Genomic DNA, 288,358 nt, shown 5'->3' with positions numbered 1-288,358 from the left:
GCATGCATTGAGAGGGTGTTATAATGATCCTACACTTTCAATTTCGTGCAGTTTTGACCATGTCAGCCAGAGATATTGTGATTACAACATCTAATTTTTTGCTTTTTATCTTTTAACTAGGTGGCGCTATACATGAAATGAGTCGTTATGGAATGGGTTGACATGGTCCCTTAAGATCAACATACAAAAAAAGGTGGTCCTCCTAAACCCTACGATTCTCGAGATATTCACAGAAAACTGTGTCCGCCCTACCCTCCTTTCGGGGGTCCAGTCCAGCGGGGGGGATACAGATCAAAACAAAAAAACAATGGTTCCATGCTATCCTTGTGGGGCTACATGCCCACCAAGTTTCGTGCACCCCGGTCTTTCAGTGTCCTGGGAATCCTTGACGGAAAATTGGCCATGCGAAAAAGAAAAAAAAAAGAAAAAAAGCTTCGCTGCTCATAATAATTTCATTTGAAATAACAGCCACTACAAATTCAGACTTCAGCACCTCATTTTACTCTGATATCTTTCTGAGGTCACATAGGCTTTGTCTGAAGGGCTGAATTTTGAAAGCAGCGTACATGTATCCTTCATGCTGCCTTCAACCAAAGATTATTTAGGATGTCTCTGCTTCAAATCCCACTGATTAAAAGCTACAGTCAGTAATTGCGCAGGAAGTCATGTTTGTTTATACAGTTTTTAAATGCTAATAAATTTAACTTCAAAGAGAAGCCTTTTGGATTCAAGAACTCCAAACGGTCCATCCTGGTGGCCTTAATGAGGAATTAGTTTTGAATTGTTCCCTCTGAGTCAGTTTCTCTTAACATGTCTTAATAATATTAAAGGCACACTATGCAGGTTTTTTTAGCTTAATTTACCTTCATTTAACAGCTTCAGAGTCATTGGAATGGTTATATGACTTTTTTCGGGTTGAATGGTGGCCGTCTCGCTTCCCCCTAGCGCCTGTGAGCAGAAAAATCACCCTTGCAACTGTGGGCCGGCGGGCCGATGGCATCAGTGTCAGGAAGTATAACGAGTGTAACGAATTGCTTTATTGCATTCAAATACACATACACGCCAGGCACCGGCTAGAAAAAGGTAGCGATGGAGTTTCTCAGACATTCGTCATGACAAAGCCAGCGAAAAAGAAGCAAAAACCGAGAAAACAGTAAGGAAATTGCCAATACTGCATAGTTTACCTTTAAGTATTATTATATTATGTCTATTATGGATTTTATTTTCTCCAAGTGTCCTATATATTTACTATTGGTGTTTTTGACACTTCATTCACGATCAAGGTGATTCACGCAGCTGGGTGAAATGTAAGTACAACTGCAGCCGCTTGGGGGCAGCATAGTCCGCTGTGGCGTTCCGTGGTCGAACCGGACGGAGCACTCAACAGCAAGGGCTGTGATTGGCCGAGTTTTCAATGTGTTGTTTTTCTGTGTTTTTAGCAGCCACTGCAACATGCTAGTCCACTGTAGCCTATAAGCTTTGTACATAATGTTAAACATAGTTTTGGATTCAGTGGCAAGATTTCTTGATTGTACAGTGCCTGTCTCTCAGTAATGTTTTAAAATGCGAGCTTCGTCAGCTGGCAGTAGGCTACTTTGTCGGCAGTCATGAGAAGTTCGCTTGCTAACAGAACATAAATATGCTGCCCAGAAACCATGTGAATAGTTCTGATTTTTTTACTACACTAACAAGGTTGAAATAGAGCCTTTGCCTACAGCATCTCCTTTAACAGTAATGTTAACAAAATGACAGCATTCAGATGACAAAGGAAAACGAATTCGGTCACTCAAGGCTGTGCCACAGCAACCAGTGTAGGCTACAGTCCTACCCAATAGGCCTACTAGAAGCAGTTAGCATTGTCTGACGGTGGAGTGAGTTAATGCACGTTTTTCCAGAACAGGTCTGCAACTTTCAGGCAGTTCTGAGTTCGAATCTAGGCAGGAGAAGAGCCATATAAAGGCATAGGCCTATTGTTATCCAAACTAATTGATGACCTCAAAAACTACCAGACACTCCTGGCCTCCTTCTCAGCCAGCATCACTGCTGCTAAGACGGCTTTCTACAATGACAAAATCAACAGTGCTACAGACACTCGAAAACTTTTTTCAACCTTCAAATCGCTACTCAACCCTCAGATGCCTCCTCCTCCATCCAGCCTTACTGCAGATACCCTCGCCTCATTTTTTACAAACAAAGTGGCGGCAATCAGCGGTCAATTCTCTACATGCCCACTCAACGCATCGGACTCAGATACCGCACTCCTACAACCTCTAGGGACTGCTAGATCATCTTTTTCAGCATTCACGCCTCTCTCCGAGAATGAAGTATCTAGACTCCTGACATGCAGCCATCCTACCACATGCTCGCTGGACCCTATACCTACGAGCCTACTTCAGTCCATCAGCCCGACCATCGCACCAGCTATCACACACGTGATCAATGCCTCGCTAATCTCCGGCACATTTCCAACAGCGTTCAAAACGGCCCGGGTAACACCGTTACTTAAGAAAGCTTCTCTCAACCCTGCTCAAGTCGAGAACTACCGCCCTGTCTCACTCCTGCCTTTCTTATCCAAAGGCATTGAACGAGCAGTCTCCAAACAGGTCTCTGACTTCCTTTCACAGAACAACCTTCTGGATCCAAATCAGTCTGGGTTCAAAAGCGGCCACTCTACCGAAACGGCTCTGCTGTCTGTAACAGAAGCCTTAAAAGAAGCCAGGGCGACCGCTCGGTCATCAGTACTCATTCTGCTTGACTTATCGGCTGCCTTTGACACGGTTAATCACCGCATCCTTCTCTCTATACTCGCTAACATGGGAATCTCCGGTTCTGCTCTCTCCTGGTTTGAATCCTACCTCACAGGACGCTCATTTAACGTATCATGGCTTGGTCAGCTATCTGCACCTCACCATCTCACCACAGGGGTCCCCCAGGGCTCAGTACTGGGCCCCCTTCTCTTTGCTATCTACACCACCTCCTTGGGACAGATTATCCGTTCGCATGGCTTCTCATACCACTGCTATGCAGACGACACACAGCTCTATCTGTCCTTTCCACCTGATGACCCCTTGGTTTCAGCACGGATCTCGGATTGCCTCTCAGACATAGCTACATGGATGAAGGCACACCACCTCCAGCTGAACCTCTCAAAGACTGAACTGCTGGTCCTCCCAGCTAAACCTACCATACACCACGACATCAACATCAAATTTGACTCTCTGTCTGTTTCACCTACCAGGACTGCAAGAAATCTAGGAGTTGTTCTCGACAACCAACTAAACTTCTCAGATCATGTTGCCTCAGTCGCCCGGTCATGCCGTTTCGCACTCTACAATATACGGAAAATCAGGACTTACTTAAATCAAGATGCCACCCAACTTCTGGTTCAGGCAATAGTCATCTCACGACTCGACTACTGCAACGCCCTCCTGACAGGTCTCCCAGCCTGCGCAGTGAAACCACTTCAGATGATCCAGAACGCGGCGGCGCGCCTGGTCTACAACCAACCCAAGAGGGCACATGTTACCCCGCTACTCATCCAGCTACATTGGCTACCTATGGTGGCCCGCATCAAATTCAAGGCTCTAAGGCTTGCCTACAAAGTAGTCTCCGGTTCTGCTCCCACCTACTTGAATGCCTTCATACAGACATACGCTACCTCCAGACCGCTGCGCTCCTCAGACGAACGACGTCTAGCTCTACCTCCGGTACGCTCAGGCCAATCCAAACTTTTCTCATCTGTTGTTCCTCGCTGGTGGAACACACTGCCAGTTCCTACAAGGGCAGGGACATCCCTCTCCATTTTCAAAAAACTCCTGAAGACCCAGCTCTTTAGAGAACATCTCCTCTCATAGCAACACTTACAACTTGCTATGCAACTTGCTTAAAGTCTTGCTGATCGATCCTAGCACTCACCAGCCGTCTTAAACTGACACGTAACTGTTAAAAACAGCACTCACTGATGCACTTATCCTTACTGTACTCTAATGTTTTTTTAAATTGTCCTAATATTGTTGAGAATTGCTCTAAACTTAAACTGTTTACCATGTTGTTAGTCGCTTTGGCTAAAAATGCGTCAGCCAAATGTAATGTAATGTAATGTTATCATTTTTTGCAAGGTGTTGCTCCTGGCAAGACTTGTTTATAAGACGTTTGGTGATTAATTGATAGCTGTTTTTGGTACACGTTAAACGTTCTTTATAATGAGCGCATACAGGGAGTAAAACGACTTGTTGCCGTTTTGGGACATAAGCTACGTTAAGCTTTTTCACGTCAAGGTGGTATTTGTTGTTAGGCCTACATTAGCTTCAGAAACACCGCTTCAGAAAGCTGCAGGGGAGCAGCGCGGGGCACAAAGTAACGCGGGGTTAAATGTAACATGGATTTTTTCCTAGTTGCAGATGGTTGATCAGGACATATTGGTCAGTTAACCACATTACTATGAGACGGTGTTCCACAAATTTTCAGTCAATATGGACGTGTTTTCACGTAGATCTACAGCAAAACGTCTTTTGAAGGCATCAAAGTAAATAGGCTACTTGTCTTTCGATTACTGAGTTGTGGGTGCAGCTCACTGACTAATAATCGTCTTGTAGGCTAAAAATGAACACCGTTTTGAAACATGTAGTCAACACATACCAGGAGCTATCTTATCTTAAAAGAAACGTGACCCAGGTTAGTTGTAACGCGCTGTTACAACTGTAGGCTACAATGATTGCAATACAAAAATATGCGGTTAGACTCTGCATATGTTATTTCTCCGTATGGAAAATAAAGTAAATTTTCGACACACGTCTGTTATTAGTTCAATAACAAGTGTTGCTTGTTAAAACATGTGACTAGTGAAACTCAAATGATTTTAGACATATTTAGCCAAAGCCAAAAAATGTTACTTTGTGCCCCGCGCTCCCCCACTGCTTGTGAAAGAAGGGGGTGGGGGAGGGGGGCTTAACGTGAAAAAGCTTAATGTCCCAAAACGGCAACAAGTCGTTTTAGGATACTCCCCGCAGGCCTTCATAATGGTAGGCTACAGGAAGTGGGGGGAGGGTATGGGATGACCAGAGCCGTCTTCGCTGTGCTATTCAGAAAGCATCTTCTATGGTCTTTCCAGGCGCACATAGCTCGTTACCATATAGCCTATCGGCTGCCTTAACAGATAGGCTCTGCTCTTGGGTTTGGCTTCACAGCGAACTCAACCCTCTTGTTGCTTGCAGTTTGTTAAATAAAGCGATGCAGATTACATTATTTATTTCTGATTAATTGCGTCTTTTGATGTCTTTTGCAACATGCTGGGCTACTGTCAATGTCCTGTACAGGTAAATGTTCAACAATTGCTGGTGTAGGCCTACAGGCTATAATCAATTAGCTAAATCATTTGTCCAGCTGTTTAAACATTTTTTCGTGCTACATTCAAACACAAAAAGTGCTTTGTATATTTTTCGTTGTCGTGTGGACGGCAATCAGGCATATTGCGGTTGCAATTTAAGTGAAATTTATACAATATCCCAACCTATCCCACTCTGATATTTAGAGTTGTTTCGTTAAGATAAAATTCTTATTTAAATTTTGGGTTCGGCAAAGGACGTTTTTTGCCTTTTTTATTCATGCCCTTTACAACTATGTTTATCCGCCCTGGTAAACTTCGACCACTGCATGATGATACAGCTTTTATTACACAACTGAGAAATAGGCAATTGGGCTCGTCCTTTACAGCAACAGGACACAATATCCCTCACTCTGCCGCCACTTGTTGCCTTAATATTTTTCTTTTCAAATTTGTGATATCACTCAAGTCTTGCTTTAGTGAATTAGCAAGTTACTACCAGAAGCCAAACATCTGACTCTCTCACTAGCTCAAAATTCCGTCATGTAGGCTACTTTCTAAATATTCAACAATCGGAAGCAGCTGCAATTGTAACAGGACATTTTAAAAGAGACCTTTATGGAAGCACTGCCCAGCTCGCGCACCCTCCTTCTCAATGTTGAATGATGACAAGCACACAACTTGCAAAACATTGAACTGCTTTGAGTGAAGTGCGCTTGCGAGTTGCGTTCCTTCTGTAATTAATTATACTAGATGCTCTTCTTCACACTGAAAACAGTGGCAGTCCTACAGCCTAACATATTTTTTTGGAATCAATTCGTGGTGTGATTGATATCAGACTAGTCATTAGCTATTTAGTTGTTTCCGACTCAGTAGTAAGGTAACACTTGGAAACTGCGTGGAAGCAGTAAGTCAAGTCGCATCAAAAATTGTAGTGGCAGAACTCCCAAGTGTCACCTTGTGGTTGTTTGTGTCAACTGCAGTTTGTGCCATTTCTGCCGAGAAAATGGGGTGAGTGATTCATGAAGGAACCCGTCCAAACTTAACTGGTACCCACTGTATATTTAATTTTTTTATTTTTGATGTTTATTTGAGGTTAGATTGTGGCCACGTTATATTCAAATCTGACTATACAATACTCAATGCTAGACAATGTATTCTCTAGTCTCTACTAATAGGGGGGCAGCCGTGGCCCACTGGTTAGCACTCTGGACCTGTAACCGGAGGGTTGCCGGTTGAGGGTTGCCGGTTCGAGCCCCGACCAGTGGGAACGGCTGAAGTGCCCTTGAGCAAGGCACCTCAACTGCTCCCCGAGTGCCGCTGTTGGCTGTAGCAGGCAGCTCACTGTGCCGGGATTAGTTTGTGCTTCACCTCACTGTGTTCTCACTGTGTGCTGAGTGTGTTTCACTAATTCACGGATTGGGATAAATGCAGAGACCAAATTTCCCTCACAGGATCAAAAGAGTATATACTTACTACGTGGAATAATCTATTTCGTTCTATTAAATGTCGCTACCTTGTAGCCTTCCAACGGGTTGAAGCGGAGCTTTGCTATACCAACGTTATTGATTGGCTTCAGTTTCTTTCGCACAGACATGAACACGCGCATAAGCATGCATTGAATCAACGCTCATACCACTAGTGTGTGTTCACTGTGTGTTGAGTGTGTTTCATTAATTCACGGATTAGGATAAATGCAGTGACCAAATTTCCCTCACGGGATCAAAAGAGTATATATACTTATACTTATATAATCATTTTTTCTGTCGGTCCGGTTCCTTGATCAATTGCACTGCAAATTATCCGACGAGGGAGAGAAGCACAGGGCAAGATTAGTTTCCTCGTAGTTTAGAAACGATAAAGCTATCAACCATTGGGGGTATATTGCCGTTACTTCACATCATCAAAAGCTGCACAGTGGACAGACAGGCTCTGACCTGACCACAGACAACTGAGGAATAATTATTAAGACCCATTCAATCTGAATTTAAGGCAATTTGATACTTTTTGTTAAAAACTTTTTAAGGACCTGCGGCCAAACACATCAAGAGAAACCACCATATAGACTTACATTTCTGTACTCCTGGTCTCAATCTGATTTCTGCACAATGGTCAGTCCTGCACACACAAAGACACATACACACACACACACAAACACACACACAAATAATACATTAGTAGTGTAAAAGTTGAATCAACAATACTGGAACAATAGCAATAAAGTATAAAGGTGAAATTAGTGGTTTATTAACAATACATAGAGCGGAAAAATACTGGCTGACCCTCCTGTGTAGGAATTGGAACTGGAGACCCCAAGAAGAGATACAAACATCAATTTGGGGGGCGTGTATCATGGTCATTCATTTTCAAAGGGGTATTTGAATTCTCTGTGTCTTTTTTTCAACTCTTTCAGACAAAACACAGCTACTTGGGTGGAGTGATTTGCATGCAGCACCTGAAGAGCTCCAGTGTTACTTCTGCAAATCCCAAGTAGCAATGCTTTGCCTGAATGAGAATATACTGTAGTTCCAAGTATGTCTCATTATTTTGGTATTTGTACATGTCGTAACATGCAAATAAGAGAATGTTGGAGTTATTTTTTCACTTTTGGGAGCTACAGTACATAGGCTAGTTAGTTTACATTACATTACATTACATTACATTTGGCTGACGCATTTTTAACCAAAGCGACTAACAACATGGTAAACAGTTTAAGTTTTAGAGCAATTCTCAACAATATTAGGACAATTTAAAAAACATTAGAGTACAGTAAGAATAAGTGCATCAGTGAGTGCTGTTTTTAACAGTTACGTGTCAGTTTAAGACGGCTGGTGAGTGCTAGGATCAGCAAGACTTGTTGTAAGTGTTGCTATGAGAGGAGATGTTCTCTAAAGAGCTGGGTCTTCAGGAGTTTTTTGAAAATGGAGAGGGATGTCCCTGCCCTTGTAGGAACTGGCAGTGTGTTCCACCAACGAGGAACCACAGATGAGAAAAGTTTGGATTGGCCTGAGCGTACCCAAGGTAGAGCTAGACGTCGTTCGTCTGAGGAGCGCAGCGGTCTGGAGGTAGCGTATGTCTGTATGAAGGCATTCAAGTAGGTGGGAGCAGAACCACCAATAGTTCCAACCACTTCAATTAGTTAGACTAACGGTGCCTATATCAGTCTGAGTTACTGCACACAGAGAGACAAGAATGGTATGTATTATCTTATCTAACTCTGGCAGAGACAGTGAATAAGCTAATTTCCCAAACTGTTGGCACATTCCTTAACTGAAATAGATTCCCATGATCCTTTGCTAAAATATTAAAAAATGCTATTAATATTAGTATTTTCATGTAGGCTTTATGACTACTTGAGCTGTTGTTTTTTGATGATAACATTTAGTGTTATTGTTGTATGTCACTTTGGACAAAAGTGTCTACCAAGAACCACAGCCATAAACTAACTGTAATTCTCCTGTCTGTCTCACTTTATATGTTGTGGTCTACTATACAGCCATATAACAGCTGGATCACAGAAAAAACAGCCCTCTGTGATCAAACTCTGATCTATTTTTGTGAACTTCGTCTGTGATCTCAATTCGTTGTGAACTCAATTCACTTGATCAATTCAGTTCAATTTGCATAATTATTCTGTGACAGATTGTGCAGATTCTCTGTACATACTTAAGTGTCTCCAGTTTACAGTGAGGATCCTCCAGTCTAGCAGATAACAGATTCAGTCCTGATTCTCCAGGATGATTGTAGCTCAGATCCAACTCCTTTAGATGGGTGGATTTGGAACTCAGAGCTGAAGCCAGAAAACCACAACTTCCCTTAGAGATGAGACAGCAAGACAGTCTGAGAGAGAGAGAGAGATACAGTGTGTGAGAGAGAGATGACAAGGCTGGGGTGAAAGCACAAAAGGGTTAATCCACCCTGACACACATCCGGTATGTGTGCAGAAATTATAATATTGTTTTGATTCTGAAGTGCAGAAATTATCATTTTGTTTTGATTCAGATTATCAGAAAATAATGTTTAATAACAAATTTGTAAATTACGGAGGCCTGGAGGTGACATGGAAAAGAAAAACAAAGGTAAAAAAAAACTGAGAAAAGGTATGTACTGTGGACAAACACTGACGGTTTGTGAGATCCTGAGTTTGTTTTGAGAGATCTTGAGTTTGTTTTGCGAGATCTCGAGTTTCTTTTGCGAGATCTTGACTTTCTTTTGCGAGATCTCGAGTTTCTTTTGCAAGATATTGACTTTCTTTTGTGAGACCTCGAGTTTCTTTTGCGAGATCTTGAGTTTGTTTTGCAAGATCTCGCAAATCCATCAATGCATATGAGAACCACTAGTAACGTTCTGGAGAGCTTTAGCCACTGAAATTAGGTTGCAGTTCCTTATTTTGCCAGCATGAGGCGAACAAGAGCAAAAATAACGGGCTGCACGCATAAATGCGCTGTTCTTGTCGGTGAAATCACTGAAAGAGATCTCAAAAGTGATACCGCTTAAGTTACGTTTGTAAATGATGGATCAACAAATAGCAACTTATTTTGAGATGTGGCTCAAATACAGTCTTTAGGCTACATGTAAATTGAGTTGTTAGGCTACATTATGTTAATTAAAAGATTTAAGTTAAGAGTAGGCCTAGGCTATTTTTTTTTTGTTCCGACTGGAAGGCTATTCTAAAGTCAGGGCCGGTTCTGGGGGGGGTTGCAACGGGACCATATAGCTCTGGGGGGGGGGGGGGAATTTATTTCAGAAAAATAAATATTCAAATAAACGCTTTCTGTGGTGATTCTGCAATAAGTGCATCCATTGCTGTGTCTCACTTACCAGCTTAAAATGTTGTTGCTAATTGTGGTTTCTGGCAGTTTCCCTATTGGCGATTTATTTTAAAAAAATGTATCAAAAGTTCGCCCTCCCCTGAGGGATTAGGCCTAGTAGGCTACTTTAGCCCATCTGACAGCAGTGTCAAGACGTGAGATCAGGAGATTCTGTTCTTGGTAGACTAAACTAGTGGAAAAATGTCTGTAAACAAATTTGGTAGCCAGAAAAAAAGAACATAAACAGAGGATAGAAAATGCAACAAAAGGAGGGAGAGAACGCAAAGAAGGTAGGCGTACGGTTCTTGTCTTAACGTTTGGGCAGCAGAAGAGTTCGAGGATACGGTAGTACAATGAGGACATTCATACAGTAGCCTGTACAACCATTGTATGGTTGATCTATATTATTTATAACTAATTGATCTGAATTGGTTGATGTTTCTCCTTAGCCTGGGTTTTCCCATGCTGCCTTGCGCGTGCGATTTAATTCACGCTGCTAGGCAGCCTGGATACCATGGAGCAAATTTTCGCCTCAGTTAGGGGACCAATCACAGAACGGAGGGAGGGCAGTAAGACGATGACGACACACCGTAGCCGTTATGAGCCACGTACAGATGCATTTGATAGACATTCGTAGCGCCCAATAAACGGCTCTGGGCATTCGTAAACCACGTTTCAAATACGAGAAAATGAATGCCTAGTTCCCAGACCCTGTCTCATTTGAGATGAGGGTATGACGTTAGCCAGGCTAGTTTCTCCTGGTAGCCTGTGCTCACCTGTGCTGCGTGCGTATACCTAGGCCATATGGCTGTCGCGGTCGTGGGAATAACGTAGGACCGGCCCTGTCTAAAATCAAAAGACTATACCACTGTGCGTGTGTGGTAATGTTAACTTCTGGTCTTGACTCACTGCAGAATGCAGCGGCTTGTTCACTGCACTAGACAATCTAGCTAAACGGTTACATGCTGCTATTCCGACATGCCGCTACTTAGACATTGGCGTCTAATTGTCGAAGTGGCGGCATTAACATTAATTTTCAAGCGTCCCACTACTGCGACATTTTTTTTTTCCATTGTCGGAGTAGTGACACTTGACCTTTTTTCAAACGTCCTGCCATTCCGACACGTGGTCATGAACAGTGGCCTAGCCAGGATTTTTCAACGGACTTTTGCGAAGTAGGCCTAGGGTGGGCCTTTATTTTTTTTTCCAATATGGGCAGTAGGCCTACAGTAATCGTCCCACCTTTAAACAACACACGATTTCATCACAGCTCGGACGATTCAGGCAAAAAAACAATAAAAGGCTACATTGATAAATAGCAGGGGCAACAGGATTGGATTCTATAATAGCCTATGCACAAGAACTTCAACCGAAAGGTTAGTCGAGTCTCAAGGAGTCCAAGAGTGCGCCTCACACACACCAGCTCCGTTGAACAGTGTATTTTTTGTGTTTAAGAGCTAAAAAAGTCGATTAGAGAGTCACATTTGAAATGTCGGGTAGCCTAAATTATAGCCTATAGCGCGTGCATCTAGGAAGAGATTTTGGAGAGAGAGAGAGGATTTAACCTAGGTGATGATTATTTGTGTCTGGTGGTAATTAGACTTGAGTATGGATACCTACGAATTGTTTTGAATAAAAAAAGATAAGACAACAAATGAAATGTGACCCTGCAAGGCGAAACCAGTCGTTTTGGTAAAATTTACAAAATTAAGTTATTGTAGCCTACTCACACGAACGGCCATAAACTAAGCTTTCCAACAATATGTATATCGAGGGTATTGCAAATATATTGGGTATTGGATAGTCGCCGACCCTCATTAGATGTGGATATTTGGAGGTAAGGATAGCCTTCAAGAAACAAGGTTATCGCAGTTGCTGTGAGACATACGGCCCTTCTCCAGTCTCTCTCAAAATCAAAACACACCCAATTCACGCTTGGACTTTTCAATTATGTTTCTAAATGTTGGGGACTGATGGACACTGAACTCTGGAGGTTATTTGAACGTTCGTTGTGAAGTGGTTTACTGTAAAAGGAGCGTCGGATATCCCGCCTGTCTTTGCACAATTATAGGGCCATGATAATGCATGCGCTAGCCTAGAGTCGAGAGAAAAAAGACTAAATAAATATGCAGACATGTTATGTGCAATTCAACAACTACACGCATGACATATAAAAGATATAAGCCTAGCCTACATTATTGTGTAGTAAATTGAGTTTATCCAACCTGCTGGCATGCCAAAATGCGTTGTTATCATTGTCCTCTATGCAATGAATATATCGCACATCCAGTTTGAACACCCTGATGGACACTGAACTCTGGTGGTTATTTGAACGTTCACTGAAGTGGTTTAGGCTACTGGAGTGTAAGAAATCCGCCCGTCTTTGCGCAATTGGCCATTGATTGACGGCCATTCATTAATTAATATAAAATGAGGAGAGCTACCTGTGTTTTACATAATGTGTAACATTTATTCACATGGCCAAATCAAAATCACCTAAGGTTTTGACTGAAATGTGTGCCGATATCAATTATTGGGAAAAACATTGTTTGGAGTGGATAACGGGTGGATTGTTGATGTAGCTACAGGTGCAGATGACATGACTACAGCTCATCCATGCATCTAGGATGTTGGAATTTGATAGGATACAGGAACTGCAGAGATAAATTGAAAATGAGGATTGGTAATGTCGGAATAGCGGTACTAAAAAAAATCGGAGTAGGGGCATGTCTAAATAGAGGCATGTCGTAATAACGGTATGTCGTAATAGAGGGTTGTCGTAATAACGGGATGTCGTAATAAAGGGTGAACCCCCAGCTAAACAAGTAAAAGAAAAGAAAACAAAACTTTATATTTTTTGAGACTCTAAAATCAAATTGACAATTGAAATCAAGGCTTAGGGTGGAGTGATGTCTAGGAACGATGACGCATCCCCCCTCAGATTTTTTCACAAATTGCAATTGTGCAAATTGTCTTGTCAGTCAGTGGGGAACGCAACCTCAGACCAATGCAGATGGCAAAATAAGGAACTGCAACCTAATTTCAGTGGCTAAAGCTTTCCGGAACGTTTCTAGTGGTCTTCATATGCATTGTTGAATTTGCAAGATCTCGCAAAACAAACTCAATATCCCGGAAAATAAACTCAAGATCTCGTAAAATAAACTCGAGATCTCGCAAAAACAAACTCAAGATCTTGCAAACCTAGTCATTGTTTGTCCCCAGTACATACCTTTTTTCAGTTTTTTTTTACCTTCATTTTTTTATGTCACGTCTAGGGCTCCGTAGTAAATAACAAAATCGATTTTATTAAATTTCCACTATTGTGTAGAGAGAAATATGGGAACACAATGAAAGTGATGCAATGCAGTGAGATTTTAGATTCTGAGCCTGGACATTTTGTGATCATAAAAGGTTACCAACCTTAATGTCTGCAGTTTGCAGTGGGGACTAGACAGTCCCTTAGAGAGAAACTGAACTCCAGAATCTCTCAGGTCATTGTGACTCAGGCCCAGGTCTATCAAGGAGTTTGGTAACTCTAGAACTGAAGCCACAATCTCACAGGATGTCTCTGTTAGGTTGCACTCAGCAAGTCTAGAACACAACATGTCAAAAGACAAAATGTTCCTCAGAAATGCTAAATGAGAGATAAGGTTTACAAATATATACATATAATGAAAGGTTTTTTTAATTGGTATTAACCCTTTGCAGTCCACACTCTCTAATTTTGGTACCCCAGTACCGATGACGTTCAGTCTAATAACTCTGCCATACCCCAACCAATTTCATCAATGAAAACTTCCTCAAAAATGTCACGTCATAGGCCTTCTGGCAACATGATTGGTTAGGGATTTGTGGCGCGAATTTCTTTTACTACGTGAAGGAAAAATTAAGAGTTGACATCTCCCTCCACTAGAGGAAAAACAGCAGGAAGCACTATGCATCGTTCATCTTGATGTCATCTGAAGGAGAAACTACTGGATCATCTGAGGTAAAAACAAGTCTTTTTATGTTATTATTACTTGTTATCCATGTTATCACTTCAAAGTCATTTTTAAAAGTAATTTTTGCTGGTAATTACACCGTATATGCATGGCCGTAACATAATGCGTGTGTGTGTTCACTTCAGCTGATAATGATAATGTTAGCTGGTATTTTAGCACACCGTAATCTTTAGTAAACTCATTATTTTCAGTCATTTTTGGGGGGTTTCTATATGTCAACCAAGATTACAAACCTACTAGGACTGACATTTTAACAATTTATTCTAATTTGAACAATGTTGCTTGCTTGTCATCTGATGATACAGAAACTAGCTGTAAGTTAGGTAGCGTTAGCGTCGTCACGATAAAGTTCACTCCCGTCTTAATGACTGCCAACTTTATTGCAAGTACACCTAATCGGTATTTTATTGTCAAATAAACCTGTCATTCCGTCGACATATGTAGCACAATTTACAGTTGTTTGTAGCCAAGTTAGCTTACATCTGACATGAATGACAAAGTTAATGTTACGTTACTGACGTGTAGACTGTGTTAATCGCTGATGGTGTAACGTAAGTGTTTTATTCATTGACTGCTGAATGCATAACTGAAGATTGTTTTATACATGTATCTTAGTATTGTTTAGCTTTCAGGCTTACAGGTTGGCTTTTTTGGGTGCTGACTATGATGGGCGCTCATACACCCAAACCTACTCGTCGACACATCATTTTCTAAGGGGATGTTTTATCTTTATGCAACTGCAGTAAAATGTACAGTGTGTATGTGTATGTATATGCTGTCTAGATTTTTGCATGACCCAAAGGACCACGATAGCACAATGGCATGGACATGGGACATGGATGGGTAGCTTCTAAAGAGGAATACAATGATGTGCTAGAGGAGGAGAGTAATCTCCCATCATCCTCAGCTGGGTAAGCATGTTTGTGTGTGTGCGCCCAACTGGGCGCATGCACATTTCTGGTTGTGATAAGAGTGTTGATTATTTGTTTGATGATGGTAAACGCACACATTGTGAGGTGCTCACGATGGTAAATAAGACTTGAAATGTCAATCACCAACCTTAATGTCTGCAGTTTGCAGTGGGGTTCTTTGAAAATAAGTTGAACTCCAGAATCTTTCAGGTCATTGGTACTCAGGTCCAGCTCTGTCAGGGAGTTTGAAGACTGCAGAACTGAGGCCATAAGCTCACAGGACTTTTTTGTGAGTTTACACCCAGCAAGTCTGTAAGACAGTGTGACAAAAGACAAATTAAAGATAACTACATCAGAAACTACTTGTTAATCGGCAAGAAATGCAAATAAATAAAGTGAACCAACTTCATGACAAAATACACATTATTTCTCCTTAATAACAGATAATGTTTCACAATTCTCCCTACACTGTAAAAAAGTCAGGGCTGTCCAATTTATCAAACTATATTATGTGATTTTGTTGGACACATTCATTGCTCTGCCAAAATATGTTAGTTCAACGTCATAACATTGTGTTTGATAGAAAAAAATGAGTTTGTTTAATTTCATGTTTTGTGCTTCAGTAACTGTGACAAACCCTCTTTTCTTCCCTTTTTTCCCCAGTATGCTTATCCTACGTGATTCAATTATAAAAAAAAATGATTACACAATTGACCTGTCGCTAAGCGCCACCCTTAGAACGCTGATGAGCCAATGACAGTCCAGCCTCAACGGGACTCGGACAACTCCATAAGAAACAACAGGGAGGAGGCATAAAATGAGAAATTAACCCTTAGAACCCTAAGCTGTTTTTAGGGCATTTTCACTACCTTTATTCATAAGGATTTATTCTGGTCATTGTAAGTGCCACACACATATATTATATATTGTTTTTTTCAGGAGAGTCTAGGCTATTCAGATCTGCCATCATTTCATGTATTAATACTAGCATTGATTTTATTTTGATTTTTAAAGAATTAAAATATAAAAAGTGTATTATAAAAAATCTTATGTTTCGACATGTATCTCACCACAGCAAGCTCACAGCTCTACATGCATTTCATGTGTGTGTAGGGCAGACTGTCCTGAATCGGGCAATATCATTTCCATGTTGGAAGGATACTCTGGGGCTGAGCAATTTACAGAAATATTTGCTGTGTGATTTACGGAAATAAATGCCATTTTTTATTTAGTGATGAAAAATGACCTTTCTGCGCTCCATATCTGTGACACGAACTGATCTGACCTGACTTGACCCGAGGTTGCGTGTTAGCCTGCGTGCCTCATTGTATGCAGTCATAATAATTCTCAACTTTTTACTGCATTGCCATGAACAAAGTAAAGGCAAAAAGGTGTTTATTTGTTGAACAAATTGGGATGCAATGTGAGCCTTGAATTGGATGCCATGCAGGAATTTGCTAGGATCTCAAAACCGGAATATGAACATGCTTTGCCATAGAGAAACACATGATAGCATTGGATTATAAACATGCTTTGCCACAAGAACAGACAAAAATGTGGGGTAAGTCCAGCTATATGAAGTTATTATTTTGCTGTCACTTCGTCTGTTTTATAACCCAGAAGGATGTACTTGGTATCAAATGATAGCTCCGAGTCTCCTCTTTCATGCGTGGCATATCTATGCGATCACGGGTCTGCGAGTAATTCAAACGAGAGTAATGAGTGTGCAGCGTTGGTTTGTGTACACAACGTTATTATTTTGCAGTCACTTCGTCTGGTTTTATAAGCCAGAAGGGTCGATAAACATGGTACCAATGGATAGCCCTGTGCCTCCTCTTTCATCTGATATGCTTGCCATATCGATGCGATCACGGGTTCGCGAGTAATTCAAACTAGAGTAATGTGTGTGCAGGTGAACGCAGAGAAGTAGACTGTAAATATGATGCAATTTGATTTAATTTCATGATTTTTTTTAATTTTCATACTTGATCGTACAGACAAGTGTGTAGTCTCATTGGAAAGCCCCACTTCTGCTCTGTTGTGCAATAAAGGTTTCCTCTCGCTGCGATGAACCGTTCCGGAGCAATGTAACAGAGAAGACAGGGTGTGTTTTTTGACGCACTTTGCGTCAATCGGGTTCTAAGGGTTAATGGTTATTTATGGAGTTTATTAACTCAAAAAACCCCGACGGATAACCATGGTCAAACGTTTTGCATGGGGGACGTGTAATACTGATAGCCGGTACCCCGAGAGGCTAGAAAACGGGGTATATTTTCATCAACAGTGGCCTACTGGACGTCTCTCGCATTTGCAACAGCTCGACGTAATGTAGGCCTAGGCTACTAAGCCAACAACGTGGTCACAGGTTCCCTGTTAAATCCCAAGATGAAAATGCTCATTAACCAACTACTATATTCTTACTACATCAACTATTAACGTAACCTAACATATCTTAGTATCAATTTTCCGCTAGCTAGCTAGCATTAACGTCAGTGGTTTTTGCACGGCGATTTGCGCGGCTACTCGCCACAACTGCTTGTCACCTTGTATGTATTCTAAAGTTTTGAATAGACCCCTCCATAGCATAATTAAGTCCCTTTTGATAGCTTCTGGAGGAAAGTAAATCCTTTATCGACCAAAACATCCTCAAAGCCTGTTTTCATATACTGTCAGCTGCCATTGTCCACAATGTATTTCTAATGAAGTCTGGTTTGTTTGTCCGAGTTTTCACACGGTAACAATGGGGGGCGGGGCTTAGCGACAGGTCAATTGGAATGAATATTTGAACACAATAAGGCAATGTTTCATTCACAGCTAGACTGTGTTATGTAATTGTAACATAATATGGTTTGATAAATTGGATAGCCCTGACTTTTCATTTTTTACAGTGTATAGAGACCTAGGTTCAAATCCCACCTGAAGCTGCATTGTTTTGGAGAGTCATGCCTGAATCAAAACTTAAGTGCTGTATGAATGCTAGAAGTGAAGTTACATATTGAAAATCCAAGACTCACAGATAGGTTCACACATAGGTCACCACAGTACAATGATGCAGGGAGTGCTATTTGATTGAAGAAATGCACAGCAATAAATAATACTCAAACCTTAACAACTGCAGTTTACAGTGGGGACTAAACAGTCCTGTAGAGAGAAGCTGAAATCCAGAATCTCCCAGGTCATTGTACTTCAGGTCCAGCTCTATCAGGGAGTTTGATGACTGTAGAACACTGACTACAATTCCACAGGATTTTACACCGAGTTTACAGCCAGCTAGTCTGTAAAGGAAAATACAATAGACAGATAAGTAGCAAGGTAATTGTTACTCAGGTCCAGTTATATCGGGGAGTTTGGAGACTGCAGAACTGAGGCCACAATCTTACAGAACTTATTAGACAGGTCACTGGCCAGAAAATGTAGGCCTATTTTCCTGTCAAAGTTTTCTCTTTTGATTCCTTGTCAGAACTCCTATTGGAACAGATTAAAGCATGGGGAATTATGTCCAAAAATTCAATATGGCAGCCTTCAGAGGACTGAATTAAAAGAAAAAATGATGCGGCAACCTAGTCCATTTTGCCTTAATTTCATTGCAACTCACAATGGTACTCAGTAGTTTGTATGGCACCGAAATGCTTGATGGCGTCGGGGGATGTTTCTAATGAGACAACGGATGGTGTCCTGGGGGATCTACTCCCAGATGTGGACATGGCCATCACTGAGCTCCTTGAGGTGTTCAGTTGGATTTAAGTCAGGGGAGTGTGGGGGGACAGTCAATGGAATCAATGCCTTCATCCTCCAGGAACTGCCTGCACACTCTCGCTACATGTGTCCAACTATTGTTGTACACCAGGAGGAACCCAGGGCCCACTGCACCAATACAGGATCAGTCAATGGGTCTGAAGTTTTCATCCTGATACCTAAGAGCAGTGAGGGTGCCATTGTCTTGCCCGTAGAGGTCTGTGCTTCCTTCCAAGGATATGCCTCCCTAGACCATCACTGGCCCACCTCCAAACCAGTCATGCTGAATGATGTTGCAGGCAGCATCACATTCTCCACATCTTCAGACCCTTACACGGCTGTCACATGTGCTCAGGTTGAACCTGCTCTTATCTGTGACAAGTACAGGGTGCCAGTGGTGAACCTGCAAATGTTGTATTCTATGGCAAATGCCAATTGAGCTGCACAGTGTTAGGCACTGAGCACAGATCCCTCCAGAGGCCATCGGACCATCAGGCCACCTTCATGAAGTCTGTTTTTGACAGTGTGGTCAGAGACATTCACACCAGTGGCCTACTGGAAGTCATTTTGTAGGGCTCTTGCACAAAGGAGCAGATACTGGTCCTGCTGCTGGGTTAAGGACTTTCTACCACCCTGGTCAGCTCTCCTAGAGCAACTGCCTGTCTCCTGGAACCTCCTCCATGCTCTTGAGACTGTGCTGGGAGACACAGCAATCCGTCTGGCAATGGAACGTGGTGTGCCATTCTGTTGGACTACCTGTGTAACCTTTGTAGGCTCCAGGTACTGGCTTATGCTACCAGCAGTGACACTGACCCTAGCCAAATGTGAAACTAGCGAAAAATCAGTCATGAAGAATAAAGATGGAAAATATATCAGTTGCTACCACCTGTAAAGCCATTCCTGTTTTAGGGACCATCTCACTGTTGCCCTATAGTGCACCTGTCATAAATTTTGTTGACACCAAAGCAGGTGAAATTGATTCACAACCACCTCTGTTACATAACTGGCCAAATCAATATCCCACAAGTTTGATTGACTTGATGCTATCAGGAGACCATTCAGAACTCCTATGAAAAAGTGTTCCCTTATTTTTTTTGAGTGGTGTAGTATAGTATGATACTAATGTTTCAGCAAAGTCCTGTCCCGTCTACTCTTCTACATTCTATCGCACCTGCTGTTCTACCAGCAGTCACACATGTGTTTAATACTTAGTCCTGGAATAGTTCTGTCTTCTTTTAAACAGGCCAGGGTTATGCCTTTAGTAAAGAAAAGTATACTTAATCCAACTGATTAGCCTGGGAAATTGCACATTTAAAAGTTGAAATGTTAAAAAAAAATACTATTTTTATCTATTACTATTTTGTCAAAAAATAGTTGTCATTGAAGGCCTAACCACTAAACGCACGGTCCACCACTGCTTTACTTGTAATGGCCTAGTTAGGTGAAATAGGAATTCTCAGAAGTGTAAGTGCACTACACAAAGTAAGCAATTGTTTGCACGACTTGCAATTCCTATTCCCAATTAGTCTGTAATTTCAAGGGAATCAGCTTGCATGCTTTTTAAAACTAAGGCTAAGTAACATGTTAAGTAAGGTTAACTAACTAACTTCACAGTGTAGGAAAACTTCAGCAATTCAAGTATAGTTCACTTGATTTACTTACACCTCAACATTAAGTTACACTCATTTTAGGGAAGTAATCTCAAAAGACAAAACGTTTGTCATAACAAGTTAGGGTTAGGATTAGGGTTAGGGTTCATGTGTCATGACAGTGTCATGTCACTCTTATGTTGATACTGTCAAGTAAAGTGTTACCAAGATTTTTAGTAAGGATAGCTGTTAGATTTTACAGTGCATAATCATCCTCACATCATAAGATTATCTCATAAAGTTGTTTACGTGTAACATTATTCATACGTTTATCCCATCTCCATCAGAAACTTACAGTCCCTTTCTGAAGCCCCTCACAGCTGGGAGCAGTCTCCTACGTCCCTCATTTGATGTGTTGCATTTCTTCAGGTCCAATTCATCCAGCACCTCCTCAGACATCAGAAGCATGTGGGACAGTGTTGAACAGTGAGCAGGAGACAACTTCTGCTTGATCTTTGGTGATGACAAGTATTTCTGAATTTCTTTGTGCATGGAATGATCATTCATTTCAAACAAACATTGGAAAAGATTGATGCATTGGTCAGGAGAGAGATCTTCTTTGTTCAGCTTCTTTATGTAATTACATGTATCTGAGATACCATATGTGTGGTTTAGGAGACCATTCAGAAGCCTCTGATTGCTCTCCAGGGAGATGCCCATAAGGAAGCGAATGAAAAGATCCAGGTGTCTATTCCTGCTCTCCAAAGCCTTATCCAATGCACTCTTTAGCAACCAATCTAGATGAGTTGGTGATTGTAGGCCCAGCACTGATCGAAGAGTAAGACATGATAAAGTTAAGGGGTTAGGATAATCTCTGTGTTCTTCATTGAGGAGGGGGGTCAGTGCCGTAAGGTTGTTAGTCACATAAGAGTGAAACACATACAGTGCTGCCAGAAATTCCTGGATGCTCTGATGAACAAAGCAGTAGGACTTCTTTGGATAAAACACAGGTTCTTCCTTTAAGATCTCAGTGCACATGCCAGAATACTCTGAAGCTTCACTGACATCGATGCCACACTTTATCAGGTCTTCTTCATAAAATAACAGATTGCCATCGTCATTCTCTAGATCATTGTAAGCCAGTTCTGCTAGTTTCAGTATGATTTTTTTCTGTGATTTCAAGAGCCTTTTTGTATCTGTTCCATAGTTCACTTGATATTTCTGATCCTTCATTTTGCTCTTGACAAGCAAGAAGTGTATGAACATTTCTGTGAGAGTTTGTGGTATTTGTTGGGTTTTGTGCATCTGTTGAAGCACAGTGGCTGCAATCCAACAGAACATTGGGATATGGCACATGACGTGAAGACTCCTGGATGCCTTAATGTGGGATATTATTCTGTTGGCCTTACTCTCATCACTGATTCTCTTCCTAAAGTACTCTTCCTTCTGTGGGTCACTGAATCCTTGTGCTTCTGTAACTTGGTCGATATACTGAGCAGGAATTTGACCGGCTGCTGCTGGTCGTGAGGTTATCCAGATGAGTGCAGTGGGAAACAGAGTTCCCTGAATAAGGCTTGTCATCAGAATATCCACTGATGTTGTTTGTCTTAAATCAGACATCATACTCAGTTGGAAATTCAGAGGTAACCGACTCTCATCCAACCCATCAAAGATTAACACAACCTGACAGTTGTTGTATTCTTCACAATCATTCAGCTCCTTCAGTTCAGGGTGGAAGTCAAGCAGGAGCCTGTGAAGACTATACTGATCACCCCTGACTAAATTCAGCTCACGGAAAGGAAGTGGAAACATAAAGTCTACATCCTGGTTGGCTATCCCGTCTATCCAATCAAGAATAAACTTATGCACTAATACTGTTTTTCCAATACCAGCAACACCTGTGGTCATCACAGTTCTGATGTGCTTCTCCTGTCCATGTAAGGGTTTGAAGAGGTCATTGCAGTTGATTGGTGTGTCTTCTGTGGTTTGAGATCTGGATGCTGACTCTACCGAACAGACCTCATATTCCTTATTCACCCCTTCACTCTCTCCCTTTGTGATGTAGAGCTCTGTGTAGATCTTATTGAGGAGTATCTCAGCTCCTGGTTTGATGATGCCTTCAGATATGTTCTCAAATTTCCTCTTCAGACAGGCTTTATGATTCTCTATAACTCTCCTCAGGACATCATTCCCTGCTTGACAGAGAGAAGGTCATATTAATAACTTTGTTGTTAATAACCTGTCTGTTGCAATTCATTTGCTCCACCAAACATGTGTGTTCATTGTCATAATAAGCACACATTAACATCCTACTCCTAAAATTGGAGGAAGGTGTGTCTATGTGTATCACTGTGTCCACAGTCCACAGTCTTCCAATCTTCTCTCCTAAATATCATTTCAGTTGGGAGGGTGGTGGTGGGGGAACAGTGCATTTCTTTCTTCACTTTGTTTTATTTTTCATTGTTCAATAAATACTCAGTACTAAGGCATTTCTCTGGTCGGAATCTGGACCTGCCAACTGCTTCTGTCATTTAAATATGGCAATCTGTCCACATAGCGATCTTTCTTTTACACCAGGACTACAGCAAAACAAGCCATTTGAGTAAACATGAGACATCCAAAAGATGTACAGATCATGTCTATATTTTGGTTGATTTGGTCTATATTCGGTTGGTCTGCATGATGTGTACAGTAAATCAGATTCTAGATTGGACGCCTGACTACAATCTTTTTTGGATGTAGATATGTAGTTCAGTAGCCTAGTCAGAATTTGAGTCTGATACTGCTCCATTGAGCTGTGGGGCGTGTTTCAAACGAACCAGGAAAAAAAATGCCTCTGCACTCAATTGGATAGACCTACAACCAATCAGAGCATCGGAGTGTGTGACGTATGTTAAGCGACGCATAGTTGATGTCAACAGAACTCAAATGCACGCTGGAAGTAGAAGAAGAAGATGTGAGCGATTTTCGCAGGTGTTGTAAAAATAATGTAAGGATACACGGTGTTCTTCAACACACGAACCTAATTTTTGAGAGAAACAGTAAAGGTGAATGCATATACGATCAAGTTATCCACAACACTGCAAACAAATCGCATCGCATTTGTCGGTCCTGTCAGAACTTTATAACACGGTTGGAACGCGACATGCCCGTGTTTAAAAAATGGACAGAAGACGAAGGAGACCAGCCTGAAGAACCGTGTTCATCTGAGGCATCAGAGAAAAGAGACCGGTAGCCTACTCCTTCCAAGACGCCCCGGACTCTGAAGAAGTTCTGCCCCAATCCGTCAACTCCAACCGGTACAAAAAAGCGAAGAAGCATTACAGAGGTAAGCTTGTTAATGCATTTCTACTTCTTATGATATGACTATGAGAATAACCTCGATTGCCACGTTTCACATGAGTTAATAGTGAGTCGTGATTATTGTCCAATGTGATAAACACTGTGCATTCCCACACTTCTCATTTCCGTGAAATCGATCTATGATTAAATCATCTAGTCATATTTTGACATGCCTAGTATTCTGGAAGCCAGCCCGAATTTCAGTGTAGTGTGAGCAAATGTACCCAGGATAAACTTGTACCTGATGTGTAAGTTGGCCTCTGTCACTTTGTTAATATGTAGAAACTTAATTTTGTAATCGACTAGCATGTTATCCAACCCCCACTTCTGTGCTCTGCACCTCTGTGGGGGGTGGGCAGTGTTTCTCTGACCTGCTCAGCAATTGCATCTGGTGTCACCATATTTAACAGTCTGTATTTTCCAATGTATTGTAGCGACCGTGCTTTGCGTAACCCCGGGCACGCTCATGGTTGGCAGCCTGGCGAGAGGGGGGGCGGGACCCCCCGAGGAATATAGGCTACGGTTCGAGGAAGTTCTGCCTCTTTGCGTTCTGGGCCTGACACGGGCCGCTGTGTGTTACATGCTGCATTGTGTGCTTGTTCAATAAACCAGTTAATGAAACTCTGGCTCTTGGTAAAACGCTACACTGGTGTCAGAAGTAAAAATTATCGAAGGAGTGATTAGGGAAGACCGAGGGTGCACCCTGCACTGTTAGTTAAGTGACCAGTTTAGTTAGAGATTAGCGTTAGCAAGACGGTGCCGCCACAGAGTGTGTGGGGAGAAAATGTTCGCATCTTGTGGAATGGTTGGTGAGATGAATGACGGAGCCGGGGAATGGACGTTTGGCGACCTAACAAGGGAGCTGCGACGGCTGGAGGACAGAAGAGGCCATCCTCGGGGCACGATGGAAGAGATGACCTCCGAGGCTGGCTTTATCGGACGAGGGCCCGCACGCTGCGCTATCCGCAAGCCAAAGCTGGAGGGGGACGTAGACACTAACGTCACCTCCGGCGCGGGAAGCTCAGAAGTAAACAACAATGGCGGCGCCCAGTCCACAATAACAGCGGCAGCAGCGGCTAGCTCCGTGAAGACTACTCCAAAGTACAACGGGAAGGTGAGCTGGGAAGCTTTTCATGCGCAGTTCGGACTGCTTGCTAAATCACAGAACTGGTCGCAAGAGACTAAAGCGTTACAATTGGCGATGTGCCTTACGGATGAGGCTTTAGCATGCTTGCTGCTCTTAGACGTGGATGACAGAGGGAACTACGACGCACTGGTAGGGGCCCTCCAACGACGGTTCGGGGATTTTACAGGAGCAGAGCTCCTCCGCAATGAACTAAATAACAGATACAGAAGACATGGCGAGCCGCTACGACAACTAGCCAACGACATTGAGAGCCTTACCCGCAGAGCATATAGCAGCATGCCCCCGGCGGTACAGAGCGAGTTAGCCCGCGACCGGTTCATGCAAGCCCTCTCACCACCTGAACTGCGTGTGGAGGTGCAGCTGACACACCCACGGTCCCTGCACGAGGCGTTGGAGAGGGCGTCAGAGAGAGAGACGGCCCGCGCATATATCACAAGGCCCACACAGGAACACAACAGCCCCCAGGTCAGAGCAACAGCAGAGGTTCCGCAAACACCAACATGGGCAGCGGAGCTGACGGAGCTAGTGTGGGCAGCCTCCCTGGGCACTCAACGGCGCCCGGACCGCACTACTAGACTGTGCTGGGGCTGTGGGAAACCCGGTCACCTGGTACGCGCATGCCCAAAAGCACCCAGACACCAGGGAAACGACCCTGGGTCCGCATAGAGGGGGCAACGCGGACCACGAATCACAGGCCCTCACATACACCCTCAGGCACGGCTGGCCCGATGGCGGTGGTGGTAGTGGGCCGGACTTCAATTGGGGACTTATGCCACATTCCAATCACTGTGGAGGGAGTAACGTGTGTGGCGCTGGTTGACACCGGCTCTACAGTGACATTAGTGCGGCCCGATGTGCTCCCCAGGCGAACTGTGTTGGAGCCAACAGCAGTCCACCTGCGGACGGTGACGGGGGAATTGTCACCCATGAAAGGCAAAGGGACACTGACATTTGTGGTGGGCGGTAAAACAGTGCGCCACCCGGTGTGGGTGGCGTCAGTCCAGGACCCCTGCATTCTCGGGTTGGACTTTTTGAAGAACACGGGCTGTCGGCTGGATCTTGCAGAGGCCACCCTGTGCTTTCCGGGGGAACAGCCTGTCAACATGGCTCCACCCCCCCTGTTCTTCAACCCTACAACACCCCAGGTAACCACTGTGTCAGCAAACTCCGCTGAAGCCAACAATGTCCCCGTGGTACGGACCGGGAGGCCCACTCCTCGAGACCCCTGTAGCCCCCCACCCCCCCACTCACAGCCGAGCAGAGGCATGTTACAGCCCCCGCTGCTCGGAACACACCAGCCGCCTCCCCCACTACCCCCCTCACCTCACCTAGCCGCCTCACCTGCGCCACAGCCTGCACACACTATACAGACCCCTAAGAGCCGGGCCCCTGAACCATTGGCAGCCCAGCTCCCCTAAACGGAGGAGGGAAGTGTCGTGTCGGCAGTACGGGGTGTATGGTGTCGGAACTGTTCTCATCTAGACCCCCAACAGGGTGAAGAATTGTGGCAACTATTGTTGCATTTCAAGGACATTTTTGCATTCAAAGAAGGTGACGTGGGGCGTACACACCTAATACAGCATGACATAGTTACGGGCGACAGCCCGCCTATCAAGTTACGCCCACGTCGCCTCCCATTGGCACGCCAGGAAGCAGCAGACAAGGTGTTATGGGAGATGCAGCAGGCGGGCATTGTGGAGCCGTCTGACAGCCCGTGGGCCGCCCCTGTCGTCATGGTCCCAAAGAAGAACGGTCAGTGGAGGTTCTGTGTGGACTACAGACGGCTCAATGGGGTGACAAGGAAGGACTCCTACCCCCTGCCACGGGTGGATGAGGCTCTGGACCAGGTAGCGGGTTCAGCCTGGTTCACGTCACTGGACCTGAGATCTGGATACTGGCAGGTGCCCCTCTCCCCCTCTGCCAAACCAAAGACTGCTTTCTGCACAAGCCGTGGCCTCTGGCAGTTCAAAGTTCTCCCATTTGGCCTTTGCAATTCACCGGCCTCGTTCGAAAGACTGATGGACAAAGTGCTGTCAGGAGTCCCTCGGCGTGAGTGTGTGGTGTACCTGGACGACATTCTCGCCCACGGCCCCACTTTCCAGGCAGCTCTCCAGTCTCTGCGGCATGTTTTGGAGCGTATAGCAGCAGCGGGTCTCAAACTCCACCCGGAAAAGTGCCACTTCATGCAGAGAGAGGTGTCATTCCTTGGGCACAGGCTGGGCAGAGAGGGCATTGGCACAATGGATGAAAAGGTACGAGCGGTCAGAGACTGGCCCACACCAACGGACCAGCAACAGCTGAAAAGCTTCCTGGGCTTAGCCTCTTATTACAGGAGGTTCGTGAGGGGGTTCTCTTGTGTGGCTGCACCACTGTTCAGGCTACTGCACAAAGACCAAGACTTCGTGTGGACCGGCGAGTGTCAAACAGCATTCACCTCGCTACAGAAGGCGCTGGGGGAGGCTCCCGTGTTGGCTCCGGCTGACCCCTCCCTCCCGTTCATCCTGGACTGTGACGCGAGTGGCCAGGGAGTGGGCGGGGTGCTGGCACAGCTAAGCCCAGAGGGAGAGAGAGTGGTGGCGTATTACAGTAAGACTTTTAACAAGCACGAACGTCGTTACTGTGTCACACGCAGAGAACTCCTAGCTGTGTTATCATCCATCCGCCACTTCAAATATTACCTCTGTGGGCTACCGTTCACCGTCAGGACGGACCACTCTGCCCTCCAGTGTCTCATGTCCTTTAAAGAGCCAGAGGGCCAGGTAGCACGCTGGATGGAGGAGCTACAGTCTTATGACTTTAAAGTGGTGCATAGAGCGGGAGCTCGCCATTCCAACGCCGACGCCCTGTCCCGCCGACCCTGCGCTGAGGAGGGGTGCCGCCACTGCGACAGGAGGGAGACACGAGACAGGGAGCTACAGGGCCAGGAGGCAGCCATCGTCAGCCGGGCCGCGGTGGCGGTGTGCTGTGAGCTCACGGAAATGTCAGCGATGCAGTGGAGACAACAGCAGGAGGCCGATATGGACATACAGCCAGTGCTCCAGTGGGTGGAGATGCAGACACGGCCACCATGGAAGGAGGTGGCACCGCTCTCCACAGCGACGAAAGGGCTGTGGGCAAAGTTCCAGGGCCTGCGGCTCACTGATGGGGTGCTACAGCAGGCCTGGAAGGATCCAGCGACGGGAGAGCTGAGGTGGCAGTTGGTGGTCCCCAGAGCAGATAGACTGACCGTGCTGAAAGCAGTGCATGGGGCCATGGGGGCTGGTCACTTCGGGGTCACCAAAACTCTCCGTCGCCTACGTCAGAGCTTCTACTGGGGGCAGTCCAGGAGGGACGTAGAGGACTTCTGCAGGAGGTGTGACAGCTGCACGGCAAAGAAGGGCCCCTCTGAACAGTCCCATGCACAGCTCCAACAGTTTCCAGTCGGTGCACCCATGGAAAGAGTCGGGGTGGACATAGTCGGTCCACTCCCGGTCACTGACAGCGGGAACAGGTACGTGCTGTCAGTAATGGACTACTTCACTAAGTGGCCCGAGGCTTATGCCCTCCCTAACCAGGAGGCAGAGACTGTGGCTGAAGCTCTACTGGAGGGTATGGTCTGCCGTTTTGGGACTCCCCAAACCATACACAGTGACCAGGGGCGGAACTTTGAGTCACGAGTATTCGCCGACCTGTGTCATAGACTGGGTGTAAACAAAACTCGCACCACCCCCCTACACCCGCAGAGCGATGGCTTAGTAGAACGCTTCAACAGGACCCTGATCCAGCAACTGGCCATCATCACTGCTAAACATCAACGCGACTGGGACAAGCGCCTCCCGCTCGTGCTGATGGCCTGTCGGTCCGCCGTCCAAGAATCTACAGCCTGCACACCAGCCCTGCTCATGCTGGGTAGAGAGCTCCGCACCCCACCAGCAATGGCCTTTGGCCTCCCTCCTGACACCCCAGCTGTGCCCCCAGGACGAGAGTATGCCAGGAGACTGCAGGACCGCATAGAGACAGCCCACGACTTTGCACGCGTACAGCTGCAAAGCGCAGGGGCGAGGCAGCGCAGAAACTACGATCTACACCACAAGGGCCGCCACCTGGAACCAGGGGAGCTGGTTTGGGTCCACAGCCCGCAGAGAAAAAAAGGTCGTTGCCCCAAGCTGGACAGTGACTGGGTAGGCCCCTGTAGAGTGTTGGAGCGTCTAGGGGAGGTGGTATACAGAGTACAGCTACCCCCACGTGGCAGACGAGTGGCCATACATAGAGACAGGTTGGCCCCCTACCACGGAGATGCTAACCCCCAGCTCCCACACAGGCCCTCACAGACCCCCCCTAACAGCCCCCTCCCAGACACACATTCGGTCATTCCCACCTCACCCCTCTCCCCAGTGCCACTCTCTCCCACACGTGTTATGGCGGTGCCTACTCGGCCCCAGAGGCGAAGAAAACCGCCGGCCCATCTGAGAGACTTTGTTTAAAGTTGTTGTGTTGTGTTGTGTGTATTTGTTGTTCCCTCAGGGTCGAGGAACTTTGATGCGGGGGGGTAATGTAGCGACCGTGCTTTGCGTAACCCCGGGCACGCTCATGGTTGGCAGCCTGGCGAGAGGGGGGGCGGGACCCCCCGAGGAATATAGGCTACGGTTCGAGGAAGTTCTGCCTCTTTGCGTTCTGGGCCTGACACGGGCCGCTGTGTGTTACATGCTGCATTGTGTGCTTGTTCAATAAACCAGTTAATGAAACTCTGGCTCTTGGTAAAACGCTACAGTATTGTCAATGTACGTTATACTTATTAGGCTATACTGTAATTCTTCACACTGATGTGTTCACTTATATTTCAGGTTGTCACCCATTTTCCATCCACTTGACCTCCACCTGGAACACCTAAACAATTTTCTCAAATCATTTATGAGAGGATTGGGACCAAACATGTCAGAAATGTCAGCAGCCAGAATCAGTAGGTCCATTGGCATCGTCAAAGAGCTAATGGACAAAACGGACACAGAGCTGGAGCTGACAAGGCCGGCTGGCATTCATCATGTGGCCCAAGAACAGGACGTTTTAACACTGGTAAACGTTTTCAGGGAGACACAACTTTCCCAACAAAAATCACCCAGGCAGGCAGTATCATGCATTCCCGAATTTCAAGAGAAACTTATTGGCAAAGCTGAATTACCAGGAGAAAATAATGGACTGGCAAAATGTGCCTATTTAAATAATTAAGTAAATGTGAAATGTAAATGGTGATGGTAATTTGTAAATATTGTTTTCATAAATGACAATGTAAATAATTGTGTTTTCATATAATAGTTTAGTAGTATCCACATTCTTGAAACCATTTTTGTGTGTTTTCTTATTGGTTGTATGTTCAAAGTTCAGCGTATATCTTCAAACATTACCTATTATGTGTAGATATTAAAAATCTTTATTGACATGTCTTATTGTTTGTCTTTTAAATGCAGACACATCACCAACCAGTAGAGATGTATAAACCATTTTAATTTTATTCAAAAATATTAATGTAACAGAGGTAAAAAAAAGGCATTTGCACAACAACAGGACCCTGAAGCTACAAATTTGAGCCTGAATTTGAAGCTAGTCTGAGATCTTCAACATTGACAAGCCTAATTCCAAGTTACTTGGTGATGATTGTATCTTATCATCCTCATCCTCGTCATCAAAGTAACCAGTGTAATCCATGTCAACCTGAACACGGTCATCCTGAACAACACCGTCATCAAACAAATTAGTTGGACTCTGTTCGATGTCATCAAAAACCTCATGCATAATTCATAGTATCTCTTTTGCATGTTCCAGCTTGTATGTAGGGAGATTATGGATAATGAAGTCCAGGTCAAATATCTGTGTGCACTGTTCTAAAACTGATCAATGAGTTCATCTCCAAAAACAGTGCAGGCTGTGTCGACTGTGTAAAGTGGTATGTTTGTATGGTCCTGAAGTAAACTACTTCTGTAAGTTTGTAACAGTTCCCTGATCAAAAGTGTGCCCTCAGGTGTGACTATTCTGTGTTTGTGGTGTGATGAAACCTCCCCTTGAAAGTGTTCATATTTGGGGATTAGCTCCCCACAACCTTCAGGTTCACAAGAACAAACAGAATGGCAGTGAGTGCAGCACAGATGTCCTAGATCAACAGATGTGGTGTGTTCCTCAAAATGGCAGTACAAAGCTTTCCGCAGACAACTAGTGACTCCATTAAAGTACCGTATTAACTGCTGGGTCAAGCTTTGTACTAACATCCCTCACAATCCAGTGTAGGCACTCCAGTGTATGGCCAGGTACTTTAATCAGACCCAGTCTGATGTTTGTTCTGTTTGGGCTCAGGGCCAAAATGATGTTTCATAACCCTGGCTCTGGATTCCCGATCAGCAGAAGCGGTCAATGTCAGCACAGGTGTACCTGGAATATATAACAGTACAAAAAGCAACCAATAAGTAACAGTAAAAATAAGAAATTATGAGTAGTATCATTTAGTACTTTTTAATGACTGTACTGACATCTAAAAAGAATACATCACTTATAAGGGGTACAGTGACTACCAATATGGGTATGGTGCTTGAGTACATAAAGCAACATCCAAATGCCCTTTTGCAGCTTGACCACTGATAGAAATAAAACAGTAACCTACATTAGACTGTTTGGTAACACTTTCTATGAAGGTTGTATTTATAACGCCCTATGAATGCATTCATAATGTTTTATAAGGTGTCTATAAAGCATTGTAATGCTCATTATTACCATCTATATGTATTCACAAGTCGTCATAACCAACTTCATGAGGCATTATGACAGCTAATTATGAATGATTATAATTTTAATCTGAATAATGCATTATAAATATGTCAAGATCTGCCTACTCACTTGTCAGTTTTATGATGCATCATAACTACTTTGCTTTGCTAAATGTGTATAGTGATGCATAAAGAGTTTTGACTTCTACTGTAGTCCTATATATCTATAGCTATAAGTATATGTAATACATTTATAATAATTTATACATCTCCCTATAGCACACAATTATAAACAGCTATGGAATATCATAAGTGTTATTTGTCAGCTCTAAGTAAAGTGACAAGAAAATGACCCTATTATCCTACAATGACATGAGAGCCTGGACAGTAAAGACAAAAGGAATGCATTTAGTTCACTTTATTTTCATTTAAACCAAAGGTCTATTTTGATTCGAACGATCTTTCATAATGTCCCAAGATAGATTTCAGTGGCATTGTGAGTTTTATTCCAATAATAACCACCACCACAAAATAGAGGACCATGCCATGTCACTTTTTTGGCCAGTTTCATTGTGTTTGTGTAATGTGCTCAGAGCAGTGGCATAACTATAGTAGGTGCAGCAAGTGCAGTCGCACCAGGGCCCGTGACCTCCCGGGGCCCGTCGCTACCCCGCCCTGCCTCCTTTTTTTTTTTTTTTTTTTTAGAACTTTAGAATATTAGAGCACGGAGAGTGAAGCGTCACTTTGACGATCTATCGGAAGATGAGCGCTTAACCGATGCAGAGAGATACGTCAAGGTATTTAATGCAACACATAATCATAATTACATCATAATCAGTTAGCCCAGCTCTCCCAAAGATTTGCAATGCGGGCAACTTGTCATGTGTTTGAGTCTTTACGTCCTATGACCCTTCAACTTGCAGGTGATGAACTGCTTGAAAAGGCAAGACGTTTGTCAGACCATTATAGCAGGGACATTGCACCGACATTCCCAACACAACTCCTCTCATTCAGGTCTTGCTTTAAAGCAGAGATTTCACAGAAGTCATCTATTTTTCAACTTGCCAGAATGCTGGTGGTAGATTATGACAGTGTAACATCCACATTCGGGGAAGTGTGTACTCATGTTGTTTCTGACATTGCCTGTGACTGTGGCAACAGCTAAGCGATCTTTTTCCAAACTCAAACTTATTAAGACCTATACCTAAGGAGCAGCATGGGGCAGGAGAGGCTCCGTGGGTTAGCTATCCTGTCCATTGAAAATACGATAGCCAGAGCATTAAATATTGGGAACATCGTTGACGATTTTGCACAACGAAAGGCTCGTAAGATGGCCTTCTTCTAATGGCCTAATTCACGCATATTGGGGATTGTATGCATATGAATGATTTTATTTGGTTTCTGGATGGTTAAATAAGTTAGGCTACATTAAGTTATGTTTCTACACAGTGCGAGTTTATAAGCAAGCAATCTACGCTTGCAGTTTCAGCAGAGGGTTGAAGAGGCGCATTGAGTGTTCCCATAATTCCATGCGAGTTGATGTTAATGCAGTAATATTAGATTACCCTGGCCTGCAGGCTGTTAATAAAATAATTTTTTAATGTTTTCACATGTAATGGATAAGTAGTCGTGTGTTTTTTATTTGAAATTGTAATCTGTAACTACTAAACTACTCCGGTGCCTCAGGCCCTTTGCATAAACAATTGAAGTCACCCTTAATGTGTATTGCATGTATCAGAGCTAATTCATCCTGGGCCAAAGTTCGTCGGTATAGGGCCCGCGTAGCGCTCTCGCACCTGGTCCCACCCTTGACTTGTTAAGCCACTAGCTCAGAGCACTGCTAATCAGTCTGATTACCGGTATGTGTTAGTTTATACGAATTTAAAGTGAACCAAATGCATTCCCTTTGTATTTACTGTCCAGGCTCTTATTTCATTGTGCCTCATATTTGACTATAATAATCTTATATCTATTTAACAACACCCCATTTGCTCTACTTTACCTAAAGCTGACAAATAACACCTATGACATTAACATAGTGATTTATAATATTGTGCATATGGGGTAAAGATGCTAGACTCAGTACTTAGTTCATTGCACCCTGTAATTACTCAGTGAACTTATATCTGTTAATAATAGAGTCATATTCTTGTTACTTTACTTAGAGCTGACAAATAACACTTATGATATTCCATAGCTGTTTATAATTGTGTGCTGTACGGAGATGTATAAATTATTATAACTTTATTACATATACTTATAGCTATAGATATAAATAGGACTACAGTAGAAATCAAGACTCTTTATGCATCACTATACGCATTTAGCAAAGCAAAGTAGTTATGATGCATCATAAAACTGACAAGTGAGTAGGCAGATCTTGACATATTCATAATGCATTATTCAGATTAAAATTATAATCATTCATAATTAGCTGTCATAATGCCTCATGAAGTTGGTTATGACGACTTGTGAATACACCGAGGTGAAGTTAGTTTGATATTTGATATTCGGATATTCGACAGATTTTCAAAAAAAAAATGTATGCGGCCAGTTTCACCCCGTGTTTGCAGACAATGTACAAACAGATGACCTGTCTACTTGCTCCCAGCCGACCTTAGGGACAGTCTAAAAAGTACCTTCTGAATTACCTTCATAGTCTTTTTTGTCAATAGCTTTGACATCATGTGACCTAGTGACTCCAAACCAATGCAGAATATTTATCCTATATGGGACTCATCAGACACACCCCTTTTTTGATAGTCTGTATGCACACTGTATTTTATATGAATATTTAGTAAAAAAATACATTATATCCTATATGAATGGTCCTCTTTTTTCAATACCTCCCAAGTCATGTGAACTAGTGACTCCAAACCAATGCAGAATAGTTATCCTATATGGGACTCATCGGGCACACATCTTTTTATGGTCACTGTATGCACACTGTATTTTACATTAATATTTTAAAGGAAATACTTTATTTCATATAAGAAACAGTCTCCTTTTTTTCAATACCTCCCAGGTCATGTGACCTAGTGACTCCAAACCAATGCAGAATTGTTATCCTATATGGGACACATCGGGCACACCTCTTTTTATGATCACTGTATGCACACTGTATTTTATATGAATATTTTGTAAAAAAAATACATTATTTACCATAAGAAACGGTCTCCTTTTTTTTCAATACCTCCCAAGCCATGCGACCTAGTGACTCCAAACCAATGCAGAATAGTTATCCTATATGGGACTCATCGGGCACACCTCTTTTTATAGTCACTGTATGCACACTGTATTTTATATTAATATTTTAAAGAAAATACATTATTTCATATAAGAAACAGTCTCCTTTTTTTCAATACCTCCCAGGTCATGTGACCTAGTGACTCCAAACCAATGCAGAATAGTTATCCTATATGGGACTCATCGGGCACACCTCTTTTTATGGTCACTGTATGCACACTGTATTTTATATGAATATTTTAAAGAAAATACATTATTTCCCATAAGGAATGGTCTCCTTTTTTTCAATACCTCCTAAGCCATGTGACCTAGTGTCTCCAAACCAATGCAGAATAGTTATCCTATATGGGACTCATCAGACACACCTCTTTTTATGGTCACTGTATGCACACTGTATTTTATATGAATATTTTGTAAAAAAAATACGTTATTTCCTATATGAATGGTCCTCTTTTTTCAATACCTCCCAAGTCATGTGACCTAGTGACTCCAAACCAATGCAGAATAGTTATCCTATATGGGACTCATCGGGCACACCTCTTTTTATGGTCACTGTATGTACACTGTATTTTTTATGAATATTTTAAAGAAAATACATTATTTCATATAAGAAACAATCTTCTTTTTTTCAATACCTCCCAGGTCATGTGACCTAGTGACTCCAAACCAATGCAGAATTGTTATCCTATATGGGACTCATCAGACACACCTCTTTTTATAGTCACTGTATGCACACTGTATTTTATATTAATATTTTAAAGAAAATACATTATTTCATATAAGAAACAGTCTCCTTTTTTTCAATACCTCCCAGGTCATGTGACCTAGTGACTCCAAACCAATGCAGAATAGTTATCCTATATGGGACTCATCGGGCACACCTCTTTTTATGGTCACTGTATGCACACTGTATTTTATATGAATATTTGGTAAAAAAATACATTATTTCCTATATGAATGGTCCTCTTTTTTCAATACCTCCCAAGTCATGTGACCTAGTGACTCCAAACCAATGCAGAATAGTTATCCTATATGGGACCCATCGGGCACACCTCTTTTTATGGTCACTGTATGCACACTGTATTTTATATGAATATTTTAAAGAAAATACATTATTTCCCATGAGGAATGGTCTCCTTTTTTTCAATACCTCCCAAGCCATGTGACCTAGTGACTCCAAACCAATGCAGAATAGTTACCCTATATGGGACTCATCAGACACACCTCTTCCTATAACCATTGAAAGCACACTATTTTATATTAATATTTTAAAGAAAATACATCGTTTCCTATAAGGAATGGTCTCCTTTTTCAATACCCCCCCCCCCCCAAGGGAAGTGACGTAGGGACACCAAACCACTGCAGAATATCCTTTATGGGACTAATCAGACACACCTCAAATTAATATAATTTTTGCACGTACTATTTTATAGTACCCATTTGTTTCCTATGGAAACTGTGTTTTCTCAATACCTTCCATATAATAGTAGATGCCAAATCATTTTTCATATTGAGGTGTGTCTGATAAGTACCCCATAGCAGAACAGTTCTGTATTGATCTGTGTTGTCTAGGACCCCTTATATGGCAGCTATTGAGCAAAAAGCTGTTTTCCATAGGAAATAAATATGATAGTTCATGCAAAATATTATTTCACATTGACATGTGTCTGATTATTATCACATAGCAGAACAGTTCTATGTTGATCTGTGATGTCTAGCGAGAAAAAAGCTTGCGAGGTATATATATGAAAAAAGAGGACCATTCATATAGGAAATAATGTATTTTTTTTACAAAATATTCATATAAAATACAGTGTGCATACAGTGACCATAAAAAGAGTTGTGCCTGATGAGTCCCATATAGGATAACTATTCTGCATTGGTTTGGATTCACTAGGTCACATGGCTTGGGAGGTATTGAAAAAAAGGAGACCGTTTCTTATGGTAAATAATGTATTATCTTTAAAATATTCATATAAAATACAGTGTGCATACAGTGATCATAAAAAGAGGTGTGCCCGATGAGTCCCATATAGGATAACAATTCTGCATTGGTTTGGAGTCACTAGGTCACATGACCTGGGAGGTATTGAAAAAAAGGAGACTGTTTCTTATATGAAATAATGTATTATCTTTAAAATATTCATATAAAATACAGTGTGCATACAGTGATCATAAAAAGAGGTGTGCCTGATGAGTCCCATATAGGATAACAATTCTGCATTGGTTTGGAGTCACTAGGTCACATGACTTGGGAGGTATTGAAAAAAAGGAGACTGTTTCTAATATGAAATAATGTATTTTCTTTAAAATATTCATATAAAATACAGTGTGCATACAGTGACTATAAAAAGAGGTGTGCCCGATGAGTCCTATATAGGATAATTATTCTGCATTGGTTTGGAGTCACTAGGTCACATGACCTGGGAGGTATTGAAAAAAAGGAGACTGTTTCTTATATGAAATAATGTATTTTCTTTAAAATATTCATAAAAAATACAGTGTGCATACAGTGACCATAAAAAGAGGTGTGCCCGATGAGTCCCATATAGGATAACTATTCTGCATTGGTTTGGAGTCACTAGGTCGCATGGCTTGGGAGGTATTGAATAAAAGGAGACCGTTTCTTATGATAAATAATGTATTATATTTAAAATATTCATATAAAATACAGTGTGCATACAGTGACCATAAAAAGAGATGTGTCTGATGAGTCCCATATAGGATAACTATTTTGAATTGGTTTGGAGTCACTAGGTCACATGACCTGGGAGGTATTGAAAAATAGAAGACTGTTTCTTATATGAAATAATGTATTTTCTTTAAAATATTCATAAAAAATACAGTGTGCATACAGTGACCATAAAAAGAGGTGTGCCCGATGAGTCCCATATAGGATAACTATTCTGCATTGGTTTGGAGTCCCTAGGTCACATGGCTTGGGAGGTATTGAAAAAAAGGAGTCTGTTTCTTATATGAAATAATGTATTTTATTAAAAGAATTCATATAAAATACAGTGTGCATACAGTTGCTATAAAAAGAGGTGTGTCTGATGAGTCCCATATAGGATAACTATTCTGCATTGGTTTGGAGTCACTAGGTCGCATGGCTTGGGAGGTATTGAAAAAAAGGAGACCGTTTCTTATGGTAAATAATGTATTTTCTTTAAAATATTCATATAAAATACAGTGTGCATACAGTGACAATAAAAAGAGGTGTGCCCGATGAGTCCCATATAGGATAACTATTCTGCATTGGTTTGGAGTCACTAGGTCACATGACTTGGGAGGTATTGAAAAAAGAGAACCATTCATATAGGAAATAATGTATTTTTTTTACAAAATATTCATATAAAATACAGTGTGCATACAGTGACCATAAAAAGAGGTGTGCCCGATGAGTCCCATATAGGATAACTATTCTGCATTGGTTTGGAGTCACTAGGTCACATGACTTGGGAGGTATTGAAAAAAGAGGACCATTCATATAGGAAATAATGTATTTTTTTTACAAAATATTCACATAAAATACAGTGTGCATACAATGACCATAAAAAGAGGTGTGTCTGATGAGTCCCATATAGGATAACTATTCTGCATTGGTTTGGAGTCACTAGGTCACATGGCTTGGTAGGTATTGAAAAAAAGGAGACTGTTTCTTATATGAAATAATGTATTTTCTTTAAAATATTAATGTAAAATACAGTGTGCATACAGTGACCATAAAAAGAGGTGTGCCTGATGAGTCCCATATAGGATAACTATTCTGCATTGGTTTGGAGTCACTAGGTCGCATGGCTTGGGAGGTATTGAAAAAAGGGAGGCCGTTTCTTATGGTAAATAATGTATTTTCTTTAAAATATTCATATAAAATACAGTGTGCATACAGTGACTATAAAAAGAGGTGTGCCCAATGAGTCCCATATAGGATAACTATTCTGCATTGGTTTGGAGTCACTAGGTCACATGAATTGGGAGGTATTGAAAAAAGAGGACCATTCATATAGGAAATAATGTATTTTTTTCACAAAATATTCATATAAAATACAGTGTGCATACAGTGACCATAAAAAGAGGTGTGCCCGATGAGTCCCATATAGGATAACTATTCTGCATTGGTTTGGAGTCACTAGGTCACATGACTTGGGAGGTATTGAAAAAAGAGGACCATTCATATAGGAAATAATGTATTTTTTTTACAAAATATTCATATAAAATACAGTGTGCATACAGTGACCATAAAAAGAGGTGTGCCTGATGAGTCCCATATAGGATAACTATTCTGCATTGGTTTGGATTCACTAGGTCGCATGGCTTGGGAGGTATTGAAAAAAAGGAGACCGTTTCTTATGGTAAATAATGTATTATCTTTAAAATATTCATATAAAATACAGTGTGCATACAGTGATCATAAAAAGAGGTGTGCCCGACGAGTCCCATATAGGATAACAATTCTGCATTGGTTTGGAGTCACTAGGTCACATGACCTGGGAGGTATTGAAAATAAGGAGACTGTTTCTTATATGAAATAATGTATTATCTTTAAAATATTCATATAAAATACAGTGTGCATACAGTGATCATAAAAAGAGGTGTGCCTGATGAGTCCCATATAGGATAACAATTCTGCATTGGTTTGGAGTTACTAGGTCACATGACTTGGGAGGTATTGAAAAAAAGGAGACTGTTTCTTATATGAAATAATGTATTTTCTTTAAAATATTCATATAAAATACAGTGTGCATACAGTGACTATAAAAAGAGGTGTGCCCGATGAGTCCTATATAGGATAATTATTCTGCATTGGTTTGGAGTCACTAGGTCACATGACCTGGGAGGTATTGAAAAAAAGGAGACTGTTTCTTATATGAAATAATGTATTTTCTTTAAAATATTCATAAAAAATATAGTGTGCATACAGTGACCATAAAAAGAGGTGTGCCCGATGAGTCCCATATAGGATAACTATTCTGCATTGGTTTGGAGTCCCTAGGTCACATGGCTTGGGAGGTATTGAAAAAAAGGAGTCTGTTTCTTATATGAAATAATGTATTTTATTAAAAGAATTCATATAAAATACAGTGTGCATACAGTTGCTATAAAAAGAGGTGTGTCTGATGAGTCCCATATAGGATAACTATTCTGCATTGGTTTGGAGTCACTAGGTCGCATGGCTTGGGAGGTATTGAAAAAAAGGAGACCGTTTCTTATGGTAAATAATGTATTTTCTTTAAAATATTCATATAAAATACAGTGTGCATACAGTGACAATAAAAAGAGGTGTGCCCGATGAGTCCCATATAGGATAACTATTCTGCATTGGTTTGGAGTCACTAGGTCACATGACTTGGGAGGTATTGAAAAAAGAGAACCATTCATATAGGAAATAATGTATTTTTTTTACAAAATATTCATATAAAATACAGTGTGCATACAGTGACCATAAAAAGAGGTGTGCCCGATGAGTCCCATATAGGATAACTATTCTGCATTGGTTTGGAGTCACTAGGTCACATGACCTGGGAGGTATTGAAAAATAGAAGACTGTTTCTTATATGAAATAATGTATTTTCTTTAAAATATTCATAAAAAATACAGTGTGCATACAGTGACCATAAAAAGAGGTGTGCCCGATGAGTCCCATATAGGATAACTATTCTGCATTGGTTTAGAGTCACTAGGTCGCATGGCTTGGGAGGTATTGAAAAAAAGGAGACCGTTTCTTATGATAAATAATGTATTATCTTTAAAATATTCATATAAAATACAGTGTGCATACAGTGACTATAAAAAGAAGTGTGTCTGATGAGTCCCATATAGGATAACTATTTTGAATTGGTTTGGAGTCACTAGGTCACATGATGTCAAAGCTATTGACAAAAAAGACTATGAAGGTAATTCAGAAGTTACTTTTTAGACGGTCCCTATGGTCGGCTGGGAGCAAGTAGACACGTCATCTGTTTGTACATTGTCTGCAAACACGGGGTGAAACCGGCAGCATAATTTTTTTTTTTTGAATATCTGTCGAATATCCGAATATCAAATATCAAACTAACTTCACCTCGGTTGTGAATACATATAGATGGTAATAATGAGCATTACAATGCTTTATAGACACCTTATAAAACATTATGAATGCATTCATAGGGCGTTATAAATACAACCTTCATAGAAAGTGTTACCGAATGGGTAAACAGCTAGTTCGCTACAATCACACTAACGTTATGAATGTACCAAGTCTGAGTTAGCGAACGTACAACGATACCTAGGCTACTATGTTTACAACATGGGATTCATATCACGACATTGGGAGTTATTTACTAAGTCAGACAGTTAGATTCTCTTACCATTTGTACCCATTACGTTGGCTTGAAAAACATCGGAGCCTAGCATGTCCCTCCACTTGTTGTTCAGCAGCCAGGATTCCGGGCTTCAAAAATGGATCTGGCAACGACCGCTGGCTATATCCACCTCGTCGTGCAAGCCGAGTTGCATCGCCGTGATGCCCATTTCAGTTGCTTCGGCAAAAAACATCTTTCTTATCAACAAATGCCTTGATCCCGTTACTCTGTTCCTCTTTTAAAATGAATTCGCTGTCGATATCTTCTAGAACAGACCTGATAGCAGAATCTACACATCTCAATTCTCCAGCGGCAGCAATCGTTGTTGTAAACGAATTCAACCCAAGCGCTCTTTGGTGACGTGGTTGATTACGTTACTGTTGAGCATCTGTCCATCATCGTATAAAGCCCGCCCTGACAATTTGATTGGCCCGCCAGCTTTTGGGCGAGCATACTCGCGCCACTATTGATCAATGCCAGACCGAACTTCCCGACCTCAAATGTTGTGGGCGGGACTAAGTTCGGAATGGCACCCAGGCTAGTAGTTCAGCATTTGAACATCTCATTTAGAATATTTTATTTTTAGATATCTGTGGACTGAGTTTATTTGTCATTTCAGTTCAAATGTGCAAAAGCCACTGGATCTATGTGATGTATTATACATTTTGATTCTCCAGCGTACACCCTACACAGGAAATGTAAAACCTTCTTAGCACCCTCACTGGACCCCTTCCAATTTCCCTGCCGTCAGAACAGGAGAACAGAGGATGCCATCTCTATGGCACTTCTCTCTACCCTGTCCCGCCTTGACAATAGCAACACCTATGTGAGAATACTGTTCATTGACTTTAGTTCACATTCAACATCATCATCCCCTCCAAACTGATCACCAAACTCAGTGAACTGGGCATCAATACCTCCCTATGTAACTGGATTCTGGACTTCCTAACCAACAGACCTCAGTCTGTTAGGTTAGATAATAACACCTCCTCAACCATCACCCTGAACACCGGCATACAGTAGCTCAGGGATGTGTGCTGAGCCCTCTCCTTTACTCCTTCTTCACCTACTACTGCACACCTGTACATGGCTCTAGCACCATTGTCAAGTTTACAGATGACACTACAGTGATTGGTCTCATCAGCAACAACGATGAGACGGCCTACAGGGAGGAGGTCCAGCACCTATCATTGTGGTGCACTGATAACAACCTGGCTCTCAACACCAAAATGAAAGAGCTCATTGTGGACTTCAGGAAGTCTAAAGCTGGCACACGCACACACATTCTCAGCAACGGGACTCAGGTGGAGCGCAGGGTTGTGCAAAATTCAAATTGCAATTCTGCTTCCTGTTTGCTACTTCAACTCAAATGCAAGTGAAATTCAAAAATTTAATTGGAATTTAAGAGCCTGTTTCAATTCAATTCTAGATTTTTGCACAAGCCTGGTGGAGCGTGTCACCAGCTTCAAGTTTCTGGGTGTCTACATATCTGAGGACCTCTCTTGGACCCTCAACACCTTTACCCTGATCAAGAAGGCTCACCAGCATCTCTTCTTTCTAAGGGTGGTGAAAACTGCCCAATGCATCACCGGTTCCTCATTCCTCTCCATCGAGGACATCCAGCACGCAGCATCATCAAAGACTGTTCCCACTAGAGCTTAGATCGGGCCCAAAAAATCAAGCCCGACCCTACCCGAGCCCGTGCACATTGTGCCCGAGCCCGACCCGGCCCGACACATTAACTGTAATTATGAGCCCGAGCCCGATTTAAACCCGACATTTTTTAAATACGTGGGCCATTATAACTGACGTTCTCAACTACAATTCCGAGCTGTTTGAGCTACAGAAATCCGTTTAGAATTATATTAATGAATAATGCAATAATGAAGAATGTAGGCTAAACTAGGCCTATGTTTGTTTATTCAGAATGGAATGGATTGCAAATGAATCCGAATGAAGAAACGTAAGCCACTTACAACGTAAAATGTCCCTGCAGCAAAACTCAAGGCATTTCTCTGTGAGGGCTTGCCTCGCTCTCAGGTGTATGCTTGGAGAAGTGACAAAAGAGGACATTGAAGGCTGGCTATCATTATTTCTGCCATGGCAAGCCTGCTTCATGTTCATCAGTCTTTTTGCTGTCATAGGTGAACATCGTGCGCACTTAATGCACGCAACAAAGCATAGCCTACCTGACAAATGCACAGCCTACCTCCGACTTTTCTCCAAACTTGCTCGAAGTTATTTCTCCTGTTTTCATTTTTTTCTTTACATCTTCAAGCTTCACGTTGCACTTAAACTACACAATACAGAACAGCAGGCCCGGTGTGATGCGTGCGAGTGGAGAAGCTGCGCATGATAGGCCTACGTGTTGCGCAGATGACATTACAAATGACATTTTGTAACTCTGAGCCTAACTTGTATAACTTTGTATACACTTGTTACTTAGGCCTACTTTGTTAAATATTTCTGAGTCTGACTATGGCATAGCTTTAGCTCCCTACCCAAGTAGGCTAATGATTTAAAAAAAAAAAAATGCTTGATCAAGGACCCGGCCCGGCCCGGCCCGAGGATAGTGGCTGGAAAAATCGGCCCGACCCGGCCCGCGGGTCGGGTCGGGTCGGGTCAAGTTCGGGCTCGGGCAGAGAATCTAAACTCTAGTTCCCACCCCAACCACAGACTGTTCACCCCACTCCCCTCCGGGAGGCATTACAGGTCTCTCCACACCGAACCAGCAGGTTCAGAGGCATCTTCTTTCCTATGGCTGTCACCCTACTGAACTCTAGCTCTGCATCCCGGTGACAACCAACCAACCCCCCTGCCCGATGCCTCCTTGTCTGTGCCTTTTGAGGTATCCATGACCATGGCAACCTTGACAGGGACAACAAGGAGATGGACCTCCCTGACGACACGGTGGTAACGAAAATTGAAATCAAAATTTGCTGTCTACATTATTGTCAGTGTTGGGGGTAACGCAGCTACGCAAATCAAAACAGTGGTGTGATAATTGAGCCCGTAGAGAAATAACTGTTCAGAATTAATCTGTAGCCTTGGGTAGGCTTCTGCAGAAAACAATGTTGTTGCCGATTTAATACTATCTGGCGACGTTTTTAACAGGCTACGCAATAGAGGCTTAGACAACTATGACCCACGTTTTGGTTTCGTAAATTAATTTGCCCTCTTGACTGCAATGTACTCAATTGACTGATTGACATGTCATTTTTATTTTTCTGTACAATAAACAAATACATCTGCTTTATGCCGAAGAATTACATTCATATTTGGCTGACTTCTGCAGACGCGCAAAAAAACACTGTCAGGCCATCCTTAAAAATATTTTCGTTTGCCGTAACCCGACCGACCCTGTCAATTTAGAACCGACCCAAATATTTATTTTTTCCCCCTTTTAGTCCGACCGACTTGCCGGTTGTAAACTTGCGTTAAAGCAACACCAAAGCACTTTTCCTGTCGCACGCACGCTATTTGTTTATCCAGCACTGGCTTTGGAAATAACAAGGTATACAGACAAGGTAGAGTAGGTTGCATGATTTTATGAAAGTATCATGTATTGCGACATCAGAAGCAAGTCAAATTTGTAGTTTCTTATGTCTCATTCCATCGAACTACAGATCCGCAACCCGATCTGGCAAACTTGCATAGTGCGGTTATAGCCGATAGAGGGTCGCGAATAGAATGCAGAAGTGCTGTTCACCCTGTTACGAGTTGATGAACCACTGAAACGATTTTGTAAACAATATTTTAAGGTACAAAAAACTCTTTGGTGTTGCTTTAAGACCGACCGATTTTTTTTAACTCTAAACAAACAATACAAATAAAATACTATTTATTTTAGTAGGCCTAAATATTGTGAATATAAATTGCCTACATACAAACGTAGGCTCTCTTAAATAAAACCCTGTGGCGTCATCTCTACACCATTGGTTCACGCATGCCACACTATGGCCTATACGCTTCGTTTCATTCACACAAACATCTCGACTCAACGCTTATTACTTGGCACGAAGCTCTGGAAGAACTGTGCCCAGAACTGTGCCCAGAGTACACAACTGTTTTACCAGCACATTTAAATGACTTGACTAAAACCGTGCATAACTGGAGGTACACCTGTTATCTGAGCAGTCTGTATGTCCTCATTTTGCGAATGCGAGGACAATATGAGTCTGTTGCATAGATGTCCGAGTCACGCATAATGTTTGAAAACCACTGGCTCGTAATCACAATAATTTAACAGACGACAGTTGGATACTTCATCATGTTCCCATGCCTACATTTTGGTGAGTAGCATAGAGATCGTTAAAACAATAAAGTATGGCTCTCCGTTTATGGGGCGCCAAATGTAACATGCCTTATTTCTTGGACAGGGCCCACTTCCCCGATAACGACGGAGACATGCTCTTGTAGGCTTTTTGTAGGGTTTTCTACGATTCATCTTACGATCGTTCGTTTGGTTTTTCCGACTGTTTCACGAACATCCTCGTAGCGTGAACGCGCGTGCACTGCTCTTAAGATGCTCTTAAGGGGAGCTGTCCACATTAATAGTTCTGAAATATCCTCTGATTTGACGGTGATGTCAGGTGACTGCACGTCACAGCTATAGGCCTACCATTTAAACTTCGGATCTACACATTAATTCACATCAATACGAAAATAGAAACACTTTGACATCTGCATGTAAGCATCCCAAGTAGGTTATATACCACACATAGACATAAATAATTATGAGGGATTGTCAATTTTTTTTTTTTTTTTTTTTTTTCCCGTCATCTACTTCCTGAATTTTTGGTCAACGATACCCGGGACACCGAACCACCGGGACACATGAAATTTGGTGGGTATGTAGCCCCACTAGACTTTTACGGAAAAATTTCGTTTCGTCCCCGGGGTCCACTCCCCCCCCGTGCTGGGCCCCCCGAACCGCAAAAAAAGCAGTTTTTCCTAAATAACTACCTGAACCGTGGCACCGAGGATGAAGAAATTTTTATGGTATGTTGGTCTCAAGGGCCCACATCAATCTGGCCCATAATCACTCATTTGTGATTTGCACCCCCCCGGTAAAAAATGAAAATGCAATATTATTCTGCTTTAATCGCCCCTATCTTCAGTTAAGATGTTCAGAACTGCACCAAATTTTATTTGTATGATTGACCTGGCATTCTCTGGGGGTATGCCAAGTTTCGTAGAATTTCATCCATGGGGGGGTCTTAAAAAAAATAGATTATGTGTACATTTAGTGACTGTACACTCATTGGCCTGTAGATGGCGGTGCACACATATACACATGCACACACACACAGGCACCCACATACTATCGGTATTAGAACGGCCGATACATAATTACAAATTCAGTAGGATTAAAAGAAAGCCAAAATATATATTCATCATCATGGCTGCATTTCCAGTATTGGCGATAAGTAGTCGTTTGTCCACTAGATGGCGCATCGTTGCAGTGAGACGTAATTTTGTTGGAAGTTAAACGTGGGTTGGAATAACAATGGACACTTCCTACAAGGACTAGTTTACCGCAAAGAACGTCTAATAAGGATAGGATGATGTTCACATGAAATGTAATTCCCATTTCTTCTTGAAGCCGAAATAAATCTGAGGATGTTTATCGCTTGGTTTTTACTGCAGGTACGTTAATCTTATAATATCAATAAGGACCTAGGTAATGTTACCGTTAGCGTTGGTTGAGTGATGGAGGCCAATTTGATTGATTGCATTTGTAGAAAACTATAAATGCGGTTATACCAAGCAAATTGATAGCAGCACTGTAATTGTATCTTTCGACTGTCATTTGTTGCATGTGCTACAAAAATCATTCTGTGCAGTGGAAGATTTACCAACGTTACACCGGTCTGATACAGTTTTGCCTACATGCGTGAGACTGAGACGCCTGTTTATTTTGTGTATAAGTCCGTGCAGGGTGTGAGAGGGGAATCGATGTGCTTTGATTCCAGCTTGGTAGTTGTAGTCTGTGAAATTAAAAAACACGTGTGTATGAAGTATCCAAACAATGACACCTTCATTTCATTATGGCTGCTTTAGCAACACACCTTAAGCTACTGTGTAGTGGGTCCCATTTAGAAGTGGCTACTTCATTCGCGCTTTCCTTGACTCATGGAGCGTGACTCATGGAGCGTGAATTTTATGACAACTTTTCGCCACGATATGGCAGTTTAAGTCCGCTTGATACTGTAAGGCGTAAGCCATTGGTTTCCAAAGGAGATTTTATTTGTGTCGCCAGCATAGCCTATTGACAATTTATGTTGTAAATAGGCCTACCTTATAAGCCTACCTGTAGCTTAGGGAAGCTAACAGCTTTCTATTAGGATCTAGTTTGTTAGTTACAGTTTTGTCATAACTCCCTGATGCATTTTTGCATTTAGAATAGCCAGAGCGTGAACAATATCGGGTGCCTATGGACTAGGCTTGGTGAACCCAGCGTGATCTGCCCGCTATTTATTTTTTGATTTCTTAAAAGATTGAGGTTGGTCTGGTGAAAGCCAGACTAGCCATGGACCTCAGTTACACAATGCAAGGGAACATGAATCAGCCTATATTTGCGCGAACAATAACGGACAACAGCTCTTCAACTTTGGCCCGTTAAAATGTGTATGAACAGTCTAGCGACGCATTTCATCAAGGCCCATTTGGACATGTCAGTTATTTCCACTAGATGTAAAACAGCATTTCGTTTCAGACTACTGTTACTTAATTTGTGCATTAACAATAACGTTTCAGACTACTGTTACTTAATTTGTGCATTGACAATAAAGTATTACATGAACTAAAGATGACTAAAATCTTATGTAGAAGAAGAAACATTCACAAAAAGTCCATCCATCCAAAAATGACCTTTGTTTTTGATAGCTGTTGAAAACGGCATGGAACTGACAGAGATGTTTTTGTTTATAAATAAATAAATACATAAATAAATAAATAAATAACATTATGCTGATACCTTTTGCTTTTCCCAAATACAATGTAGCCTACAGGTGTAAGTGACCTTTCATCAATCCAGTTGCAATGGATGAACTGTGATGAACTGCCCTACTTGTGATTGTTTAGAGATGTTTAGAGAAGGTTTTATAACAATGCTACATCTTCTTTGGCTATTCTACAATCTATTCACCTTTTCAGCACCAGTAGGCTACTCTCTGTGCAGCCGCGCACACACACACTCAGGCATGCCAAACAAGCATACACAAAAGTTTCAAGAGTGGGGGATGGAGTAAAATATGGAGACAAATTGAAGTGTGATTTATTTTCGCGGAACGGATGTACAGGACTGAGCGGCGGTCATATTTTGTACCGCTATGCGGTACATCTAGTTGTAATTATTTTAAGATTAGATTGTTGCACCATGCAATAATTTTTCGCGGTGTCACTTAAGAACACGTTTGAAGATAAGAAAGAAGTCAAGTAGCCTAAGAAAGAGAGGAAATTTGTAGGCTTACATTTTGATACAGTAGGCTACAGACTAAACCACATGTTGCTTTCTCTGCTTTTTACCTCATAGGCCTAATAAAATATTCACTTAGCAAAGATAATGTCAAACTATTCTGACAACGTCTCCATAACTTGATTGCATTTTTGTCCGCTTTTCATCACATTATTATGACCATTAAATGTAGGCTATTTTGCACGCTAAAATCTGATTCATCACAGGTAAACACAATAAAGAATGGGAACGTAAGTTGGATTATGTATTCTAAGTTGTAATTCCTCTGTATGTCCTGTTGGTGACCTCAGTGAGAAGTACTGTTAAGACGCTCTTAGCCGGTAACGAGTACTCTGGAGCACTCGTAGATCTACGAGTGTTTTCACGACGCTCTTAAGCTACGATGGTTTCGGGAAACAGTCGGCAAATCTTAAGACGTTCGTAAGAGGGACTTTACGACGCTCTTAGGCTTAAGATGCTTTCGGGGAAGTGGGCCCAGAATCACTTTCGTGTGACGAAATACATATATTCATTACGAAACCATGTTACATCGTAACGCCTTTTGTCCACGGAATGCACAAATTGGTTTGCATTGTGTCCACGAAACACTGAAGAGAGCACATCATTTCATGGACAAAATTGACTGGTGGCCTTTTCCTTTCGTGGACATAATGCTGAATGCAGTATTCACTGTCGTAGACGAAATGAATACACTGAACGCGTAAGACCGCTAGGCCCATCACTGTGGGGTGTGGTAGCCTAGCCTACTCTCTGGGATTTAAGTCAAGCAATATAACCATACAAATGTTTCAAAATGAGTAATTTCGGCTTTGTCTGAACTGGCCATTGTAGGCTAGGTAAAAAATAAACAAGCATAGTCCCTATCCAATGATATCGGCAAATGTAAGAATTTCACTTCACCATGCACCTTAGACAATGAATAGCTCATTACACTTATGTTATTGTTGAACGTAGGCCTAACTGGTATCATTACAAACATTATTCGGTGTCCTAAACACTGGCATTTTATGGCATTGTGTCATGTAAGGTCGTTGCAAAATCTAGAGAAATGTGTGAGGTGGTCAGAGGTTGTGTTATTACTTGCATTCCACACTATCCACAGCTGTGGTATCGGGGGCAGGAGGATTACTGTTAGCGCAAGCTTTATATAAAATTCTTCAACAGAAGGCCTGCCTGGAATGCAGGCTTGCCCAAAATAAAGGCTTGCGGTTTGCACAGCCTACAGTAAGTAGGTTAAATAACAGACCCGCCACAATGTGCGGTATGATGATTTTTTACGAGCAAGATGTTTTTGGTGCTCTGCATGTTCTTAAATAACAATGATCATCAGTAGCCTAATATTCGACCATTATGTTGTGTAAATGGGCTATGCATTGGGTTAGACACCAGGGGCCATATTCACAAAGCCTTTTATCTTACCACCAGGAGTAGGCTACTCCTAAATAGCAATAAAATATTTTAGCTATAGGAGTTTCTCTTATTAAGTTATTCACAAAGCCTTTCAGACCTAGGCTACTCTTAGTAAGGGAAAGTGACAACTGAGCGCTCTAGAATCTTTGACTAACAGTCAAGAGTGAGTGAGTCTTCGTTGCTATGGATGACGTTATTACTCATGCACGAGCTTGACTGAAGTGACCACCTTGATTGGCTAATGATTGTAACGTGGGAATGATTCCAAACACCTCCCTTACGATGAGTGGCAGGTGACAGGTCTGAGAATGCGTGCGCTACACAAGGACAGAAGATGATGAATAACTGAATAAAAAGGCCTAGCCTAAATTAATCAAGAGTAAGGCAAAACAAATAGCCTAGTAGCCTAATGAAACATACGGATTGATGTAGTATCTTTGTAACATTATTAAATTAATCTGTTACTACGCATTTTAACATTTTATGGGGGCAGGGCCGGGTTAACTTGGCACAAATGTCTGATGGCCCCCCCTGCCCCCCAGTCAATGTGAATCGGGTGGTCAGTTAATAGGCTATGCCGAAATAGTTTTCAACATTTTGAATATTAGTGTCGGGTGAATTAGGAAATGTTCTCAAAGTAGCCTTATGGCTGAAAGCTGCTTGGGATCCCCCCTGTCAAGCAATATAACCATACAAATGCGCGCACTCATTGTTTCAAAAGGAGTAATTTTGGCTTTGTCAGAACTGAGCTGTGGACGACACGGCACGGCATGCCCAATTGAAAATAAATTAACGCAACGCAACACAGACCCCGCTTCTCTCGCGTCAGTCACTGACATGACTTTCCTTGCTTGAAGGTGAACTTAGAGATGTATGTTAATATTAACTTTCAGTGTTTTACGATGTCTTTGTCATGGGGAAGTTTTTTTCCCCATGGATTTATTCTAGGCTAGGCTACTGTCAGTGACTGCCATGAGAGAAGCGGGTTCTGTGTTTCGTTCATGTCAGTGACTGATGCGAGAGAAGCGGGGTCTGTGTTGTGTTGCGTTGCGTTAATTTATTTTCATTGGGCATGCCTTACACAGCTCTTCAGTTCTGACAAAGCCGAAATTACTCCTTTTGAAACAATGAGTGCAGGCCGCGCGTTTGGTCATATTGCTTGACGGGGGGGATCCCAAGCAGCTTTCAGCCATAAGGCTACTTTGAGAACATTTCCTAATTCACCCGACACTAATATTCAAAATGTTGAAAACTATTTCGGCATAGCCTATAAAACAGTTTAATTAAATGGAATGTTAGTTGTAAACAAACGAGCTTCTTGGTGAGGCTTGGCCTCACAGATGCACTTGTGCCTTAGATGGCAAGAAAAATCTTCACGATGTAGGCCTATTAACTGACCGCACGTTGGCTGGGGGGCAGGAGGGCCATCAGACATTTGTGCCCAGTTAATCCGGCCCTGCCCCCAACAAATCACACCTTCCCACCTCTGTGACAGCTTAAAAGAAGTCGAGAGGACTCCTAACTCACAGACCTATTCACAAACCTGTGGCATTTCGCCGTGTTTTAAAATCCTATGCAGCTACAGGAGCTTCCAATCGTGAGGAAGCAATTTTGCATTGTAGGCATAACTAACATGCAATAACGCCACCAACAACAACCAAAACTAGGCTACTCATTGTCAACATGCAAATTAAATGTAACATTATTGTGAATCAAATTAAAATGTTCTCTTTTGCAAACGTAGGCATAGTAACAGAATAATTTAATAATGTTACAAAGATACTACATCAATCCGTATGTTTCATTAGGCTACTAGGCTATTTGTTTTGCCTTACTTTTGATTCATTTAGGCTAGGCCTTTTTATTCAGGGGCCGTATTCACAAAGCATTTTAAGGCTAAAAGTAGCTCCTAACTGCCGAATTTAGGAGCAACTCCTAAAAATAATGGGTGTGTCACTCCTAACTTTAGGATTCCTAATTTTTTTCACTAAAAGTAATTCACAAAGCATTTTAGACCTAAAAGTAACACCTAAGTCTGGGACAGCTTAAAAGAAGTCGAGAGGACTCCTAACTCACTAAGACCTATTCATAAACAGCTTTTTGTGGCATTTTACGTTGCGATGTTTTGACATACGTAGCCTATGCGGCAACAGAAGCTTCCAATTGCGAGGGAACAATTTTGCATTCATAAAAGGGATGCAATAACGCCACCAACAACAACCAAAACTACTCATTGTTAACATGTAAATTAAATGTAACGTTTCATTGTGAATTAAAATGTTCTCCTCTTTGCAAATGTATAGGCATATGGTGACAGATTAATTTAATAATGTTGCAAAGATACTGCATCAATCCATAGGCCTATGTTTCATTAGGCTACTAGGCTATTTGTTTTGCCTAACTCTTTATTCATTTAGGCTAGGCCTTTTTATTCAGTTATTAATCATCTTCCGTCCTTCGCACGTACTACTTATGTAGCGCACGCATTCTCCGATCTGTCACCTGTCACTCATCATCGGAAGGGAGGTGTTTGGAATCATTCCCGCGTTACAATTGTCAGCCAATCAAGGCGGTCACTTCAGTCAAGCTCGTGCATGAGTAATGACATCATCCATAGCAACGAAGACTCACTCCTAGTTTAGGAGTTGTCATTTTTCTTTACCAAGAGTAGGTCTGAAAGGCTTTGTGAATAACTTTTAAGAGAAAACTCCAAGCTAAAATCTTGACGTCTCCAATAATGTGTTTCCTTATATAAGGTCTTGAAGTCTTTAATCATTTGTTTCCCTTATTTAAGGCATGTTTTATCTAAATAGGTGCAGTTGACATTTAAAAGAGTTGTCTACAGAGAAGACGTTGAAAAGATGCAGTGACCATTTCTAATCCCTAACATAGACATAAACTTCACACCCAGACGGTCAGCAGACATCTAAAAAAAGTAGTCATAAAAATGCTCATTCTGGCACATCAGGGGGTGTGTCTTTTAAAGGCACATCCTGATAATTAGGTAACATTAACAATTCAGAATTCTGAAGTAGCCTCTTGAACAGTTTTTTGAATATTGTGGTATGAATCCTATTGACTACTGAGGTTCACTGGTGTCCACTATTACTGAGGCCATATGTCAAAGACCTCATACTCACTTGTGTTGTTGTTGTTTCCACCCAGTGCCTCTTCATGCACTCCATCCCTCAACTGATCAGCCGTCAACCCACTAACATAAAGATGGAGTTAAAGCAAAAATTAGTGGAGTGGACTCACAAATAGCCCTCTGTTAGATAAGCTCTTAACTCAGTACAAAATCTATAATAAGGAAAATGAATGAATGATCACATCATCTATTGTCTATGTTTTAAAATGCAACAACAGTCAAAGAAGTTGAAGTTTGTAAAGTTGAGTGTGTGTGTGTGGGGTGGGGGTGGGTGGGCGGGGGTGGGCTAGATATTCTCTCTGTTGTTTTGATCATTGGCTTTCACCACTTGGTGTTGATGGTGTTATTTTGAGGCACAGGTGTCATCTTGCCTCTTAAGGCATTAAGGCATTCATAATTATCCTACACAGTTCTGTGCAAATGTCTGTTCAGAGGTTCTTCATGGCAACCTTGGATGGGAAGCAGATCCTTTGTCTAATGACCTCCTGCCAACAGAGGGGGCATGAAGGGTTTTCTCTTATTGTTTGAGGTTGCTGGGAGATGACAGGGCACCGTACGTGGCTTGTAAAATAAAGCTGGTCCAAGATGATTCCATGCCCCACAGCTCCATCAATAGACCTTGAATGTTCGCCTACAAAAAGGAACCAAGGCTGCCATCTTTGCCCTACTGGTTAGCACTTCGGACCTGTAACCGGAGGGTTGCCGGTTCGAACCCCAACCAGTAGGCTGAAGTGCCCTTGAGCAAGGCACCTAACCCCTCACTGCGCCGGGATTAGTGTGTGCTTCACCTCATTGTGTGTACACTGTGTGTGTTTCACTAATTCACGGATTGGGATAAATGCAGAGACCAAATTTCCCTTACGGGATCAAAAGAGTATATATATTTATACTTAACAGCGGCACCAGAACGAGTTTGAAAGTGGGGGTGCAAAAAAAAAAATTTTTTTTAAGTTGGTTTCGGGCTGGGTTCCCCAAGACAATTTTGAAAATTCCAGAGGCCAACTATTCACGGACGTTTTCACGTGGGATATTACGATATAAGATAAGTCTAATAATAATAAAAAAAGTCTAACAAAAAAACTGTCATTATGTTAGATGCGTGGTTAGGTGCTGTGTAGTGATTTCGGGTGGTTTCATTTAAGCTGATTGAACTGCAAGTAGCATCTTTTTATGCACAGAGTGATTTAGTCTAGGCTACAAGTTCTAAATGAATAATCTGCTAAAATAAACTGCCCCTGATATTAACACATATTGACACAGACACACCAGCATAACCTGAATTTCCATTCAAGGAATAAAGGAGGTAGTCTATAGCCTACAATAATAATGATCACAATCTCCATTTTCTGTCCTGTGCACGCAGCCAAGGTCATTCCCATTCTCCACGCAGTGCCAAGATGCACCCGCACATTTTGGCCTGTGAATCACTGGAAATTTCATTGCATTTTACAAGAGCCCTATAACATCGACACGATCAAAAACATTTAAACAATCTTGTGCTTCACCACATACATAAACAGCAATAGATCTAGCATACTTCAAGGATGTTCATAGATAGAGGAGGCCAGCAGCTCATGAACTCTTGTTGACCTCCTCAGCTTTGTGAATAATTAATAGTAGTGTATCCAAGATCTCTGTAGTCCTCCAACCACAAGTTTCAAGAACAAATACAACTGAAGGTAGTGTAGAGCAGTAATGCACAGCGATTTGTAAGGTAAGTGTGGTGGTGACGATAACTGAACTGAGCTTCAGTATCATCGTAGCCTCGTTGGTCGCATTGATACGGTTGGTGCATAGACATAGGGTTGCTCGTAGGATAACCCTTTTCCTGGACCAGTCACCTGGTTTGCGGGCGAAATATCTGATTGGCTGAGCATGACATGATCAAGAGGCCAGACTAGAACAGAAGTAATTAAAGCTACAGCGCTGTAAATAGATCTAGTTCATGCTCTAATAAATGCGATGCTGTGTCGGTGTTGTGGTCAACAACTGTGCTTTTTTGTGCCGAAAAGTGGGGGTGCGTTGGTGACTTACTCATGTCAAAATCATTTTTTCGTGTTTCTGCAGCATTGTTTCATGTGTGACATCCCTCACAGATATAGAGTTGTTCTGTCACGTGGAATAGTCAACTAATAATTTATAAGAAATGAAGGGCCCTATCATGACATTTGTGCATCGTCACTCGTCAAAAGTCTATTCAAATTTAGTAGGATGTCCAGTTCACATTGGGAGGGGTTTCATTATCAAACGTGGAGCGCATGGCACAACAAGGTGTTCCTAGGTTTTTTAATCAGTCATATGGGTGTGTTTGGGGCGTGACATCATTTAAACCAATGAGAATGACATCTGTCATTCCCTTTAACAGCGCAAAGCGCGATATGTCAAATAAATGCATCGGTATTTTGGCATTCAACGGCGCATTTGAAGGAGGCTGCTTGCGAGACCGTATGGAATAGTCATTCTTAAACCATGCTTAACTAAAACCTAGCATAGCCTTCATGCATTTGCACTCTTCTATTATTTGAACTCATTGGCAAAGTGAAACTAACAGTCAACAAAGACAGTTATATGCAGTTACTTTCACTATTGACTGACAATGGGTTACCATCGAAAACATCTTATATCTTGTGACAGTGCGTCTTCAGCTGTGCTCCATACGTGTCTCTCGACTCTCCCCTAATCACTTTTAACCGTCATTACCAATTTGCAAATGATGGTAAATAACTACTTATCATGATATGTACAGTATTTCATAATATCTTTATTCTAATTATGTTTCCCAATGTAATCGTGCAATTTGTAATGCTTTGCATAGATGTGCGCTGGTGTGCGTTCATGAATGATAGAAGGATGGTGCGTGCACCTGCCAATATTGTTGACATGTGCTCTTAAAATAGCATATGAACAACTCGCCATTGACTTCTGACCAGGTTTAGGTGGTGTATGATAGCGATTTAGACAACGCGCCAGGCCCCTCCCTAGGTTGTTAATTTCCACACCCCTGGGTGCAATGTTTAAAAAACTAGATGTACCGCATAGCGCCATCATAACATGACCGCCGCTCAGTCCTGTACATCCGTTCTGCAAAAATTAATCACACTTATCAATTTGTCTCCATCTTTTACTCCATCCCCCACTCTTGAAATTTTTGTGTATGCTTGTTTGGCATGCCTGTGTGTGTGTGTGTGTGTGCGGCTGCACAGAAAGTAGCCTACTGGCGCTGCAAAGGTGAATAGATTGTAGAATAGCCAAAAAAGTTGTGGCATTGTTATAAAACCTTTAAAATCTCTAAACAATCACAAGTATGGCAGTTCATCACAGTTCATCCATTGCAACTGGATTGATGAAAGGTCACTTACTGTACACCTGTAGGCTACATTGTATTTGGGAAAAGCAGAAGGTATCAGCATTATGTTATATTTTTATTTATTTATTATTTCTTTATGTATTAATAAACAAAAACATCTCTGTCAGTTCCATGCAGTTTTCAACAGCTATCAAAAACAAAGGTCATTTTTGGAAGGATGGATTTTTTGTGAATGTTTCTTCTTCTACTTAAGATTTTAGTCATCTTTAGTTCATGTGATACTTTATTGTCAATGCACAAATTACACTGGGTGAAAAGACTCTGAATCAGGGGATATACTGACCGGATATTTTTTATGACATGCAGCATATCAGGAGCATCTTTGATCATATCCTGAGTTTTTAAGAATCAGTGAAAATATTGATTTATTTTGACTCCTGATTTGTCAATGAGATATCAGGGGTGTGTATACCCAAATCACAAGTCACACACACCATTTCTGGATATCTTTGGGTAGGTCTCCACCCTTGAATAGGCTATCATATTAGATAGCCTATAGGCCCAAGATCAGCTGGATTCGGTTCAGCTGGAGTTGCCACATAACAACAATACATAGTTAAATTTAACAGTAGCCTAAACAATTTAAAAAGTTGGAGTAGGCCTACATTACCAAGAATAGCAATATCAATCAATAGCCTAATGAAAATAAATAAATACTATATGCTACAAACCATATCACATAAGAAAGGCTTATTAAACTTGTTAAACTTGAGCATCTATAATTTCATACTATTTTAACATTACAAGCTATGGCTTCATTGTGGGCCAACCTAACAATGGATCAATCATGTTGTAACTTGTCTATAAAACGTGGTGACTGATAAACCAATGTTGATTTAATTAAGAAACAAGGCTTCAAATTAAATTGACATCAAACTATATGAGAACCAATAATGTTTATAATCAGAATAGTAGTAGCCTAATAACCCACTTGGCTATGGTTTGACACTGACAAATCAGTTTGGTAGTCATTTTAATGTAAATATGTAAAATATGCAGGCCTTAATGTAAAATATGCAGACCTAATAATTTCCACGATTTCTTATGCTTTGCCTCTTGATAAGCACATGCGCACACACAGCAGACCCATCCCCCACTCCTGACTAACTTTTCAACGAACTCCTTGCCACTGCTGGTGACTTCAACCATCACTTTTCTGTCATGGATCTGACTGCAAGCTGTACAAACTCTGCCGTCATCATATCCAAGGTAAGAACTACAGTACTTTTGTATGCCAATTGAAAACTGGAATTAATTAGGAAAATACCGTTTTTAGCATTAATGTTAACCAAAACCGTTTGTTAACCGTCGTGTTAAAATCAGCTAACGTTTGCTAGCTAGCGAGCTAACATCGCTAACGTTAGCTGCTAGCTGTTAATGTTAACTTTTCCAATAACTAACTTTACCATTGTGTGGAATATCTGGAATGGTAGGAATATCATATTCAACAATAAGTCTGTCTGAGATTTCGTTATGGATGTAAAGTTTTAGTTTGAATGAAATGGCCAAGGCTATCAGGCACGAGTACGTTAGCTAACCTAGCTATAACTTCTAGGTTATAGCAGTGGCGGACCGTCAGGGCCTTCAAAGCCTTCTCTGAAGGCCTAACTATTTTCAAACGAATGAAAAATAATAGTGTCTTTAATAACATTGTACTTTAGCATTTATTATTTGCTTCTGCTTCTCCTTCCCCGATCGTTCTCGACTACTGATATCCCACCGCTGTCCGATATGTGATTTGATTGGCAGATTGTGTGAACAAATAGTGAGGGGGTGCGATACATTTTTATCCAATCGCACGCCTTCTCTTGTTAAGTCCCGCATCAGGCCTTCACAAGGAATCACTGCGTTTTCGGTACCTAAGCAACCATTAGAAATCATATGTTTGGATTCGGCTTGATTGATGGCTACATCTGACTGATTAGCCAATCAAATCGACCTGTTATGGCAAGGTAGGCAGGTCTGACTGCAGCTGGGCCTGCAATGTTCCAAAAGAATACCCGGAACCGTTCATCACGAATTTTGACGCTGTCTGTTTTACGTGATGAACTTCATGAGCAACTTCTGTCAATCAGACAGACAAACATTCACTGGAAAAGTACATGTCACACTGACATGACTATGGTTATAGTTATGAACAGTAAATTGACCGTTTTTGTTTAAAAAATATATATCGATACGCCTTCATTAAGCAAAATAATATAGGCTAATGTAACGTTACAGTGTCAGCTGGACTATGTTAGCAAGATGCACATAACGTCAGCTAGCTCTGCACGTAGCTGGTAACCTATGCAGGAATTGGTAAGTTTTGTTTCATGTTTATTTGATAACATAGACTTGTAGTACAGTAGTACTATAGATGCTTGTTATCTGGCCCTTTTCTATATAAAAACTGTTTTTGTGCTGCTTTGGTGTCAGTGTCTGATTGGTTACTCTACTGTATGCTAGCTTGAGGAGTTGGTGGCTTTGGTGAAGATGTCTGGATCGGCATCTATGTGAAAACTGTCATTTGTCTTTGGTTCCCTGCCCTGCTAGTTTAGTCTGACTTTTTATCTCTCTGAGTTTTGTGGAAATTATTGGTGAAATCAGACAATCAGACCAGGCTATCAGACATTCTAAAATAGCCAACAAGCATTAGCAGCATTAGGGCAATTACACATAGATATACGGCAATACATCTGGTGACATCTTTTTTTTAATATAATTTCTGTTGAGACATTTTCTCATAGTGTAGGCCTACCGCGAAATAGCCTACGCTTGGCAAACACTGTAGGAAACTACTGTAGTTTCACGTGAGTAATCAGAGCAGCGTACCTAGAACAGTTGCACTGTAACGTTGCACAAACCCATAATTGAGTACACTTGGTGTTCACTTTCAATATGACATGGACTAAATTGCACGTCTTTACTGGCAGCAGCAGGCAGTTATATTTTGTACTTTATAATGTACTTGTGAATATGGGTGGTAAATAGGGTTGGGTATCGTTTGAATTTGAACGATTCCGATTCCAATTCCGATTTCTTATTTCGATTCCGGTTCCTAGCGATTCTCGATTCCGATTTTTTTAAGAGGCTGGGTCAAAAAAAGTTTAGGATATTTTAAATGAGCTAGCTAACCAACGGTCTTTCTCAGGGTATCTGCACATTTTCTAAGTGCAAATTTAAAGACTTTTAAGACCTTTTCAAGACATCTAAATGAAACTTAAGACTATACCACGGCAAAAAGATATATATGACTGTTTATGCAATAGTTTTTTTTTCCTACTAATTTTAACCCCCACCCCATTTTGGATGTCTACAGAAGTTACCAAATATATGTTGGCGAAAGAAAAATAATTGTGTGTGAATTACCTTCAAAGCTATAAATGCCCAATTTTAGGGTCTGGGCTGCTTGCTTTTGAAGCTGGCTGTACATATTTGGTTTTGCTTACTGCTGAGGCTGACTGTTCTTCACCTGTGTCTGTAGTAGCCTAGGCTACTTGCCAAAGACATGTACACTGGACTGGATTCCCTTCAATATTTTTTTCAAAGTTAGACTAAGCTATTTACATATTTTAATAAGCCTACTTTATATAATTTACTATGTGCATCTATTGTCCAATATGCAGCACAGCAAATTAAAGTTAATCCACTACTTTACATTTTGCATACCAGTACATACTAAACCAACCAAAGCTTGACTGAAACATTGTAAAACCATTGACTTGTTTTAAATTAATTAAGAGACAGGTCCTCCTCGCATGATCCTGCTGAAAACCGCTGGTTTCATCTCAAGCACGCACGTATTATGAACACACGTTTTTATGTAGCCAGTCGCCGACATTCAAAAAATATGCGGTTATAGTTCACAACTTTTGCGAAGTAGGCCTAGCCTACTGGGAAACGCTGGCAAGCAAGCTGCTGGCAGATATTACAGGTTCCCTAGGCTAGGCCAGCAACACACGCTGGAAAGATGCAAACAGATCAACTTAACATTTAATTGCGAAGCACTGCACATAATTTGACCAGCAGTCTTCGCGTCCATAGTTTGTGAAACGATGCTGCGTCCGAGCAACGATTTTAGATGCCAAGCGCAACTCCAAAAAGGAGAACAAATGAGCGTCCGGCTTGAGGCTGCGCCGGACGCCGGACAGGGCTTTTAAAATCCATATGTCCGGCCTAAATTCGAACGTATGGCCAACCTATCGCTCTTTCTTTCTCTTGCTCATTCTACCGTAGGCTTCCTCATTCCACGTCCTGTATATCTCTCTGGCCTCAGCTACACCACGAAAACGTCAGGCATATTATTTTCAGAAAACATCTTCACTCTGCAACCACTACACTTCCTCCCGTAGCCTAATAGCCTAGTCACTAATTGCGTTTTAAATACACGAAACTGGATTGAGACATCACTCACTCTCTTGCACTCGCTGGCGGTCCCATACGCACATTTAATAGCCTACCTCTCTTTCGAAAATTCAGTTGTATTTAAGACTATTTAAGGATCCGCGGGAACCCTGCTTTCTGAATGAAATAGTCTGACCTCCATGAATTTTAATTATGAACTATGCGCTTCTTCGTTGGTGTTCAGCCGTTTCTTCTTCAGGTCGGCGGACTGGGAATCGAAACTAGGAATCGAAATTTAAACTTTTGAACGATTCCGGGAAAATCGCAAAGATAGTCCCGGTTCCAACCAATACTCGATATTCGATACCCAAGCCTAGTGGTAAATAAATAGCCTAGCCTACTTTGCTGCTGAGGGTGATCTGTTAACCATTAAGCAATCGGAGCATTAATTGTTTGTGTAACGAAGATTCTAGTGATACAGACTAGCGTAAGAGAGAGAAAACTATTCCCCCCACCATGAAATGCTGGGAAACTGCACACATTTTAACGCTGAAATGTAAAAAAAAAAAATCTCCGCCATAACGCCCCCCTATTATTATTTTTGTCAAAAAATAGGCATCATTGAAGGCCTAACCACTGAACGCACGGTCCGCCACTGATTTATAGTGGCTGCTAATGACCATGCAGGCTAACGTGAACAGGGGGTTGACGTAGGCTACCTCAATATGATGCCGACAAGTCAAGGGATCTTTAGTTTGTGAAGGGTAGGCCTAACGTATAGTGTTATATTAAACCATCCTTACACCAGACGACTTGACCAGATTTGGGTAAGATTATTGAAAGATTGTAGTCTTTTAAGTAAAGCTTGAAAGCCAAATCTTGTCAAAGTATTCTGATGTATGGGTAGCATTAGGCAAAATGTTCTTCATTTCATAGCCCTTATTTGGTTGTACCTGACTTGTGCCAAGGCATGTGTTTATTTAAGATGCATGTGAGGGCATTAGTGCTTCAGTGATGGCCTTTTCATGTTATGTATAAGCTTATTTTGCAATTTATTCATCTTAATTTCCCTCTGTTTCCTGTGTGCAGGCAGTGAGTTGTGAGGACTGCTTCCCTGAGAACACTGAGTGCATTCTGGAATATTCCAAATGTGTGCCACTTCCATGCAAAAGAAGTTCAAATCCCGCAAGAGAGTTCACTCACCAGGTAGAGACAGACAGACAGACACACACACACACACACACACACACACACATGTAGAATAGCAAATAACATTATAATGTGTTTGCATGTATTTGTGTCTGTTGCTGTGTTTAGTTTATCCCCTTTTTTCATGTGTCTGTTTGTTATTATGACTGTAGTGGGCTCCATCAACAGACCAGGGCAAAGTCGGTCTGTCCTGCTACTACTACATGCTACTTGACTATGTCTGGAAGCCATGGCTGCTGCCTTCAACATGCTGTAAGTGTTTGTGTGTTTTGAATGAGGGCTATGTCACTGTGCACACTCTAATTTGTTTGACAAATGTGCAATGTAATGCATTAATACAGAAACTAATCATCATTGTAGCTTTTAATAATAGTCTTGAATTTTGAAGTTTAGCCATGTTTACCATTATGTTGGTGGTAATGTAAATAATGTGTTGAATATATGCCAAACTGAGCATAATCATAATTTAGTTAAATCTTATTTTCTATTTACAGAAACTGAAACCCTCACAAATAAACTGATATCAAGAATTAACATTGATGGTGATGGTGGCAAGGGTGCCTTCATAAGGTAATTATAATTTTTGTTTGTACACCTGATTGACTACTAACTTATTTTTTAATGTTTGATTTTTATCTTAATCAACAATAACATAATGTATAGCAATTGCTGTTTTATTTTTTTAGGTGCCATCCAGCAAGTCCCAGCCTGGAGCCAGAGGCTTGCACTGCACGTCAGATGGGGGAGGATCTATGTTAGGCATCAGAAAGGTGGTTTAAGCAAGAAGGCAAGAGCTTCTGCAGACAGTGTTGCAATTAGGTATGATACTTTTTGGAAATTGATCTTAATGCCTTATTTTAAAAAATTAGGAAAAATCCAGCCTTTAAGGACAACAATTTTCTTTGTGAATGAATAATGTATCGTAAATAAATAAGTGTTCCTTAAAGGTTGAATTTTTCCTCATTTTTTTTAATTAAGGCAGATGATTTTTAAATGTATGTGTATGCTAAGGTTATGTAAACTTATGAGCAGAACTGTAATACATATCTCCATTATTTCTAACTATTGCACCTGACGTCTAGGCTGCTATTGTGGGTTTGCTTTTATTTGTCACACAAGCTGAGTTAATTATATTCATGGACAGGGTCAATTGTAACATATACTTTCTTTCTCTTTTTACAGACACCTGACTTTTACTGCCAAAGGGACTATCAGAGCACCTCTCCCTACCATCTATACCAGAACAGTACGGACAAGGGCCCAAAATGTTTTAAAGGACATTTCACGCCCAGACCATGGACTGTTTAAACCACTGAGGTCAAGCAGAAGTCTCTGTTCTCGAGGCAGGTCATTGAGAGGGGGCGAGTGTCACTGCGTAAGCCCCCTACTGCAGGCGAGAAAGCCATGTTGATTTGAATATTGAATGATAAATACAATAAAGGCCATGTAACAAATTTTATTGCCTGTCGTATATGAATTTTCATGGTAAAGTAAAATAAATAATTGGGATTTAGCAGGTGTAATTCAAAGTAAATAATGTTATTAAGTGTATGTAAAATTAATATGAAATATTATTTAAGTTAAAGTTGCACAATAAGCTCAGTGTTGGTTATGTACGACTATCTCACGTTTAAAACCATTACATAAATCACCATACATAAATCACATGATTAATTTTAAAAATTAAAAACATTAAATATATGATATAAGTAATAAAGGCATAAAGCCTATGGAAAAGCAAATAAAGGCATACACATAAATGCCTGCGAAATTAGCTGTGCCCGGCAGTATATGGGCAGTATATGCGTAGTCCCATGTTTGACATATCAGGGGGTATATGGGAACAAGAACAAGAGGTGTCCGGGGTCATATAAGTAGCTAATACTTGAAACATGGATCATATCAGGTGAGAATATGAAGTCTGGATATCTTGCATGTCGTCGCAGTCCCATTCAGGACTTTTGATATGCTCCTGATATGGCAATTGGCACTAAAATATCAGGAGCATATCAACCAATATATTTCCTGATATTACACATATCAGGAAATATATCACTATGAATATTCCCTGATTCAGAGCCTTTTCACCCAGTGTTAAGTACCAGTAGTCTGAAACAAAATGCAGTTTTACATCTAACCAGTGGTGCAAATAACTGACATGTCCAAATGGGCCTTCATGAAATGCGTCGCTAGACTGTTCATACACATTTTAACGGGCCAAGTTGAAGAGCTGTTGTCCGTTATTGTTCGTGCAAATATAGGCTGATTCATGTTCCCTTGCATTGTGTAACTGAGGTCCATGGCTAGTCTGGCTTTCACCATACCAAGCTCAATCTTTTAAGAAATCAAAAAATAAATCGCCGGCAGATCAGGCTGGGTTCACCAGTCCATGGTAGGCGCCCGATATTGTTTAATTTTCCGATTAAGATATCCACGCTCTGGCTATTCTAAATGCAAAAATGCATCAGGGAGTTATGACAAAACCGTAACTGTTAACAAACTAGATCCTAATAGAAAGCTGTTAGCTTCCCTAAGCTACAGGTATAAGGTAGGCCTATTTACAACATAAATTGTCAATAGGCTATGCTGGCGACACAAATAAAATCTCCTTTGGAAACCAAGGCTTACGCCTTACAGTATCAAGCGGACTTAAGCTGCCACATTGTGGCAAAAAGTTGTAATAAGATGCACGCAGCTCCGTGAATCATGGAAAGCGCGAATGAAGTAGCCACTTCTAAATGGGACCCACTACACAGTAGCTTAAGGTTTGTTGCTAAAGCAAATCACAAATGAGTGATTATGGGCCAGGTTGATGTGGGCCCTTGAGACCAACATATCATAAAAAATTATTCATCCTCAGTGCCACGGTTCAGGTAGTTATTTAGGAAAAACTGAATTTTTTGGGGTTTCGGGGGGCCCAGCGCGGTGGGGGAGTGGCCCCAGGGGACCAAACTAAATTTTTCCGTAAAAGTCTACTGGGGCTACATACTACCACCAAATTTCATGTGCCCCGGTGTTTCGGTGTCCCGGGTATCATTGACCAAAAATTCAGGAAGTAGATGACGGGAAAAAAAAAAACTTTGACAATCCCTATATGACCGCTTCGCTCCGCGGCGGTCATAATAAACGTGCAAAATACCAAATTAAACTTTGCGCAGGTGGAAAACGAGTTTTACGCCATGCACTGGTGTGCAAAATACAGCCCGAAATAACAAATAATCTTTTTTTTTTTAAGTATATTTTTTGGGCTTTTTATGCCTTAATTATAGGACAGTGGAGAGTGACAGGAAGTGAATGGGAGAGAGAGCAGGGGTGGGATCCGGAAAGGACCACGGCGTGGGAATCGAACCCGGGTCGCCGGCGTACGGTGCAGGTGCCCCAGCCAGTTGCGCCACAGCTGGGGCCACAAATAATCATAAAGGCTATAGCTGTCGCCTACTTTGCCCCTTCCTGTTTGGTGTTGGAGAGAGGTCACTATTGGTTTTTATATTGTTCACGTCACTATTTGTATGAGCCACGACTAAAAAGACTTGCGATAATATCAAACATGTTTGATTTTGTCGTAACGGCAAAACTAGAAAAAGACTGACTTCGACTGACTTAAAACAGCTAAGATTGGCACCTTACACTTAACAATGTATTTGACGGAAGCGCGCCACGATTCCAGTACAACTCCCATGATTTCTGTCCAACTGGAAATTTAGTCGCCGACTGTAAAAACAGACCAAAATCGTACAATGTAAGGCCGCCTTGAAACTTGAAACAACCACAACTGGATGTTAAAAAGAACTAGTACTCTGCACAGTGACAATATAGGTTAATCTAATTTAATCTAATCTTCTCTGTGTTGGTGTATGATGCCATCCACGTTTCCACACAAAAATTACACCAACAATCTAAAATAATTTTGAAAGTTGAACTGGTGCTCAATGTTTATATGTTTCAAAGCACCTACGTTGATATGTTCAACTTTTTCTAAGGCTTCAAAAAGACACTCACCCACAGGCATGTAAACCATGTTTGATGCCTTCATTAATATAGTTTTAGTAAAGCTACCAACTCAATATTTTGTGCATGTATGCATAATTGAATGACATTATTGTCAATTATTTGATTGTCTGTAAGGAAGACATTGTCATGCATGTAAAAAATACACATAAAATATGAATGGGAAATTATTTGTATCATTTTTAATGTGTCATAATTCATAGATTTTGATTTCTTCCAGACATATTTCTACCTGGTAATAATGCACTACAATATGTGTTTATATATAGAAATGTAAAATATCTGATGAGGTTTGGCTTGAAGATATAGTGGTCAAAAGTTGCTATTTTTTAAATTTAATACCATATTCAGCATACCATAACTTGTCAAATTTTAATCTCTGGGCCAAATAACTTTGCATTTGAAACCATCTAGAGTCATGCAATATTCCCCAAAAATGTCAAGCATCTAGCATGAATTGTTCAGAAGTAATGACCCAAGGAACTTAGTGATTTTAAAAAACAGCATTTTATCAGACTAATGACCCTGTTTTTTAAACCTCCATATCTCAGAAAATAAAGTAGATACAAGCTTTTGCACAGTAGTTACTGGGGTGGGTAGTAACACATTACAAGTAACACAAAAGTATTTTTTTTGAGGAACGGCAACTTTTCCATATTCCTTTTTTCAAAAGTGTACTTCTACTCTTACTGAAGTACATTTTCAAGCAAGTATTCTACTCTTCACTCCGCTACATTGTCAATTGCCTTTCGTTACGAGTACAAGTTTATTATTAGAAAGTATCTCGAGGGAGAAAAGCGCATGCATCTCTCGGTACACAACTGCAAGGGAGAAAAGAAACAGGGCTTCAGAATGCATCGTTACGTTTCACCGTGATTGTAAAAGTAATGACTGGCCTATGTAGAATCAGACCATGTTCTAGCCTACTACACAGAAGTAGATGTTCTATATATCTAACAGCTTAGTTAAGGCAATGCAGTCCTGCCAGCTGCTGCATCTTCTGGTGAGACTAACATGTTACTTGAGTAATTTATTAGCAAAGGACTTCTTTTACTTTTACTCGAGTAGATTTCTCAGATGGGAATATTTACTTTTACTCGAGTAATTTGATTAATTGCACTTTTAGTAAATTTACTTTTCCTTAAGTATACTGTAGTTGTCTACCCACTCCTGAGGAGTTGTTGGGTATAAATGCAATATTGACATAAAATATGAAGTAAATCCAAGATGGTCAGGCGGGAGGCATATGTTGATTTGGAAAGGAATGCCCCATATGGAAAGAAAGTTGGGCTGCTGTTACATTAGACTTTCAGTCCAAAGTTGCATACCATGTAGAAATGTGCTGCAATTTCAAAACTGGATTACTGAGGAATGGCTTATTATACAGAAGAATGGAACACAAGCACACACACACACAAAGACACACACACACACACACACACACACACACACACACACACACACAAACACAAAACAAACACTCACTCAGGTGTAGGCTGTGCTGCTGGTCCACTGTCCAGTGTTGGAGGTTCATGCATGGATCCATTTCTCTTTATAGACACACTGCTGGGCGTTGGAGATGGGAGTCTGTGTATCTGTGATCTGGTACTGGGAAGATGAAGAAAACAAATCAAAATTGTCTTTAGTATCAATATACTCAGTGTTGGGAAGAATACTTTTAAAATGTAATCAGTTACAGAATACAGAATACATGCCCTAAAATGTAATTTGTAACGTATTCCGTTACATTACTCCATCTAAGTACTGTATTCTAAATACTTGGATTACATAAGCACTGTTTTACATTTTATCAAGTGTGAATCAAGCTGCTATTTCAGTTTGTAAGACCCACAGGTGATGTCAGCAAAAAAAACACAACTTAACTTTATAGGATAAACTGAAACATTATACATTTTGTTAATGCACAATTAGAATTTCTGTTCAAAAAGCCCAGAAATTCATATGAGAAGGATTCTAAAAGTAACCCCTTAAAATGGCCAAAGTAACTGTATTCTGAATACCACTCATTGAAAATGTAACTGTAACTAAATACAGTTACTCATATTTTGTATTCTAAATACGTAATCCCGAATACATGTATTCAGTTACTTCCCAACACTGAGGGCCAGATGTACGTACATTTGCGAACGTAGCGGTATCCGCGTCATGGACACACCGCAGACTGCGAACGCTGTCAGACCCAAGTTTCCGTCGTATTTATCAATTGTTCAATCCTTAGTGTAAACTGCGCCTTTCTCTGCCTTTCTCCGCCCATAAACGCAATTTACGAACGTCCACAACTGAATGGCAGCGCCTATACAAGCCCAGTTGAATGAAGTAAACTGATGACAGCATTAAAAAGAATCAGATGTTTAGCGATCATGAAATAATACTATACATGATAAGATGTAAACAAGCAGGGAGATAATGAAGATCAGTAGTTCTACTCAAACTACTTGTGAACGTAGGCTATGGAAGATTGATCAAATCTAGCAAGTAGGAATGTTTAAGTGAATGACGTGAAAGTGAAAGTAAGACATTCGAAAGGCCAACGAAAGTTAATGTTGCTTTTTATAGTAGCCTACAAAGACTTGCAAAACTGGTGCTCTAAATAGCGATTCTGTTGTCTTTGAAAGGTTCTCTTATTGAAGAAAGGTTCTCTTATTGATTTGAACTTCAATTTGGATTAACACCTGCTTTTACAAGGCGCAAGTATTTAGGCGCAGAATAGACGTGCGGTTTCAGGAGCAGTCTTTGTACATACCGCGGAATACATAACTAGGCGCTATTTACTCTTCCCCTCCCATCTTTTTACGCTAAACTCCCACTTTCCCCTGGATCCTCCCAAGAATGCATATGCATGACATGACAAACGCAATCTGCCACTCTCAGCTCCCGCGACAGGCAGTTTGCGCTTTTACATCATTGCGGCCTGTTTGTACATACCTCGCAATGATTTTACACGCACATTGCGAAACAAATACGCCAGAAGTGGGCGCAAAAGCGTTAGTACATCTGGCCCTGAATATACTATATAACCACACAGTATACATCAGTAAATAGATAATATAATTAGTATTCAAACACACACACGTGCACGCTCACACACACACACACACACACACACACACACAAACACACACCACAAAACAAACACTCACTCAGGTGTAGGCTGTGCTGCTGGTCCACTGTCCAGTGTTGGAGGTTCATGCATGGATCCATTTCTCTTTATAGACACACTGCTGGGCGTTGGAGATGGGAGTCTGTGTATCTGTGATCTGGTACTGGGAAGATGAAGAAGAACAAATCAAAATTGTCTTTAGTATCAATATACCATATAACCACACAGTATAAATCAGTAAATAGATGATATAATTAGTATTCAAACACACACACACACACACACGTGCACGCACACACACACACACACACACACACACACACACACACACACACACACACACACACACACACAAACAGACACCACAAAACAAACACAAGATAACCACACAGTAAATCAGTAAATAGATGCAATAATTAGCATTCAAACACACACACACACACACACACACAAGAGAACACACACAAAGACACACACACACACAAAGACCACTCAGTAAATCACACACACACACACACACACAAACACTCAAACACACACACATAAAGACACATACACACACATAGACACATACACACACATAGACACACACACACACATAGACACATACACACACAAACAAAGACACACACACACACACAAACAAAGACACACACACACACACACAAAGACACACACACACACACACAAAGACACACACACACACACACACAAAGACACACACACACACACACACACACAAAGACAAAGACACACACACACACAAAGACAAAGACACACACACACAAAGACAAACACACACACACACACACAAACACACACCACAAAACAAACACTCACTCAGGTGTAGGCTGTGCTGCTGGTCCACTGTCCAGTGTTGGAGGTTCATGCATGGATCCATTTCTCTGTATAGACACACTGCTGGGCGTTGGAGATGGGAGTCTGTGTATCTGTGATCTGGTACTGGGAAGATCAAAATTGTCTTTAGTATCAATATACTATATAACCACACAATATAAATCAGTAAATAGATTAAATAATTAGTATTCAAACACACACACACACACACACACACGCACACACACACACATGCACGCACACACACACGTCCACGCACACACACACACAGCCTTTAGTAATATATTATAATTCTATACAGGAAATAGGCTAAATACAATATACATTATTACTAGGTTGAGTATCGTTTGGGTTTTATCTGATACCGGTGCTAAATCGATACTTTCATCTGTAGCGGTGCCGGTGCCAAAACGGTGCTTGAACCGGTACTTTGTTTTTACAATAAAATTGTCTAAATCATGAATTGCTTTTTTTATTGATGAGACAAATTTGAACATGAAATTGATCTCAATTTACTATCAATATCTCATTGATTCTACGCATAATAAATTTAAATGTTAAAACAGCTTGCCATGAACAATGTTGTGTCCCAGGTAAAAAAGTAGTATACTTTAGTGTGTTAGAAATATGATTAAAGTACATGAAGTATAAAGCAAGTATGCTTACACGTTTTGTACTTTATGTAAAGTATGTTTAATGTGTACTTTTAGAAAGTATACTTCAAAGTAGATGTTATTAAGTTCAACTTCAGTGTACTAAAATGAAATATACTTATTGTGCAATATTCAAAGTGTTTTTGTAATGTACTTTTTAAAAGTGTACTTTGTTGTTAGTGTATTTTAAATGGTAAAGAAGTTTATTTAGTTTAAGAGTATTAAATTGCTAATACTTAGAGTTGTAATATAGTGTACTTATGGAAAGTATATTTTTTGGTAGGCCTAATACATTGTTTGTATAGTTTCATAGTCATAGTATTAAGTTCAACTTCAGTGTACTAAAATTAAATATACTTATTGTGCAATATTCAAAGTGTTTTTGTAATGTAGTTTTTAAAAGTGTACTTTTTTGTTCGTGTATTTTAAATGGTAAAGAAGTTTATTTAGTTTAAGTGTATTAAATTGCTAATACTTAGAGTTGTAATATAGTGTACTTATGGAAAGTATATATTTTTGGTAGGCCTAATACATTGTTTGCATAGTTTCATAGTCATCTCACCTTTAATAAAATACTAATGTGTGTAGCTTTTAGGCCTGATATGTCAGCCGCATGGATGGCAATGTGCAATAACCTAGCCTAGAGACATACTGATCTATCAGTTTTGGTCATCAAATAATATTTTTTCTTTTGTTGATTTTGTGTCTTAGTAAGGTAGTAGCCTATACGTTTGTGATGTAGTAGAGGTTGTGAGAGGATGAATGTGGCATTTTGTTACATTTATAGGCAACACAGTTAAATATATAGGCAGTCCAGTTGACCAATAACATGGCTGTTTGAATTTGAAATGGAGTGGGCGGATCTGTGCAGCTTTCGAGCAAAACGTGGTGTGAGCAAACATTAACGTTATTTCATACAGTCTATGCTTGTAACTTTATTTGCAAGACAGATGGACTGTAGAGACCAGAAAATGCATACGTTTACGGTCCGTATAAGGTTACAGGTTTGTCCAAATTAAAGATACCATAAATTCTAGTCATGCCAGAGACGTTGGTCCTACAGAGCCAGAAGGACTCGTCATATGAGATAACAAGGACTGAAGCCAGTTGGATCTAAAGTGCCAAGTTATTCGTTATCAGGTGAGTCCCAAAGCATATTGTTAAATGATTCTGATGTAGCTTACTCTTTATGACCTTCGGTAGTCTTTGGAGAAGTTAAATTGATGGCTTAGCAATCTTTCAAGAGTTTGTTTTTATCCTTGCTAGTACAAGCTAGCAATGCCAGATCACGTTAGCTAATTTAGCCAACGTTAACGTCATATACGTCGACCAGATCCCTATCAAGAAGAAAACTACATTAGCCTGCTTTGTGTTTGTGGGATTATTGACAAGCGTTGGCTAGCACTAACGTTAGACAAACTATGATGGAAGAAAGTGTGTTCTTTATTAAGCAACGTTTGCCTAAAGTTCACCAATGTTCTTTAATATTATGTGTGGTGTAGGCTAAGTTAACTCACAGAAAGGAGGATAGTGCTAGGCTAGTCACACTTCACATTCATTAGGCATGCTAATGACATTGTAGCTGTTTTTTTCTTTAATCGTGGAGACATCTTTTAAAATGAGTCTACAGGACAAATTACATGCATTTTATGAAGTAGAACGTTTTTTTCCACCATTGATATTAGAGGGGGAATTAAACCTGGTGTTCTACTAAGTTAGTGCTATGAAGCTTAGGCTATATGATATTATGCCTCCTTGGTTTATGCGATAGATTTAGTTTTTTTTTTTTATTATTTGTGTTTGACAGAGCATTCAAGTTCATTTCATGGTAGTGTTTGTAATTTACCTAGTTTTAATCTGTAGCCTAACTATGTTTTTACAGGTGTTCCTGGACAGTTTTGAAACAGAGATGTCTGAACGCCTCAAATAATCAGCAGTAAAGGTAAATATTCTTCATCCAGGACCTTATCCCATTACTCTTAAAGCATAACTCAAGCCAAAATGCAACCTAGGGTCTTTTTGTGAATGTACCTGAGTCAAACTTTCGTTTGAAAGCATAATTAAGTCAGAAGCGCCACCATTAAGCTTGACTGTATTGTCGTTTCTGGGTCAAATGCCATTTTGAATGGGAGTCGTAGGGGCAGAACTATTTTGATACATGATGATTTTGATTCATGCATCAAAATAGTAGGCTAGTGCCCCTACGACTCCCATTTAAAATGCCATTTGACCCGAAAACGATAATACGGTTGTATTGGAAACAAAGGAATCTAAGGTAATCAAATGCAGAAAACAGGGTGGTTGCACTCATATCGGTGCCAAGGTGCACAACGCTTTAAGGAAAGACTACCTGGCCAGGTCTACCCATACCAGGATGGCAAACAGATGGTGTCAATACCTATTTAACCCATAAAAAGTAAATGTCAAATAGGTACAGATAATCTGTATTAATCTCATCATTGCCAATGGATTTCTGTGTAAAATATTGTTTATCTTGTAAAATGTTTTCCATCTTCTTTCTGTTCACAGACAACAGAGACAAATTCTCTAATACCAAGGTCAATGCATTTGACTGCTGTCCAGCCCCGGGTTGCCACCAAAAACTTTATGCATCTTGGACTGGAAGATGGTGTGCTAGTAAGGAAGCTAGCTACCACAGCTTTTGCCACCACATCTCAGTATTGGGAGGGAAGTTCACTCACTGCACAACTCTACCAGCTGTACCTTTCCTCCTCAGCCATGATCCGTAACCACCATGGTTTTCTTTCTGGGCCAGAAGACTTTGCAAACAAATAAGCAATAAATGATCATGCATTACACATTTAGCCATGTTAGACCGTTAAGTTGTTGGCTGTAGGCTGGGTGTCCAGTAAACAATTTCAAGCTTAGAGGGCAAATTCCAGGCAACTTTTGTTTTTCATGAAATCTGCATTTTGAATTGATGGTCTACCAATGAGGCTGTAGAGTATCGCGACACAATAGTGGCAAAAAGCACTTGCGCGATGAAACATGCATTCGGGTGTATTATATTATATATTATTTCACACACATAGATATTAAATGTGTGCGCCAAATTCTCTGCGCGTGCGCACTCAGAGGAAACTGCTCCCCAAGCATGGAAAAAAATGCTGCGAGCGAGGAGGAATCTGACCAGCGCTCCAAACAGCCACTCGAAAAATCTATGCATGTGAAATATTATAATACGGCCAAATGCATGTTTTATCGCGTTACCACATCCAACTTGAAAAGATATGCTCAAGAGATCCATAACTTTCAGAAAAATGTTTTACTTTTGTTATGGATGAATATTATGTTTTGTTTTCATTCATGTCAATAAAATGTTTTTCTCATAATCAAAGTGTAATTTGTCATGTAACCGAATAGGTAGGAGAGTACTAATAGTACAATTTTAAAGCACACTAATATTATACTTAAATTGCATGCCTTTATAATGCTTAAAGTATCTTAAGACTATACTTTTATTAACATAACTGCAAACTTTCAAGGCACTTATTGTAGTCAGGAAGTACATTTGAAGTTAATTTAAAATATTACAGAAGCATGCCAAAGGAATAGCAATGAGGATGATAAGAGTGTATTCAAAATACACTACTACACTATACTTACACACATTACTATATTGTAATGCCTTTTAAGTACATTTCCAATACACTTGGGATGTTACAAAATTGTACTGCGACTGTGTTTCGAATGCTCATAAAATATATTTTTGTATAATGTACTTAAGAACACTTAAAGTTTGAAAAAAGTTGTTCCATTTTAGCACACTAATTACACTCAAAGTATAGTCAAGTTGGTATTAAGTTGCACTTAATACATAATTCAATACACTTAATTACACTTGGATTTGACGAAAAAAGTACAAACGGTACTTAGTACACTTTCAAAAAGTATACTTTTAATAGTTTTTTTTTTTACCTGGGGTGTAACGCGTTACAGTAACATAACTATTTTTTCAGGTAAAAAGTAGTGTAATTGCATGAAGTGGTGATGTAGTACTCGAGTACGGTCTCGAGACCGATTTCTGCTTTCTCAGACTCGACTCGGACTTGTTCCTTCAAAGACTCAGTCTTGACTCGGTCTCGGACCACAGTGGGAGGAGAAGGACTCGTAATTTCCTCGAGTCCTTGAGACCAACGCATTTTTTATGTTCATATAAAAAAATTACATAAAAACAACAATAATAAAATGCACTGTTGACGGGCATTATTTGAAAACGACATCCCATGGTGCAAAGATACTGCCGTCAGAGCCGTTTATTCACAGGCCTGATATAGCGCTCTGGCATACTGCGCTGTGTCTGCGGGGGAAAAAATCAGGTTTGCGCTTGTTTGATCTCACGTGCAAATTTCTTTTGTGTTTCCCATACACTACGAATGTGTTTCCCACACTGGCAACACGAAACGTAGCCAAAGTCATAGAGTGCAACTTTATGAAGCCAGGGAAAGACACCAAACTTGTCGATAAAGGTATAAAGAATAAATAGCGCTGGTCTTGGATAGAGGAGGTGAGTGACGAAAAGCCCTTTGGAAGCTGGTGTCAAAAACCAACGGAGTCGGTCTCGACCCTTCAAAGACTCGGTCTTGACTCGGACTCGGCATAGGCGGTCTCGTCCCCATCACGCATCATGCATGAAGTGCAATCATAGCTCCACATGGTACGTGACAGAGGCAGGTGGCAAGAGCAATCATAGCAAGCGAGACGCAGCCAACGCTAACTTCTGAGGGATGGACGTATTCACATTACTTTGAACTCGTTGAAATTAAGGGGAGGAATCATGGATGGATTATGTATTAAGGGCCCCCCACTAATTGTCGCATATGCATATTTTTTTAATTTGTTTGATGTGATTTCCTGTATTCTGGTGCATTTTGGGGATGGCCAATACTTTAATTCAATCAGATTAATAGCCTACATCAGGGGTATTCAATTAATCTTCAGCTAGGTCCAGTTACGGAAAATTTCCTCAAGCAAAGGTCCTGAGCATCATAATGTTTAACGTGCGTGTTTAGGCTATGTATATGTATGTATGTATAATATTAGGATGGATGGGTGGAGCCTAGTTGTAGATAGATAGATAGATAGATAGATAGATAGATAGATACTTTATTGATCCCCAAGGGGAAATTCAAGAAATAGAAAATTGTAGGCCTAGGCCTAATGTTTAATGTGAAATAAAATAAGTAGCCTAAAGGCAACATTCGAAATGAGGAGAAATAAGGCAAGATAAGAGTAGCCTAATTGGGGAGAAAAACATAGTAGCCTTGGCTATTTTTGAGATCTTAACATGAACTTAAAATAAAATTTGAGCTGAGACAAGGATGGATATTCCACAGCTGGTTCCTTGAACCCATTAATCAGCAAGTTTAATTATTTTGTTTTGGTTTTTTTATGTTGACCCGAAATCCTGGAAACCCAGGAATATCACGTTGTTGGGCAGTGAATGCATATAGGCACAAAACTAGATTGTGGTGGATCAATCATATTGCCTTCTTAAATCGTAAAATATTCTGTGGTCTCAGTTCACTGTTGAATGGGCCTAGCCTATGCTTGCTCAAAATATATGCTTTGTCTAGTAGAGGTGCTTTAAATTGGCGCTTAAAATCGCCTGTCTCAGAATATATAGAAGAGGTCCAGGGCAATTCCGTGCAAAACTGTCACATCCATATTTAGTTGGCGTTACGGACGTGACAGTTTTGCGTGGTATTGCCCCGTATCGTTATATTCTCTGTTCTCGCTGTCTAGCTTTCTCCTATTTGAGCAATCGATGATTTGAAAAGAACTTACTTATCGTTAACTTAGATATCCATCTGATTGTTTCTCGTCCCGTCTCCTCTCCTCGCTCGTTTCAGGCTATCAGTCTCTTCTCCATAGTAGGCTACATTACTCACTGACTCAACTTTATTAGAATTCACAGATTTCACTGGCTGAGTAGCAGCAAGCGAAATGATGGTTCCTGAAGCTCCTGAAGTAAATGCTGTTATCCTAACCAACTAAACATTTAGCGCAGCTTTGAAATCTTACGTGAAAATCTAAATTAGGCTATTATGGTCTGGGTCCGGATAGGATCACGTCACGGTCCGGACTTGGACCGCGGTCCGCCATTTGGTGATGGCTGGCCTACATCCTGATTTGTTGATATTGAGGCAGTGATTCCATGCAAAGGCTTGGGCTTCAGGGCCCCCTGACCACTTGGGCCCCTGGGCCTGGGCCCGGTAGGCCCGTGCAGTAATCCATCCCGGGAGGAATGTGAGTGTAAGTTGTAGCCTACACTGTGCCCTGGTGAGAAACTTTTGTTCACTGCCATTAACTCAACTGCCAGCCTAATGATACGATTTGCACTAGCTTTGCACCAAATTTTGAAGGAGCAAAGGTTACCCAAGGCCACCACTTCCACATTCCCAGAACCACCATCTGTAACTCAACTCCCAAATCCCCCCCACAACCCCCCCTTTTCTTTCATTCCAATCATTTATTTTATCCTCTTCATTCCAGTCCTGTTATATCATTCATATCTGTAGTCAATCTAATAATTCTCAGCCTCTATAGCTGTCCTTAACGTTACGTCATGTGAAGATATGTCAAGATGTCAAGTCAATGTTATGTCATGTCAATATATGTGTTTTGTGTAGCATACATGTGTCTATTGTTTTGTGTAGTATTCATGTGTCTATTGTATTGTTGTATTTTGTTTGTATCTTCATCCTTGTTTGCAAAAAAAAAAAAGTAGCCGTTCTCGGGTTGAACACCAGAAGCGGGTATTTTGTTTTAGTCAATAGCCGTGCTCGGGTTGAACACCAGAAGCAGGTATTTTGTTTTGGTCAGTAGCCGGGCTCAGGTTGAACACCAGGGGGGTATTCCAAGTACGTGGTTTAATGATAAACCTAGGTAAGTTAACTCAGAGTGGTATTGTTTTGTTAGGAGAATGAAGCCATACAGCTCTTCTATTAGGAGGTTTACCACCTACTCTGAGTTAACTAATCCAGGTTTGTCACTAAACCACGTACTTGGAATACCCACCAGAAGCGGGTATTTTGTTTTGGTCAGTAGCCGTGCTCGGGTTGAACACCAGAAGCGGGTATTTTGTTTTGGTCAGTAGCCGGGCTCAGGTTGAATACGGCGCTTTCGTTCTTTATGCTGCTCTCTGCTGATGACCAACACCAATAAAAAAAAAAATAATCTAACGTCGAGGGACTCTGCTTTCAAGTTCATTCAGTCTGTTCCCATGCTTCAATAATTTTGATGTCTTCCCCCATAACACACAATAGTTTTAAACATGTTACATATGCCGATGTTACATGGCAACTGGCACCCATGTTAACTGGCTGCATTGGTGACGTTTCTTTGACAGATGTGGCCGCTTGCAGATTTGTCACTTTCTGGTGGAAACTGGAGACGAAAAAATACAACTATGCATGACATATTTAAATGTCAAAAATTGGCATCGAAATGAGGCACCGAAATCCACGTTGTTATTTGATGTCGTTACTACCGTTTGCGTAGGCGCCGGTGCCATATTAGAACCGGGTTTCAGTGCCCAACCCTAATTATTACTGCAGCTAGCAGCAGTCACAATAATTATTATGTGTGACGAACCAGAACTGTTTGTGTATGGATTTGACCTTGATGTGAAAAGAATGTCTCAAATTATGTCATAGAAAGAAGTGCTGGATGCCACGCCCACACCGGAGGGGAAACTGGTCATTCAGTCTCCATTGACTTTGAATTGCGAGAAGGTATTTGTGACCTCATTTTACGTAGATGTGGGAGTGGGAAACTCACCCTCCATCAGAGTGTGCTGGTGACCCAGGATCATCTATGTCTTCATCATTCTTCATGGTCCCACAGCTGTGTGCTGCAGACTCTGGACTGAGTGTCTTATTGGGACCTGCAGCCTCCTCTCTCTCCTGACAGACGCTCATCCCAGCAGCAGGGATAGGCTCTCTTAAACTGAACAGGAGAAATATGGAAGAAGTCATTTTGATTTATATTCTAACAAACTACAAAGATAAATATCCGGTCCTCACAACCTTGCTGACATCCTTTTCAAACATATCAACATTCCACAGGAAATTCCCCACCTCCAGAGAAAAGACAGACTTTTAACGTTAACCACTTCTCTATCTGTCAGCTCTTGCTAACCCAAAACAGAGATTCTGTCTCATATTGAACCTCCGAACATTGGCCAATGATGACCCATTCAATTTTTGATCTACCGTAAAACTTCAAATAATCGCCGAGTCCCTAAGAGACGCCTGTCTCTTTTAAACGCCTGGCGTGGCTACAGGTTTGGGTTAAAGGCCGGTCTCCAGTAGAGGCCTGGTCTGTTTTTTAGTTTCGGGTTGTATTTAATCTTCTAAATATTCTTCCCGTCAGATCGTCTGTTTAAAGATTCGCAATGACACGAAACCGTTACAGAAAGGAGGTTACAGCAGTGTCAATTAGATGTTGCACGTCGTTACAAGCTGTCGCAAAACATTCACATGTCTGGTCACAGTTGCAAGGTTTTAGAATGTTGCATGAAGTTGCTGCTCATCTCGTTGCGAATCTTGGGTGTGATTTGGGCTTAAGTATGGCGCAGACTGCGCACGTTATGATTAGATGGCATTAAAAGACTGCGGTGGGGAAAAGCTAGAGTTCCAAATTGTATAACTTTTTTCCCAATATGAACTATGCCTATATGTCCGACTTCGTCATCGTTCAATTCATCCCTTGTGTTTAAAATTTGCAGATAGGCCGAAGGTAAGCTTGTTTTTATGCTGGCAACAAAACCAGAACGGTTCGCGAACGTTATTCTTTATTCTAAATGCCATGGTGATAAAGATAAAGAAGTCAGAAAAGGAATTTACCTTAGACTAGGCTATATCAGAGCCCGTCTACGGACATTTTCTGGCTATATAACCTACTGAAATAGGTTAATGATGTAAAGTCAAGTGCGCTTCTATGGGACTGCTGTGTGCGCGCAGTTTTTATTGATGAGTCGGAGTGGCAAGTGCTGCGCATAGTTGCAGTGGAATGTGGCTGCCCAGGGCATTATAAAACTTCTCACTCTTAGACCTACTCATACACGGCGGTGAAATGGCGTATTTAGCTGTCTAAATTCGAATCATATGCTGGGGGAGAAATCATCGGACATCCATGATTATTTTGTTATGCAGCACCCCTGGTCAAAAATATGTTCCTGCGAGCCTAGAAGTAGGCTATGATTTGAATGCAGACTGTTGTCAAATTTGGCAAATACAAAACGGGAGAAACAATATGGTTCATGCTCTCTCATGCTGTTTCATTCGTACCGAAAAGGAGGGAGAATGAAACATTAAGCACGTTCCACTTTTGCATAAATAATTCCTGAACAGTTTTGGTCAGGGCTGATAATGCAACTGTATTTGACAAAGGACCAATATAGGCTATTTGCTAGTGACAAAATATGAGCTTTCAGTGTGATACGATCTCTTTGTAGATTACGTTTAATTAAAACGTGTTTAATCTGTTCTGGCTATCCCGCTATTTGGATCTTACTGTATCTCACAATTAACAAAATCTCAACACTAAATGAATGATGATCCGTAATTGTCATCAGATAGCCTAGTCATATAGGTAGACATAAGATGAAATAATTAATTCGATAATTCGGTATCTGCAGCATTATGAGGAGACATGTAGGCCTAATAAACAGCCTCACATACTGTTTCAGTAGCAGGGCATGTTAACGTGATGTTTCCAACTACAACTAATTCTGATTGTCATGATAACTTTTGGGTATATTTTGGTTATTTCCTTTTGCAGCTTTAATGCCTCAGACAAGCCTCTGTCAAGGGTTATCAGTTTCTGCATATGTGAAAAAAGAACACACAAATATACAGCAATATACTTTTTTGGATGGTATTACTATTTCCATTTGACAGTTTTCTTTACCATAATGTCTTACCACATTTTTGCTGGCAACCTGTCAGTATTTTACTGTACATTATTTTTTAATAGTGTACAATATACTGTTTCTTGATTTAGGGTAATTCAATGTTTCTACAATGGCAATATACTATTTTCTTATTTTATGGTCTATTACTGTTGCCACATGTTTCGTAACATTTTTATATACAAATAGGACCTTATTCATACATTTTATAATCATTTTATATGTTCTGAGTTTCACTCGCTTGTTTTTATGGAATCCATTTTCTTGAAGCTCAAGTAGCTCAGGCACAGGTGTTTAAGATGCAGTCTCAATGCCAAAAGTAAAACAAGTCATGAAAAATGTGTTCTTTCACCCCCTGCCTAGGTTGGTTAAGGGTATTTGGATGCTTGTTGTGGTAATATGGGGCAGTATGGGGCGTAAGCTAACTGCTAACTGCTGGCTAATTTGTTTTGTGTTTGGGATGGGGCCTAAGATAATGGGCTAAGCTAACTGGCTAATTTGTTTTGTGTTTGTGATGGGCTGTGCCTAGGGTGATGGTACTTGGCTAAGGTTCTTTATGGTTTATGGTTCAGTCCACATCAACGGGACGGACCGACCTAGCCAACTTAGACCATGCCTGGGCTGGTTAAGAGTATTTTGGGTATTGGATATTTCAATGTGGTAATATGGTGGCAGCATGGAGGGGAGTGTCTCCAGGACGCTGGTTTCACTGTTAAGCCTTCATGAGGTGTCGTGGGCCTAACTTAACGAAACATCGGTGAATGAGGGTGCCCACTTGATAACCCCAATGACATGCCGCATACTATATAGGCTACTGCTGTTGGATAGGCCATTTGCATTGTGCTTGTGACCATTTGTTGGCGGATTTGTGGGTAGTGTGCTTTTTAAAGTTAAACTTGAGCAGGGGCTTCTGAATGTGTTTTTACCTTGGATTTTGGCACGAGGGATTTTAACATCTAATCCTGTGTATTAATGTAATTTAAATCTCATTTGTAGAATTAAGGAAGAATACAAATATTCTCTTTACATATTTTTTTTTTGCTTATTGCCTATTTATTTCTATGTGTGTTTTGTCTTACTGTGTTTTATTGTTGGATGTTTGTGAAAGAGTATTGTACATGTCAAGTTTCAGTTTTATTAGATCCCTTGTTCCATTAGAGTGTGCATCCCTGCAGACACCTCAGTAACTCTCTACCTGACATTTCTAAAGTGATGCCGGCTCTTTTCTCTCAGACTTTAGTATGACATTACAGTATTGGAGTGGGACACATCAGTGGTTGCTGTGGTCTGTTAGTCTGTCCGTCTGTGGTTGGACACATCAGTGGTTGCTGTGGTCTGTTAGTCTGTCCGTCTGTGGTTTGACTTATCAGTGGTTACTGTGGTCTGTAGTCTGTTTTAAACATGCCCATGTCCCCTTATTTTAGGGGTGTTAGCAGCACGGGTTGGGATGTCCGCCTCATTGTTGTCCCTGTTAAGGTTGCCATGGTCGTGGACACCTCAATAGCAGTGTTGGGAACGTTCCTGTAAAAAAGTAATTAGTTATAGTTACTCACTACTTGTTCCAAAAAGTAACTGAGTTAGTAACTGAATTACTCTATGATAAGAGTAACTCGTTACCAGGGAAAGTAACTATTTGCGTTACTGTTAAAAAAAAAGTTGCTATATGTCAAAGAATTTGGATTTTTTGAGCAGTTTTGAAAAGCCAGTTGAAATTAGTAGAACAGACAGGTGTTTGTAGGCTACATAACTTTCGATATTTATTAGATAGATAGATAGATAGATAGATAGATAGATACTTTATTGATCCCCAAGGGGAAATTGTACATCGACGGACCTACGGTTGACTTCAGCCTGTCATAGGTTTTTGTTGTGAGGCAGAAAGATCTAGCTTTTGCTGCTTGGAGGACATTGCTCCGAGTCCTTCTTTGCTAGTGGATGGCGAGCTATCATCTCTGGTGGAGGGGGGGCTATCGGTGTTTTTGGCCACTAGCGTGTGTGAGATGCCTCATTAAATTAGAGTTGCTTACAACGGATGTCAACAAAGTCTTCGCTCCTGGACATAATGTACACATTACATGCACGTTCTTGCCTTTGACCACAATGAATTTGAAGTAGTGCTTATATCTCCACCTTGAAAATGCCAACTTTTCATCGGATTGCTCCTGACCTCTGCTGTTTCATCGAATCTCTACTTTAGCTGTTGCGTGTGTGTGGCGCGTGTGCTGGCAAGTGTGTAAAAACACTGGCTCTGATTGGCTATCATGAAACATGACTCTGCCTTAGCCAATCCTAATCGCTTACGTCGTTATTAACCCACCTCCTCACTAGCTGTGAGCCAGGGGTGCGTTCGGATTACACAGTTTATTCAATCAATGCAAAGTAAGTAACGCACCGCATTTAACGTCCAGTAACGTTAACGGCGTTGTAACGTTGTAAAAAGTAATTAATTAGATTACTCCGTTATTGACAAATTAACGCCGTTAGTAACGCCGTTATACTTAAACGCCGTTACTCCCAACACTGCTCAATAGGCACAGGCAAAATACAATATACAATTGAAAAGAGGGTGGGAATAGTGCTAATAACTCTCCTTCTGTCTGAGTGGACACTGGATGAACTATCTGCACCCTCCACCTCCACAAGAGTCTACACATGGCAGAGCGATGGAGATTTTCCAACTTCAGGCCCCAACAGCATCTAGACGTGGCAGAGGGATGGAGATGCTACCACCCAATAAGTTTGATATTGAAGGAAATTGTCTCAAGGAAGTTCAAAGCGGATATCTCTACACTAGCCATTTTAATTCCAACACGTGATTTGCCAGCACTTAGGCTTCAGAATGTTTCAAAAGTCAGTGGGATCTGCATACCTGTTAAGGATTATCATTCCCGGCATATATGTGACTCTAATCTCACAGATGTCACAGACTGAGTGGTCTAGTAGTAGCCTGGAAAATCCAGACCCTGATAATCTAGAAAGATTAAGGGTCTGGCCAAGAACAATGTAATGGCCCAACTCGAGGGGCGACACCAAGCATGCATTTAAAAATCTCACTGCACGCAATTGGATAACACTAGACCATGTTTACCCTGAATGATTTCGGACTTCGACGCAATCGGATAACACTATGACCAATGTGTACTGTCCTCCAACATTGCAGTGCTGTCTTCATCAGTTTAGCTGGTTCCCTAGAATGTTGGGGTAAAAGTAACGTGCATCATTGCTCTTTGCCAGAGTGTCTCGCAGAGACAATTCCATTGTGCTCTCGCGAGAACTAGGTACTTTCTTTGCCAACTGCCCTGGGGCTGGTTGCCTGAAGCCTTCTTAACGCTACATAGTTCGTAACCTCTAGCTGTTTTCCAAAAGGTAGTTTGCTTCGAATGTCTTTTGTTGAAGGGCAGCCTTGGCCCACTGGTTAGCACTCTGGACTTGTAACCGGAGGGTTGCCGGTTCGAGCCCCAACCAGTGGGCCGCGGCTGAAGTGCCCTTGAGCAAGGCACCTAACCCCTCACTGCTCCCAGAGCGCCGCCGTTGTAGCAGGCAGCTCACTGCGCCGGGATTAGTGTGTGCTTCACCTCGCTATGTGTTCACTGTGTGCTGTTTGTGTTTCACTAATTCACCGATTGGGTTAAATGCAGAGACCAAATTTCCCTCACGGGATCAAAAAAGTATATATACTTATACTTATACGTATGTCGTTTGTAAGGCCCGTCTTTTGCTCAAACCTTTTGCATTTCTAAAAGAATGCCTTTTGTATTCAATTTACATGTGTGGATACCTGTGTTTGATCTGCATTGTCTTAGCTGGCCATGGCCAAAGATTCCCAACACCCGCTCATGCATAAAGTGACCATTTGCTCCTTGTTCTGGCCCCTCTACTGAGAGGTAACTCAGTCCTGGGCCTACTTGATGTCTTATGGTGAGATAGGCCAACGTCATTATCATACAGTATTGCTCTGTAAATATGTGTTGTGAATAATACATTCATGTTTGGTCTTGAATTAATACTTGTACCGTATTTTCCGGACTATAAGTCGCTCCTGAGTATAAGTCGCATTAGTCAAAAAATGCGTCATGAACAGGAAAAAAACATATATAAGTCGCACCGGACTATAAGTCACATTTATTTAGAAATGTATTTCACAAAATCCAAAACCAAAAACAGAGACTATGTAACTGGATTATTGAGGCCAAAAAGATGAATGTTAATGAAGACAAAGGAGTGAAGGCAGCCAAGAGGAGGGCAGGAAGGTCATTGCAAAGCAAAAGATTCACTGAAAGAAAATACCATGTGGTACACCAAAATGTATCTAAAATGTGGAGAATACAATGCAATCAAGCATTTTGGGCGATGTGGAGTCAGATTAAATGCTCACAAGAGAGAAAAAGATGCAGTTTTAGACGTGACTGAAGCAAGCCAGGCGATAGGCCTATAGGCCCGACGGTAATTGTAAAGCAATTTACAAAAGATTCACTGAACAAAAATGCTGATATGATACATGAAAATTTTGCTAAAAATGTGGAGAATGCAATGCAATCAAGCATTTTGGGAGATGTGGAGTCACAAGCTGGCAGCAGATTAAATGCTCATGATAAAGAAAAAGACGGTTTTAAAAGGACGTGACCGAAGATGAGGCAAGCCAGGCAATAGGCATATAGGCCCGACGGTAATTGTAAAGCAATTTACAAAAGATTCACTGAACAAAAATGCTTATATGGTACATGAAAATTTAGCTAAAATGTGGAGAATGCAATGCAATCAAGCATTTTGGACGATGTGGAGAGACAGGCCGGCAGCAGATTAAATGTTCGAGAGAGAAAAATATGCGGTTTTAAAAGGACGTGCAGACCGAAGCTGCAGCAAGCAGGTGATATTTAGAAATTTATTTCACAAAATCCAAGACTAAAAACAGACAGACTATGTAACTGAACACATTGAGGCCAAAAATATTGAGAATTCTACAGGGAATCTTGAAGACGAAGGAGTGAATAGTGGCAAGAGGCAAGCCGAAGGCTGCTGACAAGTGCCCGACGCTATTGTAAAGCAATTTACAAAAGATTCACTGAACAAAAATGCTGATGTGGTACATGAAATTTAAGCTAAAAATGTGGAGAATGCAATGCAATCAAGCATTTTGGACGATATAGCGTATTGGCACAAGCTGGCAGCAGAACAAATGCTCGCCGAGAGAGCGAGAGAAAAAAAGATGCACATTTAAAACCAGGGCCTCAGCGTGGGATTGCGCATAAATTATTACTAAGTATTGAGCATACTAATAAAAGTCCTGCAACGCTAGCCATCATAATGTGAGAAATTCCCACACATTTTACAGCGCTGTCTGACGTTAATCTAATAATGGAGTGGCCTGAAAGCAGACTCTGACTTCAATTGAACCCCATGCAGAGACACACACACGCGCGCGCAGGACCACTTTGGGGGTGCCTCTCTCTCTTTGCTCTCTCTCTCTCTCAGCAGGATTTGTCACCGCTAAAGTCAAATTGTTATAGCCTATTACGTGCTTCTACATCAACCACTATCGACAGGAAAGGAAAACAAACGTTTAGCGATCAGGAACCGCAAACACAGAAGCATGACAGCCTATAATATAACGCGAGAGAACATGGATGTGTTCTCCATTTGAGGAACGTTACAATCGATTGCGGACGTGAACAGACAGCTACAGACACGGAGCGCATAGTAGGCCTACTTTCACTTTCTGTGCGTATTTACGTGAAAGATAATTAGTAGCAAAACAGCGAACAAATATTACATGGCAGTGAGTTTTGTTTTCAAATGTTTTCATGCATGTCCAGATAACGGGTGAGGAATGTTTAGGGGACAGACTATCGTGAATCCTGAATTCATGCTGGGCAAAACAGCACCTTTATTTGGACCATGGCTTGTAGCCTATTCGAGTCAGCTATAGGCCTTCATTTCTTGCGTTTTACTGTGAGACATAGGCCTATACTTTTCGTTTGGAGCAGCATACCGGTAGGCTATCAATGGCATTGGGTCACTGTTAAGTTTCATGTATGAAAGAGTGTCGGGATGTCCATCCGCTTATTGCGAGATAAGGCATCCGCTTTCATTCATTCATTCATTCATGGAACGTGTGCTGTGCTGCAAGGGAAACCTTATTCCGTATAGCCAAAGAGGTCTAAGATAGCCTAAATTTAGTTATTTTTTAAATTATGCATGATTTACTTTTTTATAAAATTCGTAGGCTGATGCCTGGCAGCAACAATTGTGTTTAAATGTAGGTTAACCTGGGGCTGCGTGCTACTGGTAGCTTGAGAGCAATGTGTTGGAGACTCATGGTGTAGGACAATGACTTCGTTGGCAACAAGCAACCAACAATATAAACATTTTATGAGTTAAATTGAAACAAAATTATACTGGCTTTTATTTGTCCGAATCTGAGGCCCATCTATAAATAGAATCCCGGCAGTAATTTGAGGATTTAAGTATGCACGTGTGTTTCACGACTTGTGCATTTGAGAGCGCTCTCTCAAGGCTGTAGACCAGCCATCACCAAATGGCGGACCGCGGTCCGAGTCCGGACCGTGACGTGATCCTATCCGGACCCAGACCATAATAGCCTAATTTAGATTTTCACGTAAGATTTCAAAGCTGCGCTAAATGTTTCGTTGGTTAGGATAACAGCATTTACTTCAGGAGCTTCAGGAACCATCATTTCGCTTGCTGCTACTCAGCCAGTAAAATTCTGATAAAGTCGAGTCAGTGAGTAAAGTAGCCTACTGGAGAAGAGACTGAGAGGAGACGGGACGAGAAACAATCAGATGGATATCTAAGTTAACGATAAGTTATTTTCAAATCATCGATTGCTCAAAGAGGAGAAAGCTAGACAGCGAGAACAGAGAATATAACGATACGGGGGCAATACCACGCAAAACTGTCACGTCCGTAACGCCAACTAAATATGGATGTGACAGTTTTGCGCGGAATTGCCCTGGACCTCTTCTATATATTCTGAGACAGGCGATTTTAAGCGCCAATTTGAAGCACCTCAACTAGACAAATCATATATTTTGAGCAAGCATAGGGTAGGCTAGGCCCATTCAACAGTGAACTGAGACCACAGAATATTTTACGATTTAAGAAGGCTATGATTGATCCACCACAATCTAGTTAAGCTTACATGCATTCTGCCCAACAACGTGATATTCCTGGGTTTCCAGGATTTCGGGTCAACATAAAAAAAACTAAAACAATTAAATTAAACTTGCTGATTAATGGGTTCAAGGAACCAGCTGTTGAATATCCATCCTTGTCTCAGCTCAAATTTTATTTTAAGTGCGCTTTAAGATCTTAAAAATAGCCAAGGCTACTCAGTTTTTCTCCCCAATAAGGCTACTCTTAGCTTGCCTTATTTCTCCTCATTTCGAATGTTGGCTTTTAGGCTACTTATTTTATTTCACATTAAACATTAGGCCTAGGCCTACAATCTTCTATTTCTTGAATTTCCCCTTGGGGATCAATAACGTATCTATCTATCTATCTATCTATCTATCTATCAATCTATCTACAACTAGGCTCCATCCATCCATCCTAATATTATACATGCATACATATACATAGCCTAAACATACGTTGAACATTATGATGCTCCGGACCTTTGCTTAAGGAAATTTTCTGTAACTGGACCTCGCTGAAGATTAATTGAATACCCCTGCTGTAGACGATAATGTTTCATGTAGGGTTCATGTCAGTTAATATAAATTAACATTTAAAAACATGTTCGATTATATATTTTTTTTCATATATAAGTCGCACCTGACTATAAGTCGCAGGACCAGCCAAACTATGAAAAAAAGTGCGACTTATAGTCTGGAAAATACGGTAATGTGGGCAACAGTCTGATCATGGTTTCGTTACAATTGAATGTATCTGTGCATAGTTGTAGACTAAGAATTACACTAGCATAAAGTTATGATATCCACCTGGGCCACACCCATCCACCTCAGACAACAAAGGCTCTGATGAGTCGGGGGTGGCCCAAGTGAATGATAAAAGTGGAGGCTCTTGTCCTCCTCGGGGCTCTTTCTTTCTTCTTTTCCATCTCCACTCTCCTCTTGAGCTAGGCCCTTGTGGCTTGGTCTTCTGCCTATCTCTCCCCCTCTTCCCTTCTCTCTCTCTTTCTCTCTCTCTCTCCCTCTGTCTTTCTCTCTCTCTCTTTCCTCTATTTTTGGGTTTGTATTGTTTTATCTGGTGTATCTGTTATCTCTAACTTGTCAAGTTCACCTCTGTGAATTGGTTAAGTTTCCTTTGTTACCATTTGCTACTTTGTTACAGTAGACCATGTGAGTTTACTTTTACCTTCAACTGAAGTGATATTGGTTACATTTACCTTTTAAGGCTTAATGCCTAATAAATTGTTCATTTGCCTACCAATCGGATAACTTCAATTCTCGTAGTGTGCCATGCCATTCTCCTCCATAGCTGATAAACTAGTTACTTGGTAATTGATTGGTGATACAAATTATTAATCAAATGGAGTCAGATTAACGAGTATGTAATAATATCATTGCCATTTAACTCTTCACCCTATTTGTCCACACAAGCTCTTTCAAGCGAGGATATAGCTCGACGTCTCTATGTTTCCGAGGCTATATACATCATTTCTGAGCTTCTTACAGTTCCTCACGTTCCTTGGTAAGAGTGGTCTGGAGCAGACTCTTAGAACTCTCTTAGCTGCATGTTTCGGCTCGCGACGCTAGTCACCACAACTGTAGCCTACAACAATCTTTGGAAATCTCTGTTCGCATGCAACTCAAATATGGTACAATATCACTGTTTTGAGCACGTTTTCATGCTGAGAATAAACCGTTTTGAACTGTTTACATGCAAGTAAAATGTCACATTTTGAGCATATTCCTGTTTACATAGCAATTGACATTATTCCGAATAAGTCAGCGAAGCAGCCCACAAATATAGGCTTCAAACGTCATCCGAAATCTCCGCTGGTGGAATTCCCTCTTTTGGCTGAATAATACAGCGTCTTCAGGGTCTTCCACCTGTATTTCACTTGTTCAGGCGTAGTCGATAGCCAGCCTCATTACGTTTTTTTACAAATCTTTTTAAAAACGTTAAACGCTATTACGCTATTAAAAGCTATGACGACATTTTCTCCTGCCGATGAACTCCATGACATTTGCATGATTGCATAAGTTTGTCTCCTTGTCTTTACAAAAGTGTGCAATTTACGAACGTCCACAACTGAATGACAGAGCCTACATGATACAATGAAGTTAACTGATGCCAACATTAAAAATAATCAAACGTTTAGCGATCATGAAATAATACCATACATGATAAGATGTCAACAAGCAGGGAGATAATGAAGATCAGTAGTTTTACTCAAACTACTTGTGCACGTAGGCTATGGAAAATTGGTCAAATCTAGCAAGTAGGAAAGTTGAAGTGAATGACGTGAAAGTGAAAGTAAGGGCCCGTCCCAATACCTCCCCTACCCCTAGATTTTTGCCCTAACCCTCGTTTTTGCGCGTGCACGTGTAGGGCTAGGGTGTCCCATTACTTTAGGGAGCAAGGGGAAGTGCTATTTTCCCCTTAAAATCAACCCTCAAAACATAGCCAGGACCGATGCAGGCTTAAAACGAAGTGGGAGATGAAATTACCCTGGATACAGTGCGAGCTCAGCGAGCCGGCCACATTTTTCATATATTTTCGCAAATAAGCATATTAAAATTTCGGAATATGTTGGAATATGTTAGCTGGATGCACATCTGATGGACTGTTGAGTTTTGAACACTAATGTTAGAAAATATCTCACGAAGCTATCTGACGATGTTCATGATATCTGCTGAGTGCTTTGAGAGAGTCTGCCCATCAAATAACGTTATATATCTGATCTGGGTAGTTTCGTCAATATTTAAGGTGGGTGTTCTGGCGTTCACATGAACACGAATATCTTTGTTGATTAACTAGACGTAGATAAACCAGCACAGCCCACACAACAACGACCGCTGGAATGGGCATGTTCCTGAATGAAAATAGTAGCAGGCTACTACCGGTAGACACGTCGGCGCTGCGCGTGACATAGGTGAGCACGTTCGCTACGCTAATTTGCATTTAGTGGTGTCCCAATTCATAGGGAAAGATCTTCACCTCCACTTCCCTTGTCGAGGGGGCTTTAATGTTGAGGGCAATCAAAACCAAGTGGAAGTTTTAAGGGGGGAGAAATGGGACGGGCCCTAAGACATTCGAAAGGCCAACGAAAGTTAAGGTTGCTTTTGATAGTAGGCTACAAATACTTACAAAACTGGTGCTCTAAATAGTGATTCTGTTGTCTTTGAAAGGTTATCTTTGAACTGCAATTTGGATTAACACCTGCCTTTACAAGGCGGAAGTATTTAGGCGCAGAATAAACGTGCGCTTTCAGGAGCAGTCTTTGTACATCCCGCGGAATACATAATTAGGCGCTCTTTACACTTCCCCTCCCATCTTTTTACGCTAAACTCCCACTTTCCTCTGGATCCTCTCATATGCATGACACGAAAAACGCTATTAGCCATTTTCAGCTACCGCGAAAGGCAGTTTGCGCTTTTACATCATTGCGGCCTGTTTGTACATACCTCGCAATGATTTTACACGCACGTTGCGAAACAAATACACCTGAAGTGGGCGCAAAAGCGTTAGTACGTCTGGCCCTGAGTGTGAACTTTTGTCTCATAGCTCATCTCGGCTTGTCCCCTGCACTCCGAAATCTGTCGCTAGTTAGCCGATGCTACCAACAGGTTTTCAAAGGGGGTGCCTCAGGCATCGGACTAGCCATGCAAATAAATCCCTGTTTTACACCATTTACGAGGCTCAAAGTAGCTCCACACTTCATTGGTAGACTTCCGAGGGCCCTGACATTTAAAACAAGACATTGAGAACTTTGAAAAAGCACTAATAGTTTATTTACAAGAGGATTTATACAGACAGTACCTTCAGGAAGTTTACCGTTCGCCACCATCTTGAATTTAGTCATGATAAGTCGAGCGACAAGTACGAATGAACAGGTATGATAAGGGATCAGATTCCAAAAATAATTCTGTGGAAATGCATGGATTCCAGTTGCTGCTTGGTGAAGTTTCAAGTTTTGAGAATGACAGGTTTGGGTTCATGCAGCCGTCATTTTATCATTGACGTGGATAGGACATAACATATGCTATTGAATTCCCTTATAGTGAATAAATTAAAACACGTTTTGACTAACGACTGCCAGGACGCTGGTGCCCTCAGTGGTCCAGTGTCGTCTCACACTGTGCATTCACAATAATAAAACTTGAATTCAGTTAAACTCTATCATTAGACTATATCTGCCCTACAAGGTTTTCGGCCGAGGAGCCGCTACTGTTTGGTAGTGGCTAGAGATAAGGAGTCAATTTTGATGTTAATGTCATGGTGTTTACTGTAGTTGATTTAGCTGGGAGGACCAGCAGTTCGGTCTTTGAGAGGTTTAGCTGAAGGTGATGTGCCTGAGACATTCAGAGATTGGTACAGAGACTGAGGGGTTGTCAGGTAAGAATGACAGATAGAGCTGTTTGATTCTCTTGTTCGGGAAGCACTGCTACTGCAGCTTTTCAGGTGCTGCATGCAAATCACTCTGCCAAAGTATCAGTGCTTTTCTTGAATGAGAACATAGTTCCAAGTTTGTATATGCTTAGACAATCACCTATGTGTAGCCTATATGTTGTAACTATATAAGTCACAAAATGTAAATGGGAAAATGGGAGTTCTTTTGTCACTTTTGGGTGCTATAGGCCAGTCGGAACTGCCCACTTCAATGAACTATGCTAAGTTATGCTAATGGTGGAAGCTTCAGACTGAGTTACTGCACGCACAGAGACGAGAAGGGTACAGTATGTATCATCTTATCTAACTCTGACAGACAGTGAATAAGATAATTTCCCAAAATGTTGGCGTATTCCTTTAAGGCTTCTGTCACAGACAGTAGAGTGGAGATCGCCTATTTGACAGCCTTGGAGAGGAAGGGGAGAAGCGAGACTATTTTTCAATCTGAGCAGGGTTGAGAGAGGGTTTGATAAGTAAAGGTGTTGCCTGAGTCTGCTATGGGAAACGTGCCGGAGGTTAGCAAAGCATTTATCACATGTGAGATAGCTGGTGTGATGGTAGGGCTAATGGTTTGAAGTTAGGTCGGTTGTTATAGGATCCAACAGGCATATAGTAGGACGACTACATGTGAGAAGTCTGGATGTCTCACTCTTAGAGAGAGGAGTAAATTAAGTGCCATCAACCAGGAAGGTTGCAGAAGTGCAGTACCATAGGTGCCAGAATGAAGTTGAAAGTGCAGGGGCCAGATTAATCGGTGCAAATTAGGTTTGAAGTAATGGTTAATATAGAAAAAGTATATATGGTGCCATTGGAACTGTAATTTCACATAGATCTTTGGTTGCAGGCTTCGCAACAATGGAATCAACTGTAAACAAGCTAACTGTCCATGCTATCGCTGTTATAGGGCCCACGAAAGTTGTACAACAAGCTGAACAAGTGAGCTTCTTTTTAAACGGAACCGCGTGTTTCCTTTGCTTTACAGTGGCAACTGTAACAAAACAAACTTACAAAACCCATTTGTTTAGGGTTGCCTAGCAACATAAGTGACTTTGCTTATTTTTGTGAAGAAAAACAATACACAACGATATAAAAACTTTGCAAAAGAATTAAGGACAGATTCTTTCAATTTTATGACTTGTTTAACTGTCCTTGTAATTACTTTGACGTAGGCTCACGGTGTCACTGTTTAGAAGTTTCTAGCATAATTAGCTAATATCCCCAAACGTTACAGCTCCCTATGGAGGCTTCAGATTGTTTCGAAAGTCAGTGATATCTGCATACCTGTCAAGAATTATCATTCCCTGCATATCTGAAAATCTCACAGATGTCACTGACTGAGAGGTCTATTAGAGCTGTGAAGTTCAAAGTGGATATAATTCCAACACGTGATTTGCCAGCACTTAGGCTTCAGAATGTTTCAAAAGTCAGTGGTATCTGCATACCTGTTAAGGATTATCATTCCTGGCATTTATGTGACTCTAATCTCACAGATGTCACAGACTGAGTGGTCTAGTAGAGCTGTGATCTAATATTTATGACTTTCATAATTGTACTCTGCTGAGTTCCATTGCCCCTGTCTGTGGATCTCTAGGTACTTTCTTTGCCAACTGGTTTCTTTGGTCGGTATCCTTTGCTCAGTGAACCTGCACAGGTAAACTTGCTCATCTTTACCTGTGTACGCCACACAAGGAGGGCTTCATATGAGGGTCAGAGCTAGTGAGCGGAGCGGATGGAATTTTATCAGAGCACTTTTTAATTTGGAGGCTGGAGCGGCCGCTCTGTTCCGCCCCAATTTCGCCCTGATACCGCTCACACCACTGAGGCACGCACAAATCCACCATCCAGAATTCATGTCTTCCTAAAATCAAGACTGTTAAATTGGCCATATTGATATTGGCCATAGTAAGTTTGTTGATTGGGATGGAGTTTGCTAAATATTTTAGAGAGGAAACTGAAAATCATAGGGCCTGCAAGCGTAGCCTACTATTCCCACAAAACAACTAGATACTAACAATGTAGAGCAAGAACAACCATGTGGTGACACTGTTCCAGTGAGTAAAGATTCATTATGGAATTTAAGAAGACACATTGTGCGGTGTGCTACGGAGAGCAAAGAAAACGTGAGCAACTTGAATATGCTTCATATCAAGTAAGGCTAAAGTAAAACTTGGATGCTAAGCCTGTATTCTTTAGGCAATTAATCACACTGATCCCTTTAGTTTTAAGCTTATTTGTATTGATGTTGCCAAGCTTGTTCGTTGTTGTTGCACTATTGGTGTTGCATAATCTTATCTTATAATCTTAAATGTCCTATGAGCAGGGCCGCGTTTGGGCATTGGGCAAAGGGGCTGCTGCCCCGGGCCCCGGCCACTAGGGGGCCCCGGCGCGGGACATTTAAAAAAGAAAACAAGTGTCTTATCGTCACCTGTCTTTGCCCGTATCAATGCATGCTATCACAGACAACAATGGCTTCGCATGAGACAATTACGAAATATGAAAGCGGATCTCGAAAAAAGAGAGAGCTTCAGCCAGACGTTCTCAGTAAGGCGCGCCAAAGCCATGGCCGTACGCACTGTGCGTAGTATCAGCCAGGCTACTCAACAACGAGAGAGAATTTCACCAAATTGGCCTAGGCTACCATAACTTCTCAACTCTGCACAGTAGGCTATTCCATTAACTGCATGCCAGTAGGCTATTTACAATTTTCTGTAAAGTAAAGTTTGTAACGTTAAAATCAACTTTATGCAGAACTATGCATGTGCGCACCTTTTGTTTGAGCAGGAGAGATACACAGGCATGCTACAGAAGTTGTAGGCTAGCTTGTTGTTTTCTATTACTATCTATGCTGGTTATCAGCACACAATGGTAAGCTAATTCATTAACTCGAGACTCATGGATATAACACGTTTTTTTAAACAACGAAAACAGAAAGGATGAAGACAGCAAAGCGAGTTATTTCAAATGGGCAAGCCGCAAGCACAAGGTAGGCAAGATTATTGCTTGTCAAAACGTTAGGCTAGCATTACCACTGTTTAAAGCCATACGTGAACGTAGCCTTCGCTAGAACAAAACTAGGTAACTTTAGCCTTTATAGGGCTATACAAAGTTGTCCAAATAAATAGGTCGTTGTTAGGCGTTGTTGTTATAAAGATATTGCATGTGGATGTTATTAGCCTACTACAGTATGTAGGCTACTTTTTAACTGACCAATGCAGGAACCTACGGAGCCCCACTGGGGACAGGGTGGGCAATATTTTTAGACCGCACTTTTTGCGTTCCCACGCAATAGTTTTTGCGTTCCCACGCAATACTTTTGCGTTCCCTCGCAATAGTTTTTGCATTCCCTCGCAATAGTTTTGGTGTTAAGAAAACCTTTTTCTTCCTCTGGTATGTTGGGGGCTCTGTACGCAGATCCCATTCACGTAAGAGGCGCGCTGTCATAGGCTTGGCTAGGCTACTGGTCCAGGCTGGCCCCGGATAAAGCGCACGGCATCTTCTAGGCTATTTGAGTTTCTTAAAGCTGAGCTGTGCTACATTTAAATTGTTCAATACATGATTTCATAGCAGGCCAAATATAAAATAAATTTTATTAGATGATTTACAGTTATTTGTAATATATCATGTTTCATGTTTTTGTAATGTTTCATACAGTGATGCAAGTCTACTGCAGTGAATAGGCTAAATACAACTTTGATCATTTTTATAGCCTACTACTGTATAGTTAACTTTGGCCTTGGTGCCCTGACATGTGGCCTTTGTGCCCCCCACCAAATATGCCCAACTGAAGGCCAAGTGGCCTTGCCTCCAGAATGGTGAAATTCCAAGCCTGTGAGGCATATAGCCCTAGGCTTCACGTGGATTGGGAGACAGACTGCCCAAAGCCACAGTGCGTGGTCTGCAGTGAGATGCTATCTAACCATTCGGGACAAATATTATCAAAGCGTTGAAAGTTATGTGGGTGTGTGCGTACCATCGCATTCATTCCTGCAGGTGCCCTGTCCACTTTTTTCAAAACGAGGATCAAAATAGGGATAAGTCCACGTCTAGGCATACTACCCCTGTCCCTGACAACGTTACCGTTATCGGCTGCGACACCCCCCTTGTTTGTATTTGATGTGGTTGGGCTGTGTGTGTGCGCTAGACTGCGTGTTTCAATGTATTTGACGTCGTGGCTGGCTAGGGCTGCGTGTTACAGTGTATTACAGACAGTGTGTTACAATGCATCATGATGTGGCTGTGTGCATGCACGCCAAACTCTAGGCTACAATGTTTCATGAGTTCAGAGTTCGGGAGTTGCACATTTTAGTCTGACCTGGGTACCACTGGCAGTTTTCAAGCCTAGTTGAAGTAATTGATGGTAATATTTCATGGTTGATTTTTTTGTGTGCATTGCCCCATGTTTGTAGGCTACTTGTTTTTTGTATGTTGGTACAATTGTATGTTGGTTATACGGTTCCACAATATAAATGCAAATTTCATTTTTACATTATGTCTGTCATAATTGAATTGCCTCTCTCTCTCTCTCTCTCTGTCTTTCTTATGTATATTGATAATAATAATAATAATAGTAATATATAGTGAAAAAACTCGGGGAGGCCTCTGCCCCGGGCCCCAGATGACCTTAACCTGGCCCTGCCTATGAGTGAAATTGCTGTTGCTCTTAGTTCTTGGGGATTTAAGTTTTCTAAGGTGAAAATTGTAGATTTTTGTAGATGTAGAATTGTAGATTGTAGATTTTTTCTCCCTCTTTTAAATTAGGCCAAGCGTGGAGCGATTTCACTGGAGTGGGAGAATTTTTAAGTGGAGCGGGGGGCAAAATTGAGCGGAGCGGCCTGACGTGAATTTGAGCGGAAGAGTGGCCAAACAACCACCTGAGTGAGGAGCGGGATATTCACACTGCTCAGCTCAGCTCACTAGCTCTGATGAGGGCTGACACCTTCACTGAAATACTGTGAGCTTCATTAAACAACGCTGTTTATCAGGTTAGCTGATTGTGATAAGCATAGACCATTAAGGCCTAATTACCAATTATTTATTATGCTACACTTGTGTGTGGTATCTACATTTTTTTTCCCATTGTGTCCACACTCCACTCACATCTACATCATTTTTCCAAACAATAATAGTATGAGTAGGCTATTATAGGCTATTATGTAAGGGGTAATATGGTTGGAGTAGGCTATTATGGTTGGAGTAGGCTATTATGGTTGGAGTAGGCTATTATGGTGGGAGTAGGCTATTATGGTTGGAGTAGGCTATAATAAAAGGGGAAATGGACGACATGGCGTGCGGTTCACAGAGAGTATTAGTAGGCTATTATGGTGGGAGTAGTCTATTATAGTATTATATGAAAATATTCAATTGAATACACAATTTAACAATATCAATATCAAGATACTTTAAAAATGAATTTATGTTAAAATAATTATGTAACTGTTTTAGTTGTTATTTTTTTGCTAATTAGTTGCTAATTTTTCTATCCCATTCCACCCAATAAAATCCGTATTTGACTACCATTTTGAAAATATGGCTACCATGGACCCCAGGGGCCAAATCAGAGGCGCTTATAATTCAAAATCTGATCAGACTTTCTCTACCAAATGTGATGTTTTTAATATAAAATGGTCAATTGTTATGAACATCTGAGCTTATCAACACAACTATGAGGATAGATGAACAAACGTCAACACAAAGTGAAATAACTGAACTGAACAAAAAACAAAACTGACGAGCACACAGAACAGTCTTTAATGTTAAATATTAAAGTTTGTTTTCAGTGTCAGTTGTGCAGTTTAGTTTTCAGTGTCAGTTGTGTCTGTTGTTTCACTTCATGTTGACATTTGTTCATCTGTCCACATAATGTTGTGTTTAATCTATATTCTATGTTCCTGTTTTTAGATGAAAATATGACTGCCAATGGACTAGATTTATACACTGTAAAACCTTCACCAATAAAAAACACATATGCAGTACATACAGTATACATACTATATATGTGTATACATATACACACTGTACTTGACAGGTACATATACACTGGACATGATACATACACATATTTAATAAAATAACTTACTGTAGGTTATGTATGGAGTGTCACTGGCTTGTATTCCTGGAATCCATTTCCTTGAATCTCAGTCTCTCTCTGTAGAGAACTGGCTGGACTTCTTCAGTCACAGGAGTTAGAGAGGTGTTGATATGATCAAAACAACTCTTGTCATGACTTTTAACTCCTTCATCTCCGACCATGTATTTCCTACACCAGCTCTTTTATAAGACATTTCTAAGCATCCATTTTAGTCCATATGCATTAAAAATGCATATAATAGATGTGCACGTTTTATTATTATTAACACTGTACTTGACAGGTACATATACACTGGACATGATACATACAGTACACATATTCAATAAAGTAACTTACTGTAGGTATGGAGTGTCACTGGCTTGTATTCCTGGAATCCATTTCCTTGAATCTCAGTCTCTCTCTGTAGAGAACTGGCTGGACTTCTTCAGTCACAGGAGTTAGAGAGGTGTTGATACAATCAAAACAACTCTCGTCATGACTTTTAACTCCTTCATCTCCGCCCATGTATTTCCTACACCAGCTCTTTTAAAAATGTTACATTATAAGACATTTCTAAGCATCCATTTTAGTCCATATGCATTAAAAATGCATATAATAGATGTGCACGTTTTATTATTATTAAGACATGAAAAAAGTGAATTTTGAAGAATTGTGGGTGAACTGTTCCCCATCCTGGTAAACTATCTGCACTGCTGCCCACACCCCACTGTTCCTCCACAATCATCTAGACATGGAGGAGGATGGAGATGTTACACCACACTGTTCCCACCTCCACAATCATCTATACATGGAGGAGGATGGAGATGTTACACCACACTGTTCCCATCCTACACCTCCACAATCATCTAGACATGGAGGGGGATGGAGATGTTACACCACACTGTTCCCATCCTACACCTCCACAATCATCTAGACATGGAGGGGGATGGGGATGTTACACCACACTGTTCCCATCCTCCACCTCCACAATCATCTAGACATGGCAGGTGATGGAGATGCTCCCACCCACACCCCACTGTTCCACCCCACACATCGCTCTCTGCCTCCAACAGCAACTAGATGTGGTCGGGGGGATGGACACCCTGCTGGACTCTCCTTATTGGTGGCGGGGAGCATGCCGGGTCGGCCTACATAGATGGTAGAGCCACTGTTGACGGATGCTGAGCAAGGCCACACACCTCTTAAGATGCAGATGATGTAGAGCCCTCTGGTATGGGCTGGTCACCTCAGTTATCCAGGGCTCATGGACTTGTGAAGGATTGTGACGGTGTGTCCAGTCGTAGATGCTGGGGAACGCGGGAGGGCGTGTCGCCCAAATGGTGGCAGTCCTCCCGCTGTTTGTTATGTTCCCTTTCCCTGGTGGCCAGCCAACACTGGGAGTTATATTGATACTATTTATATTGTTATAATGATACTATTTATATTGCTGTCTCTGCTGTCATCGTGTCTCTCTGTGTTCCCAGTTGTGTGTGTGGGTGTGAATGTCATGCAGATGGATCAATGAGGGTATGAGAGAAATACATGTAGTATGTATGTGTGTGTGTGTGTGTGTGTGAGACAGAATGTCATGTAGATCAATGAGTCTCAGGATCTCTGAGAGTGGAGGTGCTGAGTGTTGGATGCTGGGTTGATCCGCCACACAGAGACTGGGGGACTGATCAGACTGGGAGACTGAGACTCTGTAGCACGTTGCCGACAAATCTCCAGTGTCGGGCCCAAATATGAAAAGTTGGGAACGACACCGAAAGAAGACGCATCTTGTAATGTGACATATTCAACGACCCAAAATCTATTGCCTGTGACGTTCTACGTTCTTCTGTGACTCCCGTGTTGACACTGACATGACGACACGTCACGAGAATGCTACGATAGATAGGCTACATGAACTTGTAATGTGGCCAATCTTACGACCAAGAATTTGTGGTTCTCTGATCGCCTAGTCTGACATGGTCAATCGTAAAAGACCATCGTGGAAGACAAAAAAAATAGTAATCTGCACAGGCCATTACTGCTAGCAATACTATTGCAATACTGATAGATCCACACTGAGAAATGCTGCAATACTATTGCAATACTGATAGATCCACACTGAGTAATGCTGCAATACTGCTGCAATACTGATAGATCCACATTGAGAAATGCTGCAATACTATTGCAATACTGATAGGTCCACACTGAGAAATGCTGCAGTACTATTGCAATACTGATAGATCCACACTGAGAAATGCTTCTATCAACACTCTGACTGGGTCATTCCGTGTGAAAGACAAAATCCAGGAAAATGGGTGCTGTACCATCTCATGATTTTGCACAAAGTTTGTCTACCTAATATTTAGGTCCCAAAACTAAGACCTGTAAAATATCTTTGTTACGCAGATTCCAATGTTTTCATACATTTTTTCACACTTGATTTTGTATCATTTTTACGCTCTCAGAAAGCCCTTATCTTGGAGGCCATGTTTGGACATTAATAACATGAAAAGTATTAGTCCCAGCCTGCTCAAAATGTGTAGTTTGTTCTCAGTATGATTGGACCGTTAAGTTTGTACTGCATGTCCATTAGTTATATGGCCCTAGATATGGAACAATATGCAAAACTTGGGACTTTGATGGTCTTTGATGAACTCATTTTTTGAATCCAAATGACACCATTCATTTCATGAAGAAATGAAGGATGAAACATGGTGTGATTGCATTTGTTGGAACTTTTTGTAGGACTAAAATGTTGTGTGGGGTAGCTATGAATCATGAAAATCAACATGGGAATACCTCAGTTGATAGTCATTTTGTGTATAAAGTGCCAACGATGTACCATGTTTCATCCATACATTCAGTAAATACACTTACTTGGTTACATTGTACACCAATGCATTTTTATTTTTGTCTCTGAGGCAACATGATGTTGACTCTATTTATTTATCTATGGTACAGAATTAGGACTTTGTACACTAAATGCCCATACACTGGGCTACTTTCTCATAGATTTTTAAGCACCTACTAGCTACCCCACATACCATTTTCATCCTATGAAAATGACAGAAAAACACAACCTTGTTTAATCCTTAAAATTGTCATTTAAGTTTTTGTAGCTAGGCGACTCTGGGCAAATGCTGCAAAGGCAGGATCTATAAACCTGCTACCCATCCCCTGCAATTACAATATATTGTTAATAACATTCATTTTAGTTTTCTGTTTTTCCCCCACTTAACTGGCCTGCTCCCGCTAACTAGGGCTGTGTGACAAATGTTTACATATCTGACTTCACGCCCACTGATTTCTGGCCCGACAGTATTGTATGAAAAAGTGTTGGATGTTGGCTGTTTATCCCTCTGTATGGTACCGGAGTTAGTCATCAGCTCTGTATTCATCTCCGTGTTGTAGCAAGCAAGGCCGTAGCCATGATGTCAACATTGGGGGGGACCAATTCTGTGGTGCGGTGTGAATTTCAATAACAGAATTTCAATACATTTCCTGCTATGCTAAAATATGATTAAAATCACAAACAAGTCATTAGTTAAGTCAGTCAATTAGGATATACCAAACTTTTGACGGACATAGGCACGGATGGATTATGAACCCCTGCAACAAGTCACTAATTTACATTTGATTGCATTTCAGATGGCGGGACTTGTTGGTTTCCTGTAATAACCTATAGCGTTTTTTTCTTTATTTGTTTTTCTATGTCCGAATATTGGGGGGGCGGGGGACATTTTGGTCACGTCTGAATATTGGAGGGGACACGTCCCCCCCAAAGTCTATGGTGACTACGGCCCTGGTAGCAAGCAATCCGCTATTCACTCTACAGCTGAATGTGGTGTTGTGTGCATCTTCCATCCGGTGCCTTGTCCAATATTTAATTATGAATGTAGGTATGTATGATCCTCGCTTAACTGAACTGATAATCTTGCAGGGCTGTACACTTGACTTACATTGTCTGTTTTCTGCTCTTTCCAGGTAGCGCAACCCTTTCCCCTCTGTGTTGGTTGCCTAGTGTGTGTAGTGCTGCTGCCTTGTTTATTTTGGTTTAATTGCATGCCGCTCTTATTTGAGCATGGTTCACATCTGCTTGTTCCTTTTTGTGGGCATTGTCTTAGTGTCTACGTCTGCCTGTTTGTACACCTTTTGATTTTGATTAGGTGTTAGTCTGCCTCCCTCAGGTGTTGCTGAACTTTAACCCCACTTTTTCCACGGGGTGCTGCTGTAAAGAAGAAAGAAGTGTGTAAAACTTCCAGTGAGGCAGCGGAAGTAGTATACCTACGTCTGCCTGTTTGTACACTGTCTGTGTTTTGGTTTGGCTTGGCTTTGCAGTGTTTAAAGTCTGCCTGCATGTTGCTGGCTGTGTGCTTTATTTTGTTTTGCAGGGAATAAGTGGCTTACTCTTTTGTTTGTCTATACACAACTGGGTATAGTGCCTGGTGCTGGGAGTAATTTGTGAGAGTCTATGCTTTTTCTTTCTGTCTTTGTGTACTGCCTGTATAAAGTACTGTAGAGTCTGCTTACTTTGTCTCTACTCCCTTGTGGTGCTGTCATTTTATTTGTTTGTTTAGCAGACGTGGGGTCTCTCATTGAGGGAGGCAGGACACCTGGTGGTGGAATCCTGTAGCTGCACATTTGGGCGTGTCATAGAGGGCCCTATCATGACATTCTAAAGTGCATCGTCACTCGTCAAAAGTCTATTCAAATTTAGTAGGATGTCCAGTTCACATTGGGAGGGGTTTCGTTCTCAAAAGTGGAGCGCATGGCGTAACAAGGTGTTCCTAGGTCTTTTAATCAGTCATATGGGTGTGTTTGGGGCGTAACATCATTTTAAACCAATGAGAATGACATCTGTCATTCCCTTTAACGGCGCAACGCGCGATATGTCAAATAAATGCATCGGTATTTTGGCATTCAACGGCGCATTTGAAGGAGGCTGCTTGCGAGACCGTATGGAATAGTCATTCTTAAACCATGCTTTACTAAAACCTAGCATAGCCTTCACGCATTTGCACTCGTCTATTATTTGAACTCAATGGCAAAGTGAAACTAACTTCACCAAGGAGTCAGTCAACGACAAGACAGTTATATGCAGTTACTTTCACTATTGACTGACAATAGGTTACCATCGAAAACATAGGCTGGAAAAAGCAACACTTACCCTAATGTTGCTCAAATAACTGAATAAAACAACATTTATCCTGCAGAGGAGTTGCTTATATCTCGTGACAGTGCGTCTTCAGCTGTGCTCCATACCTGTCTCTCGCCTCTCCCCTAATAACTTTTAACCGTCATTACCAATTTGCAAATGATGGTGAATAACTACTCATCATGAAATGTACAGTATTTCGTAATATCTTTATTCTAATTATGTTTACCATTGTAATCATGCAATTTGTAATGCTTTGCATGGACGTGCGCTGGTGTGCGTTCATGAATGATAGAAGGATGCGTGCACCTGCCAATATGACTGTTGACATGCGCTCTTAAAATAGCATATGAACAACTTCACTATTGACTGACAATGGGTTACCACCGAAAACATAGGCTGGAAACAGCAACACTTACCCTAATATTGCTCAAATGACTGAATAAAACAACATTTATCCTGCAGAGGACTTGCTTATATCTCGTGACAGTGTGTCTCTCGCCTCTCCCCTAATCACTTTTAACCGTCATTACCAAGTTGCAAATGATGAATAGTGAATGGTGAATAACTACTCATTATGAGATGTACAGTATTTCGTAATATCTTTGTTCTATGTTTCCCATTGTAATCGTGCAGTTTGTAATGCTTTGCATGGACGTGCGCTGGTGTGCGTTCATGAATGATAGAATGGTGCGTGCACCTGCCAATATGACTGTTGACATGCGCTCTTAAAATAGCATATGAACAACTCGCCATTGACTTCTGACCAGGTTTAGGTGGTGTATGATAGCGATTTTTAGATAACGCGCCAGGTCCCTCCCTAGGTTGTTAATTGCCACACCCCTGGGCGCAATGCTTAAAAAATAAAGGTGCAAAATAACGAAATCAACTTTGCGCCGGTGAATAACGAACTTTACGCCATGCGCTGGTGACCGAAAATACAGCCCTCAGAGTGTTGCTTGCTGTGGGCTGCAGTGTCACTGGTAAGTCACTTTCTTGCGGTGTGTATGCATGTGTGATGGTGTGGACCCTAGAAAACACCTCCAGTTAGTCTGCCTCCCTCAGGTAAGCCCCCGTCTTGCTGTATTTGTCTTTTTAGCTCCAGTGGAGCTTTAACCCCAGTTTTTCCGCAGGGTGCTACTGTAAAGTAGAAAGTGGGTGAGGCGGTAGAAGTAGTATACCTATGGTATTTTGTGTGCTAATTAGCAAAAAGTATTTTTGGATTATTATTTACTGTGTAACATCGCAAATCTTTATGAGAGGGACATCAGGGACAAGATGTCCTGTTTGTGGTTGTGCTGTACATATAACTGGCCTAAACTAAACAATCAGTGATTCCACGCCAGTACAGATGTTTTATAGATTCACTGTGGGCGTGTACGGGCAGGCTGGTGTGTCTTAAAGTTTATATATGGACCTTGACCCCCGCCCCACCCCTGTACATATGGAATAGATAGATAGATAGATAGATAGATAGATAGATAGATAGATACTTTATTGATCCCCAGGGGAAATTCAAGAATATAACAGAGTGGAGAGATAGTCACTTACAAAGTAATCAACTGTTAGTGAATGCTTATTGGAAATCCTCGGTACTAGGCCCAGGGTGGCATAGTCAGGCTACTGTGATTGGTTCACAGCCCCCCTCTCTCCCCTCCTTACTGCTCCTGTTACATTTTGTTTACAGTAACATACAGTATTGATCAGTGTAATTGTGTGTGTGTGTGTGTGTGTGTGTGTGTGTGTGTGTGTGTGTGTGTGTGTGTGTGTGTGTGTGTAATTTTGAATTGTAAGCACATCAGTGTATTGTTCTTGACTTGAAAAAGTAATTCAAATGGTGCATGTGCGTATCATTTTGTTGCAAGAAAAACATTTTTAAAAAGGACTGTTACATTTAGATGGCTTCAATGTGACACCTGTGAGCTGTTTGTCTCCAAGTGTTTTGTCTTACTTGACGACATTTGACACAATGAGCCAAATTCGGCTAAAAGTGTGTAAGCAATCAGCAAAAACTGTAGACTGTTCTGTTGGTCTGCTGTCAGGGGATCACTAATGGATCCATCATTCTACATAGACACACAGTTGGGTGCTGGAGATGGAAGTCTGTGTATCTGTGATCTGGTAACAAAAAACATGGACAAACAAGTCAACACAGCCTTTAGTATCAATATACATTATTCCACTGCTTGGTTGAATTTCCCATTGTTCTGCGTTCTTTAGAACGTGCATTAACATATGTTATTTGTGCACCTATGAAGTAGATCCATGTTTTGGCTGTATCACACTTGTCCGCTGCGCGTCAGGACCGTTCATTAATTTCTGTAGATCGAATGCTGTGTCATCCATTATCCCTTACATACTGTAATACCACACAATATACAAATAGTCAAGTAGCCTATGCAGTAGGAAAGGTGTGAGATAACCATGATCTGTACTGAGTGGTGTGTTGGGTTAGATAGAGTCAAACACCCCAACTAATGTGAGAAGTGTAAAAACAGCAAAATAAGATTTTTGTTTGTTTTCCATTTACTTTTCTGGAGCACTAGGTGGGTTTACATGGACATTCAGCTGGTTTGAATTGTATGTCATTCATTAGATGTTCATTCAGTAAGTCTTGGCAGGGACGTATGCTTTTTTGTCGGCCACACACACACACACACACGGTTTATCTTGTAGGTAACCTGACACTGTTTCTCTCTCTTCTCTTTACCTCCCTCTCCCTTCTTCTTCTGCAGGCACAGTGAAGCCCTGTCTCCCTGTTCGGCGAACATCACCACCTTCCTCATCCTCCCCTCGGACTTTGCCCTTCTCCCTTCAGCATCTCCATCCCCCTGCCCAGAACCTGGAGCCAAGCAGTTTAGTTTTGCTTTACTCCTTTTATGTCTGAGGGAAAGAAAATCCTCCTTTACATTATTTTTGCTTTTTTTTTACCACCTAACCACCCTAACTAATGTGAGAACTGTAAAGACAGCAAAATCAGATGCTGTTTTGTTTTTGTTTGTTTTGCATTTGATTTTCCTTTTAGTCCCTCTTTCTCTGGGGTGAAATAACTTTGAGGGTTGTGATCTTGATCAAAAAGGGAACTTTCTGGGGAAAAAAAATAAAAAAATCTGCATCGCTGGTCGCCAGCCCTCGTCAGTCCAGCCCTAGAATAGAGTTCACCGTAACCATTCTGTGCTAGAATTCCCCTGGCCCGGCCATGACCATTCTATGCTAGAACCTTCTGGAATTCTGCATCACTGGCTAACTCCTCCCCTTCTCTAACTGAACTTTCTGGAAATCAACCACCCTCGCCCTCACGCCCCCTTCTGGCTGTTGTAATTATTCCTGTTTCCTTCTTGACTGTTGTAAAATGACTTCCTTTCTCTCCATTATCTTCATGTTTGAATTAACAACCATTTCACCCCCCTCCAATAGTCCATTTTGAGCACTCATCAGTCTGATTCTACTACTGCATAGAACAAATGCTCCTTTGTACAAAATGTTTCTCTGTTTTTGTTTTTCATAATAAGTGAATTTTGCTAAAAAAAAATGGCTAAAAAAGAATTTGGCTAAAAAAGTAGAAACTGCATTTTTTTCTGTAGTCTTTATATCAGCATTTCTTTACATTTTATTTGGTAAGCGAAAAATTGAATGACCAGCCCAAAACAGAAAATATAAACTAAACAAGCACACCACTGGACTACAGTTTATTTTTTAGAAAGCTTTCAGAAATATGTTTTTGTGTGACTACAAGCACTAATCAACTGATTAAAGGTGTATAGACCTCTGAAGTTCGCCTACAAAAAAGCTACCATCTTTGCCCATATAAGGAGATCTGGTATCTTGAGATTTTTCCTATGGCAAAATAACATGGAATAAAATAAATGAAGAAATCGAAAATGCAAAACTTTTGCTACACACTATTGTCCTCTGTCTTCGATTTTTGCTACCCCAAAAACTTGTGATGCAACTTGCCATTAAGTTAGTTATCAAGTTAGCTCTGTGTGCCGCCTTCACATACCGGAGATCACAGTATCCACTCGAAGGCAGAGGACAAAAGTATGTTCAGGAAAACGTCTGCATTTCAGACTTTTGCATCCCCGCAAGAGTTTAACAGGTGCGATCATTCAAAACCCCCAAGTTATTTCCCCATAAGAAAATTCGCCAGATAGGCTACTGGATCTCAAAGATGGCAGCTTTTTCATAGGCGAGTTCTATTGTGTATTAGCCTAGAAATCTAGACGCGCCCCTAGCCGTAGCAAATTACATTTGCTGCCGGGGCTAGTCTAGCAACTCTCCGTTGGCTTGTGAGCTCCAGAAATCGAAACTTAATCAGGCCAATGAAATCGTGTATAGTCGTTAGGTGGGCTTAACATAATGATTGATGGCAGAGTTGCAACGGTTTGGCTTGAATTCCCTGCTACTTGAAAACAAATAAGATGGATGTTGCTGTTGGCGAACAGTGTGACACGAGTTAAGCTTTTATTAAGTTGGCAAACGTTTGAACTAGCCAACTAGCTCCACTGGTGGGAAACGCATGGGACTCATAGCGCTGCCGCTGTCCTATTGCGTGCAGAGGGAATTTGAAAGACAACTGATTATCCCGCCCCTCGGACTGAGCACTGCGAACGGTGAGTGCCCAGACCCTACACTTTAATGTGGGTCTGGCTCGTCAGGCTAATTGTCTATTGTTTCTTCAAATGACCTAGATATAGAAAAAAAACTGTTTTGTTGTGATTCTGTAAATAGAAAGTGACTCGGACCAAGCAATGCACACTGTTTTAGCCGAGCAAGACATTTGTCTTTTTGTCTGTCCTCCCTTCCTTCCTTCCACTTTTCCCCTCCTTCTAATTAATTTTGTGAAGGAAACGAGGAAAGAACAATAAGAGGATGGAGGAATGAAGGAGAGACAGATGAGAAATGAGACATCATTTTTAAGATTCAATTACTGATGTTGCGGCGCATCACCTCTTAGGCTAGAATAAACAGAAATGGAAATTGCAGAGAATATGAACTTACCAAAGCCTAAAAATGTCATATAAACATGGACTCTTCCCACTTATTAACCTGATAATGAGGTAATGTTTGCTAGTTCTCCAGACATGAATGAATAGCTATTATACAATGTGTGAACAAAACAAGCATGAACCTTTTTTTTAAAACAAGTTTGCATGGTAGTTCATGATAATTCCAGCATCTTTTCTTGGACTATCTACAAATTTATTGTCGCTAATAAATCCCTACAAACTTGTTGGAAACCAAAAGTTTATAGACGTGGGAGGGAACTTTTCACCTTGACAGCTTGGACCAATGATCACAGAATTCCGACTTAAAATGCTTCTGCATGGATGCTCTCGTGTTTACTCAAGTATTGGCCCTTTCGCCTCTCTCCTCTCTCCTCATTCTTGCCTCCTCTGGTTGCAATTAGATAAATGAGACATCCTCAATGACCAGTGGTGGAAGAAGTACTGAAACACAGTACTTAAGAAAAAAAGTACAAATAACCAGAGAAATATGTATCTAATCAAAGTAGAAGTACCACCATGACAACCCTACTTAAGTAAAAGTAAGTAAAATGTAAAAGTGCTTGCATAATGATTTATTCTTTTAATGTCTATATTCTAATAATAATTACATTTTAATTTTTTTTAATTAGGTTAGCTTTAGGTTAATGGACTAGTTAGTTTTAGGCTGATGTAATTGTGCTTCTGAAGCCCCCTCAGAACAATACTCTGTGATGTCAGCAGCTATCAGCTCTGGGATTGGAAAGAACCACAGGGTTCTTTTATTATGTGTAATACGTCCCCCTGACTACTTCACATGGGCGGTTTGGTCATTAAAACACATCTATGGGTCATGATCGGCCAGGTGTGACAGCGTTGTGAGGTTGATGTACTGTAAACACACTTGGACCGATGGGGAAAATATTTGGGTATGGCTCATGCCCATTTCATTTGAGCAACACAAGTAGTAGAGCTACACACACACACACATAACATATTTTGACAAATGCACACACAGTCCCACTTTCAATTTATTGTACTATTTATTGAACTAAACACATAGAGAGCCCACTCAGTACACTTGGTCTATGCAGTGAATGTGCATTAAAGGAACATGCCACCCAATGTCAGTAGTAATATATGTTCTTACCTTAACTTTCACGAGTTGAGTCATACCTCTCCTGTGTCGTTACGTGCACTCAAACGCTCTGGTGCGCGGCTGGACTGTGTTAGCATGTTGCTATGCTAGCGGGCTTTGACGGTTACTAAGCGTAGACGTAATCAAAAACATCCACGTTTTCCCGACTTAAATACAGTTGCACGAGTAGTTGATAGAAATGCTACGGCCACGCAACATGAAACGTGGAGATTTTCCAAGCGAATAAACCGGAGAACTACAATGTGTGGCGAAATAGCACTTGGGAGTACTTCGACCTAGCGTAGTAGTATTGTTAACACCTAATTGTAGATCCTATCCACCACAGAGTTTAGAATCCATGCTGGATCGACCCTCAGCCTCTCCCTCCCCTCTGAGCGAGAGAGAGGCACACACACTAGAGATGCGCTGATGGGCTATTATTTCAACCATAACTGCATAGCAAAACTTATCATCCATCAGCCTGATGGATGATGCAGCGCTGCTGACGTGAGGCTAGAAAGCCCTTGCCTGTTCTAGAAAGACTGATCTAATGCAGCAAATATATTAAAAGGCTAAAGTCGTACATTGGCTATGTTGTAGCCTATCCCCAGAATATCAGCAGCAAACTCAGTCTCTGTCTCGCAAAACAGTCTCCAAATAAAACGCACATCGGCCTGTTGCCTATTCTGCCAGCTTGTGACAATATATCGTCCAAAATGCTTGATTGCATTGCATTCTCCACATTTTTAGCTAAATTTTCATGTAGGCCTACCACATCAGCATTTTTGTTCAGTGAATCTTTTGTAAATTGCTTTACAATAGCGTCGGGCCCTTGTCACCAGCCTTCGGCTTGCCTCTTGCCACTAGGCTATTCACTCCTTGTCTCGATGTCATTTCTGAGTCATCTACAGATGTTTACACACATTCACCTCCCTAAATAGAACCAACTTGACGTTGACTTCAACCTGTGTTATATCCTAGATGAGACTGCCTGGGTTATTTTGTTTCGATATTAGCCTATATATAAAACACATAATTGTAGCCTACCATTCAGGGAATAGGCATTTAAAAGAGAGACAGAGTGATATGACTCAGAAATGACATCGGGCGATGGCAGTGCGAGATGTTCAGAATGTAAGAGCTAAAACTTCTACAAACTCAATAACATCCACAGCGGAAAAAGAAGGTAAGAAAAATAGTCGGAAAACTTAGATGTGTAAGGCAAGCAAGCAAGTTTGGCGGTTGTTACAAAAAATGTGAACATGCACGTTGCACTGTTGTGCGGTGGACTTTCAGAATGAATGGAGTCGGAGTTTCTTTAATATCGAGGCGTCATATTTGTCCGATGGCCTGCTATAAAATGAATTGCGCTGTCTGTCTGAAAGACAGTCAAAATGAATGAGAGTCTTCAGAACAGGCTTGTCAGTCACCCTGACATAACAGTGTGTAAAGTAGCCTATAACGTGAATGACTTGTTATTTTATCAAGGATTTCTTTCTTTTTGCAAAACATAAAGTACAATAGGCATTCATTAGTAGGCCAGGAGCATGTTGAAATTATGTGGCAAATTGCGTTTTTTATTACAATGATAAAATTGTAAAAGGACGTGACCGAAGCTGAGGCAAGCCAGGCAATAGGCGTATAGGCCCGACGGTAATTGTAAAGCAATTTACAAAAGATTCACTGAACAAAAATGCTGATGTGGTACATGAAAATTTAGCTAAAAATGTGGAGAATGCAATGCAATCAAGCATTTTGGACGATATATTGTCACAAGCTGGCAGAATAGGCAACAGGCCGATGTGCGTTTTATTTGGAGACTGTTTTGCGAGACAGAGACTGAGTTTGCTGCTGATATTCTGGGGATAGGCTACAACATAGCCAATGTACGACTTTAGCCTTTTAATATATTTGCTGCATTAGATCAGTCTTTCTAGAACAGGCAAGGGCTTTCTAGCCTCACGTCAGCAGCGCTGCATCATCCATCAGGCTGATGGATGATAAGTTTTGCTATGCAGTTATGGTTGAAATAATAGCCCATCAGCGCATCTCTAGTGTGTGTGCCTCTCTCTCGCTCAGAGGGGAGGGAGAGGCTGAGGGTCGATCCAGCATGGATTCTAAACTCTGTGGTGGATAGGATCTACAATTAGGTGTTAACAATACTACGCTAGGTCGAAGTACTCCCAAGTGCTATTTCGCCACACATTGTAGTTCTCCGGTTTATTCGCTTGGAAAATCGCCACGTTTCATGTTGCGTGGCCGTAGCATTTCTATCAACTACTCGTGCAACTGTATTTAAGTCGGGAAAACGTGGATGTTTTTGATTACTTCTACGCTTAGTAACCGTCAAAGCCCGCTAGCATAGCAACATGCTAACACAGTCCAGCCGCGCACCAGAGCGTTTGAGTGCACGTACCGACACGGGAGAGGTATGACTCAACTCGTGAAAGTTAAGGTAAGAACATATATTACTACTGACATTGGGTGGCGTGTTCCTTTAAAGAAGCCCTATGCAACAATTTTAGCAAAAATTACCTTAACAGGTTGAGAGTCGTTCTGATGGTTCTACAACACCTTTTGGGTCGTTTGGTGGGTGCTTCGTCTCCCCCTAGTGCTTCTCCGCGGAAAAACCGAATATGCAACTTTCTGGTCCCGGACCGAAGAAATCCGGGTGTTACTCAGCGGAAGGCCTCGAAAATCTAGTCAGAATGTAGTTTCTAAGAAGACTACAAAACGGACTCCGACTTGGCTTTGTTGCTGTTGAAATTGTAAGTAGCCTATCCTTAGGTGAACTTCGTTTTTGTAATGTGGTGATAGTCTCTTGAACAATGTGTTTGCTCGACCGTTTTATTGTGAGCCCTATGTGTTTAGCTTGGTTTCTTGATGGCTAGCTCGCTAGCTAGTGGGGGTTTAGCGTAGCAGTCACTTGCTACCGAAGCTGCAGGGGGAGCTATGTCGTGAAAAATGCGAGCCCAAATCAGGCGAAAAACCCAGAAACAGCGAAGGAATAACCAGACTTGCATAGGGCTTCTTTAAGTTTGGCATACATGGCAAATAATACACTGGCTACATCAATGGTCTCAGAGAGTGTACAGTACATTAAAAAAATATTGCAAGTTCCTGCATGCCAGAGCCAAGCTAGCCACTCCTACGGTACTTGAGTCCAGAGTTCAACATTCTTGTGGAAGAGGGTTGCTGGCTACAATCTTACCTTTGCCTGGGGCTATTTACCTTACAGTTGGCTAGTGCAATTTGGGGTGAGTATTATAGGCAAGTTTGATTTATTCTAAGCATGGTCAATATTAGATTTATATGACAGAAAATGGCATAGGTTTATATTTCACATGTGTGTGTGTGTGTGTGTGTGTAACTGCACAATTTAGTGTTTGCTGTGCAGTCTGTTGGTCTTTAATGCAAATGTAGGCCAGTGTAAGCATACCTTGTTTCCCTCAGACGCTACTACAACTACGCCCTGTACACAACTGTTCTAAACAGTGACAGTAAAACTGTATTATGGCCAAGGCTGCATTATGGCCAACTGTATTATGGCCAGAACAAATCTGTTGTCCCTATCTGGACACAGGGGTCTGTTCAGAATCAACACAAGATATGTTGTTTTCAACGCAAATTGTGTTATTTTCAACACATATTGTGTAACAAATAAAAAAGTAAACAACACAAACTGTGTTGTCCCTATCTGGACACAGAGAAGTGTTAAAAAGAATGCAAGTTGTGTTGTTTTCAACACATTCGTTTTAAGAGTGTGTGCCAGCCGCTTCACTGTATCTAATCTTTGCACTTTGACACACCTAGCCTACAATGTGTTGAAACAGCTGAAGGTTTAATGGCTGTGTGCTTCAATGAAGACCTGTGTGTGAAGTTTGACATGAAATACATGCACTTTGTTAACAGAGAGTTGGCCTACAGCAGCTTCATCTCCAGAAGGATTGTGTCGTGCTTTCAACACAGAGTTGCCAGCACAGGCTGGTTCGTGGACTGACAGAGAGAGAGAAGGAAGATGGCTGCCGAAGCATGCATTCTTAAGGGTAGGTTATTTTATTAGCTGTTTATTTAGCCAACTGTTTGTTCTCACTGCAATCACAAGACTACAATTGTGCTATTCCTTTCCTGAAAAGCAAACACACAATTAAAGTCACTATGTTGCTGGGTTAGATTCAGCTTAACTGTTTTTTTAATGCATAGGCCTACTTGCATTTTTGACTATTAAGACACCATCTGTTGGAAATATAAGAATTGCACATTGCTTATTTTTTTTATAAATCATAGACCATACTGACCATAGTGTATTTAAAGTGTTAGTTCTGTAGATAACTCCATTTGAAGTAAAGGATGTTCCATATTGTACATAAAAAAACTCAATTTCTTTCTGCAACAGAAAGAGACTGTTCAAAACTCCCCGACCTACGAGTGGTACTTCTGGGGGGGACAGGATCTGGGAAGAGTTCATCAGGAAACACCATCCTGGGCAGAGAGGAGTTTGACCTGAAGACAAGAACAGCTCAGTGTGTGAAGAGACAGGGAGAAGTAGCAGGCAGACAGATCACTGTAGTCGAGGCTCCAGGATGGTTTCCCAATATTGGCCTGGCATACACTCCTCAGATAACCAAAGACGAGATTGTGCTCAGCAGCTCCATCTGTGCACCAGGTCCACATGCTTTCTTACTGGTCTTATGTGTGGATCACACAGATAATCACACCAGATATTGGAGAAAGATTGTTGAGACACACGTGGAGCTTCTTGGCGAGCGGGCATGGAATCATACCATGGTGCTGTTCATTTGTGGAGACCTGCTGGGAGACACCAGCATTCAGGCGTACATCAAGGGAAGAGGGAAGAATCTCATGCACCTGCTGGAGAAGTGTGGGAATAGATACCACGTCTTTAGCAACAAGAAGAAGCGGGCTGGTGGCCAGGGCACGAACGAGAATGACACTCAAGTCACAGAGCTGCTGGAGAAGGTAGAGGCAATGGTAGCGTCCAACTCTGGCCAACACTATGAGGTGGACAGGACGAGACTGAAGGAAATACAGGAGAAGAAGAAGAACGATGAACAGAGAGCCCAGACACGAGTGTCAAAGGTGGAGGAGCAAAGAAAACACCTCCAGACACTGAAGCGTGAGTTTATGTCTGGTAAACTTTTCTTTTTTTTCTTTTCAGGAGGTGTTGAACAGTAGGGTGAAATGTCTTTTACTGATATCAGTATAGTTGATGTAGTGGTCAAATAAGAGGTGGGTAAACTATGAACTAGAATGCATTGAGGAACTGCGAAGTGTGCTTGCTTCGGTGCTGTCACCAACGTGAGCAGACAGTGGAATATGTTACGTTGAACCTGGCTTGATCCAAGGATTCTAACAGTGCCTTTCAGTGTTGGAGCAGTAGCAATACCTGAATGTGATCACAGTGAAGTGGACTGCACATTGTGGTATTGGATTTTTTAAAAAGGCATTTAGAACATGTTTGATGATGGTGGAGGTTATTGTCCTTTTGCATGGAATTGCACAATTAATTGTACTGTAAGGTAATAACCCCAGATCTCAAAAGCCCATGAAAACAAAATATTGATAAAATGTGTGTTGAGCCCTTCTCCTCACATGGAAGGTCTGACGTTCAGTTTCAGTGAGCAAGTAGCCCTGTTGAGAGAAACTAGAGTAGCGGTCAAATTCGGCAGAGACACAGGAGAGAAAGTGTGCATTTGCAGGGCTTGCCCCTGTTATGTGGTAGCCTAGACACTAGCTTGCCTAGTTCGGGTAGGCTGCGCTATGTGCAGAAATAAAATGGCTTTGTATTGGTAAGTATTCAAGTCATATTTTTTTCTCCTAAAGTTTATGAAGGAAATTATTTCCAAATCCACTCTGATGCATATAGCTACCAGTCAGCAGTCTTGTGCATTATTAGCCACTATTCTGTAAAGACACATCCCATCACCCCCTTTATCCATCTCTCCTACAGATAGTGTAGTAATAGGCATGTGATGTACTTTAATAACCCCCCCACCCCCAAGGGCCGCTGGATTAACTTCAGGGCTTAAAGCAATTGAAATGTCTGTGCCTAAATTTATCAGACATTTATAAGGTCATATACAGTATACTGTAGTCTTATTGCCCTTTTTTCAAATCTTAAGTAGGCTATACCAGCTCACGCCCGAATTCAGGCACGGTGCCTGAACACTTTAAGCCCTGTAACTTGTCATTTTCTGGTCAAATGAAGTGTCCCACTCTGGTCCTAGTTAATTCCTTTACTGCAGATGTTTTTTTCTTACTCATTCTCACTCATTCTACGTTTTATAAATTGTTAATAACCCTAGCTTACAATATTTTCAATATTTTCTTTCATAAGGTGATGCACATCCACCCTCAGAGTTCCGAGTTGTCCTCTTTGGGTACAGACAATCTGGAAAGAGTGCAACAGGAAACACCATCCTGGGCAAAGACGAGTTTGAAGTGAACAACCTGACAGCGAGCTGCGTGGTGAGAGAGGGAGAGGTAGGAGGCAGGAAGGTCACTGTGGTCGAGGCTCCGGGATACGCCAAAACATTCAACGATAATCCTGATGTGACGAAAAAGGAGATGGGCTATAGTGTGTCACTGTGTCCTCCAGGACCACATGCTGTGCTTCTGGTCATTTCTGCTGCTCTGTCTTTCCCCAAAGAAGAGTGCACAGACATGCAAGAACACTTGAAGCTTCTTGGTGAGGGCGTGTGGAGTCACACCATGGTGGTCTTCACCCGTGGGGACTGGCTGGGAGGCACATCCATCGAGCAGGTCATTGAGAGTGAAGGAGAGAGCCTGCATAGGGGTCTGGTTGAGAAATGTGGCAATAGGTATCACGTCCTCAACAACAGCAACAAGGGAAATAGGACTCAGGTCATCGAGCTGCTGAACAAGATTGAGGAAATTGTCGCAGGAAATGGTGGCCGTCACTATGAACTTGATGGGAAGAGACAAGAGGAAAAGAAGACAGAACATGAACAGAGGATAACAGACAGACTGATGAAGGTGGAGAAGCAAAGAAAATATCTCCAGTCACTCAAAAGTAAGTTTATGAGTATGTGACTTCCCCATTACAATCTAGGTGTTGTGGGCCTAAAAATAAATGTTAAGCATTGCATTGCCATACATTTTAAGCATTTTAAACATTGTCATACATTTTAAACATTGCCATGCATTTTAAGCATTTTAAGCATCGTCATACATTTTAAGAATTGTATTAACATTGCCATACATTTTAAGCATTTTAAGCATTGTCATACATTTTAAGAATTGTATTAACATTGCCATACATTTTAAGGATTTTAAACATTGCCATACATTTTAAGGATTTTAAACATTGCCATACATTTGTATCTTACAGGCAGTTCTCCTCCCCTCTCAGAGTTCAGAATTTTGCTGTTGGGACACAAAGCATCTGGGAAGAGTTCATCAGGAAACACCATCCTGGGTGGACAGACGTTTGACCTGGACAGAAAAATAACTCAGTGTGTGAAGAAACAGGGAGAAGTAGCAGGCAGACCGGTCACTGTGGTCAGGGCCCCGGGCTGGTGGAGAAAGAGCACTCTCAGCGACACTCGTAAGCTAATTAAAGAAGAGATTGCGTTCAGTGTGTGCCTGTGTCCTCCAGGACCACATGCTGTCTTGCTGGTCATACGTGTATTTGATTCTATGCCAAAAAACATCAAAACTATCATCCAGGAACACCTGGAGCTTCTTGGAGAAAGTGTCTGGAGTCACACCATAGTGCTGTTCACTCGTTGGGATTGGCTCGGAGACACAACCACTGAGCAGTACATTGAAAGTGAAGAGGAAGGCTTCCACCAGTGGCTAGTAGAGAAATGTGGCAACAGGTATCACACATTCAACAATGAGGACTGGACAGTTGATCAGGTGGAACAGCTGCTGGAGAAGATCGAAGAGATGGTGGCTGGAAATGAAGGGAGTCACTTTGAAATGGACAGTAAGCGCCTGAATGAATTACAGGAAGTGAAGAGGACAGCAGAACAGAAGGCGAAAGAAAGAATGACACGGGTGCTGGAACGAAGACGGCAGCTACAAGTTCTGAAAAGTGAGTCGGGGCATTTTAACAACTTATAACTATGTTTGTTCTCTTAATGTGTTTGGAGAGGGACGCCCACAAGCATTCTGGCAAAGAGCCCAAAAACCTTGATTCTAGTAGGGATGCAATGGTTCAGAGTGCCCGCGGTTCAGTGGGTTCATGTATAACAGTTTTTGGGCCATGGTACGGTTTCCGTGTCGGTCAAGTGCTGTTTTTTTTTGTTTGTAAAAAAACAGTGCTACATAGCTCGAATTTTCCCGCCAGGTGGCTATAAAGCTATGAGGCAGTTTGTGCATCTTAAAGGTGCTCTTAGCGATGTTATGTGGTTTCTAAGCTAAAACATTTTTGTCACATACAACAAACATCACCTCACCATCCGCTAGCTGCCTGTGCCCTGAACACACCTCAAAAAATATGTGGTCTCTGTTGACAGTCCAGGCTCCAAAAACAGCAACAATAACAACCTGGTCCAGTCTGGACCATAAAAATATAACAAACTGTTCCAGTCAATCACCGACGAGATGCGCGTTTAGGAGAATTTCAATTGCACGGGAGGGAAAAGAAGGGAGTAGTGAGCTAGCTCTCTGTTTTGTTTGAACGTCAACAGAAGTGATGTTAGCCAACATCCATTAGAGCACCTTTAACAGACTCAAAATGTCATACAAGTGCTGTGCAACATGAACTGGATCCGTATGAGACACTTTAACTCAGTAATTTTGAAGAAACAGTATGAATCCAGTACGGAGCCCAGGAGGTGTCATTGCAAGATATTTTTTGGTATATATCCAGAAAAAATGCGCACGTTTTACTAAATTGTGCACTCATTTTACTAAATTGTGCTCTCAATTTAGTATATCGTGCTCACAATTTAGTAAAACGTGCACACGATTTAGTAAAACGTGCGAACGTTTTACTAAATTGAGAGCACAATTTAGTAAAATGAGTACACAATTTAGTAAAACGTGTGCACGATTTAGTAAAATGAGCGCACATTCTCTCGATACACAAAAATATCTTGCAATGACACCTCCTGGGCTCCGTAATCCAGTGTTCGTACAGGCAGTCACATATCTCTGTTCCCTTGGTCGTTATGTTTTCAGTGCCGTTGGTTTGTTTCTCTGTATGGAATCAGGATTACACACAAACTACTGGCCATTAAATATTGGAACGGATCGAATTTACAAGGCAACTGTATAAATGTAGTTTCACTTTCGCTAATGCTGCAAGTTTTGGCATTTGGCCTCTTCAATTACTCTTTGGTTTTTTTAAAAAATATTAAATATATATATATTAACAAAGGTAGACTATGCAAGATTTTCACCTTAATATAACATTTACAAAGCCAACAAACTTGTAATAGAGGATTAATTCACCTACCTAAAATATAAATATATCACGACTCTAGAGGGAGCTCTACAGTTGCCAAAAACACCTAAATCTGCATAGTGTACCTTTAAGCTGTGCACTCTGCAACTAACCACTATTTTACACAACTTTCCACAGGTAGTGAACCACCACTTTCAGAGCTCAGGATTGTGCTACTGGGAAAGGGGTGTCTTCAGATAAGTGCAATAGGCAACACCATCCTGGGCAGAGAAACATTCAACCTGAAGAGAAAAACACCTCAGTGTGTGAAGGGAGAGGGAGAAGTATCCGGCAGACGGGTCACTGTTGTCCAGCCTCCAGGATGGCATCCTCTTGCCTCTCTCGAAGCCACCTCTGAGCTCACCAAACAGGAGATTGAGCTCAGTGTGTCTCTGTGCCCTCCGGGACCTCACATTTTCCTCCTGGTCATTTGGGCCAATAGTTGCTTTACTGAACAGCAGAGAAAAACTATTCAAGAACACGTGGAGCTTCTCGGCAAAACAGTATGGAGTCACACCATGGTGCTGTTCATCTATGGAGCCTGGTTGGGAGACACGACCATTGAGCAGTACATAGAGAGTGAAGGAGAGGCCCTGCAGTGGGTGGTAGAGAAATGCCAGAACCAGTACCACGTCTTCAACAACCACAATATGGCCGATAGCGGTCAGGTCTCACAGCTGCTAGACAAGATCGACGAAATGGTAGCAGGAAAGAGTGGTGCTCACTACGAGATTGATGCAGAGAGACTGGAAGAAGTCCAAGAAAAGAGGAGGAAGGAGGATGAGAGAGCCAGAGAGAGAGCAGTGCAGGTGGAGAAGCAAAGACAGCAGAACAAGGCGCTGGCTCAAGTTCATGACGTGCCCACCCTGCCAGAGTTTAGGATTGTGCTGCTGGGACAGAGAACGAAATCTAAGAGCTTAGCGGGCAACACCATCCTGGGCAGAGAGGAGTTTGACGTGAACAGAGCAATTGCTCTGTGTATGAAGAGACGGGGAGAAGTAGCAGGCAGGCAGGTCACTGTGGTAGAGGCACCAGGATGGTGGAAGAATAGTCACTTGAAAGACACCACAGAGCTCACCAAACAGGAGATTGTGCTCAGTGCGTCTTTGTGTCCTCCAGGCCCACATGTTGTCCTACTGGTTTTAAGTCAAACTGATTCTTTAAAAGAGCAAGGCCGGATCATCACTGAGAAACATGTGGAGCTTCTCAGTGAGAGAGTCTGGAGTCACACCATGGTGCTGTTCACTCAAGAGAACTTAATGGGAGCCGTACCCATTGAGCAGTACATAGAGAGTGAAGGAGAGGCCCTGCAGTGGGTAGTTGAGAAATGTGGTAACCGATACCACGTTCTCGACACTCACAATAAAGAAGATGCCACACAGGTAACACAGCTACTGGAGAAAATTGAAGAGATGGTGGCAGGAAATAGGGGCCGTCACTTTGAGATGGACACAAAGAGAGTGGAGGAAACCCTGAAGAGGAGGAAGAAACAGGAAGAGTCTGCAAAAGAGAGAATGATGAAGGTTGAGAAACAACAGCAACTTCTCCGATCTCTGAAACGTGAGTATTCTATACTGTATTGTCCATACTGCATTTTGCTCCTATGTTATTGTTTGTAATGTTAAAGGACAATTCCGGTATTTAGCACTTTGAGTCGTGGACACATGAAATTGTTGACGATGGGTCCTGTCTCGACTTTTTGACTTGTTTAGAAACGGCTTTGACTGCTTCAGAGGGGCTGGCTACAGGCATGCACAAACATGTCCTTAAAACAATCCTTAACGTTCGTTTTCAAAACTGTGCAACTCACCGAGTGGTTAGTGGTGTTCGTTAATGAGCCAGAAGCAAGCTAAACAGATGACAGACGTAGTGTTATCCAATTGCGTCGAAGTCCAGAATCAGTCAGTTAACATTGATCGTATAGTGTTTGTGTGCAGTGAGATTTTCAAATGCGTGCTTGATGCCGCCCCTCGAGTTGGGCCATTACGTTAGTCGTGGCCAGACCCTTAATCTTTCAGATTGGGTCTGGTCCTCCAGGCTAATAAAGTGACTATATGGCTAAATAAAAGTAAATCACTAAATGCATTCAAATGCCTTCTGTATCTTAAATCAAATTTAGTTTTTACAGTTACCTTACTATTTTAAAATTGTTAAATAGCTATTAATATTATCATTGTAATAAGCAACAAATGGAATATCATACTTAACCATGAATCAGTATGGAATACTTTCACTTTCACATTTTAACCATTACCGACTATCAGACACATGAGTATCCAATACCCAATGACATAAACAAATATCCAAGAGAAATACGTTTTAACTATTTACTGGAAATTAGTTGTGTAAGAAAATATTGCTAAAATCGAATATTGGCAATACTGTATTGATTTTTTCAAAAACATAATATTGATTTTTTTTTCAATAGTTCACATGCAATCACTTTATATTCTTAATGACATAGGCAGAACTGTACTGTACAGTGTACTGAATTGTTTGTCTAAAGAAAACAGTTTTTACTTACTATACATTTTATGCATATGATGGTGTCTTCTTTATAATATAAGTTTTTCTAAAGTTAGACTTTATCGCCTTTCGCACAGTATTGAAATATATTGCAATATTTTGAATTGTAACCCATGTATCGTGATATGTATCGTATCGCCAGATTCTTGCCAATACACAGCCCTACTGAAAATATCAGGAAATAGGCATTGGGTCATTCCACGTCAATTCAACCAGAGCCCACACACTTAGGTTTCATAAAATTCTGAAAAAATTACCAGGTGTACCTATGTTACTCAGGAGACATTTCAAATTACTTTCATTTAAGATCAATACTTTCCATGATACAGCCAGTTTTACAGGGGGAGGGGGGTGTCGATTTTGTTCTGCCTCTTTTTTTTGTCAAAGTTCACAAGCCCATAGCGCAAGAACTAAACCATGTAGGAGGCTCAAATTTTGCATGCTGGTACATAAATTTGAATAGTATGTGGCAAAATTGTCACGTTTGGTCTGGATGATCCTGCATGGTCATAGCTGTCCCTCGAAGTTGATGAACATTTTATTGGAGTTTTTGGCTGGCCTCTGTTTAGGCCTTTCGAAGACGTACTCAACATAGGCTCTTAACCTGTTGAGGAGTACGGTCACAAATATGTGATTAGAATGTTCGCGAACCGAGAGTTCCACATTATGATGTCACAATTACCCTCAGAGATTTTCCCCATAGACTGTATAAGGAACACTGAAACTATAGATTGTTTGCGTAGAATTCTAGAAGGAACCAGGAAAATAATTTAACAGGTTAATATAAAACATATCAATATGTTTTATATATAGTTACCACAGTGCCACCTGTGGTTGTATAGAGTAACCTGTGGTAACTCTATACGAAACATATTGATTTCAATGGTGCATTTTGCCCATGTTAAGGGTCGAAAGTAAAAAAGAAAGATTTGCATAAGACAAGTCAAATTGGTGTTCATGGAGAATAAAGAAAAAAATATAAAAAAAGTATATTCCCACAAGGTGTTTTGGTGCTCTGAAAATTAGAACCAAAATGATTTTTCAGACTTGTGAGGTCTGTTCATTGCTTTTTGTAAGCGTGTTTCTACTTCTCTCAATAAGGAACATAAATCAAGAGCCTATGTTGCGTACAAATATGTCTTCTGAAGGCCTAAACAGAGCCCAGCCAAAAACTCAAATAAAATTCTGATCAACTTTGAGGGACAGCTATGAACATGCAGGATCATCCAGACCAAACATGACTATATTGCTATATACTATTCCTATTTATGTACCAGCATACACAATTTGAGCCTCCTGCATGGTTTAGTTCTTGCGCTATGGGCTTGTGAACTTAAGTATTGACATTTACAGTGTGTCTCCTGGGTAACATAGGTACATCTGGTAATTTTTTTCAGAATTTTTTGAGACCTAAGTGCGTGGGCCCTGGTTGAATTGACGTGGAATGACCCCATTACTTGATAAACATTGGTGTTTTAGTTATTTTTCAATGCAATGCATTCACTCAAAAACAGTTAAATTCAAAAGCCAAATATTTCAACCACACTTTCAGTTTCAATCCCCTAAAACTAAACTAGCAAGTAACTTAATTAATTCACTTAATGAAATGGAATGGGTACCCAACCACACGTCATCGGTAAAGGGGTGCATGGAACAATGCAGGTAGCAGACAAGCCAGACATCTGTAGGATTAATTGATAAACATCTTAATGTATTTCACAGGCGAAGCACCTCCTCTTAAAGAGTTAAGGGTTGTGCTGCTCGGCTGCAGAGGCTTTGGAAAGACTTCGTCTGGAAATATCATCCTTGGCAAAGATGTGTTTGACGATAAGACGAAAACAGTGCGGTGTGCCGAGAGACGGGCTGAGGTGATAGGCAGACTGGTGACTGTCGTTGATACGCCGGGATGGTGGAATGGACTCCACTTTTCAGACACTCCTGAGCTCACCAAACAGGAGATTGTGAGCAGTGTGTCTCTGTGTCCTCCAGGACCACATGCCCTCCTAGTGGTTGTGTCTGTGAAGGAATCCTTCATGAAGGAAACTTGGGAAAATATTCAGGACCACTTGATGCTTCTCGGTGAAAAAGTCTGGAGTCATATCGTGGTATTGTTCACAGATAGAGACTGGCTGGGAGACACCACCATTGAGCAGTACATTGAGTGTGAAGGAGAGAGCCTGCACTGGCTTGTTGACAAGTGTGGAAACAGATATCATGTCCTCAACAATCAGTCTCGATCAGAAGATCAGGTCACACAGCTGCTGGAGAAGATTGAGGAGATGGTAGCAGGAAATGGTGGACGTCACTTTGAGGCTGACACAACTATTCTACAGGAAGTGGAGAAGAAGAGGAGTCACCTCAGTACAAGAGTGGAGGACAGAGAGACAAGAGCTTACAGACAGGAAGCTACTTTTAAATTTGTCATGGGTGAGTGGTTTAACGTATTCACTATGGGCAAGTTGAAAACTATGTTAAATGGTTAACTATGTGATTAATTGTCATTTTGTTAAGAAAAGTACTTTTGTTCACCAAAATAAGTGGACAAGTAAGGAGGTAACCGGAAATAGGTGGATACACATTTAAATTTGAGTTTTAATATACAGTGGTGAAAGTGCATTTACACAAGTACTGTACTCACATACAAACTCAAAGTTCTTGTACTCTAGTTTTTTCTACATCTCAGAGGGAAATATTTCACTTTTCACTCCACTACATTTGTTACATCACTTTTATGACATAATGATTCCTGACGTTCACGATGTCATATTATTCAAGTACTGTATATCATTGCATAAATGCCCCTTCAGTAGTAGCTCTTCCATTGCCCTGTACAGTGAAGACACACAACGTATATTTCATTTCAGGTGAAACTCTGCCTCTCTCAGAGGTCCGTGTGATGTTCCTGCAGTACAAAGAGAAATCCACATCAGCCCGCGGCACTGAAAGCAAAGACGACAACGACAACTCCGATACCGGACGAGACCCCATCGATTGCCCGACGAAACGGTGGGAGTACGGTGGGAAGCAGATCACGATGGCGTTCGTCACAATGACCCCATGCAGGAAGGCTCTGGAGCAGACAAGGAGACAGATGGCGTCCGGCATGTCAGTGTGTGCTCCGGGCCCACATGCGTTCCTAACGGCTGTGTGCATGGACCTGCCCTTTTCCGAGACGTGGCGGAGAGAGATCCAGGAGCACCTGGAGCTCGTCGGCGGCAGGGGCGTCTGGCAGCACAACATTGTGGTGTTTTACTCGTCAGCAGGATGGACCCCGGATCAGTACATCGAGAGCGAGGGCGGGCCCCTGCACTGGCTCTTGGAGAAGAGCGGCAACAGATACGTGGAGATGGTGAGTGAGAGCAGCTGGACCGAGGTTCTGAGGAAGATCGAGGAGGTGGTGGCTCTGAACGGTGGCAGCCATTTTGACGCTGAAGAGCTGGGCAGCAGGATGGGTGAGGTGGAGCCTGAGAACTGGAGGCTGGAGGTGCAGCAGCTTGCTGACCGAATGAAGGAGCAGGAGCTGGTCAAGAGCATGGACACTCCACCACAGAGTGAGTATGGCATGGGCATATAATTACTTATCGTTGTCACTTTAAGAACACCAGAAAACGACAAAACACCTGTGGTCTTCATTTAGATGTTGTTTAATGAACGAGAATACTAGGATTGGAGGTGGTTTGACAAATTTTTGAATTTCGTAAATATTGATTTGTTCAAGATAAGTGTAAAGATTCTTTTACAAAGGTTGTAGATGTTAATGAAAAATCAAGAACCACTAGGTGAGTATGAAATTGTGAAATTTATATTTGGATTGGAAGTTGTTTAACGAAAAGTAGCAGTAACAAATAGCAGTCCTGGTCACGTGGTCAAGTCAGGTCAAGTTTATTTATATAGCGCATTTCATTCACAGCTCATTCAATGTGCAATGTAATAGCAAATAAAAGCAAACATTAAGCAACATTAAGATTAAAGGTGGTTGAAAATATGCAGTGAATTCATCTCCTCATTGTAAAAAATGAAAAACTTGTTTTAATCCTTATCTTTATTTTCAGTGGGAGATGACAGGTCTGACATAGAGCTGGCCAAGAGCATGGACACTCCACCACAAAGTGAGTCATTGGACAGAGTCACTGATCATTTACCAGAAACCACAAAACACCTTTATTTAGACCTCCTTTAACAAACAAGGATACTAGAATTCAGCCTGGTCCTACCAGACTCTCGTACATTTCATAATGTACAGAGAGTCTGGCCACATACACAGAGGTCATTCAATGTGCTTTACATAAACAAAAGTAAACAGTAATAGAAAATAAATGCATAGAAGCAAACATAGTTGTTTAACGATTGCTAAGATTAAAGTTAGCTGAAAATATCCAGTGAATTCATCCCCTTATTGTAAAAAATGGAGAACTTGTTTTGATGTTCATTTTTTTAATCCTTATCATTATTTTCAGTGGGAGATGACAGGTTTGACATAGAGCTAGCCAAGAGCATGGACACTCCACCACAAAGTGAGTATGGCATGGACACAGAGTCATTGGACAGAGTGACTTATAATTTACCAGAAACCCCAGAACACCTATGCTCTACATTTGGAGCTTATTTAACAAACGAGAACACTAGAATTTGAAGTGGTTTAACAAAATTAAGAATAGCGATATATTGATTATAGATTATGGGCTCTATCTTCGTGGTCTAAAATGCACGGTCACTAATCAAAAGTTTATTTAAATTTTGTGGGATGTCCAGTCCACATTTTGAGTGTTTTCATTATCAAACGTCGGGCAGATGGCGCAACAAGGCATTCCTAGGTTTCTTAAACAGTCATGAGTGTGTTTCGGGCGTAACATCATTTAAACCAATGAGAAAGATATCTGTCATTCCCTTCAACAATGTGCAGCTTGGTCCTAGCCGTGGCGCAACTGGCTGGGGCACCTGCACCGTACGCCGGCGACCCGGGTTCGATTCCCGCCCCGAGGTCCTTTCCGGATCCCACCCCGACTCTCTCTCCCACTCACTTCCTGTCACTCTCCACTATCCTGTCGCATTAAAAAAGGCATAAAAGCCCAAAAAAATGTGCAGCACAACTTCAAAAAATGCATTGGTATTTTAATAGTCAGCGGCACATTTGAAGGAATCAGGAACAGTTTTTCCACTAAATCATGCTTTACTAAAACCTATCATACAGTAGGATAGCCTACACACATTTGCACTTCTCTATTGCTTGAACTCATTGGCAAAGTGATAGTAACTTCACCTTGGTGTCAGTCAACGACAAAACAGTAAATACACAGTTAATTACTTTCACTATTGACTGACAATGGTTTACCTTCGAAAACATAGCCTAGGGAAAAAGGAACACTTACCCCAATAATGTTCAAATGACTGAATAAAAAAAAATTATCCTGCAGAGGAGTTCCTTACAGCTCGTGACAATGCGTCTTCAGCTGTGCTTCAAATTTTCCTCTCTATCATTACCAATTTGCAAATGATGGTAAATGATTTGCAACCTATTTATTGTGAGATATATTTCGTATATCTTTATTCTATGTTTCCCATCGTGTAATCGTGTAAATTGTAATGTTTTGCATGGATGTGCGATGGTGCATGTTCATGGATGACAGAAGGATGGTGCGTTCATATCACTGTTGATAATGCGCTCAACATAACATATGAACAACTCGCCATGGACTTCTGTCCAGGTTTCTCTTGGTCAGTGGCATATTGTATTTTAGGTATTGTACGATAGTTAAGCAATATAGCATGAGTGAGAGTGGGGTTGGTCATGAATTGTTGTATAAAAGCAATATAGCATTAGTTTGTGGTAGAATTGTTGTATAAAAGCAATATAGCACTCGTGATCGTGGGGTTGGTCATGGATATTCCCACGGCTGTTGTTGCCTGCGCCACTCGGCCTCCGGCCTCGTGGCTACGGCCGAACAACACCCGTGGGAATATCCATGACCAACCCCACGATCACGAGTGCTATATTGCTTTTATACAACAATTCTACCACAAACTAAATAATCTGAAAACACCCCAATATTGTTTAAAAATGTTAATTTCGACATTGTTCTTACGCATCAAAAAATAGTTCCCTTTTCAATAGACAGCGTCTTGGTTGCTAGGTAACCAACTTTCCAGATCCCTCGTTACGGGTCTTTGTGGTTTACGTGTCTTCTTGAAAGAAAATTTAAAAGTTGGGCTGAAATCACATTCATATCTAGGTTTGCTCCATGCATGTTACAAGGACACTGGGCCATGTCATGTAAGGGACATGATACTGCAAAACATAGCCTACATTGCAGAACCACTCAACTTTATGAATTTATGGTGAATAAATGTTACACTACTGTGCACAGCCTGACGTGACGATGCTGGCACGTTAGCAGCGGTTAGCTAACTATGCTAACGTTAGTTATCTACATGTCTCCTCCAAGTGACAATCATATTATACACAATGCTGGCAATGCTGAGAACAATTAGCATCCTCGTTTATCTTACTTACATTAAGTTGACTGTGTGGCTTAATCCACAGATGTGGTGAAGCACTGTTACGTTATGGTTTGCTAAGGAGTAACCCATTGCTTAAAATAGTGGAGAGCTGGGATGAGAACTGTGTGAAATCTTCGCATTGTATAGCGGAGTGATTTATTATTAGCTGTGCAAAGTCTGAGTTGAAATGTCCAGGGATATTCCAACTCATGGAACGTCTCTCGGCCAATCAGAAACAAATAAATAGTTCCATAGAAACCAATTGTTGTATAATGATTTTTAGACAATGTGCTAGAAGACCACTTCTAGGTTGTTCATTGCCACATTGCCCATTCACAATGAATCCACTCCTGATAGACAACACATAGTTTAGTATGGGACCCTTTCTATGTATTAACTGTCTTGCCCAACCTCTCTTTTGCTATGTAAAGCAGTTTGGGTCAACTCCTGTTGTATTTAAATGTGCCTTATAAATAAAAGTGACTTGACTTGACTAGTATATTTATATTTTTGGCTCAGATACAGAAAGGACTCACGTTCTGGGTATGGGCAGGTTACTCCTGAGTAAAATTCAGTAGCGTTGTAGCAATGAGGATTTCTTTGCCCAATATAATCGCTGATTGTTGATTAGCATACAAGAAAAAGGGTTAACTGTTACAAGTAAGCAAGCAAGGTTCTTCAAGGTTTGAGTTTTTACTTGTATATACCCAAAGGGTGAGGTAATCAACACAGAGTTTTGTATACGAAAACCACTGTCTCAGGATGATTCACCCTCTAACAAGATGTCCACTAGTCTTACTAATGAGCAGGGTGGGGGCAGCCCAGAGTCTCTGGATAGGAAAACCACCAGTCATGATGAATCACTGTATAGTCTAAGTTGTGGCCAAAACTGGTTCTCTTATCAGGCGTGGGTGCAGCTACGGTACATGCCAGGACACGAGCTGCATGCCCCAGGGCCCCTCTCCCAGTTGGTTTCACTTCATTCCTCAGCACGCATAGGCCCTCCATAGATGGCTGGTCCGAGGTGAGGGCTGCTATAAATCAAGGGTTGGACGGCAGATGCCAAGCAGCAGGCAAGGCCCCTAAACAGCAGATGCCAAGCAGAATCTTTTGGATTTTTTGCAACTCTGATTCCACCCCCGCAACTCTGAATTGCAACTCTGATTCCACCCCTGTGCGCTGTTAACATAAGTACTGGCTGCACTGGGGGCTTGTTGTTCTGCATATCCTCTATTATTCCCGTGAAATCTCTACCCGCAGCGTCTTCATTTATCCCTAGATGTACTGTCCCTTGATATTCCACTTCTGGGTTTCCTTACAGGGTCCTACAAGGGTTACTAGTGAATTCATCCCCTTTTTGTAAAAATATCAGAACTTAGAAGTAATGTTGGTGGTGTTTTAATCTCTATTTTTATTTTCAGTGGGAGGAGATGACAGGTCTGACATAACTTCAGAGAGCTCAGCCTACGGCACACACATCTCAGACACAGCATCTGAAGCCCCCTCAGAACAAGACTCTGGGATGTCAGCAGCTACCAGCTCTGGGATTGGCTCAGTAATGTCTGGAAGGAAGTGTGATGATCTGAAGCCAGACAGGAGAGGAGTTATCAGCTCAGATCAGGGGGAGACTCCAGAACAGACTGGGAGGAGAGAACTGGACTCTTAAAGGGGTCAGTCCCTGATCCTACAGTCAATCAATATTGTTGATTGGCTGTAATAGTGTATTTTTCGGCTGGCACAGTTAATTGCCTGGTCCGAGCCACTTCCCATTTACAAAATCCGTTCCTAATTCACGTGTCATGTCCATTTCTTTCTTTTGAATGTTTTAATCTACACACCTTTAATCAGTTGATATGTAATAATAATAATCAGCCACATAATACACAAATATACTTCATGTTGTCTTTGCTCTGCCTTACTCTGCTTACACACCGGGACTGGCGGGGGTGTCTAAATTGCCCTGATTTTGGCGCTGGAAGACGCCCGCTGGCACGTTCAGTCATGTGTTACACGTATCCCTACAAAAATTAACTTAATTTAATTTGACAAATTACTTTATCAAAAATCTGAAATTGGGCTTGTCTGAGTGATGGTCATTGACAGCTTTTGGCAACTGCATCAAAAAATATAGTCAGAATATTGCTGCTATCCATAACTTGATCATGTAACGCCCCAAAACGTGATGCAGCTCGGATGACCTCCGTTCACCATGGACAACCATGCCACTTTTGGTGTGCATGTAGTTAGTCATGGCACACTGCTTACCAGTGGCAGTGACCGGTACTCACCCATGCCCCAACAGTGAATAAACAAAGGCACCAGCCCAACTATAATGGCATGCTAAGTCTTCAACACTGTTCTTCTTTTTTTTTCTTTAAGTATGTTTTCTAATTAACAAAACATAATTGGCAATCGTAACCCTTAGTTACCTTTAGTTTATGTACATTAACACAGTTTATTAACAAAAGATTGACAATGGCTTTTGTACTCTTTATATGGTTCTGCACAGGCATGTTGAGGATACAAAAGGGTGACTTTAAACACATTTGTGAGCATTTTCACCTTTACAGTCAATTCCAGTCAGAGCCAGCTCTGGTGGACAATTTTGAATGCTCCCCGGAGCTTGTGGCATCAGTTTCTATAAGGAAATTAAAGATCTGAGAAGAAGGATTTGGTGACATTAAAGTGGGACCTATCTGGGCTACCCAGCTGGGGCCCAGATAATTTTGTCCTCGGGTTCCATGGTGGCCCTACATGGGTTAGCCCAGATGGACTGATGATGGGCCCTTCATGGGCTCCATGTAGTGACCACATGGGTAACCTAGGCCTTACCCATATAGGGCCTACAGGAACCTGCCTAGGAGGAGGTATGTACTGAGAGTAGGCATTCAGATTTATTTAGTATTGTAACATCAACAATAATGGAAGGTCATTTTGAGATTAAAGACTTCAAGATGAAGACTTGACGTGAAACATTCTGAATATGTTGTTCCACAGGTATTTAGAAGCATTCATCCTGGAGGGAGAAAGGTGACATGGAACCACTGATACTTTGTGCATGCTCAGTACCTAACACACTCATGGTGGGAACAAAGCATGGTTCACCTCAAAGCATAACATAAGATACAACTCAAAATTCGACTGATCTCTAAGCATAACTCTTTAAAAAAAAACTTTTGGTAACACTGATAGCTGTGTGATTATCTCAGTGCTCTCGCAAAGGCTCATGGGAATTCAATGACATGGTGACACTCATTAATTTGCTTTCCGGGTGGGAACAAAGCATAACAGCAGTTTATGTCAAAGCATAACATAAGATAAGAACTCCAAATTGATCTCTAAATATAACTCTCTTTAAGCAACACTGATTTAAGCAACACTGATAGCTGTGTGATCTCTGTTATCTCAGTGCTTGCGGGAAAATGATAACACTCAGGCATCTCATATGTTCATTTGCTTTCCGGGTTCAATACTTATGTGCTTCACATTGATCTTACATGATTCTGTTGGATAAATACATTTTGGCAAAATAATATGGTTTGATAAGTGGGACAGCCTTGACTTGTCCTTTTTTTTCATAACATGTCATAGGCAATATAGATCATTGTAAGAATTTGTATTTCCTTTTGAGAATGTAACCCAGTTGGAATCCATGCAGTACCCATGTTCAGTAAGCCAATTTCTAGCCCTTATATATTCATTTGGGTTGCCCATGTGGGTCCCAATATCAACCCACTGAAAACCCCATTCTGAGCCCATGCCCAGTTGAAACCCATCTAACCCACATGGGTGTGTTACCTGGGATCATGCAGAGATTAAGTGCTTACTAACTTTTAATTAAATTGGAAATAAATCAGGGGGAGTATTTTGTGCACATAGAAGGAATCTTAAATATTATTTTCAACTCATGAAAAATGAGAGCAAAAGCAAAATGGTTGCATTTATATCTTGTTCAGTAGCCAACATGACGGCACAGTTGTTAGCATTGCTGTCTGATCAAAGTGCTTGTAGTCATACAATAAAGCTTTCTAAATAAAACCATTGCCCCAGTGTTTTTGTTTAGTTTATTCATATTTTGTGGCTTTTGTTTTCTGATTAGGGTTGGTGCAATTTTGCATTTATTCCACAAAAGAAAAATAAAATAAAACCTGATAAAGACACAGATGCACAGAAACAGGCTTCCACTGTTTTAGGCTACAGCTACATTTACAACTAAAGTGTCACGTGTACATGTGTGCTGATGTCAAAAATTCAAATTGATATAAAATACACTAGGCCTAAGTGACAGGAAGAATGGAACAATTTGTGAGGCAATTAATTGTATTTTAGCCTATTGTCATGTAAAACTATAAAACTATATTTTATGTTATCATATATCTATGCATTGTACAGGGACAGTTGCAACAGTCAGCCATGACAAAAACCTCATGTGCTAGCTAAACAAGGGGACCTTGTTACATGCTAATCATACTAGCTTAAAGTTAACATATCAGTCATGTAAACCATATGTGAGCTGAATCACAACAACAGTGAAACAAAAACAAAGCTCAAGAAAATAAATACTTTCATTCCTCAACAATTGTTTCCACAATAAATCCTGGATCTCTTTGATTTTTATCTGGGGGGGGGGGGGGGGGGGCGTCTCCAACTGAGCATATGCAGTGATGTCATCACTCTAGCTTGTTTCTGATTGGAGAAAAAGGTTGCAACTATCCTTGGTCTCCTAGTAATCTTTATATTCTGGGCCAAGACCAGAAGGCACAATCAGAATAAAAACACTCACAGAATTAAACAAAATATAAATAGATTCTGCACTATTTGTGTTATTCTTCTAGGTGTGAGATGATGCTTGCCATTAGATCTAGTTAAACTTGAAACAGCCTGATAGCCTAGAAATCTAGACGCGCCCCTAGAAGCAGCAAATTACATTTGCTGCCAGGGCTAGTCTAGCAACTCTCCGTTGACTTGTGAGCTCTAGAAATCGAAACTAAATCTGCCATTGAAATCGTGTATAGAGTCGTTTGTTGGGCTTAACATAATGATTGAAGGCAGAGTTGCAAAGGTTTGGCTTAAATTCCCTGCTACTTGAAAACAAATATCATATTGCGTCCTATTGCGTGCAGAGGGAATTTGAAAGACAACTGATTATCCCGACCCTCGGACTGAGCACTGCGAACGGTGAGTGCCCAGACCCTACATTATAATGTGGGTCTGGCTCGCCAGGCTAACAGCCTGACTGTTTCTGTGTCAAATGCTTTTGACGCAGCACTCACAACACCTGTCCGACGGACAACTCACAGGGCGCCCGTTACCAGAGGGCGCCTAGTAGCTACAATGTTGGCCTTAACAGTAGCTTATCTGTATTATGTTGCATAGGCCCACCCACTTCCACTGACGCTTACTCCAATAGCGAAAGTGAAAGGTAGATGGGAAAGTGAAAGTGAAAGGTAGATGGGAAAGGTAGTCCCATCTATCCTGGCCGGGGGACCGTTACGAAAGTTAGCTGCGTGGTTGCGGATTTATCTATTCAGAGCGTCACACTCTCGGAGCGTCCAGAGCATGTCAGATTTAATTTACGAACTCTCCCTTTGTAAGCTGTTTGCAGAGAGCGTTGTTGTTTGGTGGTTGTTCCGTAGTTTAAACAGTGTTAATTACGTAAGGATATACATGGTAAAATTAGTTCTGCACGTTTACTAGAGCATCGACAGAGCTACATCATAGATATAAATTAGGCCTATTGAGAATAAATCACAAACTTATATCAATGGAAGAACATGTTTCTGTCGTGTCCCAATATGTTCTTAATTTCATTTTCATTATAAGAAGTTCATATGGTTGTATGGTGCATACGTGTGAAATGGCGGCGACGTTGCTTATTAGGCCTACAAAATTAACTTCCCATTTTCAGACAAACAAACAACACGCTTGGGCGCGCACACACATTAGCCTATAACTAATAGGTGGCTGAATGTAGCAGGAGTTTCCTTCAATTGCTCCTTCCCAAATGATAACCTAGGCCTAATACGGTTTGGACATGTGGCAGGCAGACAGACATACAGGTAGCCTACACACACGTGTACATAGAGCACTGGACTTATGGAGTAGCCTACTACATTAAAAAAGTATAAAAAGTTCATTGAAAAGGTAAAACAGATTACAAAGTAAAGTTTAAAATGTATGAAGTAATTTCATGTTATTTGCACAGCATTCTTGCTCTAGCTGACATTCATGAAAAAACCCAATGCAGAACAATAAGCTAGGCCCTACTGCTTCCCACAATTGTATGCAGTTTTGGCCCAAGGTATAGGCCTACATGCCAATAGGCTGTTCTATTATTAGATGAATTCCCAAAACAATGTTGATCTCTTTGATTTTTATCTGGGGGGGGGGGGGGGGGGGGGCGTATCCAACTGAGCATATGCAGTGATGTCATCACTCTAGCTTGTTTCTGATTGGAGAAAAAGGTTGCAACTATCCTTGGTCTCCTAGTAATCTTTATATTCTGGGCCAAGACCAGAAGGCACAATCAGAATAAAAACACTCACAGAATTAAACAAAATATAAATAGATTCTGCACTATTTGTGTTATTCTTCTAGGTGTGAGATGATGCTTGCCATTAGATCTAGTTAAACTTGAAACAGCCTGATAGCCTAGAAATCTAGACGCGCCCCTAGAAGCAGCAAATTACATTTGCTGCCAGGGCTAGTCTAGCAACTCTCCGTTGACTTGTGAGCTCTAGAAATCGAAACTAAATCTGCCATTGAAATCGTGTATAGAGTCGTTTGTTGGGCTTAACATAATGATTGAAGGCAGAGTTGCAAAGGTTTGGCTTAAATTCCCTGCTACTTGAAAACAAATATCATATTGCGTCCTATTGCGTGCAGAGGAAATTTGAAAGACAACTGATTATCCCGACCCTCGGACTGAGCACTGCGAACGGTGAGTGCCCAGACCCTACATTATAATGTGGGTCTGGCTCGCCAGGCTAACAGCCTGACTGTTTCTGTGTCAAATGCTTTTGACGCAGCACTCACAACACCTGTCCGACGGACAACTCACAGGGCGCCCGTTACCAGAGGGCGCCTAGTAGCTACAATGTTGGCCTTAACAGTAGCTTATCTGTATTATGTTGCATAGGCCTACCCACTTCCACTGACGCTTACTCCAATAGCGAAAGTGAAAGGTTTTAAAGTTGTGCTATCGCCATTTCAGTTCGCGAAGACGGATAGGCTTTGTTAAAGTCTTGGACATTTTATATTTTAGAAGGACCTATTTCGTGGTGAGTAGGCTATGTCAATCATTATTGTTTGTCTTGTTTCGTAAAATTGTGTAATTGTTAAGGTGGAGGTTACTGCTCCCCCACCAATGTCTACGTTTTCGGCAACGGAAATAAAAGAAAAGCTGCACGATTAGCATTGGGGAGAATCGGGAAGAATGAAACACTTTTTAATTACATTTAATTTACAAAGATATCGTAGGCTACCACACTAAAAGCTAATATTTGGTCATTTAGTTTAAACAGTGTTAATTACGTAAGGATATACATGGTAAAATTAGTTCTGCACGTTTACTAGAGCATCGACAGAGCTACATCATAGATATAAATTAGGCCTATTGAGAATAAATCACAAACTTATATCAATGGAAGAACATGTTTCTGTCGTGTCCCAATATGTTCTTAATTTCATTTTCATTATAAGAAGTTCATATGGTTGTATGGTGCATACGTGTGAAATGGCGGCGACGTTGCTTATTAGGCTTACAAAATTAACTTCCCATTTTCAGACAAACAAACAACACGCTTGGGCGCGCACACACATTAGCCTATAACTAATAGGTGGCTGAATGTAGCAGGAGTTTCCTTCAATTGCTCCTTCCCAAACGATAACCTAGGCCTAATAAGGTTTGGACATGTGGCAGGCAGACAGACATACAGGTAGCCTACACACACGTGTATATAGAGCACTGGACTTATAGAGTAGCCTACTACATTAAAAAAGTATAAAAAGTTCATTGAAAAGGTAAAAAAGATTACAAAGTAAAGTTTAAAATGTATGAAGTAATTTCATGTTATTTGCACAGCATTCTTGCTCTAGCTGACATTCATGAAAAAACCCAATGCAGAACAATAAGCTAGGCCCTACTGCTTCCCACAATTGTATGCAGTTTGCATGATGATGCTTTTGGCCACGTGTTAGGCGAGAGTATGTTAGCCACGTGTTAGGCTAGAGTATGTTAGCCACGTGTTAGGCTAGAGTATGTTAGCCACGTGTTAGGCTAGAGTATGTTAGCCACGTGTTAGGCGAGAGTATGTTAGCCACGTGTTAGGCTAGAGTATGTTAGCCACGTGTTAGGCTAGAGTATGTTAGCCACGTGTTAGGCTAGAGTATGTTAGCCACGTGTTAGGCGAGAGTATGTTAGCCACGTGTTAGGCGAGAGTATGTTAGCCACGTGTTAGGCTAGAGTATGTTAGCCACGTGTTAGGCTAGAGTATGTTAGCCACGTGTTAGGCTAGAGTATGTTAGCCACGTGTTAGGCTAGAGTATGTTAGCCACGTGTTAGGCGAGAGTATGTTAGCCACGTGTTAGGCTAGAGTATGTTAGCCTGTGTCTGCAAAACCCGTTCTCTGTTCTCTCTACTCTGAGAAAAGTGACATGCTAAAGCAAATGTCTGTGGTTTTCCTGTGCACCTGAAAGATGTAGCCTATGTGACAAAGAACAATTTTGCAGGAAGACTAATCAGATGAATTTTGACTTAAACTCTGTATTAAAAACGTTGCATCCTGCATTTAGAACAGGGGTGTCAAACTCATATACTGTAGGCAGTGGGCCGGATTTGATGGAATGAGACCTCGTGGGGGGCCATCATTGTCATGGTCATTATCATTTTTCTGCATGGGTATCAGAGTGTTGTTTGATATCACTTATGAGCAAACAAGTGCAAATAATGTACTGCTGACATATACTACTGCTCTTTCTCTCTTGAAATGCCCTACTTCCATGTTAGTTTTTCCACTTCTTCCTTCCTGAGGATGGTTTGCAGTGCTAGGTTTAATCAGTTTATCACATCATAAAGATATTGCTTATTACACATTGTTGAAGACAACTGAATGTGAATATCTTTTTTTCTAATCTCCCCTTCCTACCTAAAACATCTGGGGGGGAGGGGGGGGGTATAAAACCCGTCTGGCGGGCCTGATCTGGCCCCTGGGCCTTATGTTTGACACCTCTGATTTAGAACCTTAGTTCACCAGGACCAACTTCAGTCCATTAAAAGGGGACCAGAAAGAAGAACAAAACAAAAGGGACTCAGTTGTTTTTGTATTCACATTGTGAGTTAATTTGAAAGAGGTCTCTCATATGTTCATTTGCTTTCCGGGTTCAATACTTATGTGCTTCACATTGATCTTACATGATTCTGTTGGATAAATACATTTTGGCAAAATAATATGGTTTGATAAGTGGGACAGCCTTGACTTGTCCTTTTTTTCATAACATGTCATAGGCAATATAGATCATTGTAAGAATTTGTATTTCCTTTTGAGAATGTAACCCAGTTGGAATCCATGCAGTACCCATGTTCAGTAAGCCAATTTCTAGCCCTTATATATTCATTTGGGTTGCCCCTGTGGGTCCCAATATCAACCCACTGAAAACCCCATTCTGAGCCCATCTCTCTTTCTGGTGCACTTCAGCTCTGATGGGGCCTCAGTTTTCTTCATGTTCACACTATACCTTATCTGCGTGTCAAACACCTGCCATGTACTTGCTCTGAGTTAGTTATGTCTTTTCATCATCATTCATTGTCAGGTTGAAATAATTATCATAACCCATAATTGGTGTGGTGATTTTGTTTTTTCTGAAATCTAAATATTATAATCATAATAATTAATATAATACATTTCTGAATTAATTCTGCCAGCCAATCACACTTTTTAATTCAGATCCAATGTTTGATGTTTGGATACAATCCAAAGTTTGCTGATTTCTACATTGTTAGTTACAAATAGCTTGGATGAAAAGATATTCAGCCTAACATTAACGCTAGGACACACTTGTTTGGCTGTAGCCAATTAAACGTTGCAAATGTCGGCTATATCATGAGCCTAATGATAATAGTTTATTTTAGGCTATATAATAGCCTAACAGTCTTAGGTTTTTTCTGCTGTTTTGTGCCCCATGCCACTTACATACTGTCCCATACCACATACCTACTGCCCCATGCCACTTACCTACTGCCCCTTGCCACTTACCTATTGCCCCGTGCCACTTACCTATTGCCCCGTGCTACTCAATTGTGCCTTGTCTTACCTGATTGGAGATGCACAGACCCCCATCTCCCGTGCCCAGCCATGTGTCTCATTAATAATGTGCTAGTTTGTTTATGTTTCAAGTACATAAAACTGAGCATTGGAAGTCAAGTTCCTTATCTTTGAATACTTTAGTAACGAAATGTGGAGGACTATCTTTGTGTATTTGGATTGCAGTGTTGTTTGTGATATTGTTGGTGTTAGGGATAATTTACTGAACAGGCCAACCGGCCCAGGGGTCCTGAAACCCAGGCCTCTGTGTGAAGTCGCTACTGTGTACTCCAGCCCTGATATCTGATGGGCCCTACTCAGAGTATTTTAAGGAAGAACATTTATTTATTTATTTATGATACATTATTCATTCACAAAGAAAATTGGTGTCCTTAAAGGTTGGATATTTCCTATTATTTTACTTAAGGCATTAAGATCAATTTCCAAAAGATGATTTTATATTCCTCTTTTAGTCAACTTTAGCATGGGTTCAAATATTTATGGGCCTCACTGTATATAAAGTTATATTTTCTGTCTTCAGTCCTTGGGAGACTCTCCCGCTGCTGCTAGGATGAGTGACTCTCAGGAGAGAGAAGAGGCTGCAGGTCACAATGACACATTCAGACCAGAGTCTGCAGCACACAGCTGTGGGACCATGAAGAATGATGAAGACATGGATGATCCTGTGTCACCAGCACACTCTGATGGAGGGTGAGTTTCCTGATCTCAGACCCCCATCACCTTCTCCCACTCATTCTTAGGCAGTTTAATCAGAAGATTCAGAATCAGAATCAGCTTTATTGCCCAGGATTGCGTAAACAAACAAGGAATTTGACTCTGGTTAATCTTCCGTTTTTTTTGTGGCACAATTCCGATGTGCAGCATGGGAGTGTAAACAGGAAAAAAACACATGGATTCTGATATGTTCAGATTGGATTCAGGCCTCATTCATATGTGGAAATACATGTAAATCCGAACATGAATCAGACATATGCCAATGCGACTGCAGTATAAACAGGCAGATCATATTCCCTGTCATTTTCAACTTGCTCATTGTTAAAAAAAAAAGCCCACAATCTTTTGGCATTAAAATTACTCTGGTGCGCGTGCGGATTGTCTCGAGTGTTTAAAATTAGTGAACCATGTAAACACATATACCTGATATGGGCCACTCTCCAACGTAGATGTAAACAGGCAGTCCATAAAACCGGATATAGGCGGAAAATCGAAACTGTGCATCAAGGCCTGCCGATGTAAACGCAACCATAGACTACATCCCCAACATTTTGGGTATGAAGAAGAGGGCATGATTCTAAAATATAAATGATATGCAAACATGTGGCTGCAAAAATCCTGATCTGTGCGCTCCCCACTCTTTCAAACAGTGGAACACAGTAACGTCCTTCGTCTTTGCAGACTGGTACTAAAATTCTGTGAGTGGAATGTGCAAAATTAATTATTATTACTTTGGGAGTTAGTGCCTCATCAGGCAATTCAAGGTTAGCAAAGGGCCAAGGGTAATGACAATAACAACGCAATGCTGACATTACCAGCGCTCAAGACAATAATATATGATCCTCCCTGCATTGATGAACGTCACTTACAAGCACAAATATTTCCATTAGACAGTATTTCTGCAGTGAGCCTAGCTAAATGGATGATATATTTTAATGGACCCGGAGAGAAAAGCTTGAATATCACACCTGAAAATGATACTACAACAGAATGGAGGATAATCCTCAGGCTCAGGAGAATCCCTAGGCTGGGTGAACCCAGCCTGATCTGCCGGCGATTTCTTTCCCCCCCTGCAGCTCAGGCTGGAAACCTGTGCATCTTTTTCTACTGCTTCCGTTACAATTTTGCCGGGACCAATCACAAGCTGGGATAAGCTGCCGTGCTATTGGTAGGTTTAAAACAATGACGATAGCGGGAGAGCCTGTAGTTTTCGAGTCACTCTGCAAACGTCACCCGGTTCGTTGGTCAGATTGGTGAATGATTATCAAATTGAGTCATTTAAACTATGCCCGTTGATCACGCCTCTTGTGCAGTAGAAAATACATAGCAGACTCCCCAGACCAATGTTCAATCTTAAAAGATTGCGCTTGTTCTGGTGAAAGCCAGACTAGAGAATCCCCAGTCCAAAGAGGACTTAAATGAAGAAGAATGAAGAAACAGCTCCGGTGTACAAGCTAGAGACTGTTGTTGGAGGTTGCATTGCGACATGCCACATGTGGCAAGGCATCCAGGCCATCACAGATTACAAAACTACTAACTCCACCCCCCCCATCACCGACACCTCCTTGCCTGATAGGCTGAACCACTTCTGTGGCCGCTTTGATTGGGACAACAAGGATGTGGCCATCAAGGCTGTGGTCTCTTCAGATCACCAGCTCGTCAAACTCGTCCCCAGGGCCTGTGCTGTGCAGCTGAATGAGGTTTGGACTGACATATTTAATCTGTCACTAGCCCAGTCAGCTGTCCCCGCGCGCTTCAAAAAAACCTCCATCGTGCCGGTGCCAAAACACTCCACTGCAACAAGCCTTAATGGCTTCCATCCAGTTGCACTCACCCCCAGCATCATGAAGTGCTTCGAGAGGCTGGTCCTGGCCCACCTCAAAACCTTCCCACCACCCTCACTGGACCCGATTCGCCTACTGTCAAAACAGGAGCACGGAGGATGCCATCTCTACGGCGCTTCATTCTGCCTTGTCCCACCTTGACAATAGCAACACCTATGTGAAAATGCTGTTCATCGACTTCAGTTCAGCATTCAACACCATCATCCCCTCCAAACTGATCAACACAGCCACACCAACACGAAGGGTCACACACGAAGTAGAACTAAAAGGAGGAAACATGCTACACTAAAACACGTACATAAACAGTAAATAACCACATAAACACACACAAAACAACCCCAAAGTCCTCCCAGAATCCCCAGAATGCAACATTGTTACAATATCATTTGTTTTATATTTTCAACCCTTTCTATGATCTCTATGAATATTACAGTAGATAGTGCAAAGAGGCTCGAGGGTACATCTGAAGAAAGTGAAAATCCAGGAATGCACTGACTATTTTGGTGCAGATGTTGAGACCTCCCTAAAAGTTTGATGTAAAAATAGGTGGCCTTTTGCACATTAAGGGCTGTATTTTGGGTACCAGCGCATGGCGTAAAGTTTGTTATTCACCCGTGCAAAGTTGAATTCAGTATTTTGCACGTTTATATTTCAAGCATTGTGCCCAGGGGTGTGGCAATAGGGAGGGGCCTGGCGTGTTGTCTAAAAATCGCTATCATACACCACCTAAACCTGGTCAGAAGTCAATGGCGAGTTGTTCATATGCTATTTTAAGAGCGCATGTCAACAGTCATATTGGCAGGTGCACGCACCATCCTTCTATCATTCATGAACGCACACTAGCGCACGTCCATGTAAAGCATTACAAATTGCACGATTACAATGGGAAACATAATTAGAATAAAGACATTACGAAATACTGTACATCTCATGATGAGTAGTTATTCACCATCATTTGCAAATTGGTAATGACGGTTAAAAGTGATTAGGGGAGAGGCGAGAGACACGTATGGAGCACAGCTGAAGACGCACTGTCACGAGATATAAGCAACTCCTCTGCCGGATAAATGTTGTTTTATTCAGTCATTTGAGCAACATTAGGGTAAGTGTTGCTTTTTCCAGCCTATGTTTTCGGTGGTAACCCATTGTCAGTCAATAGTGAAAATAACTGCATATAACTGTCTTGTCGTTGACTGACTCCTTGGTGAAGTTAGTTTCACTTTGCCAATGAGTTCAAATAATAGACGAGTGCAAATGCGTGAAGGCTATGCTAGGTTTTAGTAAAGCATGGTTTAAGAATGACTATTCCATACGGTCTCGCAAGCAGCCTCCTTCAAATGCGCCGTTGAATGCCAAAATACCGATGCATTTATTTGACATATCGCGCGTTGCGCCGTTAAAGGGAATGACATATGTCATTCTCATTGGTTTAAAATGATGTTACGCCTCAAACACACCCATATGACTGATGACCAAAAGACCTAGGAACACCTTGTTACGCCATGCGCTCCACTTTTGAGAACGAAACCCCTCCCAATGTGAACTGGACATCCTACTAAATTTGAATAGACTTTTGACGAGTGACGATGCACTTTAGAATGTCATGATAGGGCCCTAAGACTCAACTCAAGATGCAGGCACCAGACCACTCTTCAAAAGAGTAATTTTATTTTTTTAGTGTACTTTTTGTGTGAAAATCTGATTGAAATCATGCAGCAAACATGGTGCATTACACTAGATGACTCTTTTCTATGTAAAGAATATAACCTGGTTCAATATGGATATTGATTTTGCATGGAATGACCCAATGTTGTCCCTTCACTACTAACTGACTCCATATTTTGTTGTCCCTGTGGCTCCGGGGAGACTGGCCCTTGTAATAATTGACATAGTTAAGTTGCTTTGTACAAAAGCGTCAGCAAATGGAATGAATAAATTAAAAAAATAACTAAAATGTAATGTTTTGTGCTTGTTGCGTGTTCAGCACTGATCAGTTGGTAGGTGACCAGGCACTGAGTGACTCCTCTGGACACAGAATCCACACACAACCAGGTGAGGAGTAGAGAAACATATTGGAATTATTAAAGGAAACAGGATAGTGTTAATGTAATGTAATTATTACAACACTGATGTTTGCCAATTAATATGAATTAGCCGTGCTTGTCATGACAACGAGTACACAAGAGATTGGTGAAGTTAATGGGTTAAAAGGTTTAGCTTAAAAGTTAATCAAATGATGTTCTCTATTCCAAGCAGATAATGAGGTTCCTAGGAGCGTTACAGAGAGTCCTAAACCCAGAACTCAACCACATGTAATCGACAAACACATAGATATGTGCACACTGGATGAACACACAGGCTTGATCAAAAGCAGCAGACACCTGCAGACTGAACATACGCCAGGCAGAAAGAGGGAACTAGGTGAGTATACATTATGGTTTTTTTAGAGTGAGTTAGTATAATGATTTCAGTATTTTTTGGGACATCAAATAAGAATATCTATTCATTATTCATTATTCTCTGTTAACTTATAATTTCTCAACAGATGAGGACCTAATGAGAGTTATAGAGAATCACAAAGCCAGTCTGAAGAAGAGGTTTGACAACATATCTGAAGGAATCATCAAACCAGGAGCTTATATCACAGAGGGAGATGCAGGGGTGAATAAGGAACATGAGGTTAGGCAGGTAGAGTCAGCATCCAGATCTCAAACCACAGAAGACACACCAATCAATTGCAATGATATCTTCAAGGCCTTACCTGGACAGGAGTCGCCCATCAGAACTGTGATGACCAAAGGTGTTGCTGGCATTGGAAAAACAGTCTCAGTGCAGAAGTTCATTCTTGACTGGACAGATGGAGTAGCCAATCAGGATATAGATTTTATTTTCCCCTTTTATTTCCGTGAGCTGAATTTGGTCAGGGATGGTCAGTATAGTCTTCACAACCTCCTGCTTGACTTCCACCCTGAGCTGAAGGAGCTGAAGGATGGTGATGGATACAGCGATTGCCGGGTTGTGATCATCTTTGATGGTTTGGATGAGAGTCGGTTACCTTTAAATTTCCAACAGAACATGATATTGTCTGATTTAAAGCGAACATCATCAGTTGATACTTTGTTGACAAGCCTCATTCAAGGAGATCTGTTTGAATCGGCACTCATCTGGATAACCTCACGACCAGCAGCAGCCAGTCAAATACCTGTTGAGTGTATTGACCAAGTTACAGAAGTACGAGGATTCAATGACCCACAGAAGGAAGAGTACTTCAGGAAGAGAATCAGTGATGAGAGTCAGGCTAACAAAATCATCTCACACATTAAGGCATCCAGGAGTCTCCACATCATGTGCCACATTCCAGTCTTTTCTTGGATGGCAGCCACCGTACTTCAGCAGATGCTGGAACAGGACAACACCCAGGAAATCCCCAAAACTTTGACTGGGATGCTCATACGCTTCTTGCTCATCCAAACCACCAGGAAGGATGAGACATGTCAGAGTGGAACGGAAGTGGATAAAAAGAAACTTCTGGAATCCCAGAAAGAAATGTTACTGATGTTGGCAGAATTGGCTTTCAATAATCTGGAAAGTGGAAATCTAATATTTTATGAAGAGGACCTGACAAAGTATGGTATTGATGTCAGTGAAGCTTCAGTGTATTCTGGCATGTGCACCGAGATCTTCAAGGAAGAAACTGTCATACATCAGAAGAAGGTCTACTGCTTTGTTCATCTGTGCATCCAGGAGTTTCTGGCAGCTCTGTATGTGTTTCACTCTTATGTGACTGACAACCTTGAGGCACTGAAATCCCTACTCAGTGAAGAACACAAAGATAATCCCAACCTCTCAATTTTATCATGTCTTCGCTCAGTGCTGGGCTTTCAATCTCAAGCTCATCTACATTGGTTGCTAAAGAATGCATTGGATGAGGCTTTGAAGAGCAAGAATGGACACCTGGATCTTTTTGTTCGCTTCCTTATGGGCATCTCTCTGGAGAGCAATCAGAGGCTTCTGAGAGGTCTCCTGAACCACACGTACAGCAGCGCAGAGAGTGTTAAGAAAACATGTCAGGACATAAAGAAGCTCAACAGTGAAGATCTCTGTCCTGAAAGATGCATCAATCTTTTCCACTGTTTGTTTGAAATGAATGATCATTCCATGCACAAAGACATTCAGAAATACTTGTCATCACCAAAGAATGTCAACCAGAAGTTGTCTCCTGCCCACTGTTCAGCACTGGCTCACATGCTCCTGATGTCTGAAAAGGTGCTGGATGAGTTTGACCTGAAGAAATACAACACATCAGATGAGGGACGCAGGAGACTGCTCCCAGCAGTGAGGTGCTGCAGAAAGGCACGGTGAGTTTCTGATGGAGATGGATAAACTTATGACTGATCTTATGAGTAAATTTGTTTTCCGTATTATTATTTACAACCCCAAAACAGAGAAAGTTGTGATGTTGTGTAAAATGTGAATAAAAACAGAATGTAATAATCTGCAAATCTCTTAAACTCATATTTACTTGCAAAAAGGACACAGACAGCATATCAAATGTTGAAAATGACATATTTGACTATTTCATGGAAAATAAATGTTAATTTTGTATTTGCTAGCAGCAGCATGTTTCAAAAAAAGTTGGGACGGGGATAACAAAATGCGGGAAAAGGTGTGTAATGATAAAGAAAACTAAAGGAGGAATGTTTCATAACTAATTAGGGTAACTGGCAACATGATTGGGTATGAAAAAGAGCATCTCAGAGAGACAGGGTCTCTTAGAAGTAAAGATGTAGGGGTATTCATCACATAAACCTGTGTACACAAATGATGAAACAATGACATTTTAGCATTTGGGGGGTTCATCATCTACAGGACATAATATTATTAAAACATTCAGAGAATCCATAGAAATTTGTGAACAAGGGAAGGAGCTGAAAAACACATTGAATGGCCGTGGTCTTTTGAACCTCAGATGGCTCTGCATCAACACCAGACCTGTTTCCACACCTGTCATTGTATGGGCTCAGGACAACCTCTGATAGCCATTGTCTATGTGCACATTTTGATACTCAATTTAAAAACTGCAGCCAAAATTTTAACAAACAAAACTGTATTCAGACATGATACAGAAAATACCACCATCTTATCTGGGCCTGAGCTTGTTTAAAATGGACTAAGGTAGCATGGAAAAAGGTCCCGTGGGTAGACCAGTCAAAATTTGCCATTATTTTTGGAAATCATGGACTCATCTGGGCTAAAGAGGAGAGGGCCTATCCATGTATCCAACCTATCCAACTTGTTTTAGTGCTCAGTTCGAAACCCAACATCTATGACGGTGTGGAGGAGCATTAGTGCCTACAGCATGGGCATCTTGCACATTTGGCCATCCAGGTAATATCTATTTCGGGAAAACAATGGCAAAATGAATTCTGCACATATTTAAAAAAATATTTATCCATAGAGGAAGAGTCCATGTGTCCATTTTCCATGAAATAGTCCAAATTTTCATTTTCAACATTATGTTGTCTGTGTCCTTTTTGCTGCTAAATATGGGTTTACGAGACTTGTATAATAACACATTTAGTTTTTATTTGCATTTTGCACAACGTCCCAACTTTTTTCTGTTTTGGGGTTGTATATTGAATCTTAGATTGATGAGAAAATGTCATGATGTGATAATGATGACGCTGATGCTGATGATGATGCAGCATCTGTGCATAACTGTTGTAAGTCAGTGAACCTTTTCCAGGCCCACTCTCAGTTGTACAGTTGCGAAGGTCTGGGTGTTGTCAGGCTAGATGAACAAGTTCAAATCTATGTAGAAAGGTCTTTTTTCACAGGCTCCTGCTTTTTTATCATTAATGAGAAATTATTTGGATTTTGTCACACTATCTTACAGACTTGCTGACTGCAAGCTCACAGACAAGTCCTGTGAGCTTGTGGCCTCAGTTTGGCAGTCACCGAACTCCCTGATAGAGCTGGACCTAAGTAACAATGACCTGGGAGATTCTGGAGTTCAGCTTCTTTCTAAAGGATTGTCTAGTCCCCATTGCAAACTGCAGACATTAAGGTGGGTGTTTGGCATTTCTTTGGGTAGGTTGCACCAACAAGGATTAAATGAATCTTGGTTTAGGCCTAATCAAACATTTGTAGATCTAGGTTTAAATTTTGAGCTATGTTGCACCACTTAGTTGTAAGTGTGGTTTAACAAAACCACAATAAATATCTTAACCTGTGATTATGTGAACATTTAAATCAAAATTAAAAGAATGCTTTAATGTAATGTATTGTATCGGATAATCCAGTTGACTGATCTTGACAGCCTGTGGACAGAATTATTTTCAAATACGAAAGAGGCTGGCTATGTGTGGCTATGGCCTAAATGTAAGCTGAAAAGATTCATAGTTAGACCCCTCTTGAAAGACCACAGGAGGTATGAGGAACCACTAAAGAAATGAGTCTTGCTCACCTTTTTCAATTTTATTTTTCAATTTCATTTTAATATTTTAATGAAATTCCATGCTTTGAAATCGCAACAGTGTCACCTGTACGGTGTTCATTTTAGGACATCCTCAGACTCAGGTGTCAGACTCAGAAAAACATCGGTCATCTTCAGACAAAACAGCCTCAGCGTCAGAAAAACCTCTGTCATCTTCAGACAAAACTGCATCAGCGTCAGAAAAACCTCTGTCATCTTCAGACAAAACTGCCTCAGCGTCAGAAAAACCAGACTCAGGTGTCAGACTCAGAAAAACATCTGTCATCTTCAGACAAAACTGCCTCAGCGTAAGAAAAACCTCTGTCATCCTCAGATAAAACTGCTTCAAACCAAACTGCCTCAGAAAAAGTGGTCAGGTCTCAGAAAAAACGCTGTCAGAAAAAGTGGAGTCAGGTCTCAGAAAATCAGGTCTCAGAAAAAACGCTGGTCAGGTCTCAGAAAAAACGCTGTCAGAAAAAGTGGAGTCAGGTCTCAGAAAATCAGGTCTCAGAAAAAACGCTGTCAGAAAAAACAGAGTCAGACGAAAAAGTCTCAAATGAAAAGTTATTGTGGGGACAGAATAAGACGACGGATAGGCTACAGAACGGTGAGTTTAATATTATGCTTAATACGTTATTCTATCACTGGCAGGGTAGGAATTTCACGGCGGCCACGACGGCCATGGTAGCCCCTTGCGTTGGCCGTGAAGCCCCTTTGAAAATCATAGGTTTACAGGCCACGGTGGCCTTGGTGCCCCCTTCTTTCAATATTCTGCTTTGTGTCCTACTAATAGCGAAGTTTATTTAGCCTGTTATTTAGCCTGTCGAAGTTTATTTAGCCTGTCAAAATAATCTTAGCATTCACAGCGCAAATTAATTTAGTCTTTTAAGCAGTGGATAAAGTGACATCGCAAGAAAGTGCGTCCAAATTCACCCATTCTTCTCAGTTGAACTACTCGCGAAGTAGCCTATTCATCACACAGACATCACAAGTGATGTCACATGAAAGAGCTTTTTCTCAGCTTTTAAACGATGTTAGCCGATAATTGCTGTGTTGAACGGTTCGCGAGAAAAGTAAATAATATAATTCAATTTAATCATACATTCTACTGAAGGTTTTGCGTCCATGATCTCCCTACCCATTCATCTCGGTGGAATACTTTACGAACCCTTCTTTTAACACATGACAAACCACATATCAGAATAAACAGCAGACCTTACCGAACATAAAGGTGTAAAGCAGTCCCCTGTACAGTTAGCCGTTCCAGAGTAATCCAGTTTTGAATTTGCAGTAAATTTCGACATGCATTGATGTCTCCAAATTGGGGCTTTAAGTTTTACAATGTGTTTAAATTGTTCCACATGATTTCATAACGGGCCAAATACAAAATAAATGTTACAAATATCGCCTAGATATTGGTAAATCAGAGGACAGCTGACTAAGAGTTTGTGAAAGTAGCCTGATCACAAAATGCTAAGCATGCATCTAGGCTATTTGAGTTTCTTAAAGATGAGCTGTGCTTAAATTTAAATTGTTCAATACATGATTTCATAGCAGGCCAAATATAAAATAAATGTTATATATAGCCTAGATATCTGTTTTTATTAGATGATCAGATGATTTACAGTTATATGTAATATGTCATGTTTCATGTTTTTGTAATGTTTCATACAATGATGCAGGTCTACTGCAGTGAATAGGCTAAATACAACTTTGATCATTTTTATAGCCTACTACTGTATAGTTAACTTTGGCCTTGGTGCCCATGTGGCCTTTGTGCCCCCCACCAAATATGCCCAACTGAAGGCCAAGTGGCCTTGCCCCCAGAATGGTGAAATTCCAAGCCTGGTCACTGGCATGTTATATTTGGTGCTTGGTTAGATGTAGAAATTATAAGTAAAGGTAGAAAGTGATCCAATGGTATACACATTGTAGGAAATCCATGGATGTAACTTAGCTAACCTCACTTCGCTAGTAACATTAGCAGCTGCTGTAAGGCACATACCGGATTAAGCTACGTACTACATACAGCAAAATAATTTGTTTTTCGTAGGATTACGGTACATTCAATGAGCTAGGGAAAAGTGGGTTAAACATTTTTCCACCACGAAAGTCCAGAACGACACCTGGACCATTATATCTTACTTTTGCTAACCGTTTCCCAGTTGTACACTACTGTACCTACCAGTAAGAAACCTGCATCATTATCATCACATCATTATTCCCAAACCCCCATAAAGACAAATGTGCTATGTCATGATGTAATACCATGTAATACCATTATGATAATACATGAAATAGCAGGTACCAACAACAAGGCACATTTATCTAAATAAGTTAAGATAACATCTCATATCAAATGAATTCAACAACGCTGCAGTTATTGTCCCCTGGGGATTACATTTCAAGTACCTGTCTATCTTTATGTCTGTCTATTATTGTTGTGCAATGCTAACGTTTTATAATGGTATTATATGGTATTACATCATGGCATAGCACATTTGTCTTTATTTAATACTTAATACTTTTCTGTATGTCTGTCTATTATTGTTGTGCAATGCTAACGTTTTATAATGGTATTATATGGTATTACATCATGGCATAGCACATTTGTCTTTATTTAATACTTAATACTTTTCTGAGACCTGATTTTCTGAGACCTGACTCCACTTTTTCTGACAGCGTTTTTTCTGAGACCTGACTCCACTTTTTCTGACAGCGTTTTTTCTGAGACTTGATTTTCTGAGACCTGACTCCACTTTTTCTGACAGCTGATTTTTCTGTGACCTGACTCCTTAGAGATGTTTTTCTGAGGCAGTTTGGTTTGAAGCTGTTTTATCTGAGGATGACAGAGGTTTTTCTTACGCTGAGGCAGTTTTGTCTGAAGATGACAGAAGTTTTTCTGAAGCTGAGGCAGTTTTGTCTGAAAATGACAGATGTTTTTCTGAGTCTGACACCTGAGTCTGGTTTTTCTGATGCTGAGGCAGTTTTGTCTGAAGATGACAGAGGTTTTTCTGACGCTGATGCAGTTTTGTCTGAAGATGACAGAGGTTTTTCTGACGCTGAGGCTGTTTTGTCTGAATTGACCGATGTTTTTCTGAGTCTGACACCTGAGTCTGAGGATGTTCTAAAATGAACACCGTACACCTGTGTATTTCAGTGTAGCCCCAGATAAGCTAGTCTCTGGCTGAGTAAGATAACCTTTCCACCTGGTAATGTTTGTATATTAATGTATATATATATATATATTGCTGAGAGTCCCTGGCTGCTAATTACATTTGCGTTTAAATTTCTAGGCTACATAACTCCTATATTATCCCTCAAATTATGTTTAAATCTAGAATATTCTGCCTTGTTTTCATATTGTAGCTTATAGCCATCTGTCATGTTACAGTATATTCACTTTGAACTTAACAATTTGTGTTGAATATGAGCAGCTTGTTTGGAGGTAATGCTGACTCGCGACGCATGATGGAGGGATGCGCTTGTATGTTGAGCTGGATATCTTCAGTTGTATACATTCAAAATATATCTTTTGTGGCTGCATTCAGGATCTCCTACCCTATCTTTAAGAGTCTTGAATCATGTAATTCCATTTTATATGATGAGCGTTCTCTAGTAAGATGTCTGTGTTGGTAGCATACATCACACTTCTGCTTAGTAACATTAAACTGGGTAGACCTGGAACATTCTGAGTGAAAACACAGACTTCATTATTGCACACTTGTTGGGTGTCATGTCTCTGTGTGGCAGGACAAGTGAAACTCTTGGACTTATCTCTCAACCTCTCTCTACCTCCCTTTCTCTCTGTCTACCTCTCTCTCTCTCTCTGTGTCTCTCTCTCAGTCTGTCTGGTTGTCTCATCTCCATGAAAGGATGTGGTTCCCTGGCTTCAGCTCTAAATCCAAAGTCCTCCCATATAAAGGAGCTGGATTTGAGCTACAATTATCCTGGTGAATCGGGACTGAAGCTTCTATCTGATAGACAGGAGGATCCTCACAGTCAACTGGAGACACTTACGTATGTAAAGAAAATCTGCTTAATCTTTTACAGAATAATTATAAATAGGAAAATTCAACTGAATTGATCCACTGAGTTCAATCAGTCATATTTAATATACCTTTAAGATCACAACATATAATTAGTTAAATGGAAATAATCACAGTTACCAAAATGTATATAACTTGATGTGTCACTTTGAGAGTTATGACAATATCAGTATTGTTTTGGAAGAAAGAAAAATCATTTTTGAGAGGGAAGGTTATAACCTTCCAGAAAATTCCAGAACAAAAGAGCTTAAATTAAGAAAAAAGTACCCAAAAAAGAATATGGCCCAACAGGTGCACACAGTTAACCAGTTACTCCAGCCAGGCCCATGGCCCATGTCATGATGGTTCACCCTCCACTATGTATGAACAGCTACAACAAACGAGGGCACCTAGAATGGGAGCATTATAAAATGTTTATGAAAGGCTTTCAGGTGTATAATTATAGCGGGGTCATCCATATGTTCCCAGGGTCCTATGTTCCCTAGATTAACATGGTAGATAATAGCTGTGTTACCATTGGGGGTAAATTTAGGAAGTGGAAAAATGACAGGCTACGCCCTCTCACTTGGCTCTCTCAGCAGTCGTGTCTCCAATACAAAAAGTGACCCTAGCGGGATTTACCAGACTCAGGAGGTGACGTGATCATTCCAAAGGCAGGCAGAAGCAGCTCTGGTGACTTTGTGGTGTTGATGCTCGAAGGTTAGTCGGCTGAAAGTTAGGAAACTAAGGAAAGTTAGAGTGCTGAAGTTATAGTAAGTCACAATCCTCTATCCTTCCCTGGTAGGTACTCTTTTTGCCCCTGAATAAGCCTAAAAAGAAAGCCCTTAAGGGCGGGTTCTGCAAAGGGAGACACACCCAAACGGGTAAATTTACAACATTCAGTGGTGGAAAAGGCCCATGAAAAAGGGTCCTATGTTCCCCAGTTAGAGGGTCCTATATTCCCAGGGCCCTATCTTCTTTTCTTGACTACTGATATTCATATCAAATCTATAATAATTAGATCCTTCCTATGACTCTGCATACAAATACAAATTTCAGATATTGCACATGTACATTTACTGTACAGCTCTATGGCAATATTTTCTTTTGGATTTACGCTTATTGTTTTCCAGACAAAGATGAACTAAAAAAAGTATATTTCTCACCTCACCAATCTAAGTATAGATTAGAACACTTGGTAAGGTTCTAAAGTAGATTAGAACACTTGATAAGGTACTTTCCACTGGTCCTGGCTCCAGCGTTTTTATTTGCTTATCTTTGATGAGCACCTAGAAGCCTGGCATGCCTGGGTGTGTCCTCTGTAAACTTTGTGGAAGGGGCCGGGGCCAACTGTTGAGAAACAGACTACTATTGCCCAAGTTGATAACACCCTTATTGGCAGTGTGTGCTGCACCTTTTATGACAGCCACAAATGGCAGGAAGTTGAATGGCATCCAATAATATTGCTATGAAATATTTGTGTTGTAGGGGTTTGCCCGTTGCTGTGAGAAACACTCTCCCTTTCCAAATAGTCCTATGGTCATGCAGAATTCCCCAGCTATAACAACTATCAGTATAAATACAAACAGATTTTGCTTATGCTAAAATACATGCTCTGAATAAGCCTACCAATTCAGCTGCTTAGACAGAACAAATGACCCTGGGAGGAAGTGAGATTCAACCATATCAAATTGATTCACTGCAGCATCGCTAGTCCATCTCCAGACCCAAAATGCATAGTTGAGCCATCAACAAACAAGATCAGGTCAGGATTTGACAAAGGTGTTTCAGAAATGTCAGTGGTTCAGTGTACACAGACACACCTTCTCAACAATCATGCAAGAGTCACATGTGTGAGGGTTTATAACACATGCTGATATGTAGGTCAGTGTCAATGTCAATTCATTTAAAAAGCAGTTGACCAAAGTGCTGTAACATAAAATAAAATAATAGTAAAATAATAGTATAAAATAAGAGTAATAACAATACAAAGTCGATTCTAAATTAAAATAATAATAATTTAGGTGTAAGATGTGAAGGTTTATCTTGTGAAATCAGTGGGTGTACAGTACATCATGTGGGACATGTAGAGTGAGTGGCTGTTACAACACAATGTCAGCACAGCTAGATAAGTAAGCCACTGGTCTGCACAGTGCTCCTCTCTCAAGTAATGCTTTGCTTGTTGGCTCTATCCCCTGCTCAGCCTCTTTTGATAGTGGATACTGCACCTTTGACGGATAATATGATTGCATAGTCAGTGGCTGAGCAGTAGACGAGTAGAGAAGATTGGCTTTTTGTTCGGGAGAAAGAGTCCTGTTGTGCAAAGGAGGAAGGCAGTACAAATATCTGTCTCTGCACAGGGTTGACATTTAAAGAGCCTTTTGTTATGATTAAAATAAAACAAAGTGTGTTGGTCTTTGGCATTTACACATACCTTAACTAAATAAACAAACAAACAAAAACAAAAACACACCATTCACTTTGTGTTTTTTTCCCACATGGGGAAAATAATATTTAGTTTGCGAACAAATATGTCAGACCAGGTGACAGGTCTACTACAGCTGAGAGTACTGTAGCTTTACTTGTAATTGCTATATCAACAGTCTTAACTGCATGTCCTAATTGGTACCATTTTTCCAAGTATTCCGGAAAATGGTCACACAATGCAAGCACTCTGGAGTTTACTTATCTCCCTGGACTGAGACTGGAGAAGTTAATACTATACTACTGTAGGCTGTGTGCATTTGTAACCTATCTATGTTGAGCAAGTTATCTGACAAAACAAATCTGTAGGTCCCTCTAAACCAACCCCATTCTGTGTGAGTGAAATTGTAAGATGTAATTTACACATTCAAGTCCCAGTCCAGTAAATATTCGGAGCAAACACTGCTGAGGAGAAAATTATGTTTATATACATGATCTTCATATTACCATACTAATGTGTGAGAAAACTGGCTCTGATATTATCTGACCTGATAGTCCTGTAACATGCACTATGTATTTGAGCTTTTCATTGTCACAAACTCACAACTATCCTTCTTCCCTATCATTATATTATGTGCTCCTGCATCCCCAAAAATATCCCCATTAACAGAAATAGAGAGTTGGCTGAGTAGGCTGTGCTGTTGCATTCAGAGCGAGTTGAGGAAAACAGTTCAAGTTGTAAATCAGATGTGTCACCAATCCTGTCCCCTGTTCAGACCTCCCTGTCCTATTCAGACTTGTCATGCTGAGACCAGACAGGAGTGCTACTGTGATGAGTGATCGTAGTACTGTTTCTGCCTTTTCTACAGTGACGTGAAACGTGGCCTACTCCTTAGATTAATTTGATTATTATGTGAGCTCCACAAGGGGATAACTTCAGCTACTTCCGTCTCATAGACATAGACATTGATTGTGTTTACATGCACTTCAATATTCCGATTATAACCGGGATTTTGAAGTATCTCAGCTGTCTTTTTGCACATGTAAACATCACATCCTGACATCCACATTTAGAATCCCTTATCCTGATTTTGAGAATTCAGGTCATGAGAAACTGGGATACTGTTCCATGTATACATCTTATTCCTGACAGTGGCTGGTAACCAGGATGCTAGTATTTATTATGTATAGTGCTTAGTGTATTATTGACTTTTCATTTAAACCCTTCTCAATTCCCTTTTACTTTATTGCTATTATTCCTCTATTGTTGATAGAACATTTACACTACTAATGTGTGTGTGTCTGTGTGTGTTTGTGTGTCTGTGTGTGTGTGTGTGTGTGTCATAGGATTGACTACTGTGCAGAAATCCGATTGAGACCAGGACCACGGAAATGTAAGTCTATATGGTTGTTTATTTTGATGTTTTTGAAAAGATGCATCAGTAAGGACTTGACAATTGATAATGTAGCATGATGTACTGGGGTGTATAGGACCGTGTACTGGAATGTTTGTGCTTGGCGAAAAATATCTAATCACGGATTAACATTCTGGTTTTGTGAAACATAGCTCAAAGAAATTAACAAAAGTGATAGTAATTTTATGGAATCACTACCCTGGAAATCCAGAGTTCTCGCAAGAGCACAATGGAATTGTCTCTACGAGACACTCTGGCAATGAGCAATGATGCATGTTACTTTTTCCCCTTGCATCCCGTGGAACCAATCAAATTGTATCTGATATAGGCGGGCCAGAGGTGAGCTAAACTGATGACGACAGCGGAATCATTCAGAGTAAACATTGGTCTAGTGTTATCCAATTGCGTGCAGTGAGATTTTCAAATGCATGCTTGGTGCTGCCCCTCAAGTTGGGCCATTACATTGTTCGTGGCCAGACCCTTAATCTTTCTAGATTATCAGGGTCTGGATTTTCCAGGCTATGGAATCACACAATCTTGAGAAAAAATATTTTATTTCATCAAAGTCAGAGGAGGTGCAACAAACTTGTTTTTCCCTCAGGATTAAATGATTCCACGTTTTTTTTCCCTCTACATCAGTGGTCCCCAAACTTTTTCTTCCGAGGGCCAGCTCACTATGCCTGGCTCTAAGAGAGGGCCAGAGACTCGGAGTATATCAGTAACCATAAATAGCTTAGTGCTGTGAACAACAGCAGTCTACCTTAGTGGAATATTCTTTTACATTTAATCATAGGCTATTGCAATTTAATACCATTGTTAGCTGTGTTTATATTGCCATCATGCCATATCAGTGTAAAATGTAGCCTAAATTAAATAATACTAATAAAACATTTTTTGCATTCCCAAAAGTATTAGCAGGGAGTCCCAAAAGTATATTTTATTAAAAATGTGTGAACTCTGAATTATGTGTCTTTGCATACACAGCTCAAGTTGTGAATATCCTACAAATAATTTTAAGTTCTCAAACTATGAGAATTTTATGAAGTGCTGAAGTGGTCTGAAATGACCTGAACTTTCACTCACCTGTTGAGAACTTTGTGAACTCTTTGTATGAACATTTGAACGAGTGAATAAAACATAGAAATAATTATCCCAGAAAGTCCCAGAAATATGTCTTGAATAGAAGTTAGTTAGTTCTTAACAATTAATTGATAAACTTCTAAAATACTTTGAGCACTGATGCAGTCAGCATAGGCCTCTTACATTGTTTGCAGGTACTGTAGGCCTACATTTCATTCCGTTTTCGATGGCAAACGCAAAACAGTGCCAAAACAACCACCAGTGGACAAAAATAGTATTACATGTGTACTGTTAAGACTCTCCATAGAGAATGAATGGGGGAAATTACGGAGGTTTTAGTTTGACGATGTTGTACTCCCTTGCGGGCCGGATGCTATATACCACGGACATGTTTTGGGGGGCCATTTTTAAAGAAAAATAGTAATGAGGGAGATCTGTAATTTGTCTTTTTTCAAAAAAATAAAACAGCTGAATGAACATCCTCCAAGAGTGATGGCCATCATCTTTGCCAGGGGTTGTTGCCATAGCCGTTTCAAGGCACTTTGGAGGCCCCAGGGAAAAGGAACCCCAAATGTTTTTTAATAACACAATTATTTTTTGTGCATACAGTATTTAGTGCGTACAGGTCAGGGAACACCCAAAAGCATTTGAATGATTCAAATGATACATCATGTTCATTACACCTTTTTTTTTTAAAAAATGCATAGGATACTACACAACACATTTTACTAAAAAACTACAGAGACTGCACACAGAACATTTACTGTAAATATAATCAATGTCCACCATTCTGTGCAAATTATTTAAAACTGCTGCGTTCAGGTTTTGGCAGTTAAGAACACAACATGTGTGGTCATCATATAGCCTAACTAATGATCTAATACAATAGTGTGGAAGAGGTCACTATAAACAGCATAGGCATATTGTGATAAATACACCCATTCTTATAGCCTGGGACTACCCATACAGACTTTTGACAAATTTGGGATTTGCTCTGCATGTTCATCTGGACAAGAGGCCACTGAAGCCCATTTCCAATGTCCCTAAAAACACATAAATACAATCGCTAATATGGCTGGGCGGACACAGTTTTCTGTGAATGTCTTGTCATCCTCCCATGTCAATTAATTCATTTATACATGTTTGATACGTTTCCTAAAAATAAACCACAGAGCAGTATCCAATAAGCAAAATTGTAAAGACAAAAGCACTAAATAGCTCCCAATCACTCTCAAGGGAAATGTGTAAGTATCCTTCATATGTCTTCACATGATTATGGTGTGAAAGTCCAAAGTTGTCAAAATGACCTGAGCCCCCACTTCCTTTACTACTACTTATTTACACAGTTGACAATAAGACAATGTTGAAATGCATAGTGAACTGCTTTGCCCTGCCTTTAGTGCAGTTTTTAAATCCTCCAAGGTCGCTTGTGATGAATGTTAAATTCAAACAATTAAAGCAAAAAAACACACTAAAAAACTATCTATAATACAAATATAACCAAGTGTTATCATATATCAAGATAAAACGAATCTAGTTCAGATTCAGTTTGTAGCAGCACAAGAATCACTCCATAAAAGTGGCAAATGAATATATGTTTGTGTAATATAAATGTTTTCTCCTCTTGTCTGCAGATGCCTGTGAGCTCACATTGGACCCAAACACAGCACACAAATATCTCTCTCTCTCTCAGGGGAACAGAAAGGTGACGCATGTCAGTAAAGAGCAATCATATCCACACCATCCAGAGAGATTTGACATGAAGTATCAGCTGTTGTGTACAGAGGGTCTGTCTGGACGCTGCTACTGGGAGGCTGAGTGGGGAGGGGGTGGAGTCAGTGTAGCTCTGGCTTATAAAAGCATCTACAGGAAAGGGAGGGGTGATGAATGCTGGCTAGGATATAATGCCAAGTCCTGGAGTCTGAACTGCTCTCCTGGCAGATACGTTGTCAGGCACAATAAGACTGCCACACATGTCCCCTGCTTCCGCTCCAGAAGAGTAGGAGTGTATCTTGACTGGCCGGCCGGCACTCTGTCCTTCTACAGCGTCTCCTCTGATGCACTCACCCACCTGCACACGTTCCACTCAACGTTCACTGAGCCCCTCTTTCCTGGGTTTTGGGTTTGGGATCATAACTCCTCAGTGTCCCTGTGCCACATCAAATGAGCTCCCAGATCACATGAGCTCCTCCTTGTGTCACTTGTTCATTAGATTAGATTCAACTTTATTGTCATTGCACATTGTACAAGTACAGAGACAACAAAATGCAGTTTGCGCCTAACCAGAAGTACAAAAAATCAGAAAAGTGCAATACACAGTATAGGCAGGTGATGCAGTACACTGTATAAACAGTATAAGACATACTGTGCCATGTAGACAGTAATATACAGTTACAGCCACTTTTCTACAGGCCCATCCTAAACATTTCTTTAAAAAAAACTTAAAAACTTGTAAAACAAAATAAAAATAAACAAATAATACATTTTTAGTTGCTTATATCTTTGAATATATCCTTAGAAATTGTTCCAGCAGCGGTGCTGTTAGTTGTAGGTAGTTAAGGGGGATTGGGAGTTCATTTGGTCCTTGGTTAAAATATAATATAAAGTAGGCTATGTTTTTTGCACAGAATTGCATCTGCTAATAAACTTAAACATAAACAAACACAATTTCCTGTGGAATCCCTGACTGCGGCTTCAACGTTAGCCTACTGTTATTTGTTGACATGTATGTCCAAGGTCACACAAGCTTGTCTTGTCACACACATTGTTTCATCCTGTGCTGGCTAATGAGATGGTCAAGTGTAATTAATTTCATTCAAATATTGATGACAAAACAGTCATCAATATTTAAATACCTTGGCCCAAAAGAGTAACAATGGAGGCACCGCCGCTACCAGGTCCAGAAGAAGAAGAATCATCCGTCCACCACCTCAACACGCCAGTAGAGCTCGTATGTGGAGGACTCCCGTGTCCTGTACTTGAAGAAATTAATAAATGTAAACAAACTAAAAGTTTACTCTAGCCATTGCGTTCATGAATTCAAGAATTTACTTTTAAACAAATGCCGTAGTTTATTTGGGATTAATGTGTATGTGCCATCCATGTTCTTTGCATATTCCGACAGTAAAGCACATGAATACTCACAGTCGGAAAAACTGTATTTACTGATTAGATACTGAATACCTTTTCATCTGTTTTATTTCTTCAAATATTGGATATTGAATATATGTTTTGTATAATTTTCAGTTTTACTCATTATTCATTAAAACCGAAGCTTGGAGGATAAAACCTGACTTGCGAGTTTTCTTGAAGGAGTTAGGCTGGCTGTCAAATTGTGTTTGATACACTCCAGGGGGACAGTACAGTAACTCCCCCTCAAAGGAATGATACCAACGTACAATGCAAAACACTCAATCACTCAGTTGGGATACACAAGTTTGTGACACTCTCAAGTGAGTCAATTGAGAAAGTGATCGATCAACTTTGCGTCAAGCCAAAGAGAGACATGAGGATTCTCCGAAACTTCCTTGATATTTTGAGAATGGGCTTCTCCTTAATGGTAATTCTTACCATAGTCTATTCATACCAAAAACATCAACACAATAATTTTGCCCATCAACTGTTCAAACAGTGCACATAAACATTAGAACAAACATTAGAACAAGAAAGCAGCATGCTACCCATGCTAGAAGTAACTCAAACAATATATTGATATCAAATTGATGTGTAGCAGCTCTGTGCAGATCTGGTTGAAACGTGAAGCATGTTGGACTGAACATAATGCATGTTTGCATTGTGCAAAAGTTCAGCATACATCACCTTCAGTCAAATATGCACAGTTCTTCTGCGCAAAGTGCATTGAGCCTTCAAATTGACGCCAACTTGATTTGCAAAGTTTATTCAAATGTGTAAAGGTGTAATTTTGGACATTAAAAATGTAAGGACCACTACATGTTGGTTTCATTCCTTTGCTGGACCTCCTACAATCAAACGGGAAGGAATAGCTTGTGATAAAAAAAAAAACATGGTGGTCAAAATCTTGACTAGAATTCAACATCAAATTGGGGTCAAGGTGCCAACCAGTGGGAGCAAAAAGGCTGATACCTACTGTATACCAAACTATAAAATCATCTCAGGTTCAAAACTCATAGCATCTTCTTCACCGTCACATTAGACCTTTAGGCTATCATAAACGCTTCAAACAGACAGTTTGGCATGTTTGTGTCGGTAACTGTAAACCAATGCCCTTTCCCCCGAAAATTCTCAGATTTTTCCAAAGTGATCTTTTATTTCCAAGGCCTATATTTAGCATATTTTGCAACATTGAGGGTGTTGACCTCGATATTTCTGCATCGTCAACTGGTTAGTTTAACAAAACTACCATAGGCTATCTTCAAGATCTCCACCCACATTTCCAAATCATTCCATTCCCAAACATTCCACCCCAATGAAAGTGGCACTCTATAGGGACCAGAGAGACATAGTGCCCTATCTTAATAATCTGAAACGCAAGTATCAAATCAAAGCGCAAGTAGCTTTGTAGGCGGATCTTGGGCGCTGTTGCTATTTTACCGGCAGGATAAATGACTGTTGCGCCCGACGCAAATCTAAAATGGGGTGGTCTGAAGTAGCTACATTACTCATGGGTGTGGTTTGGGCGGAACGTGCAATAAACCAAACAGATTGTTATCTCACATTCCCTTTAACAACAGGCGCGCTTGTTCCATGGCGGATTGCTATTATGATGGCGGATTTGCCAGGCGCAGCCAGGAGCGGTTCACAGTAGAGCTGTAATCGGGCCTTAAAAGTTAGGCCCGACCCGGCCTGAGCCTGACAGAAATCAGCCCCAGCCCAAGCCCGAGACTGACAGGTTTTTAAAAGCCCAAACTTATATACAGCCCGACATTATTCAAATGTCCGCACACACACAGCTCTTTTGAGTCATTTACACATTTTTTAACATAATTTATTCATGACTAATGTAGGCTATAGGCCAAAAAAAAAGCTCACCGAAAAAGAAGGGTTCACTGGCCTGTTCTTCAGTGAGTGTTTTTAGCAGTTTGCAAAAGGAGTGCATTACAACCACTGGACGTCGGTGTAATGGCAAGTGTACCCTTTAGCCTCGATCTGGCCGCCGGGTGAATAAGGCGAATTGGTTGCTTTGAACAAAGTTTGCATTACATGTGTGGTGTGCTGTGGATATACTAACAAATTTTGCTACCTTCAGTAGCCTTTAGTATGGGTGTAGCGGGTATTGGATGATTATATGCTTTTCACATATGTTGTGCTGTGAAAACTGTTATCTCAAATGGGCCTAGGCAGCAGAGAGAATTAAGCTGTGTGTATACACAAATCCGGCGAAACACGGAAGTAAAGCAGCGCCGCCATTACTGCGTTGCCTTGCTGCTAAGGAAGTAGCAAAATAATGTGTTGGTCCCGTAGGCGGCTGTAGCAGACGTTAGCTGTAGATGCTGAAATCTTCTTCTTTTTCTTAATTTTTATTTAGTACGTATGCTGTTCAGTGATGCCGGGAAAAGCGTGTTGTGTGGTCGACTGTTTTAACAACAGTAGGAATATACAGACCTAGAATTAAATTGTTGTCATTAATTAATACACGTCTTAATACATTATGTTGTCAATAAATTACCTTAATCGGTAAGTTTTGCCCACTGCCTGACATCATCTACCCAATGTTCCCTTTCACCTGACATTTTTTCATGAGCAGGATCTCCTATTTGATATTCTCTGACAGGATGCTTTCATTGAAAAGCCATTAGCAAGTGTCACACCGTCACACTCCGCAGGCACGCAGTAATGGCTGCAGGCAAGATGGCAGCGCCCATAAAGTTCGCGGCGGATTGGTGTATAGTAATTGACACTCAAACACTTGCCCTCGCCTAAGTCTTATAGTCTACCACAGAGGACTGGGGCATGAGACGGTGGGCCAGGACTCCACACGGCCACACTTCCATTCTCCAGCCAGCCACACTGCTAAGCTATTGACATGTGGCTGTTCACCCATTTAACTTTGTTGCCATCTTAGGACTGCTACCTGAACAGGGGCCTGTTGCACAATTTGACATCCGGGATAAGTTACTGAGCTGCGCTCAATGAATCCAAAACAAGAGCGTACAGGCTTAATTGGTTGCACAACGAGCAAGCCAGGATGAGCAGACATGGATTCATCAAGCCAGGTGAAACCTATCCTGGATAAGTCCGCGCTCACGGCTCCCTCAAATACACCCCGCCACCGATCACAGATTCACCATGGCAACTAGAGCGGCTTCATTGCTTCTTCTACGGTGTGAAGTAGGTAGATAGCCTTCTCACAACAGCAACAAACAGCAACACCTCTGTTAAGGAGAATATTGCAACTAGTTCCACGACCACCACACGTGAAATGGTTAGGCACTCCCGTGACGTCACATTGTCGCATGACAGGTCGGGAATGGCGAGTATGTAAAAGTTAATTAATGATCACAAACGTTTAAATAATGACAGTGGGTCTAGGTATATGTGATAACAATGTGTAGTGGGCAGTGGAATAACTATTGGTTTCCGTTTGTGGTGACTGCTGACTGAGATAAGGGATGAGATTAAATAGATCCTGGAACTTAGCCTGGTCTGGAGCAGGCTAGCTTCAAAGAATAAATCACCATGGTGATTTATACCATAACATATCCTGCTGCCCCCTATCCCGCTTTTGTGCAACAGGATCACGGATAAATTGAGCCAGGATAACCAAGATATCCCGGCTTAATCCCTTATCCTAGTTTTGTGCAATAGGCCCCTGGTCATGTGGACTTGAACTCTGAATTGTTAAATAGCACCTTTTAACATAGAAATAAATAAAAATATAGTTAAGAACAACATTTTCATACCCCTGGCAAATATTGATTTAAAGTTGATTTTATCTTGACTGATATGTTTGTTGACTGACTGACTGACTGAAAATGACACTGCCACATGCCTAAAGGTCGTAAGACAATGTGGTAGAAAGATGGAATCAAAAAAATAATTGTTTTTATCTTTTTTTAACATTTTTATGAAAAATGGCATGTCAAAAATTATTCATACCCTTTTAAAATAATGAATGGAAACATCTTCATTTGCCATCAAAGCTCTCAAAATGGTTCTTATAATTAGTGCAAACTACTAACGTTTCGACGCCCATGCGTCTTCTGAGGACTCTGAAGAAGACGCATGGGCGTCGAAACGTTAGTCAGTTTGCACTAATAAAAACACGTTAAAGCATTGAGTGCTCCGGTCCTGCTCCTTGGCTCCTGCTAGACCTTGGATCTCCCTTTTTAACTTCTGCGTCCTGTTCCGTGAGCACCAACCAGGCTGAAGCGCAAGTGACCCCCTTCTACTATGGTTCTTATAATACCTACCAAGCCTTTCCATGTCTCCACAATGATTGTAGACCATACCTTTTTAGCAGCAATCTGGGTTTTGAGGCAGGAACGATTATTTGCCATCACTTTGTTCGGTAAGGTCTGCTGTTTATTCTGATATATGGTTTGTCATGTGTTGCGTGAAGAGTGTGTAGGCCTACGATATTCCACCGAGACGAATGGATGTGGAGATGGGCGCAGAGAATAATTATTAAATCTCTTGAAGTTATTTTTCTCACGAACTGTTTATTACAGCAAATAGTGGCTAGCTAGCACCGTTTAAAAGCTGAGAAAAGGCTCTTTCATGTGACACATGTGTGATGAGTAGCCTACTTCTCGAGGAGTTCAACAGAGAAGAATGGTGAATTTGGACGCACTTCATGCTTGTAGTGAAGTAAAGATGAAGCGCTGCATGCTGCGCAGGAGACTGCGGCTCACTGATAGTTATTATAGGTACCTTCAAATCAGCGCGATTTACCCTTATAGGCTACTGCACATTACAAGATCTGTACGAGATGATCCGCAGCACTGAAGTGAGAAATTATTTAACTCTTTGTGTAGCGCATGTGAGCGCTTTTTCCCCCATTTCAACCTGAATATTGGTGGGGACATTTCAGTCGTAATTTGACATTGGTGGGGACACGTCCTTCGGTCCCCACGCAAATCTACGCCCCTGCCGAACACAAAGGTGTAATGCATTCCCGTGTATAGTTAGCTGTTCCAGAGTAATCCGGTTTTGAAATAAATTATAGCAAAATTCAACATGGTCTTTCGGCTGCATTTCTTAAAACTGAGCTGTGCTTACATCGCCTAGATATCTGTAAATATTAGAATCAGAGAATATACAGGCAGCTCATGTTTGTCAATGTAGCCTTAATGATTTATTTTCACAAAATGCTAAGCATGCATGTATTTAAGTTTCTTAAAACTTAAACTTATGAATATGATTTCATAACAGACCAAATAGAAAATAAATGTTAAATATAGCCTACATATCTGTAGCCTACATATTAAAATCAGATTATGTAGGCTACACAGTGTAGTTAGATCAAGTTGGACAGTAGCACATTTTAATCATGGATAGTAGTTGGACAGTAGCACATTTTAATCATTTTATATATTGGGGGGGGGGGGGGGACTATGGCTGGGCCTTTGGTATGATAATTGTTTTTTTTTACAACTTTGAGTTAATACTGATGTCAAGCCAATGTTCTTTGTCTTGAAGATACAATGTGATTGCTGCCAGGGCTGGAAGGCCTACCACTGAATGTATAAACTGGCCTGACACTGAAGGACAGTTTATTTGCCCTGGCTGTAAAATACAATACATTGTTTTCACAACTTTTTGTGTGTTTAGTTATGTGTAGTAATTCCTATATATTATGGCTCAGAATAACATATCACACCAGTGCATAAGGGCAATGACAGGATGCCATTTTTTCAGAGTTAAGACATACACAGGCATGTATAGTAGGCCTGTGTTTGCTTAATTTGCTAAATCTGCACACAAACACAATACAAGCAAGAAACACAAATGGACACATAGGCTAATTTATTGCACAGGAATTTGTGTTGTATACAGTGGGTCAATCTGATGTAGGCTATGTTACTGCCTGGGCTAACATGTCACAGATGCACAGAGGCTAGGCTACAATCAAAACGATAAAAACAATAATAGCCTAATAGGCTAGGACTACCATCAAGGCTGAGGTGTAACATATCCAATATCCTTAACTCTGATTAACGTTTTGCTTGACTGGCTGCTACACAAGACATTGACGGCAAATTCCATCTAAACTTAGATGAAACAAACATGAAATATTCATGCTTTCCATTAATAACCCATGACAACATCCAAAAACGTGTTAAAACGCCGTGGTCTTCTACTTTCATTGGCAACATTTTCAGTTCCTGTTGATTCAAGCTTCAGCAATGGGCATCTAGGCACTCGCACACGACATCCTCCGTTCATAAATATTCACGCTAAACTCCGCCCTGGAAACTCAGAATCTCAGAAACCGTATATCTGGTAACACCGGCACTCTCGGGAAACTTCCGGTTTCTGAACTGGTTGCAGTTCCCGTTCTGGTTCCACGTGAGGGCGCTCACGAATAAGTGCGGAATGAATGGAGGTCTATGGTAGCCTAGAAATCTAGACACACCCTAGCTGCAGCAAATTACATTTGCTGCCAGGGCTTGTCTAGCAACTCTCCGTTGGCTTGTGAGCTGGAAAAATTAAACTTCTATCAGGCCAATCAAATCGTGTATAGACGTTAGGCGGGCTTAACATAATGATTGATGGCAGAGTTGCAACGGTTTGGCTTGAATTCCCTGCTACTTGAAAACAAAGAAGATGGATGTTGCTGTTGGCGAACAGCGTGACACGAGTTAAGCTTTTTTTAAGTTTGAACTACTGTAGCCAACTAGCTCAACTGGTGGGAAAACACATTGGACACAGATGTCCTATTGCATGTAGAGGGAATTTGAAAGACAACCGATTATCCCGCCCCTCGGACTGAGCACTGCGAACGGTGAGTGCCCAGACCCTACATTTTAATGTGGGTCTGGCTCGTCAGGCTAGGTCTATGGAGCTGTACCCCTCAAAATCCACTTTTCTCGGGATATATTTTTTTGTGCAGAAATTTGAATGTTGCAGTCGAAAGAGGGGGCAGAGAAAATACAAACCGCTGAGTATTATATTTTTTGAGTCACTTATTTGTTCTAAAAAGCCTTTCAAATGTGTTATTGACATCATTCATTAGCAGAAAGCTAGTGTGTTGTGGGCAACAACGACCCAACCTGTAAGAAATCGAAAAGACGTGACTACTCGTTCATTCAACTTTTGACCTATAATCCATATTGAGCTTGGAGAAACCACAATTAAATCTTCGATTTCTCAACGACAACCAGGTGAAAGAGACCAATTTAGCCGTCTAGCTCCATAGACCCCCATTGTTTTTGCACTTATTCATGATCGCCCCTAGCGTAACTGCAACAGATTGCAGGTACAATGGAGTTAGGGATAGGGAGTGATCCGGCTCTCCATAAACGGGCTCTGACATGGACATCTATTTCTACGTCACGAAAACATGCGTGCGCAACTAAGAGGCAGAAAAGCACCATAGAACAGCGTAGAGCCAGAGCCCGTCTACGGAGAGCCTTGGCACTTCCTATTAAGCCCCATTGTATCGAAATTGGTTGCAGTTCCATTAGAATTCCACTGGGGGTGATCGCGGGTGAGTGCAGACTGAATGGGGTGGAGCTAGACAGCTAAATTGATCTCTTTCACCTGCTTGTCTTGGAAGAATCACAGATTTTAATGTAGTTAATGCAAGTTGAATATAGATTTTAGATCTAAAGTTGAATGAACGAGTGCTTATGTCCTTTCATTTCTTACAGGTTGGGTCATTGTTGCCCATAACACGCTAGCATTGTGCAAATGAATGACGTCATTGACATATTTGAAAGGCTTTTTAGAAGAATTATGTGACTTTAAAAAATATAATAATCAACAGTGTGTATTTTCTTTGCCTCCCCTATCGAATGCAACATTCAAATTACTACTCAAACAATTATATCCAGAGAAAAGTGGATATTGAAGGGTAGACCTCCATGCATTCTGCGCTCACCTACGAGCGCCCTCAAGTGGAATCTGAGGAGGAACTGCAACCAGTCCAGAAACCGGAAGTAACCAGACAGTACCAATTCTTTTCCTCTTAGACATTCTCTGAAAGAGCAGTGCTCTCCATGAAAAGAATAAAATGTGTTTTTGTGCTGAAAACGGCACCTATTTGAAATCACGATGGTTAGAGAATGTTCAATATGTTGAACAAAAATGACAAAATACAATGTTATATTAATGCAAATGAACGGCGAACTCTGAAATATAGTCTGAAATGAGATGTTATTATCATAGGGACAACAGCGGTATACAAAAATATTACAATTGTAGCTTACAACAGCCGACTATTAGGTTAAATTTATAACGTTGTAACGATGCAACACCAGAGCCAAACGCACATGGCAGCAGGTGAAAATGAAACACAAAACATTACTCAGAATGGTAGGTTTAATATAGTTATAGCTTGCATTAATATTTCCTAATTATGAAAATATGTTGTATTCTTAGAGCCTTCACTTGGCCTCTGAATTAAAGCTAACAAGAAAAAGCAGGGATGGATTACTGCACGGGGCTACCGGACCCAGGCCCAGGGGCCCAAGGGGTCAGGGGGCCCTGAAGCCCAAGCCTTTGCATGGAATCATTGCCTCATTATTAACAAATCAGGATGTAGGCTATGAATCTGATTGAATTTAGTATCGGCCATCCCCAAAATGCACCAGAATACAGGAAATCACATCAAACAAATAAAAAAAATTCTGGGGGAGGACCCCCAAACCCCCCCTCCCACATATACGACAATAACTGGGGGGCCCTTAATACATCTGGGCCCAGGGGCCCGAAAGTTCATAATCCGCCCATGAGAAAAAGGTGTCTTTGAACACTACTGTAGGAGAAGAAGGCACCAGAGTGTTTTACAGTAGGCCTAGCAGAGGTGTTGGCCATCGCAAATAATAGTCCGATTTATTTTCAGACATACAGTATTCTTGCTCAGATGTTCAGCATCACCGATGTTATAATTGTCCCCTGGCAAAATATTTTTATATTTGCGCTCCAATGTTGTATGGATCATTCAGGTTGCTTTTGATATTTATTGCTCTCTAGAATATAGGACAAAACAAACAAAAATCAGACAGGGAGCGAGCGAGCCAGTCGCGTGACGCGTCACAGCTCCTCTGCCTCAGGACAGTCGCAAAAGAGCGCGCGGCAAGACTACGAGACATTCACGGCGTGAATCGCCACAAAAGTACATGTGAATAGACAATAACAAAAGTACATAAAACAAACATGGCCTACCTGGAATATAGGACAAAACAAACAAAAATCAGACAGGGAGCGACACAGCTCCTGCCAATCAAACAGGTAAACCACATTTAAATAATCAATCAATTCACCAGTATGAATGTCTGTAAGCAAACTAGCTAATGCCGCTACACCTGCAGCCACGTTAGCAGACTGTAGCATGAAGAACTGAGGTAATGTGCCTTGTGCAACGAGCTAACATAAAAACAGTGATTAAACAAACGTAACATGTATATAAGGTGTGCAACACCAGAAAACAGTTCTATGTGAAAAATGCACAATACAAGTAACCATAAAAGCATAAATAAAAGATATGATGTATTGTATGCAAGACTCTTGCCTCAGGACAGTCGCAAAAGAGGCAGAGGAGGGGGCTACATGAACACTTAAGGGGTCTTCAGCGTGGGAACCAACCCCTGCCACACCCCCCTGCAACCTACTGTAGGGGCGTGGGAAAGTACAACATTTGCCCATAGAACTTGTAGAAACTATGGGGAAACTCAGGGAAGCATAATTACCCCTGCTCCACGGGCCAATTATGCCAAGTTACGCCACACGTGATCAAGTTACTCACAAAGTTACCCAGATAAGCCAGTAACCACGCTTCGTAGTACAGGCCCCTGGTGTGCTGTGCTATGTTGTGCTGTGCCATACCCCACGTGTGTTGAACTTTTACTCCAAGACCTGCTAGAATGTTGGCCGCTCTGCTTAACCCTGTTCATCTGTCTGTTTAGGCACCCGCTATACCGTCCAGGGGGAGAGACTGGATTACAACCCGGCCTGCTGCGACCATTGGCGGCCACCGGGGTGGAGAGCCGGCGGCACAACGACCAGAGTGGGTGCGGTAGCCTACACCACATCTTATATACTCTTCCGGACCCTCGACTGACGGACCGGAGAGGGGGCGACTGGTGGCGACTGGCGGCGACGGGGACGATCCTTCAATATTTTCTATTGCAGAGGAATAACCTCTTTTAATGACTATTAATGGTGTCCGAGCGTGCTTGAGGGGTACAGTGGTCTTCCTGGGGTAGATTGTGGTAGAAGGAGGTTGTAAAAGCGCCCCTCGCCTGTGACAGGATGGTGTACTGGAATGTTTGTGCTTGTAGGTGTTTGTAGGAGGGAAAAAATATTTTATTTCATAAAATGCCATGAACCAAGCAGTCACAACCTACCTACAGGCATAGAGAGAGAGAGAGGAAGGTGGATTTTAACCTGTTGAGGAGTAGGGTCACAAATATGTTATTAGAATGTTCGCGAACCGAGAGTTCCACATTATGATGTCACAATTACCCTCAGAGATTTTCCCCATAGACTGTATAAGGAACACTGAAACTATAGATTGTTTGCGTAGAATTCTAGAAGGAACCAGGAAAATAATTCACCCCTCAACAGGTTAAGGGTGTGCAAACACCGGGTCCAGGTGTCTCCAATCCTGCTGATGTGTTGCGGCCATGTCCTCTGTAACACAGAACTCACAGAAGCAGACTGTCTCAGTATTGTAATCGTTCCAAGGAACATCTGTGCAATGATCCCAGGTAACACACCCAGTAGTGGTAGTGGCCTGACAAGTGGGGCTCAGCTAATTTTGTCCTCGGTTTCCATGGTGGCCCTACTTGAGTTAACCGAGATGAGCTGATGATGATGATGGGCCCCTTTATGGGATCCATGTGTTACATATTACATTTAGGTTTCACGCATCTAGGGCCTACAGGAATTTGCACAGGGGGAGGCATGTACTGAGAGTAGGCATTCAGATTTACTTAGTATATAACTCTTTAAGAAAAACCATGTGAAACCTTTTAGCAACACTGATAGCTGTGCGATTATCTCAATGTTCTTGCAAAGACTCTTGGGAAATCAATGAAATTCGGGACATTCAGGCATCACATGTGTTAATTTGCTTTCCGGGGTCATTACTTACTGTAGGTGCTTCACATTCATCTTACACAATTATGTTAGATAAATTCATGTGGCAAAATAATATTATGGTTTGATAAATGGGACAGCCTTGACATGTCAAAGGCTATATAGATCATTGTAAGAATTTGTATTTTCTTTAAAGAATGTGACCCAGTTGGTGACCCATGCAGTTGCCTACCCATATTAATCAACCCACTGAAAAGTCCACTCTGAGCCCATGCCCAACCCATCTAACCCAAGTAAAGCCTACTAGGGCCCCAGGTGGGTGTTACCTGGTATTATGCAAATGTAAAGTGTTTACTAAGACAGAATTGAACAGATTTGTGAATTGAATTGGCAATAATTAAGGAGGCCTTTTTTGTGCACATAGAAGGAATCTTACATATTCAATTCATGAAGAATGAGAGCAAAAGCAAAATGGTTGCATTTAGATCAAGGGTGTCAAACTCATATTAGGTAGTGGGCCAGATTTGTTGGAATGAGACCTTGTGAGTGCTGTCATTGTCATGGTCATTTTTCTGCATGGGTATGGGTGTTGTTTGATATACTCCTTTACCATGCCCTACAAATACATACCATACAAATTGTGTACTACTGTCATATATAATGCAATTTCTCTCTTGAAATAACCTACTTCCATGTCAGTTCTTTCAGCCTCTTCGTTCCTGAGGATGGTTTGTAGTGCTAGGTTTAATCAATGTATCATAGAGATATTGCTTATTACACATTGTTGAAGTCTATCTTTTTTTTTTTTCCCCTCCTACCCAGAACATCTGGGGGGACCGTATGAAACCTGCTGGCGGGCCTGATCTGGCCCCCAGGCCTTATGTTTGACACCCCTGATTTACATATTCAGTTCAGTTCAGTAGCCTACATGAAGGCACAGTTGTTAGCATTACTGTCTGATCAAAGTGCTTTTAGTCATACAATAAAGCTTTTAAAATAAAACGATTGCCCAGTGTTCTTATTAGCTTATTCATATTTTGTGGCTTTTGTCTTTTTCTGTTTTGGGCTGGTCCAATTTTGCTGAACGCAGTATAGCGGCGCCTAACTGACAGTTACTCTGATCGAAAGTGAAAGGAGTTATCGCCATTTCAGAGTTCGCGAAGACGGGTGTAGCCGACAGGCTTTGTTAGAGACGTCTTGGAAAATTTACATTTTAAAGGACCTATTTCGTGGTGAGTAGTCTATGTCTTACATTCTTGTTTGTTTTGTTTTGTTGTTCTTATTTTTTCGGTAACCGAAATGAAAGAAAAGGTGCACGAAATGAAAGGGAATTGTGTTAGATGTTAGCCTACTCCGGATAGGCCTATATTATTAGCCTACTTTGTTTTTATGATTTTTAGTTGAGATCTTTTGCCTATTGTCCTGGTGAATATCTGAGAAATTAGGAGACTACCAGTAGCATTCTGTAGCCTTGTCTGCATATTTGGCTTGTCCATCTTAGAGACATTTTGAAAAGCCACTTTATCGATACATGTTTCGTGGGATGTAATGGTTCACTTTTTTGTCGACGGAAGATTGTGTCAGTACTAGTGTAGGCCTACTGACTAAATTATTTTTTCATCAAGTCAAACGTTCATATGGTTGTAGTAGCCTATAGTGCAGAAGGGTGAAATGGCGGCGTCAACGTTGCTTATTTTGTATGCGTGTGGCCGCTTAGAAAACTTACGCCTGTGATCCACTAGCATGTGATGCGAACTCACCAAATCGCAACGCTACCCTCCATGAGGACGCTTTGATGGGCGTTCCCTTTTGTAGATGTGTGGAAACAGGGCAAGAGCATGTAGCCTAGTAAACAACCAAACAAAATGTTTCCCTCCACTATTTTTAAATTAGGCTACCGAGGGAAAGTCACATCTATAAATTAGTTTGCAAGTTGGGCGGTCATTTCAATCATGAAGTTGTCCCTGTAGGATTCTAGCCACACATCATACAAACACGGAAATGTAGACACTGCTATGCTTATTTTTTCTCATCGGACATGTTTCTGTACGTTGGCGGTAACCAAACTACCGGAAAATTAGGTTTTGTTTAGGCTACGTGATGATGGACCTCCCCTGCGTTTTGCTCTACTATTGGATACTCGCCTCGCGATGGACGGATTCATTTGCATAAAGTTGGGGATTGCTGAACTTTTTGACGAAAAAAGAATCCTACGCGGGTGCGGAATTCGCTTCTCATAGAAATGAATAGGGATACTGCGTCGCGGTGTTCGCATCGCATGCTAGTGGATCACCGGCGTTAGGCCTACTTCCCATTTTCAGATAAAGTAAAGTAGCTTGGGCGCGCGCACACGTGGCTGAATGTTGTAGAATTTTCCCTGAATTGCTCCATCCCAAATGATAACCTGTGTAATAAGGGTTGGACATGTTGGCAGACAGGTACACACACGTGTATAGCCTACAGAGAGCACTACACTTGTGGAGTGTATAGCCGACCACATACAAAAAATAAGAAGTTAATTGAAAAAGGAAAAAAAAGTAAAATGTAACGTTTAAAACATATGAAGTAGGCCTACATTCACGATGATGGTTTTGGCCATGTGGTAGCCTATGAGTGTGTGTTCATTGGCGGAGCAAGGGGGTGGCTTCGGGGGCTCGAACACTTGATCAATCCCCGTTTTTTTTTCAAACAATCTTTTTTTGTATGAGTTTTCAATTTCCAACGATTCTAATTTCTAATTTAACTTCCCCTCTGTTTCTCTATAAATGTTACAAAATGTAGGCTACTATTACTGAGGAAATATCCCTTATTTTCAAAGCCCAATATTGACAGATAATCTGATTTCCCACACGATCAGTTTAGGCCAGTGGTCCCCAACCTTTTTCTTCCGAGGGCCAGCTCACTATGCCTGGTTGTAAGAGAGGGCCAGAGACTCGAAGTATATTAGTAGGCTAACCATAAATAGCTTAGTGCTGTGAACAACAGCAGTCTACCTTAGTTGAATATTACATTACATTTAATCATAGGCTACTGCAATTTAATACCATTGTTAGCTGTGTTTATATTGCAATCATGCCATATCAGTGTAGAATGTAGCTCAAATGAAAAAATACTAATAAAAAATAGCATTCCCAAAAGTATTAGCAGGGAGTCCCAAAAGTGTATTTTATTCAAAATGTGTGAACTCTGAACTCTGTGTCTTTGCATACACAGCTCAAGTTGTGAACAAGCAATATCCTACAAATAATTTGAAGTTCTCAAACTATGAGAGTTTATGAAGTGCTGGCAAAAACATCTGAAATGACCACTTTCACTCACCTGATGAGAACTTTGTGAATTTGTATGAACATTTGAACGAGTGAATAAAATATAGAAAAACATATCCCAGAAAGTCCCAGAAATATGACTTGAATAGAAGTTAGTTAGTTATTAACAATTAATTGATAAACTTGTAGAATACTTTGAGCACTGATGCAGTCAACATAGGCCTCTTACATTGTTTGCAGGTAGGTCTACGCCTCGGTTCCACGCCAGACAAGCCGGAGTACAAAATAAACTTGGTGTACACCTTCATTAATGTTGGTTTTCTCCCGACTGGAGGGTCATACTATCACGACATTCTACTGAAATAGGGAGGAGGGTTTGGAGATCATGATACTGTGTCCGAAATGTGCATCCATTGCTCAGAAAAATAAGGCTTTGACAAATTCTGGGAAATTCTTGGATTCTACCATAGACCTCAATGTTAAAAAGAGAGCCCGATCACTGCATAAATGTGTGGGGGCGTGTACTGCTACCCTATTTGCATAAATTTCCAGGGACAGGAAATGGCCTCTCATGAAGTATCTTCGTAATCAACCATCTTTGGTTAAACGTTCCACATACTTGACGCACCCGACCGGTAGCGCGACAATGTGACGTCACAGAAGCGCCGTTACCATTTATACTCGCGCGTCGTGGTCACGACACTAGTTGCAATATTCTCCTGAACAGAGGTGTCGCTGTTGTGAAAAGATTAACGCTAACTACGTTACACAGCAGAAGAAGCTGCATTAAGAAACACTAGTAGCAGAGAATGTAAACGGGCTCTGCTATTAGCTAGCCTCTGTGATGGTACTTCAGACTTTGGTTGCTACTTTTCACAACTACCACCATCATTATAATCTAGTTTCCAAGGTGTGCGCTAGTGTTGTCACGATACCAAAATTAATGTTTCGATACCGATACCAAGTCAAGAATTGCGATTTCGATACTTCTTCGATACTTTTTAAAAAATGTATTTGATTTGGGGGCCCCACCACCTTGACATCATCATCAGTAATATTGAATATACTGTAGTGTGATCATTCACACCAGTGGCAATCCCAGATTCTGCTTGACTCTCTCCACACAAACACACATGGAAAATGATGGCTTGTCATATTTCATATATTCTGCATAATTACTAGTAAATATATTTAGCAATTTGAAAACTATTCTAAATTTATAACTATTTTTACACTATTACACTTAGGCATAACTTTAATGTGGTGTGTAGGTCTAATTGAGTGCACATTGGTGATATGTGTGTAATTGAGTGCCTGTCACTTTAAGAGATAGCCTACGTGAGAGTAATTGACCTTGTCTCACGGTTTTAGTCTAGTGAATAAAAGTTGCACATAGCGCATAAGAATATGTGGATGCAATTAATTATGTTGTGTATGTCATTAGATAAAATAAATGTTCAAATGTACAAGTAAATGTACAAGTCGAAGAAAATCTTTCTGGGATCATAGAAGAGATAAGTGTCCTGCAATGTTCATTAATGATTTTAGCGAGCAATAATTGTCAAACGTGACCTGAGCTAGCGGGATAGTTAGCAAGGATCTCTCTTCAGATGTAAAAGTTTGTCATGGTTGCTTAGCCTATTTCTAAATTACATTGAACCCAAATAGTAGGCCCATAGACTGTATGAGTAGGCCTAAATGACCAAAATCCCACAGCCTAGGTAGGTTAGCACACAAACTTGTGAGATGCAAGTGAGCAAATCAACTTGATATTAGCCTATTATGATGTGTTACCATAGCATCACGTGAACTAGCAGCCATGTCTCGCTGTTTATAGCACGACAGCTGCGCTTAGTGTGTGAGGAGAAAAGACGCACAGCCACAGATTAAGGGAGGAGGCGCTAGAAGCATGCCTTGTGCACACGCATGTTACTTCAAAAGAACACGGTCATTCTCAAAAGTATCGATACTAATAAAATTGGGCATCGTGACATTTTTAATTTCAGGGTATTGCGATACTTTTGTAGTATCGGTGCACCGTGCAACACTAGTGTGCGCACAGGTAGATAGATAGATGGATATATAGATAGATACTTTAGTCATCCCGAGGGAAATTTTAATAATTTAAAAAGTTTAGTTAGCTAGCTAGCTAGCTAGCAGCTGGCTGAGTTTGTGTAATTTCCTGAAGTGGAAAGAGATTTTGTTCAGGCCTTAATAGATATCCTTTGTTTGAAAATAAATTGTTTCTATTCTTTCCTTATAATTCCATGTGTTGCAACTCTCGCTGGTAACTTTGTTTACTTATCCAGCAAACTATTAAAAATTCACGACTCAAAACACTGCAACTCTCGCTTGCCCTCGAACTAGTCCATCTTCCTGTTTCCGCTTTGTCGCGCTCGTCTGAAAAAAAATGACTGGTGCGCTACCTCACGCTACCTGGCTAAAATCCTGGCGTGCCAGCAAGATCTACGTCATTTTGACGTCACGGTGTCGCGCTACCGGTCGGGTGAGTCATAACACGCCTCTTGCGATCTCTCAAGCCCCCACCGCTCACTCGATAAACTTAGGTCAGTATAAGGTCCGCAAATTAGCGTCATATCTGAATCACCCGAAGGGTTGGACCTCCGTTTGACAAACCTCCGCATATAGGCTACTCTGGAGGTAATGTCTGAAAGCCTGACGTCTATTGCCACTGGTCTGAGAACGGAAGAATAGGATCTGAAACAACTGACGGAAGACAGAGGAATAAACATTTTCTCTGAAAATAATAAATAATATCATAAAAAAAGCAAGTATGTCCAAATGAAGCGGTGTACTCAGGGGTGTGGGCAGTTCATCCCCGCCTTGGGCCCACATTCCATTTGCATAAGCCACTTGTCACCACCAGGGGTCGCTAATATTTCTTCCCCCCCACCAGAACCCAGGGGAGTACACTTTGCCCTTCAATGAACCGGGGATATGTAGATACAGTATAAAAATATATGATTTATTAATACATGAGCTAAAAGGGCAATGCAATAGAAAAAATATTAAAACAGTAGTCCAATGCACAGTCCAATGCTCAGTCCAAGCTGCACCCGTCCGCGCTTGAGGTAGAGCCACCTCCAGTTGTGATGTCGGCAACCTCGAAGCATATGTTGTTACTGGCCCGGTCACGGCCCAGGGCTCCGACTGGAGTTGGTTTCTGTGCTACAGGAATGGAGGGGCACAGAGATTCAGCCCTTTTACAGTACACCCCCACTTGTCACAACCCAAGTTCACAGTAAGCCTATTAAGGGGCAGTTAGCCCAGTACGAGTTATGCAATAGCGAACATATGGACAAAGAATATATTCTTTGTCTTATCTTAACCCACAGCAAATTTACACCGCACACTATTAAAGCTATAGGCTCGCCACACGTTTGCACAGCACACTATTAAAGCTATAGGCTCGCCACACGTTTACACAGCACACTATTAAAGCTATAGGCTCGCCACACATTTACACAGCACAGTATTAAAGTTATACGGCTCACCGGATGTTTACACAGCATACTATTAGGGCTATAGGGCTCACCACAGGTTTACACAGCACACTATTAAGGCTATAGGGCTCACCACAGGTTTACACAGCACACTATTAAGGCTATAAGGCACAGCAAGTTCACACAATACACTACTATGACGCTATTGGGCTAGAATGACAGCGGGAGGATTTAAACAAGGACAGTCCAGTCGTTAGTCTAGGCAGTAGAGCCACGATCGAGGGGAGGGATCAGCAGGGAGAGCGAGAGAGTGCTTCGGAGCCAGTGAGCCGGAGTAGGCTATAGAAGAGTCACTTAACTTAGTGAGGGGTGAGCGTCCTCACCCCTCTCCTGGTCCACCAAGCAGTGTATAGGCTACCGTAAACCTCCCGGGGATCTCGTCCGTATCCACATCGAAGCTAGGTCCTCTGGAAGAGGGAGGAATACAAATGGCCAGAGCCTAAGACGTCGGGCACCACTCACAGTTATAGCACGAGCTGTACGGTAACAAACAGGCTTTAGAGAATTCACTTAGCTCATGGAGGGGCGGACGATTCCACCCCTCTCGTATCCGTTCACGCAGATAGCCCTTCGCACAGCGGCGCAGCCCAGTCGGTAACATCAACACAACAGCATCGATCGGTCGATCCAGATCCAGTACGCCGACATCCAGGGTCCCTGGCTTCGATCCGTTTCAGCGGAGCACGTCTTCGTCCTGAGCCTCTCTCCCGTTTTGTCCTGTATCATGTGCTTAAGATGCTAATCCCATAAACGGTGCACCAATCACCACCACCACCACTGAGCTAACACACCTGTGGCTCATTAGTAAACAATGAACGGCTCGGGGACCGCCATCTTGGGGTCACACCCTCAGCTTTCCCATAGAGAACTAAATCCCCAGTAACTTGTTCCCCACCTAGTCACCCCGTGACACATAAGCTGTAGTTTGGAACTGAATCCCAGTCAACTTGAAATTGAATATAATAGTTGAAACTGTATTCTACAGTAATTAATGGGCATGTAAACTGTATTTAATGCAATCAACAGTAAAGAACAGAAATCCACCCTCTGACAAGTTGTTTTTTTTAACTGTAGAGTTTGGATGTGAATTGTTTCATTCACGCTGGGAAAAATTAAAGGTTGTGTTGATTTTGTTTTCTTTCTTTGCATCACTAGATCAAATAAACTAAGATCTCCATTCTCCGGCGCCCAGCTTGGGCAGTGATGACTCCATGGGTGATCGTCCCGAATTCAGCGGTGAATCACCACCATCTGAATCAGAGTGAGTGATTATGAGTTTGTGTGTGTGTGTGTGTGTGTGTAAACCAGGGCCGACATAAGGGCCTGGGTGGGCCAGTACCAGCCAGATTGACAGGGGGCCCATCCAATCGACATTGATTACCCATTTTGATGTGCTCACAGAATCTTGGCTCTGAGCCAAAATGGGAGGGGTGGGGCTAGTGCTGGGCGGAATGACCAAAAATGTATATCACGGTATTTTTCAAAATTCTTACGGTTTCACGGTATATGACGGTATTTTTTTTACCATGCATAATCAGAGGTTCACAGCATTTTCTACAGGTTGAGAGAGGAATTGCTGCAATACATTGACTAAGGATGGTCTATTTAACTGTCATGATGTAGAATAACTCTACACTAGTGGTAATGCAGTTTTGCATGGCCCCAGGAAATTATGCTGTTTACAAAGAGCCACTCATGATTCTAATGAAGAATCTAATCAGAATGCAAAGACAATTGCAGTCAAAATACAGAACTTTTACTGTGCAAATTTTAGTACATCTTGTATAAAACCAATACAAAAAGTAGTGCAACTTGCAATAATTATACTTTTTTGAAAATGATACAATTTAAAATAAAACCTCTCTGTTAATATGCTTACTCTGTCAAATAGGCCTATCAGAAATGTATTGTTATTGTGTGGTTTACATGACGTTAGTGGTAGGCTAACGTTAACTTCATGTGGATGTGGATGTCTTGTTAGCCTGCCATGAGCTTCAGTTCGGTTCGCTAGGCAAAACATTAACAAAAAAGTTCGTTTTGGTGCACTGATGACAGTCAGGATAATTTCTAACTAGCCAGCTAGTATTGCTCAGTGCATGTCTATAACATGCTTTACTTGCTACCTGGATAATTTCAGCGAATATTCTTAAGGTGAGATGAATGACAAGATCATTAAACTTCACTGTGTTCGGTGGGTTGCTAACTAACGACATCACCTACTAGCCAGCTAGTTACAGCTGTTGAACAATCTCAATAGAATTTTCGTGACGGTAGGCTAAATCCTTTTTCAATGCAGTATGTATCCCTTAACGTTTTTCCAAACAATTTAAGGTATTCTGTGCAACACCCTTAAATAAACCCTTACCTAAGGAGAAATTAAGCCTTAAGGTTCATACTTCAGGGGAAAAACTTAAGGTGTCCCGTCTGAAACACTGTCGCGCGGCGCAGCGTTCCAAATGTTGTGTAATCAAATACACCGGTATGGCGGTATATTAAAAATTTATATCATAACGAAAATATACACCGGTATACGGTGTGAACCGGTATACCGCCCAGCACTAGGTGGGGCCTGACAAGGGCTGTTATAGACCTCTCCAGAATAAGTCCCGCCTCCGTAACTTCCGTATCCATCCAACTTCCGGGCGTGGATTGTCTATGGGGAATAACATGGCGTTTCGAAATATCATACCGGTAAAACATCTGTAGGTAGCGAAGTTGAAAAAGCCGGTGGGCAGATTGGCCTACACACTTCTGCCATATAGTTTCCACTGGATTTTTTGATTGTCGGTGCCGTTTAAGTAGTATACTATAGACTATACTACTCAAACGGCACCGAAAATCAAAAAATCCAGTGGAAACTAGATAGCAGAAGTGTGTAGGCCAATCTGCCCAGCAGCTTTTTCTACTTTGTCACCTACAGAGTTTGACAGGTACGATCTTTCAAAACGCCATGTTATTTCCCATAGACAATCCACGCCCGGAAGTTGGATGGATACGGAAGTTAGGAGGCGGGATATATTCTGGAGAGGTCTATTGGATCAGTCCAGTGTCAGTATGGAAAAAAAACAAATGGGCCACTGACTGTCTTTCCTTTGGGCTGATTGTTGGCCAAAAAAATGAAGTTATACATGTATAGCCTTTTCTATCGGCCCAAAAGGTGCGTTGGCCCACCGGGGAAATGTCAGTATAGAAAATGAACAAATGGGCCACTTACTGTCTTTCCTTTGAAAAAGAAAATAACTCCTTTTAGAAAAAGAGGAGAACTCAAAGCCACTATCATTTTAAAATGCACAAGGCAATAGGTAAACCTAACTGTTATCACCTGTGCCCTATTTATAGCACAAGGGGTAACTATGGAAACAAGTAGAGCAGGGCCGTTCAGCTATGAAAACTGCTCATGTCAACAACACCCAACTGAGGAACAAATGAACTGCATTATACCTGAACTTCCAGAAATCCTGACTATGATGGTCATCATGCCCCCATATACTGTACCTCACTAGAAACAGAGGAGGTCACCGTATCTAATCCACCCTCCCTAGAGACAGAGAAACAGCAACTGGGTAGGAGACTTTGGGAGAGGATGGAAATGCCAGCCCCAGGAAAAGCACACTCATTAAAAAGGTCTGTAACACATAACCCCAAGCCCCTTCCTGAACAACATATTGGATCAACAAGAATGATCACGAAAACACGATGCAAATACTGTGATCTAACCCCCACAAGCATGAGAGGAAAACATTTTTTTAACTGGACCTATTTAAAGAAGACTACGCAAAAATGTTAGCAAAAATTACCTTAAATATGCAGGTTGAGAGTCGTTCTGATGGTTCTACAACACTTTCTGGTGGGTGCTTCGTCTCCCCCTATTGCTTCTCCGTGGAAAAAACGAATATGCAACTTTCTGTTCCCGGTCCGAGGAAATCCGGATGTGACTCAGCGTATCCAATCCAATCGGCAGTGTTTCCTCTATGTTGATTTGGTAGTGGCGACCCCCCACTGTTTAATTTTCTTCCCCCACGGTATCAGAAATGGGGCAGACGCACAATAGTCGCAGTTGCCTTTCAAAATTCATTATGCAGACCTGTTGTAGATTCTCCAAATATACAGCTCAATCACAACTGAAAATAATGCCTCATTGTGTGTGAATAGAGGTGAATACATATAATTGTTTGTGTTGCAGCGAAGTGTCAGTTGTCAGTTCCTGGCCTGCCCCCATTGCTTAAAAAAATCCTAGAGGAAACACTGTCAATCGCGCCTCGAAAATGTAGTCAGATTGTAGTTTCGAAGAAGACTGCAAAACGGACGCCGACTTGGCTTTGTTGCTGTTGAAATTGTAAGTAGCCTACCCTTGGATGAACTGTAATGTGGTTTGATAGTCTCTTTAACTGTGTTTGCTGGACTGTTTTATTGTGAGCCCTGTATGTGTTTAGCTTTGTTTCTTGATGGCTAGCTCGCTAGCTAGTGGGGGTTTAGCGTAGCAGTCACTTGCTACCGGAGCTGCAGGGGGAGCTGTGTCGTGAAAAATGCGAGCCCAAATCTCGCAGCCAGAAACAGCGAAGGAATAACCAGACCTGCATAGTGCTTTTTTAATACTCTATCTCCGAAGCTACACATAAATGTGAACCCAGCACAAATCATCCATCATGAGACATTCGACGGCAGACATTGGGAGTGGTACATCAGAGTACCTAACCTAAACAACTGGAGTGTCAGGAGCTGGTGGAAGAATATGAATGAGTCACAAGCAGGATTTGCAAAGTGGGAAAAAGGGCTTTTTGAATGCCTCACAGAACAGGTAAACAAAACTGGATTCTGGGAAAAACCAAGACTCCCGAAATTCAGAGTAATTCAGAGTAGTAGCCCAGATCAGACTGGGATGGATCAGGAGTATACAAAAATTGGACATCGTCCTCATGGGGGGATATACAGGAAATGATTGGCGAGGTTTCTGTCACAAACCGTAAAATAGACACTGGAGACCCAGACTTTTCAAGAAAACTAGAAGACATGGTGAAACAGCGGAATGTCCCAGCCACAGAGTGGATGACTCACATCACAGGGGACATAGAGCCAGGAGACAATTTCACCCACGCTGTACAATATTGTGCCAGAGAAATGGAAACGGGAGCCGTAGACAACAACAATGCCATAAATATAGAATTCATAAACAATCAGTTTGCAGCTCTGACCACTGGATACGCAGAATTAACTATACCTACTTATTAATACGAGACACTTCTGAGGATCAGTCCAGGTGTGTCAGGGGATGGAGGTGTGTGCTTTATCGATTCTTAATCGAGCATACACTTGCCACACCACATCAGGCATATAGCACCCCTGGCTGGGCCCGTAATGTGACATACACTACAGGTATTGGTCTGAAGACAAATCAGAGGACGGGTACTTTATGAATGATTATGATAGCACCCCCAACAAGACAGCGAGGTTAGCAGCCGTATGGGAGAGGCACATGATTGGGACCAGATCTATCACAAATTACATATTGGGAAACTTAGTGTGGTTACAAAAGCCTGGAGGCTCACCCAGCTCCAAAGCCTCTCCCCGCATGAAAAACACTAATCTCAGAGTGAGGAACACATTTCAATTTATGATTGATTTCGAGAGAAAAGCAGAATCAACAATACAATGGAAACCTGAAGGAGCAAAAACCTTGCTAGAGACTTAGATAGCTGGCCTACCTTAAAGGAACACACCACACAATGTCAGTAGTAATTAGGGTTGCCAACTTTCTGATATGAAAATAAGGAACTGGGGGGGGGGGGGGGGTTCGATAATACACTTCAGTACACAGGCATCCACTTCAGTTAGTGGGGGGGGGGGGTATTGAAATTATGTATGTATTGTACTAAATAGTGTATCATTTTACAAAATTGTGAGCCATTATTTACTAAAATGCGCACATAATATACTACATTCTATGCACAATCTAGTAAAATGAGATCATAATTGAGTAAAATGAGTGCACAATTTGGTCAAATGAACACACATTCTCACAATATATTTAAAAGAAAATTCTTGCCAACATTATAGCCTACTAGCCTACTCATTTTCTATCTGGTGCAAAACAAGAATCATTTCGATGCAAAAACACTTGATAAAGAAATAACTGTTTGTAGCCTATTATACTCAAATTAAATAACTGAAAACTGAACTGGCAGATATGCTGTCAGAAAAAAATATATTGAACATCACAAGCAGCTCCAGAAGCTCTGAATTTGGTGAAACCTTATTTTATTTCTGGCTTTTTTCTGTCTCTGCAGCTAGCCTATTTGTTTATCTTGCACAGATGCACTGTAAAACTCATGACAAGACATGTTGTCTCACGCTACGCTATCAGCGTAATATATGTGACTCACAGTGGCTCAAACGAAAAGTGCATTCTCTGTTGGGATAGTGATGACAGACAAGACAAACTGAGAGGGATAAATGACAGCAGCAGAGTTTCCCTTTTTTTCATACAAATCGTGTATTTTTCGTTCATAGTCTAACTTATAATACTGATCTGTCATGGATTTGCACGAGTTGATTCTCAATAATACGGAACAAAATGCGTTCCGTATCACTTCAATACGGAACACATCTTTTTCCTTGCAAATACGGGACGATTCCGTATTTTACGGAACAGTTGGCAACCCTAGTAGTAATATATGTTCTTACCTTAACTTTCACGAGATGAGTCATACCTCTCCCGTGTCGGTACGTGCACTCAAACGCTCTGGTGCGCGGCGCGAATGTGTTAGCATGTTGCTATGCTAGCGGGCTCAGACATAGCCATAGAGGGAGGAAGATAGCAGTAATCAAAAACATCCACGTTTTCCCTACTTAAATACAGTTGCACGAGTAGTTGATAAAAATGTGTAAGGTCACACAACATGAAACGTGCCGATTTTCCAAGCGAATAAACAGGAGAACTACAATGTGTGGCGCAATAGCACTTGGGAGTACTTCGACCTAGCGTAGTAATATTAATTAACACCTAATTGTAGATCCTATCCACCACAGAGTTCATGCTGGATCGACCCCTCAGCCTCCCCCCCCCCCCCCTCCGAGGCACACACACAGTCATCCGTAAATAAAGACAACCTGCCCTGCTGGCGTTAGTTTGAGCTGACTTAGCAAAGTAGCAGGTAGTGGTAAAGTAGATTGTGAACAATTAGAAGCCAAAATGGGAGCCAAAATGGGAGGGGTGGGGCCTGACAATGTCAGTAAAGAACAGAATTCCACCCTCTGACAAGTTGGCTTTTTAAACTGTAGCTGAGTTTGGATGTGAATTGTTTCATTCACGCTGGGAAAAAATAAAGGTTGTGTTGATTTTGTTTTCTTTCTTTGTATCACTAGATCAAATAAACAAAGATCTCCATCTCCGGCGCCCAGCTTGGACAGTGATGACTCCAAGGATGGCGCTCCCGACTTCAGCGGTGAATCACCTCCCTCTGAATCAGAGTGAGTGATTATGAGTTTGTGTGTGTGTGGGTGTGTGTGTGTGTGTATAGAATATTGTCACATATGTAGGCTACATTGATTACCCATTTTGATGTGCTCACAGAATCCTGGCTCTGAGCCAAAATGGGAGGGGTGGGGCCTGACAAGGGCTGTTATTGGATCAGTCCAGTGTCAGTATGGAAAATGAACAAATGGGCCACTGACTATCTTTCCTTTGGGCCGATCGTTGGCCAAACAAATTAAATGATATAGCCTATTTTAAAAAGGGTGCGTCGGCCCACCAGGAAAATGCCCAGTATGTCAGATAGTTAGTCCGCCCCTGAGTTACACTGATTTTAGAATCACTAAGGGCCAATCGTTAGGCACGACACGCAAGCAGAGAGGCTACTTGAGTGACTTATTGTTTTTCTAAAACGTTTGCTACATAATATCTGGCAGGATTCCGTAAAATAAAGGCACAGCAACAAGAAATGTAAGGATTTCTTAATAGATAATCATTCTTCCGCCAATAAATATATTTCCTCTATCAGAAGCAAACATCGAGATGCACCTACTCGTTTTAGAAACTGTATTCAATGCAATCAATAGTAAGGAAAAGAATATGGAGTAAAAATTGTTCCACTTCAAACTTAATCTGAACATTTAGTATTTTCATTTGAATTGCTGAAATTGAACAATTGTATTGAAAAACTGAATTTGAATAGTCTATTTTGAAATGTAATTAATTTGTTTGGAACTGAATCCCAGTTAACTTGAAATTGAATATAAAAACTGTATTCTAAGTAATTGGGATGTAAACTGTATTCAATGCAAAGAACAGAATTCCACCCTCTAACACATTAGCTTTTTAAAATCATTGTAACCTATGGACTTGAGTGGCTTATTGCTTTTCTAAAACAATTACTACATATATCTGGCATGATTTCATAAAATAAAAGAACATCAACAAGAATTGTAAGGATTTATTCATAGATCATCATTCTTCTGCCAATAAATATATTTCCTCTATCAGAAGCAAACGTCGAGATGCACCTACTCTAATTTTTGTATTAATTGTGGTAGCGCGGTAATATAGAACAAAATGCAGTCAAGATGTATGTTTGTGCTGGATTTTACAATTGCATCAAACACAATTCAGCTAATCATAATCAAGGACCCAAACTATCTGTTTTAGAAACTGTATTCAATGCAATCAACAGTAAGGAACAGAATATGGAGTAAAACGTAATTGTTCCACTTTGAACTTAATCTGAACATGTATTGTTTTCATTTGAATTGCTGAATGTGGACAATTGTTTTACAAGCTGAATATGAATGGTATGTTTTGAAATTGAATGAATTAGTGTGGAGCTGAATCCCACTCAACTTGAAATTGAATATAATAGTTTAAACTGTATTCTAATTGATTGGGATGCAATCTGTATTCAATGCAATCAACAGTAAAGAACAGTATTCCACCCTCTGAGAAGTTGGCTTTTTAAACTGTAGCTGAGTTTGGATGTGAATTGTTTCATTCACGCTGGGAAAAAATAAAGGTTGTGTTGATTTTGTTTTCTTTCTTTGTATCACTAGATCAAATAAACAAAGATCTCCATCTCCTGCGCCCGGCTTGGACAGTGATCACTCCAAGGATGGCGCTCCCGACTTCAGCGGTGAATCACCACCCTCTGAATCAGAGTGAGTGATTATGAGTTTGTTCGTTTGTGTGTGTGTGTGTGTGTGTGTGTGTGTGTGTGTGTGTGTGTGTGTGTGTGTGTGTGTGTCTGTGTGTGTGTAAACCAGGGCTGACATAAGGGCCTGGGTTGGCCAGTACCAGCCAGATTGACAAGTGGCCCATCCAATCGAATGTGTTTCAACATATGACTTTAAAATGAGGGAAGAATTTTGTCACATTTGCAGGCTACATTGATTACCCATTTTGATGTGCCTACAGAATCCTGGCTCTGAGCCAAAATGGGAGGGATGGGGCCTGACAAGGGCTGTTATTGGATCAGTCCAATGTCAGTATGGAAAATGAACAAATGAGCTACTGACTGTTAGCCTGGCTAGCGCCACCACTACTCAATGAGACGTGGTCTGGAAACCAAACGTTAATTTTCTCGTATTTGAAAAAAATGCCCAGATCCGTTTATTGGGTGCCACGGATGTCTATCAAATGCGTCTGTGCAAAGCATATCATCGTCTTGCTTTCCCCCTTGTTCTGTGATTGGTCCCCTATCTCAGGCAAAAATTTGCTCCATGGTCTCCAGGCTGCCTTAGCAGTGTGAATCAAATCGCGCGCAAGGCAGCATGGGAACACCCAGGCTAACTGACTGTCCTTCCTTTGGGCCGATCGTTGGCCAAACGAACGAAATTCTAGAGCTTATTCTAAAAAGGGTGTGTCGGCCCACCAAGAAAATGCCCAGTATGTCAGATAGTTAGTCCGCCCCTGAGTTACACTGATTTTAGAATCGCTAAGGGCCAATTGTTAGGCACGACGAGCAAGCAGAGTGTCTAACCCCCCCTTAGTTGTTTCTCAAAAAAGTCTAAACAAATTAATTTATGTAAACAGATTAATTTAGTGTAGACAAATTCATTTATATAGCCTATTCTATCGGCCCAAAAGGTAAGTAGGCTCACCGGGAAAATGCCTAGTATGTCAGATACCTATTCCACCTCTGGGTTACACTGATTTTAGAATAGCTAAGGGCCATTGTTAGGCAAAAAAACCCTCTTAGTTGGTTCTCAAATCAGTGTAACCTATGGACTTGAGTGACTTATTGTTTTTCTAAAACGTTTGCTACATAATATCTGGCAGGATTTCATAAAATAAAGGCAAAGCAACGAGAAATGTAAGGATTTATTCATAGATAATCATTCTTCCGCCAATAAATATATTTCCTCTATCAGAAGCAAACATCGAGATGCACCTACTCGTTTTAGAAATTGTATTCAATGCAATCAACAGTAAGGAACAGAATATGGAGTAAAACTTGTTCCACTTCAAACATAATCTGAACATTTAGTGTTTTCATTTGAATTGCTGAAATTGAACAATTGTATTGAAAAACTGAATTTGAATAGACTATTTTGAAATGTAATTAATTAGTTTGGAACTGAATCCCAGTCAACTTGAAATTGAATATAAAAACTGTATTCTAATTAATTGGGATGTAAACTGTATTCAATGCAATCAACAGTAAAGAACATAATTCCACCCTCTGAGAAGTTGGCTTTTTAAACTGTAGCTAAGTTTGGATGTGAATTGTTTCATTCACGCTGGGAAAAAAAAAAGGTTGTGTTGATTTTGTTTTCTTTCTTTGTATCACTAGATCAAATAAACAAAGATCTCCATCTCCGGCGCCCAGCTTGGACAGTGATGACTCCAAGGATGGCGCTCCCGACTTCAGCGGTGAATCACCACCCTCTGAATCAGAGTGAGTGATTATGAGTTTGTGTGTGTGTGGGTGTGTGTGTGTGTGTGTGTGTGTGTGTAAACCAGGGCCGACATAAGGGCCTGGGTTGGCCAGTACCAGCCAAATTGACAAGTGGCCCATCAAATTGAATGTGTTTCAACATATGACTTTAAAATGAGGGAAGAATTTTGTCACATTTGCAGGATACATTGATTACACATTTTGATGTGTTAGGCAAAAAAAAATGTTAGTTGTTTCTCAAATCAGTGTAACCTATGGATTTGAGTGGCGTGTTGCTTTTCTAAACGGTTACTACATATATCTGCCAAGAATTCATAAAATAAAGGCACATCAACAAGAAATGTAAGGATATACTCATAGATAATAATTTTTCCGCCAATAATTATATTTCCTTCATCAGAAGCAAACATTGAGATGCACCTACTCTAACTTTTCTATCAAGTTGTGGTAGCGCAGTAATATAGAACAAAATGCGGTCTAGGTGTACGTTTGTGCTGGATTTTACAATGGCATCAAACACAATTCAGCTAATCATAATCAAGGACCCAAACTATCTGTTTTAGAAACTCTATTCAATGCAATCAACAGTAAGGAACAGAATATGGAGTAAAACTTGTTCCACTTCAAACTTGAATTTGAATAATACATTTTGAAATTGAATTAATTAGTTTGGAACTGAATCCCAGTCAACTTAACAATTGAATATAATAAATTGTATTCTAATTAAGTATACGTATAAGTATATATACTCTTTTGATCCCATGAGGGAAATTTGGTCTCTGCATTTAGCCCAATCATTGAATCGTGAATTAGTGAAACACACTCAGCACACAGTGAACACACAGTGAGGTGAAGCACACACTAATCCCGGCGCAGTGAGCTGCCTGCTACAACAGCGGCGCTTGGGGAGCAGTGAGGGGTTAGGTGCCTTGCTCAAGGGCACTTCAGCTGTTCCCACTGGCTCGAACCGGCAACCCTCCGGTTACAGGTCCGGAGTGCTAACCAGTGGGCCACGGCTGCCCCCAATTAATGGGGATGTAAACTGTATTCAATGCAATCAACAGTAAAGAACATAATTCTGACAAGTTGGCTTTTTAAACTGTAGCTGAGTTTGGATGTGAATTGTTTCATTCACGCTGGGAAAAATTAAAGGTTGTGTTGATTTTGTTTTCTTTCTTTGTATCACTAGATCAAATAAACAAAGATCTCCATCTCCGGCGCCCAGCTTGGACAGTGATGACTCCAAGGATGGCGCTCCCGACTTCAGCGGTGAATCACCACCCTCTGAATCAGAGTAAGTGATTATGAGTTTGTGTGTGTGTGGGTGTGTGTGTGTGTGTGTGTGTGTGTGTGTGTGTCTGTGTGTGTGTAAACTAGGGCTGAACGATTTATTGCATTTGCGATAATATCGCGATATGATGAAACGCGATTTTCAAACCGCAAAGGCTGCGATTACGCTTCGTAATATGTGACGTCACCAAAATGCATTTATACTTGCGCTTGCCTATGCGCCACGATTCTTCACACCGACCACTGAAGAAGCAAAAAACGTAAACAAGAGGACCAGCTAACAGTGTCAAGAAAGGTCTGATCAGTAGAGCTACTTTGGTTAAAACTAAACCTCTTCATTACCTTTTGCTTGAACCTGCCATGTCCCTGGTTCTAGTTCATAATTCCCCTGTGCTGCTACTCTGGCTGGTAACTTCGTTCACTTGTCCAGCTGATGATTAAAACTCGTGTTTAAACGAGTGTTTAGGCTGCACAGCAGCAGCCATTCACCTGTGCACTGGGGACTTTGTTTACTGGAGTACAGTAACAGTGGGGGCATTTGCGATATCCAAAGGGGTTGGCTGCGCAAACATTTCATCTCACAGGTAATGAATTGATGCATAATGTTATCCGCAAGTAGTTGACACAGCTAACCACCAAAAATCCAGCTGTTCCAACATTAGCTTACCTGCTAAGGCTCTAGGTTACATACATGCTGCTAACTGCTGCTAACTTTGCCTGTTTAAAGAGTTTTGTCTCCGCGATTGGCTTTGTTGTGATATAAACAAACTAGTTAATTTGCATGCATGCGTATTGCGCTGCGGTGTTGATGATGCTAACCTTTAGTTAACACTGAGCGGACCGGTCATTTGGCCGCATTTATTTGTGCTGCAACAATCTACAGTAGTTTGTTCCAATTCACGTGCAAGTAGCCAACAGAGGAGAGGAGCGGTTCTGTGTGTGTGTGTGTGTGTGTGTGTGTGTGCAAGCACGGAGAGCACAGGACAAGGAGAAGCCGTGTCAGTGCCACTGCATGTAGACCTAACTGTTAACTAACGGAAGACTACATGAAATAGAAACAAAATAGAAACTTATAAGAATCATTAAATGTTTACAAAGCTGGAAGTTAAACAAATATAGGTCTACTAATGTGATTAAAATAGTTAAATAAAAAATATTTCATTCATCAATCTTATTCAATGACCTAATGCCATCATAACATAGGCCTGGGCTCCAGGAAAGAACAGTTTATGTTTAACTTATCTAATTTTGTGTTGGTCATACTATAGAATAATATATTGCTTGTCTTTGTTGAATAAGACAGAAGATAAAGAGCTTAAAAATAATCGCATATCACATCGCAATCGCAATATTTGTGAGAAAAATCGCAATTAGATTTTTTTCCAAAATCGTTCACCCCTAGTGTAAACCACGGCTGACATAAGGGCCTGGGTGGGCCAGTACCAGCCAGATTGACAGATGGCCTGTCCAATCGAAAGTGTTTCAACATATGACTGTAAAATGAGGAAAGAATATTGTCACATATGTAGGCTACATGAATCACCCATTTTGATGTGCTTACAGAATCCTGGCTCTGAGCCAAAATGGGAGGGGTGGGGCCTGACAAGGGCTGTTAATGGATCAGTCCAATGTCAGGATGGAAAATGAACAAATGGGCCATTGACTATCTTTCCTTTGGGCCGATCGTTGGCCAAACGAATGAAATTCTATAGCCTATTTTAAAAAGGGTGAGTCGGCCCACCAGGAAAATGCCCAGTATGTCAGATAGTTAGTCCGCCCCTGAGTTACACTGATTTTAGAATCGCTAAGGGCCAATTGTTAGGCACGACGCGCAAGCAGAGAGGCTACTTGAGTGACTTATTGTTTTTCTAAAACGTTTGCTACATAATATCTGGCAGGATTCCGTAAAATAAAGGCACAGCAACGAGAAATGTAAGGATTTATTCATAGATAATCATTCTTCCACCAATAAATATATTTTCTCTATCAGAAGCAAACATCGATATGCACCTACTCGTTTTAGAAACTGTATTAAATGCAATCAACAGCAAGGAACAGAATATGGAGTAAAACTTGTTCCACTTCAAACTTAATCTGAACATTTAGTATTTTCATTTGAATTGCTGAAATTTAAAAATTGTATTGAAAAACTGAATTTGAATAGTCTATTTTGAAATGTAATTAATTAGTTTGGAACTGAATCCCAGTCAACTTGAAATTATAGTGGATGGAATCCACTATCTTGAAATCTCCTGGCTTCTTCTTATTATAACCTTTTCTTTTTACCTTTTCAAGAATTAATGCGACTCTGGCCCCAGCTGTGGCGCAACTGGCTGGGGCACCTCCTTTCCGGATCCCACCCCTGCTCTCTCTCCCATTCGCTTCCTGTCACTCTCCACTGTCCTATCAATAAAGGCATAAAAAAAAAAAGAATGAATGCGACTCTAACCGCTTAACGTACAGACATGTTGAAATAACCATTGTGTAGGTCTGGAGTTGGACAAGAGAGTTATTATTTCAGATGTTTTTAAAAGTTTATACTTTTTGAGAAATAGAGGATGAACATTTTTAAAAAGCTCATTTTCCCCCCATAGACTTGAATGGAGGCTGTGATGTCATAATGGCCTAAAGCCAGCTGCGCTCGTTAAGCTCCCAGAGTAGTTCCCGGGCTAATCAAAACACTGGCACAGCATCTGGCTCTCCCTGAACTACATATCCTGTTTAAGTGTTTCCCGTGTGTCAAAATAAAAGTCACAGCCATATCTCATGCTTTGCGCATTATATCTCCAGAACGGCAAGTGTTTGTATGGACTCAAAGATGAAGTGAGTTGATGTTGGAGGTCAAAGGTCAAAGGTCAAGTCCATGAATACTCTGAGCGCGATATCTCAAAAATGCCTTGACATACATGCCTGGAATTTGGTATGAGTGTTTGTATGGACTCAAAGATGAAGTAAATTGATGTTGGATCTCAAAGGTCAAATGTCAAGGTCAAAAACACCTTGAGTGTTATATCTCAAGAACGCCTTGACACACAAGGTTTTTTGGTACGAGGGTTTGTATGAACCCAAAGATTAAGTGATTCAATGTTTTATTTTCAGGAATCTCCCACCAACATTAAGCCAGCAACATTCCATCCACTACTGTAATTCCTCTGGCATTACATTTCTAGTTGAATATAAAAACTGTATTCTAATTAATTGCGATGGAAACTGTATTCAATGCAATCAACAGTAAAGAACAGTATTCCACCCTCTGAGAAGTTGGCTTTTTAAACTCCAAGGATGGCGCTCCCGACTTCAGCGGTGAATCACTACCCTCTGAATCAGAGTGAGTGATTATGAGTTAGTGTGTGGGTGTGTGTGTGTGTGTGTGTGTGTGTGTGTGTGTGTGTAAACCAGGGCCGACATAAGGGCCTGGGTGGACCAGTACCAGCCAAATTGACATATGGCCCATCCAATCGAAAGTGTTTCAACATATGACTTCATTATGAGGGAAGAATATTGTCACATATGTAGGCTACATTGATTACCCATTTTGATGTACTTACAGAATCCCCAAACCACAAACATTTTATACCCATGCTTATCTGGCAGGTGTTCAGTACCTCCAGCTTTTGGGTTCTCTGCCCCTTTCAGGCCTGAAACTAGACTAAAGATTATTTTCATAGTCAATGAAAAAATTGTAAAAAAAAATGAGGATCAGTGTATCCCAAAGCCCAAAACTGTGTATTCAAATTACTTACTTAATGAATTACTTTGTCTACATGGCAAAGTAAGCTATTTAGTTTACTGTCATAGAGGCATAAGTAAAGCTGACCAATCAGATCATTTTTACTTGCAGTGTTGAGACTCGTCTGACAGAGCACAAGACACATGAAATTGAACAGAAACCACAAGTATCACCAGCAAAAGTCAGTTCACTTCAATGGAGCAAATCAGGTAAAATATGTTATTTTTTAATGTTGTTTATGTGTATTTGTAAATTGTGGACACCTCAGACATATTACAATAACATATGCTATTTTATGTTGTATTTGTATTCACTAATATAAACACAGGTATTGCATGGATGGTGCCGATTGTTTTGGCTGTCCTGGTGGCACTCTATGCCGGATTTTACCACCATTCTGAAGGTACATTTAAGTTTACATTTAACAATGCTGACATTCTATCTGACAGATATTTTAGGGTTGTAACACAACATTACACATGCAGGGGTATAGCCAGCTTAGTATAAGGGGATGGGTCTTTTTCTAATACGATTAGTTTCACAAATGCTTTTTGGCTTTGAGGCCTAAAAGCTAAACTGTTTTTAAAATCTTTATTTACTGGAAGCAACTGAATCCATGCATTTCCACTGAATTATTTTTGGAATCTGATCCCTTATCATACCTGTTCGTTCGTACTCGTCGCTCGACTTATCGTGACTAAATTTAAGATGGCGTCGAACGGTAAAATTCCTTAAGGTACTGTCTGTATAAATCGTCTTGTAAATAAACTACCAGTGCTTTTTCAAAGTTCTCCATGTCTCGTTTTAAATGTCAAAGCCCTCGGAAGTCTACCAATGAAGTATGGAGCTACTTTGAACCTCGTAAATGATGTAAAACAGTGATTTATTTGCATGGCTAGGCCGATGCCCGAGGCACCACAACGAAACACTGTTGGTAGCATTGGCTAACTAGCGCTAGATTTCTGAGTGCAGGGGACAAGCCGAGGTGAGCTATGAGACATACAGTACGTTCACACTCGGTATCATGTTTCAACACACTTTAGGTCAATATCACACCGGAATTCTCCTTTAAATATGATCAAAAATCAAAATCAAAAATGCCTTAAGTAGCCAAAAGTCCTATGGGGAGTTTCTATAGGGCATTTTACAACACACATGAGCAAATAATGGTCTAAAGTACTCATATTTCATTCTATATTGATCTACTTTGAGATACAGATTCACAAGACCTGGTAGTGGGCCTCAGTTGTGTTTCCAAGACAAAATAAATTACCAAGAGGGCAGAATGTGGTCATTTCCAGAGATGTACAAAACCGCCTAAAAAGAAAATCATCATTCTACCCTTTGTCATTCTCTGACAGTTCATCACACAGTAAATCTATTGGCACCAAAATAATTTACTAGGCCTCTGCTTTCAAAGGAGGTCAAGCACTTGAATACAAGTCAAAGTATGTGGAAACAGGGCCATTGTTAGTAGGCAGTGTGCAATTTCGAGCAAAAACTCAAAATAGGGGGGGTAAGTGTAAAGATTTAAAAGAGATGGACAATGTCCAAAGAGCAGTCCTTCCATATGGCCACCAGGGGGTCCTTGGCCTCTGCACCCCACCCAGTCGGATTTGTCTCCAGGGGCACCGGTAGTGAGGTGGTCACAGCCACCGACGGCCCAGGTTTCTTGACTGGCCCGAGGTGGAAGCGGCAGGCAGAGCTCCGGCCCCAGTCTCTCACCCTGTCCGGTCGCTGTTATACAGGGGGTTTGGCAAAAAATGTAATGTTACTTGTAGCGGCAAGAGTTTGCAAACAGGTTCGCACATTACAGCACAGCACATATGCAGAAAGTTTCCACTCAAGCTTCTCTATAAGCATCACTGCACACAGTACACTCCACACAATCACTGCCAGGCTGTTACAGCTTTGAAGGGGCTAGGCTACCAGCACTTCCAATGTCACGCCAATACAGTGGGCATTACTTGCCACTTCATTCAGCATTACTTGACGTGAAGCTGCGTGAAACTTTAGTACCACTTTCAGCCACTGTGCGTCGCTCTGCCACTGTACGTTGCTCTGTCAGTAGCCTGCCTGCCGCCCCTTCTGAAAAAGCAGGAGGCTACCTTTAAACATAATTGTTGCCGAGAGGAATCCATTCCCAGCCTATGAATTCAATAACAAAATAAATCATGCATAATTAAAAATGACCTCGATTTAGGCTACTTGGGTATAGCATAAGGCTTGGCTACACAGTGGTTAACGAAAATCGAAATCTTCTTTTGATACCGGTGCAGCTCCACAAAACGAAAACATATCTTAATTTGCTGTCTATGTTATTGTCCATGAAGGCATATCTGGCAAGTTGTTATTTTATGAAGATGTAAATAGTTGCTTGGCTTTCATTAATGGTTTTGCTATAGTCAAGTTTGCAAGAAGGAGACATAACGCGTGAGCATGCCACACTATCCAGGGACGCGCTCACACAGCTGTGGTAGCGGGGGCAGGAGGACAACTGTTAGCGCAGGCTTTATATAAAATTCTACAACAGAAGCCTTATGAAATAAAGGCTTGCCTCGAATGCATGCTTGCCCAAAATAAAGGCCTGTGGTTTGCGCATGTATGATCGGTATGATGATTTTTTACGAGTAAGATGTTTTTGGTGCCCTACGCGCACTGCATGTTCTTAAATAACAATTAAATATCATCAGTAATATTCAACCATTATTTTGTGTACAGTAGGGCTGGGCGATAAAACGATAGCGATATGTATCGCAATAGATATGTACTCCATATCAATAAAAATGCGTTCGATAGAACATTCGATAATTAAAAGCAACACACACCTCCCACCTTACGTTGTCCATAAATAAATAGGCTAAATATATCTTGCATTGTAGCTAGTATGTGCAACTCTACCAGAGTAGACAAAAGAAGTAGGCCTACCTCAACACAGACTCTTGAGTCCTTGCCCCGTGCACTCTCTCTCTCTCTCTCTCTCTCTCCCTCTCAACCTCAACAGGCGCATCCCTCCTCAGCATGCACATGTAATCCAAACATTCACAATCGTGCAAGACGACTGGCTAAATTGCTATTAAATCCGGTTAGCATCATTAGCACGCTGCACGAATTTGTTCAAAACTGTTGCATTCAAATTGACTGCTAAATTCTAATCATCTCAATCCCGATGCAAATGGAAAAGTATTTTCCAAGACTCAAACGGGCCTGTCCTAAGGAGAAAAAGTATTCATTTGAAACTTAAACACACGTGGGGAAACTGAAGTCTAACCAGTAGAACTATGATAAACTAGCAAATTTAGCTACTTTGTTTACAATATTTCCAGGCTTCAACCAGTGCTGTTCATTCAGACTTATGTGCACATTTATTTATTTGAGTGTTTTTCACTGATTTGAATTCACTGAGGTGATTCAAATCAGAGGAAGGTTAAGTTTAAAATAAAAGTGTTTAAATTTAACTTTTTTCCCCTTCTGGTCCTTATCTGAAATAGATTTTTTTTTTTTTTAAATCAATAATTATCGATATCGACTGATATGAAATACTTATATCGTGATACAGTTTTCAGCCATATCGCCCAGCCCTAGTGTACAGTAAATGGGCTATGCATTGGGTTAGACACCAGTGGCCATATTCACAAAGCCTTTTATCTTAGCACTAGGAGTAGGCCTACTCCTACATTGCACTAAAAGATTTTAGCTAGGAGTTTCTCTTAAAAGTTATTCACAAAGCCTTTCAGACCTAAGTATAAGTATATATACTCTTTTGATCCCATGAGGGAAATTTGGTCTCTGCATTTATCCCAATCCGTGAATTAGTGAAACACACTCAGCACACAGTGAGGTGAAGCACACACTAATCCCGGCGCAGTGAGCTGCCTGCAACAACAGCGGCGCTCGGGGAGCAGTGAGGGGTTAGGTGCCTTGCTCAAGGGCACTTCAGCCGTGCCTACTGGTTGGGGTTCGAACCGGCAACCCTCCAGTTACAAGTCCAGTTACAAGTCCGAAGCACTAACCAGTAGGCCACGGCTGCCCCCATAAAAGACGTTGGAATAGACTTGTCGAAATTCCATCACGTCAAAGGTCTGCACCAGCCGGGAATCGAACCCGGGTAAAGAATGGGACTCTTGTACTGTATGATACCACTACACTACTGGTGCCTCCTCTACCGCTCATGATTTCTTTGTTTGGGGCTTGTCTGAATGGACGAATGATATCTCCCACCTGGCTCAGTGATCATACACTTGAATATAAATGCAACTATTGTGCCTCTTGCCTTAGAACGGGGCTCTCCAACAGTTAGCTTGCGAGCTACCATTAGGTCCCCACTTGTTTCTAAGTAGCTCTCCAAAAAGTTTGAGGAAGATGTTCATAAATCTGATAACCCAGCCACTTGGAAAACACGTTAAAATTCCTACGAAATCAAATTTACAGTCTACAAAGAGAGAAGATAAATGAGTTGAAAGGAACCTTTTAAAAGCATACAAATCTTGTTCAGCGGTTTTGGGTGGAGATCAGGTATGTGAATACATGGCTTGCTACTACGAACATAAAATCTCTCGGCCATGTCCATTTTGTCAAAGTAGCTCTCGGAGGAAAAAAGGTTGGAGACCTCTGCCTTAGAAGGTAACTTGGTAATCTTGTAACAGCCATACAGCTCTCAATCTCCACTGTTCAGTTGGGCGAAGGTCTCTACCAACACCTCTACAGTTCCAGGAGGTAAAAGTAATAGGACTCTCTCCTGACCTACTTCAGAATTTGTAACGGGAAGTAGGTTATAATTGTTGACCCTTGAGGCACACACACACACACACACAACGCTGAAGGATATTTTATAAAAACAGTTTTATTAAATTATCTTAAAAATTGAGTGATTCAGATGCGACAAGCACAGTTCTCGACACAGAAATACCTAGGATACATTAGCTAGCATATACCTAGGAGGCAGTACAGTGCAGTACTCAGTGGGCTACTCCCGGTGGCTAATGGCCCCCAGATAATCAATAGCCTATGGGAAGCTTGCAACCCATTTACAGTATAGGACCAGTATGAAAGAGCTGAAGGGCCACAGAATAAATCAATAGCCTATGTAAAGTTTACAGCCTGTTTACAGTACTAGTGCAGTGCCCCTTCAAACATGCTATTCCTGTAGCCCAATTACATGCCTGCAGGTACAGTAGGCCTGCTTTGAAAATAGAATAGGGAAAAACATAATTCCGGGTAAGCATTCAATAATGAATAGGCCTACAGATACAGAGCATGGCTACATGTGACATTTTTTACAAATCAAAATTACATAATCCTAACAGCTGTTTTGAGTGGAATGATGCATCATATGAAATTTGCAACGGTGTGACTCAAAAACAGTCTCTGGTGGCCTATAAGTGACATCACACTCTGTCTGCCACTCGTTGCTTGTCGCTGGTTATGCTTTGCATGTGTGGCATTCTGAGACGTTCTTTAATTCAGGACCATCATCGCTCATTTCAATTTAGGACCTTGCAGTTGGAACTGTCGTTTGCTTATTCAAAGTCTAAAGACAGTCCAAAGTAGCCTGGGCTAGCCTATTCATATAGCATCACACTCTGTCTGCCACTCGTTGCTTGTCGCTGGTTATGCTTTGCATGTGTGGCATTCTGAGACGTTCTTTAATTCGGGACCATTATCGCTCGTTTCAATTTAGGACCTTGCAGTTGAAATTGTCGTTTGCTTATTCAAAGTCTAAAGACAGTCCAAAGTAGCCTGGGCTATTAATTTAGCATCATACTCTGTCTGCCACTCGTTGCTTGTTGCTGGTTATGCTTTGCATGTGTGGCATTCTGAGACGTTCTTTAATTCGGGACCATTATCGCTCGTTTCAATTTAGGACCTTCCAGTTGGAATTGTCGTTTGCTTATTCAAAGTCTAAAGACAGTCCAAAGTAGCCTGGGCTATTCATATAGCATCACACTCTGTCTGCCACTCGTTGCTTGTCGCTGGTTATGCTTTGCATGTGTGGCATTCTGAGACGTTCTTTAATTCGGGACCATTATCGCTCGTTTCAATTTAGGACCTTGCAGTTGGAATTGTCGTTTGCTTATTCAAAGTCTAAAGACAGTCCAAAGTAGCCTGGGCCGTTTATTGCACATCATTTTTTACGTCATTTTGAAGAGCCACTGCATACCTGTGTGTCTTGGCGTGTTGTTGCAAAATCCGCGGAGTTCACTTTATTGTTGAGGTCCGACATGTTACGTTTTTACCCGTGTAACCTACACTGATCCAGTTTTGCCAAAGCCCTGCTTCTATCCTCACTGGTAGCTTACACTACAGTGGTGTGTGGGAGGGGGAGTGGCTAGCAGCGAAAGCCAATGTGCTTCTTTTACCGATATATTTAACGATATCTTTTGCATTTCTTATTCAAACAATGTCAGATTTGGCACTGCACTTACTCATGCCCATAGCAAGACACCTGCCAAGTCTGACAAACGGTCAGCGAGGTATGCGTGCCACAGACACACAGACAGACAGCGCCCTCTAGAGGGGGGAGATCTCAGGCTATAATGCTCTACACAATGTGGGTATGCCTAGCGGTGTGACGGCATATAACACAGCACACAATTATCAATCTTCACGGCAAACGTAAAGGGCCATACAAGCCAACAGTATCAAGGTGAATCATAAGAGCACTGAACACCATGGCAACACAGCAAATTTAAGCTACAGTGACACTCAGGCAAAACGGGCAATAGGCCCACAGAGACAGAGCACTTAACAGCAATAAGATAATCACCAGATTCAGGATTACATAGGAGTAGGCCTATCTAGCACCATGGTCAGCCAGACATAATAACAAGGCTAAACAACTGGTAATAATAGTTCATTCAAGGAAAAGGCTAATAAGGGCTATAGAGGACCAGTCCATGCACCACTCACGACCCAGCGATTAATTCCTCCACGTAGTAGCTGCTAGCGCTCGTAGCTAGCTAGCCTACTCAATGGCCGCCACGGTGAACAGTCCAGACCCGACACTCCCAAAAGTCCTCTCCTTATGGCATGCACTCGCTTCTTCTCACGACACATACGCCTCTTCGTAGACACAAGAGCAGAGCTGTGGAAGGGGGGGAACAGTGATCAGCAATCACACTGACACGAAGTCAGGCCACTCACACAAACAGTGGTAGGCTACGATATGAGTACTTCCCTTTAGTGCAATACATAGAGTGCGTTGTAGGCCTCTCTTTCGCTGTCTTCCTCCGCTCGATTCAGCTGTCTCCGGAACTGCAGGGGAAAGGGGTAGAAATCATATCCACAACAGCCGCGATAACAGCCCTCTCGCTCATAGAACGATGGTCAAGTTACTTCCCTTAACGTAGATATATTGAGTGCGTTGTATTCCGGTCTGTACGCTGCTCCGATAGAACAATAGACTCTCCCCAGGTGCGTTGCGGTCTTCCGAGCCCCCTTTACTTCTCCGGGCTTCAGTGGTAGTCCTTGCGGGTGCCTACTGCCACCAAGAATCTCCCAGTCGAAGGCCGCCATTGGCATTTTAAATCTTTCAACCACCAACTGTGCAGGTCTGCCATTAAGGGGCGATTGAATGCACCTGTAGAAGAGCGCAACAAACCACATACACACCACAACGTAATCATACACTACTGACCAGCCCCAGCCCTGCCCTCTACCATCAGTCAATGTTCCTGATAAACACATTCAGCCCCGTTACACAATTGTCCTGCATCCTGATTTTGGACTAACACACAACAAATAAAAATCTGGCAGTTGGACAAACTACACTTAAACAAAACCCAAAACAATCCCAAAGCCGCAACAGAGAACTAAGCGGCGCATCCCAAGTCCTTAGCGGAGACTACCAGATAACAGAGCCAACTACAGGCTAGCCTAAACTGCGAGCTCCGCGCTCTCCTTTCTGGTACGTGTCAGATACTGCAGCCAAAAGAAGAAAAAAAAGGTGGACTCAATAGTTAGATAGGTGGACTTAAATTCACACGACACAACACAGAATTAGTACTACCAATTGCAATGAAAAGTAATGTGAAATATGAAATTGTGAATCTGCAATGGAGAACCAAAAACACAACTCCAGTGTTTCATATAACAAGCACAAATTGCACAATAAAATACCTTTGTCTATCCTAACATAATTCTTGGCCACATAGCACAAATGCAGCAGCATGGATAAAAGAAGACAGCTAGTCTGTCACTTTGTCAGTTATTAGAGAGGTAACATGCTGGCCAGTACCAGTACAGTGTTTTTCATACATTCACTAAATCTGTGGCGGGCCGCCACAAAATCAAAACCGATGTAAATGGAAAAGTTTTCTAAGACTCAAAAGTTATGAACAGCATGATTTACACATATATCAGCAGCCTTTTAACTGTGTTAAAAATGCAAAGGTTCCCTAACGAATGCCTTAAAATGACAGGCACTCAATTAGACCTATACACTACCAACACTACCACCAGCCCCCCCCCGCCCCCTCCAAGTCAGCCACTGCCACAAATTGAATCCAATTCTGTGGGAAACACTGCAGTACAAGTGGAGGGCGTACAGGTAATAGGCCAAAGACTTCCATGTCGGTACCATGTCTGAATTGTAAACTTATATATAAATAAAATATACATGGACATTTACCAAGGTCTTGCATAATCTAATGAGAACAGTTCATATTCATTCTCCTTTGCTCCTTGTTCTCTCCATCTACTCCTCTGCAGAGCTGCCTTTGGCTACACTGACTGTAGAGCCCCAGAGTCCTGTGTTCGTGGGAGAGACGGTCACTCTGAAGTGTGTGATAGAGTCTCTCAGTGACTGGACATACAAGTGGTATGAGGGGTCCAGCAGCGTCCCAGTGTCTGAGGGAAACACATTTACCATCAGAGGAGCTACTGAGTCTCATAAGGGCCAGTACTGGTGTCAGGGGGAGAGGAGAGACAGACCCACATCATCACAACCAAGTGGGAAAACAACTCTTGATATCAAAGGTAAGTGTGTGTGTGTCTGTGTGTGTGTGTGCACACAAGTGTCTTTGATCCAGTATCTATTTATATGTGACAGGGGCAATCAAGTTATCCAACTAAATGGATGCAGATAAAGGCAATAGTATAAACAATGATGCATTATTATTTATTTCCGTTGTTTGATACCAGTGGTAGGGGTGAGCAAGAAGCAAAACAATTGGACAGACACACTACACACACCAGAATATAATCAAAAGAAAACTTACCATACACTTAACAATACATTGAGAGCCCATTGGTAGTTGCTGTGAGGCCTGAAATAATACAGTTACCAAGTAACTCTCAGATGGCTGCCTAGCTGGAAGTGATCTAAACATAAACACTCTCAAATCAGTATAATATTCAACTTTCAAAAAGCAAGTTACACCGCAGAGTAGAGTAATTCTAGAGTGCCATTAGGGTTCATGTTTAATATATTGTTACCAAGGTCTTGATGTAAAGAGAACAGTTCAAGTTCATTCTCCTTTGCTCCTTGTTCTCTCCATCTACTCCTCTGCAGAGCTGCCTTTGGCTACACTGACTGTAGAGCCCCAGAGTTCTGTGTTCATTGGAGAGACGGTCACTCTGAACTGTGTGATAGAGTCTCTCAGTGGCTGGACATATAAGTGGTATAAGGAGCCCAGCAGAACCCCAGTGTCTGAAGGAAACACCTTCACCATCATAGCAGCTGCTGAGTTTCACAAGGGCCAGTACTGGTGTCAGGGAGAGAGGAGAGACAGACCCACATCATCACAACGAAGCGGGATATTAGCTCTTGATGTCAAAGGTAGGTAGATGTGTGTGTGTGTGCGTGTGTGTGTGTGTGTGTGTGTGTGTGTGTGTTGTAACACTTTATAATAACGTCACACTAATAAGCATTTATTAAGAATTTGTAAACTATTATTTTTGTTCACTATTTGTACATTTAATCATTGGTGCATGTGTTTAATCATTATATTTTATAAAGACATGCATACACGTAGGTGTTAATATTTTCTTAATCATTAACACATCCATTCTAACTGATCTTATAAATCATAGACAATTCCGTCGAGGAGAAATCTGATGAGTTTTCATATAGATCTCTGTTTCTCAAGGTCACCGAGTAGCCTACTGTCAGTATACGGAAAAAAAATGAAAACAATCCGAGTAGCCTACTGTCAGTATACGGAAAAAAAATGAAAACAATCAGTCTTAGATAGATAGATAGATAGATAGATAAATACTTTATTGATCCCCAAGGGGAAATTCAGGAAACGTCACACTAAGTCACAGTCTTACCTAGCTCGAGTTGCTACAGCCAGCAGCTAACAAAGCCAGGCAGCTACAGTGCTACACTCTTTGGGCATGTACATGAGAGCTCACGGACATGCCCCCAGAGTGTAATGCTGCCTGGCTCCATTAGCTGCTGGCTGTAGTAACTCAAGCTAGGTAAAATTGATTGTTAGGGGTCCATGCAGAGAAGCTACAGGACTCCTATTATTTTTTGTTGTATTTTTTAACCATTTCATTTAGGGATGCACGATATATCGACGGCCGATATATTATTAGCCGATAAGTGAAAAAATGAAATTATTATTATCGGTCCGATAACAGAATTCTGGCTGATAATTTGCGCCGATATTTTTTAAAGTCCTAATTTAGGCCTACGTAGGCCCGTCTGGCTACACTGAGCTAGCCTACTTGAGCTTGGTTGGCTATACTTTTTCCTCAATATAATGTCAGCGGTGTGAATCTATTCCACAAAATCTGTGGATATGCGTTCATTTGGGAATCTGTGCATCTCAAAATCCTCTCGTGAATGATCCGCCATTTAACCTTAACAGAGCGGAGCTCAGCCCTATCTAGAGCCGTCTTGTGCTGGTGTGTTTGCACTTTACCGCGCTGGTCGGGGAAACAAGTAAACAAACTCGTTAGTGGGACGAGTACATAAGTAGGCCTAGTTCTAAGTTGTGTTTTAGTATTATATTTGCATTACTTTAGCTTAGGTTTAAGCACGAATGGTAGAAATATGCTAACCATTCGTGCTTCAGTTCCAGACAGGTCATCATAGGTCATCATAATAAGTTATTAAAACCTTCGGGGCTAACGCCTTTCATTTCTGCTGCAGCAGGTTGTGCGCAACAGAGTAGACGGACATACAGTCTGAGGAGTTGCAGCTTTATTCAGTTACCCGCAGTTGAAACTAAACCTAAGTTTCCCTCACAAACTCTGATTTGGTCGCTATACTGTAGCTTATTCCAAGCTGAGTCGTTTATGAGCGTTTAGTCCTAAATGAAAACGATTCAAACTCTCTAGCCACTCACTCGCAATTCACTGACGTCAGGTTCACTTAAAGGAGCCACACATACTGTAGGGCTAGGCTACTGTTATGTTGTTGACTGCCGTACTATTGAGGACTATTATGAGTTTTGTCCATCATTTGGTGGTAGGTAAAATTACTGCAATAAAATTATGCTTATTAAATGCTTTCCCCAAATCACTTCTCACAATTTTTTTTCAAGAGTAATATTATCGGTTATCGTATCGGTATCGGCCACAACAAACCAATAAATATCAGTTATCGTTATCGGCCCTAAAATTCCATATCGGTGCATCTCTACATTTCATGAAATTATGTTTCTGCCGCAAAAACGTATCTACAGCCATATAAGTCATAGTTACAGACACTAAAATGTTGCCATAGGTCCCAAATCAATGCATGATCTCACAAAACAGAAATTACCCATTTATTTCCTAAGTGGGTGCTATAATAAAAAAAAAAATCCTCATATCTCTGGAACCATATGAAGTTTTTGACTAATTATTTTTTCCATTTATTCCTTCAAATTCTTTTTTCCATTTATTCCTTCCAGCATTTCCATATTGCACATTATCCCGCCATTTTCAAAAAACCTAATCTACCTCCTCCCAGACCATTTTTCCAAATTCCCACAGAATTCACTACACATCACCTTCAGACCCAGCATAACAGGTTGGCTTTTTCCGATTTTTGATTTGTCGTCTAAAAAGTTACACATCAATCTACTATTGGAACATGGCCTATAACAATTATATTACCTATATTGTATCTTCTAAAGGTCCAACCATATTCAAACTTGGTAAACACAAAATAATACGACATTCTCTGGAAGCACACCAAATCACATACAATTTGGTCCATAGGGGGCACTACAGCCCGACCTTCATTCTGCTAAAGGACACTTCTTCCCATTTTGCTTGGACCATGACAATTACCACAAAAACTGAGATCTATGTGAAAACTCACCGGATTTCTCCTTTAACAGCTGTTAAATAATGGCAATATCATTTCATTAACAAATTATTATATTGCATAATTTCTGAAGTATTAAAAACTATTTATTAACGTATTATAGAGCAGGAGATTAACATGGAAATCAGCCTGCAACAGCCCTTTATCCCAGAGCTGGCAAATACCTCCTCAACAAGGTTTAAGAACTTGACTGCAGATGTTTCAACAGTGGTAAGAATAGTTTTGTTGCTGTTGTTTTTCTCCAGTTCCTAACTCTTTCCTTTGGCACATGTTCTTCACTTTGTTCTTTAAGTTTTCATGAAAATGAACCTGCATTAGCATTATAAGAATGTTTGGCGATATAATAGAAAAATAATTGATTCTTAATGCATTAATTTTCAGCTAAATAAAATGTACTCTGAAAAGTTTGGATCCCAATTTCTTGGCACACACATCAATAGTATCAGGTTGGTAGATGTGCATTTTATTACACCAAGTTTTGTAGAGTGATTGCAAATGTGTAATCTATTCCCTCTTAATTTCCCTCTTCCCTGTTGAATGCTTAGACCAGGATCGGTTGTTGTGGATTTTGTCCTGTTATTCAAAAACATTTTTCTGGACACTAAAAATGTGACATCGATTCTGAAAGAAGCCGTTGCTGAAAATCGTCCAGATGTGTCTGTGCTTCCCATCAAGCTCAACAGTATAGTTCATAAACGTAAGCATTATGTATTGAACATGTGGAAAGTACATAATGACATATAAAATAATTTCTGAACCACTCACACAGCAATTTTCCAGTGTTAAATCAACTCTATGATAGTCATACACTATGCTTGTGTTTACTTTGTCTCAATCTTGTCAGTGTTAATTCAACAGTCCATTAAAAGTGTAAGAAATGCAACTCAGATTCAGTGTTGAAACACCTATACGTAGAGTTAAAATTGTGTAATCTAACAGTTCAAGTTCATTCTCCTTTGCTCCTTGTTCTCTCCATCTACTCCTCTGCAGCTTGGCCTTTGGCTACACTGACTGTAGAGCCCCAGAGTCCTGTGTTCACTGGAGAGACGGTCACTCTGAAGTGTGTGATAGAGTACCCCAGTAACTGGGCATATAAGTGGTATGAGGGGTCCAGCAGAACCCCAGTGTCTGAGGGAAACACCTTCACAATCAATGGAGCTACTGAGTCTCATAAGGGCCAGTACTGGTGTCGGGGGGAGAGGAAAGACAGACCCACATTATCACAACCCAGCAGAGTGTTAACTCTTTATGTCAAAGGTAGATGTGTGTGTGTGTGTGTGTGTGTGTGTGTGTCTGTGCGTATGTTTAGCACCAGGAAGTGTTAACTTGTTTTTGTTTCAAACATGTTAAAGTATTACATTTGTGTTACACTAGTGATCAGAGTTAAATTTCAAATCTGTTTAAGTGTTAGTTTAACTCTAACTAGTGTCATCATTTCCAATTTACTTATGATAGTGATGGAAAAGTGTGTTCCTAGAATGTCACTGCTTCAGTCCACATATTCTTAAAGAGATCACATATCAAACCTTACTGAAATTTAATTGTAAGATAAAATACATAACTAAGTGACAGTGACACTAAAGGCTATATACCGTTGTTGTCCTGTTGTCATGTCATTTTTCCTTGTTGCCAAAAGAAATCCATCAAGTAAATGACATCCATGACACCTTAAAGGTAAACTGTGGAAGATTATCACATTAATATAACCTTTACAAAGCCAATTTGATGGTAAACAAACTTGGAGTAGAGGAATCGTTCACCTAGCATAGCCATACAGCATAGACATAGTGAGTCGCTATCGAAAGAATGAGCCATGCAAAGTCGGGCAGCCGTGGCCTACTGGTTAGCGCTTCGGACTTGTAACCGGAGGGTTGCCGGTTCGAACCCCGACTAGTAGGCACGGCTGAAGTGGCCTTGAGCAAGACACCTAACCCCTCACTGCTCCCCGAGAGCCGCTGTAGTTGCAGGCAGCTCACTGCGCCGGGATTAGTGTGTGCTTCACCTCACTGTGTGTTCACTGTGTGCTGAGTTTGTTTCACTAATTCATGGATTGGGATAAATGCAGAGACCAAATTTCCCTCACGGGTTCAAAAGAGTATATATACTTATACTTACTTACTATACTTCAAGAATGGCGGCTCGAATCATCATAACATTACTTTGTCAGTCAATATAGCTCTTTGGAGACAGTTTTTGCTTGTTGTTAATCCTTCGCATTTTCATTGTGTACAGGTGGAACAAGTCACGAGAAGTAGGCTGTTTACAACGGCAGAGTAAAATATAAATATATCGCGACTCTAGGGGGAGCTCTGCAGTCGCCAAAAATACCTGAACCTGCATAGGATACCTTTAATCCTGTGTATAGGACTTCAGGTATTGATTGTATGGTTGGGACAATATGGATTTTTTCTTACCGCAGTTGAAAAGCAAGAAATTACTGCGATTTCGCTGAATACAGCTTTAAATCCCACCCCCCCAAAAACAGCAGAAAAAAAAAAAAAGTGTACTTAAATTCACACTGGACAACACATAATTAGTACTACATATTGCAATGACAAATAATGTGAAATCTGAAATTATTAATATGCAATAGAGAACCAAAAACACCACTCCAATGTTGCATAATAACAAGCGCATATGGCGCAATAAAATACCTTACCATGGATAGTAGAAGACATACACAGACAGCTAGTCTGTCACTTTTTCTCAGTTTTTAGAGAGTTATCGAGCTGGGGTGCATTTTTCCAAAACCATAGTTGCTAACCTGTTAGCAACTATGGTTTTGGGAAACGCGCCCCTGGCCAGTACCAGTACACATGTGTAGGGCGTAGAGGTAACAGGCCAAAGACTTCCATGTCGGTACCATGTCTGATATATAAATACAATATTACATGAACATGTTTACTATATTGTTACCAAGGTCTTGCGTAATCTAATGAGAACAGTTCATATTCATTCTCCTTTGCTCTTTGTTCTCTCCATCTACTCCTCTGCAGAGCTGCCTTTGGCTACACTGACTATAGAGCCCCAGAGTCCTGTGTTCACTGGAGAGACGGTCACTCTGAAGTGTGTGATAGAGTCTCTCAGTGGCTGGACATACAAGTGGTATGAGGGGTCCAGCAGCCTCCCAGTGTCTGAGGGAAACACCTTCATCATCATAGCAGCTGCTGAGTCTCATAAGGGCCAGTACTGGTGTCAGGGGGAGAGGAGAGACAGACCCACATCATCACAACCAAGCGGGAAAACAACTCTTGATGTCAAAGGTAAATGTGTGTGTCATAATTTTAAAAGACTCAATAGTTTGATAAGTGGCCTTAAATTCACACTGGACGACACAGAATTAGTACTACATATTGCAATGACAAATAATGTGAAAAATTAAATGATTAATATGCAATAGAGAAACGAAAACACCTCTCCAGTGTTTCATATAACAAGCGCATATGGCACAATAAAATACATTTCTCTATCCTAACGTAATTCTTGGCCACATAACACAAATGCAGTAGCATGGATAATAGAAGATATACACAGACAGCTGGTCTGTCACTTTGTCAGTTTTTAGAGAGCCAGTACCAGTACACATGTGGTAGGCGTAGAGGTAACAGGCCAAAGACTTCCATGTTGGCACCATGTCTGAATTGTAGACTGATATATAAATAAAATATTACATGGACATGTTTACTATATTGTTACCAAGGTCTTGAGTAATCTAATGAGAACAGTTCAAGTTCATTCTCCTTTGCTCCTTGTTCTCTCCATCTACTCCTCTGCAGAGCTGCCTTTGGCTACGCTGACTGTAGAGCCCCAGAGTCCTGTGTTCACTGGAGAGACGGTCACTCTGAAGTGTGTGATAGAGTCTCTCAGTGGCTGGACATACAAGTGGTATGAGGGGTCCAGCAGCCTCCCAGTGTCTGAGGGAAACACCTTCACCATCAGAGGAGCTACTGAGTCTCATAAAGGCCAGTACTGGTGTCAGGGGGAGAGGAGAGACAGACCCACATCATCACAACCAAGTGGGAAAACAAGTCTTGATGTCAAAGGTAAATGTGTGTGTCATCATTTTCAAAGACTCAATAGTTTGATAAGTGGCCTTAAATCCACACTGGACAACACATAATTAGTACTACATATTGCAATGACAAATAATGTGAAACATGAAATTATTAATATGCAATAGAGACCCAAAAACACCACTCCAATGTTGCATAATAACAAGCGCATATGGCGCAATAAAATACCTTTGTCTATCCTAACGTAATTCTCGGCCACATAGCGCAAATGTAATACCATGGATAGTAGAAGACATACACAGACAGCTAGTCTGTCACTTTTTCTCAGTTTTTAGAGAGTTATCGAGCTGGGGTGCATTTCCCAAAACCATAGTTGCTAACCTGTTAGCAACTATGGTTTTGGGAAACGCGCCCCTGGCCAGTACCAGTACACAAGTGGAGGGCGTAGAGGTAACAGGCCAAAGACTTCCATGTCGGTACCATGTCTGATTTATAAATACAATATTACATGAACATGTTTACTATATTGTTACCCAGGTCTTGCGTAATCTAATGAGAACAGTTCATATTTATTCTCCTTTGCTCCTTGTTCTCTCCATCTACTCCTCTGCAGAGCTGCCTTTGGCTACACTGACTGTAGAGCCCCAGAGTCCTGTGTTCACTGGAGAGATGGTCACTCTGAAGTGTGTGATAGAGTCTCTCAGTGGCTGGACATACAAGTGGTATGAGGGGTCCAGCAGAACCCCAGTGTCTGAGGGAAACACCTTCACCATCAGAGGAGCTGCTGAGTCTCATAAGGGCCAGTACTGGTGTCAGGGGGAGAGGAGAGACAGACCCACATCATCACAACCAAGTGGGAAAACAACTCTTGATGTCAAAGGTAGATGTGTGTGTGTGTGTGTGTGTGTATGTAGAGTGCGCACACACACAAGTGTCTTTGATCCAGTATTTACTTATATGTGACAGGGCCAATCAAGTTATCTAACTTAATGGATGCAGACAGAGGCAATAGTATAAACAATGATGCATCATTATTTATTTCCGTTGTTTGATACCAGTGGTAGGGGTGAGCAAGAAGCAAAACAATTGGACAGACACACTACACACACCAGAATATAACCAAAAGAAAACTTACAATACACTTAACAATACATTGAGATGCCCATTTTGTTGGTATTTGCTGTGAGTTCTGAAATAATACAGATGCCAAGTAACTCTCTGATGGCTGCCTAGCTAGAAGTGACCTAAATACACACACTCTCAGATCACTTACACCAGTATAATACTCAACTTTCAATAGGAAGTTAGACCACCATAGAATACAGTAACTCTAGAGCCCTCATGAGGGTTCATATTACCCTGGAGATGAAGTCACTATGAGGTGTGACATCGCAGAGTACACAGGTTGGTATCAATGGTACACAAACAGATATTCTATTTACAAAGGGGGAAGTTGAGCCATCACCATTTCCCTCCCTGATCGAGCTGGCCAGTACCAGTACACAAGTGGAGGGTGTAGAGGTAACAGGCCAAAGACTTCCATGTCGGTATCATGTCTGAATTGTATACTGATATATCAATAAAATAATACATGGACATTGGACATGTTTACTATATTGTTACCAAGGTCTTGTGTAATGTAATGAGAACAGTTCATATTTATTCTCCTTTGCTCCTTGTTCTCTCCATCTACTCCTCTGCAGAGCTGCCTTTGGCTACGCTGACTATAGAGCCCCAAAGTCCTGTGTTCACTGGAGAGACGGTCACTCTGAACTGTGTGATAGAGTCTCTCAGTGGCTGGACATACAAGTGGTATAAGGGGTCCAGCAGAACCCCAGTGTCTGAGGGAAACACCTTCACCATCAATGGAGCTACTGAGTCTCACAAGGGCCAATACTGGTGTCAGGGGGAGAGGAGAGACAGATCGATCCATAGCATCACAACCAAGCGGGACAATAACTCTTGATGTCAAAGGTAGATGTATGTGTGTGTGTGTGTGTGTGGGCGGCGGGGGGGTGTTGGGGGTGGGGGGTGTATGTGTGTCTATTTATGTGTGACAGGGCCAATCAAGTTATCTAACTCAATGGATGCAGACAGAGGCAGTAGTATAAACAATGTTACATTTTTATTCATTTTATTTGTTTGAAACCAATTTTAGGGGTAAGGAAGAAACAAAACAATTGGACAGACACACAATACACACTAGAATATAACCAATAGAAATCGTACCATACACTTAAAGGTGCTCTAAGCGATGCTACGTGTTTTTAGGCAAAAACATATTTTGTCACTTACAGCAAACATCACCTCACCATCCGCTAGCTGCCTGTGTCCTGAATACACTGTAAAAAAATGTGATCTCTGTTGAGTGCCCAGGCTCCAAAAATGGTAACAAAAACAACCTGGGCCAACCTGGCCTATAAAAACAAAACAAACTGTTCCAGCAAATCACAGACAAGATGCGCATTTAGGAGAGGTTCAATTGCACGGGAAGGAGGGGGAGGATGTAGCGAGCTAGCTCTGTTTTGTTTGAACGTCAACAGAAGTGACGTTACCCAGCATCACTTAGAGCGCCTTTAACAATACATTGAGATGGCCATTGAATTAATATTTGCTGTGAGGCCTGAAATAATACAGATACTAATTAACTCTCCGATGGCTGTCTAGCTAGAAGTTATCTAAATACACACACTCTCAGATCAGTATAATACTCAACTTTCAATAGGAAGTTAGACCACCATAGAATACAGTAACTCTAGAGCCCTCATGAGGGTTCATATTACCCTGGAGATGAAGTCACTATGAGGTGTGACATCGCAGAGTACACAGGTTGGTATCAATGGTACACAAACAGATATTCCATTTACAAAGGGGGAAGTTGAGCCATCACCATTTCCCTCCCTGATCGAGCTGGCCAGTACCAGTACACAAGTGGAGGGCGTAGAGGTAATAGACCAAAGACTTCCAAGTCGGTATCATGTCTGAATTGTATACTGATATATAAGTAAAATATTACATGGACATGTTTACTATATTGTTACCAAGGTCTTGAGTAATCTAATGAGAACAGTTCAAGTTCATTCTCCTTTGCTCCTTGTTCTCTCCATCTACTCCTCTGCAGAGCTGCCTTTGGCTACGCTGACTGTAGAGCCCCAGAGTCCTGTGTTCATTGGAGAGACGGTCACTCTGAACTGTGTGATAGAGTCTCTCAGTGGCTGGACATATAAGTGGTATAAGGGGTCCAGCAGAACCGCAGTGTCTGAGGGAAACACCTTGACCATCATTGGAGCTGCTGAGTCTCATAAGGGCCAGTACTGGTGTCAGGGGCAGAGGAGAGACAGACCCACATCATCACAACCAAGCAGGATATTAACTCTTGATGTCAAAGGTAGATGTGTGTGTGTGTGTGGGGGGGGGGGGTGTATGTGTGTCTATTTATGTGTGACAGGGCCAATCAAGTTATCTAACTCAATGGATGCAGACAGAGGCAGTAGTATAAACAATGTTGCATTATTATTCATTTTATTTGTTTGAAACCAATTGTAGGGGTAAGGAAGAAACAAAACAATTGGACAGACACACAATACACACTAGAATATAACCAATAGAAATCGTACCATACACTTAAAGGTGCTCTAAGCGATGCTACGCGTTTTTAGGCTAAAACATATTTTGTCACTTACAGCAAACATCACCTCACCATCCGCTAGCTCCCTGTGTCCTGAATACACTGTAACAAAATGTGATCTCTGTTGAGTGCCCAAGCTCCAAAAATGGTAACAAAAACAACCTGGGCCAACCTGGCCTATAAAAACATAACAAACTGTTCCAGCAAATCACAGACAAGATGCGCATTTAGGAGAGGTTCAATTGCACGGGAAGGAGGGGGAGGATGTAGCGAGCTAGCTCTCTGTTTTGTTTGAACGTCAACAGAAGTGACATTACCCAGCATCACTTAGAGCGCCTTTAACAATACATTGAGATGGCCATTGAATGAATATTTGCTGTGAGGCCAGAAATAATACAGATACTAACTAGAAAAGCATTTCCTGAAGGAAATACAGTGCATGAAAATGCAAAAAATATGATGTAAAATATCATACAGAGTAAAAACAAACTATATTGGTTGCTAGGTAGATGAGGTTTAATATAGTTAGAATGACTGAACAGTTAAATAGGTGGATAGTTTAAATGGTTAAATTATTTGCAAGGTAGATGAGGTTTAATATAGTTGGAATGACTGAACAGTTAAATAGGTGGATAGTTTAAATGGTTAAATTATTTGCTAGGTATGAGGTTTAATATAGTTGGAATGACTGAACAGTTAAATAGGTGGATAGTTTAAATGGTTAAATTATTTGCTAGGTAGATGAGATTTAATATAGGTGGATAGTTTAAATGGTCAAATTATTTGCTAGGTAGATGAGGTTTAATATAGTTGGAATGATTGAACAGTTGAAACAGTTGAACAGGATGTGTAGTAAGAGAATGAGACTGTATGCTTAAAGCCTGAGAAACTGACAGTTGATGCAGGTGGCCTGGCCACCTGGCACAAGATTCTAATTGCTGTGATGTCATAAAGGCCTAATAGTTTTTAATTAATAGTTTAATCAATCAATCAATCAATCAGTTGAACTGACTCTTTGATGGGGCCTAGATGAGCTGCTGGAAGTTGATACAGGTGCAAATCAAGTTAATTAGCCCATTGTGATGTCATCAGCCTAATGTTAAGTCTATGGGGAAATTTTGAGTAGTTTTTAATAAATAGTTTAAAAAGTATAAGGGCCCTATCATGACATTCTAAAGTGCATCGTCACTCGTCAAAAGTCTATTCAAATTTAGTAGGATGTCCAGTTCACATTGGAAGGGGTTTCGCTATCAAAAGTGGAGCGCATGGCTTAACAAGGTGTTCCTAGGTCTTTTAATCAGTCATATGGGTGTGTTTGGGGCGTAACATCATTTTAAACCAATGAGAATGACATCTGTCATTCCCTTTAACAGCGCAACGCGAGATATGTCAAATAAATGCATCGGTATTTTGGCATTCAAAGGCGCATTTGAAGGAGGCTGCTTGCGAGACCGTATAGAATAGTCATTCTTAAACCATGCTTTACTAAAACCTAGCATAGCCTTCACACATTTGCACTCGTCTATTTGAACTCATTGGCAAAGTGAAACTAACTTCACCAAGGAGTCAGTCAACGACAAGACATTTTTATGCAGTTACTTTCACCAAAGATTGTTAAGGCGGAGCAAGATACTTCGTCGTAGTTCATGTCTATGGGCGCGAAATGGGGATCGAATCCTGTCTGCATAAAGAGGCGTGTCGATGACGTATTGATGAGCGTACGTTGCAACCCGCCAACAGCAGCGGCATAAATAACCGGCGCACACCTGATATAAAGTCGATTTTCTCCAGACTGGAATGCTGAAAAATGCTAAAAATGTACCTGAAATGTTCACAAGGGTTTGAGGATCATAAAAACGTGCCCGAAATTCACATTCCTAACTCTATAGAACTAAGACCTTAGCATATCTGGTAAAATTCTGAGCTATGCCCATAGACTTCAATGGAGCAGTCGCTGCCTCTGCTCTGCATAAAGGGGGATTTTGACCCCCCCCCTCGTGCGATCCGGGTTCCCGGAAGTGGCTCCTGATGAAGTATCTTGCTCCGCCTTAACAATCTTTGCTTTCACTATTGACTGACAATGGGTTACCATCGAAAACATAGGCTGGAAAAAGCAACACTTACCCGAATATTGCTCAAATGACTGAATTAAACAACATTTATCCTGCAGAGGAGTTGCTGATATCTCGTGACAGTGCGTCTTCAGCTGTGCTCCATACGTGTCTCTCGCCTCTCCCCTAATCACTTTTAACCGTCATTACCAATTTTGCAAATGATGGTGAATAACTACTCATTATGAGATGTATAGTATTTCGTAATATCTTTGTTCTGATTATGTTTCCCATTGTAATCGTGCAATTTGTAATGCTTTGCATGGACGTGCGCTGGTGTGCGTTCATGAATGATAGAAGGATGGTGCGTGCACCTGCCAATATGACTGGTGACATGCGCTCTTAAAATAGCATATGAACAACTCGCCATTGACTTCTGACCAGGTTTTGGTGGTGTATGATAGCGATTTTTAGACAACGCGCTGGGCCCCTCCCTAGGTTGTTAATTGCCACACCCCTGGGCGCAATGCTTAAAAAATAAACGTGCAAAATACCGAATTCAACTTTGCGTGGGTGAATAACGAGTATTACGCCATGCGCTGGTGACCCAAAATACAGCCCTAAAAGTTACAAAGATGAAACATACATTGCCCGGGTGTCCTAAGTAAGATCTACGTGACAAAGTTTGAATTAAGTTTCTACGTTAAACGGTTGAAGCTGCATTAAACGCGTTAGAAGAAGAAGAAGAAGCCTAGGAAGAACAGTACAGTGCATTTTCATGCACTGTAATAATAAGAAGAAGCCTAGGAAGAACAGTACAGTGCATTTTCAGACAGGTAGTCTGTCACTTTGTCAGTTTTTAGAGAGTTATCGAGCTGGTCAGTACCAGTACACAAGTGGAGGGCGTAGAGGTAACAGGCCAAAGACTTCCATGTCAGCACCATGTCTGAATTGTAGACTGATATATAAATAAAATATTACATGGACATGTTTACTATATTGTTACCAAGGCGTAATCTAATGAGAACAGTTCATATTTATTCTCCTTTGCTTCTTGTTCTCTCAATCTACTGCTCTGCAGAGCTTCCTTTGGCCACACTGACTGTAGAGCCCCAGAGTCCTGTGTTCACTGGAGAGACGGTCACTCTGAAGTGTGTGATAGAGTCTCTCAGTGGCTGGACATACAAGTGGTATGAGGGGTCCAGCAGCGTCCCAGTGTCTGAGGGAAACACCTTCATCATCATAGCAGCTGCTGAGTCTCCTAAGGGCCAGTACTGGTGTCAGGGGGAGAGGAGAGACAGACCCACATCATCACAACCAAGTGGGAAAACAACTCTTGATGTCAAAGGTAAATGTGTGTCATAATTTTTAAAGACTCAATAGTTTGATAAGTGGCCTTAAATTCACACTGGACAACAAAGAATTAGTACTACCTGTTGCAATGACAAATAATGTGAAACATGAAATTATTAATATGCAATAGAGAAACGAAAACACCTCTCCAGTGTTTCATATAACAAGCGCATATGGCACAATAAAATACCTTTGTCTATACTAACGTAATTCTTGGCCACATAACGCAAATGCAGTAGCATGGATAATAGAAGATATACACAGACAGCTAGTCTGTCACTTTGTCAGTTTTTAGAGAGTTATCGAGCTGGCCAGTACCAGTACACATGTGGTAGGCGTAGAGGTAATAGGCCAAAGACTTCCATGTCGGCACCATGTCTGAATTGTAGACTGATATATAAATAAAATATTACATGAACATGTTTACTATATTGTTACTAAGATCTTGCGTAATCTAATGAGAACAGTTCATATTCATTCTCCTTTGCTCCTTGTTCTCTCCATCTACTGCTCTGCAGAGCTGCCTTTGGCTACACTGACTATAGAGCCCCAGAGTCCTGTGTTCACTGGAGAGACGGTCACTCTGAAGTGTGTGATAGAGTCTCTCAGTGACTGGACATACAAGTGGTATGAGGGGTCCAGCAGCGTCCCAGTGTCTGAGGGAAACACCTTCATCATCATAGCAGCTGCTGAGTCTCATAAGGGCCAGTACTGGTGTCAGGGGGAGAGGAGAGACAGACCCACATCATCACAACCAAGCGGGAAAACAACTCTTGATGTCAAAGGTAAATGTGTGTGTCATAATTTTTAAAGACTCAATAGTTTGATATGTGGACTTAAAGGAATTATCCGGAGTAAAATGCACTTTAGATAAATTTACGGATGATTGGGAGTACATACGTTGAGTTGACATCCAAATCATGTAATTCGGATGTGTTTTGAGAAAGTTCGATGTTACCGTTTTTAGTCAAAACTCGTTAGCCTGGAAGTGACGCGGGCATGTCATTTCGCCGCTACAAAACGCTATTTCTATACCTCTTCTACAGTTCCAAACAACATTACACTTACGTGGTAGTGAGTAGAGGGTCCCTAAAGCCAAACCGAAGTATCCCGAGGTCTTTATGTGGTCGGATAGAGAGTCCAGAATGAATTTCATCAAGCCAGTACCTTTCCGGAAATGTTGCCATCTTTGCTGCCAGCTTCAGGGGAAAGTCCGTAGGAGTCGATTGCTGAGTGTGGAGTAACACACTCTGGAAATTCACAATTTTGTCGCCGTTTTTTTTTTTTTTTTAAACATAGTCCAGTATTTCTTTCGAAATTGAAATGAAGTTGTATGGACTGGACTATGTTTTAAAAAAAGAAAAAAAAAACGGCGACGAAATTGTGAATTTCCAGAGCGTTTACTATATTGTTACCAAGGTCTTGCGTAATCTAATGAGAACAGTTCATATTCATTCTCCTTTGCTCCTTGTTCTCTTCATCTACTCCTCTGCAGAGCTGCCTTTGGCTACGCTGACTGTAGAGCCCCAGAGTTCTGTGTTGACGGGAGAGACGGTCACTCTGAAGTGTGTGATAGAGTCTCTCAGTGACTGGACATACAAGTGGTATAAGGGGCCCAGCAGAACCCCAGTGTCCCAGGGAAACACCTTCACCATCAAAGGAGCTACTGAGTCTCATAAGGGCCAGTACTGGTGTCAGGGGGAGAGGAGAGACAGACCCACATCATCACAACCAAGCAGGGAAACAACTCTTGATGTCAAAGGTAGGTGTGTGTGTGTGTGTGTGTGTGCAAGTGTCTTTGATCCAGTATCTATTTATGTGCCACATGGCCAATGAAGTTGTAAGAAAAACAGAGGCCTTCCAAAAATGTAATAAAAGTAATCCTTTATTCCAATCAAAATGTAATAAAAGAATAATCCTTTATTCCAATAAAAAGCAGTAATAAGGTTCCCAATAAACCTTTCGAAACACCGGTGTCAAAATGAATCCCCAAATAATGGAAAGCAAACACTTATATACACTTCTTCTTTCTCTTTTATCGCTATGGCGGTACACGTTTAGAATAAAGAATAACCTTCGCGAACCCTTTTGTTTTGTTGCCAGCATAAAAACAAGCTTACCATGGGCCTATCTGCAAATTTGAAACAAAAGGGATGAATTGAACGATGACAAAGTCGGACATTAGGGCTGGGCGATAAAACGATAGCGATATGTATCGCAATAGATATGTACTCGATATCAATAAAAATGCGTTCGATAGAACATTCGATAATTAAAAGCAACACACACCTCCCGCCTTACGTTGTCCATAAATAAATAGGCTAAATATATCTTGCATTGTAGCTAGTATGTGCAACTCTACCAGAGTAGACAAAAGAAGTAGGCCTACCTCAACACAGACTCTTGAGTCCTTGCCCCGTGCACTCTCTCTCTCTCTCTCTCTCTCTCTCCCTCTCAACCTCAACAGGCGCATCCCTCCTCAGCATGCACATGTAATCCAAACATTCACAATCGTGCAAGACGACTGGCTAAATTGCTATTAAATCCGGTTAGCATCATTAGCACGCTGCACGAATTTGTTCAAAACTGTTGCATTCAAATTGACTGCTAAATTCTAATCATCTCAATCCCGATGCAAATGGAAAAGTATTTTCCAAGACTCAAACGGGCCTGTCCTAAGGAGAAAAAGTATTCATTTGAAACTTAAACACACGTGGGGAAACTGAAGTCTAACCAGTAGAACTATGATAAACTAGCAAATTTAGCTACTTTGTTTACAATATTTCCAGGCTTCAACCAGTGCTGTTCATTCAGACTTATGTGCACATTTATTTATTTGAGTGTTTTTCACTGATTTGAATTCACTGAGGTGATTCAAATCAGAGGAAGGTTAAGTTTAAAATAAAAGTGTTTAAATTGAACTTTTTTCCCCTTCTGGTCCTTATCTGAAATAGATTTTTTTTTTTTTTAAATCAATAATTATCGATATCGACTGATATGAAATACTTATATCGTGATACAGTTTTCAGCCATATCGCCCAGCCCTATCGGACATATAGGCATAGTTCATTTTGAAAAAAATTATACAATTTGGAACTCTAGCTTTTCCCCACCGCAGTCTTTTAATGCCATCTAATTATAACGTTAGCGTGCGCAGTCTGCACCATACTGGCTTAAGCCCAATTCACACCAAAGATTCACGACGAGATGAGCTGCAACATTCTATAAACCAGCAACTTGATGCAACATTCTAAAACCTTGCAACTGTGACTAGACATGGTGAATGCTTTGCGACGGCTTGCAACGACGTGCAGCGTCTATTTCACCCCCAATAAGACGTTCTAAATGGAACGCGATCATAATTAACGCAACGACTAATTCACACCGCTGCAACTCCTTTCTGTAACAGGCTTTAAACAGACGATCCGAGGGTTTTAGAAGATTGAATACAACCCAAATCTAAAAAACAGACCAGGCCTCTATTTCAGACTGGTCTTTAGCCCAAACCTGTAGCCTCACCAGGCGTTTAAAAGAGACAGGTGTCTATTTGGGACTCGGTTATTATTTGAAGTTTTATGGTACTTTCTCAATTAGCATTCATCTCCCCCCTTGGCGGTGTCACAAAGTTGGGCACTCAATGCTTACTTGCTTTATGTGTATGCAGGGGCGCTGCTGCAGAATTTGGGCCCCCCAATAATGTATAGTATTATCGGGGAGGGGCCTCTCTTGGGCCCCCTGTCAGTGCTGGGTCCTTGGAATTGTAATAACACCCCCCCCCCCCCCTATTAAAGCTGTATCAAATGGACTAATAGTTGTAAACTTTTTTATTCACAATGACATCACTGCACAACTAGGGTTATGTACATATTGTATACATACAGCAATAATTTAACCCTTTGCAGACTGCACGTCATCAGTAATGGGGTACTTTAGAGTGTGCTGCCTGCAAAGGGTTAAACACTATGCACAGGATTAAGGTGTTGTGGATGGTCATCTACTTGATGGTTTGTGGTACCAATAAACAATTACATGACAACATGACAACAACAGTATAGCCTTTAGTGTCACTGTCACTTAATTGTATTTTATTTCAAGATTACATTTCTTTATATGGCTTCATATGCAATATCTTTAAGAATATGTTGACTGGGCTGTTGCATTCTGGGAACAAGCTTCCGCTAAGGTTAAGTTATATCAACTAAAGTCATCAAGTTATATCAACTAAAGGTATGAAGTTATATCAGCTAAAGGTATCAAGTGCTGAAGTTAAAGCAACTAAAGGTATCACATTATATCAACTAAGGATATTAAGTGGTGAAGTTATATCAACTAAAGTAATCAAGTTATATCAACTAAACCAAGTTATGTACAAACTAAAGTTGAGTTGAGTCAAATAGCAAGATTTATTTGAGTTAACTCCATTGTCTTTGTTATCTTGACATAAAATTCTTTCGCAGCATGGACACAAATATTTAAGTTGAAACAACAAGTTACGCAAAAACTAGCAAACATCCAACTTCTCCGGAAAGCTCCCTGGAGCGTGTGAATTAGAATCTCCGCACGTCTATTTCATGCGAGGGTGAGAGAAAGAGAGAAGGTGACAAGTGAGAATGACAGACAGAGCATAGTGATTGGCCTTTCTTTATACTATTTTTTATTTGGCCAACGGTGGCATGAAAGACTTGATGAGGTGAGCTTGTGATCACTCGCAAATTTGCGTTCCCGCAGCTGCCATTTTGCGAAACTAAAAAATCTCCACTGAGTGGGATTGTGAATTCACCTAGGCCTAATAGTTTGATGTTGTTTTAGAAAGTTATTACCAGTGGTGGGTAGAGTACTGAAAATCTATACTCAAGTACAAGTATATTTACTTCCTTCAAAATCTACTTGAGTAAAAGTAAATATTCCAATTGGACAAACCTACTCGAGTAAAAGTAAAAAAGTACTTCTTTATGAAACTACTCAAATTACAAGTTACTTTTCATTTTTGTATTGATGTGCTTGGATCAGTGAAAAAGACATAACAGGCCCTATTTTGGTGATCTAAAACACATGGTCACTTGCGGATAGCTTAAATACATTTAGGGGTTTGTCCAGTCCACACTCGGGGTGGTTTTGTTATCAAACGTCAGGCGCCTGGTGCAAAAACCAGGCACCTGGTGCTTAAACCAATCAAAATGACACCTGTCATTCCCTTTAGAAGCAAGCACTGCAACTTCAAACAGCGCATCTGTATTTTGATAGTCAGTGGCGCATTTGAAGGAATCAAATTGAAACACAACTACCAAAGGAGGGAGAGAGAGAGAGAGAGAGAGAGAGAGGAAGAATGGTAGAGGGAGATGATAGGAACAAGTTACCAACTATTACATTTTGGTTAAGCAATCTACAAAATCCCATACAATAATTGCTGCATATAATCAGTTGTCAACCCTTCCTGAAGCATACATTCTACTAGTTATACCATGCAGGGTCTCCAACCTTTTTGGGATTGAGGGCTACCTGAAGGATCCAAAATCATAGGGCTACTCATTTGAGACAAACAGACCCTCACTTCTTTTTTGCGAGGGTGATCCTCCTAAATAATAGACCTATGTGTATAATAGACCAGTTGGTCAGGCGACTTGTTGGCTATTTTTAGAAAGTGCGCTGTGGGCGCCGTAAAGGCATCCCGCAGGCTACATGGTGCCCGCGGGCACCGTTTTTGGAGACCCTTGAGTTATGTCAAGAAATAGCCTTTGTTTCAGTCGAATACAGCTAGGACTAGCTCGCTAAGTAGCACTACGAGAACCACTGATAGAAAACAATGCAATTTACCTCAACATTTTGAAGGCTGAAATTGTTAAGCTTAGGCTGACACATTCCTTTCATTATACGATTGTCTCCCTTCCTTCGCATGGGACGGAACAGTGTTGCAGATGTGGCCAGACGTTGACCATGGGAGTGGGGGCTGCTTTTGGTAGTAGGCTACTAACGTTCATCTCTGCATCCATGGCGTTTCTAGTCCTCAGTACCAACGTAACGGCCGACTCGTCTCCTCTGCTGTGTAATCGCAACAATGTTGCAACCTAGGGAGGGCACGTCGCTAACGTGTATGCTTGTATTCCAGTCAACGAAGATATGTGTAGCCTACTTCTATCAAAATACTCATTTTAATGAAGGCCCAATGGGAAATGTAATTGAGTAAAGAGTACAATTCTAGTTCAAATATTTACTCGAGTAAGAGTAAAATTACAGCCTTAAAAAGGAATGTGGAAAGTAGGCTATTCATTACCTGAAAAAAAGTACTTTTTTACTCATTTGCGTTACTTGTAACGCGTTACTACCCACCACTGTTATTACTTGTTTTTTTATTACTTGTACTTACCACTTATTTCAGTTAGCATTATATTTTCCATGTGTCGCTGATGGTTAAAGTTTTCAGAACTAAAATGCCCTCAGGGATCGCAGATATTTCCAAGGCCAAATGTAGCCATTTACAACAAGTCTGGAAGTGGGCCTAGGCTAAATATGTTGAGCTGCTCAGTGATGAATGTTTATGTAGTTTTTTTCTTTGTAGCATATGGGGCGTGCCACAACAAAAAGCTGACTTGGCTTCACTCAGAACAAATACTTTGTAGCCATATTTGTCTGGTTTGTTTGGGTTATACATTTTTAGGGTTGATTTCCCTTTGAATGCTATGGTCATTTCATCCAGTGACAGCTGCTTAGATGGATCATACACTGCTGAACCGGGGATGACCAAATTGATAATTGGGCGGATTTTGAATAGCCTGTCATAACCTGACTGACCCCTGTCAACATACTCCTCATTATTGGTGAAATGAAGGAAAGACAAAATCATCTCAAATCTATTCCTGGACATCACCTTGCCAAATCCAGGTGTTGCTGTTGGCCAATATTCGGCCCAATAATCCTCCAACTCTGACTTCTCTACCAGACCCATACTCAAATGCAGAGAAAAGAAGACTTTCATTTCACTGACAGTTACGTCAGACCATTGATGAAATCTGGAGTGTGGCTGGAGTTGATGAGAGTCTAAAAACTGATGGGCGTAGCGATTTGTCTCAATTACAAGTAAATTCCAGAAATCATCAGAAAGAAAGAGTGATAGAAAATCTAGGGGCGAATTGGCATTGGAGAGTTCTCCCAATGATATCCAATTGGCTGATTAAAGGGTGTGATCCAACATTGGTACTCCTCCTCATTGGCCGAGTACTCAAATCCGGCATTCCCATCATCTTGCGATAGAGTATGCATAATGGCTTCTCTGCCCCGTGTCACACCGCCTCTGCTCCTGCTGCAAGTATCACTGCCAGATCTGCCTCGCACGCGCTGAGTGGAGAGAATTTGCACAGCTAGGACTAGACCTACTGTCATTAGTGGTTTGATCCAGCAAGCCCACTATTGTTCTTAAGTTTTCTTATTAGTGGGTTTGATCCAGCAAGCCCACTATGTTCTTCTTAAGTTTTGTTATTAATGGGTTTGATCCAGCAAGCCCACTATTGTTCTTCTTAAGTTGTCTTTATTTATTTATTTATTAGTGGGTTTGATCCAGCAAGCCCACTATTGTTCTTCTTAAGTTTTGTTATTAATGGGTTTGATCCAGCAAGCCCACTATTGTTCTTCTTAAGTTTACTTTATTTATTATAGAGGGAGAGCAGCTTCACAGAAGAGAACTTCTGACGGCAAATTTGAGGAAAAGTTGGTAAACCACCCTTCTTACCTAATTTGAGGGTGCTGATTCTAAATATTGTGTTTACCAAGCTCAATTCTGAGTTCTAAGCTGCATAATCAGCATTTTAACATAAAATAGCGATTATTTTTGCTTATTTTTCCCTAAATTGGGTTGATTTCAAAAGTAAATCACTAAAACCAAATAAAAGTGTTCTCTAAATACATGTTTGAGCATTAAAGAAGCCATACTATAGTTTATTAACATATTTAATGGGAACATGATTACAGTTAAAGGGGAACTTGGCAACTATTTCAACGTAATAAACCCGTTTAGAAATCATTTGGATGGTTAAATGACCTGTTCCGGTGAAAATGGTGACTTTTCCCGCTGCCCCTAGCGTCCCCAGGCGGAAAACCAACCTTGCAACATTGAGACTACCGTCCCGAAAAGATAAGTGAGAAACAAGAAACTAGTTTTAAATCGTGTTTCTTACCTTGTAACATCCACATTGTCTGCCAAACTTATGCTAACCGTTTTGCTAGCTTGTAAACAAATCCATGTGCTTTATCGTTACCTTTTTCCACAGTTTGAAATAGCATAATGCACAATTTCTCCAGCAGAGGGGGAAATCCTGCCAAGTTTCCCTTTAACATGTAATAAACTCGGAAATTCTAATCAAAACACAACCATATTTTTATTGCTAACATAGTGAGTCACTCGTGGTGTTCAATGCATTTCATCACAATAACAAATTGCACAGATAACCTTCAACTCAGAATATATCCTACAGTACATATGAACTTAGATAGTGGGAATAAGCCTAATGCAGAACTGCATCTACCATCAGCAACAACCGGCAAGTAAAAAACATTTTACTTCTAGTAACACTGGATTTGGTATGTGTGCTTGCCTTCATACTAGAGCTTGAGAATGTGCTCTTCTAATATGCCATTGAGCAGCATCACTTGTTGGTGGTAGAGCCTCCGATCCTCGACATCTAGAAAACAGAGTGGCTCTGTCATAGTGTTGTCACGATACCAAAATTATGACTTCGATACAATACCTGACATATCTTGATACTCAATACTGAAACAATATCCAAATCCTAAAATATCTGGAAAAAGAAAGGAAGCAGGCCTCCTCCAAGTGTATTGAGTCATTTGTGTTGAATTTGGTGCACTTTTGGTCAATTCTGGGTTGACCAAAGGAGAGGAGTTCTAAGCTTCCTACATAATTATTATTTTTGTAGTCAGTAAAATAGTAGTTTGTGTGTGAGTTTGTTAAGTCCTTTATTGTTTGTTATAGCTCATTTATATTGTGTGATGTTTTGGCAATAAATTACCTTTAAATAGCCAAAGTAGGCTAGATCAAGGTCAGTGTTCAAATTACTGCATACCAATCACTTAATGCTATGCAGAAGAGCCTAATCTTTAGGTCATCTGATGTAGGATACCCTAGGCCTTCCTGTGTTTATGGGATTTCTTTGACAGTTGCAAATGGAAAAAAGTAAAGATAGTCTGTTCTGTAGTTCTGTGCTCCCAGTGTTATTTAATAAGTACGTTTCAACCACTCTTTGGGTCTTAGGTCTACACCATTATTACATTACATTACATTACATTTGGCTGACGCATTTTTAACCAAAGCGACTAACAACATGGTAACAGTTAAGTTTTAAAGCAATTCTCTCAACAATTTTAGGACAATTTAAAAACGGAGTACAGTAAGAATAAGTGCATCAGTGAGTGCTGTTTTTAAACAGTTGAGTGTCAGTTCAAGACGGCTGGTAAGTGCTAGCATCAGCAAGACTTGTTGTAAGTGGTGCTATGAAAGGAGATGTTCTCTAAAGAGCTGGGTCTTGAGGAGTTTTTTGAAAATGGAAAGGGATGACCCTGCCCTTGTAGGAACTGGCAGTGTGTTCCACCAACGAGGAACAACAGATGAGAAAAGTTTGGATTGGCCTGAGTGTATCTGTTGCAATATCTGTGTGCATTCCTACATTAGGTCTATTTCTTTGATAGTCAACATCATTTGCTACCACATAACAAATACCAATTAACAATACAAATGTTTCTTACAAACTTTCCTGCATACTTCTTAAATGTGCTGCAGTCAGATGGGTGTCCTAAAGACCAAGGCCGTAGTCATGATGTCAACATTGGGGGGGACCAAATCTGTGGTGGGGTCTGAGGGCCATGCAAAAAATATTATTAAAAATCACAAACAAGTTGTTACGACGTTTTTTCCAACTTGTGTGCCGTCGCCACATTTGATTCCTACGTTTTGCCTGCATGGATGCGCGATCGAGTGCGCATCTAAATAATATGCAAGATGCAACAACCATTTCTAAGAGGCCTATAAACAGGGTAATTCCTGGCATTAGTACTAACATATGAATGCATTATTTATGTTGTAAGACATGTGAAAGAAATGAATGACACATGCTTGCACAAATTCATCATTTAAAATAAAACTTTTCACTTTCGCTATCATTGCGAGAATAGATAGATAGATAGATTACTTTATTCATCCCCACAGGGAAATTATGGTGTTACAGCAGCAATTAATAATATAAACATATATCACACATAAAAAAAATAAAATAAATACAATTGGATATAGTCTCTGTTAAAGAGGTTGTAAACTGCATTGACTCTCAGCATAAGATTTTCTCTCACGGCACAAAGGGGAGTAAATAGTTATGGCAGTGGGCAGGAATGGTTTTCTATAACGCTCCTTGCTACAGCGAAGTTGGAGCAACCTCCAGCTGAAAACACTCCAGTAGTACCAGTAGTACATTCAGTGGATGTGAGGTGTTGTCCATAATGTTAAGGAGCTTTTGCAACATCATTCTCTCAACAACTAACTCTAGGGGTTCAAGTGTACTTCCAATTACAGAGCCAGCTCTTTTAATCAACTTGTTGAGTTTTTGGTGTCTTTTGCCCTGATACTGGTACCCCAACAGATGGCTGCAAAGAAAATGGTACTAGAAACAGCAGACTGGTAAAACATGTTCAACATCCTGCTGCACACATTAAATGACCTAAGCTTCCTCAAGAAGTAGTCTGCTCTGTCCCTTTACAATATGGAAAATGTTTCAAAGTTCCCTTTGAGTCTAAACGGCTCCAAAAATGTATGGGATTTCCTTAGCCTGTGCTACACCTTTCCAACAAGTTTTGTGAGAATTGTGAGCTTTTGCGATATTGTTGCCAGCCCTACCTCACCGCAGTAGGGTCAGAGAGGGTTAAAGCGGAGTACACTAATCAAGGATCTTTGGTAGGGGGCAGCAAATGGAAGCTTTTGATAGCGCACGCCACTAACGAAATCGGAAAACCACCAGGTCAAACCACTCAGGGGTGTAGGCTACTCTGGAACCATCACTAGGTCACTAATTTGTGCGTTATTTATGTTTGATTAAATTTCAGATGGTGGTGGTTGTTGGTTTCCTGTAGAGTTTTTTTTCTTTATTTATTTTTCTATGTCTGTATATTGGGGGAGACATTTTGGTCATATTTGAATATTGGGGGGGACACGTCCCCCTCAATGTCTATGGTGACTACGGCCCTGCTAGACATAACTAGATCTTGAACATCTATTACCAGTGTTGAATGAGCAGTTTTTGCAGTGATCACTACTGGACATTCCACATTGCTAGACAGCACTTGAGTGAGGATAGACTTATTTCCACTTGAAAAATAACCATCGCTATCTGCAATAGCTACAGTACAGGGACATTAATCAGTTCATAGCTGAGGATTTGTCCTAGGTCCACTTCCCTTTCAGAATCATATGCAGTAATGATGCACTGGAGAATGTTTCTTTTTGTTGCACTATAAAGGATATCTTGTCTAATTTTTTTGCAAATAATGCAATCTCCATAGCACTATTCAGCAACCCTCAAATATGCACACTTTTCCATTTTTTTGCATGGCTGGAATTTGAATAATAGGAAAGAGCACCAGTGAAATGTTTTAACTAGGCAAGCACAGACGTACAGTAAAATAAAATACAGTGTAAATCCTCTGTAGAACTGACAACTCTTCATAATAGTTAGTGACAAAGTACTTTCTACAGAAAAATGAGCAGTCACCTACTATTCTATCAATTTATTATCAAGGAATCTATTTTGCTTCTAAACGTCATACTGAATTTTAGCTATTATTTCAATTTATATTTTAATTTTAGCTTATTTTTATTTGCTACTTGAGTCATTGGGGTAATTCCTGTCCTGTCCTACAACATATCTGATACATAAAGAGTATATTAATGCCTTATTTTTTGCAATTCCTATGATATCTGATGGCAAAACCAAAAAGTATGTGAATTATGCTAATTATGCTAATTAGCAAGCTTAAAACTCAAAATTGAGCTTGGTAAACAAACTATTTGAATTCAGCACCCTCAAATTGTGTGAACTAGCCCCTTTACCGACTTTTCCTCAAATTTGCCAACAGGACTTTTTCTGAACGTTTGTTAGCTATCTGCTCTCCCTCTATTAGTGGGTTTGATCTAGCAAGCCCGAACCGGTGTAGCTTGCGTTTTTGGCCCCATTTAAATGAATGGCGGAATGTTCAGGATTTGAATTTCGATTATGACATCACAGCTCTAACGACTTAAGCTTGCACCTGGCAGAGTTCTAAGCCATCTGGCAGTTGCCTAATGGGCTGGGCTGGACTGTCTGTGTATATGAAGGTATGTGCATGTAACTTTTGACCCGTATGTCCGATTTTCATAAATGAGGTACCGTTGGAATCCTCGAATGAAGCCCAGTTCAATGCCTTGCCAGCACCCGTTGTAAAGGTCATGTAAAAAAGATTGTGCTCTCCCATCTTTTTTTAAAGCCAATCCATGTTCATACTAGCCTGGCCTTAATTGCCTTCCTACGTACTTCCGCTCGATTTTCATCTCCCTCCACCACTCCGTCTGGGATTCCGGCCATTGGCCGCGTTCGCAGCGGTAGATTCGACTCCGCGCCAATCAGCGAGCAGGAGGCGGGAGTTGTGAGAGACGACGTCGAGATTCTGCGCTGTGTTTGAATTGTAGTCCTCGAGGAGTTTGGCAATGGCATAAGTTAATGAAGCAATTCAGTCCGTGCTGGCTACGCTTCCAAATATTCAGGAACTGAACACCGAACAAAAAGAGTGTTTAACACATTTTATTTCGGGCAAAGATGTCGTGGCCCTACTCCCTATGGGATTTGGGAAACATTTGATTTGTATCGCGCAGTAGCCTCATATTAAATTACAGCATGTGCGGCAGACCCGGTATGAAGCGGCGTGTTTTCAATGATGATCACATCTAGCTTTGACAATTGTGATGATATTGTATCGCAGAGGCTATTTGCCCCAGTGTTGGGCTTTCTGTGTTCCCGGCGTGTGCGTGTGTGTGTGCGCGAGTGTTTGTGTCTCCCTCTCCCTCCTGTGTCATGGAATGTGTCAATGAGTTCTGATGTATTTTGATTGGGGGGAGGTGTCCGGGAGGGAATATTTAGGTGTATGGATAGGTTAGCGATTGCTAAGGGGAGGGAATAGAATAGGGGGTTCTAAGACGTCTAAATTTAGTCAGAGTAGAAGTGGATTACGTGCGACTGAGTTGTGTTGCGTTGTGTTGTTGGCCGATGAGTGTGAATAACGAGTGATTGAGACCGTGATTTATCAGCGATCATTTTGTTGTTTTGTAGTGGACACCTCCTGTTGCCCGTGCACTAGCCTGTACATCTATAGGAAATAAACTACCGGAGTTTTGGAACGATATATCAGCCTCCCCGTCTCCTAACTTCTCATCGGCGTTACAATATGTTATCTTCAACCTTACTGTTGAATAGTTATTTGCTATTCTTCCACTAACTCTTACATTTGTATCGCAAAGCTGGCATGGTCATTTACATCCATCTTGTTCGCTTTGGTGGTTGTGGGCAATTTCTGAGTGTTGTAGTGTAGCTTACTTCACGATCGAGCTGGCGCATAACATATGTCACGGCCAACCTTTAGCGATTGGGTGAAATCAGATCCAATCGTTTCAAACTTCTACAGAGTCCACGCATCCAGCTTGCAAACGTTCGTCAATAGCCGAGATCCCAGACCCTTGTAGAAGCGAAGCGTACCAAGGGGATGGCAAATTGCCAGGCTATGTTCATACAGGTCATTAAAAAATATATATATTTTCCAAATCCATCCAACCCAGTTCAATACCCAGCCAGCTCCATTCAAACTTACCCATGTATACAGTTGTATAGATTATATCATTGACAAACCCATATTCATTCAGACATCATAGACTTCCATGCAACACCAGTGCCACCATTCAAGTCAAACCAGTCACATTAGTCATCATTGCCCGGCAAGAAGCTCACAATCAACTCAATTGTCTTGCCACGATCTGTGGAGCTTACAGACAACGTTGAATTACAATAGATTCTGTATGCTATTTAAAGCCGACCTAACGATGAGTCTCTTCATGAAGGTGTGTTGCAATGCATTCGGGGTGCTGTGCTGTGATTCGACGGCTCGTCACCTGACCCACCTACCCCACAAGCCACAGCGAGAACGTACAAGCATATTGCTATCAGCATGCTAAGATTTGAAAATGAATGAGTTTGCTGCTGTTTATGACCTGGTTTAAGAATAAGCCTCACTAATTTATTTTGTGATGTCTGCAGCCTCTTTGAATCATTTGAATTGAATTGAAATTCAACCACAACAATGATGCCTACCGCAATCTCTGTACTGCACCAATTTTGGGCATGTTTACACACTGCGTGTATTTATTTTTATTTTCATTATTTATTAATGCATTTTTTTTTTTCCTTCATGTCCTTTATTTTTTTGTCTGTTTACCATTGTATTCTTTTAACTATTTGTCCCCTGGTATGTTATATCAGTGTTTCTCAAACTTTTTCAGACCAAGGACCACTTAACCAATAAAAAAAAAACTTCACGGACCACCTATCTAAAAAAAAAACTGTAAACCTACTTCAACAGTATATTACACAGTAGGCCTACTCACTGAACCACCTTGCTTATTCTGTTTGCACCTTGCTTATTGTGTTAGAGGAATCATATGATTTAAACTGGCGTTGCTTACAGTACATAGGCAGTGTTGCAGAACCGTTTGGATTTACATACAAGGTGGTTCAATATTGCAAAAACCTCATCTATATAATATTTTACCATGTCTGCTAGCGGACCACTTAGGATAGCTTGCGGACCACCAGTGGTCCCCAGACCAGACTTTGAGAAACACTGGTCTAGCCTATTACACAGGGGAGACACTGTTTCATAAAATCTGACTAAATCCATCCCATAAGGGGTCTGGGGAACATTGTGTGGGCAGGTGACTTTCCAAGCCTATGGACTTTTGAATAATATTCAAAGAAAGGTTAATAGGAACGATAAATACCATTATTAACCGGTTATCTAAAATTGAAAATAGCGTTTTCACTCCAGAAAAAGTGTAATTGGTTTTGCTCCCGTTACCGGTTACGTTCGTTCAAAAATATTGTTAATTTCTGTTTTTTCGTTCTTTGAACCATTTCTAATCCCTGGCGGGAATATCCTTTACCAACCCCGATCCAACCCGTGTCATATTGGCTAGGCTTGCTATATGGGCTACAGCCGAATTACAGCTGCGGGAATATCCTTTACCAACCTCGCTCCAACTTGTGTCATATTGCCTGTAGCCTACTACACAAAATGCTGTTGATTAGGGGTCCACCAATTATCGGCCGGGCCGATTATTAGGGCCGATATTTAGCATTTTTATAATAATCGGTATCGGTCATTTTTCCCACCGATAAGCCGATATTGAAATGAATAAAGAATTAAACGCGCTACTTTGTCTGTAAAGCGTCTCTCACTCCCTGCATTTGCTACTCTGTGGTCGAGAGCATTGTCCCGCCCACTACACCGTCTGATTTGTTAGTTGGCACAAATGCAGCAAATCAGGATCGAAGACTGAACACAGAGAAAGTTTAGGATTCTCACTGAGGCAGACTAACTGGGCTTCAGCTGTACGGAGCTATTTTTCGAAGGTAGCCTAAGGAATGTACTTACATTGCTGAAGTTGCAATGAATCACAATCATCTACACTGAAGTTACAAAAACACCACTTTGTAAGCTATTGTCTCTTTGATCCGGATCAATAAGTAATGCACCCACTTTCTTCATTTAGCGAATTCCCGATTGATGCACGTTAGTGATATGCTGTTTAGCCTAGTTACAAACTCGGGTGCTGCGCGTCGCAAGTTCTTTGCCTCCGCCTCGTCCATTAATTGTGAATAACGAGACACCTTGGCGGACGTTATCCCTTAGGCCTACATAGTAGACAAGTCCTAAATTATGCGATAGTGAACGTCAAAAAGTCTAGTTGCTCCTTTTTGAAACGGACTGTCAGAAAATAATAGGCTACAGGCACCCAGGGCCAGCCGTAATTTAATCCGACCTGAAGTAAATCGCGTCCTGAGCTGGCTATTAACGTGCCTTTTAGGCTCACAAAAGTGTAGCTTAAAGCCTACATATGGACACAAATTGTATGCTTAAATAGCCTAAGAACTATTTCAAAACTGTTTTGTTAAACCATTCAACCGTAACACTTGCCATCACGCATGCACCTCTTCCTCTCCCTCTCTCTTGTACTCACACACACGATGGCAAAGCATCCTCTTTGTGACAGGTCCCTTAACATAGTTAACAAGCCCATTGTGTAGGCCTAGTCTATGAAAATAATTGCTATCACTCAGCTCTTGGATTAACATAGCGGTCATTACTGCTGAATGGACAATATTTACAGTGAAGGCTAGGTTTTCAGTTTTCAACTTTTGAATACATTCCATATTGTAATGATGTAAAATCATCAACAAAATGTTCCCTCCTCAGAACCTGCTGATATTGCCTTCTTAATGGATGGATCTTGGAGTGTCAACCCAGAGCAGTTCTTGGACATGAAAACGTTTGTGAAAGATGTGACCAGAAGTCTCCTGAAGTTTAACACCGCAGTGAGTCCATATTATTTTTGGTTCAAGAGCTAAAATACATTTAAAGAGAGGGGAAAATTATGTTATACAAGATATTGACAGCTGCTAATAAGTGCCATCCCTTCTTTTTAAAAACACCAATTTGACTTGTCTTATGCAAATCTTTCTTTTTTTATTAAAATTAGTGTTTTTATTAAATTAGTGTTTTTAAAAAGAAGGGATCATGGAGAATAAAGAAAAAAAATATTTAAAAAATATTTGTATATTCACATAAGGTGTTTGGGTGCTCTGAAAATGAGAAACAAAATGATTTTTCAGATTTGTGAGGTCTGCTGTTCAGACCCTGGAGGAATTTATTTTCTGTTCATTGCTTTTTGTGAGTGTTTCTACTTATCTCAATAAGGAAGATAAATCAAGAGCCTATGTTGAGTACAAATGTGTCTTCTGAAGGCCTAAACCAGGGGTGGGCAACTAATTTCCCCAAGGGGCCACATGACAAACTGGGACTGTTGAGGAGGGCCAGACCCAAAATACCTTACTCAAGTCTGAACTCAATTCTGTTCAATTCTATTTTGTTCTTGTATAACATTAAGTAAATCATATGGTTTTGGTTACTAGTCGTAAGAACAGATGAAAATGTGAGGCAGATGAAGTAAAAACGAAAAGCAGCGAAGCTGAGAAGGCACCCATTGAGTTACTAGTTTTTCCTATTATTGGGGGCCAAGCAGCGAAGCTGCGTGGCAACCCATAGTGATTCTACCTTTTTGGGGGCGAAGGCACCCATTGAGTTACTAGTTTTTCTTGATGCATCATCTGTCCAATTAAATATTATTATTAGGGGTCCGAGCAGCGCAGTGCAGGACCCCTATACCGTTCATTTTTTGCCAAAATTCTGTAAAAGTCATACTGCAGCCTAAACCGTAACTCCAAAACTCTTGACATTTTCAGGTATGGTTACCATTACCCCTCTCTACCGATAACCAAAATTTGGGGTACTGCACCCAAAGGTGGTGCTATTGGCAAAAAAAGTTAATTATGCTTATTTCTCCTTACCAGATTGACCTAGACTCAAAATGCTTTCATAATATTAATCTCTAAACTCAGATGCATCTTTTTCACCCTGGTCTTATTCTCTAAAAATGTTTACTTTTGCCACAATTTCAGAGAAAAGCCAAACATCATAAAACGTTTCAAAGGCTTCAAAAATGATCGATCAAATCTTCACCAAAATTCTCACAGACAATGTTTAGACCAAATTTGAATATGTTGTTCCATTTCAGAGATATGGGCCAATCAAGTTTGACCACTCAGCCCATTTTTCCTATATCACCTATATTCCTATATGAGTCATTTTGTTCTTGGATAGCAACCATACGACCATCATTAGGTGGATACCATTAACAGTGTACATTTTCAGATCTGTACTCTTTTTATAAAACCCTTAATTCTATTGTCAAATGTATACAAGTTTTATTGAGGTGTGTTTGCCAACACACATTTCACGATGTGAATGTGACTGTTTCTTGGGTTGAGAGTTCAAACCCCGTTAGAGCTTTAGGATCAAGGTGCACATGCTATTGGTCATTTAAGATTCACATTGAACAGCACCTGAATGACATCAGGCAATCAACATTCACATTCATCAGTTTCCAAGAATCAGAATGCCGAGACACTCTATGGCATTTAGGGGAACTTCTTTGTTTACTATTTTTCCTTCATCATTAAGTCTATCATATTTATATTTCATCCATTAGTGTTCTTCTCTACAAATGTCTAATTGCCCCGGTGTACTCTTTTAGGAAAGCCCTTCATTTTGTTGTCAAATTTATGCTTGGAGTTTTTCTTGTTGTGTGTTTACCAATACACATTTTCACCATGTGAATGTGACTGGCCAACATGTAGGATTGTCAGTTGCTCAGTGGGTTAATGCCTTGTACTGGTGTTTCTTAGGTTGAGAGTTTGAATCCCCGCTAGAGCTTTAGGATCAAGCTGCACATGCTATTGGTCAATTAAGATTCACATTGAACAGCACCTGAATGGCAATCAACATTCACGCTCATCAGTTTCCAAGAATTGCTGAGACACAGTATGGCATTAAGGGGAACTTCTTTGTTAACCATTTTTCAGGTGTACTCTTTTAGGAAAGGCCTAAATTCTATTGTGAAATTGGGCCTTTTGTGTTTCCTTGATGTTATGTGCTCACCAATACACATTTTCACCATGTGAATGTGACTTGCTAAAGTTTTGGATTGTCTGTGGCTCAATGGGATGATGCCTTGTACTGGTGATCCTTAGGTTGAGAGTTGAGAGAATACTATTGGGTTGTGGAGATTAGCACACTAGAATAGAGTACTGTACGAATACTGTTGGGTTGTGGAGGTTAGCACACTAGAATAGGGTATTGTTAGAATACTATTGGGATGTGGAGATTAGCACACTAGAATAGAGTACTGTTAGAATACTGTTGGGTTGTGGAGGTTAGCACACTAGAATAGAGTATTGTTAGAATACTATTGGGTTGTGGAGATTAGCACAATAGAATAGAGTACTGTTAGAATACTGTTGGGTTGTGGAGGTTGGCACACCATAACGTTACAGCACAGGGTAATCCTAATTTTATGGATCAAATTTATTCCAATCCAACTGAAACGTTTTGAACAACACAAAGTGAAGGTTTTATCCAGATAAAAAAACAAGAATAGAATGTAGCTGCTAAGCAGCAATGAGGGGGGCCAAGCTGATTGCAGATACTTGAGCTGCCGAGATGGCAGATAAATTTGACATTGCCAAGGTCTCTACTGCTTCGCCTGCCAATTGCTTAAAGGTCTCTACTGCACCACTTGCTCATTGCCCAGGGTCTCTCATCTGCACTGCTCTGCAACTGACATGCATCAGCACTTCCTGTTCCTCTAGCGCCACCCTAGTGGTCAAACATTACTAAATGTACTGTGCGTCCTCAGGATGTGGTCCTGAGTCTACGTACCAAGTTTGGTGTCGATATGAGAATGTGTGGCTAATTAAAGCGCCCCTTGTGGTCAACGGTGACTAAATTTATTGTGCGTCTTCCGGATGTAGTCCTGAGTCTCTCTTTCTCTAGCGCCGCCCTAGTGGTCAAAAATCTGTTTGTTGAGCTTTGTCTAAAGATCATATGTGCCAATTCTTGTCAAGATTGGTTAAAGTTTGTAGCCTCTGAAGCTTTTCTTGCATTAGAAAACTGTTGAAGCAGTTGAGCAGATTGAACTGTTGGTGGCACTAGAGGGTAAGACTTGGGGCCCGTCCCAATACCTCCCCTACCCCTAGATTTTTGCCCTAACCCTCGTTTTTGCGCGTGCACGTGTAGGGCTAGGGTGTCCCATTACTTTAGGGAGCAAGGGGAAGTGCTATTTTCCCCTTAAAATCAACCCTCAAAATATAGCCAGGACCGATGCAGGCTTAAAATGAAGTGGGAGATGAAATTACCCAGGAAACCGTGCAAGCTCACCGAGCCGGCCACATTTTTCATATATTTTCGCAAATAAGCATATTAAAATTTCGAAATATGTTGGAATATGTTAGTTTGATGAACATCTAATGGACTGTTGAGTTTTGAACACTAATGTCAGAAAATATCTCACGTATCTGACGATGTTCATGATATCTGCTGAGTGCTTTGAGAGTCTGCCCATCAAATAACGTTATCTGATCTGGGTAGTTTCGTCAATATTTAAGGTGAGTGTTCTGGCATTCACATGAACACGTATATCTTTGTTGATTAACCAGACGTAGATAAACCAGCACAGCCCACACAACAATAACCTCTGGAAAGGGCATGCTACCGGTAGACACGTCGGTGCTGCGCGTGATGTAGGTGAGCATGTTGGCTACGCTAATTTGCATATAGAGGTGTCCCAATTCATAGGGAAAGATCTTCACCTCTACTTCCCTTGTCGAGGGGGTTTTAATGTTGAGGGCAATCAAAACCAAGTGGAACTTTTAAGGGGGGAGAAATGGGATGGGCCCTTAGTGGCATGTAGGCTGGTGTGTGTGGTCAGGGCCATGCCCTGATGGCATGAACCAAGTTTGGAATTTATATAATTAGGCACTAAGAGATATGAGCTTATTTCCTGTTTGGCGGCTTTGTTGCCATTTTTAATTGGTTCTCACAGGCAGATGCTTTTGAAATTGAAAAATCTGTCTCGTAACTTTTGTAAGGCTTGGTCTGAAGATCATATGTGTCAAGTTTCGTCAGAATGTTTTCACTGTGGCCTGTTGGTAGCGCTACAACGAACATGGTAAAGTCTTGTAAATTGGTGGGTGGGGCTATACCTCTTGCCTTAATCCACTGAGCAAGTTTAGGTGCAAATATTGTTGAGCTACTTGAATTAATGCTGTTAAAAAATTGATTGAGCATGATAAAGTCTTGGAAATCGGTGGGTGGTTCCGTACCTTTTGCCTTAATCAACTCTGCAAGTTTCAGCTTCATAGGTCTAAGCATTGCAGAGCTACTTGCATTAATGCTATTACAATATTGATGAGTTTTGACCTGTTGGTGGCGCTAGAGTTTTGAGGTCTGGGGTCTGTACATTGGCAAAAGTGGTCAGTGGCCTGTGTAGAATAAGTGTGCCAAATTTCACAACTTTTTACTGTACGGTTCTATGGGCTGCCATAGACTCCAATGGCAGAGGAAAGATGTGTAAATATAGCTGCAAATCGGCAATGAGGGGGCCAAGCTGGTTGCAGATAATTGAGCTGCTGAGATGGCAGATAAATTTGACATTGCCAAGGTCTCTACTGCTTCGCCTGCCAATTGCCTAAAGGTCTCTACTGCACCACTTGCCCACTGCCCAGGGTCTCTCAACTGCACTGCTTACCAGGGGCCTTCCACAGTGCCGTTTGTCCATTGCAAGTGTTGCTAATTATAGTGCCCCTTGTGGTCAACAGTGACTAAATTTGCCATGCGTCCTCAGGATGTGGTCCCGAGTCTACGTACTAAGTTTGGTGTCGATACGAGAAAGTGTTGCTAATTATAGCGCCCCTTGTGGTCAACGTTGACTACATTTATTGTGCATCCTCAGGTTGTGGATATTAGCTCATTTCCTGTAACTTTAGCAACCCCCTAATGGTCATGTCCTCAGGATGGTGTCCCGAGTCTACGTACCAGGTTTGGTGTTGATACGAGAAAGTGTTGTTAATTATAGTGCCCCTTGTGGTCAACGGTGATACAATTTATTGTGCGTCCTCAGCATGTGGTCCCGAATCTACGTACCAAGTTTGGTGTCGATACGAGAAAGTGTTGCTAATTATAGCACCCCTTGTGGTCAACGTGTGTCAACACCGTCAGTTGTATGTCAACAGTGTAAGATGGAGGTTTTTCATTTTTATAAAAAAAAATGTATGTTTCTTTTGTTCAATTGAGTTGAGTTAAAACACCAACTTATCTACATGCATCAGTGTCTTGTGTGCACAAAACCACTGATTGTATATAAAAATTAAAAAATAGTAAACTAAATTAAAGTAATTTAAAATGGCTTATTCCAAAACAATGTAAAATGATATTAAAAGTGTATACAATGCAATTTATCACTAAACCTTGCTAAGGCACACCATTTCTACACACTTAAAGACTTTACAGTGAATTGATCAAACACACAAAAAAAACATATTTCCATGTGTCAGACGGAGTTGACAAATGACAAGTTACTAAGTCAGTAAATGTCAATTTTTATAAAAAGTGGTTAATAAAAAACCTGTTCCTTTTCAGGCATGATAGATGAGATCTATTTTATGACGATATCCAATTCAAATGAATGTAGTATCAATTTTTTGTTTGTCACTTTTCAAAAGTACTTTTGTCCCTTATCTCAAGAATCAGTGATATATGTTTTGTTGTGTGCAGTTGTATTTCTTAAATAATTTGTATTTAATCAGCAGTGTTTAAAGAGGTTAAGCATCACTTAAACAGAATGCACAAATTTGAGTTAGGGAGGTCCCTGAGCTTGTTTGTCGAGGCTATCAATTGCTTAAAATTTGTCTTTGTGATCTTTTGTTTCCTAGTGTTTTTTGGATGTTTTGGTAAAGATGGCCCTAATTTCACAATCTCTGTGTTAGCGATAGTAAAACACTATGAATAAAGCATCCAGATAAACAGTCCAGATATCCATATATATATCCTGGGGACGTGACGCCATCTGCTGAACATTTTTATGTTTTTGTTTTTTGTCTCTGCAGTTTGCCTTTGCACAGTACTCCACTGAAACCAGCATCCATGTGACCTTCCATCAGTTTCAGAGAACAGGATGGGAAAATCAGTTGGACAGTATCAAGCAGATCGCAGGAGACACATATACTGCAGATGCTGTCCGGACAGTTGTGTAAGTCTTACATGAAGATTTGTGTTGTCTGGCACGAGACCTTTATCTATCTCAACTGCCCTGTTAAAGGAACTGTCAGCGACTCTAAGTGATTCCTAACCCCTAACACTTTTTGTCACATTCAGTCGTTCAACAGCTTCTAGCCTTCAGCAATTAGACTCCTGAACTCCTGAAGATTTGCAACTCTACTTATTTATTTATATTTCTTTAATTTATCCCCTCCCGCTATTAACCACCCCCCCCCCCCCCCCCAAACGGACTGAGCTACAAAAAATACCACCAACATTGTTGTGTGGCAATTAAAGTTTCTATTCTATTCTATTTTAACATACAGCAGAGGCCTGACTGCCTGGAAATACTGTTTCTTCACAATATTGAGATTAACACACATTTCGGTGTCTTGTAAGGACCCTGTTCATGTTAAACAACACTTGTAGTGACATTTTGAGTCTGTTAAAGAGGCACAAATTTGAATTTCCCCTTGGGGATCAATAAAGTATCTATCTATCCATCTATCTATCTATCTATCTATCAAAGGCACTGTTAAAGCGATGCTCCCAGAGCTTAGCTTTGTAGTTGCATTAGCTGCTGAAGTAGGTGAATTAGGTAGCACTGATTTTTTTTTTTTTTCTCTACAGTACTTGGTGACCTCAAGCAACTGCACTCAATGTTAAAAATGGCCGGAGTACTCCTTTAATTACAAATATACGGAGCCCGTGAGGTGACATGAAAAAAAAAAAAAAACGAAGGTAAAAAAAAAAAAAAACAGAAATGGTATGTACTTGGGACAAACACTGACTAGGTTTGCGAGATCTTGAGTTTGTTTTGCGAGATCTCGAGTTTCTTTTGCGAGATATTGAGTTTATTTTGCGAGATCTCGAGTTTCTTTTGCGAGATATTAACTTTCTTTTGAGATCTCGAGTTTCTTTTGCGAGATCTTGACTTTCTTTTGGCAGTCTCGCAAATCCATCAATGCATTATGAGAACCCCTAGACATGTTCCCATAGAGCTTTAGCCACTGGAATTAGGTTGCAGTTCCTTATTTTGGCATCTGCGTTGGTCTGAGGTTGCGTTCCACACTGACTGACAAGCCAACCTAGTCAGGGTGCGATTTGTGAAAAAAGCCGAGGGGGGGCGGGGCCGTTATCGCTCCTACATCCTAAACCTCGATTTCAATAGTCAATTTGATTTCAGAGGCTTTAAAAATATGAAGTTTCGTTTCCCTTTCTTTAACTTGTTTAGCTGTATTCTCCAGTGCAGTGAACAAGCCGCTGCATTCTGCAGTGAGTCAAGACCAGAAGTTAACGTTACCGGCACACACGCACAGTGATAGTCTTTTGATTTTAGACAGGGCCGGTTCTACGTTATTCTGTGCCGGGGAGCAACACGCCCACGACCGCAACAGCCATTATGGTCTAGGTATACGCACGCAGCACAGACGAGCACAGGCTACCAGGAGAAACATCAAGCAATTCAGATCAATTATTTAAAATAATATAGATGAACCATACAATTGCAAGCGACCATGCCACAGCGGGCTACTGTATTAATGTCATCATTGTCCTACCGTAGCCTATCCTCGAACTCGTCTATTGCCCGAATGTGAAGCCAATAACCATAGGCCTACCTTCTTTGCGTTCTCTCCCTCCTTTTTTGTATTTTCTATCCTCTGTTTATGTTCTTTTTTCTGGCTACCAAATTTATTTACAGCCATTTTCCCACTAGTTTTGCCTAGCATACGCGTAGCTGCGGCCAGGCCTGTTTACTTGTCAGTCTTGCCCGTCCAATTAGGCTTTCCTTCGTTTACGTTCACCATCTAAAAAAGACGCGCAAGTCAACACTGCGCTGATAGTTCAAGAATCAGTAAAATCGCGTAGGCTACAGCCGGCAGCTCCGTAATTGTCAGGTGTGATGAAATGCGTTCATATTCCACTTTTTATGTCATAAACGCTGCATGCCAATGAAAAGGCTTTGCAGTAGGATTGTCCGATGGTCAAGCTGTTGCTTCAATTTGTGTTTTAATTTATGCAACGCACCGATGCTGGGTTCATGCAGTTTTGCGCAAGTTTAAAATGTTTAGCCCACAGCATAATGTGTCATTTTTGTACAATAAGTTCCACTTTTCATGTCATGAATATAACATGCCTATGATAAGGCTTTGAAGTTGTCCAATATGGTCAATCAATTGTGTTTCATGTGACGCACTGAAGCTACATTCATTGTTTTGCTCCAGTTGGAAATGTTTTTGCGTAATTTGTCAGCTATGATCAAATGCCTTCAATAAATTCCACATAAATATAACATGCCTATGATTAATGTTTGTATGGCCACCCATTTGAACATTTCTGGCTACGCTACCGAGAACAGAATCTCTCAATCTCACATCTTGACAGGTCACGTCTAACGTAGCCTACTACTCCCCACAGGGGAGGGGTAGCCTAACTTTTGATACATTTTTAAAAATAAATCGTTAACAGCCAATAGGGAAACTGCCAGAAACAACAAGCAACAACAACGCTTTAAGCTGGTAAGTGAGACACATCGATGAATGCACACTTAATGCAGAATCACCACAGAAAGTGTTTATTTAATTAGGCTATTTATTTTTCTGCCCCCCCTCCCCTCCCCTCCCCTCCCCTCCCCTCCAGACCGGCCCGGTGCTGTTGCTCCCGTTGCTTCCCGTTGCGTCTCTTTCAGTGATTTCGCCGACAATGACACTGCAGCCTGGCCTGCATTTATGCGCGAAGCCCGTTAGTTTTGCTCTTGTTCGCCGCATGCTGGCAAAACAAGGCACTGCAACGTAATTTCAGTGACTGAAGCTCTCCAGAACGTTTGTGGTTCTGCATTGATGGATTTGCGAGATCTCGCAAAAGAAAGTCAATATCTCGCAAAAGAAACTCGAGATCTCGCAAAAGAAAGTCAATATCTCGCAAAAGAAAGTCAATATCTCACAAAAGAAACTCGAGATCTCGCAAAACAAACTCGATATCTCGCAAAAGAAAGTCAATATCTCGCAAAAGAAACTCGAGATCTCGCAAAACAAACACAATATCTCGCAAAAGAAAGTCAATATCTCGCAAAAGAAACTCGAGATCTCGCAAAAGAAACTCGATCTCGCAAAACAAACTCAAGATCTCGCAAACCTAGTCAGTGTTTGTCCCAAGTACATACCCATCTCAGTTTTTTTTTTTTTTTCATGTCACCTCACGGGCTCCGTACAAATATGCTTAGATGTGTAATAATTTGTCTTATATTTGAAGAGCCATTTTTGCAGTGAGCTCACTGGTGTTTTCTTAATGTTTGGAAAAACAGAAAAAAAATCAACAGATGTGTTGTCATTCAGAATCACTGACATTACCTTCAACTCCTCAACTAGGCTTTCACTACGGACTTTAACCACTTTTTCCAATCTGTGGAAAAACTGCATGTGGAGTTTATCTTATATGAGCTGAATGATGTATCTGTGTCTGTTGTTTACAAAGAACTTATGTTTGCACAGTCTATGATCATTTGACGTATATATATCATGAATCCAAATTCATTTACACAGGAAAGACCTGTTTGATTCTTCTGCTGGAGCGAGACCTGATGCCCATAGAATCCTCATTGTCCTCACAGACGGGCAATCTTTCGACGCCCCACGCTATCCCAGTGTCACGGCACTGGCTGATGAAAAACATATTACTAGATATGCTATTGGGGTATGATGTGCTAACTTATATGTTTACTGTACATACACTGTTTTATTTTTATCAACTGCACCTAAAAGCACAGCACAGACCGTATTTGGGCTATCATCAGTTGATCCCGTGATCTTGGTGTTGGTAGCACCTTGCACTTTAAGGAACATTTGATTCTTAAAATCCAACATCAGACTTGTCTGGGTGTGATGTACACAACCTTGTCAGATAATTTACCCTAATGTGAGATGCTAATTCTCTTCCTTATGTGGCAGATTGGAAGTGCCTTCAACAGTAAGTCAGCACAAGATGAGCTCAGGAGTATCGCATCTTCACCAGACCATGTGTTTAGAGTGGACAACTTTGAGGCACTGAGCAACATCATCAGCAGACTGAAGAAGAGCATCAAGGTTTCACCTTTGCATTCATTAGCACTTGCAAATAGACTTGCCACCAAAGATTGAAACATCTTTACTTAAGATCCCTCATCATTCACCTCAAATTAAAGACGAGATAATATAGATAAAACATTAAGCATAGAAACTGAAATGAAGATTAGATTTTTTTAAAACAATCCTATTATGAAGAGGGGCCAAGGGCTACCAGATTTGCTAGCAAAAAGATTAAAAAATGCAACAGGCTGATAGAACAATTCATAAGATACAAGATATAGTCACAAACCATGGAAGTGAATGTAAGAGTAAGAGAGTAACTCATTACAAAGATGGCAATTATGCCAAATTATCTTGCTGCGTGTATGATGACCAGTCAGTCTTATGTGTGTATAATTTACTTGACCAGTTTATTTTCTCTAAATAAGATTTATTTATGAGTATGTTGTTCATGTTGCAATAATTATTTGAAACAATTCAACAATGAGCCATAAAATGTGTGTTTAGATTGGATATGTGCAGCAAACAAGTGACTCTCTTACGCTTACTTTGGCTTACATTGTATTAAAAGAGCGCCACATGTGGTGCAAAGTGGTACTGTAGATCCAGTACAAATTCAGTGGATTTATAGACAATATTTTTCAAAAATCTTATCTCAATAAAGAAACTCAGCAACAAGCCCACATTTTGGACAGATGATCCTCACATACAGAATTATACATGCTAATGTTTTAAAAGAAATCATGTGCTCAATCTGTCCACATGCCCAATTAAAAAAAAATAAAACGCTCTGACAATATGTGTGTGTGTGTGTGTGTGTGAGAGAGCAGCAGCTGTCCCTCCCCATATTCTGATGTTCTTTCCTCTCCTCTTTTCTGCAGATGCCTGTGAGCTCACGCTGGACCCAAACATAGCAGACAGATCTCTCTCTCTCTCTCTCTCTGAGGGAAACAGAAAGGTGACACCTTGTGAGTGAGGAGCAGTCATATCCTGACCACCCAGAGCGATTTGACTGGCAGCAGGTGTTGTGCAGAGAGGGGTCTGTCTGAACTCGGCTACTGGGAGGCTGAGTGGAATGGGAATGGAGCTCATATAGCTGTGGCCTATAAAAGCATCAAGCGGAAAGGGCAAGATCATGATCCTGCTCGGATATAATGCCAAGTCCTGGAGTCTGGTTTCATCACAGTTATTCTGCCAGACACAATAATTCAGAGACTGCCATAATATTTGCCCTTTGTCCTTCCGCTCCAGAATAGCAGGAGTGTACCTGGACTGGCCGGCCGGCCGGCACTTTGTCCTTCTATGGACCCTTTCAAGAGAGTTCCATTATCAGCATCATAGTTGGCCCCACAAGACTTCCTTTTTAACATTCCATATGTTATCTAAATGCAAAGGAAGTAGATTGGGGCCCAAATAGAACGTTCAAGCATTGTTTTTGTTTTTATTGTTGAAAGGGTCTATAGCGCCTCCTCTGACACACTCACCCACCAGCACACGTTTCACTCCACATTCACTGTGCCTCTCTGTCCAGGTTTTTTTTATTTATTTATCCTGACTCCTCATTAGCCTGGTAATCTAGAAAGATTAAGGGTCTGGCCATGACTAATGCAATGGCCCAACACGAGGGGCGGCACCATGCATGCATTTGAAAATCTCACTGCACGCAATTGGATAACACTATGACCAATGTTTATTCACTGATTTTGGACTTCAACGTTGTCATTATCTGTTTAGCTCGCCTCTGGCCCGCATATATCAGATACACCGATGTGATTGGTGCCCCATGATACAAGGGACATAAGTAATGAGCATCATTATTCATTGCCAGAGTGAGTCGCTGAGCAAATTCAAATTGTGTTCCCGTGAGAACGGGATTTCCAGGATAACTCCTCAGTGCTCCTGTGTCAGATCATATGAGCAGATCACATGACCTCAGGAACTCCAGACACACACTCATGTTCATATACACAGTGTGATGGTCTTATGCTGTGTAAAAGTATTCTGGTCAAACACTTCTATACTGATAGTGTTCAAAATGTTGATATTGGTTTCTCACTTACAACACTGTTTAAATTGTGGTCTATATGAATGTTTCAACAACAATGCAACAGTATATTATCCTGTTCTCCATGAGGTTTAGTTATTTGCATACTTACTGCATTGTTTAAATTGTGGTCAATAAGAATGTTTTAGCAACAATACAACCAATGCATTAGTCTGCTCTCCAAGTGATTAATTTTTTTGCATTTGTTTGACAATTGTGTGCAAATCTGGAGTGAGTATGTTGAATGAGTAGTTAGTGTATATAGTGTAAGAATAAACATCACACACACACACATTTTGCAATTGGCACAGAAAAAAAACCTGTAAGGCGATATTCGTGTACGGTTCATTCCATGTTTGGTTGTTTCCACGGATCATCCAATGTTTCTGTTGGTATATAAGTGTACAAGTTGACTACTCGCTACTTTGAATAAAACATGAAAATGAACGCAACCACTGTGTTGGTGCTGCATGTGAACTTTGGGAACCATCAGGGGCAGGTTCAGCTGCCTGCTTAATATACTTCAGGGTGAACTGGCTTTCTAAACGATAAAACAAGTATCCATTTCTAAAGACAACCTATTCAATCACAGTGTAAAGTCTTCAGTAACTGTGTAGATAGGCTACTGTAGCCTCTCTAAAATACATCGGCCATCTGCTTCAAATTCATTACAACCAACAGACCTCATAAATGCCCAAACTAAAACGGAGCACTGTTCAACCGTACCATTTCAAACTAACAGATTAGAAGGTTGCGCCCATCTTAAAAATGTAATACAAGCAGTCTGCTCGCAGATTGGTTTCCAGAGTTAAGAGATTTTGTTAATATGTGACTCATCCTCATCTGACAGTTAACAGCTAACGGTCTATAGTCAGAACTCTTGATGAACTCTGTCGGGTGGGAATGGCAATTTTCCCACACTTTCCACTAAATCAGATACTTGGAATGTTCCCCAGAACCCAGAAAGTTCTATTTTAATGAATAAAGTGTAGAAAACAACTCAACAACGAGATAGACATGGGCGACAAATGTTTTTCTTTATTTACAAAACTGGCGAAACTCACATTGAGCCCCTATATAAAAAAATGAAACCTACATAAAAACACAGACACTGGAGGAAATAAAATTAGAGGCCCGACAGGGTGGGAGGGAAATAAAGAGACTTCCGGGGAATGAAGGGGGAACAGGTGGCTTCTTCCGATTTAGATGAGGTCCGCCACTGAAATACAAAGAAGAATTGCACATTATAGTTGTTTACAGTTGTTGATGATAGCATTTAAAAAGGTACAGTCTGTGATTTGTATTAAAAGTGTCAATTGACAACGTTTCCATGCACACCATGTTCTGTTTTGTTCATGTTCCTTACAAATCGGGCTCCATTTAAAAGGGGGACTAAACAGGCTTTCCAATGGTATGGTAAGATTTTTTGGCAAAAATTGGCATTGTTACCACAGAAATAATCTACCAAACACAAATTTCCTTACTTTTTGTGCAAAGTAAATTTTACGGGACAAAGAACATTGAGAAGTCATGACGCAGATGTTACTTCTACTACACATCGCTGCTTAATTCAGCATAACATGTAAACGGGAATATTCCGTTTCTGCTACACAATGGAAACATTATTCTAGAATATGGTCCTTATTCAGAATATGGTGTGCATGGAAATGTAGTCAGTGACTGGCAACTGTGACTATATGTGACTGACTGTATGAAGGGATTTGAACTGATTTGAGTATCATCACACACTCACCGTTCATGGGCATTTCGTCAATCTGTGTGGAGTAGTACTGCTCAATGTCTCGCAGGATGCGGATATCGTCGTTCTTCACAAAGTTGATGGCCACACCCTTACGGCCATAACGACCCGATCGGCCAATCCTGTGAAGCGACAAAGGGAGGTGCAACACTGATTTCTAGGCGTATCTTTCTAGGCATGGTAATGTGGTAATGTTTCTAGGTGTGTGGGTCCACCTCTATATGCAGGGGTATCAGGCAGTGTTCTCAGGTGTGTGTTTGTGTGTATGTCCACATCTATGAGTAGGGGGTTTCAGGTGAGTAGGTATGTGTGTGTGTTTGGCTGTACTTGCAGATGTACAACTCGCTGTTGTAGGCATGTCGTAGATGACATTGACGTGTGTGTGTGTGTGTGTGGTACCTGTGGATGTACAACTCTCTGTTGTTGGGCAGGTCGTAGTTGATGATGAGGGAGACTTGCGGCACATCCAGACCTCGAGCCCACCAACTGTGGAGATCAGCACGCGGCTGCAGACACACACGCACAAACACACAAAATAAAATGTATGCAAACAATGTTTTGTGTAATAGGTTTGAGAGAGAGACAGAGAGAGAGAGAATATATATGTATAGATAAACAAATAGATAAATAGATGGTACACAACAAACTAGTAGGTGTCAGATGCTAGATACACACATATTTTATTTTGTGTCTTTCTGTATGGAAAGCAATGGGGCAGTCATGGCCTACTGGTTAGGGCTTTGGGCTTGGAACCGAAGGGTTGCCAGTTCAATCCCCGACCAGTGGGAACGGCTGAAGTGCCCTTAAGCAAGGCACCTAACCCCTCACTGCTCCCCGAGCGCCGCTGTAGCAAGGCAGCTCACTCTTTTTTTTAAAAAAAAGAGTAAATGTAAATGGTATTGGATTGCACCAGTGTGATAAACTAACAGGCTCCTGATTAACTGGTTGCCTGCCAACCAGACTAAAAATAAAAGTAAGAGGTTACTGGGAATACTGCACACCTTACTGATCTCTAAAAAGGTTCCTGGGTGGTTGTCTGACTGAATTTGAAAAGGTTCCTGGTTTTTGTTTGGCTGCCAGTGTGAACTACACTGAAAGGTTCCTGGTTACCTGGCTCCGGAGCGGAACTCCTTCATGATGGACTCGCGCTCCTTCTGGGGCATGTCTCCGTGCATGGAGGACACCGTGAAGTTGGCCTCCCTCATCTTCTCCGTCAGCCAGTCCACCTGTGCACACACGCACGCACACACACACACACACACACACACACACACACACACACACAAATCAGTATTTCTGCAACTGGCTATTTACTTAAAGCATGTTATATACTGATCCTGTGTGTAGGAACGGACCTCATTGCATACAAGGAATCAATACCTGTTATTTGTGACTTCTCTTTTCGCAAAATAAACCTGTGTGTGTGTAAACCATGTATGTGTGAGATGTTTGTGTACTCACATTTGCCTGAGGAAGACCCAGCCGGGTCGAAACGTTGCAACACTTAATACATGTATGGGAGTTTTTAGCAGAGTGCGGGCATTCATTCCTTTTGAGTTCTAGTTCCATTTGCCCTGCACCTCACCGGTGGGGATGGGCACACTTCTACAACTACTCTATGTTTGTGTACTAACCCTCCTCTTGGTGCTGCAAAATATGACTGCCTGTGAGGTGTATGTGTAAGTAGACTGACCTTCCTCTTGGTATTACAGAAGATGACGGCCTGTGTGATGGTGAGTGTGTCGTACAGGTCGCACAGCATGTCAAACTTCCACTCCTCGCGCTCCACGGCCACAAAGAACTGCTTGATGCCTTCAAGAGTCAACTCATCACTGCCAACACACAAACAAAATAGATCAGTTTCACTCAAAATCCTACACATTAAGATTTGTTTCTCATAGTCTTTATGTATAATGATTTGGTGCATGTGTGGTGCATTTTCTCATTGGTAGACTATGAACTGAGTGATGATTGTGTGTGTGTGTGTGTGTGTGTGTATGTGATCACAGTTTGGCTAGGGTCCCAATAGTGTTGGTCATTGACTTGTTAGTCAACTCAAGGATCTTGATGGGGCAGAAGGTGTGTGTAACACCAAATCTCATTGGGAACGTCTATGTGTAATGATTTGGTGTTTTCTGTTTTTAGAGATAGACTATGAACTGGGAGGTGTGTGCATGTGTGTGTGTTGCATTGAAACAGCTCATCTGCATGTGTGGGTGTGTGTGTGTATACCGTTTGACCATGAACTTGTTGGCCCAGGATCTCGTGGGGCTGATGAGGCACACCTGGGTGGCGGGGGGCAGGTACCGGTACACATCATAGATCTGCTCCTTAAAACCTGAAACACACACACACACACACACACACACAGAACCACAACATTAAGTACCAGTACACATCATAGATCTGCTCCTTAAATCCTGACACACACACACACCTGCAGCTCAGGCTAGAAACCTGTGCATCTTTATAAATATTTATAAAAATAACCACATCCTATCATCATCCTTGATTGTGATCTTTGCAATAACTGAGCTGCCCTATCTCTATGTGAGGACCACTGGCAGGTTTTGGTCTCATTTAGGCTACATATGAAGTAATCAGTACCTCTGTAAAGGGCTGCACAATTAATCAATTATTATTCAAAATCGAAATTTTAACTATTGCAATTAGCTAATCACAAAGGCTGCAGTCAATTGTGCACCTCACAACTCTGTCCCCATGTCACTTCAATCTTGTCACATCTAGTATTTATATATTCATGTCATCCTCCTTGTGTGACAGATAGTGAATCTCAACTAACAGGAGTGCTGTGCTTCTCATGCATGAGAAACAAAAATACAAATGCAACATGATGGTATATGACCTGTTTAATGATTTGAAACAAAATATCTCGGTCTTGATGTGAATTTGTGAATAACATTAGCAAGAAATAAGACTTTTCTGTTAGAAGGTATTTTATATTTATAATTTACATTATATTGTTGTTCAGTGATTGGTTTATGATCAAAGTTGTAGTCTGTAGGTGTATATGTAGCTGATATAAAGACTCAGGGACATGGTTAGGCCTATTTATTTATTTTTATTTTTTTGGGGGGGGGGGGGGGGGTCAAAATGTTCAAAAGCTACAAAAATATTGTATTGTCTTTTTTTTTTTGGTTAAGGAAATTGTAACATGCCTGCACTTAACATAATAAACTACACTATGAGTTGACATAAATACTAATACTAATACAAATATAGCTGCAAGCAGCAATGAGGGGGCCAAGCAGGATAGGCCGGAGTAGCCACGGCGACAAGATAGAACTCAGCAGACACCCGCGATCAACAGGGCTGAGTATTGCCACTGCCTCCGCCAGCCAGCCCCCCCCCCCATCACCCCTGCCCGTCCCACCCCGTCCCGCCCTGCTCTTGCACGCACACATTAGAATGAACTGGATGGAACATGTTGTCATCAGTTTCACATCAAAAAATAAAAGATTGATAAAACACATCAGCAACTACAGATCAAAATGCAATATTGCTAATTGCAGCACCCCCTACAGGTCAAAGGCCACCAAATTTTTTGAGCGTCCTCCTAATAGGTTCATGAATATATGTAGTAAGTTTGGTTATGATACATGGCAGGGTTGCTGAGATATGAGCTCACTTCCCGTTTTGCGGCTTCGCCACCAATTTCGATTGGCTGTTACAGGCGAATGCTTTGTCAATTGTTCCAGAGAGCATATTGATAGGTTATGGTCTGTGCCAATTTTGGTGAAGATCAGATAAAATTTGCGACCTGTGAAAACTTGATGTTTTTGATTAAATCCAACATGGCGGCCGAATCAATTACGATGACATCACAAGATGGCCTGGGTCAGCCTAAAGTCCTCCAACAGTATTACCAGACACCAATAGTACATTTTATTACAAACACATCAACAGCTACAGGCCAACATGCATTTTTGCTAACTGCAGCGCCCCATAGAGGTCAAAGATCACCAGATTTCTTGAGCGTCCCCCTGATTGGGTGCTGAGTCCATGCACAAAGTTTGGCTTTGATACATGCAAGGGTTGCTGAGATATGAGCTCCCTTTCTGTTTGGTGGCTTTGCCGCAAATTTCGATTGGCTGTTACTGCCAAATGCTTTTGTCAATTGTTCCAGAAAGCAATGCACTGATAAGGCATGGTCTGAAGATGGTTTATGCCAATTTTGGTGAGGATCCGCTGAAATCTGTGACCTGCAAAAACTTGTACGTGTTTTTGATTAAATCCAATATGGCGGCCGAATCAATTATGATGACATCACAAGTTGACCTGGGTCGGCTTAAGGAACTCCAACAGTATTACCAGAAACCACTAGTGCGTTGTAATTCTAAGCACAACAGCAGCTACAGGCCAAAAGGCATGTTTCTTAATTACATTGCCCCCTAGAGGCCAAAGGTAACAAAATTTCTTGAGCATCCCCCTGATTGGGTCCTGAGCATAGACAGTAAAAGAAAACCATTCTTCTTACGGGTAACCAACGTTACGGACGAGGTAGTGGAGTCTGTTTTGCCTTTGTAGTGTTTATGTGGATTACACAGAAGCTACAATATCAGCACAGGATATATGTTATATGAAGTTATGGTATTTCAAAAAAATCCTATGAATGGACTTTTATGGGAGTTAGCAGAGAGGTGGTCCCTCCAGCCTACGTTGATTCTTCTACTTCCGGGAATTCGCCTGCCCCCTTGGTCCTGAGTCCATACAACAAGATTGGCTTTGATACATGCAAGGGTTGCTGAGATATGATCTCACTTCCTGTTTGGCAGCTTCGCCGCAAATTTCGATTGGATATTACGGGTGAACGGTTATAGTTCCGAAAACAAAACACCACAACGTTTGTGAGGATTGGTCTGAAGATCATGTGTGTCAAGTTTGGTGACGATCGGTCAAAATTTATGACCTGTGAAGTTTCAGTTTCACTTTCACTAAAATCCAATATGGCGGAAAATCCATCATGGCGGAAAATGATGTCATAGGATGCGTTGAACTCGGCTTGGTCCAAGCATTCCAACGATACCTCATTTTTAACAATCGGGTTAACAGGTCAAAAGTTACGTGCGTGAACGCACTTCCAACTTTGGCCTGTTGGTGGCGTTAGAGCGTTGGAGGTGCCGGCATGAAACTTGGTGAAATTAATTATTGGACTGTCCCCAATCAGTGTGCCAAATTTCACAACTTTTGACCAGTCGGTTCTATGGACTGCCATAGACTTCAATGGCGGAAGCGTAATAGGGAAGAAAACATAGAATCACTATGGGTTGCCTCGCAGCTTCGATTAGAAGTTTTCTTTCATTTGGATATTGTTTATGAGAGCGCTGGCGGGAGGGGCTAGGGGTCAGGGGTCACGTTAACGTTACATTTTCTGAAGGGTCGGGTTGGCAACTTGGCACTCGGTGTAAGAAATAAGAGAGAAATTGACTAAAGAGATTACAGATCACAGAGTGAAATATGACCAGATGGATATACGAAGACGAGGCTGAACTTGGCACCACTTTCGGTTCCGCGGGGGAAGACCACTTTCAGATCGCGGGGGAGTTAAGTTTCCGTTCCACCTTAAATAATGCAATTTTCTACCTCGTCCACAAGGGGCCAGTGTTGACCGCAAATCCGCGATAACACAGGCATGTGCCTGTTGCAGATGAACAGGCATTGTTCACAGACGTTCAAAAGCCTGTATATCTTTTTTCTGTTGACTCCACTGCCGAATGTTTTGAGAAATGTTGCCTTTTGTGTTCTATTAAATAATTTGGTAATTTAGACGGGGGGGTATGTAGAGGGTGTCAGATTATGTAGTTTTTTCTTTATTTTCTGTGCTGGATCTTTTGATACATGTTGTGTTATGTTTTCTATTAAATAATTTTGTTCATTTTACACTGGGGGGGGGGGGGATGTAGTTGGTAGCAGATTTTGAAGTTTTTCTACAGTAAATGTATTCCCTACGGCCTACATGTCATTTTGCATCGGATTTTTCAACACATTCTGAAACTACACTCTCTCCTCTTTCCAATGACACCCCACTTGTGAAATGCTATTGTGGAAAATTGCATATTTAGCCCCTCTGAAAATATAATATGTATTTGTGAAATTGCAGAATTTCAACACTTGAACAGGGACAGATAGCCCATGAAGGATTTTGCAAGGGCTCTTTCACCACATTCTGAAACTACACTTCCCCCCCTTTCCAATGACACCCAACTTGTGAAATTCTATGGTGGAAAATGCCCTTTTTTGCCCCTCTGAAAATACAGTATATATTTTGTGAAATTGCAGAATTTCAACACTTTAACAGGGACAGATAGCCCATGAAGGATTTTGCAAGGGATCTTTCACCACATTCTGAATCTACACTTCCTCCCCTTTCCAATGACACCCCACTTTTGTGAAATTGCAGAATTTCAACACTTGAACAGGGACAGATAGCCCATGAAGGATTTTGCAAGGGATATGTCACCACATTCTATAACTACAATCTCTCCTCTTTCCAATGACACCTCACTTGTGAAATTCTATGGTGGAAAATGGGATATTTAGCCCCTCTAAAAACAGTACATATTTTGTGAAATTGCAGAATTTCAACACTTGAACAGGGACAGATAGCCCATGAAGGATTTTGCAAGGGATATTTCACCACATTCTGAAACTACACTCTCTCCTCTTTCCAATGACACCCAACTTGTGAAATTCTATGGTGGAAAATTGCATATTTTGCCCCTCTGAAATACAGTATATATTTGTGGAAATTGCAGATTTTCAGCACTAGAACAGCGACTGATGTCCCATGAAGGATTTTGCAAGGGATCTTTCACCACATTCTGAATCTACACTTCCTCCCCTTTCCAATGACACCCCACTTGTGAAATTCTATGGTGGAAAATTGCATATTTTGCCCCTCTGAAAATATAGTATCTATTTTGTGAAATTGCAGAATTTCAAAACTTTAACAGGGACAGATAGCCCATGAAGGATTTTGCAAGGGATATTTCACCACATTCTATAACTACAATCTCTCCTCTTTCCAATGACACCTCACTTGTGAAATTCTATGGTGGAAAATGGGATATTTAGCCCCTCTAAAAACAGTACATATTTTGTGAAATTGCAGAATTTCAACACTTGAACAGGGACAGATAGCCCATGAAGGATTTTGCAAGGGATATGTCACCACATTCTATAACTACACTCTCTCTTCTTTCCAATGACACCCCACTTGTGAAATTCTATGGTGGAAAATGGGAGATTTTGCCTCTCTAAAAACAGTATATATTTTGTGAAATTGCAGAATTTCAGCACTAGAACAGCGACTGATGTCCCATGAAGGATTTTGCAAGGGATATTTCACCACATTCTATAACTACACTTCCTCCCCTTTCCAATGACACCCCACTTGTGAAATTCTATGGTGAAAAATACCCTTTTTTGCCCCTCTGAAAATACAGTATATATTTTGTGAAATTGCAGAATTTTAACACTTGAACAGGGACAGATCATAGACTGTATATATAGAACACTGCTGAATGCAACCACACTGTCCAGTTCTATATATACAGTCTATGGGACAGATAGCCCATGAAGGATTTTGCAAGGGATATTTCACCACATTCCATAACTACACTCTCCCCTCTTTCCACTGACACCCCACTTGTGAAATTCTATAGTGGAAAATGGCCTTTTTTGCCCTTTGAATATATAGTATGTATTTGTGAAATTGATGAATTTCAGCACTTGAACAGCCATACTCATCTCAGGAAGGATTTTACAAGGGATGTTTCACCACATTCTGATACTACACCCTCTCCTCTTTCCAATGACACCCCCTATATGAAATTCTATCGTTAAAAATGGCCCTTGAAAATAAAATGTATTTGAGAAATTGATTATTTTCAGCACTAGATTTGGTCTAGACTTCCCATTCTTCATGGGAAATTTATTTTGGCCTATTTTTCTGATTATACATTTTCAGCACTACATTTGGTCCCTATCACTTAAAAGTCATTTGCCACATTTCTGTCATTTTTGGGGCCATTAGTTTTTCTACCTTGTCTTATTGGGGGGCAAGCATTGAAGCTGCATAGGGACCCTATAGGGCTAGTAGGATTGTTATTATGCTTCTTTCTAGTCCCATGGGAGTCCATGGCAGCACATACAATTGTACATAGTAAAATTCTCAAACTTTGCACACTTCTTCCACTCTATTGACTGTAATAGGCAATGGTAAGTGTTACGGCCAGCTCGTTCCCAGACTGAAACATAAAGAGGGACACGGACAACAAGGTTTAAACCAAATATATTAATTTATTAAAGTAAAGCACAAGGTTACCAATAGCAAAATGTCTAGGGGGAAATGAATGGGAGTGGTGGCGTGCGTGTATGAGTGTATGGATGTATGGATGCAAAGAAGCTAGTGAAGTAGGCCTAAAGACAAAGAAAGAGAAAGAGATGTAGAGTTAGAAATAAGGGGAGAGAGCAAAGTGTGAGAGAATCAAAGTGAGTGCCTGCAAGAACTAAGAAAAATGCCTAATCAGAAAGATAGGGAACCCCTAATATAGCCCCACCCTAACCATAGGTGTAATCAATGAGGGTATTAGCCCAACCAGGCCCAGCCCTGCCCGTGCACTGACAGGAGAAGGCCTGAAGGGGCACAGGGTCATCACATAGGGCAGTCATAGGGATGGGACTTCAGGTGCGATGAGGGCCAAACACAAGGATGGCTGATGACTGGTAATAGTTTATCTCACAAGTGAGGTAAGAGGGAAGAAAGAGAGATAAATAGTAGGTATTACTATAAGTCATGATGGTAAGTATTAATAAGTATATCAATGGTATTATATAGTGTTATACTATAGAGACAAAAGGCAAGAGAGGGAGAGAAGAGGGAGTTGAACTTGCCTAGGAGAGAAGAGGGAGTTGAATGGCAAGACAAAGACAAGAGGTAAGAGGGGGAGTTGAGAGAGAGAAAGAAGCAGAGTTGTACGGCGTGATACATGAAAAGTCCATGACAGCGCTATGCTACAGCAGCATACCTAAGGCATGGTGAAGGGTAGTCAGTTGCCACCATGACACGCATGACTAGGGCGCCAGTCACATGAGGACACAGCAGAGGTGGTCCATTCCAATAAAAACCCTGAAGTTCCACACTACACCATACCTAACTATGGGAGGCACTAAAGATGTATGTTTTAAGTCTAGACTTGGAAATAGGGAGGGTGTCTGCTAATAAAATTGATGGAGAGAGTTATTTCCAGAGGAGGGGTGCGCTGTATCAGAAAGCTCTGCCTCTACTGCTGGGATTACAAGAAGTCTAGTATTCTGTAATCGTAGCAGTCTAGGTGGGTAATATGGTACTAAAAGATCTTTAATATAGGTGCCCAGCCATTTATGGCTTTGTATGTTAGAAGTAATATTTTTAAGTCAATGAGACTTTTAACAGGTAGCCAGTGTAAAGATGCTAGGATGGGGGAATTGTGTTCATATTTTTTGTGAGTGCTTCAGTGTTGACTGACCAGTCCAGTGTATTGTACAGATGTATCCCCAGATACTTGTAAGTGCTTACCACCTCCACATTGACCCCCTCAATGGTAACTGGGAGCAGAGCGGGCTTAGACCTCCGGACATTGCATAAAGTCCTTTACCAGGCTCCTATATTCCTCCTCCTGCCCATCCCTGATACACCCCACAATTGCAGTATCGTCTGAAAATTTCTGCATGTGGCATGACTCTGTGTTGTAGCAGAAGTCAGACATGTACAGGTTGAAAAGGACTGAAGAGAGCACTGCTCCCTGTGGAGCTCCAGTGCTGTTGATCACGGTGTCGGAGAGGCAGTTCTTCAGTCTGACGAATTGTGGCCGCTCTATCAGGTAGTCTGCAATCCAGGATACCAGATGAGCATCCACAATCATCTGCAGGAGTTTTTCACCCCGTCTGAGGGGTTGGATGGTGTTAAAAGCACTGGAGAAGTCAAGGAACATGATACTCACAGCACTCTTCCCCTTGTCCAGAGGAGGGGGGATGAGGGGTATTTGGTGGCTGTAGACTGGTGGCTTGTGAACAGCGTTAGTGTAGTCGCATTGTTCATGATCACGTTGTGGGGGAGGGGTGCATCAGCCTTTGATGATGGAGGTGCATGTTGCACTGAGAGTGAGGGGTGAAGTGTAAACCGGCAGGCAAGCAAGTAAGAGCAGTGTCTGAATTTAGTTGACTTTGTACTCTGCACAATGACAATAAAGTTGAGTCCAATCTAATCTAATCTATCCCTAGTGACAAAACATCACCAACATTATTGTGTGGCGAATCCATGCTCATGTCCTGTAACTTTAGTACCTTCTAGTGGTCCAAGGTCACCAAATATATTGTGTGTCCTCGGGATGGGGTCCTAAGTCCATATACCAAGTTTTGTTTCGGTACGCGAAAGCATTGCTGATATATGAGCCTACATCCTGTGATTATAGCGCCCCCACTGGTAAAAAGACTCCACATTTATCGTGTGTTCTTAGGATGGGAAAACATATAAACACAGTGGGTGCCTTGCAGCTTTGATGCTTGGCCCCCAATAATAGGAAAATGTACAAACACAATGGGTGCCTACACTGCTTGGTCCCGAATAATAGGAACGCGCAAATATACAATTGGGCTTTGATACTGGCCCCCAATAACAAAAGGTAGAAACAGGAATGATGCTTCGCAGCTTCACTGATTGGCCCCCAAAATGAACGAAATGTGCCAAATGACTTGAGTGATAGGGAGAAAATGTAGTGTTGAAAGCCACAATCAGATTAATAGCTTGAGGATTTTGAAATTAAAAAAGCCTATTTTCTTGGATGGAATTGCTCATGAAGTTTTTAGAGGGGCTAAATATCCCATTTTCCACCATAGAATTTCACAGTGGGGTGTCATTGGAAAGAGGAGGAAGTGTAGTTTCAGAATGTGGTGAAACATCCCTTGCAAAATCCTTCATGGGATGAGCGTTGCTGTTCAAGTTCTTAAATTCTGCAATTTCACAAAATATATATTGTATTTTCAGAGGGGTAAAAAAGGGCATTTTCCACCATAGAATTTCACAAGTGGGGTGTCATTGGAAAGAGAAGGAAGGGTAGTTTCAGAATGTGGTGAAAGATCCCTTGCAAAATCCTTCATGGGCTATCTGTCCCTGTTCAAGTGCTGAAAATCTGCAATTTCCACAAATATATACTGTATTTTCAGAGGTGCAAAATATCCCTTTTCCACCATAGAATTTCACAAGAGGGGTGTCATTGGAAAGGGGAGAGAGTGTAGTTATAGAATGTGGTGACATCCCTTGCAAAATCCTTCATGGGCTATCTGTCCCTGTTCAAGTGCTGAAATTCTGCAATTTCACAAAATATATACTGTTTTCAGATGGGCTAAATATGCAATTTTCCACCATAGAATTTCACAAGTGGGGTGTCATTGGAAAGGGGAGGAAGTGTAGTTTCAGAATGTGGTAAAAGATCCCTTGCAAAATCCTTCATGGGCTATCTGTCCCTGTTCAAGTGTTGAAATTCTGCAATTTCACAAATACATAATATATTTTCAGAGGGGCTAAATATGCAATTTTCCACCATAGAATTTCACAAGTGGGGTGTCATTGGAAAGAGGAGAGAGTGTAGTTTCAGAATGTGGTGACATATCCCTTGCAAAATCCTTCATGGGCTATCTGTCCGTGTTCAAGTGTTGAAATTCTGCAATTTCACAAAATATGTACTGTTTTTAGAGGGGCTAAATATCCCATTTTCCACCATAGAATTTCACAAGTGAGGTGTCATTGGAAAGAGGAGAGATTGTAGTTATAGAATGTGGTGAAATATCCCTTGCAAAATCCTTCATAGGCTATCTGTCCCTGTTCAAGTGTTGAAATTCTGCAATTTCACAAAATATATACTGTATTTTCAGAGGGAAAAAATATGCAATTTTTTCCATAGAATTTCACAAGTGGGGTGTCATTGGAAAGGGGAGGAAGTGTAGATTCAGAATGTGGTGAAATATCCCTTGCAAAATCCTTCATGGGACATCAGTCGCTTTTCTAGTGCTGAAATTCTGCAATTTCACAAAATATATATTGTATTTTCAGAGGGGCAAAATCTCCCATTTTCCACCATAGAATTTCACAAGTGGGGTGTCATTGGAAAGAGGAGAGAGTGTAGTTATAGAATGTGGTGAAATATCCCTTGCAAAATCCTTCATGGGCTATCTGTCCCTGTTCAAGTGTTGAAATTCTGCAATTTCACAAAATATATACTGTATTTTCAGAGGGAAAAAATATGCAATTTTTTCCATAGAATTTCACAAGTGGGGTGTCATTGGAAAGGGGAGGAAGTGTAGATTCAGAATGTGGTGAAATATCCCTTGCAAAATCCTTCATGGGACATCAGTCGCTTTTCTAGTGCTGAAATTCTGCAATTTCACAAAATATATATTGTATTTTCAGAGGGGCAAAATCTCCCATTTTCCACCATAGAATTTCACAAGTGGGGTGTCATTGGAAAGAGGAGAGAGTGTAGTTATAGAATGTGGTGAAATATCCCTTGCAAAATCCTTCATGGGCTATCTGTCCCTGTTCAAGTGCTGAAATTCTGCAATTTCACAAAATATATACTGTTTTTAGAGGGGCTAAATATCCCATTTTCCACCATAGAATTTCACAAGTGGGGTGTCATTGGAAAGATGAGAGAGTGTAGTTATAGAATGTGGTGACATCCCTTGCAAAATCCTTCATGGGCTATCTGTCCCTGTTCAAGTGCTGAAATTCTGCAATTTCACAAAATATATACTGTTTTCAGATGGGCTAAATATGCAATTTTCCACCATAGAATTTCACAAGTGGGGTGTCATTGGAAAGGGGAGGAAGTGTAGTTTCAGAATGTGGTAAAAGATCCCTTGCAAAATCCTTCATGGGCTATCTGTCCCTGTTCAAGTGTTGAAATTCTGCAATTTCACAAATACATATTATATTTTCAGAGGGGCTAAATATGCAATTTTCCACCATAGAATTTCACAAGTGGGGTGTCATTGGAAAGAGGAGAGAGTGTAGTTTCAGAATGTGGTGAAATATCCCTTGCAAAATCCTTCATGGGCTATCTGTCCCTGTTCAAGTGCTGAAATTCTGCAATTTCACAAAATATATACTGTTTTTAGAGGGGCAAAATCTCCCATTTTCCACCATAGAATTTCACAAGTGGGGTGTCATTGGAAAGAGGAGAGAGTGTAGTTATAGAATGTGGTGACATATCCCTTGCAAAATCCTTCATGGGCTATCTGTCCGTGTTCAAGTGTTGAAATTCTGCAATTTCACAAAATATGTACTGTTTTTAGAGGGGCTAAATATCCCATTTTCCACCATAGAATTTCACAAGTGAGGTGTCATTGGAAAGAGGAGAGATTGTAGTTATAGAATGTGGTGAAATATCCCTTGCAAAATCCTTCATAGGCTATCTGTCCCTGTTCAAGTGTTGAAATTCTGCAATTTCACAAAATATATACTGTATTTTCAGAGGGAAAAAATATGCAATTTTTTCCATAGAATTTCACAAGTGGGGTGTCATTGGAAAGGGGAGGAAGTGTAGATTCAGAATGTGGTGAAATATCCCTTGCAAAATCCTTCATGGGACATCAGTCGCTGTTCTAGTGCTGAAATTCTGCAATTTCACAAAATATATATTGTATTTTCAGAGGGGCAAAATCTCCCATTTTCCACCATAGAATTTCACAAGTGGGGTGTCATTGGAAAGAGGAGAGAGTGTAGTTTCAGAATGTGGTGAAATATCCCTTGCAAAATCCTTCATGGGCTATCTGTCCCTGTTCAAGTGCTGAAATTCTGCAATTTCACAAAATATATACTGTTTTTAGAGGGGCAAAATCTCCCATTTTCCACCATAGAATTTCACAAGTGGGGTGTCATTGGAAAGAGGAGAGAGTGTAGTTATAGAATGTGGTGACATATCCCTTGCAAAATCCTTCATGGGCTATCTGTCCGTGTTCAAGTGTTGAAATTCTGCAATTTCACAAAATATGTACTGTTTTTAGAGGGGCTAAATATCCCATTTTCCACCATAGAATTTCACAAGTGAGGTGTCATTGGAAAGAGGAGAGATTGTAGTTATAGAATGTGGTGAAATATCCCTTGCAAAATCCTTCATAGGCTATCTGTCCCTGTTCAAGTGTTGAAATTCTGCAATTTCACAAAATATATACTGTATTTTCAGAGGGAAAAAATATGCAATTTTTTCCATATAATTTCACAAATGGGGTGTCATTGGAAAGGGGAGGAAGTGTAGATTCAGAATGTGGTGAAATATCCCTTGCAAAATCCTTCATGGGACATCAGTCGCTGTTCTAGTGCTGAAATTCTGCAATTTCACAAAATATATATTGTATTTTCAGAGGGGCAAAATCTCCCATTTTCCACCATAGAATTTCACAAGTGGGGTGTCATTGGAAAGAGGAGAGAGTGTAGTTATAGAATGTGGTGAAATATCCCTTGCAAAATCCTTCATGGGCTATCTGTCCCTGTTCAAGTGCTGAAATTCTGCAATTTCACAAAATATATACTGTTTTTAGAGGGGCTAAATATCCCATTTTCCACCATAGAATTTCACAAGTGGGGTGTCATTGGAAAGAGGAGAGAGTGTAGTTATAGAATGTGGTGACATCCCTTGCAAAATCCTTCATGGGCTATCTGTCCCTGTTCAAGTGCTGAAATTCTGCAATTTCACAAAATATATACTGTTTTCAGATGGGCTAAATATGCAATTTTCCACCATAGAATTTCACAAGTGGGGTGTCATTGGAAAGGGGAGGAAGTGTAGTTTCAGAATGTGGTAAAAGATCCCTTGCAAAATCCTTCATGGGCTATCTGTCCCTGTTCAAGTGTTGAAATTCTGCAATTTCACAAATACATATTATATTTTCAGAGGGGCTAAATATGCAATTTTCCACCATAGAATTTCACAAGTGGGGTGTCATTGGAAAGAGGAGAGAGTGTAGTTTCAGAATGTGGTGAAATATCCCTTGCAAAATCCTTCATGGGCTATCTGTCCCTGTTCAAGTGCTGAAATTCTGCAATTTCACAAAATATATACTGTTTTTAGAGGGGCAAAATCTCCCATTTTCCACCATAGAATTTCACAAGTGGGGTGTCATTGGAAAGAGGAGAGAGTGTAGTTATAGAATGTGGTGACATATCCCTTGCAAAATCCTTCATGGGCTATCTGTCCGTGTTCAAGTGTTGAAATTCTGCAATTTCACAAAATATGTACTGTTTTTAGAGGGGCTAAATATCCCATTTTCCACCATAGAATTTCACAAGTGAGGTGTCATTGGAAAGAGGAGAGATTGTAGTTATAGAATGTGGTGAAATATCCCTTGCAAAATCCTTCATAGGCTATCTGTCCCTGTTCAAGTGCTGAAATTCTGCAATTTCACAAAATATATACTGTTTTCAGATGGGCTAAATATGCAATTTTCCACCATAGAATTTCACAAGTGGGGTGTCATTGGAAAGGGGAGGAAGTGTAGTTTCAGAATGTGGTAAAAGATCCCTTGCAAAATCCTTCATGGGCTATCTGTCCCTGTTCAAGTGTTGAAATTCTGCAATTTCACAAATACATATTATATTTTCAGAGGGGCTAAATATGCAATTTTCCACCATAGAATTTCACAAGTGGGGTGTCATTGGAAAGAGGAGAGAGTGTAGTTATAGAATGTGGTGACATATCCCTTGCAAAATCCTTCATGGGCTATCTGTCCGTGTTCAAGTGTTGAAATTCTGCAATTTCACAAAATATGTACTGTTTTTAGAGGGGCTAAATATCCCATTTTCCACCATAGAATTTCACAAGTGAGGTGTCATTGGAAAGAGGAGAGATTGTAGTTATAGAATGTGGTGAAATATCCCTTGCAAAATCCTTCATGGGCTATCTGTCCCTGTTCAAGTGCTGAAATTCTGCAATTTCACAAAATATATACTGTTTTTAGAGGGGCAAAATCTCCCATTTTCCACCATAGAATTTCACAAGTGGGGTGTCATTGGAAAGAGGAGAGAGTGTAGTTATAGAATGTGGTGACATATCCCTTGCAAAATCCTTCATGGGCTATCTGTCCGTGTTCAAGTGTTGAAATTCTGCAATTTCACAAAATATGTACTGTTTTTAGAGGGGCTAAATATCCCATTTTCCACCATAGAATTTCACAAGTGAGGTGTCATTGGAAAGAGGAGAGATTGTAGTTATAGAATGTGGTGAAATATCCCTTGCAAAATCCTTCATAGGCTATCTGTCCCTGTTCAAGTGTTGAAATTCTGCAATTTCACAAAATATATACTGTATTTTCAGAGGGAAAAAATATGCAATTTTTTCCATAGAATTTCACAAGTGGGGTGTCATTGGAAAGGGGAGGAAGTGTAGATTCAGAATGTGGTGAAATATCCCTTGCAAAATCCTTCATGGGACATCAGTCGCTTTTCTAGTGCTGAAATTCTGCAATTTCACAAAATATATATTGTATTTTCAGAGGGGCAAAATCTCCCATTTTCCACCATAGAATTTCACAAGTGGGGTGTCATTGGAAAGAGGAGAGAGTGTAGTTATAGAATGTGGTGAAATATCCCTTGCAAAATCCTTCATGGGCTATCTGTCCCTGTTCAAGTGTTGAAATTCTGCAATTTCACAAAATATATACTGTATTTTCAGAGGGAAAAAATATGCAATTTTTTCCATAGAATTTCACAAGTGGGGTGTCATTGGAAAGGGGAGGAAGTGTAGATTCAGAATGTGGTGAAATATCCCTTGCAAAATCCTTCATGGGACATCAGTCGCTTTTCTAGTGCTGAAATTCTGCAATTTCACAAAATATATATTGTATTTTCAGAGGGGCAAAATCTCCCATTTTCCACCATAGAATTTCACAAGTGGGGTGTCATTGGAAAGAGGAGAGAGTGTAGTTATAGAATGTGGTGAAATATCCCTTGCAAAATCCTTCATGGGCTATCTGTCCCTGTTCAAGTGCTGAAATTCTGCAATTTCACAAAATATATACTGTTTTTAGAGGGGCTAAATATCCCATTTTCCACCATAGAATTTCACAAGTGGGGTGTCATTGGAAAGAGGAGAGAGTGTAGTTATAGAATGTGGTGACATCCCTTGCAAAATCCTTCATGGGCTATCTGTCCCTGTTCAAGTGCTGAAATTCTGCAATTTCACAAAATATATACTGTTTTCAGATGGGCTAAATATGCAATTTTCCACCATAGAATTTCACAAGTGGGGTGTCATTGGAAAGGGGAGGAAGTGTAGTTTCAGAATGTGGTAAAAGATCCCTTGCAAAATCCTTCATGGGCTATCTGTCCCTGTTCAAGTGTTGAAATTCTGCAATTTCACAAATACATATTATATTTTCAGAGGGGCTAAATATGCAATTTTCCACCATAGAATTTCACAAGTGGGGTGTCATTGGAAAGAGGAGAGAGTGTAGTTTCAGAATGTGGTGAAATATCCCTTGCAAAATCCTTCATGGGCTATCTGTCCCTGTTCAAGTGCTGAAATTCTGCAATTTCACAAAATATATACTGTTTTTAGAGGGGCAAAATCTCCCATTTTCCACCATAGAATTTCACAAGTGGGGTGTCATTGGAAAGAGGAGAGAGTGTAGTTATAGAATGTGGTGACATATCCCTTGCAAAATCCTTCATGGGCTATCTGTCCGTGTTCAAGTGTTGAAATTCTGCAATTTCACAAAATATGTACTGTTTTTAGAGGGGCTAAATATCCCATTTTCCACCATAGAATTTCACAAGTGAGGTGTCATTGGAAAGAGGAGAGATTGTAGTTATAGAATGTGGTGAAATATCCCTTGCAAAATCCTTCATAGGCTATCTGTCCCTGTTCAAGTGTTGAAATTCTGCAATTTCACAAAATATATACTGTATTTTCAGAGGGAAAAAATATGCAATTTTTTCCATATAATTTCACAAATGGGGTGTCATTGGAAAGGGGAGGAAGTGTAGATTCAGAATGTGGTGAAATATCCCTTGCAAAATCCTACATGGGACATCAGTCGCTGTTCTAGTGCTGAAATTCTGCAATTTCACAAAATATATATTGTATTTTCAGAGGGGCAAAATCTCCCATTTTCCACCATAGAATTTCACAAGTGGGGTGTCATTGGAAAGAGGAGAGAGTGTAGTTATAGAATGTGGTGAAATATCCCTTGCAAAATCCTTCATGGGCTATCTGTCCCTGTTCAAGTGCTGAAATTCTGCAATTTCACAAAATATATACTGTTTTTAGAGGGGCTAAATATCCCATTTTCCACCATAGAATTTCACAAGTGGGGTGTCATTGGAAAGAGGAGAGAGTGTAGTTATAGAATGTGGTGACATCCCTTGCAAAATCCTTCATGGGCTATCTGTCCCTGTTCAAGTGCTGAAATTCTGCAATTTCACAAAATATATACTGTTTTCAGATGGGCTAAATATGCAATTTTCCACCATAGAATTTCACAAGTGGGGTGTCATTGGAAAGGGGAGGAAGTGTAGTTTCAGAATGTGGTAAAAGATCCCTTGCAAAATCCTTCATGGGCTATCTGTCCCTGTTCAAGTGTTGAAATTCTGCAATTTCACAAATACATATTATATTTTCAGAGGGGCTAAATATGCAATTTTCCACCATAGAATTTCACAAGTGGGGTGTCATTGGAAAGAGGAGAGAGTGTAGTTTCAGAATGTGGTGAAATATCCCTTGCAAAATCCTTCATGGGCTATCTGTCCCTGTTCAAGTGCTGAAATTCTGCAATTTCACAAAATATATACTGTTTTTAGAGGGGCAAAATCTCCCATTTTCCACCATAGAATTTCACAAGTGGGGTGTCATTGGAAAGAGGAGAGAGTGTAGTTATAGAATGTGGTGACATATCCCTTGCAAAATCCTTCATGGGCTATCTGTCCGTGTTCAAGTGTTGAAATTCTGCAATTTCACAAAATATGTACTGTTTTTAGAGGGGCTAAATATCCCATTTTCCACCATAGAATTTCACAAGTGAGGTGTCATTGGAAAGAGGAGAGATTGTAGTTATAGAATGTGGTGAAATATCCCTTGCAAAATCCTTCATAGGCTATCTGTCCCTGTTCAAGTGCTGAAATTCTGCAATTTCACAAAATATATACTGTTTTCAGATGGGCTAAATATGCAATTTTCCACCATAGAATTTCACAAGTGGGGTGTCATTGGAAAGGGGAGGAAGTGTAGTTTCAGAATGTGGTAAAAGATCCCTTGCAAAATCCTTCATGGGCTATCTGTCCCTGTTCAAGTGTTGAAATTCTGCAATTTCACAAATACATATTATATTTTCAGAGGGGCTAAATATGCAATTTTCCACCATAGAATTTCACAAGTGGGGTGTCATTGGAAAGAGGAGAGAGTGTAGTTATAGAATGTGGTGACATATCCCTTGCAAAATCCTTCATGGGCTATCTGTCCGTGTTCAAGTGTTGAAATTCTGCAATTTCACAAAATATGTACTGTTTTTAGAGGGGCTAAATATCCCATTTTCCACCATAGAATTTCACAAGTGAGGTGTCATTGGAAAGAGGAGAGATTGTAGTTATAGAATGTGGTGAAATATCCCTTGCAAAATCCTTCATGGGCTATCTGTCCCTGTTCAAGTGCTGAAATTCTGCAATTTCACAAAATATATACTGTTTTTAGAGGGGCAAAATCTCCCATTTTCCACCATAGAATTTCACAAGTGGGGTGTCATTGGAAAGAGGAGAGAGTGTAGTTATAGAATGTGGTGACATATCCCTTGCAAAATCCTTCATGGGCTATCTGTCCGTGTTCAAGTGTTGAAATTCTGCAATTTCACAAAATATGTACTGTTTTTAGAGGGGCTAAATATCCCATTTTCCACCATAGAATTTCACAAGTGAGGTGTCATTGGAAAGAGGAGAGATTGTAGTTATAGAATGTGGTGAAATATCCCTTGCAAAATCCTTCATAGGCTATCTGTCCCTGTTCAAGTGTTGAAATTCTGCAATTTCACAAAATATATACTGTATTTTCAGAGGGAAAAAATATGCAATTTTTTCCATAGAATTTCACAAGTGGGGTGTCATTGGAAAGGGGAGGAAGTGTAGATTCAGAATGTGGTGAAATATCCCTTGCAAAATCCTTCATGGGACATCAGTCGCTTTTCTAGTGCTGAAATTCTGCAATTTCACAAAATATATATTGTATTTTCAGAGGGGCAAAATCTCCCATTTTCCACCATAGAATTTCACAAGTGGGGTGTCATTGGAAAGAGGAGAGAGTGTAGTTATAGAATGTGGTGACATATCCCTTGCAAAATCCTTCATGGGCTATCTGTCCGTGTTCAAGTGTTGAAATTCTGCAATTTCACAAAATATGTACTGTTTTTAGAGGGGCTAAATATCCCATTTTCCACCATAGAATTTCACAAGTGAGGTGTCATTGGAAAGAGGAGAGATTGTAGTTATAGAATGTGGTGAAATATCCCTTGCAAAATCCTTCATAGGCTATCTGTCCCTGTTCAAGTGTTGAAATTCTGCAATTTCACAAAATATATACTGTATTTTCAGAGGGAAAAAATATGCAATTTTTTCCATAGAATTTCACAAGTGGGGTGTCATTGGAAAGGGGAGGAAGTGTAGATTCAGAATGTGGTGAAATATCCCTTGCAAAATCCTTCATGGGACATCAGTCGCTTTTCTAGTGCTGAAATTCTGCAATTTCACAAAATATATATTGTATTTTCAGAGGGGCAAAATCTCCCATTTTCCACCATAGAATTTCACAAGTGGGGTGTCATTGGAAAGAGGAGAGAGTGTAGTTATAGAATGTGGTGAAATATCCCTTGCAAAATCCTTCATGGGCTATCTGTCCCTGTTCAAGTGCTGAAATTCTGCAATTTCACAAAATATATACTGTTTTTAGAGGGGCTAAATATCCCATTTTCCACCATAGAATTTCACAAGTGGGGTGTCATTGGAAAGAGGAGAGAGTGTAGTTATAGAATGTGGTGACATCCCTTGCAAAATCCTTCATGGGCTATCTGTCCCTGTTCAAGTGCTGAAATTCTGCAATTTCACAAAATATATACTGTTTTCAGATGGGCTAAATATGCAATTTTCCACCATAGAATTTCACAAGTGGGGTGTCATTGGAAAGGGGAGGAAGTGTAGTTTCAGAATGTGGTAGAAGATCCCTTGCAAAATCCTTCATGGGCTATCTGTCCCTGTTCAAGTGTTGAAATTCTGCAATTTCACAAATACATATTATATTTTCAGAGGGGCTAAATATGCAATTTTCCACCATAGAATTTCACAAGTGGGGTGTCATTGGAAAGAGGAGAGAGTGTAGTTTCAGAATGTGGTGAAATATCCCTTGCAAAATCCTTCATGGGCTATCTGTCCCTGTTCAAGTGCTGAAATTCTGCAATTTCACAAAATATATACTGTTTTTAGAGGGGCAAAATCTCCCATTTTCCACCATAGAATTTCACAAGTGGGGTGTCATTGGAAAGAGGAGAGAGTGTAGTTATAGAATGTGGTGACATATCCCTTGCAAAATCCTTCATGGGCTATCTGTCCGTGTTCAAGTGTTGAAATTCTGCAATTTCACAAAATATGTACTGTTTTTAGAGGGGCTAAATATCCCATTTTCCACCATAGAATTTCACAAGTGAGGTGTCATTGGAAAGAGGAGAGATTGTAGTTATAGAATGTGGTGAAATATCCCTTGCAAAATCCTTCATAGGCTATCTGTCCCTGTTCAAGTGTTGAAATTCTGCAATTTCACAAAATATATACTGTATTTTCAGAGGGAAAAAATATGCAATTTTTTCCATAGAATTTCACAAGTGGGGTGTCATTGGAAAGGGGAGGAAGTGTAGATTCAGAATGTGGTGAAATATCCCTTGCAAAATCCTTCATGGGACATCAGTCACTGTTCTAGTGCTGAAATTCTGCAATTTCACAAAATATATATTGTATTTTCAGAGGGGCAAAATCTCCCATTTTCCACCATAGAATTTCACAAGTGGGGTGTCATTGGAAAGAGGAGAGAGTGTAGTTATAGAATGTGGTGAAATATCCCTTGCAAAATCCTTCATGGGCTATCTGTCCCTGTTCAAGTGCTGAAATTCTGCAATTTCACAAAATATATACTGTTTTTAGAGGGGCTAAATATCCCATTTTCCACCATAGAATTTCACAAGTGGGGTGTCATTGGAAAGAGGAGAGAGTGTAGTTATGGAATGTGGTGACATCCCTTGCAAAATCCTTCATGGGCTATCTGTCCCTGTTCAAGTGCTGAAATTCTGCAATTTCACAAAATATATACTGTTTTCAGATGGGCTAAATATGCAATTTTCTACCATAGAATGTCACAAGTGGGGTGTCATGGAAAAGGGGAGGAAGTGTAGTTTCAGAATGTGGTAAAAGATCCCTTGCAAAATCCTTCATGGGCTATCTGTCCCTGTTCAAGTGTTGAAATTCTGCAATTTCACAAATACATATTATATTTTCAGAGGGGCTAAATATGCAATTTTCCACCATAGAATTTCACAAGTGGGGTGTCATTGGAAAGAGGAGAGAGTGTAGTTTCAGAATGTGGTGAAATATCCCTTGCAAAATCCTTCATAGGCTATCTGTCCCTGTTCAAGTGTTGAAATTCTGCAATTTCACAAAATATATACTGTATTTTCAGAGGGAAAAAATATGCAATTTTTTCCATATAATTTCACAAATGGGGTGTCATTGGAAAGGGGAGGAAGTGTAGATTCAGAATGTGGTGAAATATCCCTTGCAAAATCCTTCATGGGACATCAGTCGCTGTTCTAGTGCTGAAATTCTGCAATTTCACAAAATATATATTGTATTTTCAGAGGGGCAAAATCTCCCATTTTCCACCATAGAATTTCACAAGTGGGGTGTCATTGGAAAGAGGAGAGAGTGTAGTTATAGAATGTGGTGAAATATCCCTTGCAAAATCCTTCATGGGCTATCTGTCCCTGTTCAAGTGCTGAAATTCTGCAATTTCACAAAATATATACTGTTTTTAGAGGGGCTAAATATCCCATTTTCCACCATAGAATTTCACAAGTGGGGTGTCATTGGAAAGAGGAGAGAGTGTAGTTATAGAATGTGGTGACATCCCTTGCAAAATCCTTCATGGGCTATCTGTCCCTGTTCAAGTGCTGAAATTCTGCAATTTCACAAAATATATACTGTTTTCAGATGGGCTAAATATGCAATTTTCCACCATAGAATTTCACAAGTGGGGTGTCATTGGAAAGGGGAGGAAGTGTAGTTTCAGAATGTGGTAAAAGATCCCTTGCAAAATCCTTCATGGGCTATCTGTCCCTGTTCAAGTGTTGAAATTCTGCAATTTCACAAATACATATTATATTTTCAGAGGGGCTAAATATGCAATTTTCCACCATAGAATTTCACAAGTGGGGTGTCATTGGAAAGAGGAGAGAGTGTAGTTTCAGAATGTGGTGAAATATCCCTTGCAAAATCCTTCATGGGCTATCTGTCCCTGTTCAAGTGCTGAAATTCTGCAATTTCACAAAATATATACTGTTTTTAGAGGGGCAAAATCTCCCATTTTCCACCATAGAATTTCACAAGTGGGGTGTCATTGGAAAGAGGAGAGAGTGTAGTTATAGAATGTGGTGACATATCCCTTGCAAAATCCTTCATGGGCTATCTGTCCGTGTTCAAGTGTTGAAATTCTGCAATTTCACAAAATATGTACTGTTTTTAGAGGGGCTAAATATCCCATTTTCCACCATAGAATTTCACAAGTGAGGTGTCATTGGAAAGAGGAGAGATTGTAGTTATAGAATGTGGTGAAATATCCCTTGCAAAATCCTTCATAGGCTATCTGTCCCTGTTCAAGTGCTGAAATTCTGCAATTTCACAAAATATATACTGTTTTCAGATGGGCTAAATATGCAATTTTCCACCATAGAATTTCACAAGTGGGGTGTCATTGGAAAGGGGAGGAAGTGTAGTTTCAGAATGTGGTAAAAGATCCCTTGCAAAATCCTTCATGGGCTATCTGTCCCTGTTCAAGTGTTGAAATTCTGCAATTTCACAAATACATATTATATTTTCAGAGGGGCTAAATATGCAATTTTCCACCATAGAATTTCACAAGTGGGGTGTCATTGGAAAGAGGAGAGAGTGTAGTTATAGAATGTGGTGACATATCCCTTGCAAAATCCTTCATGGGCTATCTGTCCGTGTTCAAGTGTTGAAATTCTGCAATTTCACAAAATATGTACTGTTTTTAGAGGGGCTAAATATCCCATTTTCCACCATAGAATTTCACAAGTGAGGTGTCATTGGAAAGAGGAGAGATTGTAGTTATAGAATGTGGTGAAATATCCCTTGCAAAATCCTTCATGGGCTATCTGTCCCTGTTCAAGTGCTGAAATTCTGCAATTTCACAAAATATATACTGTTTTTAGAGGGGCAAAATCTCCCATTTTCCACCATAGAATTTCACAAGTGGGGTGTCATTGGAAAGAGGAGAGAGTGTAGTTATAGAATGTGGTGACATATCCCTTGCAAAATCCTTCATGGGCTATCTGTCCGTGTTCAAGTGTTGAAATTCTGCAATTTCACAAAATATGTACTGTTTTTAGAGGGGCTAAATATCCCATTTTCCACCATAGAATTTCACAAGTGAGGTGTCATTGGAAAGAGGAGAGATTGTAGTTATAGAATGTGGTGAAATATCCCTTGCAAAATCCTTCATAGGCTATCTGTCCCTGTTCAAGTGTTGAAATTCTGCAATTTCACAAAATATATACTGTATTTTCAGAGGGAAAAAATATGCAATTTTTTCCATAGAATTTCACAAGTGGGGTGTCATTGGAAAGGGGAGGAAGTGTAGATTCAGAATGTGGTGAAATATCCCTTGCAAAATCCTTCATGGGACATCAGTCGCTTTTCTAGTGCTGAAATTCTGCAATTTCACAAAATATATATTGTATTTTCAGAGGGGCAAAATCTCCCATTTTCCACCATAGAATTTCACAAGTGGGGTGTCATTGGAAAGAGGAGAGAGTGTAGTTATAGAATGTGGTGACATATCCCTTGCAAAATCCTTCATGGGCTATCTGTCCGTGTTCAAGTGTTGAAATTCTGCAATTTCACAAAATATGTACTGTTTTTAGAGGGGCTAAATATCCCATTTTCCACCATAGAATTTCACAAGTGAGGTGTCATTGGAAAGAGGAGAGATTGTAGTTATAGAATGTGGTGAAATATCCCTTGCAAAATCCTTCATAGGCTATCTGTCCCTGTTCAAGTGTTGAAATTCTGCAATTTCACAAAATATATACTGTATTTTCAGAGGGAAAAAATATGCAATTTTTTCCATAGAATTTCACAAGTGGGGTGTCATTGGAAAGGGGAGGAAGTGTAGATTCAGAATGTGGTGAAATATCCCTTGCAAAATCCTTCATGGGACATCAGTCGCTTTTCTAGTGCTGAAATTCTGCAATTTCACAAAATATATATTGTATTTTCAGAGGGGCAAAATCTCCCATTTTCCACCATAGAATTTCACAAGTGGGGTGTCATTGGAAAGAGGAGAGAGTGTAGTTATAGAATGTGGTGAAATATCCCTTGCAAAATCCTTCATGGGCTATCTGTCCCTGTTCAAGTGCTGAAATTCTGCAATTTCACAAAATATATACTGTTTTTAGAGGGGCTAAATATCCCATTTTCCACCATAGAATTTCACAAGTGGGGTGTCATTGGAAAGAGGAGAGAGTGTAGTTATAGAATGTGGTGACATCCCTTGCAAAATCCTTCATGGGCTATCTGTCCCTGTTCAAGTGCTGAAATTCTGCAATTTCACAAAATATATACTGTTTTCAGATGGGCTAAATATGCAATTTTCCACCATAGAATTTCACAAGTGGGGTGTCATTGGAAAGGGGAGGAAGTGTAGTTTCAGAATGTGGTAGAAGATCCCTTGCAAAATCCTTCATGGGCTATCTGTCCCTGTTCAAGTGTTGAAATTCTGCAATTTCACAAATACATATTATATTTTCAGAGGGGCTAAATATGCAATTTTCCACCATAGAATTTCACAAGTGGGGTGTCATTGGAAAGAGGAGAGAGTGTAGTTTCAGAATGTGGTGAAATATCCCTTGCAAAATCCTTCATGGGCTATCTGTCCCTGTTCAAGTGCTGAAATTCTGCAATTTCACAAAATATATACTGTTTTTAGAGGGGCAAAATCTCCCATTTTCCACCATAGAATTTCACAAGTGGGGTGTCATTGGAAAGAGGAGAGAGTGTAGTTATAGAATGTGGTGACATATCCCTTGCAAAATCCTTCATGGGCTATCTGTCCGTGTTCAAGTGTTGAAATTCTGCAATTTCACAAAATATGTACTGTTTTTAGAGGGGCTAAATATCCCATTTTCCACCATAGAATTTCACAAGTGAGGTGTCATTGGAAAGAGGAGAGATTGTAGTTATAGAATGTGGTGAAATATCCCTTGCAAAATCCTTCATAGGCTATCTGTCCCTGTTCAAGTGTTGAAATTCTGCAATTTCACAAAATATATACTGTATTTTCAGAGGGAAAAAATATGCAATTTTTTCCATAGAATTTCACAAGTGGGGTGTCATTGGAAAGGGGAGGAAGTGTAGATTCAGAATGTGGTGAAATATCCCTTGCAAAATCCTTCATGGGACATCAGTCACTGTTCTAGTGCTGAAATTCTGCAATTTCACAAAATATATATTGTATTTTCAGAGGGGCAAAATCTCCCATTTTCCACCATAGAATTTCACAAGTGGGGTGTCATTGGAAAGAGGAGAGAGTGTAGTTATAGAATGTGGTGAAATATCCCTTGCAAAATCCTTCATGGGCTATCTGTCCCTGTTCAAGTGCTGAAATTCTGCAATTTCACAAAATATATACTGTTTTTAGAGGGGCTAAATATCCCATTTTCCACCATAGAATTTCACAAGTGGGGTGTCATTGGAAAGAGGAGAGAGTGTAGTTATGGAATGTGGTGACATCCCTTGCAAAATCCTTCATGGGCTATCTGTCCCTGTTCAAGTGCTGAAATTCTGCAATTTCACAAAATATATACTGTTTTCAGATGGGCTAAATATGCAATTTTCTACCATAGAATGTCACAAGTGGGGTGTCATGGAAAAGGGGAGGAAGTGTAGTTTCAGAATGTGGTAAAAGATCCCTTGCAAAATCCTTCATGGGCTATCTGTCCCTGTTCAAGTGTTGAAATTCTGCAATTTCACAAATACATATTATATTTTCAGAGGGGCTAAATATGCAATTTTCCACCATAGAATTTCACAAGTGGGGTGTCATTGGAAAGAGGAGAGAGTGTAGTTTCAGAATGTGGTGAAATATCCCTTGCAAAATCCTTCATGGGCTATCTGTCCCTGTTCAAGTGCTGAAATTCTGCAATTTCACAAAATATATACTGTATTTTCAGAGGGGCAAAATATGCAATTTTCCACCATAGAATTTCACAAGTGGGGTGTCATTGGAAAGGGGAGGAAGTGTAGATTCAGAATGTGGTGAAAGATCCCTTGTAAAATCCTTCCTGGGCTATCTGTCCCTGTTCAAGTGCTGAAAATCTGCAATTTCACAAAATATATACTGTTTTTAGAGGGGCAAAATCTCCCATTTTCCACCATAGAATTTCACAAGTGAGGTGTCATTGGAAAGAGGAGAGATTGTAGTTATAGAATGTGGTGAAATATCCCTTGCAAAATCCTACATGGGCTATCTGTCCCTGTTCAAGTGTTGAAATTCTGCAATTTCACAAAATATATACTGTATTTTCAGAGGGGCAAAAAAGGGTATTTTCCACCATAGAATTTCACAAGTTGGGTGTCATTGGAAAGGGGAGGAAGTGTAGTTTCAGAATGTGTTGAAAAATCCGATGCAAAATGACATGTAGGCCGTAGGGAATACATTTACTGTAGAAAAACTTCAAAATCTGCTACCAACTACATCCCCCCCCCCCCCCAGTGTAAAATGAACAAAATTATTTAATAGAAAACATAACACAACATGTATCAAAAGATCCAGCACAGAAAATAAAGAAAAAACGACATACCACCCCCCCACCCCCCTCTAAATTACCAAATTATTTAATAGAACACAAAAGGCAACATTTCTCAAAACATTCGGCAGTGGAGTCAACAGAAAAAAGATATACAGGCTTTTGAACGTCTGTGAACAATGCCTGTTCATCTGCAACAGGCACATGCCTGTGTTATCGCGGATTTGCGGTCAACACTGGCCCCTTGTGGACGAGGTAGAAAATTGCATTATTTAAGGTGGAACGGAAACTTAACTCCCCCGCGATCTGAAAGTGGTCTTCCCCCGCGGAACCTAAAGTGGTGCCAAGTTCAGCCTCGTTTGGTAGTAGGCTACAATGAGGGCCCTTACATATAAATAGAGGCATTGATAACCTCGCAAAGATAGTTTATTAAAAAGGACTATTTCTTGTGTTGCACGCCGAGACTTGTCACTCTGTGTCCCTCGCCGGCGTGTGTGTGTGTGCGCGAGTGTTTGAGTCTCCCCCTTCCTGTGTCATGGAATGTGTCCGGGAGGGAATAATGATGTTTTTATTTTTAAAAGAAAGGTCAATGATTGATAAGGGGTGAAATTACAATAGGGGATTAATAAGGACGTTTTATACATTTAGTAAGAGATGATGATAAATACATGTGAGTGAGATGTGTTGTAGTTTTGTGAAAGTGAATGCATAGTGAGATTATTAGTAGGAGTGGGTTTGTTATTTGTATAGTCGACACCACCTCCTACTGCCCAGTTCCTAGTCCTGTAAAGCAGTGTTTCCCAAACTTTTTTTTCTGGCGACCCACTTTTTAAAATCGCGACTCATTTCACTTCAAATCTACCCTGCAACCACCAACACTGTTTTAGGCCACAGGTTCTCCAACTTTTCTATGCCTCCCCCAACCATACATTGCTATAGGATCTAGATAGATAGATCCTGCTTTGAACACGGTAGTGTTGCATTTTGAGCACCATCAGCGTGAAAAGTTGGAAATGACTACTGAAAAGATACGTTTTAATGCGCATCCGAGTTTGGGGAAATTCTCGCATGTTGCGCATTAGTCAGCATAGTAAAGCTGTTTCTGTATTTAAAAAAAAAAATGTTGTAGGCTACGTTGCGTTGCAGACAAATGGGTCCATAACACTGTGGACGTCAATTCCGATGTAAACAGCAAATAACTCAAGTCGTTATATTGTATTGTTGTATTATATTATATAGTCGTTATATCAGAACAAGAGGCTTTTGGGCAATAGCCGGAAGAATGCGCCTTTAATTTGGAGTTCGCGAGGTAGAAAACGAGAGAAATCGTGTTTAAAATGTCTATTTAATTAAATTGTAGCCTAATATAATGCACTGTAGTGCATTTTAAATCAGAAATAAGAATGTGAGGATGTTGCTATTAACTTTAAAGATTGCATCTACAAATGGAAACTATCTACATGCAAATTGAATATCCTTATCCGGTCTATGGATGTCTGCTTTAGTTGACAGAACGGTCACTAGATTTTAGTCGGTAAAGTTGAGGAACTGGTATATGTTAATGTTCGTGCAAATAGGCGGATTCATGTCCCTTGCAGTTTGGTTTCATTTTGAGAGGTAGATATCCATGCTCTGGCTCCCCCTCTGCCATGCGTTCGTCCCCCAGTTTCATGCGCCAGTTTCATGAGCTTTTATGACAAAACCGTAACTGTGGCATATCTGTCAACACTCCCGTTTTTCCCAGGTTTCTCCCGTATTTCAAGGTCATCTCCCAACACCCTCGCATTTTGTTATTTCTCCCGGAAAACTCCCGTAATTTGCATGGCCATCAAACTTCATTTTAAAATCATTGATCCATTCAGGTTGCCAGATTGTGTATAAAATACACCCTACACATACACGATCACTTAGTTTCAATTTCAACCGTTTTGTCATAGGCTAAAACCTGGCAACCCAAAACCCAAATAAGGAAGCGGGTGCTAACTGCGCAGAGTCTCGTCGTAAGCAAGCGGGCTAGTTGAATGGCCTACTCCAGAACTAGCTGTTGTGAAATTGTTGGGAATTTAATTGATTAACACATCACATAAACTGTTATTGAGTATTGTTGATACACTGAACATGTTGGGAACCAAATCTGACAGCAAGCAGCTTTGGAGTTTTGGAAGTAGGCTGCTGCAGGCAGGCAGCTGTTGGATACATAACTGGCATGCGTAAGGTAATGGTAAGGTAAACGCAACGACCGAAATGCAGTGTTGAAACACGTATGAAACGTATTAAATATGCAAACACAGATCCGGTATAAACACTGACCCCCCCCCCCCACAAAAAAAATCTCCCGTTTTTGGAAAGCTAAATGTTGACAGGTATGAACTGTGGTATAACAAACTACATCCTAATAGAAAACTGTTAACTTTCCTGGTATCAAATGACAAATGTTATCAGTTAGACTTATAACACCCAAAGACCCAGACTTTGGGAAACACTGCTGTAAAGAGTTCATGCTAGCATTCCATTATAGGCTACACAGGCATGCCCCTCTAACTAGCTGGCTGCAGCCTTATACATTAAATAGACATCATTCGGATGAATATTATGGATGTTGCCTTTAAATATAGGATATATATTTTTAAAGAGGACATCCCGAAGACTCAGGAGAGGGAAGCAGGAGGTCTTAGGAGGCAGGTAAAGAAAAGAGGGTGAGACAGAAAACAGGCACTGATAGATGTTCTGTTATAGGCTACTCTTTACTGTAATAAATGATGAATTAAAGAACCACTTTAAAGAGGTGATGAAATGTGCGCGCATTGGATAAACTGATTGGATAAGTCTCTAAATCCTAGTAATAAATAACTAAATAAATAAATAGGGTCTACACAAATAAAATGTGCCTGATGTTTAGTGTGAGGTTGTTGACTGAGCTCCATACTGTGGATGTCTGGACCTGTTAGCCCACTCCTCCCGAGGTGAGCTACACTAGCAGCCTAACTGACGCTTACTCCGATATCGAAAATGAAAGGTTAAAGTTGTTGTCATTTCAGAGATCGTGTATGACGGATGTAACGGGCATCCTTTGTTGTAGACGACTTGGAACATTGGTATTTTAGAAGGACCTATTTCGTGGTGAGTAGCCTACATTAGTGCTTATTTTGCTTCTTAAAATTGGAGAGATTACTATCGCACTTATTTTTTTCGGTAACGGAGATGAAAGAATAGGTGCGCGGAATGAAAGGGAACTGTGTTATCGAGTGCACAAGATTTTACTCCGGATATATCATTAGCCTAATTTGTTTTTTTTTTTTACTATTTTTAGCTCGTGTAGCGTGAAATGCAGTTTAGTGTCCGTAGATTGTCCGTAGATTGTGTCCGTAGTCAAGGTCTTAAATTAAGAAGTCAAAAGATTGTACAGTGAAGTGTGAAATGGCGGCGACAACGTGGGTTACACGTCGTATTGTGTGACCCCTCAATTATTATGCCTAAACAAAGTAAAGGAACAACTTAGGTAGCTAGGTAAGGTGTTCATATTTGTGTTACACAGCCAATGAACCCACCACATTATTAGGCTTTTAAATCAATACAGCCATAACAATTAATGTAAAAATACTTGATAATGTAAATACTGAAAAATACAGATGTTTACAGCTCTATTATTAATGATATAGACATCATTTATGGTTCATATTGGCCATTTACCTCTGTGAGATCACATTTATGATTATGTCGTAGCGTGTCTAAGTTCCTAAAAGTGTGTTAAATGTTTCTGATAGACTCTGTTACCTGGGCCAGGGTTGGGGTACCACCGGGTTAATGTGTGTGGTTTTTTTGGGGGGAAACATAGTGGAGATTACGAGCAGGTGTGTGTGAGTTGGAGCTCCTATCTGTGAGTGTAAAAGTGTTGTGGCGTGGCTGTAGCCGACAACAGTCAACATTAAAAGTACCGGTTAACGGTAAACTGTCTCATCATTGGCACGGAACGTTACAATATATAATTTTCGTCTTTTGTGAGAAAATGAGGAAATGCCTTTATAAAAAAGGTAAAAAAATTAGAAACAAGATTTTTGATCATTATTGGTGATTATTTCTTAGAACTTAATCAGAACAGGTGAAAGTGTTTGAAATGTAACAATTTTGTAACTTTGTGTGGGAATAGCAGGTGCAGAAAGACAACATTTCCACACACAGACACACAGACATACAGATACACAGACACACACACACACACACACACACACACACACACACACACACACACAACAGGCCCTGTTAGGAGGAGTACACAGTTAAAGGGACACCAGGCAAGCTTGATGCTTTTTCTCTATGCTTATTCTCTTTCACGAAACTCCCCCTCGCTCGGTCTGAAGCTCTTTTCCTTTTCTTTGCATCTTCCGTCAAGGGTTTTCGCTGCCTCTTCGCTGGCTCTGCTATTATACACGTTTGCAACAGTCGCTAGCGTTTCGTTAGCCGGCCTCTGTGCTGTATGCAGGATGTAAACTGATCCTGCTTCGGTCGGCGGGTACGATACACTGAACTTGCAAGCGGGATATTCTTCCTACAGGCAGTAGGGGCGGGGGAGAGAGTCTTCATTCGCCCTGTAATGAGTCATTTAACCATATACGACTTTCAAAGATGAGTAATTAACACAAAAATGTTGCCTGGTGTCCCTTTAAGGTACATAGCACCTACAATTATTCCAGTAGACCCAAACACCTTCTATGTTATAGTTTTCTGTGAAGAACATAAAAAATAACTTATTTTCTATTACTGCACATGTGTACTGTTAGCAGTCATTGAAAAAAAAGTTATTTTTATGTTCTTCACAGAAAATGAGCCAAGGCCAATGAGTTAGGAAAAATAATAAAAAAGTATAATTTTTCTTTTAGCAAACATTGAAAACAGGTCCCACAGACCTTACAAGGGTTAATGTAGCATGGATATTCTTTGAATTGCCAAATGATGTAATAAGGGCTATACATGCACAAGCACAGACCGTGAGTCATACATGAAAATTGTAAAGTACAACCAAAGCTATTATATGAATGAATGTAGGGCTATTATTTGTTTGTGTAGTTGGATTTTCCAATCGTGATAATGTTGGTGTTAGGGATAGTTTACTGAACAGGACCAATCCAGGGGGCCTTTGAAAAGGTAGTCCCTCCTTTTCCCCAACCTGGAACTTTTAAACTGACTATTTTTCTCCTACACACCGAAAAAACCTCACACACACCCAATTACAGGGATTGAAAATGTAACTTGTTCCCTGATTGGGAAATTGAACTGTGTGTGATTGTGCGGGGGTGTTTTTCATCCCCATTTTAAATAATTGTATAGCAGTGCTACTATTATTTTATTAGGGATATATAATGTTGTTGTTATTAATGGTGAAATGTATGTCGCTTTATTGTTTATAGGTATATGTGTGATAAGTAGGGATGCACGATATATCGGCGGCCGATATATTATTAGCCGATAAGTGAAAAAATGAAAATATTATTATCGGTCCGATAACAGAATTCTGGCCGATAATTTGCGCCGATATTTTTTAAAGTCCTAATTTAGGCCTACGTAAGGTCCGTCTGGCTACACTGAGCTACTTGAGCTTGGTTGGCTATACTTTTTCCTCAATATAATGTCAGCGGTGTAAATGTATTCCACCACTCTAACAAAATCTGTGGATATGCGTTCATTTGAGAATCTGTGCATCTCAAAATCCTCTCGTGAATGATCCGCCATTTAACCTTACCAGAGCGGAGCTCAGCCCTATCTAGAGCCGTCTCGTGCTGGTGTGTTTGCACTTTACCGCGCTGGTCGGGGAAACAAATAAACAAACTCGTTAGTGGGACGAGTACATAAGTAGGCCTAGTTCTAAGTTGTTTTAGTATTATATTTGCATTACTTTAGCTTGGGTTTTGTATTATTACCTAGAAATATGCTAACCATTCGTGCTTCAGTTCCAGACAGGTTATCATAATAAGTTATTAAAACCTTCGGGGCTAACGCCTTTCATTTCTGCTGCAGCAGGTTGTACGCAACAGAGTAGACGGACATAAGATACAGTCTGAGGAGTTGCAGCTTTATTCAGTTACCTGCAGTTGAAACTAAACCTAAGTTTCCCTCACAAACTCTGATTTGGTCGCTATACTGTAGCTTATTCCAAACTGAGCCGTTTATGAGCGTTTAGTCCTAAATGAAAACTATTCAAACTCTCTAGCCACTTACTCGCAATTCACTGACGTCAGGTTCACTTAAAGGAGCCACACATACTGTAGGGCTAGGCTACTGTTATGTTGTTGACTGTCGTACTATTGAGGACTATTATGAGTTCTGTCCATCATTTGGTGGTAGGTAAAATTACTGCAATAAAATTATGCTTATTAAATGCTTTCCTCAAATCACTTTTCACAATTTTTTTCAAAAGTAATATTATCGGTTATCGTATCGGTATCGGCCACAACAAACCAATAAATATCGGTTATCGTTATCGGCCCTAAAATTCCATATCGGTGCATCTCTAGTGATAAGTGTTTGATTGTACATGTGCTGAGCAGATTCCCCCCGTCATAGTGTTATCAACTAATTTGCCCCTAATTGGTTGGCTTTATTTAAAGCAAGGCTTTTCTGCCTTGGTGAGAGAGTCTGAGGAGTGTGAGGTTGTATAGGGAGTGTTGGATTCATTGCACTATTGGGAGTAAGAAACCGGTTGGTTGATTTTTTGTTTGTTTTTCGGAAAAGTCTTTTTTTTTTGCCATTGTGCCAGAACACGTATTTTTTAGCACTGTAAATAAATCTGCACTTTTCACCACAATCCATGTTTGCTGTGTCTTCACCCCATCACCACCCAACCTCAGTGTGTCCTTGTCGCCACCATCCTGTGTGGACGTGGGCTGCAAGACCCATATTTAACAGGGCCCTGAAACCCAAACCTCTGTGTGACGTTGCCACTGTCTTCTCCAGCCCTGATATCTGAATAGGGCCCCTCTGTCAAAACACAGGGGATGTTATGTGAAATGTCTTAATAGAGCCCCATACATGGGTTATGTTATTCATCCCTGATATCTGAATGGGACCCCTCAGTCAAATAACGCAGGTTATGCTGTGTGTGATAATCATGCTTTGTAATTGGCATCTTTTTACACAGCAAGTTGCCTTGAATCAGTTAATGATTATATAGGCCTAATAGTCTCAATCACAAACTCAATCAAGTCTCAATCTGCATTTCTTTTCACACAATTCCATAAAATGCCCCGGATCCCCCTAGCTCAACTGATCAGGGGCCCAGTGGCTCATAATCTGTCCATGGTTGGTATAGTTGCATGATTATGCTTTTGGACATGTGGTAGGCTAGAGTATGTTAGCCTGTGTCTGCAAAGCCCATTCTCTGTTCTCTCGACTCAGAGAAAAGTGACGTGCTGAAGTACATGTCTGTGGTTTTCCTGTCAAACTGAAAGCTGTAGGCTACATGACAATTGAGAAATGAGGTGAAGCCTACGTGACATGAGCTGTAGGCTACGTGACAAATGAGATGTAACCTATGTGACATGAGGTGAAGCCTACGTGACATGAGATGTAGCCTATGTATGTGACAAATGAGATGTGAGATACGTGACCAGTGTTTCCCCAACACTGTCATACTTTTTGAAACTATTTCAGCTTGTGTAGACCTATCAGTGTTTTCTGAACATATGGAACACACTTTTAAAAATACCAAAAACCATGATCATTTTGGTCACTATAACTAGTACAGTATAGCCTAGAAATCTAGACGCACCCTAGCGGCGTGGACGTTATCCAATCACAGCACTCTATTTTGTTAGAGAGTCTTAAGGCGGGCTTAACAGGATAACGACAGTCCTGCCACGGTGAACAACAAGGAAGGTGGCTATGGCGAACGAAGAGCGGTTGTTTGAATCGGCGTTGGCGTCAACTTTGGAGGAGTTGGACTTGTGCTTTTCTTTGAAAGTTGAGCAACACAATGCACTTAAGTCATTCCTTTCGAAGAAGGATGTATTTGCCGTTTTGCCGACCGGATACGGTAAAAGTTTGATACATCTGATTGGTCGTAGCGCTGGCCTATTGCATGCCTAGGCAGTTTGAAAGACAATTCTCTGCCCGCCCCTTGGATTAGGCGAGGTGAATGGTTCGATTCCAGACTATACATTTCAATGATATAGGATGGCCCGCCAGGTTTAGTACAGTACGCTGTGTTTGGAAAATAGGCTCCCGCTGGATTTTCTAAATCCTAAAGTTATAGTTTTGTGCAACTATTAAGGGACCTTTAGGGAATGTTCCCTAATGGATAAAAAATGTATCCTTAATATAACCATCAGGGAACATTCCTTAAAGTTCCCTAAAGATATAGTTTTGTGCAACTTTTAGGGAACCTTTAGGGAACGTTCCCTGATGGTTATATTAAGGATACATTTTTTATCCATCAAGAAACATTCCCAAAATGTTCCCTAAAGGTATAGTTTTGTGCAACTATTAGGGAACCTTTTGGGAATGTTTCCTAAAGGATTAATTAAGGTTGATTTTTTGTATAATCAGTGGAGTAGATCTGTCATCGTGTCATATGAGCTGATTTTGCCTAACGTGCCTGTGTGTGTGTGTGTATGTGAGAGAGCGAGACTTGTGGGGTTGCCCTGACAATGCTAAACTTTTTGCCCCAAGTTTCAACCAAAGATAGGCTAGCGTTAGCTCTCCGTCTGGTTACGGCACAGGAGCTGTGCTGATTTGCAAAGCGTCTTTCATGTTGAGGTTGCAACACTTCGTAATTTAGCTTCCCAGCATGCATAAATGAATTTCAATTGAAAGTAGTTGCCACGTTTACTATTGTTTTGATTTGAAACAATAGGATTAGTGAGTGTATGTTTTAACCTTTGTTGTGGCATCCATGTTTGTCACACATTCCGATGGCAAAGCACATGAACACTCGCTGTGGGAAAAACAAAGTAATCACAGGGGGGGGGGGTCCTTGTCATTCCCAGGTGCCATGAATGCACCATCAGGCCTACGCATATCACTCTACACGCCCCCTGTTGCACGTCACGTTTTAATTTGCTAGCTGGTCCTGCCTAACCTGGCCCTAGCCAGATGAATGTCGTTCCGCTTAGCTCCGCCTAGCTTCACTCACATCCATCTGGAACCTCTTCCATTGAGAGTGATTTCTCCAACCAACTTTATGGTTTAGCGAATCAGGACGCAGGGCGGGAGTTTCATAGATGTGACATAGCGTAGAAGCGACTGTTAGACTGTTATCAGCGTCACGGGTTGGCTTCGATGAGAGTGATTGAAGTAGCACGTCAATAGATGACGGACAAGTGGCTTATTCAATCATATGCAAGCATTTTTTGATTAGGTCCAGCCTTCTGAAGCAACATTTCAATGGATCGGTTCCAGATGGATGAGTGGAGCTAGGCGGAGCGAAATTCATCTGGCTAGGGTCAGGTTAGGTCCTGCCTCCTGGCTCCCCAAAATGCCGGATCATGTGAACAGACACAGCAGGCCGGCAAATGGCACCGGCAGGCCGGCACCTCGTTTTTAGACACATGATGCGACAAAAAGACGTCTCCTCTTCCCGCAAATTTTGCGTGATCTCAGTGTAAAAGGGGCTCATGATAAAAATATTGACAATAGCAATTACCATCTTCATTTCAAATATCATAATTATCACGATTGATTACCACGGTGTGGAAACTGTTTGTTTAATCCTTCCCAGCTTCATCCAAACCTGCTTTTGACATAGGCCTGGTACAATGAAACAAAACTGGTACCCTACTGATTATGTTGTCTAATTGATGGATTTAACCGTGATTCAGATCAGGCTACACGTCCTGCTTTTTAAAAGGCAGAACATTTGTCGTGGGAAAACTGGTCCACTTTCTGAATCCAATTAGCAATTAATCACTTAACTATTCACTAATTAGCACTCTGAAACAAGGCGTCCGAAGGAGACAATGCAGACAGGAGATCTCTGAAGACTGTTGATCTTTATTCACCGTATTGCAGTGATAGTCCAGCCTAAACGATGTCCAGACCAGGTGTCAAGTAATAGGGTGAGGTGAGATGTCATCAGCTGGCGCCCCCCGATGGGATCTGACTAAAAGATGGCTGCGGCCTATCTTTTATACTCCTTAACCTTAGAGTTGGGCCCTCTCCTCTCGCCCCTCTCGAAATACACCTGTTGGCCAATCAGCATCCACCAGGGTTACGAATATTGGTGGAAACCATTTTCCCATCATGCATAAAAGTATATGCAAAACTGTCTGATTCTGGGTCTTTCTGGTTCTATCCAGTTGGGTGTTAGCAGGGCTTCTTATCTTGCTACCTGTTACTTGTCCTTGCTCTTATTCTCACCAGCTGACATCATCCTCTCTCTCTTGTCCATCTAATGAGAGGCCTAGTGTATCCTCCTGCACCCCACTCCTTGACTGCTGGTCTGGTCTGTTCAAGATGTGTACAGGCCTTGAAGTCTCAAAATAATTGCAGTAATATATAAGTTTATAAAAACCATACATGCATCCTTTAAGTCAGTGTTTCTCAAACTTTTTCAGACGAAGGACCACTCAACCAATAAAAAATAAACGCACGGACCACTTAGCTGAAAAAAAAAAGACGACCTACTTCAACAGTATATTAGCCTACACAATACACAAATCCGGCGAAACACGGAAGTAAAGCAGCGCCGCCATTACTGCGTTGCCTTGCTGCTAAGGAAGTAGCAAAATAATGTGTTGGTCCTGTAGGCGGCTGTAGCAGACGTTAGCTGTAGATGCGAAATCTTCTTCTTTTTCTTAATTTTTATTTAGTACGTATGCTGTTCAGTGATGCCAGGAAAAGCGTGTTGTGTGGTCGGCTGTTTTAACAACAGTAGGAATATACAGACCTAGAATTAAACCGTTTGTGAAATTCACAAACCTTTGTTGCACATTGAGTGCCCATGTTTACAGGCTTACGGATTACACAGAGTTCCTTGTCGAGTGGAGGACCAAGATGTGCGTTAAAAGTGGATGAAATACATACGATTAATAAAATAATCCTGAATACCTGTAAGAACATGTATTTTACTGCTACAAGTGGTCGTGGCTAATAGTTATTTGCAACTTCTGAAGCTTGTGAACATATTAGCAACACAGCTATTAATGATAGCATTCGGTTTATTGTTGTCATTAATTAATACACGTCTTAATACATTATGTCAATAAATTACCTTAATCGGTAAGTTTTGGCCACTGCCTGACATCACAGGGATTAAAGTGAAAAAAAATCGTTTGACTGAACTTTTTTCAGGCCATAAGTCATACGTTGTTCTTATCTACCTATAGAGATAGCACCCCTTTTGCGGTCGCGACCTATTGGTTTTTAATGTACAAAAAGATGCAAACAGCAGAGTATTCGCCTTATTCACACGGCAGCCATTGTTTAAACCAAAACGAGGCTACAGGGTACACTTACTATATTAATGCCACCTACAGGTGAATGCATAGAACATAACAATCCTATGGTTTGTGTACCCTGTAGCCTCGTTTTAGCCGCCAATGGCCGCCATGTGAATAAGGCGAATTGAGAGTGTTCTTGATTGAGATTGAGTTTTCCTGATAAACAAAAATATATTTTAGTACCATCCCTGACCATTGCTGATTAGCCATTGCTGTTCTTTTCTACTGCAGCAATAAAGGCTTTAACACACTCTTATTTAATTACTTCAGGCCAAAAGTGTTTAAAGGGGAGATTTTTTTCTTGTTAATATGCAATTCAACACCAAGTAAAATCTATAAAATCAAGTTTACAAGACTTCCCATTTCCTCATTAAAGTAACGAATCAGAACATTCTAGATATTGTTCATATTTCCATTTGTTGCCTCATCCGCATTTAATGAAAACATGGTAATTTTGAGTTTTACAGACAACTCAGTTTTCCAATGAGCAGCAATACTGTGTGTGCTCATGCAGGAAGTCTGCGCATTTGATAACGACAATCTGGAGACGGTGCTTTTGTCTTCAGCAACAGATTGTATAAGGTTGACAAGAGGTTGCGATATGGTGAGGGACAGGTCGTGTTGCGCTATGAAAGAACATGCGTAGCCTACTTTCTAAACGTAAAAACGGTCAGCCATAGATAAACGTAACCTACCTCTGTCGTGGTGGCTAGTTGCACCAGGTAGGGAAGATGTCCTGAAGTGAACGAACGTTAACCTTATGGAGGACTTCTGATTGGTGGCGTGCTAAAACGTTTTCCTATTGCATCCATAAACAATTTACATGCAGCGAACTGCGCAAAAGCAAACCCCTGGCACTTTAATTTTTTACACCATGGCTTGTTAGTTCTCCCCCGTTTCCAACAGCTGCCCATCTCCATTTATTTTTTTACTTTTGACACCTGCCTTCCTTTAGCAACAACCCATCCATGACAGCTAGTGGCCTTGCCAAATAGACGCACACAAATCATGACGCTAATATGCGAGGTTCTGGTAGGCCTACTGGTTATGGTTTTGTGCTATAAATTAATAATATTTTATAGCAAAGTTTTAAGTTGACTATTTTAATTGTATGGTTAGTTTTTGTCAACATACACTCACAACCTACTGTCGTTAAAAGTGAGGCCTAAGCAAAATAGGCTACAAGGCTGTCTGTGCGTCACAAACAGACTGACCCCCTTACTCAACAGTTCGCGATGATGACAGTGATATTATTATTTTTTAACACGCTCAGTCAAAACCTTCCGTCACAAATTGTGAAAAACATTGTTGTACATGTCATAACAGACGGGATAATAAATTGCATAGGCCACGGTTTATATT

General features: G+C 41.0%; 4 protein-coding genes, 2 long non-coding RNA genes and 1 pseudogene across 13 annotated transcripts in view; 5 read left to right on the top strand and 2 right to left on the bottom strand.

The window, feature by feature from the left end:
* LOC143101178 (NACHT, LRR and PYD domains-containing protein 12-like) overlaps positions 1-24,113 on the bottom strand; it is a 28,197-nt gene extending 4,084 nt beyond the window's left edge. Inside the window, exons 1-7 of the mRNA XM_076264580.1 lie at positions 24,053-24,113; positions 20,726-22,562; positions 18,151-18,321; positions 15,195-15,356; positions 13,555-13,725; positions 8,990-9,163; positions 7,395-7,441 (exon numbers count right to left, since the gene is read on the bottom strand). Coding sequence (XP_076120695.1) covers positions 7,395-7,441; positions 8,990-9,163; positions 13,555-13,725; positions 15,195-15,356; positions 18,151-18,321; positions 20,726-22,562; positions 24,053-24,113 — 2,623 coding nt within the window. The remainder of the gene's footprint in view (positions 1-7,394; positions 7,442-8,989; positions 9,164-13,554; positions 13,726-15,194; positions 15,357-18,150; positions 18,322-20,725; positions 22,563-24,052) is intronic.
* A 37,879-nt stretch (positions 24,114-61,992) lies between these two features.
* On the top strand, positions 61,993-62,835 carry LOC143101200 (uncharacterized). The gene is made up of 4 exons (XR_012982152.1): positions 61,993-62,114; positions 62,270-62,369; positions 62,612-62,687; positions 62,804-62,835. It is a non-coding gene; the product is annotated as an uncharacterized LOC143101200 (long non-coding RNA).
* A 60,464-nt stretch (positions 62,836-123,299) lies between these two features.
* LOC143101177 (uncharacterized) lies at positions 123,300-125,164 on the top strand. Its single transcript, XM_076264579.1, has 2 exons — positions 123,300-124,017; positions 124,455-125,164. Exons 1-2 carry the CDS (start codon positions 123,300-123,302, stop codon positions 125,162-125,164), a joined length of 1,428 nt encoding a protein of 475 aa, XP_076120694.1.
* Positions 125,165-135,265: 10,101 nt separating this feature from the next.
* LOC143101193 (protein NLRC3-like) lies at positions 135,266-159,057 on the top strand. Of its 2 annotated transcripts, none has more exons than XM_076264604.1 (9): positions 135,266-135,368; positions 138,931-139,100; positions 142,953-143,020; positions 143,225-143,389; positions 143,514-145,326; positions 146,865-147,035; positions 151,290-151,463; positions 155,243-155,289; positions 158,025-159,057. In XM_076264604.1, the coding sequence occupies exons 2-9, from the start codon at positions 138,961-138,963 to the stop codon at positions 158,555-158,557; spliced, it is 3,111 nt and encodes a 1,036-aa protein (XP_076120719.1). In that variant the 5' UTR covers positions 135,266-135,368; positions 138,931-138,960; the 3' UTR covers positions 158,558-159,057. The 2 variants fall into 2 exon arrangements, with proteins under 2 accessions (XP_076120719.1, XP_076120717.1); XM_076264602.1 differs by having other exon boundaries at positions 143,222-143,389.
* A 12,659-nt stretch (positions 159,058-171,716) lies between these two features.
* LOC143101192 (basement membrane-specific heparan sulfate proteoglycan core protein-like) lies at positions 171,717-246,094 on the top strand. 7 transcript variants are annotated; one of them, XM_076264596.1, is made up of 26 exons: positions 171,717-171,806; positions 178,520-178,625; positions 184,727-184,831; positions 186,404-186,508; positions 188,143-188,247; positions 189,437-189,541; positions 193,379-193,476; positions 193,596-193,670; positions 201,977-202,243; positions 202,779-203,045; positions 205,636-205,742; positions 205,914-205,978; positions 206,078-206,229; positions 206,523-206,789; positions 208,529-208,795; positions 209,309-209,575; positions 210,159-210,425; positions 212,667-212,933; positions 216,306-216,572; positions 217,096-217,362; positions 218,073-218,339; positions 233,123-233,241; positions 239,482-239,570; positions 243,121-243,271; positions 243,526-243,660; positions 244,524-246,094. In XM_076264596.1, exons 2-26 carry the CDS (start codon positions 178,576-178,578, stop codon positions 244,554-244,556), a joined length of 4,164 nt encoding a protein of 1,387 aa, XP_076120711.1. In that variant the 5' UTR covers positions 171,717-171,806; positions 178,520-178,575; the 3' UTR covers positions 244,557-246,094. The 7 variants fall into 7 exon arrangements, with proteins under 7 accessions (XP_076120711.1, XP_076120710.1, XP_076120712.1 ...); XM_076264595.1 differs by having other exon boundaries at positions 239,428-239,570; XM_076264597.1 differs by lacking the exon at positions 208,529-208,795 and having other exon boundaries at positions 239,428-239,570.
* A 677-nt stretch (positions 246,095-246,771) lies between these two features.
* Positions 246,772-257,440, bottom strand: LOC143101176 (eukaryotic initiation factor 4A-III-like; annotated as a pseudogene).
* A 21,164-nt stretch (positions 257,441-278,604) lies between these two features.
* Positions 278,605-288,358, top strand: part of LOC143101186 (uncharacterized) — a 21,616-nt gene continuing 11,862 nt past the window's right edge. Inside the window, exon 1 of the long non-coding RNA XR_012982149.1 lies at positions 278,605-278,687. This is a non-coding gene — a long non-coding RNA (uncharacterized LOC143101186). The remainder of the gene's footprint in view (positions 278,688-288,358) is intronic.

Source organism: Alosa pseudoharengus, unplaced genomic scaffold (genome assembly GCF_046254945.1).
Source record: "Alosa pseudoharengus isolate Yale_2024_CS ecotype anadromous, Long Island Sound unplaced genomic scaffold, YU_APseudo_1.1 YU_APseudo_1.1_scf_30, whole genome shotgun sequence".
Lineage (NCBI taxonomy): Eukaryota > Metazoa > Chordata > Actinopteri > Clupeiformes > Clupeidae > Alosa > Alosa pseudoharengus.
This window is presented reverse-complemented; position numbering and strand designations above follow the sequence as displayed.

Excerpts from the sequence above, each read along its gene's own strand:
- LOC143101177 (XM_076264579.1), top strand. The coding sequence starts at position 123,300 with ATGTATTTCACAGGCGAAGCACCTCCTCTTAAAGAGTTAAGGGTTGTG. Across the intron at positions 124,018-124,454 it reads TACTTTTAAATTTGTCATGG|GTGAAACTCTGCCTCTCTCA; the intron begins GTGAGTGGTTTA and ends ATTTCATTTCAG.
- LOC143101193 (XM_076264602.1), top strand. The coding sequence starts at position 138,961 with ATGAGTGACTCTCAGGAGAGAGAAGAGGCTGCAGGTCACAATGACACA. Across the intron at positions 139,101-142,952 it reads CCAGCACACTCTGATGGAGG|CACTGATCAGTTGGTAGGTG; the intron begins GTGAGTTTCCTG and ends TTGCGTGTTCAG. Across the intron at positions 143,390-143,513 it reads AGGCAGAAAGAGGGAACTAG|ATGAGGACCTAATGAGAGTT; the intron begins GTGAGTATACAT and ends ATTTCTCAACAG.
- LOC143101192 (XM_076264595.1), top strand. The coding sequence starts at position 178,576 with ATGGGTGATCGTCCCGAATTCAGCGGTGAATCACCACCATCTGAATCA. Across the intron at positions 208,796-209,308 it reads AACAACTCTTGATGTCAAAG|AGCTGCCTTTGGCTACGCTG; the intron begins GTAAATGTGTGT and ends ACTCCTCTGCAG. Across the intron at positions 239,571-243,120 it reads GATGCTGTCCGGACAGTTGT|GAAAGACCTGTTTGATTCTT; the intron begins GTAAGTCTTACA and ends TCATTTACACAG.